General features: G+C 42.5%; 2 long non-coding RNA genes across 2 annotated transcripts; one reads left to right on the top strand and one right to left on the bottom strand.

The window, feature by feature from the left end:
* Positions 1–6,114: 6,114 nt before the first annotated feature.
* Positions 6,115–189,796, top strand: LOC130282232 (uncharacterized). Its single transcript, XR_008846293.1, has 5 exons — positions 6,115–6,194; positions 55,149–55,231; positions 73,168–73,240; positions 174,504–174,629; positions 189,662–189,796. It is a non-coding gene; the product is annotated as an uncharacterized LOC130282232 (long non-coding RNA).
* Positions 121,333–127,413, bottom strand: LOC130282231 (uncharacterized). The gene is made up of 3 exons (XR_008846292.1): positions 127,300–127,413; positions 124,183–124,320; positions 121,333–121,600 (listed from the first exon to the last, which is right to left on the bottom strand). It is a non-coding gene; the product is annotated as an uncharacterized LOC130282231 (long non-coding RNA).
* Positions 189,797–288,358: the final 98,562 nt, after the last annotated feature.

The following is a 288,358-nucleotide window of genomic DNA, read 5'->3' on the forward strand; positions in this document are numbered from 1 at the left end:
CGGGTATGTTTCTTGATACAAAGACAGGCTACAATACACGGATAACTCTAACGCATTTCACGCTTTCGCGCTTAGTCATAGAGTCTATAGAGTCAATAAACATACCCGTTTTTATACCGCATCCTGGTGCTGGAAGTATCTCTATAACACATATACAATATGTCTACTTTATGATTGCATAATAAAATTGACGAGTTTTTACTTTTGGAAGACACCAGAGGGCTTCAAAGTTCAGCAGCAATTTTCCAATTTTTCACAAAATTTTCAAACTCAACATTTTTCAGGGACCAGTTCAGGTTTGAAGTGGATTTGAAGGGTCTTCATATTAGAAATACCCCATAAATGACCCCATTATTAAAACTGCACCCCCCAAAGTATTCAAAATGACATTCAGTAAAGTGTTCGGCAGGCGCAGTAGAGGCTCAGAAGCGAAGGAGCGACAAGGGGATTTTGGAGAGTATGTTTTTCTGAAATGGTTTTTGGGGGGCATGTCGCATTTAGGAAGCCCCTATGGTGCCAGAACAGCAAAAAAAAAAAAAACATGGCATACCATTTTGGAAACTAGACCCCTTGAGGAACATAACAAGGAATAAAGTGAGCCTTAATACCCCACAGGTGTTTCACGACTTTTGCATATGTAAAAAAATAAAATAATAATTTCACTAAAATGTTGGTTTTCCCCTAATTTCAAATTTTTTAAAGGGTTAATAGCAGAAAAGACCCCCCAAAATTTGTAACCCCATCTCTTCTGAGTATGGAGGTAACCCCTAAGTGGACCTGAAGTGCACTGCAGACGAACTACAATGCTCAGAAAAGAAGGAGTCAAATTTGGCTTTTCGAGAGCAAATTTTGCTCGGGGAGCATTTTGCATTTAGGAAGCCCCTATGGTGCCAGGACAGCAAAAAAAAAAAAACACATGGCATACCATTTTGGAAACTAGACCCTTTGAGGAACGTAACAAGGGATAGAGTGAGCCTTAATACCCCACAGGTGTTTCAAGACCTTTGCATATGTAAAAAAAAAAAAAAAAAATTTCACTAAAATGTGGGTTTCCCCCCAAATTTCAACTTTTTGCAAGGGTTAATAGCAGAAAATATCCTCCAAAATTTGTAACCCCATCTCTTCTGAGTATGGCGGTACCCCATAAGTGGACCTGAAGTGCACTACGGGCGAACTACAATGCTCAGAAGAGAAGGCATCATATTTGGCTTTTTGAGAGCAAATTTTGCTCGGGGGGCATGTCGCATTTAGGAAGCCCCTATGGTGCCAGGACATCAAAAAAAAAACCACATGGCATACCATTTTGGAAACTAGACCCCTCACAGAATGTAATGAGGGGTACAGTGAGCATTTACCCCCCCCCCCCACTGGTGTCTGACAGATCTTTGGAACAGTGGGCTGTGCAAAATTTTTCATTTTCACGGACCACTGTTCCAAAGATCTGTCAGACACCTGTGGGGTGTAAATTCTCACTGTACCCCTGATTACATTCCGTGAGGTCTGTAGTTTCCAAAATGGGGTCACATGTGGGTGTGTTTTTTTTTTTTTTTTTTTGCGTTTGTCAGAACCGCTGTAACAATCAGCCACCCCTGTGAAAATCACCTCAAATGTACATGGCGCACTCTCCCTTCGGGGCATTATTGTGCGCCCCCAGAGCACTTTGCGCCCACATCTGTCAGATGCAAGTCCCTAATTCAGGTCTCAAATGCGCATGGCCGTACTCGGGAGAAATTGCGTTACAAATTTTGCGGGCGTTTTTCCCTTTTACTCCTTGTGAAAATGAAAAGTATAGGGCAACACCAGCATGCTAGTGTAAAAATGTAAATTTTATATGCTAGTGTAGACCCCAACTGTTCCTTTTCATAAGGGGTAAAAGGAGAAAAAGCCCCCCAAAATTTGTTAGGCAATTTCTCCTGAGTACGGCCATGCGCATTTGAGACCTGAATTAGGGACTTGCATAGGGGTGGACATAGGGGTATTCTATGCCAGTGATTCCCAAACAGGGTGCCTCCAGCTGTTGTAAAACTCCCAGCATGCTTGGACAGTCAATTGCTGCCCAGAAATGCTGGGAGTTTTTGTTTTGCAACAGCTGGAGGCTCCATCTTAGAAACAATATGATTTTTATTGGGGAAGGGGGGTGGTAGGGAGGGCAGTGTACGTGTGTATATGTAGTGTTTTACTCTTTATTTTATGTTAATGTAGTGTTTTTAGGTTACATTCACACTAGAGGCAGATTACACTGAGTCTCCCGCTAGGAGTTTGAGCTGCGGCGGAAAATTTGCAGCAGTTCAAACTTGAAGCGGGGAACTCACTGTAATCTGCCGCCAGTGTGAATGTAGCCTGTACATTCACATGGGAGGGGGGGTCAAAACTACAACTCCCAGCATGCACTGACAGACCATGCATGCTGGGAGTTGTAGTTTTGCAACAGCTGGAGGCACACTGGTTGGAGAACCTTGAGTTAGGTTCTATGACCTAACTCAGTATTTTCCAAACAGTGTTCCTCCAGCTGTTGCAAAACTACAACTCCCAGCATGTACTGGGAGATGTAGTTATGCAACGGCTGGAGGCACTCCAGTACAACTCCCAGCATGCCAAGACAGCCTTATGCTGTGTGGGCATGCTGGGAGTTGTAGTTTTGCAAGATTTAGAGGGGTTCAGGTTGTAAATCACTGTCCAGTGGTCTCAAAACTGTGGCCCTTCAGATGTTGCAAATACAACTCACAGCATGCCCAGACAGCAAACTGCTCTCTCGGCATGCTGAGAGTTGTAGTTTTGCAACATCTGGAGGGCTACAGTTTGAGACCACTTAGTGAACTACAACCTGAACCCCTCTAAATATTGCAAAACTACAAGTCCCAGCATGCCCACACAGCAAACACCTGTCTGGGCATGCTGGGAGTTGTAGTTTTGCAACATCTGGAGGGCCACGGTTTAAAGACCACTGTAAACTGTGGCCCTCCGGATGTTGCTAGGCAACAACTCACCTAGCAGGACCCGGATGAATTGCTGCCGCCGCCACCGCATGTGGGGGATCCCCGCATGGAGGATCGCGCTCCGGGATCCGGGATCCAGGTAAGGGACCTTCGGCACCGACCTTCCCTGGAAAATTCCCCCGTTTTGCCTGGACACCTATAGGTGGGCAAAGTGGGGGAACAGAACTTTAACCCCCCCTCCCCCGGTCTGCTATCGGTCGGTCGCTCGGCCAACCAATAGCAGGGATAGGCGGGGTGGCATCCCTGCCACCAAACTCCTATCCCTTTAGGGGGATCGAGGGTGTCTCGGACACCCCCGATCCCTCTTATTTTTCGGGTCACCGGGTCACCAGTGACCTGTATGACCCGGAATCGTGCAGATCGCAGGTCTGAATTGACCTGCGATTTACTCCCATCGCAGTCATGGGGGGGGGGGGTCTCAGGACAGATAACAGCAGTCATCCCGGCCCGATCACCGCTACCGGCAACGCTGCACTCCCGGAACTCCGCGAAGTACATGTACGTCGCCGCACGCCAAGTGACACTTCGCGGCGACGTACATGTACGTCGCTCGTCATGAAGGGGTTAAACAAAGTCTGCAAACTACAAGGCTCTTATAACAGCGATCAGATACGTGCTGAACATTGTTACATGATGTGAATCACAGACAGAGCTGTAGCTAGCTTTTTGCTCCTGAGGTGAGAACAGAAAATTGTTACCCCCCCCCCCCCTACATTTTGGCTTGGGGCACCCCTTGGAAAAAAAAGTAGTGGGACACCCTTACCGAATAATCAGTCATTCTCTTCCTTCCCCATCTAGCACAGGACATCATGATAATCTGTTCCAGCCAAAACTCTTGGGCAGAACCTGCAACACAAACATATTAGTATTGGGTTCTGCACATTTCAAGCATTATCCTGCCTTTTTCCCTAAAATGATTCCATCCTCCTCCAAACACAATGCCACCAGCCTTCCCACAACGCACAAGTGGGGAGATTTATCAAAACCTGTGCAGAGGAAAAGTTGCCCAGTTGCCCATAGCAACCAATCAGCTTGCTTCTTTCATTTTTAACAAGGACTTTGCAAAATAAAATAAGAAATCCGATTGGTTGCTATGGGCAACTTTTCCTGTGCACAGGTTTTGAAAAATCTCCTCCAATGTTTCCAGCCTCACTCAAATGCCTCCAGCCCCCCCCTCCATATATATACACACACACACAATGCCTCCTGCATTACCCCACACAGTGATAGAGGGGTATACATGGGAGACAGTGGTGTACATGGGTGACAGAGGGGCATACAGGGGTGACAGAGGGGTGTACGGGGTAACCGTGTGGTGTACAGGGGTGACAGAGCAGTTTATAGGGGTGACAGAAGGGTGTAAAAGGGTGACAGAAGGGTGTACGGGATAATAGACGGGTGTCCAGGGGTTAAAGAGATGTTATGAGGGGTGACAGAGAGGTGTAGAGGAGTGAAAGAAGGGTGGGAGTGCACTACCTGAGGCTGAGTAGGCCTCTGTCAGCGCTGCCCCTGCTCCTTCCCTCCATCCACATCATTCTGCTGAGGGACCAGGGAGAAACCAGAGTCCAGAGCTGCTCCACAGGAGAGGGAGGATACACGAGGATTGGAGCTGCAGCATCACCCGTCCCGACACTGCACACAGACTTCCCTCCTGCCTGGCCTGCACGCCTGTATATATGTATATAGGTATGCAGGCCTGGGCAGAAAAATCAAAAAATGTTAGCGCCATATTTCCCACCAGAGTGTCCTGGCACCCTGGTTGGGAATCAATGCTTCAGTGTAATGCGTGCTGGACACCCCTTGCAGCAGCGCACCAAAGGCAATCGCCTCACTCGCCTCATCAGAGCTACAGCCCTGATTACAGCACATATAATTGCAAAAAACACAAACTTCAAAAAACACTAAAATCTGTGATAAAAGTGCTATAAAAAAAAAGGTAGTATTATATGTGACAAGGTCATCAAGGGTGGATTTAAAAGGGGGACAATTTAAGTTGTAGAAATTTCTGCAACAGTCCGTTCCATAAACCTGAGTGAAGGGAACTCTGAGGACAATTCACTCCAGTACGCTTAAAACAGTATTTGTCTACAACACCAGCCAGTGTGTACTTTTGCCAGGCCTTTCACAGTGTCTAGGCCCTTAAGACTTTAACAGGAACAAAATAGTACACCACTGATATGTACATATGTGGTATGCACTTATGAGGGGAGGACAATGCACTCCACTATGCTTAAAACAGTATTTGTATACATCACCAGCAGGTGTGTACTTTTGGATGGCCTTTCCCCGTATCTAGGCCCTTTAGACTTTAACAGGAGCATAATAGTACACCACTTACCTGTACGAATGTGGTATGCACTTATGAGGGGAGGACAATGCGCTCCAGTACGCTTAAAACATTATTTGTGTACAACACCAGCAGGTGTGTTCTTTTGGCTGGCCTTTCACAGTATCTAGGCCCTTAAGACTTTAACAGGAATAAAATAGTACACCACTTAGATGTACTTATGTGGTATGAACTTATGAGGGGCGGACAATGCGCTCCAGTACGCTTAAAACATTATTTGTGTACAACACCAGCAGGTGTGCACTTTTGGCTGGCCTTTCACAATATCTAGGCCCTTAAGACTTTACAGGAACAAAATAGTACACAACTTAGATGTACGCATATGGTATGCACTTATGAGGGGAAGACAATGCACTCCAGTACGCTTAAAACAGTATTTGTGTTAACCACCAGCAGTACACACCAGTGCTGCAGCACACAGTCGCTGTGTACTACACCCAAAATTGCACTCTCTCTCTCTCTCAATCTCCCTTCCTTCCCTATTAGTGCTTCTAGGCTGGATTTTGGCCTTAAAGGAAAACTGTCACATATTTTCTCCCGCACTATCCACAGGTACTGGTGGATAGTGCGGGAGACGCTGATTAAAACGAGCCCTACCTTGGTCTGATCCGCACAGCCATTCACCCGCAATTGTAGTTTTAATCTCTGTTTATATCCTGCTGTAACTGGCAAGGGCGGGGCTTCTGCAGGCTAACTGACACTGACGCCAGCGCCGCTCATGAATATTCATGAGCGGCGCTGACGTCAGTGTCAGTTAGCCCGCAGAAGCCCCGCCCTTGCCAGTTACAGCAGGATATACACAGAGATTAAAACTACAATTGCGGGCGAACGGCTGCGCGGATCAGACCAAGGTAGGGCTCGTTTTAATCAGCGTCTCCCGCACTATCCACCAGTACCTGTGGATAGTGCGGGCGAAAATATGTGACAGTTTTCCTTTAAGGTGAATCGCTGCTGTTGAAAAGCTTTTCTGTGCAGCAGACTGCTCTCTGTCCATCTCTGTAATAGAACGCTAATGTGACTGGGAGGTGAATCGCTGCTTGAAAAATGATTTTCTGTGCAACACACACTGCTGTCTGTTCCTCTCTCTCTCTCTCTCTGCAATAAAAGGCTGAAGTGATGACTGCCGATTATATAGGGGTGTGACATCACAGGGGTGACTGGCTGCTGATAGGCATGCATGTGATTCAGGGTCGTCCCGCCTACCCTTGTTCCCACCTTCCCAGGATTCCTTGCCCCATGTCCTCACATGTGGATCCGCCATTTCAGATGCCCTGGAGCCTGGAGTGCGCTAAATGGAGTTTAACAAACTTTTCCTGAAATTCGTGACAAATTCGGATTTGTCAGATTAGATTCGCTCATCCCTAGTTGGTATCTATAAAGCAGGTAAACAAAACTTCTCAAGGCTGCATATCCGTGTGAATAAATGCATCTTATGACTTGACATAACATCCAGCAAATGTCAACAGATTGTGATCTTATAGCACTAGTGGAATTGGCACCGGCAGAAAAGAAAACTGTAAGTAACAGTAACCTCAGGAAATCTTTTTATTAGACATTTACACATCAAATGACTTAATTACTATGCCATAAAATGTGTCTAAACTGTTTGCATCTAGCAAACAGCTGGGAATGTACAGCACTCGTACGGCAGGAAAACATTACGCGCCCACAGTGCGCGGCAGATAGTACCGTACATATGTCTCTTAGTGTAATGCGCTTGAAGGTAACATTAAGATAATTGACTCCTATTATGTAAAACATTCAGGGCCATATTTAACATTCAATTAAATGGGCTGTAAGGTTTCTTATGGTGCTATAATGTCTCCTGGCTAAGAAATACTTTGCAAAATATGTCCGTCAACCTTTAGCATCGCCATTTCGGCTCTCTAAAAATGTTACAATAACTGAAGTGCTAATGGCTGCTCTCGAATGAGCGAAAGGGAAAAATAAATTACGTTGTGAAAGATTAAAGAAATTTTCGAGATGTTCTATGTAGGGTCCATGCATTTTTTATACCGAGTTACAAAGTAACGGGGAAATGAATTTGTAACGTTCTATGTTATTTGCAATCTGTGTTGCAGTCTCAGAATTGGATGGGAGGAGTTGCTTGAAGTCACACTGTAATGATAGGGATCAAAGCATGAATCTGTATAATAGAACAAGCTCCTTCAATGAAATCCACTAGGACCGTATTGACATTAAGCTCTACATAGGACATCTCCAGTAATAGGATTCATACATACTGTATAGAGCAAAAGAAGAGTGAAGCCAATTCATTTTTCACTAAGATGGAGAAAACCCACTCTACTTTGATACATATTCACGTACGAATTTTACATTAATCTTTAGATCCATCATATTTGCCCATTGGGTACATTTGCAGCTACACAGACAATGAATGAGAAAAGAAGATGAATATTTGCGGTGGATGCAGTCGGATTGAAATTCTGCCATTTATTTTTATGTTCTATTATGATAACATTTTATAGCTGGGAGATAAAATGATGTTGTGGTTTACATTAATAACACAAAATCCATCATGCATGCCTGAAAATATGGATTAAATTTGCATTATTAAGAGAGGCAATCCAAATGTTACAATGTATATTACACTATATATAGAGTATCATATGCCGGTTCTGAAGGCTGGGTTATGAGGTGTGAATAATTAGAAATGTACATAACAGGATTTATGGACCGCAGCCTTTGTTGACAGAGAGCTTTATTATAATTGAGTAGTGTTCTTCAACTGTGCCCACCCCCCCCCCCCCCCCCTCCTCACATCTACCAGAGCTTCATGGATACTACTAATAAAGATAAAGACCACCCCATAATCCATGTTCAATGAGTTTTTATGGGATTTTTTTTAGCAGAAGCAGTCAATATAAGAACGGTTGGATTGACACCCCATTTCCAAGAATTTCCCTGATCAAATAAATGGGCTGATCTAACATGAGATGCAGTACCACTAGATTGCAGTAGTCTTGTTGTCAGGAGTTTCTTGCCGCCGGGACCATCATTAGAGGTACGCTTAAAGGCTACTAGCCATAAAACGGGCTGCTACAAATAAAAAGGCTACTTATAAAACATACTGAATTTGAAAAGAAAAAATAAACACCAAATAAACAAACAGAAACAACAAATAGAACAGGTAAGAAACTTCACTTTGTCGCAACTACACCAACTTGAACAAATTAATAAATAATGGGAGGGAGATATTGAAAGAATTTAGCGCCACTTTTTTTGATTTAGCAGCGCTACATTTGCTTAAAATGTGTAGCACACTATTAGTGAAACCTATTTAGATATCTAGCACATGATTTAGCACCCAGTTAGCCAATTTTGTAAAAGGGACGTGGCTAGGCTTTGTTTGCTATTATCAAAATATTTTCAAAGGTTAACCACAACTTACACAAAATTCTAGAAAGCACTAATTTAAAAACAGAGACAAACGCTTTCCTATCCATTCCTGAAGTAACAGAGCAATTTTTCTTTAAATTGAACATCTCCAAATATCTCCTTAAAGTGTACTTGTCATTTTAGATGATTTTTCAAGATGCACTTCCCTGTATGTGACTGCTCCTATACACTGTACACACAGACCATGGAATCCTGCTGCTCTATGTATCTATACCCACCCTAAGAAGCTGCAGCAGCAAGGAGGGCATTATTGAGCAGTACTCACTGACTTTCACTGGGGTGAAATCTCTGAGTCTCTTTACAGTTTCTTTGTATGCTTCTGCTCTCTAAACTCACTCGTAATTCATCTCTGTTCTCACTCCTCCCCTATGGAATGAGTGAATCACATCTGCCAAATCCGAATTCGTAACGAATTCCAAGAAAAATATCGTCGCGATTCGATTGCGCCAATCGCTTGATTAAACTCCATTTAGTACAGTCCAGGAGCCGGGCATCTAAGATGGCGGATTCACATGTGAGGTCATGGGGCAAGGAATCCTGGGAAGGCAGGAACGAGGCTTGGCGGGATGACCCTGAATCACATGCATCATGCAGCTGAATCAGCAGCCAGCCACCCCTGTGATGTCACAGACCTATATAATAGGCAGCCATCTTGTGGCCAGTCACATCAGTGTTCTATTACAGAGAGACTTACAGACTCTGTGTTGCACAGAAAAGCATTTTTACAGTAGCGATTCACCTCCCAGTCACATCAGCGTACTATTACAGAGAGGGACAGAGAGCAGAGTGTTGCACAGAAAAGCTTTTTTACAGCAGCGATTCACCTCAAGCCCAAATCCAGCCTAGAAGCCCTGATAGGGAAGGGAGTGAGATTGAGAGAGAGAGAGTGCAATTTTGGGTGTAGTACACAGCGACTGTGTGCTGCAGCACTGGTGTGTACAACAACTGAAAAGCTAATAGTAGCCAGCCAGGTAGGGTGAGCAGAGCACTAAAAGCGTATTGTCCTCTATTAAGTGTAACGTGTGCGTACATCTATGTGGTGTACCATTTTGTTCCTGTTAAAGTCTTAAGGGCCTAGATACTGTTAAAGGCCAGCCAAAAGTACACACCTGCTGGTGTTGTAAACAAATACTGTTTTAAGCGTACTGGAGCGCATTGTCCTCCCTCATAAGTGCATACCACATATGTACATCTTAGTGGTGTACCCTTTTGTTCCTGTTAAAATCTAAAAGGGGTACTCCACTGGAAAACATTTTTTAAATCAACTGGTGCCAGAATGTTAAACAGATTTGTAAATTACTTCTATTTAAAAATCTTAATCCTTCCAGTACTTACCAGCTGCTATATGCTCCATAGGAAGTTATTTTCTTTTTGAATTTCCTTTCTGCTTTACCACAGCGCTCTCTCCTAACACCTCTGTCCATGACAGGAACTGTCCAGAGTAGGAGCAAATCCCCTTAGCAAACCTATCCTGCTCTGGACCTATTCTGCTCTAGACAGAGGTGTAAGCAGAGAGCACTTGTCGTGCTTCCTATGTTGTATTCAGCAGCTGATAAGTACTGGAAGGGTAAACATTTTTTTAGTAGAAGTAATTTACAAATCTGTTAAATTTTTTTATCACCAGTTGATTTAAAAGAAAATGTTTTCCAGTGGAGCACCCATTTAAGGCTCAGATACTGTGAAAGGCCAGCCAAAAGTACACACCAGCTGATGTTGTAGACAAAAGCTGTTTTAAGCGTACTGGAGCGCATTGTCCTCCCCTCATAAGTGCATACCACATACGTACATCTAAGTGGTGTACCATTTTGTTCCTGTTAAAGTTTTAAGGGCCTAGATACTGTGAAAGGCCTGCCAAAAGTACACACCTGCTGGTGTTGTAGACAAATACTGTTTTAAGCGTAGTGGAGCGTATTGTACTCCCCTCATATACACACTAAGTATGTCAGGCAGAGAAGTGCCAGGACAGAAGTGCACAGAATAGAATAGTGGCAGAGGCCGAAATTCATCAGATAAAGGTCACAGCAGACTAGGGGCGAGTGGCAGCAGTAGTCACAGCAGGAGGCCTGAGCTCCCGGTATCAGCTAGCGGTCGTGTCTTAACCAGCAACCCATCTGATGTCATCGATTGGTTAAGTCGGTCATCCACTTCATCACAAGTGACATTTGTCACCCCCAGTCAAGAGTCGGTGGGTTCCTCAGACACAACCCTCAGTTGGCATTACCCGGGAGCAGTTCCTGTCCTCCCATTGCCTCTATCTTATGCTGTTCCCTCCTCCAGAGAAGTATCTTATGCTGTCAGTTAAGCTCGAATATTTAGTGAGGACGATCTAGAGGACAGTCAGCAGCTACTGTGCAGCCAAGTGGAGGAGACATTCCCCGCTTCCTCCACTAGGCGAGCAAGTAGTGATGAGGAGAGTGGCGTGGGAGATGGTAGCAGACACCTGTAGCAGACACTGTTGAGGAACCTGAGGAGGACATCAGTGACGTGCAGACACAGCTTGATGATGATGTAGCCGATCGCACCTGGGAGTTGGGTGCAGAAGGGGCTTCATCATCATCAGGAGAACATATTTGCAGGTTTCCCATGAGGCAGCAGCTGAGCCAGCAAGGTGGTAGCATGGTTGGCAGTCAGCATGGTGACAAAAGTGGAAAGTCTGGAGCCAAACATGCCCGGGTAGACCACTTGCTTTGCGGCAGCCTCCCTTCCCGGGAGGTAGTGGAACAGGGGTTCCGGGAGTCGGCGGTGGTAGCAGTCAATCAGTGCACACTGATGGGGGAAAATCAACTACTCGGCGGTGTGGCAGTTTTTCATCAAGCATCCTGAGGATGTTAACCTGGCCACATGCAAGATGTGTCGGCAAAAGGTGAAGCGTGGCCAGGGTCACAATGCTGGCACCAAGGCCCTGCGTCAACATATGCAGCATCACCATAAAGCGGCCTGGGAGAACCGTGGCTCTGATGTGGTGGTCCAGCCTGCTGCATCACCCAGTGGCATGCCGCACCCTGTTTATGCCAGCGAAGGCTCCACCACCTCAACCGAAGGGAGCTGTGTGTCATATCCATTTTCTGTTGCTCCAGATGCTCCTGCTCCTCCTACTTCGAGTCAGTCATTCTACCAGCAATCCATCAACAAAGCCATGTCCAAGAGATAGCAGTAAGCGCCCACTCATCGAATGGCACAGAAGCTGAATGTGCTCCTGTTCAAGTTGCTGTTGCTGCAGTGCCTCCCTTTTCAGTGTGCGACTCCGCCTCCTCATCCGCCACCGTGTCCCCAGCCTCCACTGCACTGACAAGTCTCAGTGCCCCTCCAGCATACCATGTGTCACACGGAGTCACACAGGGGAGGAACTGCTAAAAGTTATTCATCAAGAAATCGAATCATGGCTTACTCCATGAAAACTGGAAATGGGAACCATGGTGACCGACAACGGGAAGAACTTATTTTCTGCGCTGCAACAAGGAAGTCTGAGACATGCGCCCTGCATGGCACACGTGTTCAATCTGGTTGTCAAGTGGTTCCTGAAGTGTTCCCCCCATCTGCAAGACATCCTTACAATGGGAAGGAAACTTGGCATTCACTTCAGCCACTCGTACACCGCAAAGCACACCCTCCATGAGCTGCAACGTCAGAACGGTATCCCCCAACATAGTCTGATTTGCAACGTTGGAATTCCACCCTCCATATGTTGGACCACGTATACGAAGAGAGAAAAGCCAACACTGATTTCTTGATGATCCATGCGGATAGGGGACTCCCCTGTGTAACTTCAATGTCTACCAGTGGCAGCTCATACATGACACCTGCTGTGTGCTCAGGCCTTTTGAGGAAGCCACATTATTAGTCAGTCACCGGGTTTACGGGATGAATGACATCATTCCACTGCTTCATCTCCTAAACAATGGCTGGTCAGGGCACAGGAGATGGAGCGCCTACATCTCATGGCCACATGAGACCTGTGGGGACTGAACTGGAGGAGGAGGAAAGGGAGGGGCATAGTGGAGCACAGTTTAGGTTTCGCAAGATAGGTGGTTTTTCTAGTCATCTGACAGGAGAGGAGGAACAGGAGCAGCTAGAGGAGCTGGAAGGTTATGAGGAAGACGAGACAGAGGACCAAGACACATCTTGGCAGTACGCAGTGGAGACGGAGGCAGAGAGTCCCTCCGAGTCACTTGCACAAATGGCACAATGCACTTGCTTGCGTAGTGATTGCCGAATTGTCTCCATTTGACAGCGGGATGACTTCTGGCTCTCCAACTTACTGGACCCTCGCTACCGACACAAAATAGGGGCCTTTTTTTAAACCCACTGAGAGGGAGAACAAACTGACCTACTACCGAGACATCCTACGTAGTCAGTTGGCCAATGCTTTTCAGCGCCATTGTCCAACCTCTTGCAGGTCTGAATTGGGGGTCCCTCTGCGCTCATCTTTCACTGCCATTTCTGCTGGGGAGGAGTGGAGTGGCAGGAGCAGTACCAGCTCCATCAGCAGCAGTCTGAGTCTACAGTCGCTGATGAGTAGTTTTCTTCACGTGCATAGTGAAGCAACTCATCACCAGCAGGTAGACCTGGAGCAGAACCTGAACCAGCAGATGGTGGAATACCTTGACAGGACCATGCCAACACACCTTGAAGATCCACTGGACTTCTTGGCAGCCAAACTTGATTTGTGACCTCAACTAGCAGAGTTTGCCCTGGAAAAGCTGTCATGCCTGGCCAGTTGTGTGCCATCAGAGCGGGTGTTTAGTGCAGCGGGGGCCATAGTAACCCAAAGGAGAACTTATCTGTCCATAAAAAATGTGGAGAGACTGACCTTTGTGAAGATGAATCAGACATGGATCAGCCAGGATTTCCACCCACCAATGCCTGATGTATCAGAGTAGATTGACCATGGTGCCACACCAACACTTCACAAACATGGCTAGTGCAAAACATATTTAAGGTGCTGCTCCCCAGTTACAGACATTACTCGGCATCAGACCACAAGTATTGAGGATTAGCATTAGCTAAAATTAAACTTTTCTAAGGATAAAATATGTACCCAAAATTATTTTGAAATCAAACAAAAGGAAAGGTGTGCAAAAAACACCATGTGCCACCTACACCACCAAGTATTGATGTGATACAAAGACCTCTAAAAGGTGGAAGGGAACAATGTATGGTCCATTGTAACCGGTGGGGGTAAAAACCAGGGCTATGGAGTCGGTAGATAAATGTTCCGACTCCGACTCCAACTCCGACTCCGGAGTTTTCTGTGCTTCCAACGCCGACTCCCTGACTCCGACTCCTCTGTATTAATATGTGAATGTATTTTATACATTCCTTGAAGGAAAGAAAGGCAACATACATGTCATTACCACAGGACTACTGGCTGGGAAGCCAACAGTCTACTGCATTGAACAGTTTGTGTGCTGATCTGCTGCTGAAGATAGGGCAGTGGGAGGATCCAGGAAGGGGCATTTATTATAAAACATGATTTCCCTAGTGGAATCCCATAGTCAAGTTTAAAGGGGTACTCCACCCCTAGACATCTTATCTTATCTTATCTTGAGATGTCAGATCGCCAGGGTCCTGCTGCTGGGGACCCCCGGGATCGCCACTGCGGCACCGCGCTTTCATTACTACACAGAGAGATTTTGCTCTGTGCGTAATGATGGGTGAAACAGGGAATGGAGCAGCGTGACATCATGGCTCCGCCCCTCGTGACATCACTGCCCGACCCCTTAATGCAAGTCTATGGCAGGGGGCGTGATGACCCCCCACGCCCCTTCCCATAGACTTGTATTGAGGGGGTGGGCCCTGACATCATGAGGGGCGGAGCCGTGATGTAATGATGCTCCGGCCCCTGTATCGCCCGTCATTACGCACAGAGCGAACTCGCTCTGTGCAGTAATGAGCGCGCAGTGCCGCAGCGGCGATCCCGGGGGTCCCCAGCAGCGGGACCCCGGCTATCTGACATCTTATCCCCTTTCCAAAGGATACTGCTGGGGACGCCCAGGATCGCCGATGCGGCACCGCGCTATCATTACTGCACAGAGCGAGTTCGCTCTATGCGTAATGACGGGCGATACAGGGGCCGAAGCATCGCTACATCATGGCTCCGCCCCTCGTGATGTTTAGGGGCGGAGTACCCCTTTAAGCTAACAATCGAGTTTACAAGTTTTTATAGCCTTAGCTGAATGGCAGCAGTTTTTCCAATGGTTAACAGCTTCAGTCTTGAACTATTGACCCTCCATTCCCTTCACTTATGCAAGTGTCTCTAGTCCTGCAAAAAACATATTTCCTTAATCCCTTATCAGTGAGAGGCTAGGTTACCCATGGGTTCCCTGTAACAGCAGGACACAACACTATGGAAAGTATAAGTATTGCCGCTCCTAATTGTGCGTTGCGTGCCATGTAGTAAAGCACATGAAAAGCCTGCTTCTTCACAGTCACTTAACGTGTTCGTTTGCGGTTACATGAGGCACTGCATGCATTGATCTTTATTCTTATAGTAGAGAATTCCTTAATTATAACTTTTTGTGAATTGGGACATTTAAACTTGCTTTTTTTTTTTTTATTCCAATCTAAATTTAGTAGGAGTCGGAGTCGGTGCATTGTTTGCCGACTCCGACTCCAGGTACCCAAAATTTCGTCCGACTCCGACTCTGACTCCGACTCCACAGCCCTGGTAAAAACTTCCCCTGTTTGGCCCTACTCTCGCATTCTTAATTCCCTTCTTGGCAAGTGTTACTCGCCCTAAAACAGGAAGCGCCACACAGGAACCTTTCCCTATTTTCACCTACAAACACTGCCATTTCACAGGGTTTTTAGGTGTTAATAGGGAGAGTTTCCTGTGTGGGGCCACCCTTTTTAGGGTGAGTAACACTTGCAAAGAAGGGAATTAATAGGGTGAAAGTAGGGCCTCACAGGGGAATTTTTTTTACCCCCACCTGCTACAATGGACCATACGTTGTTCCCTTCCACCTTTTTAAGAAAAATTTTACTCGTCTTCAAAAGGGCAGCCCCACACATGAACCTCTCCCTATTTCTACCTAAAAACCCTGGGAAATGGCAGTGTTTGCAGGTGGAAATAAGGAGAGGTTCCTGTATGGGGCTTCCCTTTTTAGGGTGAGTAACACTTGCCAAGAAGGGTATTAATAATGCGAGAGTAGGGCCTTACAGGGGAAGTTTTTACCCCCCCTGGTAACAATGGACCATACGTTGTTCCCTTCCACCTTTTAGAGGTCTTTGCATCACATCAATACTTGGTGGTGTAGGTTGCACATGGCATTTTTTGCACACCTTTCCTTCTGTTGTTTAATAAAAAAAAAATGTGGGTACATATATTTTATCCTAAGAATATTATTAAAAGTTAAAGGGGCATTCCAGGAATTTTTTTTTATTTGACTATGCTACAGGGGCTGTAAAGATAGTGTAGTTCATAATATAGTGTCTGTACCTGTGTGTGACGGTTTTCTCACAATTCTTCTTTGATTTTCATCCCAATATTCATTTTTAACAGCATACAAAATGACTGTTGTCTCAGATTTTTCCCAGGTTGCAATGCAGCCGAGACCTGACTCACTAGTCAGCTGATGACAGGAAGCCTGTCTGCTTCAATGGGTGGAGGGATCGCTTGGTGGGAGAGAGATAAGGCAACTAATGCAACAGATGTAGGCACCCTGATTCAAAACCACAGGTCTTTTGAATGGATGTAGTTCATTTATGTTTCAATGGGTGGAGTGGCTGATGTGTGGGAGGGAGGAAAATGGAATTGTGGGATTTGTAGTAAAAAAAAAGAAAAGTCAAACAGGAAATACCAGTTCACAAAAAGCTAGCCACAGTGTTATGGTAATCTCACAACATAGCCATTTAGCCCCAAGACAAGTGCAGATCCTTCCTAAGCATGTCCATTACTGTCTGCCAGGTACATAGGAAAATCCCCTTATGGTGGAGAACCCCTTTAAGTTTTATGTAATGCATATCCCCAATACTTACTTGTGTACACTAACACTTTTACAAAAGAGACCGTTTTCTTCTGCCTTCCTGCCTCAGGTACTATTCTGATCCTGCCACCCGCCTGATGCCACACATCTTATGCCAAGTTCTCCTTTTTTCAACCACCTTCTTCACCATGTACTGGTATTGCCACCCACCGCCCCACTATGTTACCGGATCACTTTCAGGACTCCTGATGCTGATGATGCCACCTCCAGGCTGTCTGATACTGCCACCATATGTTCTCCTCATGCTGATGTTAGCTCCAGCCTGTCTCTATCTATATGGTATCCTCATGCTTCTGCCAACTCCAGGCTGTCATTCAGCCACTATATGGTCTCCTCATGCTGCTGCCAACTCCAGGCTGTCATTCAGCCACTATATGGTCTCCTCATGCTTCTGCCACCTCCAGGCTGTGTCACTGTATCGCCATGTTGTCTCCTCATGCTGCTGGCACATTAAATAAAACATTTTAGGTTCATCTATTTGAAATCTTCAATTTAAATGTTAAAAAATATCTTTAATCGTTTCAATTGTGAGGCCCCATGATCTCGTCAAGCTGTTGCCACCTCCAGGCGATGCCTCTTGTTTGTATGTCTTACTGAAAAACAGTATTATTTCCCTAACCCAGCACACACCCTATGCGTGTTACAGCAAGGCAAAGTGTTCTACACCCCTGTTGAGCCTCTCTGAAGGCCAGAAATAGCCATTTTAATAAAATTCAGACCAAACTGATTTTTTTCGGAAAATTCAGCGAATCTTTTGCTCATCTCTAACCTCTCCTCTCCATAAACTTGATCTGATCTATCTTTTCTTTGCATTTCTAAATGCGTAATGGAGTCAAGATTTTTTTCAGAGTGAAAGAAAGTTTAGTGGGGTGCACAGAGAAGCTTGAAAAAAAGAGGCAATTTTTTCTGATAAGATAAATTACAGAGTATCTTACATTGGCTTGCCTTATTTATTTATGAAATGTTTGGACAGTGACCATTTAAAATCTGGAAAACGTTCAAAATAGTTTTGCTTACTGGGTCTTTCAGTGGAAGAGTATAACATTTTCCAAGCTGTACTGGCTTCTACGCTGGTCGAAACATTTGAAATAGTTAGACTTTCCAAACCCTTTCCAAACCAATTTCTCTTGAAATAGTAACCTTTGCTTTCACAACTGGTCTGCTTTGTTGGGTTTACTATTATGACTACCAAACAGATAGTTAATGAATGAATGTTCATGTGTTTGCCTGAAAATTTAGCTCTTTTACTGATGGCACATATAATGCATGACAGGGTTATTTCAGTGTTTAAAAAAATAAATAAATAAATAACAGACTTACCTACCACTTGTGCTCCACTGATAGCTCCCATTCGGTCCTTTCGATCCTTCGATGCTTCTGACTTATTGCTCAGCCAATCAATGGCTGAGACATGCAGTCAGTGATTGGCTGAGAGGATAGGTCCTGCTGTGAGCACTTGTCTCGTGAGCAGGAAGATGACAGATGCATCAGGAGACCGGAAATAGCAGAATGAAAGTAGCAGGAACCAGGGGTGGACCATGGTGGTTTTAGGCTGGAATGTTGTATTACTATTGCACAATAAACAGAAATGCTTTTGTGTTACAGCATTTACATAGTTATATAGTTAGTTCAACCAGGAAGGTTAAGGGAACGGGTATAGGTGTATGAAGGGGAGGGGATTTTATATTTCTATGTTATTTTTGTCTAGGAATGCATCTAAGCTTATTTTGAAGCCCTTCTCTGTTCCTGCTGTGAGCAGTTCCTGAGGTAGACTGTTCCATGAATTCACAGTTTTTATGGCAAAGAAGGCCTGTTGCCCCCTGGAGACTAAACCTTTTTTTCTCCAGACGGAGGGAGCATTCCCTTGTCTTTTAAGGGGCTTTACCAGGAACAGTTTTTCCCTATATTTTGTGTATGGGCCTTTTATATACTTAAATAGCTTGATCATATCCTCCCTTAAATGTCTCTTCTCAAGACAAAATAAATATGATTCTTTGAATCTTTCATTATACTTAAGATTTCCATGCCCCTTTTTAGTTTAGCTGGGCACCTTTTTACCACGTTCAGCTTCAGAACATCCTTTTTATGAACCGATGCCCAAAACTAAACAGCATACTCCAGGTGAGGCCACACAAATGCTTTATAAAGGAGTAGTATTATGTCCCTGACCCACAAGCCAATTCCTCAAATAATAGATGGCAATATCTTGCTGGACTAAGAAGCAGATTCCTGACATTGTGCTGTTCTTTAGCCTATGATCTACAAGCACAGCCAGATCCTTCTCTAACAGTGACTCTCCCAGTTTAAACACCCCCCCCCCCCCCAAGACATATGATGCATGCAGGTTATTAATATTCATATGCATAACTTTACATTTATCCACATTGAACCTCATTTGCCAAGTGGATGCCCAGACACTCAGTTTGTCCAAGTTATCGTATGCACATCTTCTATAGACTATACACTGCTACAAAGTTTGGTGTCATCTGCAATTGACCTGTAACATTTTGTATTTTAATATAAATACTGCTTTGTGAATGTTTGTTTTTGAAGGGATGAGCTGTAGTTTTTATTTGTACTATTTTAGGTTATGAGATTTTTTATTCAGTTTTTTTGGGTAGCGGTAAAAAAACTGCAATTCTGTTATTGTTTTTAATGTATGGTTTTTATGGTGTCCAATGTGCAGATTAAATAGCATGATTACTTTAAAGCACAAATTGTTTTAGATTTGGGATACGTATTATATTCAGGAAAGTTTTTTTTAAATTATGCTTAGTTGCTTGATCCCTTTGATAGTACACTGCAATACTTGCAGTGTATTATGCCACTCAGCATAATGCTGACAGGCATCTTATCAGGCCCTGCCTCTTATTAAGCCTATGGCTGCGTTAGCACCTATAGCCCCTTCTCTCTGTAAACCACTTAAATACTGTGGCATATAAGGGGGTCAATGGGCAGGATCTGTGTTTCCTCCTATCTTGGCCATTACCAGTCACAGCTAGGTTCCTTGGGTGATCTTGCTGACACCAACTCCTGTGCCCCCTCAATCACTGTGACATATAAGCATGGAATATTGTGGGACCTAACTTCTACTTATACATACTTGTACATCAAATGTTGGAAAGGGGTTACAAATTTGACAGCAGGAATATCACTAGTACTGGATGTGCAAAGAAAATATATTATCATTCTAACATGCGGACAGAAATCATTTCTTTCATACACTTTTTCAGTGTTATAGTTTTGAAAATAGACATGGGTCCGAGATTCCCCCTAAAGCAGAAAATTATTCTTATTCTTATCCTGAGCAACTGTGTTTGCACCTTCTTATGTAAATTGTTGAATAATTCCTTAGATTCATATAACACTGTTGTGATAATGTGAATATGATTCAGTTGAAAGAAACCAGCAGTGACATGAATAATACATTCTGCTATTTGTACACAATATCATTTACATTCCCCGATGTTTCACATTAAAGAACATTCTCGTATTACGTGTGGACGTTCTAAGAATATAACAACAACATACAATCAGCTCCAACAAATCCTGCAGATTTCCATACCTCATTGCTAACATCTACTTATATATGAACTGCAAGGCAATGCATTATTAATGGCCGACACATAGACATCATTATCATTAGGCAAAGTGTGCAATAAACCCTTCTCTCACCTCACACTCAGATAGCTTGGGTAAAACTAATTAATGCAACATATTACATATTAGTGTTGAGCGGCATAGGCCATATTCGAATTCGCGAATATTCGCGAATATATGGACGAATATTCGTCATATATTCGCGAATATTCGCATATTCGTAATATTCTCGTTTTACTTTCACATATGCGAAAATTAGCATATGCAGATTTTCGCAAATGCGAAAATTCGCACACCAGTCTCACACAGTAGTATTAGAGCCTTCTTTACACCACACAAGCTGGAAGCAGAGAGGGGTGATCACTGTGATGTGTACTGTGAAAAAAAATAAATAAATAAAAAAAAAAAACGAATATTCGTAATTACGAATATATAGCGCTATATTCGCGAATATTCGCGAATTTGCGAATATGCGATATTCGCGAATAAAATTTGTATTGCGAATATTCGCGAGCAACACTATTACATATTATATTAAATAAACTATAATATTGGCATTATTTTTGTAGGCCTGTTGCACATAGCAAAGTAAAGTGCATGAAACCTATAAAGCTTTTTTTGTTTTTACACTTTATTGGTCCCTTAGGAGACTTTTAGGAGGAATCATTTGATTCCTCATACAGATCATTGCAGTTCCATAGAACTTCCTTGATCTGTGTGTTCTGCGATAGTTTGTTAGAGCCTAGTTCAGCCAGACCCTATCAAATGAAGAGCCATGGACCAGGACAGAAGGAAAGGTAACCCCTCTGGCTACCTCCACAGTGTTTAGCCCCCCCCCCTCCCCACGATGGTGCTTCAGGGGGCCATCCACCTCACTAGACCACAAGGGATGGTTTAAATATCCCTTTAGACACCGCTGTCAGCTTTGACAGCAGCGATCTAAGGGATTAATAGCCGGCTGTGGCGATCGCTTCATGATGGCTATTAGTGGTGGCCCAAAGCTACTGAGATCAGCTGGGGGCCACCGGGTATGGAGAAAACTCAAGTCATTAGCCCTCTCCATACACCCTGTGTGGAACCATGGCTGACTAGGTCCGTCATGGGTCATAAAGGGGCCAAAAATCTTTTCAGGGCAGCAATTTGCCACCCCTGTGAAGGTTCCGCCTGGGTCCAATGGACCCAGCGGTACCCATTGTAGGGCCAGCCCTGTTACAGAGGGATCTGTGGAAGCTGGAGGCTTGGGTACTGCCATGGCAAATTATTTGGATACATGTAAGGTTATGCACTTGGGTCGTAAAAACAAAATGTTAAATTCTGTGCCAAATAATAAGATGTTAAGTAAAACTTCTACCGAAAAGGACTTGAGGGTATTGGTGGACAGTAAACTCAACTTTAGTGATCAGTTCCAAGCAGTGGCTGCCAAGGCTGAAAAAGTCATGGCATGTACCAAGAGAGGAATAGAGGATCGTGACAGGGACATAGTTTTGCCTCTGTATAAATCTTTAGACAGACCACATGGAGTATTGTGTCAAATTTTAGGCACCTGTATATAAGAAGGACATGGCTGAACTGGAGAGGGTTCAGAGGAGGGCGACAAAGATAATTGATGGTATGGGGGGGGGGGGAATTACAGTACAAAACCAGGTTATCAAGCTTGGGATTATTTAGTTTGGAGAAAAGACTTCTTAGGGACAATCTGATCACAATGTGAAAAAATATTAATGGACAGTTCAGAGATCTTTTTAGTGATCTTTTTATACCTAGGCCAATAACCATGACAAGGGGGCATCCTCTAGGTCTAGAGGAAAGAAGCTTTCACCATCATCATCACACACAGAGATTGTTTACTGTAAGAGCAGTGAGACTGTCAAACTCTGCCACGTGATGTTGCGACGTCTGGCTCAATAAGCAAGTTCAAGGGGGGCCTGGATGTTTTTCCGGAAAAATATCACATTGCAGGTTATGGATACTAGATTATGTGGATAGAATGTTGATCCAGGGATTTTTTCTGATGCCACATTGGGATCTGGTAGGAATTTTTCCTCTGTCATGGGGCAATTGGCAGCAGCCTCATGGGGGTTTTTGCTTTCCTCTGGATCAAAACAGTAGGGTTCTAGATTGGACTCAATGGACTGAGAATGCACCCAGTCCGAGAAATAAACATGTTACATTGTATAGGAATTGTCTGAATAAATAGTCCCATTTTTTAAACAATTCATTGGACTTGCATGTTCTATCTGGAGAAGCGCCTGATTAAGGTTCCATTTTTTCTGTGTATTTATTATACTCAATTCACGGTCAGAAGCAGAATCAGACCACTCCAACCACTGTGACACCCACTGTCTACCCCATACTGTAGAGATCTATGTTTTTTTAAAGTATTCTGCCCTCCATAAGCAAACCTGTTAACCTAATTGCAAAGGGTTATGTCAGTGTCCAGTTGTGTAGTGGTCCCCCATGTCATATCTTCTGGTATATAAACTTCCTGCAGCCCTACTTGCACTGTATTGAAATCACTACATCAAAGCACAATGTGGCACTTATTGGGACAACAACAATAAACTGAAAATTTAAGAGTTTTTTTTACTATTGCAAAAGAGGAGTGAATTTAGAATCTGGGTTAAAGGGGTACTCCGGTGGAAAACTTTTTTTTTTTTTTTAAATCAACTGGTGCCAGAAAGTTAAACAGATTTGTAAATGACTTCTATTAAAAAATCTTAATCCTTCAAGTACTTATTAGCTGCTGAATACCACAGAGGAAATTCTTTTCTTTTTGAAACACAGAGTTATCTGCTGACATCATGAGCACAGTGCTCTCTGCTGACATCTCTATCCATTTTAGGAACTGTCCAGAGCAGCATATGTTTTCTATGGGGGATTTTCTCCTACCCTGGACAGTTCTTAAAATGGACAGAGGTGTCAGCAGAAAGCACTGTGGTCATGATGTCAGCAGAGAGCTCTGTGTTCCAAAAAGAAAATAATTTCCTCTGTAGTATTCAGCAGCTAATAAGTACTGGAAGGATTGAGATTTTTTTAATAGAAGCACTTTACAAATCTGTTCAACTTTCTGGCATCAGTTGATTAACCCCTTCAGGACCAAGCCCATTTCGGCCTTAAGGACCTGAGCGTTTTTTGCACATCTGACCACTGTCACTTTAAACATTAATAACTCTGGGATGCTTTTAGTTATCATTCTGATTCCGAGATTGTTTTTTCGTGACATATTCTACTTTAACATAGTGGTAAATTTTTGTCGATACTTGCATCCTTTCTTGGTGAAAAATCCGTAAATTTGATGAAAAATTTGAAAATTTTGCATTTTTCTAACTTTGAAGCTTTGTGCTTGTAAGGAAAATGGATATTATGAATACATTTTTTTTTGGTTCACATATACAATATGTCTAATTTATGTTTGCATCATAAAATTTATGAGTTTTTACTTTTGGAAGACACCAGAGGGCTTCAAAGTTCAGCAGCAATTTTCCGATTTTTCACAAAATTTTCAAACTCAATATTTTTCAGGGACCAGTTCAGGTTTGAAGTGGATTTGAAGGGTCTTCATATTAGAAATACCCAATAAATGACCCCATTATAAAAACTACACCCCCCAAAGTATTCAAAATGACATTCAGTCAGCATTTTAACCCTTTAGGTGTTTCCCACGAATAGCAGCAGAGTGAAGGAGAAAATTCACAATCTTCATTTTTTACACTCATATGTTCTTGTAGACCCAATTTTTGAATTTTTAGAAGGGGTAAAAGGAGAAAATTTTTACTTGTATTTGTAGCCCAATTTCTCTCGAGTAAGCACATACCTCATATGTCTATGTAAAGTGTTCGGCGGGCGCAGTAGAGGGCTCAGAATGGAAGGAGCGACAAGGGGATTTTGGAGAGTACGTTTTTCTGAAATGGTTTTTGGGGGGCATGTTGCATTTAGGAAGCCCCTACGGTGCCAGGACAGCAAAAAAAAAACCCACATGGCATACCATTTTGGAAACTAGACCCCTCGGGGAACATAACAAGGGATAAAGGGAACCTTTATACCCCACAGGTGTTTCACGACTTTTGCATATGTAAAAAAAACAAAACAATTTTTACCTAAAATGCTTGTTTTCCCAAAAATGTAACATTTTTAAAAAGGGTAAAAGCAGAAAATACCCCCCAAAATTGGTAACACAATTTCTCCCGAGTACAGCGATACCCCATATGTGACCCTTAACTGTTGCCTTGAAATACGACAGGGCTCCAAAGTGAGAGCGCCATGCGCATTTGACGCCTAAATTAGGGACTTGCATAGGGGTGGATATAGGGGAATTCTACGCCAGTGATTCCCAAACAGGGTGCCTCCAGCTGTTGCAAAACTCCCAGCATGCCTGGACAGTCAACGGCTGTCCGACAATAAAGGGAGTTGTTGTTTTGCAACAGCTGGAGGCTCCGTTTTGGAAACAGTGGCGTACCAGACGCTTTCATTTTTATTGGGGAGGGGAGGGGGGCTGTGTAGGGGTATGTGTATATGTAGTGTTTTTTACTTTTTATTTTATTTTTTGTTAGTGTAGTGTAGTGTTTTTATGGTACAGTCGCACGGGCGGGGGTTCACAGTAGGTTCTCGCTGGCAGTTTTAGCTGCGGCAGAATATTTGCCACAGCTCAAACTTGCAGCCAGATACTTGCTGTAAACCTCCGCCCATGTGAGTGTACCCTGTACATTCACATGGGGGGGGGGGGGGGGACATCCAGATGTTGCAAAACTACAACTCCCAGCATGCGCTGACAGACTGTACATGCTGAGAGTTTTAGTTTCGCAACAGCTGTAGGCACACTGGTTATGTATCACTGAGTTTGTGACCTTACTCAGTGTTTCAAAACCAGTGTGCCTCCAGCTGTTGCAAAACTACAACTCCCAGCATGTACGGTGCATGGTGTAAGGTGACTGCTGGGAGTTTGCAACAGCTGGAGGCACACCGGTCGTGAAACACTGAGTTAGGTAAAAAAAAAAAAAAAACTCTAAGTTTCACAACCAGTGTGCCTTCAGCTGTTGCAAAACTACAACTCTCAGCAGTCACCGACAGCCAACGGGCATGCTGGGAGTTGTAATTATGCAACCAGCAGATGCACCACTACAACTCCCAGCATGCACTTTAGCTGTTTTTGCAAGCTGGGAGTTGTAGTTATACAACAGCTGAAGGTACACTTTTCCATAGAAAAAATGTGCCTCCAGCTGTTGCAAAACCATAAGTCCCAGCATGCCCATAAGGGAATGCTGGGAGTTGTGGTGGTCTGCCTCCTGCTGTTGCATAACTACAGCTCCCAGCATGCCCTTTTTGCATGCTGGGAGCTGTTGCTAAGCAACAGCAGGAGGCTGTCACTCACATCCAACGATCCACGCCGCGAAGGTCAGTCCCTCGTCGTCGCCGCCGCTGCTCCTGGGGCCCAGATCCCAGCAGGGACGCCGGGGATCGGGGTCCCCAGCACCTGGGGTGCATGTCCCGCACCCGCTCATGTCCTCCGGAAGAGGGGCGGAGCGGGTTGCGGGAGTGACACCCGCAGCAGGCGCTCTGATTGGTCGGCCGGTAATCCGGCCGACGAATCAGGGCGATCGTGAGATGGCAACAGTGCCACCTCACCCCTGCAGGCTCTGGCTGTTCGGGGCCGTCAGAGACGGCCCCGATCAGCCAGTAATTCCGGGTCACCGGGTCACTGGAGACCCGATTGACCCGGAATCGCCGCAGATCGCTGGACTGAATTGTCCAGCGATCTGCGGCCATCGCCTACATGGGGGGGCATAATGACCCCCCTGGGAGATATGCCGGGATGCCTGCTGAACGATTTCAGCAGGCATCCGGCTCCGGTCCCCAACCGGCAAGCGGTGGGGACCGGAATTCCCACGGGCATATGGATACGCCCTCGGTCCTTAAGGACTCGGAATGCAGGGCGTATCCATACGCCCTATGTCCTGAAGAGGTTAAAAAAAAAAAAAAAAGTTTTCCACCGGAGTACCTCTTTAAGATGGTCAGACTGCATGTATGGGAAAGATCCTGTAAAGTATAATTCCTCGGCAGCATCATCACAGAGGAAATGAAACATTACATGGTGCTCAGTATAATCAATAATCTAGCAAATGGATGCACTGTATCCTCCAGAGAGATTGACACTACTTTTAGCCGTCCTTTATTCCTGCTCATTAACTTTGGTCACATTGGTCTTAGTAGAGGGCAGCACTAGATGAGCTCCATTCATGTTCATGTCTCAGCTGTACAGATGTAGCAGAGTTAACATTCTGCATGATTGATATGTGACTGCCAGTAAATGGAAGATTCTTTAAAGAAGATAGCAAACTTGTTTGAAAGGAATTTATCATTGGGTTATGCTGCCCTATCTGAGGGCATCATACACTAATGGCAGAGAAGCTGAATATGATGATGTATTACATCTTACTTACATCTTGTAATGCAGCCATTCTTCTATTATCCAGGACATGGACGGTAGCACTGCACCCCTTCTCCTGCCCACACAATATAGCAGAATACTGTCTATCAGCAAGTGGTGGGCAAAGGAGGTGGCACTTCATGACTATTGAGGACTACTAAGTGTGCTCTCATAATGGAAAAAACTCTTCCCTGCCCTCAGTGTCCTCGATTTCAACTATTGAATTACTCAATGTACAATGTCCCTCAGCTTACAATGGCCTCAAGTTACAATATTTTTCCAACACAATGGTTTTTCCTGAACCAGTTTAACTTGGGACCATACTCAATGTACAATAGTACGGACAGTCCAGATCTCCCACTTAAGTGAAGAGCTTGAAGATCTGACCATGAGGAGTGAACATTTTACTGGTAAATCTCTCTGTTATTTAACCCCTTAAGGACACATGACGTTCTCATACGTCTCCATTTCCGAGTCCTTAAGGACACATGACGTATGAGAACGTCATGTGTTTTACCGGCCCCCCGCAACCATCTGGAGCGGAGCCGGTGCCCGATGCCTGCTGAAATCGTCAGCAGGCATCCCGGCATATCGCCCAGGGGGGTCATGATGACCCCCCATGTCGGCGATGGCCGCAGATCGCTGGACAATTCAGTCCAGCGATCTGCGGTGGATTCCGGGTCAATCGGGTCTCCAGTGACCCGGTGACCCGGAATTATTGGCTGATCCGGGCCGTCAGAGACGGCCCCGAACAGCCATAGCCAGCAGGGGTGAGGTGGCACTGGTGCCACCTCACGATCGCCCTGATTCGTCGGCCGGATTACCGGCCGACCAATCAGGGCGCCTGCTGCGGGTATCATTCCCGCAACCCGCTCCGCCCCTCTTCCGGAGGACGTGAGCGGCTGCGGGCAGAAGACCCCGGGTGCTGGGGACCCCGATCCCCGGCGTCCCTGCTGGGATCGGGGCCTCAGGAGCAGCGGCGGCGGCGACGACGAGGGACTGACCTTCGCGGCGTGGATCGTTGGAGGTGAGTGACAGCCTCCTGCTGTTGCTTAGCAACAGCTCCCAGCATGCAAAAAGGGCATGCTGGGAGCTGTAGTTATGCAACAGCAGGAGGCAGTCCACCACAACTCCCAGCATTCCCTTACGGGCATGCTGGGACTTATGGTTTTGCAACAGCTGGAGGCACATTTTTTCTATGGAAAAGTGTACCTTCAGCTGTTGTATAACTACAACTCCCAGCTTGCACAATCAGCTAAAGTGCATGCTGGAAGTTGTAGTGGTGCATCTGGTGGTTGCATAACTACAACTCCCAGCATGCCCGTTGGCTGTCGGTGACTGCTGAGAGTTGTAGTTTTGCAACAGCTGAAGGCACACTGAGTTAAGTAGCAAACCAGTGTCTCCAGCTGTTGCATAACTACAATCCACAGCATCCCCAGCCAAAGTAGTATGCCTCCAGCTGTTGCATAACTACAAGACCCAGCATGCCCTTCCGCTGTCCGTACATGCTGGGAGTTGTAGCTTTTGCAACAGCTGAAGGCACACTGGTTGCAAAACACTGAGTTTGTTACCAAACTCGGTGTTTCACAATCAGTGTGCCTCCAGCTGTTGCAAAACTACAACTCCCAGCATGCACTGATAGACCGTACATGCTGGGAGTTGTAGTTTTGCAACAGCTGGATGCCCCCCCCCCAATGTGAATGTACAGGGTACACTCACATGGGCGGAGGATTACAGTAAGTATCCGGCTGCAAGTTTGAGGTGTGGCAAAATTTCGGCCGCAGCTCAAACTGCCAGCGAGAAACTACTGTGAAAACCCGCCCGTGCGACTGTACCCTAAAAACACTACACTAACACACAATAAAATAAAAAGTAAAAAACACCACATATACACATACCCCTACACAGCCCCCCTCCCCAATAAAAATGAAAAACGTCTGGTACGCCACTGTTTCCAAAACGAAGCCTCCAGCGGTTGCAAAACTACAACTCCCAGCATGCACTAATAGACCGTACATGCTGGGAGTTGTAGTTTTGCAACAGCTGGATGTCCCCCCCCCCCCAATGTGAACGTACAGGGTACACTCACATGGGCGGAGGATTACAGTAAGTATCTGGCTGCAAGTTTGAGCTGCGTCAAATTTTCTGCCGCAGCTCAAACTGCCAGCGAGAAACTACTGTGAACCCCCGCCCGTGCGACTGTACCCTAAAAACACTACACTAACACACAATAAAATAAAAAGTAAAAAACACCACATATACACATACCCCTATACAACCCCCCTCCCCTCCCCAATAAAAATGAAAAACGTCTGGTACGCCACTGTTTCCAAAACGGAGCCTCCAGCTGTTGCAAAACAACTACTCCCAGTATTGCCATATAGCTGTTGACTGTCTAGGCATGCTGGGAGTTTTACAACAGCCTGAGGCACCCTGTTTGGGAATCACTGGCGTAGAATACCCCTATGTCCACCCCTATGCAAGTCCCTAATTTAGGCCTCAAATGCACATGGCGCTCTCACTTTGGAGCCCTGTTGTATTTCAAGGCAACAGTTTAGGGTCACATATGGGGTATCGCCGTACCCGGGAAAAATTGCCTAACAAATTTTGGGGGATATTTTCTGCTATTACCCTTTTTAAAAATGTAAAATTTTTGGGAAAACAAGCATTTTAGGTAAAAAAAAATATATATATTTTTTTACATATGCAAAAGTCGTGAAACACCTGTAGGGTAAGGTTCACTTTACCCCTTGTTACGTTCCCCGAGGGGTCTAGTTTCCAAAATGGTATGCCATGTGTTTTTTTTTTGCTGTTCTGGCACCATAGGGGCTTCCTAAATGCGGCATGCCCCCAGAGCAAAATTTGCTTTCGAAAAGCCAAATGTGACTCCTTCTCTTCTGAGACCTGTGGTGCGCCAGCAGAGCACTTTTCACCCCCATATGGGGTGTTTTCTGAATCGGGAGAAATTGGGCTTCAAATTTTGGGGGGTATTTTCTGCTATTACCCTTTTTAAAATTGTAAAAATTTTGGGAAACCAAGCATTTTGGGTAAAAAAAATATATATTTTTTTACATATGCAAAAGTCGTGAAACACCTGTAGGGTATTAAGGTTCACATTACCCCTTGTTACGTTCCCCGTGGGGTCTAGTTTCCAAAATGGTATGCCATGTGTTTTTTTTTTTTGCTGTTCTGGCACCATAGGGACTTCCTAAATGCGGCATGCCCCCAGAGCAAAATTTGCTTTCAAAAAGCCAAATGTGACTCCTTCTCTTCTGAGACCTGTAGTGCACCAGCAGAGCACTTTTCACCCCCATATGGGGTGTTTTCTGAATCAGGAGAATTTGGGCTTCAAATTTTGGGGGGTATTTTCTGCTGTTACCCTTTTTAAAAATGTAAAATTTTTGGGAAACCAAGCATTTTAGGTAAAAAAAAAAATATATATATATATATTTTTTTTACATATGCAAAAGTCGTGAATCACCTGTGGGGTATTAAGGTTCACTGTACCCCTTGTTACGTTCCCTGAGGGGTCTAGTTTCCAAAATGGTATGCCATGTGTTTTTTTTTTGCTGTCCTGGCACCATAGGGGCTTCCTAAATGCGGCATGCCCCCCAAAAACCATTTGTCGCTCCTTCCCTTCTGAGCCCTCTACTGCGCCCGCCGAACAATTAACATAGACATATGAGGTATGTGTTTACTCGAGAGAAATTGGGTTTCAAATACAAGTAAAAATTTTCTCCTTTTTACCCCTTGCAAAATTTCAAAAATTGGGTCTACAAGAACATGCGAGTGTAAAAAATGAAGATTTTGAATTTTCTCCTTCACTTTGCTGCTATTCCTGTGAAACACCTAAAGGGTTAATACACTTACTGAATGTCATTTTGAATACTTTGGGGGGTGTAGTTTGTATAATGGGGTCTTTTATGGGATATTTCTAATATGAAGACCCTTCAAATCCACTTCAAAACTGAACTGGTCCCTGAAAAATAGTGAGCTTGAAAATTTTTTGAAAAATTTCAAAATTGCTGCTGAACTTTGAAGCCCTCTGGTGTCTTCCAAAAGTAAAAACTCATACATCTTATGATGCAAACATAAAGTAGACATATTGTATATGTGAACCCAAAAAAAAATATTTTTTGAATATCCATTTTCCTTACAAGCAGAGAGCTTCAAAGTTAGAAAAATGCAAAATTTTCATTTTGTTCATCAAATTTGAGGATTTTTCACCAAGAAAGGATGCAAGTTACCATAAAATTTTACCACCAAGTTAAAGTAGAATATGTCACGAAAAAACAATCTCGGAATCAGAATGATAACTAAAAGCATTCCAGAGTTATTAATGTTTAAAGTGACAGTGGTCAGAATTGCAAAAAACGCTCCGGTCCTTAAGGTGTAAAATGGCCTGGTCCTTAAGGGGTTAAGTTCTTGCAGTGTTTGGGTGCCTAGTAGCACGTCTCTACAGTACAGTGCGGTACTACATCTTTTATATTACTCTTTATATGTGTCAGGGTTAGCTGCTCCTTAGTGGTGTTGCTCGCGAATATTCGCAATTCGAATATTATTCGCGAATATCGCATATTCGCGAATTCGCGAATTTCGCGAATATAGCGCTATATATTCGTAATTACGAATATTCGTTTTTTTTTTTCACAGTACACATCACAGTGATCATCCCTCTCTGCTTCCAGCTTGTGTGGTGTAAAGAAGGCTGTAATACTACTGTGCGAGACTGGCGTGCGAAAATTTTGTAGCACGATAATCTCCAAATGTCCAAAAACAGAGGAAGTAAGGTGATGAAATTGGTTAACGATGGAGAATTACGAAGTACATGACATTTAAGCAATGGATGAGTGAATGATTGTTGAAAGATACGATCATGTTAAAAGCACCAACCTTTTAAATAGTAGGATTGAGCCTCGCCATATTCTCCCTTTGGTATGTGTGTTTTCAATGTCTGAATATTGTTGGCGGTGATTTGCATCCAACATGCGTGAAATACTGACAATTTTGCACCATAGAACAATTGACGTAATTCATAAATTACTTACCACTGCAAAAATCATACACGGGACCATCAAACTCCTAGCAAGTTTACAAAATGGCGGAAAAAGACACTGCACCAAAGAAACATTATAAAATGCACATAAAACCGTTGTGTGTACTGTGCAGCAGTGTTTCTCAAGTGGTCCTCAAGTACCCCAAATATATCGCCTGTGAAAGGCTAAGGAAATCCAGAAAACATGATCTGTTGGGGGTAATTGAGGACGAACCTTGAGAAACACTGCTGTACTGCTGACACTAGAGAAGCTTCTGTCCACTATATAGACAGTGATTTACAGCTTCCACCAGCTCTTTCTGACAGATAAATGTAATCTGTTTGTAATCTGCTTTATCTGTATTATTTACCTCAGTTGTTTTCTTTGGATTGACATTTTAGGGCTTCAAAACCAATTACTGGTTTTCCATAGAGTTCTGGTCTCAAGATACAATATTTTCAACGTACAATGGTCGTCCTGGAACCAATTAATATTGTAAGTTGAGGGACAGGTGTAAGTTATCTACCATTGTTAGCGACAGCTTTTTTACTAGTCTATCTTGCCTTCAGGGCAGTGTAAACCTAGTGACAGAGTTTGTTTAAAATAATTATATCTTTTGGAAACAATACATGGGAGGTAGTACAATAAAAGGATTTAGCACCCTTTGTTGTGTATTCTACACCAGATTTGGCTGAAATGTGGTGCAGGCTATTAACGTCACATTTTCAGATAGTTTACACATGATTTTTACTTGGTGTGCACCATAAAAATTTACACTTCCTTAGAATTAGCCATTTTTTGAATATCTTCCCCAATGCTACCGCACAGCATGGAGTGTGTCTCTCCATGGAGGATCTGAAGGGTGGTAGCTGGACTTTGGAGGTACACTTGAAGATTTATACTCCCTCTTAAAGGTGTACTCTGCCTCTAGATATTTTATCCACTATCCAAAGGATAGGGGGCATTATGTATGATTGTGGAGGGTCATTCTGGAACCCCCGTGATCTCCAATGTGGCACTCCAGTCATCTAGTGCACGGAGCAAAGGCCACTCTGTGCCAGTTGACAGGTGACCACAGCCTTCACATCCCCCCATTCATGTCTATAAGAGGAAGGGTGTTGGCTAAGTACCAGCTGTCACCCCCCCTCATGGCATGACGTCACGAACAGTGCTGGCCCAGAGATGGCAGGGGGTCCCAGCAGTTGAACCCCCCTCGATCAGACATCTTATTCCCCATCCTTTGGATAGGGGATAAGATGTCTTGAAGTGGAGTACCTCTTTAAAGACTTTGTGAAATAGAAATCCACAGGACCAAAAACAACTTATGCAAAAAAAAATAAAAAAAATATGCCAAATTCATCATACCAATATGATTTTCTGCATTTGAAATTGGTCTAAGGGAGACAGTGAAAGCTAGGAAAGTGGGGTAAAATAAATTGAAAATGATAAATTCCCATCTTAATGTAATTCTCCAAAACCTTTGTCTTTAGGAATATTAATAAAAAAAATCTCTACAAATAACTATCATCTAGTCATGACAAATGCTCCATCACTAGTGTCAGCATGGGCGCACAATGTGCCTGCGCAATTACACTTTGTGACATGTTATATAGTGTAGGCATATATTAAATGGTGGCACTGGACCATTACATTGCTTAATGTTAATGCCCTGAAGAGTATTGCTACATCTCAGGAAGACATGAGACTACACATGTCACAGAGGTTAATACAACCGAGGCCGAGCATAGATGGTTATCGGGAAGCATGATAGAAAGAATATAGAGCAAGGCCCAGTATCTTCTAGGACAATCATTGATGTTATTTTATAACATGTCACAGTAGATTGAATATTAGGAGGATTCCTAGAAGATTGTTAAGGAGATACTATAAAAAGAACAAGATAGTTATAGGCAATGATGGTCTTTCCTATCTACTCATACCATAAAATCCAGATGACTTTGAGGCTAATCCTGGAAGGTCCCCAATGTTCAATTTGTAGAATTATATATTTTTCTAGTGTTTTGGTAGAAAATACATTGATCCTGCGCTGCTAGCTTTTTAAAAAATTTATCTTAAGTGCCTTTGTTAAGTATATAGTACGATATTCTTGTGTTATTCTGTAAGATAAATGTAATGTCTGTTTATCTGTATTTTGCATTTTTCTGCTTTGGGTCCTGTTCAGACATTGTGTTTATTATGTCTAATTAGTTTCTGTGTTTTTTCTCCCTGTCTTGTGAAGAGTTAACCTTCTAGCCCTTCAGCACTGGGAGTGTATATAAGGTCTCTTTAGATGCTGCTCTGGGCTGGTAATTACACCTGTTACTCTGACCAAGTTTTCATTATTTAGCTATGTCTGTGTGTGCACTAATATCTTGAGTTAACTAGGGCTCCTGGGTCTGCAACAACATCTTGAACAGTTATAAGACCTTCCTGGTCACGATCCAGCTCTGGTCCAGACATCACATCTCCTTCATTCAGGACTCTGTCTGTGACAGTAAGCACAGCACCCAGCTCCACATGTACTCTCTTCAGTACTTCTGTATTATCCACAGACATCTCAGTAGCTTTTCCAGTCACCTCTTCCAGGTGACCGTGCAATTTCAACCCCCCTTTGGGCTCATCTATATTCACAAGGTTCAGCATAGCTTCCTCTTCCTCGGCCTCAGTCACTTCTTCCTGGTTACAGTGTAACTCTAGCCCCACCTTGGGCTCATCTTCAGCTGGCAGATTGAACCCATGTTCCTGTTCCTGATCCGTTTCTGGTTTTACTGAAGATTCTGTTTCAGTCTGAGGCACACCTGTCACTTGAGTCTCTGGATCCTCCTGGACTTGGCTCAAGGTCTGTTCTTCAGCTCCCCTTCACAGTCTGGCAGACCCCTATCTGACATATATCTAGTGACTGCTGACACTCCCTATCCTCAGCCTCTGCTGAGTAACTCTCAACTAGTGTGTGATGCAATTCAAGTGTTGTGAGCCTATCAGTTGTAATACCTGAGCCTATCAGGTATAAGGCTAGGATTCCACTGAGATTTTTACCCTGCTATTTTTTTGGCTTAAAAATGCCAGAAAAAACGCCAGAAAAACTGCCCCAGTTTTTCCCTGCGTTTTGGCGTTTTTTCTGGTGTTTTTTCTTCTGCCGTTTGTTCATGGCAGCTCTTTGAAAGTAAGTAAAAACACCTAACCTGCCAAATTCAGGACCTGGGAAAGTGTCTACTTCTCTCCCTCACAAGCGTCTAGAAAAAGTGTATGTGGTAGAGCTTTTCCCACACAGCAGAGCTGTGCAAAATTCATCATTCTGCTGCACCTTCTTGATAAATAAGATGCACACTAGTCAAACCCACCACCCAAATAAATGTGGGAAAATAGCTCTACCGTAGACATTCTTTCATAAATCTGGGCCATGGTCTTGAGACTCCTAAAAGATATCTCTACGTATAAAAAACTTGAATAAAATCCTCAAACTGAGTTTCTGAATCAACTTTACAAACTGCGAGATGTTTTAAATAAGAATCTGATTATGGAAGAAGAGTTTAGATATCTATATTACCCTATACCGACGATTGCAACCTTCTATGCATTACCTAAACTACACAAGCAAACAAACCCCATTCCAGATCATCCTATAGTCTCTGGCTGTGAAAATTTAACACAAAACGTCAGTATATACGTTGATCAATTTCTATCGCTGTTCGTTTCAACATTACCATTACTCATTGAAGATACAAAATATGCAGTTTGTCGATTACAAGAGATCAATTTTCCATCTGGCACTCTTATTGCCAGTCTTGATGTTGAGTTATTATATACAAACATACAACACGAGTTAGGAATCAGAGCAGTACACCATTTTTTGAAAACAAAGGACACTCAGTATACACGTCGCAATCACTTTCTTCTCACATCATTAGAATTCTTACTCACTCCCAATTTTTTCTTGTTCGCTATTAACCGCTATTAAAAGGCACCGCTATGGGCATTCTCTGTACACCAAATTACGCAAACCTTTTTCCGGGTGGTAGGAAGATACTATAGTTTTTTTCTGAATCACTTATTGAGTTCCTATTGCACATTCTTTTTTGGGGATGTTATATAGATGATATTTAGATTTTTTGGGACAGCACTCAGGAGCACTTTAACACTTTTGTTCGGACACTTAACACGAATATTAATGCCCTTGGAATGCACTTCACTTCAGAAATTTTTCTTTTCTTGATCTCAAAATTTTCATCAGTCACCAAGGTCATGTTTCTAATGACATATACTGCAAACCAACTTCAACAAACAGTTTTTTGAATTGGCAAAGTCATCATCCAAACCCCTAAAAAGGAGAATATCAGTCGGTCAATTTCTGAGAGCAAAAATAAATTGCAGCAATGAAATTGATTAGCAGAGAGAGTGTGATATCTATTATATATACATTTCACAGCCAGAGGATACACAAAAAAGTTTTACATCGTGCTTACACACGAGCAAGAGCTACATCGCGTCAAGGATTACTTACCGACAAACCATTAAATGCAGAAAAACGAATCATAAGATGTATTGCTACATTTGATCAAAATAATTCCAAAATTCTCTCAATTCTCCAACGGTATTGGCCTCTGCTGACATCAGATGCAGATCTAGCAGAGGTCATCACCACATATCCCTCAATCACTTATCGTAGAGCGAAAAATCTTCACAAATATCTGGTTCACAGTTTCTACCAAGAGGAGACCTACCCCACGTGGTTGAGATCTCCAATGACAGGATCCCACCCATGTGGGAGATGTACCTTCTGTTCATACTTACCTCGGACTAAGCAATTAATCAATCCAGTGGATCATCGGACATATGAGATATGTCAATTTATCAATTGTCAATCTGTAGGAATTATATACGTGGCACAATGCAATTGCACAAAACTATATATTGGCAAGATGATACAACAGTTATGGAGAATAATTTCTAAGCATATCAGCAGAATAAATACAAGGACAGATACTCCACTTTCACTTTATATGAGAGAGATACATGCAGACAACCCCTTGGCTATTCAATTTTGGGGTATCACCCAAGTTAAACTTGGACCTCGACGTAGCAATCTTAATTTCCAACTTTTACGTGAAGAATCACGCTGGATTCATCGCCTTCAGTCAATTAGCCATTATAGACTCAATGAAGAGTTTACATTTTCAGCTTTTTTATGAACAATCTTGCCAGAATTAACTTAAGTACGGGAAATAATTGCCTTGAGCCTAGCTAAAGTCCTATCCATCTTAAATGTCAGCAGATCACTGTGAATCTCAATAAGAAACAACAAATTCATGAAACATAAATCAATACCAATAAAGAATATCAATCTATCAGTCCGAGAATGGTTCATATATAGGGTATTCCGGGCCCTGACATTTTTGCATAATGATAGATGATGTAATATAGTAAACATCAGGATTTAACTACTATAATGACCAATCTAATATGGAGTACTGTGTGCTATTCAATGTGAATGTAAAAATTATTCAGGTTAGGATCATTGTGTTGGTCTATATATAGGAGACAAGCCATCAATATAGTTTTCACAGCAGGTCCTATTGTAAAATATACTTCTAATATTGAGCAAAATCCAATATGGTATACTATTATAATACAATATGCATATACAGATAAGCTGTGAGACAATAGGTCTCACTGTGAAATATAATGCCAACAGTAACCAGATCCAATATGGAATACTATAATCATCCACAATGAACATATAAATACAACTATCTTAGCATAATTTAAGTAAATCAGAAAAATACAGCAGTAGAAAACATCCTTTATCTGCATAAAATGAACAGATAAGAAGATGAATATTACATCATAGCAACAGGAAGACACACATCAAGAAACTAACAGCCAGGACATAGGAGTACTGCTTAGACAGGCGCAGTTGACTTCACGTTCAATATCGATCTTCAGTCAGTTCGCACAGGTGGTGACGCAAAGACATGCGCAGTCACTTTACTTACTGCGCTGACAAACTAACAGCTTGCGCACGCCGGGACGCGCAGACATGGGCAAGAACGATTGGCACAGCTGTCAAGAACAAGCAGTGTGCACAGCATGAATTACGCACCTACGCCAGGGAAATGGGAACCAGAGTGTGTTTGATACGCTATCTGTTTCAATAGAAGGAATGAACTGTCCATCAAAATGATGCAATACAGCAAAGCATCTTGGTACAAAGGGGATTGGTCAGCAATATGAAAACCATTGGATAAAAGCTCTGACAATCTTTTCTGAACCAATCCATGGGGACTTGATAGTGATTGGTTGTAAGACAGATTGTGACCTCACTAATAGGAGGTTATAAGAAACACTGTTGAGCTTTTTTGCACGCCATTGCCCTTTAGCCCTTGACAAAGCCACTGTTGTGGCGAAACGTCGGACGGGTTATGCGTTTTAGATTTTAAAGTTCTGCCATAATTCTCAGCAAGAAGTTAGGTATAGACTGCAGCTATACCACTTCACAATATTCAGCAAATATGCAGCAAAGCTGCTATTTCTTAGTAACATATGCATAATGACAACTGTGTGTTAGATATATTTTAAACTTGTTTTGGCAATAAAAGTTACATTTTACTAATAAGGTGAATGGGAAAAAAGGATACCTGTTGTCACCCTAGGGACCAATTGTAAATATCAGGTGTTGTGGGCCTATCAGCTTATCCCTGCTCTAGTCACCTGACAGTCTTCCCATAACTGCTGAAAAAATTGAAAACCCATCCCCAGTACTACATAATACTCCAAGGAGGGCTCTATTGCAACCTTGTGACTCATGGTACCATAGGGGGTAGTAAAACCGACATTAACAGTTTTATAACCGCATATATTTGCCTGTATAGACACTATGACGGGGTCTGGCTTTCTGCAACTGGTCTTCACCAGACTTATTATACCCCTAGGCTTGGAGTTGGAAGCAGTACACATTACTTCAGAAGACATAGGCATGCATTTTTGACAAAAAACATTATCACCCTGCATAGGTTCAAAATTTACAGGACAGTTCATAGCACTATGAACAAACTCATGCAAAGTGTGATTTGTAAAATTTTTCTCCCCGTCCTGCATGCAACATTTTCTGTTCACCAGACTTTTTTTTGTCCAATCTGCAGAGTGTGAACAGCCCCATCAATCTTCCAGAGGGGTCCCCCCACCCTCACATGATTTCATAACTAGACATTGGTTGGAGTAACCTTGGACAGTCAAGTAGGGACATACCACCCACCATTACCTCAGGGCACTCGCACACTCCCTCGCGCACTCCTCCCATCCAACAACTGCCAAAAATATGGGAAGTCTCTGCCTAGTATTAACTCCACATTGAGCTCTGCACACACTTCCATCACATGGCTTACTGTCCCATAACATGTTTCAAAGTCAACTAGAACAGTCTTACCAGGGTCTGGTCCAATCTTGACAAAAGTTATTATGTCCGGCAGGACTCTGGATACAGCCTGGTGACAGTCTAGTTCCACGTACAGCGGGATACCACCCATCATCAACTCATGGGTCCTCACGTCCATCTTTTTCTGGCCTCCTGGCCAGAGGATAATCAGGTGTGAAGACATCAGCTTGCGGAGCTGCAGCCAATTTCATCAAGGTGCTCACCATAACATCCATCTTGGCAACAACCGGTTGCTGTCCACGTCAGTTGCTTCTAGCATTTTGACGTCAACCCATCTTTGCAAAACAAATAATCCCACATGGCTTACTGCTGTTACGCTGCACATGTGGCCCATCCACCTGTCTCCTCACTTGAGAGAGCGCTCACTCGCTTGATGCGAACCGTTGCCCCTAGCAATGCTTTGACCACAGGCTCAGTCCTGCTCTTGTACTCCACAGCTGGGCTTTTCCCACTTGCAATATGTACGGTTGGTGGCTCCTGGCAACAACTTCAGTGCAACTCGACCGTTGGTTGCTTCTAGCAACATGTTGCCCGCATCCTCCACCAATTATAAGGATTTCACCCTGGGGATAGCTCTGGGATCGTCCTTGACACTTCCAAAGGACACATTTGTAGTTAATTCAGCAGCAAACCACAGTTCTTTATGCAAGTCTGGCTCCTCGCCAGCTTTATTAGACAGGTTGCAGAATAAATAAAAACATAACACAGGAACAAACAAAATACTAGATCATCCAGTCACTAACTAAACAACCCAGCATGCCCTGACTATCAACTGGAGGCATCTCACTGCCGTTGTTCAATGTTGCGGGTATACAACATTTGAACAATGCTATATTGATACAGCTAATTTGGATGGGAATTTGTTGCAAAAAAGTGAGACTGAATTGATATGATTTAAGGCAACGTATACTACTCATGCCTACGTAGGAGTATTCAAAAACATTGCCCTCCACTAGGAATTCTAATAAATAAACAAAAATTTAAAGGAGTTTTCAAAGTTATTTAAAAACATTGTCTTCCACTTGTCCTCCGGATTACTGCATGTCATACCTAGCGCTCCGGCCGGTCACGCTGGCCGTTAGCGCTCCCCTGCTCTGTCCGTTGGCGGGCCCGGGATTCGCATCGCTCACCTTTTGGGCCATCGCTCACCTTTCCTATCTGCTGTTCCTCCTGTAGTCTTGCATCACCGACACGTGTGTCCCCGCCTCCTAGTGCTTAAAGATTTAAAGGGCCAGTGCTCCCTTGATTGTTGCTTTCACCTGTGCCTTGTCTATAAGTGTGATCACCTCCCACTCCCCTTTGCTGGATCTTTGTACCTAGTGCCTTAGAGAAAGCAGTCATTGTGTTTGCCTTTCTGTGTTCCTGACTAATCTGCTTGTGACCTGACTACGCTCCTGTGCCGCCAGTCTATTTGCCTTTGCTGTGTCCAGACTACGCTTCTTTGCCGCCTGTCCTGCCTTCCTGCCAGCCTCTCTAAATGTCATCTCTCTTGAGTCAAGTTACACCTAGCAGGCTGAGTCGTGCCAGGGGTAACGACCTGGGTGCCGCAACAAGCCCATCCCGCTTTGCGGAGGGCTCTGGTGAAAACCAGTGGCACCTTAGACTCCTCTCCCTGGTGCGGCTCACGTCATCATCAACACAGGTCCAGAGGATCCACTACCACCTGTCGTAATACTGCACATCCTAGTCACCAGTTGCATCCAACACCCCATTGCATCCAACACCTCTTCTCTGACCCACCCTACTGGGCTCTGTTTACTTGGCTACACCAGAGATGTGCTCATATAAAATAGCGCTGCAGGCAATCATTGGGATCAGCCATAAAGAGCATAAGATTACTGAGGCTAGGTATTGGCATGAGTATATGGGCACTAGTGTTGCTCTCGAATATTCGCAATTAGAATTTTATTTGCGAATATCGCATATTCGTGAGTTTGTGAATATTGCGAAAATAGCACTATCTGTCACAGTTCCCTATACCCTTAAAGAAGGGAGGGCTCAATATTTGCGAATATGCGCATATGCGGAAAACCAGTGTAGAGGAAGAGTTGTGCAGTTGCCCATAGCAACCAATCAGATTGCTTACTTCATTTTTGAAAAGGCCTCTAAAAATGAAATAAGCGATCTGATTGGTTGCTATTGTCAACTCAGAAACTTTTCCTCTGGACAGGTTTTGATAAATCTCCCTCTATGGGGGAGATTCATCAAAACCAGTGTAGAGGAAGAGTTGTGCAGTTGCCCATAGCAACCAACCAGATTGCTTCCATCATTTTTGAAAAGGCCTCTGAAAAATTAAGGAAGCAATCTGGTTGCTATGGGCAACTCAGAAACTTTTCCAGGAAAAGTTTCTGAGTTGCCCATAGCAACCAATCAGATTGCTTCTTTCATTTTGCAGAGGCCTTGTGAAAAATGAAAGAAGCAATCTGGTTGATTGCTATGGGCAACTCAGCAGTGTTTCCAGGAAAGTAAAGTTAAACCACAACACTGTAAAACTCTGTCCTACCCCGAGACTCAAAGCCGTGGTGGTCTCCCATCCACTGTGCTGCCAAGATGGTCCTGCTTAGCTGACTGTTTTAAATGCCGTGAGTTCCCCATAGACCACAACGGGCCTATGGGATGCATTGGGCAAAAAATCACAGAGTTCATGCACTAGTCACAGTTGCCCATACCATAAAACAAGGGAGGACTCAATATTCGCGAATATGCAAATATATTAAATATATTTTAAATATAAGGAATATGCGAATTTCGCGAATATATGACGAATATACGTCCATATATTTGCAAAATATCGCAAATTTGAATATGGCCTATGCCAAGTAAACAATATAGCAGAGGAGGGTAGCAGCTGGCCCAGCACACCATATGGCTCTGGTTGGTGGTGCAAGGGGGGTCAGGCAGATAAACATAGTAAGCAGGTGAGTCGTACACTGGAGAGTCAAAATTCTACGAGGTCTTATCTACCCCCTTCTCTCCCCATCTTTATGTCTTTCTTACTTCTCTCCTTACTTTGATTCCCTCACTTGTCTTGCCTCTCCCAATAACAGCCCTGATGCTTTGTCGGTTATCACACCCACTACTTTGACTTACTGTTTACCGATGGTACCCACATATTAAGACGTCTCTCACCATCATAGATATTGGAATCCCTCTTCCTATCTAACGAGATGTCATACGCCACTGATACCGCTAACTGTAGAAATGTACTCTATTTGAGACATGGCCCCACCTGGGGTCTTATCTATTTTGGTAACGAACACCTACCGTTGCAATTGAAATTATTATGCTGTTATTGTACTTCTCTTTTATTGCATTTTTGTAAGGTTTTGTAACGTTTCATTACATATACTGAAAATTAATAAAAATTTAACTATGAAAAAAAAAAAATTCTACCAGGTATGACAAGGGTTAAGGCAGAGGCACCATTTAGCACACAAAGATGATCAAGGTAGACAGGTTTCTATGGTTATGTGTAGAAATGAGCAAAATTACATTTAACACTCCCTGGGTCAGACACAGGGTGCCACACCAATAGAATGTAAGGAGTTAAGTAATGATTCATAGAATAACACACTGCTGTATACTATTATCGATGTAGATACCATCAACTTTATAGTTGGCATTTTTCTCCTGGCTCAATTTAACGACCAGTAAAGGTCTGAACACTTAATTCCCCACCAAAACATTTCACATGTCTTTACACAACGTAAAAAAACAATCTTAAAGCGACAGTGCCCATTGAACATGGAAATGGAGTGAGTATCCACAAAATAACAGAGTTGGTGAGTGATGAAGCATACAGTGAATACCTAGAACTCATAGCATGTACAGGAGCAGAGACTCTTGTCTTTTGACAGGAGTCCCTGTTCCTTTGAACACTTTTTATGGAGAGTAACTACAGGAAAAAATCAAAAGTAGAGATAAATATTGATTCTCCATTATTCAAAACAAACACTCTAAAGTTCATTTACTTGGCCAAGGGCTCTTCACCTAACCCAGTTAGTTGCATATTTTCATGCCAAAGTTGTTTTCCCAAATCTGCAACCTATAGAGGTGTTTCTGCTCATTAAATCATCCCCAAAGTCTCTTTTACTAATTTTTTATTATTCCAGTCTACTGTATGTATTTTCATTGACTCAGACTTATACCTATAAATTCCATACATAGATCAATTGCTAATTGTTCTCCATGATTGTGACTTTTTACACAGAAAAAATGCTTTAGGGGAATTAAATGTATATCATTGATACTCTCCAATGCTTTATTTTAACAACCAAATAAGAAAATGTAACTTATATTCTGCTGTAAATGAGAATATCTATTGCAGGCGATTCAAGATATCTCAATGGCTGTTAAGAGATGTTACCTTATGCGCTCCGGCCGCATGCGTGAGCGCATGGTCCCGTTACCTGCTGCTGCCGGCAGGGCTGGGACTCGCATTGTGGGACGCGCTCGGATGCAAGCCCCAGTCCGTCACTCACCTGGTGCTTCTCCTGCCCCAGCCTCTGCCTCACTGCTCCGGCGCGCGTGTCCCCGTCCCCTAGGGAGCGTCCGCGTCTGAGCTTTAAGATTTAAAGGGCCAATGCGCTCATTAGTGTGATTCACCTGTGGCTAATTTATATATTCTTCCACCCTCCTCACTCCCCTGCTGGATCTTTGTTGCCTTGAGCCAGAGATAAAGCATTCCTGTTTCTGCCTTGCCGTGTATCTGATCCATCGCTTTGTGACCCGACCTTGCTTCTTTGCCGCCTGCCTATTGACCTCCTGCTACGTCCTGACTACGCAACTGTGCCGCCTGTCCTGACCTTCTGCTATCCAGACTATGAGCTGCCTTATCCCTCCCCTGCCTAGCATCTCCTCAGCCACCTGTGTGGTCGAGCCGTGCCAGGGGTAGCGACCTGGGTGCCGCCTGCTGCAGCAAGACCATCCTGCTTTGCGGCGGGCTCTGGTGAAAACCAGCGACACTTTAGACTATGCTCCCTGGTAAGGTCCGAGTCATCTGCCACACAGGTCCAGCTGGGTTCCTGTCTTCTGAAACATGAGTGATACAGTAAGATCCGGTCATGGATCCCGCTGAGGTACCCCTGCCTGAAGAAGAGGATTTTGTCCAAATTTGTTCAAGCTCCATCTCTACAATTTTATTTGTAGGCCACAAACCACTGAAATTGTAGAAATGTAATTTGTGTTGTTCCCTTTTCTATCTATAAAATTGCTTTTGTTGTGAGAAAAATATTTTAAGGATAATTTTTTAATGTTAGAAATGTAAACATTGTATAATTTTCTGCTTAACTTTTGACATAAGGCACTACAAACAAGATAGATGTGCCAGACAGAGAGACGACTACTAATTCCAAGGGTCAAAGGAGTATTGTGGTTTCAGAAAATTGTGTTTCAATAAGACATATAACTTACTGATAAAGTGTTATCACAAATTGTATTTGTGCTATATATCTTCAGCATGTTTTTGCTTGAAATACCCCTGAAAGGAAGTTGTGTAGTTCTCTCATTGTCAGTGTGGTGTGCTTCTTACAGCTTCACCCTCTCTCCCAAGACAACACATCATTCTCTGCTATTTCAGGAGGTGTGGCTGGATCTTGTCTCTGAGCTGAAATCCCACTATATGGGACACAGAGATGCCTAACTACTATTTGCACTATACAACTGTGACTAAAACCCACAGCACAAGTTAACCTATACTGCAGGTTTTAAACAGCATTATGCCAGTTACTCCTATTTCACTCATTATTTTTACTTTTGCAATACAAAGGTTGAAAGCTGCAGTAGACCTACAGTGATTACAGAAGGTGCCCAATAGATACATTCTGTGTCAGAAGCTTCTGCTATTTTACTGCCACTGTGTGAGGAGCCCAAAAAGGCTGTGTTCCCAATGCACAGAACTAGACATACTATGCCTCAACGTTACTAAAAGGAGATGTGTGTGTGTGATATATAAAGGGGCACTGTCAAATACAAAAACTTTTGTGCGTTTGTGTTGTACGTTTCTATTATACTTCATAAAAAAATTGTATTTTCTTTATATAGAAATCATGGCTTACAAAATCTTGGCTTTGTCCAAGCTGAAGCACAGGCATGAATAAAGTCCAGTAGGCGAGGGTGAGCTAGCACTCCTCTCTCCTGTCTGATAAGTGCTGTCAGACAGGAGAGAGCACAGAGGAGTACTATCAGACAAGAGAGAGCACAGAGGAGTACTATCAGACAAGAGAGAGCACAGAGTAGTACTATCAGACAGGAGAGAGCACAGAGGAGAGCTATCAGACGGAAGAAAGCACAGAGGAGTGTTATAAGACAGGAGAGGGCACAGAGGAGGCTTATCAGACAGGAGAGAGCACAGAGGAGTGCTATCAGACAGGAGAAAGCACAGAGGAGTACTATCAGACAGGAGACTGCACAGAGGAGTTCTTTCAGACAGAAGAGAGCGCAGAGGAGTACTATCAGACAGGAAAGAGTACAGAGGAGTGTTATCAGACAGAGAGCACAGAGGAGTGTTATCAGACAGGAGAGAGCACAGAGGAGTCCTATCAGAAAGGAGAAAGCACAGTGGAGTACTATCAGACAGGAGAGAGCACAGAAGAGTAATATCAGACAGGAGTGAGCACAGAGGAGTTCTTTCAGACAGAAGAGAGCACAGAGGAGTACTATCAGACAGGAGAGAGCACAGAGGAGTACAATAAGACAGGAGAGAGCACAGAGGAGTACTATCAGACAGTAGAGAGTACAGAGGAGTGCTATCAGACAGGAAAGAGCACAAGAGAGCTATCAGACAGGAAAAAGCACAGAGGAGTACTATCAGACAGGAGAGAGCACAGAGAAGTACTATCAGACAGAAGAGAGCACAGAGGAGTTCTTTCAGACAGAAGAGAGTGCAGAGGAGTACTATCAGACAGGAGAGAGCACAGATGAGTCCTATCAGACAGGAGAGAGCCCAGATGAGTCCTATCAGACAGGAGAGGGCACAGAGGAGTCCACTCAGACAAGAGAGAGCACAGAGGAATCCTATCAGATAGGAGAGACCACAGAGGAGTCTTATCAGACAGGGGAGAGCGCAGAGGAGTAATATCAGACAGAAGAGACCACAGAGGAGTTCTTTCAGAGAAGAGAGCGCAGAGGAGTACTATCAGACAGGCGAGAGCACAGAGGAGTACTATCAGACAGTAGAGAGTACAGAGGAGTGCTATCAGACAGGAGAAAGCACAGAAGAGTGCTATCAGACAGGAGAGAGCACAGAGGAGTACTATCAGACAAAAGAGAGCACAGAGGAGTTATTTCAGACAGAAGAGAGCGCAGAAGAGTACTATCAGACAGGAGAGAGCACAGATGAGTCCTATCAGACAGTAGAGAGCCCAGATGAGTCCTATCAGACAGGAGAGAACATAAAGTAGTCCTATCAGACAGGAGAGAGGACAGAGGAGTACAATCAGACAAGAGAGAGTACAGAGGAGTTCTATCAGATAGGAGAGAGCACAGAGGAGTCCTATCAGACAGGAGAGAGCACAGAGGAGTCCTATCAGACAGGAGAGAGCACAGAGGAGTACAATCAGACAAGAGAGAGCACAGAGGAGTCCTATCAGATAGGAGAGAGCACAACGGAGTACTATCAGACAGGAGAGAGCACATAAGAGTCCTATCAGACAGGATAGAGCACAGAGGAGTGCTATCAGAAAGGAGAGAGCACATATGAGTGCTATTAGACAGGAGAGAGCACAGAGGACTGTATTAGACAGGAGAGAGCACAGATGAGTACTATCAGACAGGAGAGAGAATAGAGGAGTCCTATCAGACAGGAGAGAGCGCGGAGGAGTACTATCAGACAGAAGATAGCACAGAGGAGTTCTTTCAGAGAAGAGAGCGCAGAGGAGTACTATCAGACAGGTGAAAGCACAGAGGAGTACTATCAAACAGGAGAGAGTACAGAGGAGTGCTATCAGACTGGAGAAAGCACAGAGGAGTACTATTAGACAGGAGAGAGCACAGAGGAGTACTATCAGACAGGAGAGAGCACAGAGGAGTACTATCAGACAAAAGAGAGCACAGATGAGTTATTTCAGACAGAAGAGAGCGCAGAAGAGTACTATCAGACAGGAGAGAGCCCAGATGAGTCCTATCAGACAGGAGAGAACATAGAGGAGTCCTATCAGACAGGAGAGAGGACAGAGGAATACAATCAGACAAGAGAGAGCACAGAGGAGTCCTATCGGATAGGAGAGAGCACAGAGGAGTCCTATCAGACAGGAGAGAGCACATAAGAGTCCTATCAGACAGGATAGAGCACAGAGGAATGCTATCAGAAAGGAGAGAGCACAGAGGAGTGCTATTAGACAGGAGAGAGCACAGAGGACTGCTATTAGATAGGAGAGAGCACAGAGGAGCCCTATCAGACAGGAGAGAGCACAGAGGAGTACTATCAGACAGGAGAGAGCACAGAGGAGTACTATCAGACAGGAGAGAGCACAGAGGAGTACTATCAGACAGAAGAGAGAACAGAGGAGTTCTATCAGACAGGAGAGAGCACAGAGGAGTGCTATCAGACAGGAGAGAGCACATAGGAGTCCTATCAGACAGGAGAGAGCACAGAGGAGTACTATCAGACAGTAGAGAGCACAGAGGAGTACTATCAGACAGGAGAGAGCACAGAGAAGTGCTATCAGACAGGAGAGAGCACAGAGGAGTACTATCAGACAGGAGAGAGCACAGAGGAGTACTATCAGACAGAAGAGAGCACAGAGGAGTTCTATCAGACAGGAGAGAGCACAGAGGAGTGCTATCAGACAGGAGAGAGCACATAGGAGTACTATCAGACAGGAGAGAGCACATAGGAGTACTATCAGAAAGGAGAGAGCACAGAGGAGTGCTATCAGACAGGAGAGAGCACAGAGGAGTGCTATCAGACAGGTGAGAGCACAGAGACAAAGCCATGGTTTTTTAAGCCATGATTTCTATAAAAAGGAAAGCCAATTTTCTTATGAAGTATACTAGAAAGTTTAATGTTTTGCCAAGATATACAACATATAAAAAGTTTTGGAATCTGACAGTGCCCATTTAAGTTTCATACAGTCAAGGCTATCAATACCCCCTGGCCATAGTAGGAGGAAGCATCCCAATCTCAGATGCAGAAACCTACCTGCCGCAATGAGTCCACCTTCACTTTTATTACCTGTGGTGCATTCAGCAGAACTCTTCAATATTTGGTTGTGCATCCTTTATTGCACCCGAATATGTATCTCTTGCCTAAATTAGCAATTGGAGAGCAATAGACCTGTATACTCTACTTGCCTATAGGCCCAATACTAATTATGTACTCCCTGCCACCACTGACTCCATAGTAGTCACATGTCCAACCTCTATAATAGCAAATGTACCAATTCAGCATTATTAAAAATTTTTGAAACATCTAGAGCTATTTTTTTTGCAGCCCCATGCCTCAAGTCTTATTTCAAATATAAAGTAAGCAGATTAATATTGGGTACACACGAGATTTACACCAATAATATAATTTCAGAAGTTTTTGAAAACTTTGGTAAGAACAGATGGCTACTTATACTGAGGTTTATGCAGAATAGAAAATTCATCTTCTATTATGCAAGAAAAACAATGTTAATTCAGAGGGAAACACAGGAAGCAAGATCAAAAAATCCTCAGATTTGATTCTTTGTGTTAATGCAATAAAATCGAACATATGGTAGTCTATATTTAAAGTAAATCTGTCACCAATGTCACCTGCACTAACATGTTGGTACGGACAGGTAGTGCAGGTGACACTGATGACAACTATAATTACCTTGTCCCGTTCCGTGCAGTCATTCTTTGGTAATCTTATCTTCAGCTCCGGGCCCGGCTTGGAGCATGGGCGGAGCTTAGTGACGTCACCACTGCTGCTCTCTGCTAGGTCCTCTGTTAGAGAACAGCAGTGGTGATGTCACTAAGCTCTGCCCGTGTTCCAAACTGGGCCCAGAGCTGAAGATACCGGAACGTGACAAGGTAAGTACCATTGTCATCAGTGTTATCTGCACTACCTGTCTGTACCAACAGGTTAGTGCAGGTGACGCTGGTGACAGATTTCCTTTAACACGTTTCTAAAGTATTCCCCTACTCTATCACAGCCATACTCCTTCAGAGAATGGTATTATTTCCAAATTATTTTAACATTTGTTAATTTATGTATTATTTAAAACAAAAATATGTTTAAAAGTGAAGTTACAATCTATCTATCTATTGAGCACTATTTGCACTTTATTGAGAATGTACTGTACATTATGGGGGAGATTTATCAAAACCTGTGCAGGGGAGACGTTGTCCAGTTGCCAATAGCAACCAATCAGCTCGCTTCTTTCATTTTTCACAGGCCTTCCCAAAAATGAAAGAAACAATCTGATTGGTTGCTATGGGCAACTGGGCAATTTTTCCTCTGCACAGGTTTTGTTAAATCTCCCCCTATGTGAATAAGAATGACACTATTAACTAGTCACTATGAGTTGCACATTTGCCATCTGCGTACGGTATGAATAAATATTCTGAATATGCACTCTATTGTACTTTGTTGTAAATGAGCTATGTAATTGTTACCTCTTTTTATATGTTGCACACTTCACTTGTAACCTGCTTGAAAATGGTTGCACTGGCCAACTGAAATGTTGCCCTTTGATGGAATAAACTAAAGATTTTTTCACCATAATCATCTTGTTTGGAGTGCTGCAATCTTTCTCCTTTTGTATCTATCTGTCTAAAAAAATTGAGTTGCTGCAGCACATTTGTTGTGAAAAATAGTCGATTTTATAAACATGTTTAAAAAATGCAACATTTCAGCTGCCCATGCAGCCTTTGGAATAAAAGCTACTATTTTTCACAAGTATGCTGCAGCAACTCGACTTTTTTAGATTTATCAAGATGTTTTTGATCTGGGCCATTACTGCCTGCACCTGCTCACTTTACCTGTGAAGAGCTGTTCCACTTTCATTTTCCTCTATCATCTATCTATCTATCTATCTATCTCATATCTATCTATCTATCTCATATCTATCTATCTATCTATCTATCTATCTATCTCATATGTATCTAGCTCATATCTATCTATCTATCTCATATCTAACAAGAAAAATAGGCTAATAAATCCACCCTTTTTTTCACCGCATCCTGGAGTGCTGCAGATTTTTTCTTGTTTGGTATCCACAATTGACTCGTTACCCGGGACAACGACTTGCTGGCACCCGGCACTTTCTTCTTTTTTTTGGGTTGAGCTGCTTCAATTTTTTATCTTCTATCTATCTATCTATCTATCTCACATCTATCTATCTCATATCTATCTATATATATATTTTCTATCTATCTATGCAGAGAAGGCAGCAGCACTCACTGGATATAGGTGAATAATGTGTGGCTTTATTCACAAAACATCAAGACAGCGACGTTTCAGCCTTCTCAAAAGGCCTTTGTCAAGCAATAGTAAGTACATGGTGCAGGATATATATACACATCAGGTGTGATACAATTAGTGACGTGATTGGTGACGTCAATATGTTTACAAAACAGAAAGGAAAACGTGACAATATGATCATAGGCATACAGACAAATTATAAACACTACATACACATCGGATGTCCGTTGCCTATGAAATTAAGCCTTCAAACTTGGACAGATAGAGGCATTATTTCACTAAAACATTTGTACAAAGACAATAAACTAATATCTTTTGAAGAACTCCAATCGATATACGGTTTACCAGATGCAGAGAGAAGATCATATAACATAATTGTCAAACATTTGAAACAATTTCCCCAACCCACAGTATCCATTCCTCAAACACTTGTAGACCTCATGAACCTATCCTCTGACTACATCTCGAAAATTACCCTTAAGCCATTATATCAGTTCTACAATAACGACCTATATATAACTAATAGGACACAGCATTCTAAGTGGGAAAAAGAATTAAACCTGACAATCTCTAACTATGAATGGGCTCAGGCTCTTAAATCTTTAAATAAACACACATCGTGTTTAGGCCATAGAGAACAATTTTTCAAGATGGTATCTATGTGGTACTATACCCCGGCCAAATTGCATCATGTCTTGCTCCATCCACCAACACCACAGACTGTCCAGGAGTTGGGGGATGCTTTAGTCCAGGTCTGGGAGGACATCTCTCAGGAGACCATCCGCCACCTCATCAGGAGTATGCCCAGGCATTGTAGGGAGGTCATACGGGCACGTGGAGGCCACACACACTACTGAGCCTCATTTTGACTTGTTTTAAGGACATTACATAAAGTTGGATCAGCCTGTAGTGTGGTTTTCCACTTTGATTTTGAGTGTGACTCCATATCCAGACCTCCATGGGTTGATAAATTTGATTTCTATTGATAATTTTTGTGTGATTTTGTTGTCGGCACATTCAACTATGTAAAGACGAACATATTTCATATGATTAGTTCATTCATCTAGGGTGTGTTATCTTAGTGTTCCCTTCATTTTTTTTTTTTTTTGAGCAGTGTATATAGGGTAAACATTAAAGAAGCAGCGGTGCTTGCACAAGTGTATCAAAGAACCTATTGATGGGGGTAGGATGTTGAATCTTCACTGATCTTAAAATAATTTTTGAAAGACTGGATAACTCCATTTACGTTATACGTTCACACATACAGGATCCTGCACAGATTTGATGCGCAGAATTTGTAACTGCCGATTAGAATCTGTGCTCAGTCATTTAGTTTACATTGAAATCTGCAGCAGAAAATCCTGCGCATCAAATCTGCGTGCGTGTGAACGTACCCTAAAGGGGTATTCCAGGAATGTTTTATTTGACTGTGCTACAGGGGCTGTAAAGTTAGTGTAGTTCATAATATAGTGTCTGTACCTGTGTGACGGTGGTCTCGCAATTCTTATGTGATTTTCGCCCCAATATATATTTTTAACAGCATACAAAATTACTCAGGACTCCGGTTTTCCCAGGTTGCAGTGCGTTGAGACATGATATCACTAGTCAGGTGGGCAAAGGGAGCCTGGGTGGGTGAAGCGAATGCTGCGTGGGAGAGAGATCATTCTGCAACAGCTGTAAGCACCCTGGTCAGAAAACACCGGTCTTTTGAATGGAATGCAACTCATTTGTGTTTCAATGGGTGGGGTGGCTGATGTGTGGGAGGGAGGAATGTAACTTTACACTTACAAACATGGAACTATGGGATGTATAATTTAAGAGATCAAACTCCAACAGGAAATACCCAGTTTACAAAAAGATAGCCTGGCAGGTATGTACTAAAATAACCTTAAGTGGATATTCCCTTTAACATACTACATTTATATAGACCCTCAATACAAAAATATACTCTCCACTATAGAAAACAGCTATGAAACGATGTCGGCATTGGTTTATTAAGTCTTTCAATACTCTGGTCTTGACTGAAATGTCAGATCTTTGGGAAACTTGATTAAAACGGCAGAGCATGTCCTCACTGGCCAGCTCATTGTCAGATATTGCAGTGTAAACATCAGGCAGAATGTGCTACAGGCTGCTCTATAACAGAACAAAGAATGGCAGCTGTAAACAATACAGCGCGGTGATAACCTCTTACCTCCTCCGGGGGATTTTAACAGGAGATTTGCATGGAGCGAGCATCATCCTTTATCTGAGCCAGGATTTTTATTGCGTTTTGCCTAAAATTCTTGATTTTTTATTGCTTTATTTCATACTTTGCTGGAGAATCAATTATGTATCAAAACTCAGAAAATCTCTTTATTCTACAGCACCACAGGAGAATAGGATATAAGGTGCCCGGTATATGCCAGAGCTGCTCCATAATAGCATTAAACAAAAATGTCTTTATTGTCACTGGTGGGAGATTACATATAAAATGTATGCATACACAACAAACATATTTTAACTGCTTATCATCCACATAGAGAACTAGAGCACTTTAGATTTTTTGTTTAAAAAGATATTAGATATTTTTAAAACTGAATTCTTCTCCATCTCCCTCTCCTCCTTCTTTTCTTCTCCTCCTTCTTTTTCTCCTTCACAGTGGTGTCCCATCACGGCCAATGATTAACCGTGAGGGTAGATCTTGCTCTGAGGCATCATCTCCAAATTAGCTACAAGCAGGGAGCAGCAGGATTGGGAGTTGCAGGAAACCGGGGTAGTTAAAGGGGTACTCGAGGGAAGTGCATATATTGAAAAAAAAGCTCCAAAGCCACCACACTGCCTGGATAGGTTCCCTGCCTGATATGCATTGCTCCTGTGGCCTCTGTTGTCTTCTTTGGCTGCTTGATATTCCTTGCAATCCTTTCCTCCCTTGGCCTACATCTACCAACAATCATTGCAGCTCTGCTCTGCCAGCCCCCACCCTCTTTGAGAGAAGCCCTCACCCTCCTGCTTCAAGCAGAGAGAGGTTCAGTGTCTGATTGCCTAAAGGCTGCACACACCTTCCAGTTCTCAGCACTAAAGGGAGTATGACTCATCAGTGCAGGGCAGAAACCACATGGTCTGTGTCTCTCAGGAGGGTGAGGGCTGCTTTAGAGAGGGATATGGACAGAGACAGAGTGGATGGCTGAATAATTTCATTCCCTCACTTCATGAAACTAAGTTACAACCAAAGAGAGGAACCTGCTCTATATGGCTAATGAATGATATTTAGACAATTAAATAGGTTGATGAGAATGGGCTATGGGTTAAGTTCCCCAGAGTACCCCTTCAAGTATTGTTTATTAAAAATAAATAAACTAATAAAAATAAAGTCTGAAATACCCCTTAAACCTTACTTTTGGTATGTCCCACAAAACAATTCCACATGCGGTGCCCATTGGCTGCATGATACTGAAGAGAGCACCGAGGTTGCCATGTTGTTGCAATATTAGGATGGATACAAAGGATATCAACACCTGCAAAGCATTCTTAAGTCCTACCAAGGACACCAGTGACATGTGGAACCAAGCCTGACTACCTTGTGAACATACTACACCCCCCCCCCCCCCAAGCTATTCAGTGACCTGAGGGACATCCTTTCTTGAATAGCTTCTTTTTTAGTCTGAGGGGATAACAATTTCAAGGGCCTCGTAGCTGTCTGTAACCTTTGTGAACCTCCTGTGACCATCCTTTTACTACCGGGAGCCACAACCTGTGTGATTTCTTGTTGTTGTATCAACTCAGGAAATAACTTTTAAGTCAATCCCTAAGCATAGGTTTACTCTCCACAGTCTGCAACCACTTTCCATTACTGTAGGAACTATTAAAGATCGATAAAGTTCTAACGGATGATGGGGAGATTTATCAAAACCTGTGCAGAGGAAAAGTTGACCAGTTGCCAAGAGCAACCAATCAGCTTGCTTCTTTCATTTTTGAAAAGGCCTGTGAAAAATAAAAGAAGCAATCTGATTGGTTGCTATGGGCAACTGGTCAGGACACCCCAGCCATCATGGGCCAAGCCATTGTTAAATAGACTGTGCCCTGGGGGACTAGATACCAAAACATGAGTGCATGGATTCTTTCTTGAAGTTGTGGGTACTCCCAGGGTGTTACTCAAGTACAGAGACCCACTCTAGCCACTGTCAACAAGACCTTCTACTGCAATGATTCCTGTGCTGCCCCAATTGGTCACCACATAAGCTTTAGGTTATGATCATCAGACTAGGTCTTGCTGCCATAGTGTGGATGCAAAAAAGCATCCTTAGTGTGACACCAGCCTTATAAACCTCTTCTACTTGTATTAGCATTCTGCAATGCTCTCTAGCACTGGAATAATTTACAAAAAAAGTTTAATTTACACACTTTTTTAGGACACAAAATCTCTTAGCTATGTGGACCAATACTATGTGGATTTGCTCCTCCTTACCTCTCAAGATTCTTTTCTGGTCCCTTTCATCATTTCCTCAGGCTTTTATCTTATTTATTTATTTATTTTTAGATGCTGTTAACCCTGAAACCCTCTTGTCCCCTGAGTCAGTTTGGTGTGTTGAATGGATTATGTCGCTGAATTACAATTGTAAAGTAAGTAAATAAGGGAAAACATTTCTTGAATTCTTTCTTTGAAACTGGAATTTAGTGGCACAGCTTCCAAGCTGTTATTACAAAATCTTCCCTGTGGTGATTTCTACTCCTATTTTGTTTTTTGATTGATGATAACAACAGGAGATGAGATCTGCATTAGCACTATCACAGCCTTACATGATTAACTATCATACACATTACACATGCTCCAAAACTCTTGATACCAATCCCACAAAAGCCTTAAGTCTGAGCTGTCAATTCACTATTACATGAGATGACACTTTAGAATTTCAATGTCTTGTTAGATACTTACAAAAAATGAACAGACTGCTTATGCAGTGACTGACATTTCCAGTTTCCATCTTGACTAAGTGAGTCACACAGTCCTTTGGTGCACTTGTGCAGCAGGGTTTCATATTTTTTTGTTAAAAAAGTGCACACTTATATCTGTAGGAAAATTCTATATAATCTATAATAGTCTTTTGCCTTTCTCCCAACATTATCAGAAGAAGCAAAGGATTTTTCCAAGTGGTCCAAAAATGATCCCTTTTTGGGAATGGCAACAGGTTTTGTGCCTGGAAAGTGAAGAAGCAATGACTTTTTACAAACATGAAATGTGAAAATGTTGTCCCATTTTGGGGCTTAGCTATGGGATTGTCATCCTAAAGTGACACAACCCTCCTATGAGGCTTTTTCATAATTAGATGAAAAATAAAAAAATAAACTGTCCCACTTGAAGGGGTTATCCAAGCAAAAACTTGATATATATATATATATATATATATATATATATATAAATATATATATATATATATATATATATATATATATATATATATATATCTCAACTGGCTCCGGAAAGTTAAGCAGATTTGTAAATTACTTCCATTAAAAAATCTTAATCCTTCTAATATTTATTAGCTTCTGAAGTTTTCTGTCTAACTGCTCAATGATGATGTCACGTCCCGGGAGCTGTGCATGATGGGAAATTATCCCCATAGGAACTGCAGTTTCCGGAGCCAATTGATATATAAAAAAAAAAAAAAAAAAAGGTTTTGGCCTCGAATACCCCTTTAACTTGCAATGAAATAAGGTTTTGCATTGACAGAACAGATGCAGAAGCCTCTTTGTTGCTTTTTTACAATTATTATTATATATGTCTGGTCTTACTCCTATCTGTCTTGTTTACTGCTAAGTGTCCCTCACAGAGATCTTCACCTAACACCAGCTATCTCTAAAAATGCTGACTAGGCATAGGCTTTTATTGTGGCTCTGACATTACCCCTATACTGCCTCATTAATTGACTGGTAGAGCTGTTTATAAGGCATTATGGCATTCCCAAAGGTCATGTGATCCTTTCTCCTTCTTATTTCTGCCCTGTGGATGAGGTTCTGACAGAACTTGGGTTCTACCAGGTTGGTTTGCTCATCTCTAAACACAATGGCCCACATTTATCATTGTCTTTAGACTGTTTTTAGTGTCTAAAAAAGGGGCAAAAAAGGCACAAGCAGGGTTTTTTGCGCCTTTTTTTGCCCCTTTTTGTTTACACATTTCTGCTGATTTTGAGTTGCAATCCACTGATTTTGGCAATAGACATGATATGGAAGGGATTTATCATTGCCCCTTTTTGTAAAAAGGAGCAAAAAAAGGCGCAAAGCCTCTGAAAAGTCTCTAAAACTACACCAGCCCAGACATGGTGTAGCTTTTTGGTGTATGTGTAGACATAAATTTCAGAAAATGGGACCTGCACAAAATTTATCAAAGCTCTTTTACCTTTTAATAAATTTGGTGCTCCTACACATTATCAGCACACACAAAAAAAAGGTGTAAAAAAATGCTTCACTTGCACTGCAATGATAAATGTGGGCCAATGCCTGCAAATTGGACTGCATTTTCAATGTAACAGGTTTCATTTATAGCCTATTTTAAGGATATGACATCAATATTCCTGAGAATCTGAAGTCTTGAGAACTCCCTTTACTTGCCAAAGTGTAGCTGCCACTTTAGATTTATACTTTGTGATACATTTTACAGTTTAGCTTTTAGACCCTGAGGGTTGGAAAGGAAATGTATATTTTTACTGTTATATTATTGTATTACGACTCTGCCTGCAACATGTGATAGGTCAAAAGCACTTTTGTAAAATCAAAGCAAAATAGTTTACCTTGCTATGCAGTTTTATGAAGTTTCATAGCCTGAGCCAGCCTTGTTCCAGAGAATATTGCTTCTGTCTATCAAGCAAGTAACCTGTCCAAAGGAATCTGTTATCTGACAAATAACGGCGGGTGACGCATGTTCAGTGTACATCAGTTATCTGTGGAAAGCTAAGAATTGACATCAGAAATTGTTCTCGAAGCTGCTTGGGGGTGTGATATAAGCATCGGGTTCCATACATTACCATAGTATAGCTCAAATAGATCAAAGATTTGCATGTTCTACCATAAAAACAATTTGTTCTGTGATTATTCTCTGCCAGCAAGTATGTCAATGGAAAACAGATGATTATCTTCTACTACTTCCGAACCAAGGGATACAAAATGATGAAGAATTGTGTTTGCTGCAAACAAAACTCTGAGAACCTCAGTGTATATTTTCAAATGTTCTTGATATATATATATATATATATATATATATATATATATATATATACATACATACATACAAAAAAACAACAACTCTTAGATCTCTTAGATTACAGGGTTGCCTGGAGCCATAATAGAGCTAGCATAGGTAGAGGGGTGACATGAAGCACTCGATCCCCAAGGCAAAATCTGGAACATGGCAGCACAACTGTTCTGTATTATTTGTAGTATTGGTCTCATCATATGAGGAATAGAAACCTTTCTGGGTTTCTTAGATTTAGGGGCTTAATGAGCAACCACAGCTACTGCAACTCCGATAGTTCTGCTTATGTCTATAGACAAGCACATATAATACAATACATGCATGCACTTATGCCCTAGACCTAAGAAGACACTCAATCAATTATGACCCTATCCTCCAATATTGCGCGTTAAAGCGGTTATCCAGCATAAGTTGATTTTAGTACATACCTGGCAGACAGTAATGGACATGCTTAGGAAGGATCTGCGCTTGTCTTGGGCTGAATGACTATGTTGTGAGATTACCATAACACTGTGGTTAGCTTTCTGTGAACTTGTATTTCCTGTTTTCAGTTTTCTTATTTGCCTACAAATCCCATGATACCATTTTCCTCCTTCCCACACATAAGCCACCCCACCCATTGAAACATAAATGAGCTGCAGACCTGTGGTCTTCAATCAGGATGTCTACAGCTGTTGCAGATTGATCTCTCTCCCACCAAGCGATCGCTTCACCCATTGAATATACATTAATGCACTGACTATAATCCTATGACAACAAATGATACTTCTAATAACAACAGGGGAGACATCAGGTCACTGAAGGACTCAACCTGACAGGGCCTAAATGTAGTGCAGAACCATGTTTTGTACTGGGACATTACAGAAAAACAGGAGTCAATATGATACAGAGGGTGGGAGTCGGGGGGGGGGCAGTCATAGAGAGAACGAAGAAGTCAGATATATGTTAAACAGGATTTCAGACCAGTTTTAGAGAATAATTTTGCTAGGGAAAAAACACAATATTGCTCAAGTACAGGTAGTGGCAGGGATAGGTTAGAGACGGGTTAAAATAACTTTAGCTGTGTGAAAGCGAAAAAGGTGCAATATAATGAATATAAAAAATCCTTGTAGGTACAATGATTAACTCCCCTCATTGTCTGTAATGCAATCTCATGTTATAAGTCTCACCATAACCACCAAAACATGTATAGTACTTTAGTAATTTATATGTATACTTATTTAAGGCCAAAAAAATTTAAAAAATTTATATTTTTTTTATTGTGCACCACATTTAAATTGATTAAAATAAATAGCTAAATGATATGTTCCCCAAAATGGTATGCCAAAAAATTCAACTTGCCCTGCAACAAACTGGACCTCATATTACAACAAAATTACCAGTTGTTGGCTCCAGAATGCTTAACCAAAAAACTGAGAAATGTTGTGTTTCTAAAGGCAAAACATGGCTTCATCCCTTGAATGTTAATGTTGTTCTTATTATTGTTGTCATGACATGTCAAGAGCCAAATTAGGGGGACGCCACATGACCACCAACCTAAATAACACATAAAGACACTCCACAGCATTCTTTTATTGAGAAGGCCACAGCTTTAGTTAAGTGTTTATTCTTGTTAATAAATAACCTTAACATATAAACTTATAAGAAAAACACTTTGTCCTTGATAATAACCATTCTAGTAAATAAATCAGTATTGAAAATATGCATGTACATGTCTTTCTCTGTACATTTAGCACATAATATCTGCAATAGAACTAAGCAATAAAATCTACCAGTAACATGAATCGTGCTGTGGGTTTATTTACAGATTTCAACTCTTTTATTGCAGTCGGTTAAATTGTCAGTCCTGATCGACCAATGGCAGGGGATAGGAAGAGGTGGCTCCTATCCCTCAGGGTGATAGCACTGACCACCCTTATTTTCCAAAGCGATCGGGGCCAGTGACCCGATTGGCCCGGAATCACCGCAAATCGCCGATCTGAATTGACTGGTGATTTGTGGCGATCGCCAACATTGAGGGGGGGGGTGGTGTTTCAGGACCACCCTAGGCATTGCCACGGGATGCCTGCTGATAGTTATCAGAAGTCATCCCAGTCCGATCACCGCCCGGAGAGCAGTGGCGATCGGAAATATGGAGGGGGCACAGATACGCCCTCTGTCCTTAAGTAGCAGGACGCGAGAGTGTACCTGTACGCTCTCCATCCCCAACAAGTTAATATAATCTGCAAAAGGCCTAGGGAATGTTAACTAAGCTGCGAAGCATGCAGTGCATACCTCACTGCTCAGTGTACAAAACAGGAGTCCCTGATCCCAGTGTTATACCACACATAGAGACAGACAACACTATGGGACCTGTGTGACTGGGAGACCCAATTGCAGTTTTATGGTCCCACCCCCCATTCTCCCACTTCCAAAACTGATAATCCATGAGGCAGGTATCACCCAGAGCTTCTCCTGTAACATCAGAGGAGCGGTGTAGCAGAACTCACTATGAAAGGGCTAGATGGGAGCTTGCTCCACCAGTGTGCTAGATATGCCTTGCCATCCACCATAAGTAAAAAAAACTAGTGCCAAAACCATAGCAGACTCCGCCTATGGCACTGAAGATCTTAGCTAATGTTCTTGGTTTCATGACGTAGGTACTGGTATGCCGTAATGCGGAAACCAGGGGAGGTAGTGATTTTGTGGACCACTAACAGGTCTGTGTGGCTTCAGGTGGGGCAAAAAAACTCACGCAGATCCACAGGCAATTGGGGAGACTTTAGGGTCAGAACTCATGCAGCTGTACCTCTGTGACTGGGTGAAGTTCTTTTTTACGGTATGTCAATAGCTAAAGGAGATGTGAGGGGAAGAGATAAGTGGGGGTCGCATAGCAAAATCAGGAGTTGTGAAATTGACTGTTGAATGTGAACTGATCTTATGTCCCATTCGAGTCTAATCCTCCTAAAATGAATTTAACAATTTACTCATTTCTAGTAATAATATGAAAGGAAGAAGTAAGAGGCATAGATAGCAAGAGAAGAAACCGACCTATAAATAATATAATGTAATCAATCAATACTATAAGTTTATGTAAGGACATTTAGAGCACATACTACTGTATTGTAATAACAAGTTATAACTATACAAAGTGTAAACTGTTCTTGGTGCAATTTGTTCCTCCACATTTTAATCTCATGGTTATCTACAGCAGAATGATTAGAGAAAACACTTCACTCATGGCCCTGACATATATTTCCATCAAGTCCCTCGCCTATTTTTCCTGCTCCTATATTTGAATAAAAGACCACATATTACAATCACACCCACCGCGATAAGTCTAGCCCTAGATCTGGCACTTTCATTAAAGATTTATAGGATGGGGACTCCATAGTGGTATGAATTGATTACTTGACACTTTTATGACATCCTATAATACAGTTGGGATGTTCCAGTCTATTAGACTTACCAGCAAAGAATGAATTGAGAAATGTCACAAAGTGTAAAATAAACAGCAGGACATTATTTTCTCCACTCTTATGCATAGCTTAGGTCATCCAATCCTTTTAAGAGCCCATACCGATTCTCTGTTGCCTTGTAAGACTGAAGCGAGTAAACATTGCTTCATTTTCTACCACTTCCAAATGCATTTGCTTTTATGAGATGAGAGCGTTCTTCATGCACTGAAAGTTATTATCTGCAAAGGATTTATGTTGTAACAGTTATTAATGCCTTAAAGGAAACCTGTCACTTTGAACAGGCAGCCTGATCTACCAGAAGCATGTTATAAAGCAGGAAGAGCTGAGCAAACTGATATAGTGTTGAAGAAAGTTTTAGGAAAAAAATTATTTTATTCATTTAAACCTCAACTCATTAAAAGCTTAGGAGTCAAGTGATATGTTCTATTCAATGATTGACAGCTATTTCTGTATGCGTGCTCACATAGGTAAGTTGATCACTCATTCTTATTGTAATGCTCATCTGTCCATGAAGAAGACATCCTAAGCAAACTGAATCCGTAGACCCTGTGTTCTGTCAGAACTTTACTAAAAGCTGTGTTCAGCTAGAAATTAAACTTCAGACAGTCCAGTTAAGTAGAACTTACCAAAATAACATCAGCTACATGGGAGAAAGGAGAAGGAGAAAGGAACACATGATCTCAGAGAATTCCCCCATAATGCCTCCCAAATCCCAGCAAATCAAGCCCAAGTCCAGCAGCCATTTTAGAGATAGCAGGTGTTAGGTGAAGAGCTCTGTGAGGGACATTAAGCAGAGGACAACACAGATAAGAAGAGGAGCACACATGCTGTATATAATAATTGTAGTAAGGTGTAATATAGCTTTAACTTGCTATATTCATGTGCTGGGGTATATTTTTTTATTGTTTTTATATTTTGTTTTTATTTGTTGTCTGTGTCATGGAACCCATGCAAACACAGAGAGAACATGCAAACTCTTTGCAGATGTTGTTCTTGGTAGATTTGAACCCAGGACTTCAGTTCTGCAAATGGGCTGCTGTGCTGATGTAGACAATAGTTCATTTTCTGAAGACACATTTTCAGGTTACAGCTAACTCGGGGTTCCAGCAGCAGGGCAACCTGTCATCAGTTCATTTTAGAGGGACCCTTTTCACAATAAAAATGACAACCTCTTTAATCCCCTATATAATCTCTCAATCTTTGTAATGCTCTGTGTATTTTCCAAGGGCTCTCAATTATGCACTACGCATTTTAAATGGATTTTCAACTATTCTAATAGGGTTATTATAAGAACCAATCTCTGTGCTATAATATGCTATAACATTCATGCTTAGGCTTATGGTTTTCAGATAGCATATTTACATGCAAGTCATCCACTAACAAGGACTTGAGATTAGATGAGTACTTGATCTGGGGGAACGCCATTAAAGATGCAGGTCACATATTGTGAAACAAGTGCTTGGAGTGCTGAGCAGTAAAAGAGGTGAGATAGACAGATACCAAGAGATAGGTCATGAAACCTTCAGTGCCAGACTGTTAGTGAAGAAAGGAAAACACAGCTATAGGAGACACATAAAGAAACGTCAGCACATAATACCACATGTCCTCAACTTGAAGAAACATGTCACTTGTTGCCACCAATGAGGTGTGGATGTGGTCTTCACAACTACAACACTTCATATAACAATAATATCAATGTCATAGTTGTTTCAGCCGTCCCTGACAGTTGGGACAGTCAGGGCTGGATTAAGAAATTGTAGGCCCCTGGGCTACAGCTACTGTGAGGCCCCCTCCAACCAGTGTCCTGCCCCCCACCCGCCATGACACTCCACTGCCACACCCCCAAGCAAAAACTTGGTAAACTTGTTAACTATTGATGAAGCAATCATATAAAACATGACATCCAGCCCCATCTGTCACTGTGAATGATTACAAAGCAACTAGTTTTGAAACAGCTCCTCAAACTTTTTCTGTCATCTTTTTGAACAAGGGAGGGACACTGTCACATACTTTTTGTAACTACCGTATATACTCCAGTATAAGCCGACCCGAGTATAAGCCGAGACCCCTAATTTCAACCCAAAATCCCAGGAAAAGTTATTGACTCGAGTATAAGCCTAGGGTGGGAAATACCTCATCCCCCCCTGTCATCATCCAGACCCGTCATTAACATCCTCATCATCATCCCCTTGTCATCATCCCACACATCCCCCCTTCATCATCCCCTTATCATCCCACACATCCCCCCTTCATCATCCCCTTGTCATCATCCCACACATCCCCCCTTCATCATCCCCTTGTCATCATCCCACACATCCCCCCTTCATCATCCCCTTATCATCCCACACATCCCCCCTTCATCATCCCCTTATCATCCCGCACATCCCCCTTCATCATCCCCTTATCATCCCACACATCCCCCCTTCATCATCCCCTTGTAATCATCCCACACCCCCCCTTCATCATCCCCACCCCCCTTCATCATCCTCTTCTCATCATTCGCCCTCAGTGGTCTTCAACCTGCGGACCTCCAGAGGTTTCAAAACTACAACTCCCAGCAAGCCCGGGCAGCCATCGGCTGTCCGGGCTTGCTGGGAGTTGTAGTTTTGAAACCTCCGGAGGTCCGCAGGTTGAAGACCACTGCGGCCTTCAACATCATCCAGCCCCCTCTCACCCCCTTTAGTTCTGAGTACTCACCTCCGCTCGGCGCTGGTCCGGTCCTGCAGGGCTGTCCGGAGAGGAGGTGGTCCGGTGAGGAGGTGGTCCGGGCTGCTATCTTCACCGGGGGCGCCTCTTCTCCGCGCTTCCGGCCCGGAATAGAGGCGTTGCCTTGACAATGACGCAGGAGTACGTTGGCAATGAACGCACCTCTGCGTCGTTGTCACGGCAACGTGACTATTCTGAGGCCGGGCCCGAAGCGCTTAGAAGAGGCCTCCCCGGTGAAGATAGCAGCCCGGAACCACTATCCCACCGGACCACCTCCTCACCGGACAGTCCTGCAGGACCGGACCAGCGCCGAGCGGAGGTGAGTATTCAGAACTAAAGGGGGGTGAGAGGGGGCTGGATGATGTTGAAGGCCGCAGTGGTCTTCAACCTGCGGACCTCCGGAGGTTTCAAAACTACAACTCCCAGCAAGCCCGGACAGCCGATGGCTGCCCGGGCTTGCTGGGAGATGTAGTTTTGAAACCTCTGGAAGTCCGCAGGTTGAAGACCACTGCGGGTGGGGGGAGTTCACTCGAGTATAAGCCGAGGGGGGTGTTTTCAGCACGAAAAATCGTGCTGAAAAACTCGGCTTATACTCGAGTATATACGGTATCTTATATATTACTGTATCAATTTACATCGGCTTCCTGCGTGTGGTTAAATGATAAAACAACAAACAGAGCGATAATATGGTCCCTTCAGAAATATGTGGAAGGTGACACATGAGCCAAAGTTGTTGTGTGGGGGTGAGGGCCTGAGCAGCAGCTGATGCGAGGGGTGCCATGAGTCACAGTCTCTATAAATGGGACCATGAACATCAGTCTATATGGAAGGGGGCTTCAGTATCTGCCTATAATATGGCCATTGAGCAGTAGTGTGTGTGAGGGGGGCCATGATTAACAGTCTATGTAAATATGAGGCCATGAGTAACAGTATTTGTGAGAAGAAGAGCCATGATCAGCAGTCTTTTTGAGGAGGAAAACCATTAGCAGCAGAGTATGTAAGACCATTAGCTCCATTCTATGTGAGGGGGTATATAAGCACAAAAAATGGTAGAAAAAAGGGTGGGCTACCCACTCCAGTGTGAACAGATTCCCAGACGATCATGCATTTTAGCAGCAGGAGAACTTGGACCACATAGAATGGGCCTTATCCCATAAGTAGACTAGAGGAAAGAAAATATGGTGCCTCGAACTCATCCACAACAAAAAAGTGCTTGTGAAAATAAAAACATTTTTATTTAATAGGAATGCATTAAAAAATGAACAAAATGGACAAAAAGTATGAAGATAAAAGAAAAAGCAGAACACCAAGATGTTTGAAGCTACATGTAGCTCCTAGTCCTGGCAGGGCCATAACTAAGAGCCATGACTACATGTAGCTCAAAACACACTGGAGTTTCACTTTTTTCTTTCCATTTTTTTGTCCATTTTTTCATCTTCAAATGCCTACCTACAGTATTAAACCAAAATGTTTTAATTCTCACAAGCACTTTTTGTCGTGGAGGAGCTGGAGGCACCATCTTTCCTTTCCTCTAGGGTATATGAGCAGTACTCTATATGGGGGGCATGAGCAGCTTTCTATTAAAAAGGGAAACCTATGACCAGTGGGCCCAGTGGGTCTTATTAAGATGATTAGGGTAATAGTCTTAGGTCTTAGTGGTCACCATAAAGGTCTTAATGGTCACAGTGGCTCAAATATTTCTAATAGTACTCTCACACTCTCTTCAAGCTGGGGTTTGCACTAAAGATGATGTTATTGACGTTCTTCCAGCGCAAACTCACTGTACCATCATGGCTGCTAGCGATTGGAATGTTATTGTTGGTTATGTGCAATGAAAAGGTCAGACAATGTGATGAAACAGTATATTCTACCACAAGGGAGACACAGTTGTTAAACATTAAAAAATAGTTAGACTTGTGGCTGGTGAATGGCAACCCATGTAACCACAGTACCTGGAGCTGGTCCACTTTACTCTAGCTCTTCATTTTCCTTTATTTCCCTTGCCTTTCTCCCTGGAGCAGGATGTATGTGAATCCTGGTAGAGCTCAGAGGTTTCATAATATATCAACTTGTCACCCCAGTTTTGGTCTTCCCATGTTCTGCAAATATTCATACTTCAAAACATCCTCGTCCTAGAGAAGCTAGCTCTTCATTAAGTAAACTTCCTCTTAGTAGAGAGGCTAGACCATAGCAAACTATTTTATTCCCTCTGGAAGATTCCAGTTTGTAAGTGCATGTGTTAACTCTTCATTGATTATAGCTGTGACTGGTATATTACAGTTACAGTGGTATCAACAGTATTTATAAAACCTTTTCAAATAATGTAAATGAAAGCATAACATTACAGACATCATAAATACATATAAAACATAGCATTTGCCAGACTACATTGAATCACAGAGATTGATTAGCATAGTGTCCCAGAGCAGTAACACCTCCGCTACTTGAACTCTGTTCTGGTGGTTGGAGTTCCTCAAGGTGCCAATTCTATTATAGGTTTGAGTCCTAATGTAGTTCTGATAATTGTATTTTTTTGTGTTTTTCTGTGTTATCAGCATACTTTAACTTTAATTGCTGTGCAAGGGTTAACATTTTTTTTTTTTTTTTTACTGTACCAGCTAGTGAATAGCCACATATCTCTTGCAGCCAATCAGGGAAGTCATCCTTGTTGTCACCCTACCCCTCTGGGATAGAGAAGAAAATCACAACTGTCAGTTAGTCACATGTTCTTTGCAGCCAATAAGAGAAGCCATCCTTGTTGCCACCCTACCCATCTGTGCAGTTCTGATGCTCATGTGTTTACTGAATGAACTTTTTGAGGGCAACCAGGGGTCACTTTGGGCACTTTGACTGATGCCCTGTGTTCTCTTACACCTTTCTATCATATCTAGGAGTAACATTTTCTATTAATTTGTGTCACAGTAGCTCTTCCATAGAATAGGACAAGGCGGATATAATTTTTTCTTTACATGCATCAATAACCCTGGGCACCTAAGACTCACTGGTTCCGCAGTGATCCTTCCTTGGACCACTTTTGGTAGGTTGTAACCACTGCATACCAGGGACATCTCACAACGCCTGATGTTTTTGAGACCTAGTCATCTAGCCATCGCTATTTGGCCCTTGTCAACATTTCTCAGATCCTTGCACTGGTCCGTTTTTGCTGTTGCCAACATATACACTTCAAGACTGACTGATCACTTGTGACTAATATACTCCATAGACATCAATTTAACAAAATAATCAACACGGTTCACTTAATCTGTCATTTGTTTTAAGGTTATGGGTTATGGTTGATCGGTGTATGTGAGAAAACAGTCCCGCAATCTCTTGCAGCCTCCAAGTCACGTGACAACCAGGTTACCATTCTGTCAACTAAACATTACATTTAAGCCATTCATGTTGAATAGGACAGGCTGTCATCACAGTAAACGGCATCGAATAAATGTCCATTCATTCCATGAAATGCAAGCCTGTTGTATGATGAAAAGAATTGTTTGAGCTTGACCCAAGTAACCCTGCCTGCTATTCTGGCTCACGCCATATAAAATTATGATGGTCTAGTATTACTCTTTTACTCAGCAAGACAGCTGAACGTGAGGAGCATGAATGCTGCCCAGAGTGATCCACAGCAACAGGGGGGAGAAACTGAAGAAAAAGGCTAAGGGTCTGTTCACACATTGCAGTTAAAGCATAATTACATAGCCATATTGTGCTATGATTACTGCAAAAGTGTTTCAAAATGCCCTTGTTTTGCTATTATTTTGCAAAAACCACAGTGTTTGGACATGTTATTACTGTAATGATTGCAGTAACCCGTTGTGTTACCTCAACATGTGAATAGACCCTTAAAGGGGTACTCAGGTGGAAAACAATTATTTTTTAAATCAACTGGTGTCAAAAAGTGAAACAGATTTGTAAATTACTTCCAGTAATTATCAGCTGCTGTATGCTCCACACAAAGTTCTTTTCTTTTTGAATTTATTTTCTGTCTGACCACAGTGCTCTCTGCTGACACCACTGTCCATGTCAGGAACTGTTCAGAGCAGGAGAGGTTCGCTATGGGGATTTGTTCCTGCTCTGGATAGTTCCTGACATGAGGTGTCAGCAGAGAGCACTGTGGTCAGACAGAAAGCTGATAAGTACTGGAAGTAGGGATGAGGGAATCGAGTCTGACGAATCCAATTTCGTTACGAATTTCAGGAAAAATTTGCTTCGCAACAAATCCGAAAATTGCCGCGATTCGATCTGACAAATCGCTTCATTAAACTCCATTTAGTGCGGTCCAGGCTCATGGGCATCTAAAAATGGCAGATCCACATGTGAGGACATGGGGCAAGGAATCCTTGGAAGGCAGAAACAAGGGTAGGCGGGGTGACCCTGAATCACATGCAGCATGCAGCCTATCAGCAGCCAGCCACCCCTGTGATGTCACAGCCCTATATAATCGGCAGTCATCTTGCGGCCAGTTACTCACTTCAGCGTTTTATTTCAGAGAGAGTGTTTCATTGCAAAGAGAGATAGAGCATTGTGTGCTTTGCTCAGAAAAACAGCTTGACAGCAGCAAATCACTGCATAAAGGCACTGACAGAGAGAGAGAGAGAAAGTACACTTTTGGGTGTAATACACAGTAGCCCTCATTTACTAATGTCAACCAGACTCTTTTTGTAGGGTTGTGCAACCAAATTTGTGTCGCATAGCCCATGCGACACAAATTTGGTTGCACAATCCGACAAAATATATCATCACTCCGAGTGTTTTTTAAACCCGTCAAAATGGACGTGTTTATCACAAAAAGGGGTGTGTTCCCGACAAAAAAGAAAAAACACTCGGAGTATGATGAAAAACTCACAGGAAAACCTGTGAATTTTTCTTCACCAAAACCCGACAGCTCTGAGCTGTCGGGAAATGACTCAAAACTGACTAAATCCTACCCCCATCATGGAACAGGGTCTGTTCCATGTTGGGGGTAGTAGTACAGGGGCTAAGGGGTTGATCGCATCAGGTCTCACTTCTGAGACCCGATCCAATCAAAGGTTATTAAGCAGGGGAGTGGGCGGCATGCTCCGCCCCCCAGCGATGTACGATGTATTTTACTTTCATTTTCAAATTCCCCGCCAGGATCCCTGAATGGCCCGTACTGAGGAGCCATTCAGGGATCCCGGCAGGGTTCTCAAATAGAAGAGCTGCGGTGGAGAAAGATATATAGAATCGCTGGGGGAAATGTATATGTTCCCACAGCTTCTATATATCTTGTCCCCCGACCCCCGCACAGCGCATGTTATATATGCCCCCCTGCACAGCGCATGTTATATATGCCCTGCACAGCACATGTTATATGTGCCCCGCACAGCTCATGTATATATGTCCCCTGCACAGTGCATGTAAATATGTCCCCCGCACAGCACATCTATATATATGCCCCGCACAGCGCATGTATATATGTCCCCCGCACAGCGCATGTTATATATTCCCCGCACAGCGCATGTATATATGTCCCCCGCACAACGCATGTATATATGCCCCGCACAGCGCATGTATATATGTCCCCCGCACAGCGCATTTATATATGTTCCCCGCACAGCGCAATGACATGCCCCGCACAGCGTAATCATAAGCTCCCGGTAGCGCCATCATTGACAAGCATTTTCTTAGCAGAGCATCTCTCCGGGAACCTGCTGCCCGATGCTCTACTAATGCTCCGCTTGTGAGTGATAGAGCTTCAGAGGCATATGTGTATAGAAGCGAAGTTGGGACCATACATACAAGCATTATCTGGTCCCCACTTCGCTTCTATACACAATCCTCCTGAGTACAAACACCACAGCTGTCTCATCGCCTCCCCCATCCCCAGTGTTATAAATACGCAAAAAATGAGCCCTCATACCGCCCCATACACAGAAAAATAAAAAAAGTTATAGGGGTCACTAGAGGAAAAATTTTCCTGCATGTAGTTATGATTTTTTCGAGAAGTACGACAAAATCAAACCTATATAAGTAGGGTATCATTTTAATCGTTTGGACCTACAGAATAAAGATAAGGTGTCATTTTCACCGAAAAATTTACTGTTTAGAAACGGAAGCCCCCAAAAGTAAAAAAAATGGCGTTTTTTTTTCAATTTTGTCTCACAGTGATTTTTTTACCGTTTTGCCATAGATTTTTGGGTAAAATGACTGATGTAATTACAAAGTAGAATTGGTGGCGCAAAAAATAAGCCAGCATATGGATTTTTAGGTGCAAAATTGAAAGAGTTATGATTTTTTAAAGGTAAGGAGGAAAAAACGAAAAGGAAAAAACGGAAAAATGCTGAGTCCTTAAGGGGTTAAGGTGCTGGTCCCCAGTTACAGAAATTCCTCTGCATTAGACCACAAGTAAGTATTGAGGATATGCATTAGCTAAAACGTAACTTTCCTTAGGATAAAATATTTGGACCCAGCATTTTTGGGAAACCTAACAAAAGGAAAAGTATTAAAAAAAAACCTTGTGCCATCTACATCTCCAAGTATTGATGCGATGCAAAGACCTCTAATAGGTGGAACAACGTATGGTCCATTGTAACAGGTGGTAGTAAAATCTTCCCCTGTAAGGCCCCACTTTCACACTATTAATTCCCTTCTTGGCAAGTTACCCGTCCAAAAAAGCATGGCCCCTTACAGGAACCTCTCCTAATTTCCAACTAAAAACCCTGGGAAATGGGAGTGTTTGTTGGTGGAAATAGGGCGAGGTGCCTGTGTGGGGCCGCCTTTTTAGGGCTAGTAACACTTGCAAATAAGGGAATTAATAGTACGAGAGTAGGGCCTTACAAGGGAAGATTTTACCCCCACCTGCAACAATGGATCATACATTGGTGGAAATAGGGAGAGGTTCCTGTGTGGGGATGCCTTTTACGGGTAAGTAACACCTGACAAAAAGGGGATTAATAATGCGAGAGTAGGGCCTTACAGGGGAAGTTTTTACCCCCACCGATTACAATGGACCATAAGTTGTTCCCTTCCACCTTTTAGAGGTCTTTGCATCACATCAATACTTGGTGGTGTAGGTGTCACATGGTGTTTTTTGCACACATTTCCTTTTGTTAAATAAAATAAAAATTTTGGTACATATATTTTATCCTAAGAATATTATTAAAAGTTAAGTTTTACGCAATGCATATCCTCAATACTTACTTGTGCACACTAACACTTTTATAAAAATAGACCATTTTCTTCTGCCTACCTTCCTCAGCTACTATTCTTACCCTGCCACCTGCATGATGCCACACATCTGATGCCAAGTTCTCCTTCTTTCACCCACCTTCTTCACCGGCTACTGGTATTGCCACCCACCGCCTCACTCTGTCACCGGGTCACTTTCTGGACTCATGATGCTGCTGATGCCACCTCCATTCTGCCACCATATGTTCTCCTCATGCTGATGCCAGCTCCAGGCTGTCTCATTCTGCCACCATATGTTCTCCTCATGTTGATGCCAGCTCCAGGCTGTCTCATTCTGCCACCATATGTTCTCATGCTGATGCCAGCTCCAGGCTGTCTCATTCTGTCACCATATTTTCTCCTCATGCTGATGCAGCTCCAGGCTGTCTCATTCTGCCACCATATGTTTTCTTCATGCTGATGTCAGCTCCAGGCTGTCTCATTCTGCCACCATATGTTCTCCTCATGCTGATGCCAGCTCCATGTTGTCATTCAGCCACTTTATGATCTCTTCATGCTGCCGCCACCTCCAGGCTGTGTCATTCAGCCACTATATGGTCTCCACATGCTGCTGCCACCTCCAGGCTGTGTCATTCAGCCACTATATGGTCTTCTTATGCTACCACCACCTCCAGGTTGTGTCTTTCAGCCACTATATGGTCTCCTCTTGCTGCTGCCAACTCCAGGCTGTGTCATTCTGACAGATTATGGTCTCCTCATGCTGCTGCCACCTCCAAGCAGTGTCGCTGTGCCGCCATGGTGTCTCCTCATGCTGCTGGCACATTAAATAAAACCTTTTAGGTTCATCTATTTGAAATCTTCAATTTAAATGTTAAAAAATAGCTTTAATCTTTTCAATTGGGAGGCCCTATGGTCCCGTCAGGCTGTTGCCAATTCCAAGCTTTGTCATTCAGCCACTATCAGGCTGTGTCATTCTGCCAGATTATTGTCTCCTCATGCTGCTGCCACCTCCAGGCTGTGTCACTGTGCCGCCATGTGGTCTCCTCATGCTGCTGACACATTAAATAAAACTTTTTAGGTTCATCTTTTTGAAATCTTCCATTTAAATGTTAGAAATATATTTAATCTTATCAATTGTGGGGCCCTATGGTCAGGCTTTTGCCACCTCCAGGCTGGGTGATTCAGCCACTATATGGTCTCCTCATGCTGCCGCCTTCTCCAAGCTGTGTCTTTCAGGCACTATATGGTCTCCTCATGCTGCCGCCTTCTCCAAGCTGTGTCTTTCAGCCACTATGTGGTCTTCTCATGCTGCCGCCACCTCCAGGCTTTGTCATTCTGATGCCATTTGGTCTCCTCATACTGATGCCACCTCCAGGCTTTGTCATTGTGCTGCTCTTCAACAGTGATTCTAATAGTGACGCCTGTAATCGGCATGCCATACTGAATAACAGTATTATTTCACTAACACTGCACAGTCTCTATGAGTGTTGTGACAAGGCAAAGTGTTCTACACCCCTATTGAGTCTCTCTGTAGCCCAGAAATAGATGTTTGTAATAGCGATTCACCACAAATAAATTCGGATCAAACCAAATTTTTTCAGAAAATTCGTTGAAACGACCGAATAGAATCTTTCAAAAATTCGCACATCTTTAACTGGAAGGATCAAGATTTTTATATAGAAGTAATTTACAAATCTATTTAACATTCTGGCACCAGTTGATTAAAAAAAAAAAAATTCTGCCTTAGTACCCCTTTAAGAGAAAAGGCTTATCTATTCTAGATCCATGGCAAGGTCCAGCAACTTGCAAAGACTTTGCGTTAGGAATCAACCTGAATTTAATAGCTATGCTGTTAATTTTTCCTTAGGTCATTATTCTACATATTATGAGCAATGAAGAGTATTGATGTAACTATTTTTAGTAAACCATTAAAATGTTAAAATGTGCTAAAATGTTTGCATGATTGAATACATTTTGTTATGTGGATATAGGGGATGTAGAAGCTGCTGGAGCACCCAGTCTTTCTGCCACATAGGAAAATGCCAATATTATAAATAACAAATGGTAAGATTATTGTTGTTGTTATTATTACAACATTATTATTGCAACATTATTATTATTATTATTAATTATTTCAGAGCAAAATTATAAAATGTCCATATAAGAAACAAGAGTGAAGTAAATGACAAACTGGAAAGAGTAAGAGAGGACCCTGCCCATGAGGCTTACAATCTACAAGGTGAAGGAAGCAGCAGTTCATAGTGCAGTACCGTTACAGTAGGATTTTTGTGGGTTGTAGGATTTTCTGAATCGATGGGTTTTCAGATTGTCTTTGCAGATTTCAACTGTAGATAAGAGTCTGAGTTGTCAATTAAGTGAGTTCCAGAATATGGAAAAAGGAAGGTAGTAGTCTTGGAAATGGTTCGGTAAGCAGCAGATGAGAGAAGAGCACTGAAGGAGGCCTTTAGACGGTCAGGAATTATGTGAGGGGAATGATGAGGTTAAAGATGCACCCCGGGGAAAGGTTGTGGACAGTCTTGTATGTTAACAGCTTAAACTGAATTCACTTGGCAATGGCAGCCAGTGAATGGATTGGCAGAGGGTAGATTCTGAGAGGAAGGAGATTGGAGGGTGGCATGGGTGCTAAATGAAAGACAGCTGCAATAATGCAAATGGAGGAGATGAGGAGGGTATGCACTAGTATTTTTGTCGAAGTTGAAAAAGTAATGAGATGTTTTAGATTTAAAAGGGGTATTCTGGGAATTTTTTTTATTTGACTATGCTACAGGGGCTGTAAAGTTAGTGTAGTTCATAATATAGTGTCTGTAACTGTGTGTGATGGTTTTCTCACAATTCTTCTGTGATTTTTACCCCACTATTTATTTTTAACAGCATACAAAATGACTGTTGTCTCGGATTTTTCCCAGCTTGCAATGCAGCCGAGACCTGACTCACTAGTCAGCTGATGACAGGGAGCCTGTCTGCTTCAATGGGTGTAGGGATCGCTTGGTGGGAGAGAGATCAATCTGCAATGAATGCAACAGCTGTATGCACCCTGATTGAAAACCACTGGTCTTTTGTTTCAATTGGTGGGGTGGCTGATGTGTGGGAGGGAGGAAAATGGAATTGTGGGATTTGTAGTCAAAAAAAGAAAAGTCTAACAGGAAATACAAGTTCACAAAAAGCTAGCCACAGTATTATGGTAATCTCATGACATAGCCATTTAGCCCCAAGACAAGCGCAGATCCTTCCTAAGCATGTCCATAAATGTCTGACAGGTACATACTAAAATCACCTTATGGTGGATGACCCCTTTAAGCAGAACATGTTGAGGGCTAGGATGTAGTGTTTAAGATGAGATAAGGGCTTGGTTGTAAGATTTTAGATGAGGGCTATGAAGTATGGTTTGAAATGAGATGAGGACTTGGATGTATGGTTTTTGATAAGAGGAGGGTTGGATGTATGGTTTCAGATGAGATGGGGGCTTGGATGTATGGTTTTTGATAAGATGAGGGCTTGGATGTATGGTTTTGGATGAGATGGGGGTTTGTATGTTTAGTTTTAGATGAGAGGAGGGCTTGGATGTATGGTTTTAGATGAGATGGGGGCTTGGATGTATGTTTTTTGATAAGATGAGGGCTTGGATGTATGGTTTGGGATGAGATGAGGGCTTGTATGTATAGTTTTAGATGAGATGGGGGCTTGGAAATATTTTTTGAAAAACAAAGCAAAATCAAGATTATCCTAAAACAGAGGATGTATGGGACTGGGGAGAGAGTGGAACCATTGACTGTGATTTTTAATTTGGATAGGTGGGTGAGATGGGAGAATGATAATTAATTCTATGATCGCTATGTTGAGTTTTGAAAAACGGGAGGAGGAAAAAAAAAAAAAAAACACTCTGAGATCCTTGATAGCAGAGAGATGACTTCTGTGCCAGAGACGTAGATCTCAGAATCATCAGTAGTCATAAGGTTGATTGTGTTGAGGGTGACAAGCCCCTTGACTGTCCACAGACTGCAACTACATCCATGGATGGTTAAAGGGGTACTCCGGTGCTTAAACATCTCATCCCCTATCCAAAGGATAGGGGATATGATGCCTGATCGCGGGAGTCCCACCGCTGGGGACCCCCGGGATCTTGCACACGGCACCCCGTTTATAATCAGTCCCCGGAGTGTGTTCGCTCCGAGTCTGATTACCGGCGACCACAGGGCCGACGGCGTGTGACTTCACGCCTCCGCCCTTGTGTGACATCAAGCTCCGCCCCTCAATGCAAGCCTATGGGAGGGGCGGAATTGCTGTCACGCCCCCTCCCATAGGCTTGCATTAAGGGGCGGAGCGTGACGTCACACGGGGGCGGAGGCGTGACATCACATGCCGTCGGCCCTGTGGTTGCCGGTAATCAGACCTGGAGGGAACACGCTCCGGGGACTGATTATAAACAGGGAGCCGCGTGCAGGATCACGGGGGTCCTTTGGATAGGGGATAAGATGTCTAAGCACTGTAGTACCCCTTTAAGGTGGTGGTAACCACTGTTTTTGAAGGGGAGTGACATTGAGGCTCTACCCATTCAACATTAAGCCTAAACCTAGTCAGTCTAATCCCTCATTAGTATTTCGGGTGCAGAAATTAACACATAAACCATGGGGTAGCAGCCCAACATGGATAACCATGCCAAGTGATAACCAGGTAACCATTCTGTCAGCAAAATATTACATTTTTGTTTGCTCTAGTTCAGTGTTTCCCAATCAGAGTGCCTTCAGTTGATGCAAAACTACAACTCCCAGCATGCCCGGAGAGCTAAAGGCTGCCCAAGCATGCTGGGAATTGTAGTTTTGCAACAACTGGAGGCACACTGGTTGGGAAACACTACTCAAGTTGAATGGGACAAGTTGTTATCACAGTAAACGGCATAGAATAGATGTCCATTCATTTCATGAAATGCAAGTTTGTTGTAGGATGAAAAGAATAGTTTGAGCTTGACCCAAGTAACCCAGCCTGCTATTCTGGCTCACACAATATAAAATTATGATGGGCTTGTATTACTCTTTTACTCAGCAAGACAGCTGAACGTGAGGAGCATGAATGCTGAGAGATCCACAGCTACGGAGGGGGGAGAGATGGAAGACTAAAGTTAAAAGGCTTAACTAGAATGTAATAATATATGTGGTCTGTATCTAAGTACAAGGACCGGCTGTTTACATACACTTTACATAAGTTATGGGTCTGATGAAATTAGCAGAAGCATTATGTATATTAAAGGAGATATGTCATGCTGAAAAACTGATCCCCTATCCGCAGGATATGGGATAAGTTTTAGATCGCGGGGGTCCGACCACTGGGACCCCCTGAAAACTCCTGTATGGGGCCCCGGCTCTCCCCGAGAACATAGTGTCACGACCCCTGCCCATGCCCCCTCCATATATCTCTATGGGAAAGTGGTTCGGCTATCTTTGGCTCTCCCATACAAATAATTGGAGAGGACATGGCAGCCCCGGCTTCAGGCAAGGGTCATGGCGTTGCATTCCCAGGCAGAGCCAGAGCCCCATACAGGAGATCGCGGGGGTCTCAGCAGTCGAACCCCCCACGATCTAAAAATAATGGATACGTTTTTCCCCAGGAGACTTCTTCTTTAACCCCTTCCTGCCCTAAGACAAATGCATATGTCCAAGTTGCTAACATGTTAACACAACTGCACATATGCATACATCCTGGCGATATCCTGCTCAGATACCTAGGGGGAGATACCCAGGGTCCCGCCAAAGATGCCAAGACCAGGATTGACTTTTCACACAGCTGAAAAAAAAGTATTACAGCCACGGACCAACAAATTGAAGGTGCAATTACTCTCTGTGCTATCATCGCTATGAATCTGTGGAGCAGTTGCCAATAACAACCAATCAGATTCCTTCTTTAGTTTTTTAAAAAAGGCCACTGAATAATAAAAGAAGTGATATGTTAGGTTCCTATGGGCAACTGGTCAAGTCTCCCTATGCACGAGGTTTTGATAAATCTCAGTGTTTCTAGTGCTTGTTTTTTAGGGTTCTCCCCCTGTAGTGATCTAGTGACCACTAAATGGTCACTAGAGGCCAGATAGCAGGTGAATATAAAAGTCCAGGCCTGATTACAGGACTTACCAAAGGTCCCTAGCAAACTTCCTATCACTGTCTCTGGCTTGAATGCTGTGCATTGCCACTTATCTTCCTGTATTTGCTTTGCTGGATACTCTGTGCCCAGCCAGTATTCACTGAGCAGAAGGCATAAAGTCCAAGAATTATGCTCAGTATACAGTTGCCATCATGTCCTACCTTAGAATACCACATAGGCCATGCAGATTTGGGGTCTCTTAGGCAGCCCAATTCAACCCTCTAAAAAAAAAAAAAAAAAATCTCAGAAGGGCTGCTTATCTTTGGACAGCCAATTTCTGTCATTAATTTGGCAGTTCCAGAGCAATGGGCCCATTTATCACTCATGCACAGGGGCCCCTTCTATACTAAATGCATTTAGATACCTACTCTTTTCTTCTCTGCTTTTGTAATGCTACCAAATGTATGGAAAAAATGTCTCATGAATTCAGTCCAATAGGTTCCCTCTATATTAATTTTCTAACTATTCACATATTTAACTCCATACTAAGCCCCAGTCCTGCAGCTATGGTTGATGTATGTTATTACCACAAAAGCATTTACATTGATGTCAGTTTTGATTAAATTCAATGGTGAGCACCGACCTCCTGCTGTGGCTTCCCTCCCCCTCCATTTTACATATAACATATTTCACGTTATTATGTTGGCTTCCCAATCCTTGCCACCCTATAATATAAAATCATAAACATTTAGATTTATTCTTCTTTTCGATACCGGGCCCGCTCCTCATCAGTAAACATGCTATGAAGAAAAGCCTTGTGTGTTTTTTTCTGCAGGTGAAAGTTCCAACCCTTGGCGTAAACAATTCAGACAATTAATTCTCTCATTGCACACATACACCGCGCATTTTGTCAGTCACTGATGGATTGCAAGGTTATGAACAAAGAACATTTTAATTGATGAAACATAATTGCTGATCCAGGTAACCTCGGTGGCTTGCATGGAGGATGCAGTAACCAGTAATAGACATTTACAGAGTGTAATTCACAATTTACAATCTTAATATCCATCGCTGAGCTGCATACTTTATACATTTTTCATGTTTTTTTTTAAGCATGCTATGTAATGGAAGAAAAACGACATCTAAAATTTAGCCTAACTGGTCAATGTAGATATCTAGAGAGTCAATTATATTGTTTGCTCTACTTAATATAGTATTGTGCATTATACATACACAAATTATTGTGTTAATGGGTATAAGAAGTGAACCCAATCTGATCATTGGTGGGGTGTTATACTCATTTTAACCCTTACAAAAATTGCTCTGTGCTGGGCAAAAATGATTCTAAAGAAGCATAGCAATTAAATATTTTTAAGTTTCAAAAGTGAGGATACAGACGTAAAAAAAAAAAAAATCCCACACACCACACTCTTACTAACTCTGAACACCTTTGTGTTTATTCTTTTTATTTTTAGCTTATTTCTTGAGTGCGACTTTAAGACTTTGATCCATCTCCGTGGATACAGAGACAAAAAAAAAAAAGACATGGTCGCACATCCACAAAATGCACTAATGATCTAACGCTTCTCAGCAATATGTATAAAACAAACAGGTCGTTTGTGTACTTTATGATCATAAAGTGCATGAAGCCCGCTAGCCTCGTCACGGCCACCTGGATGTGGCGGGTCCCTAACATCCCTAGCATAAAATGGCGCGGCACCAAGCGGCGACCACCACCGCCATGACACCAGTGCCCACGGGAGGGGAACGACCCACTGGCCAAGCAGCCCCAAATGCCACTCGAACCAGCCCACGGGACGCCCCCCCCACGGGATGCCTCTCCCACATTCACTAGGTGCGAGCGTTTCCCAAACGTGGGGGACGAAGAGGACAGTCCCTAAGGAAGTGCTCGGTACTAGCTAAGTACAAACACAGGTTTTCGTCTCTACGACGGCTTCGTTCTTGCGGGTTCAGGCGAGACCGGTCCACCTGCATGGCCTCCACAGCGGAAGACCCAGAGACAGTTAGAGATGGACGCTGGACCACAGGAGTCAGAAGAGGGCAGCGTTTAGGACAAGCTCTTTCCTTTTTAAGATGGAGTTCCTCTTGTCTCTCGGAGAAACGTTTATCGATCCTTGTGGCCAGCAAGATGAGGTCACTCAGGGTAGTAGGCAGGTCACGTGCAGCAAGGACGTCCTTAATGTCATAATTAAGTCCCTTCTTAAAAGTGGCACAGAGAGGTTCATTGTTCCAGTTCAGCTCAGAGGCAAGGGTGTGGAACTGGATGGCATAGTCACCCATGGTATAACTTCCTTGGGACAAGTTTAGCAATGCAGTCTCTGCGGAGGTAACCCGGGCAGGTTCCTCGAAAGTATTACGAAACTCCTGACAAAAACTCTGGACAGATGCGGTGGCTGGATCAGCGCGGTCCCAAATCGGTGTAGCCCAGGCCAGGGCCCTCCCAGAGAGCAGACTGAGGATGAAGGCTACCTTGGCTCGCTCAGATGGAAACTGATCAGACAGTAGCTCGAGGTGAAGAGAGCACTGAGACAGGAACCCTCGGCACAACTTGGGATCTCCGTCGTATTTGTCTGGTAGGGACAAATGGATTCTGGATCCAGTGGCCACTGCAGGTGGAGGTGATGCAGCAGGTGCAGACGGAGGAGCTGGCTGTTGCTGAGAAGGCAGGAGCTGCTGCAACATAGCGGTCAACTGGGCCAGCTGTCCACCCTGCTGGGCCAAAATGGTGGTGAGGTCCGTTAGACTTGGCAGGGGAACATCAGCAGGATCCATGGCCGGATCTTACTGCCGCGAACCTGCAGGACAGGTAGTGGATCCTCTGGACCAGAGAGGCGGTGGCGCGGGCTGTACTGGAGGACCGGTTCTAAGCAGTTACTGGTCTTCACCAGAGCAAAGCGGGATGGATTTGCTGCGGCAGAAACTACCAGGTCGTGTCCCCCAGTAACAACTCAACCTCTCTGGCAGCTGATATAGCGTGGTATACAGGGAGAAGGCAAGAGCGTAGTCGGACGTAGCAGAGGTCAGGGCAGGCAGCAAAGGTTCACAGGCGAGTAGACTGTAGCAACGGGTTCGGCAACTGGCAAGGCAACAAACACAGTAGGGAACACTTTCTCAGAGGCACAAGGCACAAAGATCTGGCAAGGCAGGAAGGGGGAGGCAGCTTATATATGAAGGACACAGTAGGAGGTGAGGAACCAGCGCACCAATTACCGGTGCGCTGGCCCTTTAAATTTACTGAATCAGGCGCGCGCACGCCCATAGAGAGCGGTGCCGCGCGTGCGCCGGGATGCAGGAGTGCAGGGAGCCATGCGCCGAGGATCAGGTGAGCCGGGCAGGGACGCGGCACGTGAGCGGGAACCAGCCGCCACGCCAGCCGCGTCCCTGAAGCTGTGGAACCCACGCTCCCGGTCAGTGCGTCTGACCGAGAGAGGCCGGGACCCCGGGACTGAGGGCTGAGGCAGCGGGCGCTCCGGTCGCTGTGACAAACCTCCCCCATATTTCACTGTAGGTACTGTGTTCTTTTTTGTAGGCCTCATTCTGTTTTTAGTAAACAGTAGAATGATGTGCTTTACCAAAAAGCTCTATCTTGGTCTCATCTGTCCACAAGACGTTTTCCCAGAAGGATTTTGGCATCTTCTTCATTTAGAAAAATGTAGTCTTGCTTAGTCTCTGTGTCAGCCGTGGGGTCCTTATGGGTCTCCTGCTATTGGTGTAATTTCATTTAAAATGTTGATGGATAGTTTGCGCTGACACTAATGCTTCCTGAGCCTGCAGGACAGGTTGAATATCTTTGGAACTTGTTTGGGGCTGCTTATCCACCATCCGGACTATCCTGCGTTGACACCTTTCATCAATTTTTCTCTTCCCTCCACACCCAGGGAGATTAGCTACAGTACCATGGGTTTCAAACTTCTTGATAATGTTGTGTACTGTGGACAAAGGCAGATCTAAGTCTCTGGAGATGGACTTGTAACCTTGAGATTGTTGATGTTTTTCCACAATTTTGGTTCTCAAATCCTCAGACAGTTCCTTTCTCCTCTTTCTGTTGTCCATGCTTATTGTGGCACACACAGACACACAATGCAAAGACTAAGTGAACTTCTCTCCTTGTTATCTGCTTTCAGGTGGGATTTTTATATTGCCCACACCTGTTACTTTCCCCAGGTGAGTTTAAAGGAGCATCACATGCTTGAAAATCTTATTTTTCCACAATTTTCAAAGGGTGCCAATAATTTTGTCCAGACCATTTTTGGAGTTTGGTGTGACATTATGTCCAATTTGCTTTTTTCCCTAATTTTTTGGGTTTAGTTCCAATACACACAAAGGGAATAAACATGTGTATAGCAAAACATGTGTTACACCAATCCTTTTCTGTAAGAAATACTTTATTTTCTTGAAAAATTTCAGGGATGCCAACATTTACGGCCATGACTGTATAAGGATTTGGCTAGGCGGCATCCCATTGGGGCATCAGGATCACCTGGTTCACGCTGCATGATTACCCTTAAGGTTTCAGTAACACTGATAATCATCCCATAACACAAAATTACATTATACAATTGTTGTATTTAATGACAGTAACACTTCAAGGTAAAAATGTAACAGTCCTTTAAACTTTGCACCCAAGTATAACCCTAAGCCAAATCTAATAGCGACCCATTGGATTCACTGCTTGACTAAGGGCCTGACTGTGACATGAATGAGGACACTTTGACTCAGTGGTTAGTTCTGTTGCCTTACCGCGCTGGAATCAGTTTCAAATCCAACCAAGGACAAAAAATCTGCACGGAGTTCATGTGATCTCTTTATTAGCTAACGATAGAGAAATGAGATTTTAAGCTCCAGTTGGGGTCAGAGGCTAATGTGAATGACAACAATCTGTATAGAGAAATGTGGCACAGTGCATAACAGAAATAAATAAAATTAAGAGGAGACTTTAAGAAACAAGTAAATATGTTTTACCGCATCCAGTTCTATTGCAATTCTCTGTGGTTTTCCATTAACAAAGCACAAACACCTAGCATTATGAGTCTGTCATGGTCAGTATGCGAATTGCATACAGTAGAATGAAAATCATAGTGCTCCTTTTCTTTAAGTCTCTGGATTACATAAAATCAATCTCCAGCCGGCTGAGCTTAGTTGTTCCATTAAGTCTTTATAATGTAGAACAGACATGGTGAAAAGGAATCTCTTCACACTGCCGACTACAAACACTCGACTGGAGTGGTAAGACATAGAACTTTAGTCTTGTACATTTTCTAGGCCAGGGCCACATTGTAAGATTGGGCAAATTCAAAGAGTTGTTATATCATTTTAGCTTAAAACATTAAGGAGGTCACATACTAATGTGCTCCAATGGCATACATGCACTAAAATTGCACTAAAAGGAATACACCTGTTAGTAAATCCAGTGTAGAGAAATTGGCGGAACTTGACTTACGTGTGGTGCATCAAAATGCAATTGCATATGACCCTCTAGCAGTTTAAAAGTTTGTGGTGTGGTCTATACATTATCTTTTTATTGTTATTTTCAGCTTGTACAGTTGGGAATCTTTGGATTGTGCTGCTAATTATAGGCGGCACTCTGTTATTAACACTATTATTAGGGATACTGCTTGTGCTATTAATAATAGAGGGCGTTTTGCTGGCTAAGGGACATGATTCTAAGTAGTTTGAGGTGGGTGGGAAGGGAGGTGCAAAAGACCAGGCGATCAAAAGAAGGCAGAGTCTTTATGAGGGGAGGGGGAGCAGGGCAACACCAAGTAACAGTGGCTTTATTGGGTAAGAGACAAGGTGTCAGGGGCTAGATTGTTGTCACAAGGGAACCAAAAGGTATCAAGTATTGTGAAAACGGAGTGCCATTGGGGGAGACACAAGGTAACAGGAGCTCAGAGATGTGATGGGGAAAGGAAGAAGACACAAGATAGCAGAAGATCCATACGGAAAGGAGAAAAAACAAACTGCTAGGGGCTATGAAAGGAAAGGAAGAAAGGGTAGAAAGAGTAGGGGACGGGTGTTTTAGGGGAGCAAAGTGGAAAACACAAAGAGCTGAATGGAACCATTAACCCCTTTCTTGCTCACCATGTGTCTAATTTCCCCGGGCACCATCACAGCGATGCCACAACCATGGCTGGTTTGGTTCAGGAGGTTTGTTACAGTGTGTCACCGTAATAAGGTGGGGCATGTCAAAGGGTGGAGCCAATGGGCGGTGTCAAGGGACGGAAAAATTTGCTTTCTCCTACGGTGGGAAAAATCCTTGCACCAGTCCTGGCCACAACTGAACAGGAGGGTCTGGTGCTATTGTGAGAGCAACAGACAAACACATCTGTTACAAGTTGTGCTCCACTATAAGAAAACTCAAGTCCCCCAAAATAAAGAAAGGAGGACTGAGCCTATCACTATCAACTTCAGTATTTAGTGTCACTGCTTTCTCCTCTAGTTGCTAAGTGTACTGTACAGGTGCAGAGACTCTTGTCTTTGACAAGAATCCTTGCTCGTGTACATACTTTGCACAATTGCATGCTAACTGGGACATTTCCAAATTCTAATCAGAGTTTGAAACCAAAACATACCTGACAGAAAGGACCTTAAAGGGGTACTCCAGTGGAAAACACTTTTTTTTTTTTTTATCAACCGGTGCCAGAAAGTTAAACAGATTTGTAAATTACTTCTATTAAAAAAATCTTAATCCTTCCTGTACTTATCAGCTGCTATATAAAAGTTCTTGTCTTTTTTAATTTACTTTGTCTGACCATAGTGCTCTCTGCTGACACCTCTGTCCATGTCAGGAACTGTCCAGAGCAGGAGAGGTTTGCTATGGGGTTTTTCTCCTGCTCGGGACAGTTCCTGACATGGACAGAGGTGTCAGCAGAGAGCACTGTGGTCAGACAGAAAATAAGTTCAAAAAAGAAAATAACTTTCTCTGTAGTGTACAGCAGCTGATAAGTACATAGTTACATAGTTACATAGTTGATACGGTTGAAAAAAGACATACGTCCATCAAGTCCAACCAGGGAATTGAAGGGAAGGGTGTAAGGGGATAAGGGAAAGGGATGTAGTTTTATAATTCTGCATAAGCATTAATGTTATTTTGTTCCAGGAATGTATCTTACCCTGTTTTAAAGCTGTTAATTGTTCCTGCTGTGACCAGTTCCTGAGGTAGACCGTTCCATAAATTCACAGTCCTCACGGTAAAGAAGGCGTGTCGGCCCTTTAGACTAAACCTTTTCTTCTCCAGACGGAGGGAGTGCCCCCTCGTCCTTTGGGGGGGGTTTAACCTGGAACAGTTTTTCTCCATATTTTTTGTATGGGCCATTTATATACTTATATACGTTTATCATATCCCCCCTTAAACGTCTCTTCTCAAGACTAAACAATTGTAACTCCTTTAATCGCTCCTCATAGCTAAGATGTTCCATGCCCCATATTAGTTTAGTCGCGTGTCTCTGCACCCTTTCCAACTCCGCAGTGTCCCTTTTATGAACAGGCGACCAAAACTGAACAGCATATTCCAGGTGAGGCCGTACCAATGCTTTATAAGGGGGGAGTATTATGTCCCTGTCCCTCGAGTCCATGCCTCTTTTTATACATGACAATATCCTGCCGGCTTTGGAAGCAGCAGCCTGACATTGCATGCTATTCTGTAGTCTGTGATCTACAAGTACACCCAGATCCTTCTCTACCAGTGACTCTGCCAGTTTAATCCCCCCTAAGACATACGATGCATGCATGTTCTTAGTACCCAGATGCATAACTTTACATTTATCCACATTGAACCTCATTTGCCTAGTGGATGCCCAGACACTTAGTCTATCCAAGTCATCTTGTAACCTATACATATCCTCTATAGACTGTACTGTGCTACAAAGCTTGGTGTCATCTGCAAAGATAGAAACAGAGCTGTTAATGCCATCCTCTATATCATTGATAAATAAATTAAACAACAGCAGGCCCAGTATTGAACCTTGGGGTACACCACTAATAAATAACCGGGGACCAATCAGAGTACGAATTATTGACCACCACTCTCTGGGTACGATCCATGAGCCAGTGTTCAATCCAGTTACAAACTAAAGTTTCCAAGCCCAAGGACCTTAACTTACCTGTCAGACGTCTGTGAGGGACAGTATCAAATGCTTTAGCAAAATCCAGAAACACTATATCCACAGCCATTCCTCTGTCAAGGCTTCTACTCACCTCTTCATACAAGCAAATTTGATTGGTTTGACAACTTCTATCCTTAGTAAACCCATGCTGGCTATCACTTATAATACTATTATCCCCTATGTATTCCTGTATGTAATCCCTTATAAGTCCTCCAAACTATTTACCCACAATGCACGTTAGACTTACCGGTCTATAATTGCCTGGCGAAGACCTAGAGCCCTTCTTGAAGATTGGTACCACATTCGCCTTGCGCCAGTCCCTTGGCACAATACCAGACACCAGAGAATCTCTAAATATCATGAACAAGGGTACAGATATTACTGAACTTACCTCTCTAAGAACTCTTGGGTGTAGTCCATCCGGCCCTGGAGATTTGCTTACATTTACTTTACTTAACTTACCTTGTACCATCTCTATATTAAGCCAGTTCAGTACATTATATGATGTGTTACCAGCACTGACCTGGCCAATGTCAGCTACTTTTTCCATAGTGTATACAGAACTAAAGAACCCATTCAGTAGCTCCGCCTTCTCTTGATCGCCCGTGACAACCTCCCCATTATCATTATTAAGGGGTCCTACATGCATTTAGGATTAGTTTTGCTTTCTTTGGCCACCTGTCTCTCATTTTGAATTTTTGCTGTTTTTATTACATTTTTACAGATTTTATTAAGCTCCTTGTACTGTTTAAATGTTATAGCTGACCCATCAGATTTGAATTTTTTGAAGGCAATTTTTTTGTTGTTTATTGCTCTTTGAACCTCATTTGTCAGCCATGTAGGATTTAGTTTTAATCGTTTATATTTGTTCCCCTTTGGTATATATTTAGCTGTATAGTTATTTAGAGTTGATTTAAAGATGTCCCATTTACCTTCTGTATCCGTATTTGAGAACACCTCCCCCCAGTCTATGTCCTGTAGTGCAGCTCTCAGCCAGGGAAATTTGCCTTTTTAAAGTTATATGTTTTTGCCTTCCCCGCCTGTCTTTGTTTTCTACATTTTAAGTCAAAAGTAACTATATTGTGGTCGCTATTACCAAGGTTTTCCCGCACAGTTACATTACCAACCAGCTCTGCGTTGTTGGAAATGATCAGATCCAACAAGGCATCACTTCTTGTTGGGTCCTCCACAAACTGGCCCAGTAGTGGAAGGATTAAGATTTTTAAATAGCAGTAATTTACAAATCAGTTTAACTTTCTGGCACCAGCACCTTTAAACAAATCTCAAGATATCTAATCTCTTAACTCATCTCTAAGTAACATATGTTGCTATAGGTATGGGTGTGCATCTTTTCTTAAAGGGGTACTTTTTTTTTAAATCAACTGGTGCCAGAAAGTTAAACAGATTTGTAAACTATTTCTATTAAAAAATCTTAATCTTTCCAGTACTTTTTAGGGTCTGTATACTACAGAGGAAATGGTTTTCTTTTTGGAACACAGAGCTCTCTGCTGACATCATGACCACAGTGCTCTCTGCTGACATCTCTGTCCATTTTAGGAACTGTCCAGAGCAGCATATGTTTGCTATGGGGATTTTCTCCTACTCTGGACAGTTCTTAAAATGGACAGAGATGTCAGCAGAGAGAACTGTGGTCACGATGTCAGCAGAGAGATCTGTGTTTAAAAATGAAACCATTTTCTCTGTAGTATTCAGTAGCTAATAAGTGCTGGAAGGATCAAGATTTTTTTAATAGAAGTAATTTACAAATCTGTTTAACTTTCTGGCACCAGTTTATAAAATAAAAAAAAAGTTTTCCACGGGAGTACCCCTTTAAAATGCCCCATTACAAAATTCTTCATATGCCTAACCATCCGATAATCCAGAATCCAGTCTGTCCTCATATCACATCAGTCTATCAAAATGTATTTTATATGTTTAAGGATTTGTGTAATACAAAGGAGACATATAGACAAAAAAAATGTTACTAACGGAAAAAAATTCTGAGTTAAATGACCTATTAAGAACACATATATCTTCTTGTTGACGCTGAGCACTAATGAAGAGTAATTACGCAAAAAGTATTTTGTCGGTAAGGCTATTAATTGTTCCAGTGGGAGAAGATCCTTTGGCCACCTATGTGAGCCAAGTACACGGTAAGGACAGAAGTTGTGAGACCCATCAATATAAGGATGTCAGTGATGAATACTTCTGTAGGAATGCGACTAATGAGTTTGTACAGCTCCCTATGTGTAGACAAGACTGCTATTTAGTTATGTATCAAGGAACAGATGTTAAAAATTCACAAGTAATTGACCTTATAGAGTGAGATCAGAAGGTGCCAAGTCTATTTAACTTGTCGCTAGCTGATAACACAATGCAGGTCGGCTGCACATCTAGATGATCAGAGATTAATGCAGTGGAAATGTACTGTCGTTTTAGACATAGTTACTAGACATAAGGGAACAAAAATGCACAAGTTTGCCAGTTTGCAGATGGACAAATTTTGCATTGATGTTCTGTATCATCTCACTGGTCCATGTGTTGTATTGTTTATATTTTAGGTTATCTTCTAATTTAATGCTATTCATAAATAAAACTTAGAGAAACGCTTTGGCACCGCTAGTCCCTTAAGACACTCAGCAACACAAAAAAGTAGAATCCAAAATGACAAAATGTTCACACCACACTGCTTGAATAAATGCAAAATATATATTTTATTGAAAAATATAATAAAAACAGCTCTCAAAATCTGGATTAATAAGGACCTCAGATGTAGACCGAACAACAACAGAGGAGTATTGCGTTCTCATTAATAATGTCCTGGGAGCACCTATCCCTGTCGCTGACTATGTTTATCTTAAAGTGCATACACATATCATAAGGTGCCTGTGTGCTGACCCATCTGAGCGCTTCTCCGTACCCTTACGCCATTTTGTTACCACTTTCTCAAGGGGCTACTGCTCAGGAGACTCTCAGGTATATCTCTGCTGGGCAGTTCAATTTCACACATCCCATAAGGCCGGAATCTGTGGTGCTACACACATAATCAATAGTTGTCCATACATGTATCTTCTAAACAGTACTTTATTTCAGCAGGATCACAATACAAACAGTCTGGTAGATTCTTCTGGTGAGTGCTCCATTTTTTTCTACATATGGTGATTTGTAATGCTATTCATAGTTATTACCAGACTTATCAACTGACATGTTGCCAGCAGAGCACATGGATAAATGGTGGACCCATGGAAAACATTATAATGGGCTCTCCAGGTTTGGATAATCTTGGCATAAAGATCAGTTACTTGTTACCCGTTGTAACACAGCTGGTTGAAAACCACCGGCGTACTATGTGTTCTTCCCAGCATCAGACAACATCTTTTGCATTCCCTCCTGCTGCTTCAGCCTTTGGTTCAGTTTCTGCCTTGTCTGTTAAGGGCTGCTCGTGAGCACTGCTTGGATCTTATAGGGCCAACATGCACTCCCTAGTAGTTTCCCCTCCAATCCCTGAAAGGCACTCCCTATATGAAGAAGCACAACCCGTTCCCTGATGCCTTGGCAATACTTAGTTTCCTGCACTGCTTAGGTCTCTGTGTTATATGCTGATCAAGGTTTTTATGACCATAGCCTGCCACTTGTCCAGTTTTGCTGCATCTGATGCCTACCATAGTGTCTGTTTGCCTCATTTTGCTTGCCTGGCCAGCTGTCACTTGTGGCACAGTGGGTTCACACCCCTATGGGCATTACGCCCATTTCATGCTCTTTCTATGACCTTTAAGATAATGACCCAATACCTTAAATTCTAAAAAACTAGTTTATTAACAAAAAGTGTATAGGAGAGGTTCACTCCCTACTATGCACCTAAGAACGAACTAGCCAAACCAACACCAAACCCTCAGTGTCCCAAAAACAATCCAAATCTAAACACCGAACTGTTGGCACTTAATGTCAATGGAATCGGACTGAAAAAGTCAGAGTCCGATTCAATTGACCAGTAGTTTGGTGTTTAGTCCATCAAGTGATGGGAGTTCTGAAAAGGGACCAACCAGGGCTAAGCAACTTTTCTCCAAGGTTTACATTGTTTGCATGGTCTACTTCAATGGTGGATGCATAACCTGCAGCTCCCGGGCCTTTTTGCTTATTTTTGACAGTGTACCCCACCTACCAAGTGCCAATTACAATATGGGAGTCTTCCTATATTTGGCCACCATCAGGGACCAAGGCCTGGTGTATCTTCTACCTCTGCACTCCCTGTAGCAGCTACATCTCTGCTGTTTATTACATGAGTCCTTATAAAGAGGCAATCAAAGTGGTTATACAGGTAATGAAAATGTGGGTAATAGAATAGGGGGTGAAGTCTGGGCAGAGTGCACAAAATAACTAATAGGCATTCTATGTTCTTTATTGCTGTTTTAGGTGATTGTGGTAGAGCGAAGTCCTATTACACATTTCTACATGAGACCTCAAGGATCATTACATCCCTTTTGATTAAAATAAATGTGTGGTGGCCCAGTATAGGAGTTATACCCCTGTACCCTTGCTGCCCTGTCAGGCAGCCTCCCTGCAGGGTCCCCTGACACCTGTCCCCTTATGTATGTATATATATATATATATATATATATATTCTGCCATGTGTTATACTGTAAAATGTATATGAGTGTTATTGCTTTAAGAAATGTTAACATGTGTGTAAGGAACCGAAGGGTTAACTTGCGCTGAGAGCATTTGTTTGGTCTTGTTGCTTTGGGTACGTCTGTCTGCTGAGACTGGTCAGCTGACCTTGATTGAACACCTGGTCTGGACCTATTTAATCTGGCAGTCTACTCCCAGTTTTTTCTTGCTAAAGAGTTCTGTTTGTCTCCTAGCTAGCTTTATACTGTATCTGTGATATCTGGCATCTTGATCCTTTGGCTCTGCTCTCTGACTAGTCTCACTGTTATTAGCGATTTTGTACTTTGTCATCTCCTGGCTTTTGACGCGGATCGTGGACATGATTTACTATGTTTTGTCGGGTTGTGTGCCAGAAATTCTGTCTGTGCCGGAATTTGTGCCAGTATTCTGTCTCATTGCGCCAGAATTCTGTCTGCGCCAGAAATGAAAAACCCGACCAACTCTCCATTTTACTGAGAAAACACGATAAAGGGGCGTGTCTGTCGGGGAAAGGGGGTGTGGTCATGAAAAGGGGCGTGTTTCCGACATTTTCACAAAAACCCAACATATTTACTAAGGTTTCCACAGAAAATGTGGTGGATTTGAGCTGAGGAAAACCCTACAGATCAGAGCATGTGTAAAAAAAGTAAAATGTAGGGAAAAGTGTAACATGTAGGAAAAGCTTAGTAAATACGGTGGGGAAAAAATTGTAGGGAATTAAAACCCACAAAGAAACCTACACTCCACTCTTAGTAAATCAGGGCCATTGTGTGAGTGTCACGATAAAAACAAGCAATCTCCAGGTAGCAGAGCGGGATCAATGGAAGCGCTGAGACCAGATAAGAAGTTAAAAGGATTTATTACCCATAATGCAACGCGTTTCACGGTCACCCGCTTCCTCAGGCATGTTGGGTTTAGCAGATTACAAGGTATATATAGGGAAAAGGGGTTAACCCCTTCAAGGAGGAAAATTTAATTAACCCCTTGAGGGGTCAAGCCCTTTAAGCCCTTCACAACAAGATAGAAGCACATAATAACATCACAACAAAGTACCCAATAAAACAAATACAATACAATTAAAAACAAATATTAAATTTTAACAAAAAAATATTACAAATATTATAGTACTATATATATATATAAAAAAAAAAAAAACTTTTTTTTTCCTCTTTATTTATTTATTTATTTTTTTTCCTTTTTCCCTTCCTCCATTGTTCCCATTTTTTTCTCCTTTATTTATTTATTTATTTATTTATTTTTTTTTCCTCTTTCCTCTTTTTTCTCTTCGATGTTTTAACGGGCATTTTCCAGTGTCTCATTAAGACCATCTGGAAATAAAGTAACCAAAGAAAAAAGGAGGATTCCCTATTATTTAATCGCTGTATACGATTATGACTAAAAACTGGAATAGTTTCTAGTATAGTCAGCTTTAAAACATCAATGCATCTATCATGTTTAAGAAGTAAGTGGCGTGAGACACTATGTAGAACAAAACCATTTTTAATGTTAGATCTATGTTTGTTCATACGTGACCGCACCGTCTGTACGGTGCGGCCAACGTATTGAAGCCCACACGAGCAAGTAAGTAGATAGATAGCAAACGAACTATCACAGGAATAATGATTTTTTATTTGGAAACTTTTTTTAGATACTGTGGAGTTAAATGAAACAGAGGGAGTGCCAATCATAGCACAACAAAGGCACCTTGGTCGCCCACAAGGAAAAGTGCCCGGGGCTTTGGAGCCAACAGAATGGTTTTGTTGAAGGGATTCAGATTTGAACCTACTAGGAGCCACCAAATTTCTCAGGTTCGGGGACCGACGAAACGTAATACCTGGTTGGGATGGCAAACATTTTTTTTAAAATAGAGTCATCCAATAGAATAGACCAATTTTTTCTTAATATTCGGCGAATATCACTTGCTCCACAATTATAATCTGTAATAAAATTATATTTATAGGACTCCTTAGGTGCTGTCTGATTAAATTATTTTTTTCTTTTTCTCACAAGTGTTTCCTGTGATATATCCTTCACCCTATTAAATGCATCGGTTAGGATGGAGGGGGGATAGCCTTTGTATAGAAAACGTTCACGAAGAATGCCTGACTGTTTTAAAAAATCTTGTTTATTGGTGCAGTTTTTGCGTATACGCAAATACTGCCCATAGGGCACGTTGTTAATCCACTTGGGATAATGAGAACTACTGTATTCCAAAAGACTATTAACGTCTACCTTTTTGAAAAAGGTTTCTGTTATAATCTTATTATTGATATCTTTTTTAATCAACAAATCTAAGAATTCTATCTCATTATTAGAAAAATGTAGGGTAAAAGAAAAACCCCAATCATTAGAATTTAGATGAGAAACAAACTGTTCAGCCAAGATGATAGAACCTGACCAAATAAAGAACATATCATCTATAAAACGTCTGTAAAAAATAATATGTGAACTGAAATGAGTGGGCTGCTTAATGTACAGGGACTCGAATCGCCCCATAACCAAGTTAGCATAACTTGGGGCGAAACGAGTCCCCATAGCGCAGCCCCGTGTCTGTCTGTAAATCGTGTTATTAAACTGAAATGCGTTGTGATCCAAAATGAAATGCATGGCTTCAATTAAAAAGGAGATCTGTAAAGGATCCAATGTAGGATCATTAGACAAAGTATCATAAATAGCTTTCAAACCAACCGATGTGGAAATATTCGAATATAATGAACAAACATCAACTGTGATGAATAAAAAATGTGAAGGTAAACTGAAATTGTGAATTTCTCTAATCAGTTGGGTGAAGTCCTTAAGATATGATGGTAACTGTAACACAAAAGGCTGTAAAAATAAGTCAATAAAGTGCGATAGATTACTAGTGAGGGACCCAATCCCCGAAATAATAGGACGACCAGGAGGGTGTGTGAGGGACTTGTGTAGTTTGGGAAGGTAATAAAAAATCGGTAGAGAACAATGTCTAACAGAAAGGAATTCCTTTTCCTTTTTATTCAAAAAAGACATATCAATAGCTTTTTTAATCAATGTATTATATTGTAGCTCATATTTGGATGAAGGATCCTGCTTCATGATTTCATAATAATTTGTATCAGATAGTATAGATAAAGCTTCATGAACATAAACAACCTTATTTAAGATGGCTATCCCCCCCCCCCCCCCCCCCCCCCCTTGTCCGCAGGACGGATAACAATAGATGGATTGTTTTGTAAGGACTCAATAGCTCTACGCTCCTCATGGCTGAGATTGTCATGATATCCAGTCAATCTGACAGTTTCATGTAAAGAGCATAATTCTTTAGAAACTAGAGAATAAAAAGTTTCCACATGGGAGCCCCTATGTTGTAGGGGGTAAAATGAGGAAACTGGATTAACCTCAACATGTCTCACGGGACAATTAGTAGGGACAGCAAAATCCACCGTAGGGGACGCAATAGGTGCATCACTAGTGGGGGATGGCACACCCATCGAATCCCCAGCAGGGGACACGATGGATGTGTCATTCTGAGTGGCTGGCATGTTTGATAAACCACGTATATCGATCAATGAAAAGTGGCGTCCAAGAGTAAGCTTACGAATAAATTTATGTAATTCAAGAAAAAGTTGGAAATTATTAGGCAGTGCTGTCGGACAAAAGGAAAGACCTTTGGCTAATAAATTAATTTCATTCTGCTTTAGCATATAAGATATGATACTTTGTCTAATGATCCTACATTGGATCCTTTACAGATCTCCTTTTTAATTGAAGCCATGCATTTCATTTTGGATCACAACGTATTTCAGTTTAGTAACACGATTTACAGACAGACACGGGGCTGCGCTATGGGGACTCGTTTCGCCCCAAGTTATGCTAACTTGGTTATGGGGCGATTCGAGTCCCTGTACATTAAGCAGCCCACTCATTTCAGTTCACATATTATTTTTTACAGACGTTTTATAGATGATTTGTTCTTTATTTGGTCAGGTTCTATCATCTTGGCTGAACAGTTTGTTTCTCATCTAAATTCTTATGATTGGGGTTTTTCTTTTACCCTACATTTTTCTAATAATGAGATAGAATTCTTAGATTTGTTGATTAAAAAAGATATCAATAATAAGATTATAAAAGAAACCTTTTTCAAAAAGGTAGACGTTAATAGTCTTTTGGAATACAGTAGTTCTCATTATCCCAAGTGGATTAAAAACGTGCCCTATGGGCAGTATTTGCGTATACGCAAAAACTGCACCAATAAACAAGATTTTTTTAAACAGTCAGGCATTCTTCGTGAACGTTTTCTATCCAAAGGCTATCCCCCCTCCATCCTAACCGATGCATTTAATAGGGTGAAGGATATATCAGGATATATAAAAATATAAAGGATATATAAAAAAATTGGTCTATCCTATTGGATGACTCTATTTTAAAAAAATGTTTGCCATCCCAACCAGGTATTACGTTTCGTCAGTCCCCGAACCTGAGAAATTTGGTGGCTCCTAGTAGGTTCAAATCTGAATCTCTTCAACAAAACCATTCTGTTGGCTCCAAATCCCCGGGCACTTTTCCTTGTGGGCGACCAAGGTGCCTTTGTTGTGCTATGATTGGCACTCCCTCTGTTTCATTTAACTCCACAGTATCTAAAAAAAAGTTTCCAAATAAAAAATCATTATTCCTGTGATAGTTCGTTTGCTATCTATCTACTTACTTGCTCGTGTGGGCTTCAATACGTTGGCCGCACCGTACAGACGGTGCGGTCACGTATGAACAAACATAGATCTAACATTAAAAATGGTTTTGTTCTACATAGTGTCTCACGCCACTTACTTCTTAAACATGATAGATGCATTGATGTTTTAAAGCTGACTATACTAGAAACTATTCCAGTTTTTAGTCATAATCGTATACAGCGATTAAATAATAGGGAATCCTTCTGGATTTTTTCTTTGGTTACTTTATTTCCAGATGGTCTTAATGAGACACTGGAAAATGCCCGTTAAAACATCGAAGAGAAAAAAGAGGAAAGAGAAAAAAAAATAAATAAATAAATAAATAAAGGAGAAAAAAATGGGAACAATGGAGGAAGGGAAAAAGGAAAAAAAATAAATAAATAAAGAGGAAAAAAAAAAGATTTTTTTTTAATATATATATAGTACTATAATATTTTTTATATTTTTTTGTTAAAATTTAATATTTGTTTTTAATTGTATTGTATTTGTTTTATTGGGTACTTTGTTGTGATGTTATTATGTGCTTCTATCTTGTTGTGAAGGGCTTAAAGGGCTTGACCCCTCAAGGGGTTAATTAAATTTTCCTCCTTGAAGGGGTTAACCCCTTTTCCATATATATACCTTGTAATCTGCTAAACCCAACATGCCTGAGGAAGCGGGTGACCGTGAAACGCCTTGCATTATGGGAAATAAATCCTTTTAACTTCTTATCTGGTCTCAGCGCTTCCATTGATCCCGCTCTGCTACCTGGAGATTGCTTGTTTTTATCGTGATTCTATTTCAGCGGGACGAAGCTGCAGAGACCCTTTGATGATACACCCTGTTCCATTGTTGTACTTGGTTGGAGTACAACTTCATGTGGTAAGCGCAATTCACACTTAGCGTTACCAACTCACCTTTGGTGTTACACTACGGAGCGCATCCGTTTGTGCTTTTTTTATTTCAATTGTGTGAGTGTGTTAGTTTTGTTTTGCTAGTCTGTCTGTTCCCTACTGTTCCTTGAACTGAGTCTGAATTATTGTATTTTATTATTTTGACATTTTACTTCCCTCACTTGTCTAGGAAGGGACTGTCACCGTGGTCATGGACCTGTCATTTAGGGCAGGTACGTAAGTAGGCAGGGACAGGGGAGTGGGCGAGAATAGTGTGCACTCCTTCCCTGCCCATACGTGACATTTTAGCAAGCCCAACTACTGCATCTGTTTAGTTGTTAGTCATGGACCCCATGACAGCTCTGGTTGGTCAGATGCAGAACCTTACCCAGTTGGTCCAGGATTTAGCTGAGAAGGTACAGCAGCAAGATAAATCTCAGTCTAGAATCAATCAGGATTTGATTGACAGGTTGGAACACCACTGATTCAAGGGTTGCTGGCCAGAATCATGGAGCTTGAGTCATCACGTACTACTGATCCTACTTCTCCACCTTCAACTCCTTTAGAGCCACAAGTTAGTCTCCCGGATTGATTTTCTGGTAACTGGAAATAATTCAAAACTTGAGGCCCAAAGAGTATGTATTGTTATGTCTCTTCGGCAAGGGGGTCCCCAGGAATGGGTATTTTTCCCTGATCCCGATGCTCTGGAGTTGTCCTCAGTGGACGTTTTATTTGCGGGATTGGGACTTTTTTAACCAGACTGTGCTATGTACACTGAACCTCAGTTGTGTACATTAAAGCAAGGGCACATACCTGTTGAGGAGTATTGTGCAGACTTCAGAAAGTGGTGTGTGGCTTTCAGATGGAACACCCTTAGCTTTGATTTGCCAATTTAGACTGTTGTTATCTGACATTTTGAAGGATATGTTAGTGACCTAACCCTCTCCTGACACCTTAGACCAAGCTATGACGTTAGCATAAAATGTTTTAATAGACAATCCTTAAAATTTAATAATCATCAATACCAATAAACTCCTCAATATGTTAATTACATTTTGATGATAGCGACGGACATCATTAGGACGCATGAATGTGCAAATTCCTGAGGTACATATAAATGTAACAAACAGACATCAGAGTAGAGTATATGTATGTATAAATGTTTACATGCAAATATTAAAAATAAAGAGATGCAATGAAAACACAATAGTAGATGGTCACTTACATGTCAGATGAAAATCGAGGGGATAATTCCATACACTGATGAGTATGGTGTGAAGACACAGATGTGAAGGAAAAAATATGGTTGAAACTAAATAACATACAACATCGCCTAATCAAGTTATAGTGACCGTAACCTCTGCAGTGAGACATCTCCCAATGCATTTGACAATCATACATATAAAACACATACACTTATATGGTGCTGTCAAGCATACTACGTCCTGTGATGATAGGGCATCTTATCTCTGATTAGTACTGATAAAATCACATAGCAAAAAGAATATTATTAGAGCCCAGAAAAATCAACGGACCAAACAGTCAAGACCAGAATCATAATTTAAAGACCTCATACAAACCTCATCGCGTTTCCCCCTGAAAAAAAATGCTAAAACAAGCTTCCTCAGGAGGTTTAAACATAATGAAAAAGGTCCAGACTATAGTCTTAACACAAAAAGGGGAGCAAAGCGGTGCACACAGATGACTGATGTAAACATCAGTGATGTAAACATTTATACATACATATACTCTACTCTGGTGTCTGTTTGATACATTTATATGTATATGTATCTAAGGAATATGCACATTTATGCGTCCTAATGATGTTTGTCACTATCATTGAAATTTATTTAACATATTGTGGAGTTTATTGATATTGATGATTATTACATTTTATTACATTTTAAGAATCATCTATTAAAAGTAATGTTTTAGGGTATTTTGCTAGTATTTTTTCTGAATACATTATACAGCTGTAGACAGCTGTATAAGGTATACACTCCCCCAACCCTTTCCTAGGAAGTTAACTAGTGCTACTCATCAGCACTAATTAACTCTGCCCTTGCTGGGCCAATGCAGAGCGCTCAGCCCAGCAAAATGTTACAGTAAACCATTGCTAACTGTAAATCATCGCTTAAAAAAGACCGGGTGAGCCGGTCGAAACATAGCTTGCTGTTAGACAGTATTTTTTGCCATGGAATAAAAGATTTTTTTCACCTATTTTGTGTGCTGTGGGAAGATTTCTTTTGCTACATAAATAGATAGATTTTAGAAATAGATAAATAAACACACACACAATCACCACGGAATAGATTCTGTTCAGTCCCTTGCAGTGAGGATTTTTAACACAACATTAAACACTGTAGTACTTCATATCTATAGTAATAGCTGCTGTAACTGTCCCTGTGAATTCCCTCTGTGTCTGACCGCAGTCTGCCCATACGAGTTGTTATACTCCGTCCTGACCTTGAGAGAAGCCTTATACATTATTGTGTAGTAACAATCTGTCAGCAGAGCGCACTGTACATTACTGAGAACCGCTGGCTCCAGGGCAAATGTTCTACTTGCTCTTAATCCATTTCTATTCTACTTAGTTTAAGGAATACTATGGAGATAAAGTGGAGTCTCATGGTTGATTCAGTAACTCTGTTACCCGAACTGTAAAACTACGTGATGCTGATCGGGTACAAGAAAACTCTTACTGTGTACTCATCCATGTACCGATCTACATGTGTAAAACAAGAGGCTTTACAGCTTACCGAGACCAAGGAGATAAAGATACTGAGACCAAGGAGATACAGATACCGAGACCAAGGAGATATAGATACTGAGACCAAGGAGATATAGATACCGAGACCAAGGAGATAAAGATACTGAGACCAAGGAGATACAGATACCGAGATCAAAGAGATATAGATACTGAGACCAAGGAGATATAGATACCGAGACCAAGGAGATATAGATACTGAGACCAAGGAGATATAGATACCGAGACCAAGGAGAAATAGATCCCGAGACCAAGGAGATATAGATACTGAGACCAAGGAGATATAGATACCGAGACCAAGGAGAAATAGATACCGAGACCAAGGAGATATAGATACTGAGACCAAGGAGATATAGATACTGAGACCAAGGAGATACAGATAGTGTATGGAGAATGTCTGCTACATCTGTGGGAAGGTATGAGAATACTAGATACATGTGAGAACAAAAGAAAATAATAATGCAATGTCTGCTAGACAGAGATTGATAGATACTGTAGATATGAAATAGATAGATAAATAGATAGATTTGATATAGATAGATAATAGACTCATAAATAGATGAAATAGATGATAGATAGATAGATAGATAGATAGATAGATATGAGATAGATAGACAGATAGATATGAGATAGATAGATGGTAGATAGATAGAGAGATAGATAGAGAATAGGAAGTAGAATAGCACACCTAAAAATGCCAACAAGAAAAGGAATCTCGCTGCAGCACACAGATGAGGTGAAAAAATTAGTGGTTTATTCCATAAAAAAGTGGTTTTGCTGTGAAAACACTTTTTTATGGAATAAACCACAATTTTTTTCACCTCATCCGTGTGCTGCAGTGAGATTCCTTTTCTTAGATAGATAGATGGATAGATTTTAAATGGAAAGCAGCACGTAAGTAGAAATAGTTCACTTGACAGCTAACTTGACCTCAATCCAGAGTCTCAATGCATATATATATATATTGCAGCAATCCAGGAATAGTGAATAGAAAGTACTGTTTATTCATAGCATTGATATGGGTCAATAAACAATTCTATTTGCTATTTGTAGATTGTTACAGTTGCTTCTATGGGGAAAAACGGTAGCTAGATAGATAGATAGATAGATAAATAGGAGATAGATACACATGAGATAGATATATAGAAGATATATAGACAGATAGATAAATAGATAGATAGGAGAAGGTTTATCAAAACCTGTCTCGAGGAAAATTTGCTGAGTTGAATTAGGATTAGGGGTTAGGATTAGGGATAGGGGTTATGGATTAGGAAGTGAGAGGAAGCCGTCTGTAAAGCAGAAAAGGGTGTCCCTGTGTGAAGGGTCACATTCTGCTATAGGGACACAGTTTTCTTCATTACACCAGTCAAGACTACAAGCTGCATGACCACAAATACACCCTTCCATTTTTTGGCCTAAAATCTCTTCATCACATCTCAGCCCCACCTGAGGACAAGATACAGGGACAGGATATGAAGTCAGGATATTCGGACGGGATATGATATTGGGATATGAGGGCGGATATGGGTTGTGGTTGGAATGTAGACAGCCAATGCCATGCCCAGGGTGGTGGGTGTCCCAAACTAACAAGCCACTCTCCTTTATCATTGGTATTTAGATACAGAGCAAGAAAAGCAAACTAAATATTTGCCCTTGGTAAAGAAAAGCCTACAGTACCCATGACTAGATAGATAAAGGATAAATGATAGATTGATAATCAGATAATACATAGATACATATACACATAATAGACATAATACATAAAATTGACCATTTATTTTTCCATAAAGTGATGGGGATTTCATAAAGTTTTATTCTAATTCCAAGCATTGAAACTGACTATAAGGAGAGAATCTACATCCAGACTGCTACAAATGCACAACAGCGTTTAGTTTTTGTTCTCTGGTCCAAAAGAAATCATTTAAAGACAGAATAATTTACCTTGGCACTTTGACGTGAGCCATTTTCCTTTTAGAGAGTAACAAAGACCTGACTATTTCATTATAATCCTTATTCCAATTGTACACCATGGGGCTCTCTCACTGTATCAAAGTAGATATTGTTTCTTGAAGTATACTTGTCAAGTCAAAAAGGGAAAAATAACCGTATGCTACAATGGAAAAAAGATCAGTAAAATGCATTCCATTTCTAAATGTTGTTCTTTTATCCTAATAGATGCTATTAAAGGGTCATCATAACATTTATTTTTAGAATCAATATTGACTTCTTGTTGATACAAAAACAGCTTTGAATACAGTGCAAAAAGTCATATGTAAAAAGTGCAGAGAGAAAAAAATTAAAAAATAAAGGAAGAAAAATCAGATTTGCTTTGCAGGCATATATTTCTTAATTGTTATTCTCAGTCGGTTCTTTATATTGATTAAAACTGCTGTGAATGAATTCAGCTTATTGTGCCATAGAAAACAAAGAATAAAACATTTACCGGCATCCCCCGGGAGCATAAGTATAAGAAATTGTAGAAGTCTTGTAAATAATGAAGGCCGGGGAGGGTATTGGGGAATAGGGGGAATACTTTATAATTGTTTGCATTGTAAATACACTTATGGATTCTAGGATTAAAGGGAACCTGTCACTATACAAATGCTGTTTACTATACTGGCTTTGTGTTATAGAGCAGCAGAAGATTATAAGATTTATATATAGATTTGTTGAGAAAAGATCATTTCTAACTTGAAAGTTTTTAATTTTGTAATCCCTGCTCATTCTGGGTTTAGGAGTCCAGTGGGCGGTCCTATTCAATGATTGACAGCCTTTATTATACAGCTACTGCCAAATTCAATAATAGCTATATAGTTCTCTATGCAGTGAGCTTCTCCTAATGGCATCTGAAAGAAAGTACTATGACTGTGGAATACAACAGAAGCCGTTTAGTCCGGGTACACCCTCTCTCTACAGTCCTCATAGCAGTAATGTGATGGTACAGAATCTAGATCTACAGCACTGACTATACCGCTTATAATTATCCGGGCATTGAAAAACAGAGCTACTTTCTTTAAAAAATCGCACCACCCCTGTCCTCAGGTTGTTTGTTGTATTACAACTTTGCTCCATTAATTTCAATATAACTGAGCTGCAATACCACACACAGCCTGAGGACAGAGGTGGTGCTGTTTTGGGAAGAAATTAGCTATTTTTTTCTATCCCTGGATAACCCCTTTAACAGCTTCCCTTTGTATACAGGCCTGCCTATGGAATGCCATTGGTCAATATGTTAAGTTTTAGGAGTCCAGAATTTAGAGAGGACTTGCTTTTCTAACAAGTCTGGTAAGTAAATATTTCACATGAAATTAACATTTGGGAGAAATTTTTTAAATTGCATTTTGAGGTTCCTTGCCAGTTTGATGGGGATAACAAAGGATTGGTACAACAATAAAAGTAATAATTCACAGTGCTTTACAATACAAAACATGACAATCCAGAATTAAACGCTAAGTTAGGAAAATTGCTGAAAATTGTGCATTGACATGGCCGACATTATTGTCTAATCTTTGCGCTTTTGTTATGTTGTCTGCACATATTTCATGTTTTGCGCAGGGATAGCAGATGCACTGGTTGGTGTGCAAAATTTATTACTTGCACTAAAAAAACATTTTTACAAGATTTTGTGCGAATGTACTTGTGACCAGCTGGGATAGGAAAGTGTGTGAGCTTTTCATCCTTTTTTGTACTATTCATGGGGCTTCCTGTCATTTGCACAAATTTATGTTGTAACTAGACATGTGCAATTCGGTTCGGCACGAATGTCTAAATTAACGAATTTTACCGTTTTCGTGCATTCGCACCCATCCGAATGCACGAAAACATATTTTGAACATTCCCGAATAGCCACGATAATACGAATAGCAAAGTAACGAATACATTCGTTATTTCCCGACCTGTAAATAACGAATGCATTCGTTATCCGTAAACGACGTGAAGAATTAATTCTGATAACAAAGTTAATAAAAAGGATACAGATAGTTTGATTTTTCGGATACATTCGGTATTCGGGTACATTCGGTAAATCTTTTTATTCTTTTTTTGGACTTTAGCGATCCTAAAAAGTTATGGAGATACCTTTTTTATTAAAATTTCGTAGGGTATCATAAAAAAATCATAATAAAAAAGATACAGTGGTGATGGAAAAAATTGTATCTAATGAAATGTATGATTTTTATTATGAAATGTTTATTCATTTTTAAACAGGGATCAATTTATGTGAGCGGGTAAAACACTAAAAATGTAGCCGACAATAGTAAAAATGTAGTGTGTGCGTGTTTTTCACTTTTTTTTTTTAAACATTTTTTAGGTAGTACTACTACTCCCAGCATGGAACACACTCTTCCATGATGGGAGTAGTAGTTACCTGTACTAATTGACAGATCGCAGGGGTCCCTTGCGATCCTCTTGTATAATGTATAGATGCGGCGGCTGCTCTTCTATGGTCCCCTGCACTCACGTATATATACACATATTCATATTTGCCGCAGAGCTGTGATTGGCCAGATGGTTCCAGCCAATCACAGCTCTCTTTGAGAAATAGGAATATGTGTATATATACGGCCGTGCAGGGGACCATAGAAGAGCGGCCGCCGCATTCATACATTATACTGGAGGATCGCAGTGGGTGTCAGGAGTGATACCTGTAGTGATCTTCGCTTTACTACAAGTACTACCACTCCCAACATGGAGTACACTCTGCTCCATGCTGGGAACTGTAGTACCTGCATTAATAGACAGATCGCAGCGGGTGTCAGAAGTTACACTCGCTGCCATATGTCTATTAATGCAGGTACTACAGCTCCCAGCATGGAGCAGAGTGTGCTCCATGTTGGGAGTATTAGTACCTGCAGTAAGGGACAGATCCCAGGGATGTCACTTCTCCTGACACCCCCTGCGATCCTCCTGATGTGAATGTCGGGATTAGCTGTTCTCAGGGCTACAGAGCCAGGAGAACAGCTGACGCTGAGCCATAGGTATACATCGTATATCTACTGCCCAGCAAGAACTTACAGTGAGCCTGCAATGTGTATATACAGTATACACATTGCTGGCTCACTTAACCCCTTGCTGAGCTGTGCGCTATGCGCAAGCCCAGCAAGGGAAGAGTTAACTTACACTGCTGGACAGTGCAAGTTAACCCTTTGGGCGGTATACACTATATACAGCTATCTATAGATAGCTGTATACAGTGTATACAGAAGATGAAGTCCAGCTTACTTCCCTCGAGTCCCGGGCCGGGTTCGTGTAGCTCCGCCCCCTAGTGATGACGTCATTAGGGGGCGGAGCTACAGAAGGGAACAAGGCTAGTTAATCTGAAGCTCTGTTCACATTGTACGTTTTGTATAATGTGAACAGACCCTTCTGGCAGTGTCTACCCAGACAGGGAGACTCCAGCTGTTGCTAAACTACAACTCCCAGCATGCCCAGACAGCCAAAGGCTGTCTGGGCATGCTGGGAGTTGTAGTTTTGCACCAATTGGTGGCTCCCTGTTTGGGTAGACATTGCATCATGGGTGCTCTCCCCAGCGGACTGCGCCAAAAATGTCATAACCATTTTTTTGTGTTTTTTTTTCTTCTCTTTTCAGATCCGTGTATGCAGAGGATTACTGCGGATTCGATGGATTACGGCGGATTATTTATTTTTTCCTTTAATAAAATGGTTAACGAGGGCTGTGGGGGAGTGTTTTTTTAAATAAAATAATTTTTCCAATGTGTTGTGTTTTTTTTTTTTTATTGAATTTTCAGGGTTAGTAGTGGAAGCTGTCTTATTGATGGAATCCATTACTAGGCCAGGGCTTAGTGCTAGCCCCAAAAACAGCTAGCGCTAACCCCCAATTATTACCCCGGTACCCACCGCCACAGGGGTGCCGGGAAGAGCCGGTACCAACAGGCCCGGAGCGTCAAAATGGCGCTCCTGGGCCTAGGCGGTAACAGGCTGGCGTTATTTAGGCTGGGGAGGGCCAGTAACAATGGTCCTCGCCCACCCTGGTAACGTCAGGCTGTTGCTGTTTGGTTGGTATTGTGCTGAGAATGAAAATACGGGGAACCCTATGCGTTTTATTTTTTTATTTTTTTATTTAAATAAAAAAAAAAAACGCATAGGGTTCCCCGTATTTTCATTCTCAGCACAATACCAACCAAACAGCAACAGCCTGACGTTACCAGGGTGGGCGAGGACCATTGTTACTGGCCCTCCCCAGCCTAAATAACGCCAGCCTGTTACCGCCTAGGTCCAGGAGCCCCATTTTTGACGCTCCGGGCCTGTTGGTACCGGCTCTTCCCGGCACCCCTGTGGCGGTGGGTACCGGGGTAATAATTGGGGGTTAGCGCTAGCTGTTTTTGGGGCTAGCACTAATCCCTGGCCTAGTAATGGATTCCGTCAATAAGACAGCTTCCGCTACTAACCCTGAAAATTCAATAAAAATTAAAAAAAAAACACAAAACATTGGAAAAATTATTTTATTTAAAAAAACACTCCCCCACAGCCCTCGTTAACCATTTTATTAAAGGAAAAAATAAATAATCCGCCGTAATCCATCGAATCCGCAGTAATCCTCTGCATACACGGATCTGAAAAGAGAAGAAAAAAAACACAAAAAATTGGTTATGACATTTTTGGCGCTGTCCGCTGGGGAGAGCACCCATGATGCAATGTCTACCCAAACAGGGAGCAACCAATTGGTGCAAAACTACAACTCCCAGCATGCCCAGACAGCCTTTGGCTGTCTGGGCATGCTGGGAGTTGTAGTTTAGCAACAGCTGGAGTCTCCCTGTCTGGGTAGACACTGCCAGAAGGGTCTGTTTACATTATACAAAACGTACAATGTGAACAGAGCTTCAGATTAACTAGCCTTGTTCCCTTCTGTAGCTCCGCCCCCTAATGACGTCATCACTAGGGGCGGAGCCACACGAACCCAGCCCGGGACTCGAGGGAAGTAAGCTGGACTTTGTCTTCTGTATACACTGTATACAGCTATCTATAGATAGCTGTATAAAGTGTATACCGCCCAAAGGGTTAACCTACACTGTCCAGCTGTGTAAGTTAACTCTTCCCTTGCTGGGCTTGCGCATAGCGCACAGCTCAGCAAGGGGTTAAGTGAGCCAGCAATGTGTATACTGTATATACACATTGCAGGCTCACTGCAAGTTCTTGCTGGGCAGTAGATATACGATGTATACCTACGGCTCAGCGTCAGCTGTTCTCCTGGCTCTGTAGCCCTGAGAACAGCTGATCCCGACATTCACATCAGGAGGATCGCAGCGGGTGTCAGGAGAAGTGACATCCCTGGGATCTGTCCCTTACTGCAGGAACTAATACTCCCAACATGGAGCACACTCTGCTCCATGCTGGGAGCTGTAGTACCTGCATTAATAGAGACAGATCGCAGCGAGTGTAACTTCTGACACCCGCTGCGATCTGTCTATTAATGCAGGTACTACAGCTCCCAGCATGGAGCAGAGTGTACTCCATGTTGGGAGTGGTAGTACTTGTAGTAAAGGAAAGATCACTGCGGGTATCACTCCTGACGCCCGCTGCGATCCTCCAGTATAATGTATGAATGCGGCGGCCGCTCTCCTATGGTCCCCTGCACGGCCGTATATATACACATATTTCTATTTCTGACAGAGAGCTGTGATTGGCTGGAACCATCTGGCCAATCACAGCTCTGCGGGAAATATGAATATGTGTATATATACGTGAGTACAGGGGACCATAGAAGAACAGCCGCCGCATCTATACATTATACAAGAGGATCGCAAGGGACCCCTGCGATCTGTCAATTAGTACAGGTAACTACTACTCCCATCATGGAAGAGTGTGTTCCATGCTGGGAGTAGTAGTACTACCTAAAAAATGTTTTAAAAAAAAGTGAAAAACACACACACACTACATTTTCATTATTGTCGGCTACATTTTTTGTGCTTTACCCGCTCACATAAATTGATCCCTGTTTAAAAATGAATAAACATTTCATAATAAAAAAGATACATTTCGTTAGATACAATTTTTTCCATCACCACTGTATCTTTTTTATTATAATTTTTTTATGATACCCTGCGAAATTTTAATAAATAAGGTATCTCCACTATTTATTAGGATCGCTAAAGTCCAAAAAAAGACTAAAAAGATTTACCAAATGTACCCGAATACCGAATGTATCCGAAAAAAACCAACACTAATACCCGAATACCGAATGTATCCGAAAAATCTAAACCGAAAATATTGCCGAACCGAAAAATTTTTCCAAAACGAAAAAACGAAACAAAATTAAACGAAAATTTTTCTAGTGCACAAGTCTAGTTGTAACATATGCAACACATTACATTTTGCGCATTCGACTGGGAAAACCACACACTTACAAAAATCTGTGCTAATGATAACCCCCACCCCCCTCACCCCATTGTCAATTCAAGCAGAAGGGAGAGAGTAAAGGTCGCTCTCACAAAATCTTACATTCTATCAGTTATGGCTTACAATGCAGATATCTGAGAAAAGATGCTCCAGAATTGTTATAGTTACATAGTTAGTACACATGAAGAATGCCCATCAAGCTCAACAAAGGAGGTGTAGGAAAGGGAAGGGATATTGGGGATTTAATGGAAGGGATGTAATTCTATCATTTTACATATGCATTAATGTTATTTTGTTCAAGGAATGTATCTAATCCTGTTTTGAAGGCCAGAACCGTTCCTGCTGTGACCAGTTCCTGAGACAGATTGTTCCATAAATTCACAGTTCTTATGCTAAAGGAAACTTGCTGCCTCAGCAGATTAAACCTTTCTTCTCCGGGTGGAAGGAGTTCTCCTTTTGAGGGTGTTTTACCTGGAACAGTTTTTCCCCGTATTTTTTGTATGGGCCATTTATAGTATTAAATAAGATGATCATATCCCCCTTTAAATGTCTCTTCTCAAGACTTAAAAAATTTGATTCTTTTAATCTTTCCTCATAGCTAAGATGTTCTATGCCCCTTATTAGTTTAGTTGTGCATCGCTGTTCCCTTTCCAGCTCTATGACGTCCTTTTTATGAACCGGTGCCAAAACTGAACGGCATATTCCATGTGAGGCCAATGCTTTATAAATTTGTAGTATTATAGGAAATACAATTATTTGGTGAAACAAACAGGTCTGGATAGAAAAGTGGTCTTCTTTTTTTTTATGAAATATTTTTATTATAATAACTCAAAAGGTACATACACATAATCCTCAATCCGAAATAAACACTATATTCCACCTCCCACTCCCATCCATGCCAGAAGCGGAAAAAAAAAATTATCTTTCCCATTCACTCTTCCCATTCTCCCCAGACAGACCTGAAACCATTTAGTCTTTTTCTAGACCCACCAGCTCTCCATTCCTCGTATTTGTAGATTTTTTGGACTAATCTCTCCCATTCAGTTACACTTGGGCCCCTGCTTCCAAAAAGCCCCCTCAAAACTACCACTTTAGCAAGCATAAACACACGATTTAATAATTTTCGACTTTTCTTAATCTGACTCAGATCTCCAAGAATGACCTCCATCCCCGACCAATCTTTATCTAAATTAAGTTTGTTTCCTATTTTCTGAAATACCCTAGCCCAGAATACCTTGACCTTTGGACATACCCATAATAGATTAATTAAGTCTGTATCCTATATGGCACACTTAGGACAAGCTGCACTCTTCCAACAACTTATCTTTTTTAACTTGATCGGGGAATAATACAAATGATAAATTATTCTTAGTTGCATAACTTGATATATTTTATTAATAGAACATGTATAACTGTTCTTCAATATACCTTCCCATACTTCCCAAGAAATCGGACCAAGTATCTCTTCCCACCTCCTTTTTTTTCCTTCCTGAAACTTCACTGGGATAGTTCTAAGAAGTAACCTATATATGTGTTTTAACTTCCCTCCTCCTACCATATCCATATATTCTTCCACCATGTGGGTAGATAATTTAAATGTATCCTTTATTTCAGTGCAAGAGGTCTTCTTTAAATAAGTATTGCTCTCCTTTTATTAAAAAACAGAAAATAAAAAAAAACACATTGATCGGGGTGGGTCATGGAGGCCATGACAAGAATGACAAGTGCATTTTAAAGCCTAACTAATAAAAAATGAAAAAAATAAAGAAAATTTAGCTATGAATGTAGCAAATGCCTACATTCTTCTTTCAGCAAATTTTACACTCACAGTCTTCTAGGATACTGAGATATGGCAAGTTGTGTGACAGAGAGCACAATGAATATTAACAAGTAAATCAGCTCACGGCCATTACAACCCAGGTAAGACCGGCCAGGAGAATCTTGATGCACAGAGGAATAAATCACCGGGCTAGCTCCCAAGTATCAGAAGGAGATAGATCAAGCATATTCTGGCACCGGCTCTTAAATCTTCAAATGTTTAATGTCCAAAATGTATTTATTTATCATGTTAAAAGCAGTCACGACTACAGTTTAAAATCCAAGCATGAATGCACTTCGGAGCTGGTTTTAACATGACACACTAATTCTGGGGCTGAAATTTGTTTAAACTATCTTCTTTCTGATGGAAACCTGTTAAAAGTGATTTGCTTTCCCTAACTTAAATAGTAGCTCTGCAGAGTCCTTAAAATCTATCAATTTTAACTCCTTAGCATCACCGATCTGTTCCTTTGTTACAAAATATTAGTCATGAAATTACTCAAATTTTTCTGCAGAAAAAAAGGAAAGAATCTGTCCTACTTGTAGATCAACACTTGGACCATACATTAGACTGGAAATTTTTAGCAGGAAAAGTCAATGAAACCTCAAACCGCCTTTAGGAAACTTAGTAGAAGTGATGTCATCCCAAGCTGTCCTTATTTATGTTCTGTGACTATAACAATGACACTTACTTGCAGGTCTCTCAGGCACATTGGCTGAATAACCATTCCTCTCACTAGAGAGGCTACTCTGAATTGACTGAACTTCTCCCCATTCTGTAGAGGAGTGGGCACAGAGCAAGATCTTTTCTTCTCTCCCTTCTTCTCTCTTTCCTTCACAAGGTTTCTGTGTTTATATGTATTTGTATGTATTAAATGGCTTGTATTAAATGTTTTTTTTAATATATGCTTGGTGGGGCGAGAGTTATTAAAAAAACACACAGTTATCTCCCTCAGTCCAGTGCTACTCCCTGTTTTACAGAGCTTCAGTCCCTGATGTGCAGTGCTTCTGGGTTTAGGGAGATGACATCACAGGCCTGCTCAGCCAATCAGTGGCTGAGGAAGGACACTGCTGGTCACTGATTGTTTGAGTGGGCTTATGATGTCAGATCTCCTAACCCGAAAGTGCCACACAGCAGAGACTGTAGCTCCATAATACTAGGGGCGGAATCAGACCAAAGAAGGTAAGTGTGCTTACAAAAACATTATACATAATACACAATAAAACAGTATAAAAGTAGAAACCACATACAAAATACTACTTGATGACACGTAACCACAGGCCTTTCCAATGGGACAGTGCTTAACCCCTTAAGGATGCAGGACGTAAATGTACGTCCTGGTGAGGTGGTACTTAACGCACCAGGACGTACATTTACGTCCTGTGCATAACCGCGGGCATCGGAGCGATGCCCGTGTCATGCGCGGCTGATCCCAGCTGCTGATCGCAGCCAAGGACCCGCCGGCAATGGCCGACGCCCGCGATCTCACGGGCGTCCGCCATTAACCCCTCAGGTGCCGGGATCAATACAGATCCCGGCATCTGCGGCAGTGCGCGATTTAAATGAACGATCGGATCGCCCGCAGCGCTGCTGCGGGGATCGGATCATTCATAACGCCGCACGGAGGTCCCCTCACCTCCCTCCGTCTGGCTCCCGACGTCTCCTGCTCTGGTCTGTGATCGAGCAGACCAGAGCAGAAGATGACCGATAATACTGATCTGTTCTATGTCCTATACATAGAACAGATCAGTATTAGCAATCATGGTATTGCTATGAATAGTCCCCTATGGGGACTATTCAAGTGTAAAAAAAATGTAAAAAAATGTAAAAGTAAAAGTAAAAAAAAAGTGAAAAATCCCCTCCCCCAATAAAAAGTAAAACGCCCGTTTTTTCCTATTTTACCCCCAAAAAGCGTAATTTTTTTTATAGACATATTTGGTATCGCCGCGTGGGTAAATGTCCGAACTATTAAAATAAAATGTTAATGATCCCGTACGGTGAACGGCGTGAATGAAAAAAAAAAAGTCCAAAATTCCTACTTTTTTAATACATTTTATTAAAAAAAAATTATAAAAAATGTATTAAAAGTTTTTTATATGCAAATGTGGTATCAAAAAAAAGTACAGATCATGGCGCAAAAAATGAGCCCCCATATTGCCGCTTATACGGAAAAATAAAAAAAGTTAGAGGTCATCAAAATGAAGGGATTATAAACGTACTAATTTGGTTAAAAAGTTTGTGATTTTTTTTAAGCGCAACAATAATATAAAAGTATATAATAATGGGTATCATTTTAATCGTATTGACCCTCAGAATAAAGAACACATGTCATTTTTACCATAAATTGTACGGCGTGAAAACGAAACCTTCCAAAATTAGAAAAATTGCGTTTTTCGTTTTAATTTCCCCACAAAAATAGTGTTTTTTGGTTGCGCCATACATTTTATGATATAATGAGTGATGTCATTACAAAGGACAACTGGTCGCGCAAAAAACAAGCCCTCATACTAGTCTGTGGATGAAAATATAAAAGAGTTATGATTTTTAGAAGGCGAGTAGGAAAAAATGAAAACGTAAAAATTAAATTGTCTGAGTCCTTAAGGCCAAAATGGGCTGAGTCCTTAAGGGGTTAAAGGGGTATTCCAGGAAAAAAAATTTTTTTTATATATATATATATATCAACTGGCTCCAGAAAGTTAAACAGATTTGTAAATTACTTCTATTAAAAAATCTTAATCCTTCTAATTATTATCAGCTGCTGAAGTTGAGTTTTTCTTTTCTGTCTGACAACAGTACTCTCTGCTGACATCTCTGTTTGTCTCGGGAACTGCACAGAGCAGAATAGGTTTGCTAAGGGGATTTGCTTCTACTCTGGACAGTTCCCGAGACATGTGTCATCAGAGAGCACTTAGACAGAAATGAACAACTCAACTTCAACAGCTCATAAGTACTAAAAGGATTAAGATTTTTAATAGAAGTAATTTACAAAATTGTGTAACTTTCTGGAGCCAGTTGTCGTGCTAATAAGCCCCAAATATGAATCACTATGTTTTAATATAACATGGCAATGTATGCACCATTTTGTGTGAATTTTCAGAAGGCCTGAATGTTTGAGAGACCAAAGTCCATCTCTAGAAGTGTGTATTCATGCCATTGATTGAAAAGGTGTATCTCTTCTAAGGGACATGAAAAGAAACTAAGGGTCTGATAAGGACAATGGTTTATTGGTAAGTTCTTTACCAAACAATGGTAGAGGCTGGGAAAAAAAAAAATTACTGAAAGTCTTCACATCTTAACAGTGTTAGTCGAGATTTGAAGACAATGGATCTTCTTCAATATGTATTGAGCCAGTGATACAGGGGAGTTATATGATCCCATTGTCTCTGAAGAGAAGTCAGTCAACATGACTAGATTTAGTCAGCCAAAAAGGTGAGATTGAAAGCTAACATATATATATAATGTCTTCATAAAAACAGATGATCTTATAATATGATCTTTATAGCATGAATATGCTATCTTGCCCTATTATACAATATTGATATAAATATATAACTGATTGAAAGGGACATTATAACCATTAGCATTATTATTGTGTATACAGCTATATAGCTAAATGCTGTATTCAGGTGTATAAATAATGTGTGAGATGTTTAATCATATAATTGGTGTTGCCTGATGGATTCATTCATGAATAATATTAATCCATCAGGAATAATGTAGCGTATTATGAAAATATAGTAGCCATGATATAAATATATTTATCCTTATGGTGAATTTAATCATGCAGCATATACCGGCTATAATTAATGATTAGCTGTGATGTTATGTCACTACCCACTACCCTGATCTCCATGCACACATCCACCAGTCATCATTGGATAATACATTATGATTTGGGTGGACCCTTAAGACTGACAACAAGTTAAAAAGCAGACTCAGGAGATCCAAAATACTCACTGACTCACAGGGAGGACACTCACAGGACAGACACAGATGGACAGACAGAGGCACCCCATCTTCATCACAGAATATTCTAGAGGCTACCTGAAAGGGGCGGAGCCATGAAGAGTCAGGGAGAAACACTTTAGCCCATAAGCCCATTCTTCTCTACTAAACCGGTTATGAATGCAGGCATTCCCATGGACTCCAGGCAGCCATCTCTTTTTTATCCAGAAGTGCTCTAGGTAAGATACACAGGTTTCTTATGTGATTAAGTTACCTCATTTAATTTACCTCATACCTCATTAATGTGGACAGTTATGTCATGTTTATGAGCAGACCAGCTTATTATATATATAAATATATATATATATATATATATATATATATATATATATATATGTATATATATATATATTCTCCATTATGAGATGGTGACAGTAGTTTATAAGCCACCCCCTTCTACTGCAGATGAACAGGACGTCTTATGGGGATTAATGCGATGATTATATTGCATATTAGCATAGTCTGATGGGATCCAATCCTCTGCTTGTACACATGACATAATAATAATTACCACAAGAAAACGTACTTTAAGTTTTCTTAATAAATAGTATATTTTAATACTGTATCTTACCAGGGAAATTTGTGATTAGGACTGGGCGGGGTTTATTCCCATTTTATGTATCTAGAGATAATATGCCCATAGGATATCATATAATGTGATGATCTCTACACAAAGTAATATACTGATATCTGAACTAACTCACTTCTGTGATTAAGTTTATTATTGTTAAATAACTTACTAATACATAATTGTTTTATATCTGACATAATGTCATTGCTATTTTCTTTATATCTTTTCATTGATATTATCATGGTCTGTTTGTATTACCTTCCTTAATGTTAATCAACTGTAACAAATAAATGCACTTATTTTTATAATAACTGAGTTATTATTTTATTATATTGCAAAAGTTACTCTACCACTACTAAAGAACTCATATCTGGGGAAATAGTTGGGCCTAGATATGGGGAATTGCATGGTTTGTATATTTTTGGCAATTCATAACGGTCATAATATTTTTCATATTTTTGTTGACCATGATTCATAAATTAGTTATTAAACCCTGACACAGTTGTTATATATATATATATATATATATATATATATATATATATATATATATATATATAAAGTTTTTTCCTGGATAACCCCTTTAAAGACCATAACAAACAGCTCTAGAAAAGTCTTTGTAGATAGATTCCTATGAGAGTGACTAGGATGACTACACATGTGGGTGTGGGATTTAGCTCAGTCCTATGAAAATTTTATTTTCATGAAAAACACCAGAGCATAATCCACATGTTTAGCATCATTCTGGTGTGTGTGGGCCCACCAGAGAAAAGGGTTCTAAGACATTTCCCCTTCATCTATAAAGAACATTGCTATCACTCACTTTTAATTGCATCATAATCTTTGTTATTCCAAACATAAGATACATTGCAAACATAAGGTCTAATAGTTTTTATGTATGTTACTCCACAGTAATTAGGAGCCAATTACTGGGTTGGAAACTTGACAATATATACAATATATAAATATGATAAACAACTTTTGCCTTTTTTGAAACCCAAGTGTTGTGTGTCCAAATGCTCTGGCTATAACAAAGCCGATAAAACAAAGTCCATTTGCAAGGCTGCTGCATATGTTTAGTACATAATTAATCTAATTCAAGTTCAATAGCTATTTCATACGTTGTAAAGCTTCTCTATTCCAGGATACGCACTTCAGATAAGAGTCCATTAGGAGATTTGTCTTGACCTTCACTCTGTGGAACCGGCTAACAATGAAATAATGTCTATCTCCTAGATTTCACACACATCTGTTCCGCTGTTTCTTGCTCTTGCATGACCTTTAATAATCCAGAGTAAATTGTTATTTGATATCCCTAGACATTGTACATCATTGTAAATGTATCAAATCATTGCTACATGTGTTTTCCTTGTGTGCAGAATTTGGATTATTACAATTTTCGGTTTCTCTGATGCTGAGAATGGAACATATAAATCCATAATACTAAGTAGGTCTATTATCGTGTGTGAAGTTCAGATCGCCAGGTGCTTATGTCTGGAATGTTTTCACATAATGGCCGGCTGTATAATAGTCAGTGCAAACGACAAGAACTAATTTATTTCACTGAACAGCCATTATCTCTGAAGGTGCCGAGAGATATCAATTATCATTATAGAACCTTTTTACTGATTATATTTAGATATTTTATCTAAAGAAATAAATGTACTTATATAAAATAAATCTGTCTATTGCATATCTACATGGGCGATTGCATTCAGACGGTGGCTATTTAGGGGCTTCCACCAAACAATCCCTACTATGCTCAGCCTCTTTAGTCTCAAACTCAAAACATCTTCTTTAGTCTCAAACTGACTGTACAAGCAGACCCACCATTAGTGTTGGGCGCGAATATTCGCATTTCAAATTTTTATCGCGAATATCACAAATTTGCAAATTCACGAATATTGCGAATATATTCATTATATATTACAAACTGTGAATATTCGCTTTTTCCCCACATATAAATATTCACATATGTGAATATTTGTATATGCGCATATTCGCATATGTGAATAGTTGCATAATACTTCTTATCACTTGTGGACCGAATAGAATGATGCAAATACACTTGTCAGATCCCTAGCAACCATTAGTAAAGTTGCCCACCCCTCACTGTTTTCTTCCTCGAATATGCCAATATGCAAATATTAATATATGCAAATATTCACATATGCGAATATGCATTTATAACGAATACGTGAAATTTGCAAACATTTGCAAAAATTTGCAAACATCGCTAATTTGAATATGGGAAATGCTGCTCATCAATACCCACCATGTCAAGCACTGAGGCCTTCAGAAAGCGCCTGGCTGCCAAGGAAGCTGAACGGTACTCCACAATTGCATTATGGGAGTTCCAATCAGATATCTAATAGGGTGGGCAACTGTCAGACATCTTACTTACTGCCGCAATCGCTATTGATCAAAGCATTTAGTGGGTTAAATGACCAGCATCAGTGTTATCGCTGATTTTGGTCATTAGCAGCGGGTGTTAGCTGTAGATAGCAGCTGGCACCCTCCGTGTCAGGAGCTTCTCCATACACCATTTCCAGACTTCTCTTCTTAGGGGTTAAGATATTAAAGCTAAACTATGATTTGTTGCCTGAAGCAAATCAGATGGTTTTTGTTTTGTCAGACAGATTAATAAATTTGGGCAATTCATTATTTCTATTCGTTTACATACCCACACTGAAAATTTGCTGAGAAATATTTACAAAAAATCTGTATGATTTACTGTTTATTTTCTGCTATAGACTTTGGAGCTGAAATGCTGCAGAGTTTTCACTGCTGAAAATCTGCAGCATTTCAGATCATAGCCTAAGGGCACATGCACACTGCTAAATTTCTGGGCAGAGAAGTTCCGTTTTAAAAATGAAGTTCTGCGTGCAGAGGCCCACTGCTGTCAATGAGATTCCGCTGCCCACTGCACACTACAGAATTTTAGCAACGTAGCTTTCCGCAGCTGAATTCATTCACTGAAAAAATGAACATGGCATTTGGCATAACCCACTTTATACCTGGATCCCCCAAAATCCTTCACTGGTGCGTCAGTCCTCTAATAGTTAGTAGACATGAATGGAAATGCAGGTAGTCCATTATATGAGACTTAAAGGACATCTGCAGTGCTGGGCAAAAAATTTTTTTTTAATAGGTCTTTGAAAGACCTTTCCAACGATGTCTCCCCCATCAAAATTGGCCCAGCCTTTCTCCCGTTATCAGCACACGAATTACGGAGGAGAAGTGAAAATAAAACTACATCTCCCATCATGCCTTGTGCTTACTTCCTGTAAGCTGCTGCCCTCCCTCCCCCTGTTCTATCCCCCCGAGCAAATTATTATATTGTAACGCCCCCATCTCCCTTCCCTATGCATATACCCTCCCCTTCTGCTCATCTCCCCCTCCCCATGCTGCTCCTGTCCAGTGATGAAGCAGCTGCCTCCGCGCTCACTGTAGTGTGGGCACTGGAGAGTGGATAGTGAAAGTAAAAATGGTAAAAAAAAACATAATTGTTTGTCTATAAAACTGTCCTGATAGGGGCCCCTCCATCTTTTTCACAACTACAACTCCAAGCATGCCCAGTTATTTTATATGCTGTTCGGGCATGCTGGGAATTCCAGTGGTGCCTCCAGATGTTGCAAGACTACAAATCCCAGCATGCCCTGTCAGCTTTCTGCTGTATGTGCATGCTTGGAGTTGCAGAGGTGACTCCAGCTGTTGTAAGACTATACATCCAAGCATGCCGTGACAGCTTTCTGCTGTTTGAGTGTATAAAGGAGTCGTAGTTCACCAACACCTCTACTGTATCAGGAGACTCCTGGGAGTTGTAGTTCACCAACACCTCTATTGTATCTCTGTAGTCTCCTGGGAGTTGTAGTTCACCAACACCTCTATTGTACCTCTGTAGTCTCCTGGGTGTTGTAGTTCACCAACACCTCTATTGTATCAGGAGTCTCCTGGGAGTTGTAGTTCACCAACACCTCTATTGTATCTCTGTAGTCTCCTGGGGGTTGTAGTTCACCAACACCTATATTGTATCTCTGTAGTCTCCTGGGAGTTGTAGTTCACCAACACCTATATTGTATCTCTGTAGTCTCCTGGCTGGGAGTTATAGTTCACCAACACCTCTATTGTATCTCTGTAGTCTCCTGGGTGTTGTAGTTCACCAACACCTCTATTGTATCTCAGTAGTCTCCTGGGAGTTGTAGTTCACCAACACCTCTATTGTATCTCTGTAGTTTCCTGGGGGTTGTAGTTCACCAACACCTCTATTGTAACTCTGTAGTCTCCTGGGAGTTGTAGTTCACCAACACCTCTATTGTATCTCTGTAATCTCCTGGGAGTTGTAGTTCATACACCAGTGTTTCCCAACCAGGGTGCCTTCAGATGTTGCAAAACTACTACTCCCAGCATTCCCTGGTTGGGAAACACTGGCATACACACACACATAACAGGGACTACAACTCCCAGCATGTGTCATTCAGTAGTCCCCCTCTCACACACAGAATCATCTCCAGTATGATATTTATTCCCTGTATACACCACCAGCCCGTGCAGTGTAATATGTCTCCTTCACACACACGTCCTCCCCTCCCTGCTCTGTGGTTTGCTCTGTGTTTCCCCCATGAAAACTTGAATCCTCCCGGTGATAAGTGAGGTCCTATGTAGACAGAGCAGAGGAGGGGGGAGGAGCTGTGGACGTCCTCATTCTCCCCCTGCTTGAATCTTACAGATAGGGGCGTTTCTGAGGATGAGCCTATGGCTGCCTCAGAAAGCACCCGCTCATGCATATGCATAAGAGGGAGGACCTGACAGAGGCTAGGGGGGGAGCACAAACACTGCTGGGAGGAAGAGATCTCCGTCCCCAAGATGGCGGCTGCAAGGTAATGAATAGGGGACGGACGCAGGACTACTGGGCTATGCTGGCAACTCTAATATCTCAGAAACTGCTGCATATAGGTAAATAGAACTAATTGACTGAATTGTATAACTTTTGTTTGGGGAACATTTGGGCAGGGATTTTTGACCACTACAGTTGTCCTTTTGCAGGGAGAAAGTGTTCTTATTATTATTACTATATTTCTTAAAGGGGTACTCCACTGTAAAGAATTTTTTTTAAATCAACTGATGCCAGAAAGTTAAACAGATTTGTAAATTACTTCTATTTAAAAATCTTAACCTTTCCAGTACTTATTAGCTGCTGCATGCTACAGAGGAAGTTCTTTTCTTTTTGAATTTCCTTTCTGTCTGACCACAATGCTTTCTGCTGACACCTCTGTCCATGTCAGGAACTTTCCAGAGCAAGATAAGTTTGCTATGGGGATTTGCTTCTACTCTGGACAGTTCCTGACATGGAGGTGTCAGCAGAGAGCAGTGTGGTCAGACAGAAAGGATATTCAAAAAGAAAAGAACTTCCTCAGTAGCATAAAACAGCTGATAAGTACTGGAATGATTAAGGTTTTTAAATAGAAATAATTTATAAATCTGTTAAACTTTTTGGCACCAGTTGATTTAAAAAAATATATATATTTTCCAGCGGGATACCCCTTTAAGGTATTAGTGGGCCCCATTGACATGGATGCAAAAGACACAGGCTCCTATATTGCATCTAAGAAATATACATAAGAAGTACTGTACTACAGATGTAGCAGCCAGCAGAACATTTGTGGTCCTTTATGTCATTTACTATGTCGTATTTGAAGGCAATTAATTAAATTAACTCTGGGTATTTAATGCACCTTGAGGCATTGGGGTCTTTGCCCCATCATTTAGGAGTTAACACATCTTGAGAATCTTGTTTTTCAAGCCCGTAATGATGAGAATGAATGACATTTTCTAGCCAGTGGAATTGACTACGATAAAATATTGTAGCAGCTTTCCACATCTAGAACATCTTTATTGCATGATGTGTATCAAACTATAAAATGTAATTTAGGTCAGCCAGCAGGAGAACATAGTGTGGCAAAAGGAAGATAGAAGATAATATAGACAGATGTCAACAGTATGTGCAACAAAACCAGGTAAACAAGAAGAAAATACACCGGCATTTTTAGCTTGTGTTTTATATACTTCTTAATCCATTAAAGGGGTACTCCCTTGGAAAATGTTTTTTTTTTTTTTTTTTTTAATCAACTGGTGCCAGAAAGTTAATTTGTAAATCTTAATCCTTCCAGTACTTTTTAGGGGCTCTATACTAAAGAGAAATCCAAAAAAGAAATGCATTTCCTCTGATGTCATGAGCACAGTGCTCTCTGCTGACCTCTGCTGTCCATTTTAGGAACTGTCCAGAGCAGTACATGTTTGCTATGGGGATTTTCTCCTACTCCGGACAGTTCCTAAAATGTTCATGACATCAGAGGAAATGCATTTTAATAGAAGTGATTTACAAATCTGTTCCTTTCTGGCACCAGTTGATTTAAAAAAAAGTTTTCCACGGGAGTACCCCTTTAACCTCTTAAGGACCATGGACGTGTATACACGTCCAATGGCCCTTATTCGGTTATGACGCGGGCTCCTGACTTGTGCCCGCGTCATACCGCCTGGCCCCCAGCTGATTCCTGCAGCTGGGGGCCGGCGTTAATAGCCGACATGCGGTGATCAAAGTTGACAGCGGCGTCTAAAGGTGCCTGTATTCAGTCCCTGGAGGTCCAGTGGGGTGGATCGCCCCCCCGCAGCGCGATCGTGGGGGGGGGGGGGCGATCTACTGCTGAGGTAGCCTTTATCATTTGAGCGCAGAGCACACTGATAACTATGGTTCTATACAACCATAGTGATCTGTATGAGGAATCTAATAATTCCTCCTAAAAGTCCCCTAAGGGGACTAAAAGTGTTAAAAAAAAAAGGTTAAAAAAAAAACACATCAACCCCTTCCTTATTAAAAGTTTAAATCACCCCCCTTTTCCCAAATTCCATATAAATAATATATAAACATAATAAAAATAAACATATGAGGTATTGCCGCATGCGTAAATGTCCGAACTATAAAAATATATAATTATTTAAACCGCTCGGTCAATGGTGTACGCACAAAACAATTCCAAAGTCCAAAATAGTGTATTTTTGGTCACTTTTTATATCATGAAAAAATGAATAAAAAGCAATCAAAAAGTCCAACCAATACAAAAATGGTACCGATAAAAACTTCAGATCCCGTCGCAAAAGATTAGCCCTCGTACCGCCCCATACGCAGAAAAATAAAAAAGTTATAGGGATCAGAAGATGACAATTTTAAACGTATACATTTTCCTGCATGTAGTTATAATTTTTTCCAGAAGTACGACAAAATCAAACCTATATAAGTAGGGTATCATTTTAACCGTATGGACCTACAGAATAAAGAGAAGGTGTCATTTTTTACCGAAAAATGTACTGCGTAGAAACGGAAGCCCCCAAAATTTACAAAATGGCATTTTTTCTTCAATTTCGTCGCACAATGATTTTTTTTCCCGTTTTGCCGTAGATTTTTGGGTAAAATGACTGATGTCCCTGCAAAGTAGAATTGGTGGTGCAATAAATAAGCTATGATATGGATTTTTAGGTGCAAAATTGAAGTGGTTATGATTTTTAAAAGGTGAGGAGGAAAAAATGAAAGTGCAAAAATGGAAAAACCCGTTGTCCTTAAGGGGTTAAAGGACTAAGGACACTATGAGAAGATATTTGAATACATCTAGAGATGAGCAAATTTTTTGAAAGATTTGATTTGGCCGATTTGCCGAATTTTCCGAAAAAATTTGGTTCAATACGAATTTATTCACGGCCAATTGCTATTAAAAAGGGAATCTCAATAAGGGTTTAGAACACTTTGCCTTGCAGTAACACGCATAGCGAGTGTGCTGTGTTAGTGAAATAATACCGTTATTCAGTATCACATGCAAATTAGAGGCATCGCTATTAGAATCACTGTCACAGAGTGGCACAATGACAGAGTTTAGAGGTCGCATCAGTATGAGAAGACCATATAGTGGCTGAATGACACAGCGTGGAGGTGGCGGCAGCATGAGGAGACCATATAGTGCCTGAATGACACAACGTGGAGATGGCGGCAGCATGAGGAGACCATATAGTGCCTGAATGACACAACGTGGAGATGGTGGCAGCATGAGGAGACCATATAGTGAATGAATGATAGTAGGGAAATTGTAATAAATCCCAGCACTCACTTATCTTCAAACGATATAGGTTTATTCACGCAAGACGTGTTTCGGTGGTAAGCCTTTTTCAATTGCAAACATATATATCAATGCAGCACATAACACACTTATATATGTAACTTCTGTACAGATAATACATCAGCTGACTATACGTCACCATTACATCATGATTGACAGGTCAGTGTCCATGGAAATCAAAATAAACAGAACTCAAAGGAGGCTCCAGTGCTGCGGAGAAGGTAAATATAAACAGCTAGCCATGTGCTCGTAGTATCCTTTCAGTACGGCCGGCTTTCATTTAATATGTAGACATACTATGTATCTAAAAGAAATAATTTATATCAAAGTCAGCACATCAGGGACAAAATCTATTAGTCAGCAACATAGTATATATTCATACAGTGTTTGTCACAGGTTAATGGCAATTATATAATAAAATAAAAATCATAAAAAAATCATAGAAAACTGCTTAATTCATAGTCTCGATTTAAACCCCGCGGTTCTAATGTATCTAAGCGATGGATCCAGTATGCCTCCCATTTGTGTAAAAACTTTTTGATGTCACCTCCTCTTCTTGGTAATTGAATTTCCTCAATAACCTGATATTTAAGTTGCGCTATTATATGTTGAAAAGTAGGAAAATGTGAAGGGATGGGAAAAAATTGATTTGCACATCGAATAGTGGATTTATGGCAATGAATTTGGTCTCCTATACGTTGGCTGGTCTCGCCAACTTACAGGAGGCCACACGCACATTTTATGAGATAAATAAAAAATGTTGTTTTACATGTAAAAAAGCCTTTGATTGGATTTTTTTTTACCTGTGTGTGGATGTAATATGTGATTGCCTTTGATGATATTATTGCACTGACTGCATTGTAAACATGGAAAAGTACCAGATTTTCGTGATTTCAGAAATTGTTGTTTGGGGGATTTTTCCTGTGGAACCCACATCCGCTCTGATTAATTTGTCCTAAGGTTTGGGGAACGTTTATTACAAATTAATGGGGACTGTCTGAATTCCTCAATGGTAGGATATGATTTTGCAGGTAGTGACCAATGTTCCTGTATAATTCTGTCAATCTTGTGTTGTAAGGGATGGAAAAGTTTTTCAAAGGGTATTCATTTCTGTGTATCAGTATCCCTAACTTTTTCAGTTCTTGCTTCTTTGAGGACCCACTTCGGATATCCTCGTTCAAAAATGTAATTCTGCAATCCACAGCCTGGTGTTGGAGCCAACATGAGGAGACCATATAGTGGCTGAATGACACAGCCTGTAGTTGACGGCAGCAAGTGGAGACCATATAGTGGCTGAATGACACAGCCAGGAGGTGGCGGAAGCATGAGTAGACCATATGGTGGCAGAATGAGACAGCCTGGAGGTAGCATCAGCATGAGGAGAACATATGGTGGCAGTATGAGACAGCCTAGAGCTGGCATCAGCATGAGGAAAACATATGTGTGACGGATCCTAGAGGAGTCACCCCTACCCCTTTGCTATTGCTGCCTGGGCTCCAAGAGTGACTATGGACTATGGAAGAGTGACTGAGCGGAACTCGGACTAGCTTCAGGGGCGGGCATGAGAAAGACAGGGACTTTGATGGACTTTGAAATATCACTATTTCCACAGTTTGTGACCCTCAGTTAATGTTGTCCAGTGACATAAAGTTCCATTTTCATTATCTTATTAAAATACCTTTATTTGCTGTTTTCATGATACATTCTGCACACGGCACTAATTCTTCTCAAGGTACTAATTCTGCACATGGTCCACCTTCTTCACAGGGACCACCTTCTGCACAAGGCACTAATTCTGCACAAGGCACTGTATAGGGAGAGCTAATTACCTTTATTGGATTATCTCCCAGACTTACTGTGACCTGTTTTGTCTTTACTGCACCCCCCCCCTGTGATGTTCCTTCCTATAAAAGGAGACTGATTAAAGAGAGATGGATTTTTATTACTGAAGACTGGTGTTGTCTGGTTCTTAGGGTATGATAATGCAATATTCTCTAGTTCTGCCTAGAGATATTGCCTGTGGCTTGCTGGGGCTTATCATCTGAAAGGAGAAGTCACTCTTGACAGAGGGGGACACCGAGAAGTCCCTGGTCAGTCCGTCACAATTGGTGGCAGCGTTGGGATCGGTATTCTCCAGGATCAACAATGAGACCAGACCAGCTGGGGAAGATACAGCTGTTGGCTTGACCTCGGTCTCAGCAACTTACCCTGGCGTGGAAGAGCTTGTAAGGATGGGGGATTTTAGAAGAGATTAGTTGGTTCCTGGATCTCTTCGGCAAACATCCTTCACGAGAGAGTGTGAATTGGGTCCTTACACAGCTGACACAAGTCCGTATAGCGAAGCTGCAGAATGTCATGGAAGAGATGTCAATGCAAGAGAGAGCCTTAATTTGCTTGCAGATTTGCAAAGTTGTTCTGAAGGAGTCAGTAAGAAGCCAACCACAAGTCCTGTCCACCCCAGTGAACAGGTCCACTTGCGGCTTCACCAGGACCAGATTAAGGCTGCTTGGAGGACAGAGCACTTTAGTATGATGGGGCCCCCCTTCCCCGAAAAAAAAAAACAATGCCGACACAGACACATCCCTAAACCTCAACCCCCCCGTGCATGTTTTCAATTATGACAATTAACAAGCCTTCACAAAGGCATGGGCATTTCAGACTATGCAGCCCATTTTTTGGTGGGGGTCCATCTGCTGGGAACCCCATTAATTACCTCAGTTCCAGTGGCTTTCCACCTACTGAAAATCTACAACTCCCATAATGTCTTGTGAGCCTTAGGCATCATAGAAGTTGTAGTTTTGCAACAGTTGGAAAGCCACAGATTGGGGTACGGTTTCACTCATGATCACCTTGTCAGAAAGAATATACAATGATATAATGGCTCACAGGTGACGTCTTCTCTGTTGTCTACCATTTTCTCCTTCATCAGGTCCAGATGGGGTGGTGGCTTCCAGCTAAATCTTCCTTTGCAGAGTGTGATGCTCAGACATCATTGGTTCCTCACTTTTTCAGCAGATATTTATCCTGTTTATGAAAAAATAATCAATATGAGCCTGTTAGACACTGTGCCCCCTGAATATAACCCCTCCAAACACTAAGCCCCTGAAAATACTGCCACACACTGTTTCTTCCCAGTTTGGCTGAATCCCACCCTCTACTGTCCTCCTCCAGACCCCTTTCTCCCCCAGACCTGTGTCCCCTCAACCAGACCCCTGTTTTCTCCTCCCTGACCCCTCAGTCACCCCCAGACCCTTCAGTCACCTCAAATGCCTTAGTCCTCCTCCAGACCCCTATGTCCCCTCCTCCCCCACCCCTCAGTCAAACCCAGATCTCCAATTCTCCTACAGATCCCTCAGTCGCCTCCCCTCAGATCACTCAGCCACCCCCAGTCCTCCTCAATACCCCTATTTCCCATCCTCCACTGACCCCTCAGTCACCCCCAGACTCCTCAGTCCTCCTACAGATCCCTCAGTCACCTCTAGACCCCTACGTCATCACCCATCCTCCTGCAGACCCCTCTCTTCCCTCCTTCTCCAACCCCTCAGTCCTCTTCCAGAGATCCTCATCACTCCACTGCCCCTTTCTCCAGACTCCTTTGTCCTTTTATTTAGACTCTGTTCCCCACATACTGTTTCCTGAGTCCTGTCCCTGTACTATTATATCACTGTGCATTATCCTTGTTATGTGACGTCATACATACATTTTCATACACACAACATATATACTGTACACATTACATACTGTAAATGCATGCATCATATACACACAACACACATACTGTACACAATACATACTGTACATGCATGCATCATATACACACAACACACATACTGTACGCAATACATACTGCACATGCATTATATACACACAACACACATACTGTACACAGTACATACTGTACATGCATCATATACACACAACACACATATTGTACACAGTACACACTGTACATCACCTTAACACACATACTGTACACATTACATACTGTGCATGCATCACACACACACATACTGTACAAATTACACTGTACATGCATGCATTATATACACACGCAACATACTGTACACATTACATACTGTACATGCATTATATACACACAACACACATACTGCACACATTACATACAGTACATGCATTACATACACACACACACAGCACACACTACATACTGTACATGCATTATATACACACTGCTCACACACTGCACACATTACATACTGTACATGCATTATATACACAAAGCACACATACTGCACACATTACATACTGTACATGCATTATATACACACAGCACACATACTGCACACATTACATACTGTACATGCATCACACACACAGCACACACTACATACTGTACATGCATTACATACACACAACACACATACTACACACATTACATACTGTACATGCATTATATACACATACAGCGCACACTACATACTGTACATGCATTATATACACACAGCACACATACTGCACACATTACATGCTGCACATGCATCATATACACACAACACACATACTGTACACAGTACACACTGTACATCACCACAACACACATACTGTACACATTACATACTGTACATGCATCATACACACACATACTGTACAAATTACATACTGTACATGCATGCATTATATACACACGCAACATACTGTACACATTACATACTGTACATGCATTATATACATACAACACACATACTGCACACATTACATACTGTACATGCATTACATACACACTGCGCACATACTGCACACATTACATACTGTACATGCATTATATACACACAGCACACATACTGCACACATTACATACTGTACATGCATTACACACACAGCACACCTTACATACTGTACATGTATTATATACACACATCACACATACTGCACACATTACATACTGTACATGCATTACACACACAGCACACACTACATACTGTACATGCATTACATACACACATACTAAACACATGACATACTGTACATGCATTATATACACATACAGCACACACTACATACTGTACATGCATTATATACACACAGCACACATACTGCACACATTACATGCTGTACATGCAGTATACACAAACAGCACACGTTACATACTGTACATGCATGCTTCATACACAAATATAGAACAGACTAGTGTTTCCCAACCAGTGAGCCTCCAGCTGTTGCAAAACTACAGCTCCCAGCATTCCCAGATAGACTTTGGCTGTCCAGGCATGCTGGGAGCTGTAGTTTTGCAACAACTGGGGGCACACTGGTATAGATACACACACAGCACACACTACATACTGTACATGCATTATATACACACTGCGCACATACTGCACACATTACATACTGTACATGCATTATATACACACAGCACACATACTGCACACATTACATACTGTACATGCATTACACACACACAGCACACCTTACATACTGTACATGCATTATATACACACATCACACATACTGCACACATTACATACTGTACATGCATTACACACACAGCACACACTACATACTGTACATGCATTACATACACACAACACACATACTAAACACATTACATACTGTACATGCATTATATACACATACAGCACACACTACATACTGTACATGCATTATATACACACAGCACACATACTGCACACATTACATGCTGTACATGCAGTATACACAAACAGCACACGTTACATACTGTACATGCATGCTTCATACACAAATATAGAACAGACTAGTGTTTCCCAACCAGTGAGCCTCCAACTGTTACAAAACTACAGCTCCCAGCATTCCCAGATAGACTTTGGCTGACCAGGCATGCTGGGAGCTGTAGTTTTGCAACAACTGGGGGCACACTGGTATAGATACACACATGCACTTTATATAGTCATCCACAGTAGTAACACACACACAGGCACAGTACATAGACATGCACATATGTACACACACTTATATATCCGCACACACATGCTTATACACATATATACATGCAGGGACACCTACTTTAGTTAGGCCCCATGTTGTACTGCCTCTGTGGTGCTCTCATTTCCTCACAGCCAGCTCTGTGCTCCCCTCCCTCCTCCTGCTCAGACGCGATGAGTCCGGGGCCGAGGGAAGATACCAAGTGCAGGGGGGAGGGGAGGGCGTGATTGTAGTTTGGTGAAAAGAACTCCAAAGCTGCAAAGGAATTATTTTATTTTTTTTAAATGTCAGACATCCGGGGGCCCTCTTGTTTGACTGGGAGCCCGGGACCCCGAGCACGAGCTCCATAAGCACCATTGTTAATCCGGCCTGGGCTTCACTACCTCAGAGATCAACCCACAGGCAGCAAAATGGCTGAGTTGCACAGATTGGTGCAGCAAGAAATGGAGCTTGAGGCTCATTACCGTGCACTGTACTGGTGGGCAAGCTGCAGGAGCCAAGCACAGCCTTATTCTCCGGAAGGGACAGACTTCAGCTGGCCTGGTCTATTGCGGGACGCATACGAGGAGCGGTATGACTTTGGCTGTACCGAGGAATACAGGCTCTGGGACCTCCAGGACAAGTGGAGAGAGATGCTGCCACAATCCGTGGTACCTAACCTGGAACCGGATCTATCTTGGCTGACATACCAGGAGTGGTACCTCGAAGAAGACTACTTGCCCTTGTTTGAGGGTGATTTCTATGGTCCCAAACCATGTACAGAGGAGAAAAATGGCACAGACGAGACCACTGATCTCTGTTCTCCTATTCCCCTGGATTTCACACCTTACTGCGATGTTCCGGTCAGGACACCCGGTGGAAGCACCGGCATCAGGGCTGAGTTCTACTACACTCTCCAGCATCAGACACTGCTGGCAACTCTGCAGATACAGAGGGACCGTGATCCCTGTACTGGTCCACCCTGGATAGCAGGCAGTCGGCCTGGATCCCCAGAGGCTGTTTAATGATACAGTAGCAAGTACAGTCGGTGCGACTCCCCAGATGGAGAATTCCATGTCAGGAGATGGAGTGGTCGCCTCATCTTGCCAGCAGCAGACGTTGCAACTGGGTGAGGAGGCAGTCAACCTTTCTCTTCACCTAGTACAGGGGCTGGCACAGTTGGTGCGGCTCCCCAGTGGCAGGTATTGCAACCAGGTGTGGAGGCAGTCAGCCTCCTGCCCCTCCGACCGCCGACGCATGGAGGCTTTGTTTTGGGAATGTAGTTTGGAAGGGGCTCTGAAGCTAGCCTCCTTCCCATGGAGTATGGGCTGGGTAAGGTCTTTCCCATCCCCTGGCTGGGGAGGGGGGTAAGTGGAAACGTTTTTTTGAGGAAAGCCTCAGTGAGCTTCATGCAGGGTTTGCTGGTACTGGATTACATTGTTGCACACCCCTAACTGAGAGGAGGACCAGGACAACTGGTACTGGTGATTGCGGCATGGAGCATGTGGTGGCAGAATGAGACAGCTTGGAGCTGGCATCAGCATGAGGAGAACATATGGTGGCAGAATGAGACAGCCTGGAGCTAGCATCAGCATGAGGAGAACATATGGTGGTAATATGAGACAGCCTGGAGCTGACATCAGCATGAGGAGAACATTTGGTGGCAGAATGAGACCACCTGGAGCTGGCATCAGCAAGAGGAGAACATCTGGTGGCAGAATGAGACAGCCTGGAGCTAGCATCAACATGAGGAGAGCATATGGTGGCAGAATGAGACAGCCTGATAGAAGGACTAGAGCTAGCATCAGCAGCATCAGGAGTCCTGAAAGTGACATGGTGACAGAGTGGAGTGGTGAGTGGCAATACCAATAACCGGTGACGAAGGTGGGTATGAAAAGGAGAACTTGGCATCAGATGTGTGGCATCAGGCGATCAAGCAGGATCAGAATAGCTGAGGCAGGTAGGCAGAAGAAAATGGTGAAAGTGTAAATGTGCACAAGTAAGTTTTGAGGATATGCATTACGTAAAACTTACCTTTTAATAATATTCTTAGGATAAAATATATGTACCCAATTTTTTTTTTTTATTTAACAAAAGGAAAGGTGTGCAAAAAACACCATGTGCCACCTATGCCACCAACTATTGATGTGATGAAAATACCTCTAAAAAGGTGGAAGGAAGCAACGTATGTTCCATTGTAACTGGTGGGGGTAAAAACTTCCCCTGTAAGGCTCTACTCTGGCACTATTAGTTCCCTTCATGGCAAGTGTTACTCGCCCTAAAAAGGGCGGTTGCACACAGGAACCTCTCTCTATTTCCACCTACAAACACTGCCATTTCCCAGGGTTTTAGGTGGAAATAGGGAGAGGTTCCTGTGTGGAGCTGCTCTTTTTAAGACAAATAACACTTTCCTCGAAAAGGTGGAAGGGAACAACGTACTGTATTGTCCATTGTAGCAGGTAGGGGTAAAAACTTCCCCTGTAAGACCCTACTCTCGCCCCATTAGTTCCCTTCTTGGCAAGTGTTACTAGCCCTAAAAAAAGGGTGGGCCCACACAGGAAACTCTCCCTATTTCCACCTAAAAATCCTGGAAAAGGGCAGTGTTTGTAGGTGAAAATAGGGAGAGGTTCCTGTGTGGGGCTGCCCTTTTTAGTGCGAGTAACACTTGCCAAGATGGGAATTAATAATGCAAGAGTAGGGCCTTACAGGGGAAGTTTTTACCCCCACTGGTTACAGTGGACCATCCATTGTTCCTTTCCATCCTTTTTCTTAGACACCAAAAAAAATTGGGGTCCATATATTTTATCTTAAGAAAAGTTAAGTTTTAGCTACTGTATATCCTCAATACCTTTTTGTGGTCTGATGCATAGGAATTTCTGCAACTGGGGAGCAGCATCTTAAATATGTTTAGCACTATCTATGTTTGTGAAGTGTTGGAGTGGCACCATGGTCAATCTACTCTCATGTACCAGGCATTGGTGGGTGGAAATCCTGGCTGATCCATGCCTGATTCATCTTCACAAAGGTCAGTCTCTCCACATTTTTTGTGGACAGTCGAGTTCTCATTGGGGTTACTATGGCCCCCACTGCAATAAACACCCGCTCTGATGGCACACTACTGGCCAGGCAGGACAGCTTTTCCAGGGCAAACTCTGCTAGTTGCAGCCATAAATCAAGTTTGGCTGTCCAGAAGTCCAACGGATCTTCAAAGTGTGTTGGCAGGGTCAGGTCAAGGTATGCCACCACCTGCTGGTTCAGGTCCTGCTCCAGGTCTACCTGCTGCTGATGAGTTGCTTCACTATGCGGGTGAAGAAAACTACTAATCAGCGACTATGGAGCAGTACCAGCTCCATGCTGCTGATGGAGCTGGTATTGCTCCTGCCACCCCACTCCTCGCCAGCAGCCATGGCAGTGGAAGGTGAGCGCAGAGGGACCCTGAGTAAGACCTGCGAGAGAATGGACGATGGCACAGATACTCATCTGCCAACTGACTACGTAGGATGTCTCTGTAGTAGGTCAGTTTGTCCTCCCTCTCAGTGGGTGTAAAAAAGGCCCCCATTTTGTGGTGGTAGCGAGGGTCCAATAAGGTGGAGAGCCAGAAGTCATCCCGCTGCCGAATGGTGACAATTCGGCGGTCACTACGCAAGCAAGTAAGCATGCATCATGTCTTTTGTGCAAGTGACTGGGAGTAACTCCCTGCCTCCATCTCCACTCCATTCTGCCATGGTGTGTCTGTGTTCTCTGTCTCGTCTTCTCGTTTTCGTGGAGTAAGCCATGATTTGATTTCTTGATGAATGACTTTAGCAGTTCCTCCCCTGTGTGACTCCGTTCGCCAAGGCAAACCATGTGAAGAACAGCGTGACACCGCCGTGCCCTGCACACATGGTATGCTGGAGGGGCAATGAGACTTGTTCATACAGTGGAGGCTGAGGACACAGTGGAGGATGAGGAGTTGGAGTCGCACACTGTCAAAGGACCAATGGCCTGACAGCGTGGAGGAGGAAGCTGCGTGACCTGTCCAAGTTGCTGTTGTGGCTGTGCAGGAACCACATTTGCCCAGTGGGCCGTAAAGAACATGTATTGTCCATGACCGTAGTTACAGCTCTACACATCGGCGTTGCTGTGCACTTTTGCCCACCTTCTGTTCCACAAAATTGGGCAGGGCTGGTACTGCCTTTTTCGCTAAAAAATGACGGCTTGGGACTCTCCACCTCGGCTCGGTACAAGAAATCAGTTCTCTTAAAGGTGCAGAGTCCACCACTTGAAAAGGGAGGGACTGCAAGTAACAGCAACTTGGACAGACGCACATTCAGCTTCTGTGCTGTTGGATGAGTAGGCGCATATTGTTGTTTCTTGGACATGGCTTCACCGATGAATTGCTGGCAGAATAACTGACTCGAAGTAGGAGGAGCAGGAGCATCTGCCAGGATGGGTATGACAGACAGCTCCCTTTGGTTGAGGTGGTGGAGCCTTGGCTGGCTTAAACAGGGAATTGCATGCCACTGTATGCAGCAGGCTGGACCACCGCATCGGAGTCACAGTTCTCCCAGGCCACTTTATGGTGACACTGCATATGTTGACGCAGGGCCGTGGTGCCAACAATGGGACCCTGGCCACGCTTCACCTTCTGCCGACACATCTTGTATGTCACCAGGTTAAAATCCTGATGCTTGATGAAAAACTGCCACACCGCCGAGTACCTGATTTTCCCAACAAGAGTCTGCACTGATTGACTGCTACTGTCACTGACTCCAGGAAGCCCTATTCCACTACCTCTTGGGAAGGTAGGCTGCCGCAAAGAAGGTGGTCTACACTGGGCACGTTTCGCTGAAGACTTCCCACTTCTGCCACCATGCTAACTGCCAATCTTGCTGGCTCAGCTGCTGCCTCATGGGCAACGTGCAACCCTCTTTTCCTGATGATGACGAAGCCCCTTCTGCACCCGGCTCCCAAGTGCAATCGGCTTAATCAACATCGAGTTGTGTCTGCATGTCTGCATGTCACTGATGTCCTCCTCAGGTTCCTCAACAGTATCTGCTTAAGGAGCCTAAACGCTCGCACCACCTCCCACGCCACTCTCCTCATCACTACTTGCCTACCTAGCGGAGAAAGCGTCGGATGTCTCCTCCTCTTCTTGGCAGTAGTTGCTGACTGTCCTCTAGTAGATCGTTTTCACTAAATAGTGTAGCTGAACCCTCAGCATACAATTCTTTTGTGGGGGAGGGAAAAGCATAGGACAGAGGAAATGGGAGGACAGGGACTGCTCACAGGCCATGTCAACTGAGGGTTGTGTCTGAGGAACCCACCGACTGTTGACTTGGGGTGTCAGATGTCACTTGTGATGAAGTGGATGACCGAGTTAACCAATTGATGATGGCAGATGGGTTGCTGGTTGAGACACAACTGCTAGCGGATATCGGGAGCTCAGGCCTCTCACTGCGACTCCTGCTGCCACTTGCCCCTTGTCTGCTGCGAACTCTGCCTGTGCCTGATGAATTTAGGCCTCTCCTTCCTGCCACTTCTATGCTTGACATAATTAGTGCGTATATGAGGGGTGGACAAAGCTTCACTATGCTTAAAACAGTATTTGTCTAGAACAGCAGCAGGTGTGTACTTATGACTTGTCTTTGACAGTAACTAGGCCCTTAAGACTTCAACAGGAACAAGATGGTACACCACGTATATGTACATACGTGGTATGCACTTATGAGGGGAGTACAATACGCTCCACTATGCTTAAAACAGTATTTGTCTACAACACCAGCAGGTGTGTACTTTTGGCTGGCCTTTCACAGTAACTAGGCCCTTAGGGCTATAACAGGAACAAAATGGTACACCACGTAGATGTACGTACGTGGTATGCACTTATGAGGGGAGTACAATACGCTCCACTACACTTAAAACAGTATTTGTCTACAACACCAGCAGGGGTGTACTATTGGCTGTCCTTTCACAGTAACTAGGCCCTTAAGACTTTAACAGGAACAAAATGGTACACCACGTAGATGTACGTACATGGCGTGCACTTATGAGGGGAGTACAATACACTCCACTACACTCAAAACATTATTTGTCTACAACACCAGTAGGTGTGTACTTTTGGTTGGCCTTTTACAGTAACTAGGCCCTTAGGACTATGACAGGAACAAAATGGTCCACCACCTATGTACGCACAGGTTACACTTAATAGAGGACAATACGCTCTGCTGCGCAACCTGTATTAGGCACTAATAGCAGGGGATTATGGCTTTTAGTGCTCTGCTCACCCTAACTGTCTGGCTACTTTTAGCTTTTCAGATGTTGTACACACCAGTGCTGTAGCACACAGTCGCTGTGTTGTATACCCAAAATTGCACTCTCTCTCTCTCTCTCTCAATCTCTCTCCTTCCCTATCAGTGCTTCTGGCCGCAATATGGCTTCCGATTATATAAGGCTGTGACATCACAGGGGTGGCTGGCTGCTGATAGGCTGCATGTGATTCAGGGTCATCCCACCTACCCGGCTTGCCACCTTCCCAGAATTCCTTGCCCCATGTCCTGACATGTGGAGCCGCCATCTTAGATGCCCTGGAGCCTGGACTGCACTAAATGGAGTTTAATGAAGCAATTTGTGATATCGAATCATGGGGATATTCTGATTCTTTGCAAAGCAAATTTTTACTGAAATTCCTAACGAATTTGGATTTGTCTGATTTGATTCACTCATTCCTAAATATATCAATAACTTATGTACATGGCTAGAGATGACAGAATTGGTTATTTTCAATCTGATTTGGTTATATATTTCCCAAAAAATGTAATTCTGAATCTTGATATTTTGGGATTTGTTTCAGATGAATCTTGCCATATACAGGAGCAGGGACTGATGTCACTGCAAAGAGCCCAGTGAATGTATGTGGTACATGCTCCAGAGTAAGTGAAGATGCTTACTAAATACTGTATATTTGCCCAGGTGCCAGGAGCCCCACTGAACGTGTGCGGAGCTCCAGAAGGTAAGCAGTGAGGCGGTATGCATTGCCACTTACACTTACTATATTTTCTGGCCTTGGCCCAGCAAATGTTAAAGGGGTACTCCACTCCCCCAGTGTTCGGAACATTTTTTTCCAAACACTTGGAGCAGGCGATGGGGGTCGTGACATCACAGCCATGCCCCTTGCGACGTCACACCACTTTCCCTCCATGCAAGTCTATGGGAGGGGATGTGGCAGCCCCCACGCCCCCTCCCATAGACTTGCATTGAGGGGGGTGTGGTGTGACATCAGAAGGGTTGTGGCTGTGACATCACGACTCCTGCTGCCCGCACCCAGCGTTCTAAATGAACGCCTAGTGCTGCACAGAGATTGTGGGGATTCCAACTGCGGGACCACCGCGATCAGATGTCTTATCCCTTATGCTTTGAATAGGGGATAAGATGTCTAGGGGTGGAGTACTCCTTTAACTGAGCAGTGAGATGTATTCATTTCTTAGTGTACAGGAGCAGGAACTCCTGTATTTTGACAGTAGTCCCTGCTCCTGTATGATTCCAAAAAAAAGCTGTCATGACTTTTGGTTATGTTTAGTTTTTTACTTCCTTTCTAACACCCCTTCCATATTTCTTACCCTGCCACCCATATCTTACAGTTCCTTTTAGGGGCATGTAATGGTCTGTTTGTAAAGTATCTTTTGCGTTAATTCAATACACGTTTCTTCTTCTGTCCATTTATTGCCCTCTGAAAGCTCAGGGTACACAGCAATTCATTGTTAGGGTTATATTGTAGGATAACAGAATGTCCTCAAGGATTACAAAAAACTGCATGCAACCTTGTGTTGCATTATTTGTGACTGCTGAAAGGTTGCTTGAGATTTATTTATTCCATAGGAAACCACTGTGCAGTTTGCCACCACCTACTCTTGAGTGCAAGTTGGTCCGTAATTCAGACCTTTAGAGAATAAATCGGATGGATGATGAAAGCGTTGGTGGAATGTACATTGTAGAACAAATGGCTTATTACAGAAAATCAAATGATTGGTTACAACATTATGTTAACATAACTTTGTATAATCTACACCCATCTTAAAATAAATCATGGTAGCACTTAAAGGGGAACTCCGCTGGAAAACACTTTTTTTTTAAATCAACTGATGCCAGAAAGTTAAACAGATTTGTAAATTATTTCCAGTACTTATCAGCTGGTGTTTGCTCCACAGGAACTTCTTTTTCTTTTTGAATGCTGACACCTCTGCTGACACCTCTGTCCATGTCAGGTACTGTCCAGAGTAGATAGGTTTGCTATGGGTATTTGCTTCTACTCTGGACAGTTCCTAAAATGGACAGAGGTGTCAGAAGAGAGCTCTGTGGTCAGAGACAAAGATTTTTAAATAAAAGTAATTTACAAAATTGTTTCACTTTCAGGCACCAGTTGATTAAAAAAAAAAATGTTTTCCAGCGGAGTACCCCTTTAAAGTTATGGCTTTTAAAATCTTGCACTTACATTCTTTAACCTATTTCGTTTTAACTTTTCGAAAGTCTCAGAGCTTATTCCCATGCACTGTGTCTATGCTCTTACTTGAAAGAGTTTTGTTACAAATTACATTTAAAGGAATTAAATATGCAATAAGTAGTTCCATTTAGTTACATGTTTTTCAATTGCTCTGACTGTCATTCGAGGCATTTTAAGGTAACATAATGTGACTTTAATTTGTTGCTGCACAATATCTTAATGTTTGTTATTTCGCAGAACGGACTTGTTGCAGGTAATGTGGTTACAATGAAAATCTATTCATTTCTGAAACCACAACGCACAGAACTATCATTACCATTTTGTTCAGCCATTATTCATATCACCCGTTATTATAAGAGAGCCTAACATTCCACAAATACTTTTAGAATTTTTATTTAACGCCCCTGTTTAGTTTATAATGTGATATATCTTGCATTTGTAGTTTCCAAGGTAATACCATTGACACAATACTTGAAGTTACTCTCTACATTAAAAGCTGAAAATACAGTGAAACTTCCTGAAAAGACCCCCTTTAAGATAACCCGCCCATCTAGACAACTTTTTAACCATGACTGATTGCTCTCTCAGTATAGTCTATGGAAGCTGCCCATTTATAAGCAGATCACCTCCTTATCTGATCTTTTTTTGAGCAATTTTTATTTAGCTGGAAAGGCCATACATTGAAAGTAGACGTACTCCAAATCATCTGGGGGCAGATCTGTAATAAGTTGAAGCAAGAAGAGAAGTAAACTTGGAAGGGAGATCAAAGGTGAGATTCCGCCTACATTGTGACAAATTATTGGAGCTGATAAAGAAGGCGGAGGAGCATTTCTAGTACAGCAAGTAAGATTGGATAGTAGGCAGAAAAGTAGTGTCAGACAGAAAGTGTTTAGCCCATGTCATGCTGCCATAAGTAGAGGAGTCATGTTTGGAGCCAGGAAGGAAAATGGGAGTTGTGTCAGGGGGACTAGAATAAGAGATGCAGCCATGCTGGGGCAAGAAATAAGAGGGGGATCCGTGGGGGGGCTGGGAATTACATGGAGAGCCATGCTGAGGGCTAGGATTGAGATGGAAGGACATGCTTAAGGTCATAAATGAGAGCCATGCATGAGTGCCATGCTGAGGAACAGAAATTAGATGAAGTGCTATGGTTAAGAATTAAAATAGGATGAGGAACCATGCTGTAGACTGGGAATGAGATGGAGAGCAATTGTAGAGCAAGGAATGAGATGGAGAGCCATGCTGGGGATAATGAATGACAGAAAAGCCATTTTTTTGACCAGGAATGAGATAGGACAGGAGGCCATTCTAGGTAGTAGGGGTTAGAGGGGAGCCATGCTGTGGGCTAGGAATGAGATTGGGAGTCATGCTTTGGCAAGGAATGATATGGTAAATCATACTAAAAACAGAAATAACATAAGAAACCAAAATGCTGGGGTCTAGGAATGAGATGAGAGCCATGTTGAAGAAGAGATGAATGAGATGAGAGCCATGCTAAGGAACAGTAATACCATTAAATTATACGGTTTAGAATTAGAATGAGTTGAGGAACCATGCTGGGGACAAGTAATGGCATAGGGAGACATGATAGGGTCAGGAAGGATATAGGGAACATGTGTTAGGTACTAGTAATTAGAGGGGAGCCATGATGTGGATTAGGAGTGGTAAAAAAAATAATGATGGGGAAAGGAATAAGATGGAAGCTGGGAAAGAGGAATGAGATTGGTAGAAATGCTGTAGACTAGGCATGAGATGATGAGCATTATTAAAAATTAAATAAAGAAACAAACAAATAAATAAAAACATAGCCTTCTAGGGGAGTGAAGTAATAAAATACAGCATACTCACTTTGTTAAGCCCAGACCTGGCACTCTGGAACTCCCTGTTGAAACTATTTACTTTCCTCGATAACGTACTCTCCAGGCTCTGCTGATGACGTTCCAAACCCTCCGCAACCAATTATTGAGGATTATTGACGATTGTTCAGAATGTCATAAGCAGAGCAGGAGAGCCCTTCATCAAGAGGAGTAAACAAAGGCACCGTCTGTAAAGCATGATGGAGGGAGCATCACGATTTGGGGCTGATCTCTGCCTTACCACCTTAATGCTTATCGATTATATATGTATACATTTTTACGTGTAAATATACGGGCAGCCGTCCATGACCTTAAGCTTAAGAAGCATTGGATGTTTTAACTGGTTAACAACCAAGGACGTGTATTCACGTCCTGTGCCTTTAATGATTTATGGCACGGGCTCCCGACTTGAGCCTGTGCCATACTGGCCGGCCCTCAGCTGTTCCTCCGCTGGTTCCGGCTCTCTGATTGATAAAGCCTGGCTGAACCAGGCATCAATTGAGTGCAGAGCACACAGATCAATGTAGTTCTATGGAACTATACTGAATTGTATGAGGAATCTAATGATTCCCCCTAAAAGTCTGCTAAGTGGACTAATAAAGTGTAAAAAAAAGTTTAATAAAAGTTTTAAAAAACACACATTAACCCCTTCCTTATAAAAAGTTTAAAACACCCCCCTTTTCCCAAATTCCAATATAAAAACATAATAAAAATAAACATCTGTTGTATCGCCGCCTGCATAATTGTCCGAACTATAAAAATATAAAATTAATTAAACCACATGGTCAATGGCGTATACATAAAAAAAAATACCAAAATCCAAAATTGCATATTTTTGGTCACGTTGTATATTAATTTATAAAAAAAAAACGATCAAAAAGGCCCATCAAACAAAAATGTTACCGATGAAAACTTCAGATCATAGCGCAAAAGATTAGCCCTCATATCGCCCCATATATGGCAATGTTTTTAACCTGTTGGGGACCATGTGCGTATGGGTACCTGAACGCCCATGGGAATTTTGATCCCCGCCGCTAGCTGGACAGGGATCGGAACGGGATGCCTGCTGAAATGCCTGCTGAAACCCCCCCCCCCCCCCATCGATTCAAATCAGCGATTTGCAGCGATTCCGGGCTGATCAGGTCTCTGATGACCCGATAGCCCGGAAAATAGGGATGATCGGAGCTGTCAGAGACAGCCCCAATCATCCTGAAGCATAGGAGCGAGGTGGCAGAGTGCAACCTCCTCCTATTCCCTGTGATTCGCCGACGGCAGTTACCTGGGTACACGCGGGGACCAGGGACCGGCGGCTGACCGGAGGCGGCAGGCAAGTGGAGGTGGCGGCGGTGTCCCAGATGCAGCAGTGAAGATTACCACAAAGTGATCTTCACTGCTGCTTCTAAGAGTTTCAAAACTACAACTCCCAGCATGCCCGGACAGGCTTTGGCTGTCTGGACATGCTGGGAGTTGTAGTTTTGCAACATCTGGAGGGCCACAGTTTGGAGACCACTGCCCTTCCAGATGTTGCAAAACTACAACTCTCAGCATGCCCAGACAGTCCAGGCATACTGGGAGTTGTAATTCTGTAACATATGGCCCTTCAGATGTTGCAGAACTACCTAGCATGCCTGGACAGTCTCAGCATGCTGGGAGTTGTAGTTTTGCAACATCTAGAAGGACAGTGGTCTCCAAATTATAGCACTCCAGATGTCAATTCAAAGCATGCCGAGTCTGTCCAGACATGCTGGGAGTTGTAGTTCTGCAACATCTGGCCCTTCAGATGTTGCCAAACTACAACTTCCAGCATGCCTGGGCAGTCTGTGCATGCTTGGACTTGAAGTCTTGCAACATCTGGAGGGCTACAGTTTGGAGACCACTACACAGTGGTCTCCAAACTGTTCTCCTCAGTTGTTGTATAACTACAACTCCCAACATGCCCTTCGACTGTCTGGGCATGCTGGGAGTTGTAGCTGTGGTGTCCTGGTACCATATTGCATCCAGTACCTAGTGCAGAGGTCCCCAAAGTCAGAGTAACTTTGTTCAGCTAAGGTTCCTCGGGTGGGACAGCCCCTAGTTGCCTCTCCTTAAGTCTAACTTTAATGTTAATAAATGTAAATATCAATAATTATAGCTATATTATATAGAGAATGTATAGTACTTACCTTGTTCAGCGACGCAGGACCTTCGGTCATGTGACCATGCTAGCAACCTCTATGGTATGTTGCAGGACCTTAGGAGGTCCTTGGGTCACGTGTTACCCACAAATCTCAGTTATGGTGATTGACATCCGTTTGGACCAATTAGCGTTAGTCCAGCCACTGCCCATATAAGGGAGCTGTGTCCAATTATCGCTCTCTTGGGTTGCTGCTCTCGTGGATGCCGGACTAACAGGGCGGTGTGCTATGCAACTTTCAAAGACACGCTAGGCTTCAAAACCTACGACCTCAGCAGAACCAAAAATCGTGAGTTTTACTCTAATCCCTTCTAATGCTAGCGTGACTATGGGACCACAACTAATTCCCCTAAATCCAGTGGAACAGCGCAATAGACTAAAAGACTTCTAAAGCTAAAGTCCTAACCATTGTCAATCTCCAAAGGAAGCGGTTGCTATGATAAGAGACTGTTATGTTGATGAAGTGTACAGAAAATCTTCAGTAAAGTTAACGCAGTTTACAGAAGCTTTCCGGTTGTGGACAATACATTATTATTATCTACCTCAAACCTATCATCATCTGCCTCCCTATCGTTTCTGGGAAGGGCGGCGGTAGGAAAAGCTTAATAGAAGAGCCTCACCCTGGCGTCACGAATAGCAAGGACCCTTTGATACCCACACAGCTACACTCCCCATACCCTACACCCCCCAAGCTACCACATAGTATTGCAACAACTGGAGGCACACTGGTTGGGAAACATTGTCTGTTTCCTAACTCAGTGTTTCCCAACCCGTGTGCCTCCTGCTGTTGCAAAACTGTAACTCCCAGCATGCACTGACAGACCATGCATGCTGGGAGTTGTAGTTTTGCAACAGCTGGAGGCACATGGGTTGGGAAACAGTGAGTTATGAAACAGACAGTGGTGCGGAAACACTGTGGTAGTCTGTTTCCTTACTCAGTGTTTCCCAGTCCCAACCAGTGTGCCTCTAGCTGTTGCATAAGTACAGCTCCCTGCATGCACGGTCTGTCATGCTGGGAGTTGTAGTTTTGCCCCCCATGTGAATATACAGGGTACATTCACATGGGTGGGGGTGTACAGCTAGTTTCTCGCTTCAAGTTTGAGATGCAGCAAATTTTCTGCTGCAGTGGGAAACTCGCTGTAAACCCCCCACCCGTGTGAATGTAAAAACACTCCACTACACTAACCCTAAATAAAGAGTAAAACACTACATATACACTACAGCCTTACACTGTCACCCCCCCCCCCCCCAATAAAAATTAAGAACATCTTGCACGTCAGTTTTTCCAAAATGGAGCCTCCAGCTGTTGCAAAATAACAACTCCCAGTATTGCCGGACAGCCATTGACTGTCCAGGCATGTTGGGAGTTTTGTAACAGCTGGAGGCACCCTGTTTGGTGGAGGAGGCAAGTTTAACGCTTGCATCTGGGTACACCCCTATGAAAATCCCTAATTTAGGTCTCAAATGTGCATGGCGCTCTCTCACTTCAGAGCCCTATCGTATTTCAAGACAACAGTTTAGGGCCACACATCGGGTATCTCTGTACTCGGGAGAAATTGCACTACTAATTTTGGGGGGCTTTTTATCCTTTTACCCCTTATGAAAAGGTAAAGTTGGGGTCTACACCAGCATGTTAGTGTAATTTGTTTTTACTTTTTACACTAACATGCTGGTGTTGCCCCATAATTTTCATTTTCATAAGAGGTAAAAGGAAATAAAGACCCCCAAACTTTGTAACACAATTTCTCCTGAGTACGGAAATACCCCTTATGTGGACATAAAATGCTCTGCGGGCGCACAACAAGGCTCAGGAGTGAGAGCGCACTATGTACATTTGAGGCCTAAACTGGTGATTTGCACAGGGGTGGCTGCTGGTTACAGCGGTTCTGACATAAACGCAAAAAAATAAATACCCACATGGGACCCCATTTTGGAAACTATGCCCCTCACAGAATGTAACAAGGGGTATAGTGAGTCTTAACACCCCACAGGTGACTGACAGATTTTTGAAACAGTGGTCAGTGAAAATGAAATAAATTATTTTTCATTTGCACAGCCCACTGTTACAAAGATCTGTCAAACACCAGTGGGGTGTAAAGGCTCACTGCACCCCTTGTTATGTTCCTTGAGGGGTGTAGTTTTTCGAATAGTTGCCATGTGGGGTGTTTTTTGCAGTTCTGGCTCCATTAGGGCTTCCTAAATGAGACATGCCCCCCAAAAACCATTTTAGCAAAATTTGCTTTCCAAAAGCCCAGTGTCTCTCCTTTTGAACCATCTAGTGCACCTGCAGAGCACTTTTACATCCACATATGTGGTATTTCCTCACTCGAGACAAATGGGGTTTAAAATTTTGGGGACATTTTCACCTATTACCCCTTGTGAAAATGAAAAATTCGGGGTAACATCAGCATTTTAGTGAAAAAAATAAAAATTTTCATTTTCACATCCAACTTTATTGAAAATTTGTCAAACACCTGTGGGGTGTTAAGGCTCACTGTATCACTTGTTACGTTCCTTGAGGGGTTTAATTTCCCAAATAATATACCTTGTGGGGTGTATTCCACTGTTCTTGCACCATAGGGGCTTCCTAAATGCAAAACCATTTCAGCAAAATTCCATTGTCACTCCTTCCCTTCTGAGCCCTCTAGTGCACCCACAAAGAACTTTACATCCACATATGAGGTATTTTCTTGCTCGAGAGAAATTGAGTTACATATTTTGGGGGGCTTTTTCTCCTTTTATACCTTGTAAAAATAAAAAAATATGGGTCTACAAGAACATGTTAGTATAAAAAAATGAAGATTTGAAACACCGAAAGGGTTAACAAACTTTCTGATGTCATTTTGAATACTTTGAGGGGTGCAGTTTCATAATGGAGTCCATTATGGGGTATTTCTAATATGAAGGCCCCTCAAATCCACTTCAAAACTGATCTGGTCCCTGAAATTTAGAAAATTACTTTAAAAATTGGAAACTTGCTGCTGAACTTTGAAGCCCTCTGATGTCTTCAAAAAGTAAAAACATGTCATCTTTATGATGCAAACATAAAGTAGACATATTGTATACGTGAATCAATATATAATGTATTTGATATACCTATTTCCCTTACAAGCAGAGAGCTTCAAAGTTATAAAAATGCAAAATTTTCAAATTGTTCATGAATATATCAGGAAAAAACAATCTCGGAATCAAATTCATAAGTAAAAGCATCCCAGAGTTATTAATGCTTAAAGTGACAGTGGTCAGAATTGCAAAAAATGCTCTGGTTCTTAGGGTCGAAATGGGCTTGGTCCCCAAGGGGTTACACCTACTAATTTGCGTGCATTAAGTTATAATTTTTTTACAGAAGTAAGAAAAAATCAAACCTATAAAAGTTGGGTATCATTTTAATCGTATGGACCTACATAATAAAGATAAGATGTCATTTTTAAGAAAAGTGTGCTGCATAGAAACGAAAGCCACCAAAAGTTACGAAATGCAGTTTTTGTTTAATTTAGCCCCACAAATGTTTATTTTTGCTATAGATTTAGTTGTACAATTATTAATGTCATTACAAAGTAAAATTGGTATTGCAAAAAACAAGCCATCATATGAGTTTCTAGGTGGAAAATGTAAAGCGTTATGATTCTTAGAATGTGAGGAGGAAAAAACCAAAGTACAAAAAATCTGTGGTCCTTAAGAGGTTAACAATACAATGACCCAAAGTCAAAGAAGATTTGTGTTTTGGAAAGTCTGGAACTTAAAGGAGTACTCCGACCTAGTATCTTATCCCCTATCCAAAGGATAGGGGATTAGATGTCAGATCGCCGGGGTCCCGCTCCTGCGGCACCCCGCTTTCATTACTGCACAGAACAAACTCGCTCTGTGCGTAATGGCGTGCAATACAGGGGCTGGAGCATCATCACGGCTCCGCCCCCTCGTGACATCACGACCCGCCCCCTCAATACTAGTCTATTGGAGGGGGCGTGGTGGCCATCATGCCCCCTCCCATAGACTTGCATTAAGGGGCGGGCTGTGACGTCACGAGGGGGCAGAGCCAAGACATCACAATGCTCCGGCCCCTGTTTTGGCCGTCATTACTCACAGAGTGAGTTTGCTCTGTGCAGTAATGATAGCGGGGTGCCACAGTGGAGATCCCGGGGGTCACCAGCAGTGGGACCCCGGCGATCTGACATCTTATCCCCTATCCTTTGGATAAGGGATAAGATATCTAGGGGCGCAGTACCCCTTTAACCCTATTGAACTGCTGTGGCATGACCTGAAGAGGCTTATAGAATCAAGGCATCCCCTAAATATTGATGAGATGCCAGACCAAGTGAGTATATATATATATATATATATATATATATATATATATATATATATATGTATGCCCAGCAGAGGTGAGTGGATAGTTGAGTGTTAGGCTCAGAATTTGTGCTAGGTTCCCAAGAGCCTCAATTTTTTGACCAATGTGTGCTGCTGCAATCCTCTTTTTTTGTATACTCTGTATATGCCATGGCAGTGTGCACTCGTGTATTAGGCTGTTGTGCTGGCTATCTTTCTTTTTTCTTGTATGTACAATTCAGGGGGAAATGGCACCCTCTTTAGCTGTGCACCCCTCCCCCTTTCTCACAGGTGGAGTTTTAAATGGATCCAGCATGTCACCCAGTCAGAGGCTATATGCCCAGCAGAGGTGAGTGGATAGTTGAGTGTTAGACTCAGAATTTGTGCTAGGTTCCCATCCTAAATGAGGCCACCTCCCCGTGGTGGATGGGGGACACGTTTTGATCAAAAAGTGCGCTAAGAGCCTCAACTTTTTTGACCAATGTGTGCTGCTGCAATCCTCTTTTTTGTATAATATATATATATATATATATATATATATATATATATATATATATTTCTATTCTTTAATTCTTAACTATGTCAAGGAGACTTTTAGGGACAGGACTGATTAGCTTGTTTCTAGTGAAACATGTTTTTAAATTTTTTTTTATCTTGCAGCGCTACTTAAGTTTTCTCAAGGAAGAAAAAGGAACATAAAAAATGAAGTGCTTGCACCTATTCATCAAGTCTGACTAGAAAGCAATTATTGAAGCCAAGGCTGTAGTATACAGTCATGGAGGAGAGCTAGGGTGAATTGTTCGGTAACTGTCCTTTAAAGGGGTATTCCAGGAAAAAAACTTTTTTTTTTTTTAGATCAACTGGCTCCAGAAAGTTAAACAGATTTATAAATTACTTTTATTAAAAATCTTAATCCTTCCAATAGTTATCAACTGCTGAAGTTGGGTTGCTCATTTCTGTCTGACAACAGTGCTCTCTGCTGACACCTCTGTCCAGAGCATAAGAGGTTTGCTATGGGGATATGCTTCTACTCTGGACAGATCCCGAGACAGGTATCATCGAAGAGCAGTTAGACAGAAAAGAACAACACAATTTCAGCAGCTGATAAGCACTGGAAGGATTACGATTTTTTAATAATAAGTAAGTAATTTACAAATCTCTGTATTTATACGAAGAAAAAAGAAGTCGCACTCACCATCCGGTAGCAGTATATAAATTCTTGTCCTTTATTCACGCCGGCAAAGTGGAACATAAAATACGGTCACTTCACGTGGGGAGCGAGAGCAGCTGCTCTCAAGATGCGGGGGCACACCACCAGAGGCGACTAGTTTCGCGTCACGGCTTGACTCTTCTTCCGGCCAATAAGGTGTACACCTTATTGGCCGGAAGAAGCGTCAAGCCGTGACACGAAATTCACCTCCCTTTGCATGCTCTTACGTCACAGAAATGGTTGGACCGAGGAGAGAATATTGATGAGGCAGGGGAGCTCGGCTAGCCGGCTCCCCGTCTTCATTGCACAGATTATTTAGAAATGGCCTGTAAATGTAAGTGATCCCACTTTTTGCAACTATTTGCCCACACTATAACCCAGTATATTGAGTGTAGTGCCGGTGAAATAGCTGTCAGTTTTTAGTTAAAGGGGTACTCCTTCCCTAAGACATCTAATCCCCTTTCCAAAGGATAGGGCATAAGATGCCCGATCGCGGGGGTCCTGCCGCTGGGGACCCCTGCAATCTTTCTCGCAGCACCCCGCTATCATCAGCCATCAGAGAGAACATCTCTCCGGGACTGATGAATCACGATCACGGGGATGGAGTATGGTGACGTCACCCTCCCACAGCCGTCACGCCCCCTCCCATAGGCTTGCATTGAGGGAGAGGAGAGTGACATCACATGGGGGCGGAGCCATGACATCACGATACTCAGGCCCCGTGATCATGATTCATCAGACCCGGAGTGATGTTCGCTCTGGAGGCTGATGATAGCGGGGTGCTGCATGAAAGATTGCGGGGGTCCCGAGCGGCGGGACCCCGTGATCAGGCATCTTATCCCCTATCCTTTGGAAATGGGATAAGATGTCTTAGGGCAAGAGTACTTATTTAAGATTATTACTCAGTCACCAAAGCATCTATCAAGAGTTAGAGCTACAAAAGTGCTAATATAAAAATGTATACGTGTGTCTTTTTAAAATAGAGTTTATAACAAATAAAACATTAAACTAGAGTTTATAAAGAATAAAGCATTAAAAAGTAAAGATAATATATAATATATATATATATATATATATTTAGGTTAGAGAGCAGCACTCCAAAGCCAGCTGTAAGTGGGTGCAATCAGTCTCTGGGACCTCGGTCCTGGGTCCAAAAGGTTATGTAGACAGACATTGATATGCCAGTGATAAATAGTCGATCAGTGCTGGTCTGACCACTTTGTTCAAATTGATCAACTGGATAAACTTTAAAAATAAATGTACCTCTTTTGTAATTTTTGATGGTATAGTGAACTTAGGCTTCTATTCTTCAGTTGCCTCTTCTCCTACATGTTGTACAGTACTTCAGATCAGAATATGCAACACAGGCCTTGACAATGCGTGACTAATGTGAAATGGTAATAGGCTGATGGGAAGGGGATGTGTCCACTGTGATGATCTGTGGATTGTTATTTACCTTAAATAAAGGATCCATATTGGTGAGTGCCGATTGTACCATTTATTCTGTGAATTTTGCTGTTATAAAACTTGTGTACAAACTCTATGGGGGAGATTTATCATTGTTGTTCTTAGAAAGTTTGTTTTAAAGTAATTTATTTTTGCTTTGGTTTTACTTGTGCAGCATATTTATCATACTCTTGCAGGGGGTTGATAAATTTGGCGTACCTATGCAAAAAACAAAAAAACTACTTCAGAACACCATTTTTAGGATTCCTCCTCCTCTCTACGACTTTTCTGCAATTACAAGTTTTTGTGTGACTTTTTAAGGGTGCGTTCACACGCTATTTGTTTTTGCGGGTTTTCCGCTGAGTATTTGAAAGGGGGCGGGCTCTTCTCGGCTGTCCGCAGTAGATTTTCCACAGAGGAATTTATGCTGCGGAAAATCCGCCACAAGCCCCATTAAAGTCAGTAGGGACTGCGGCGAATTTTCCGCAGCGTAAATTCCGCCACGGAAAATCTGCTATGGACAGCCGAGAAGAGCCCGCCCATTTTCAAATATGCAGTGGAAAACACGCAAAAACAAATAGCGTGTGAACGCACACTAAAAGTGCCTTCCAAAGGCAGTTTTGTAAGCCAGGTCTGAGCTGGTGTAGATTTGCGTTGTCTTGGAAGGGCTTGCGACTTTTTGTGGGACATTTTCACTTGATAAATCTGTTACCACTGAAGAGTGTAAACTGAAATTTACTTTTGTAAGATGATTTGTAGCTTTTTGCTTATAGCCAAAAGTCGCAAGAAAAGTGCTTAGGCATACGTGCCATATTTCATGTGCCAAAATAAGCAAAAAAAAAGACCTCTAAATACAATGATGAATTTCACTGGGAACAAATACACTATATATATATATATATATATATATATATATATGTAGAATCAAGTAGAAGCGGCAGACCAGTATACCAATGAAAGCGTGGGTTTATTCACACATCTGTGCAGAAAAGCTACGTTTCGGCTCGACAATAGAGCCTTTCTCAGGCTCTATTGTCGAGCCGAAACGTAGCTTTTCTGCACAGATGTGTGAATAAACCCACGCTTTCATTGGTATACTGGTGTGCCGCTTCTACTTGATTCTACATATCACTTGGGAATTGGTCGGTTCCTGAAGCTTGGCACCCGGGCGGATCTGGAATCCTGGTGCACGGTGCTCCCCTTGACTCATTATTTCTATATATATATATATATATATATATATATATATATATATATATATATAAATATATATATATATATATATATATATATATATGTAATGGAGTACAATACATATATAATGGAATAATATTTTTAAACATGTTAAAATATTAAAGATAATAGTGCTCATCTGCTACCCTATATTTTAGCCGTTGTGGGCCATTAAATCTGTGTGCCATCCCAATGGTTCTGAAGTGAATTAGAGCCTGTTGAGGGTCTTGCTAGCGTGTTGCGATGTTGCATTGAATTTGTTGCATGAGAAACTGAAAATCCAAACTAAATTCAGGGAAAAGTAGGTGAGGACATACTGTATCTGTATAGCACTTGAATTAGACAACCCTAGGGGCCTTTGTCAGGCTGTCTATATAAAATTATCAGCCAATTGAGATGTCAAAACATAAAGGGTGACAACAAAGAGAGTTTCTTATATGTATCTATTCCCTATAGCCACCACAGTTGAAAACAAGGTCACCTACATGGTTAAAGGGGTACTCCAGGGAAAAGCTGTTTTTTTTTTTAAACCAACTGATGCAAGAAAGTTAGACAGACTTGTAAATTACTTCTATTTAAAAATCTTGATCCTTCCAGTACTTATCAGCTGCTGTATACTACAGAGGAAGTTCTTTTGTTTTTGAATTTATTTTCCATCTGACCACAGTGCTCTCTGCAGACACTTCTTTCCATGTCAGGAACTGTCCCCATAGCAAACATCTCCTGCTCTGGACAGTTCCTGACATGGGCAGAAGAGGTCAGCAGAGAGCACCATGGTCAGGTAGAAAAGAAATTCAAAAAGAAAATAACTTTCTGTGGATCATACAGTAGCTTAAAATACAAATCAGTTTAATTTTCTGGCACCAGTTGATTTTAACAAAATGGTTTTCCACCCCTTTAAGTTTTAATGTGAGTGAGGGGCGCACAAATGTCTTTGGAGAGTCTACACTTGGTGGTGATATGGTATCTTGGCAAAACAGTAACCTTTCTAATATACTTAAAAAAAAAAAATCTCCTTTTTAGAGAAGTCATGGTTTATAAAAAAAATTACTAAGCGTCCCCATATCATCCAGAACACAATCCTGTCTGGCTGCAGCATTATCTTTGTCACAGCTTCAGCACAAGCATGGACAAAGTCCCGGAAATGAGAACTCCTCTGTGCTCACTCCTGTCCTATCAGACTGCAGCATGAAAACAGAGAGGAGGGGGTTACTGAACAGCCTTCAGTGATTGGATAAAGAAACCCAATACAGCAGACTCCAGGGATTAGATGAATGCATAGTGAGTGAGGGCTCAGTGCTTGCCTCGGACACGCCTCTTCTTGAGCAGTGGATGTCAAAATGAGTGAGCAACAGAACAGAGGGATTTGTAAGCCAAATACAGAAGATAGAAACATAGAAAAACATGCAAAGCATCTGCATGACTTAATAAGTAATATAGAAGCATAAATTTATTTATGTAATATGACAGGTATGCTTTATAGATTTTGGCTGCTTTTTTTTCCCAAAAACAGTGCAAAACCTGAGTAAAATTACAGCTCAGCTTCATTGAAATGAATGAGGCTGAACCACTATTCAATTTTCACTGATTTACTATCGATTTAAATGTAGGAACTCCCAAGATGGTGCGGACTATTGATGCGGTTTAATGCTTTTGTATTTTGGATGAAATATCAATGAAAACCTCATGTTTATAATTCTTTTTGCTGGATGCAGTCTGGCCTTGTGATCAGGGTTGCCAACTTGATTTTTAATTTTTTTGCAGACAAATTATCCAAAACTCACTGACAGCCAACACTTTTTATGGACATTTCGGGAGACCATAATGAATCATAAAGATCATAAGTGATACATGTCGCTGCCCAGAATACTAATTTGGACACATTAGCAGCATAAACTGTGAACTGTAATCAGGATAATTAATAGTTACAATCAAAATAATCTGCACCACCTTCTCCAGCTACAAAAAATCATGGGCACATCAAACTGGGAATAAATCCCTTATTATTATGAACTGTCTAGGAATTTGAAGGAGAACTTCGGTACCAGTCATCTTATGCCATATTCACAGGATTGGGGATAAGATGTCTGATCGCTCAGGAACCGACTACTGTGACCCCCGTAATCTCTGGTCCGGCACCCTGACATTCTGAACGTTTATGTTCCGAACGTTGGCTGTGCTAGGCTATGGGAGACCCCAAGATACAGCGTTCATAGGGATATATGGAGGGGGTGTGTTGAACATTGTCTAATTATTCAAACAAGAGGGGGTAGTGTCATGGTCTCCAAAGCTTACTATCTATATTTTCTGTTTTTATAACTTCATTAAAAAAAAGAAAAAATCCTTAAGACTCAAGATATCCTAAAATGTGTCTCACGATGACCAGCCTTAAAGGAGAACTCCAGAATAGAAAAATTATCGTCCATACTGTCGGTAGTAAAAAAAATAAACAGGTACATACCTTCCTTCTCTTCCACGGTGTCTCCGGTAACCGTCTCTGGCCTCCGCCGCGATCCTCTTCCTGGTTGCTGGTGGTCGGCGAGTCATACTGCACTCAGCCAATCACCGGCCGCAGCGAAGTCCCGACTTGGCCGGCAATAGGCTGAGCGGCAGTGTGAGGTTACTTTTCTTCTTCCGACACATCAGCCACCCCATCTATTGCAGCACAGCTGAGCTACAATTCCCTGCAGTCCTGTGGAGAATGGTCTTCCTCCCACCCAGTGATTGCTCTACCTATTAAGGCTCAGTCATGCTCCCTTTCAACACCTGACTAGTGATGTAATGTCTCAGGCCGCACTGGAACCTGGGAAAAGCTGAGACAACATTTATTTTGTATGCTGATAAAAATGAAAATGTAAGAACAGGTAAACACACTATATGATGAACTATACTATTTACAGCCCCTGTAGCACAGTCAAATAAATAAATAAATCCTGGAATACCTCTTTAAGAATTATATCACTTGCAATACTTTCACATTGAAAACATAACTTTCTATCTGTAAAGTGCAGAACATTTTAATATGACACTTTTGAAGAGCAATTTATGTACCATTATACGGAATTACCAATGTAAGAAACTCTAGAAGAATGAATGAAATGAATGAGAGTAAATCCTAATACATTGAGTTAAAGTCGGTCAATGCTATGCTGGCTGCATGTACAATGTAGATTGAAGGTGGTGTCTCTTCTGAACTAGTCACCTTGATGAGTAGTGTTGAGCGCGAATATTCACAATTTGAATATTTATTGCAAATTTTGCATATTTGCATATTCACAAATATGGTGACTATAGCACTATATATTCACAATTATGACTATTTGTAATTTTTTTCCCCACAGAACACATCACAGTGATCTCATCCATCCCTGCTTCCAGCTTGTGGTCTAAAGAAGGCTCCTATACTATTTACTGTATTAGACTGGAGAGCAAATATTCGCAAATATGAGAATATGTGAATATGCGAATATTCTCAAATATCCTCATATTCGCGAATATCCTCATATTCGCAAATATCGTCACTAAAGAATATTAGGAGATAGATACATAGATAATATAGATAGATAGATAATATTGATAGATAGGACGATAGTTATTCGAAAATAACCATGAATATATTGAATATGTGAATTTTGTGAATATAGGACGAATATTCGTTCATATATTCGCGAAATATCGCAAATTCGAATATGGCATATGCCGCTCATCACTATTGATGAGGACATTAATCAATACTGACAAGGTCACTCCGACCATTGGCTTACATAACTATTCTTTCTGATTGTAGTCTTTACTGTCAATACTCTTTTAAGTTCAACAGAGATGGTTACAAAAGTTCTCGATCTATAAAATGATGAGGAGGAGTGATCTCTTTACATCAATAAGAGAAGATTGTGTTCACTTCATTGGCCTTCATTTGCTAAGTGTGGAGTGTCTGTGTTTCTTTTTTGTGTTTTCAACCTTTTTTCACTTGGTATTTACCAATCTGTTGCACTTTTTCCCGTAATTTAAGTCGCAGGGAAAAATTCTGTTGCACGGTAATTTCTGTCGCATGGTTCTGTCGCACGGTAATTTCTGTCACAGGGTTTTCTGTCACATGGTAATTTCTCTTTCAGGGTTTTCTGTCACACTGTAAATTCTGTCGCAGGCAGGTTTATTTCTATTGCAGGGTTTCTTCTACAGAAGTACAGATGTGGGAGGTGGGAATCCCAGCAGGGGTTTCCTTGACCTTCCAGTGAATACCCAACTTCGGCACTGGAGCGCTACACTGGCGTGGTGACACAGGAGTCGGGTATAGATTCGTAATTGCTTTTTATTGAAAATCACAAAAAGTGGCAATACATAGAAGAACTACACTTTCTTAGGGGCTCCCTCCTTCCTCAGGTCCGAGTTTCAGTGTGTGGATACAGTACTTTATATATACATATTTCCATGAAAACATTAACCCATTAAACATTTGAAGTTTGCCGGGTCTGAATGCCATTGGAGGCTGAGTATGACATCAGCCTCCAGGGTCTATTGGCGGTGTATAGGAATAAATGGGCTATATCTATAAAATTGTGATTTTTTTGCTCATTAAAATCAATGGGTCCATTGTGGTCTATGGAGATCTTGTGCCAAATGGGGTAGAAAGCTAAACAGCAGGGTCCTGGTAGTAATATGGATGGGAGACCCTGGTGTAAGTTAAATTCCCAGGTTTATGTACAGTATTGGGATTATACTTTAGGGTCAGTACTTTCCTCAGGGAGAGGACACCTCTTCAGGTGTAATGGAGATTCAGGTTAGGCCAATTAGCACTCCACAGGCATTCTGGGTAGGGGAATATGCAAAGCAGCTCATTACACCACCTTTTCAGGTAGTGTTCCTTGGTATCAGCTTGGCTCCTGTTAAGGAATATAAAAAGCTTTTCCTCATCGTCCCTACAGCAGCACAGAAGGGATTACCTTAGTTTCCCAAGCTCATCTCAGGACCGTCACCTAGAATAATACTAATAAATTATTTAGTTAATTGCTGGGTTGGGCCAGCGGCCCTATAAAGGTACCCAACTACCAGATCACCCTGTGTTTTTTTTAGTCCTCCTCATCTTAGGATCGTCGTCGTTGGAGGATCGGCCTTGCGGGGTCTTGGCTGCTTCAAATTCTGCCATTGCGGGGTCTCTGGCTAGTATATTGCCTTTGTGGCACAGCTGCCGGTGCGGGGTCTCTGGCCTTCACATTGCCATTGCGGGGTCTCTGGCTAACACGTCGGCCATTGCGGGGTCTCTGGCCTCTTCAGGTAACCAGTCGGGGTCCTGGTAAGTACCGGTTTATCACCGGAGACCTGTTATTTAAAATATTAGCGCTGGGACGGGAGCGCTCATAGATGTACATGCCGGCGCTAAGGTCTGGCTGTGTTCCTTCGGGTCTACGCTCTGACTTTATGCAGTCAGTAGGGAGGTGCGATGTGCGCTGGCTATGTGCGCTGACTTGTATGTCAGCGATGTGTGCGCGCATCGCTGATTCTGTAAGCCGGTTTGTCCCGTCAGCTTCTCGGCGATTTGTATGTGGTTGTATGTATGTACGCTGCCTGTGTGCAGTGTTCTGCTAATACTTACAGCTCCGTGGTCAGGTAGCTTAGGCGCGCGGCCTCCAGCTGTTGTTTTCTACCTGGAGGTGGCGCGCGTCTGACGTCAGTTGCTGGACCGCTCGCTGCGGGGGGCTGGCGGGAGTAGCTATATCAGACCGGGAATCTGGCGGCTTCAGTCTCTCTGAGCTGGGCAGCCGGGTTCTGGGTCTGATAAGGTATTGTGGCCCCTTTCCTCCTGGTTTTTATGGTACTAATATCCATACTGAATAAAGCTTACTTTTTCCATCAGATGTCGTCCGAGGCTAGTTCCAGGAAGAAAAAATCTAAGTCTAAGCATAGACTGTGCATCTCTTGTGAGCAACCGCTGTCGGATGACTACCCTTATAATGAGTGTGATCCTTGTGCAGAGAGGAATAGGAGAGCTCCAGTTGTGGAGAGAGTGAAAAGATGTTTAAGTTGTCTGCAGACACTTACTGATGATGACCCCGCTGATTTATGCAGATCTTGTGCTCCTCCAGATACCGCTTCTAGTCTAGCAGAAGAGGCTAAGACTTTCTTCTCCTGGTTCCGGAATAAGTTTTCGGATGATAAGCCGTCCGCACAAAAATTGAAGAAGGGTACAAAGAAGCGCAAGGCCGTTTCTTCATCTTCTGAATCATCTGAGCCAGTGCAGCCAGTTAAAAAACGAAAGAGAGTAATGATTCAGTCCGACTCCTCGGATTCAGAGTCTTTATCTTCTCCCTCCTCATCCTCATCGGATTCTTCTGATAAAAAGAAAAAGAAGCGCCACAGAAAGAAGTCTTCTTCTTCTTCTTCCTCAGACTCTTCTTCTTCTGAGTCATCTTCAGATTCTGAGGTCATCACTGAGGATTTTTATCTTTTCAAAAAAGATACAGCGGACGGATTAATAAAGAAGGTCAAACGCTGCGTTGAATCTGTGAGTCATGAGCGCACTAAACAGGATAAAGGTAGTTTATTCTACTTTCCAAAAAAGAAGTCCAGAAGTCTCCCTGGTCATCATGTCCCGAAGAGCATCATGGAAAGAGAATGGGGTAGACCATACAAGCGTTTGGATCTCGGTTCCAGATTCAAATCAATGTACCGCTTAGACCCATCAGTATCTGCTTCTTGGGATCAACCCGCTACTGTGGATCAAGCTGTGGCGAAGCTGTCGAAAAAATCATTCTTTCCAGCAGATGAATCTACCTTGCTCCGAGATGGCATGGATAGGAAGGCGGACACCTTCCTCAAGAGGTCACACTTAAATCTGGCTCTACTGGCCAAAGCTGCTCTGTCATCTGTTCCTGTATCTAGGGCCTTGAGACTCTGGCTCGGACAACTTTCTCAAGACATCAAATCGGGAGTTTCAAGAAAGAAGTTGACTCGTCATTTTGCTTCCATGAAGTCAGCAGCCGACTATGTCTGTGATTTTTCGGTTGATGTCTTGAAGGTAGCAGCAAAAAATATGGCGGTAGGCAACTCCACACGTAGCGCCATCTGGCTGAAGCCCTGGACTGGAGACGCTTCTTCAAAGGGTAATTTTTGTTCCCTTCCATTTGAGCCTGGAAAATTGATTGGGAAAAAGCTGTATAAGGTCCTCAAACAAAATAAGAAGGATAAAGAGCTTTCCCTTCCACAATCCTTTCGGAAACCCTTCAGAAGTGGGCGTAGCCAGAGGTTCAGAGGTGGTGGCCGTAGACGTCAATTTCAAGAAAGAGACAAAAAATTCCAGTCGAGATACCAGGATAAGGGGAAGAAAAAGCAATCGGGTCCCTCAAATCCTAAGGCCGAGTTCTGACGCCAGCTGTATAGATCCGGTGGGAGCAAGATTATTAAAATTCTTTCCACAATGGCAGAAAGTCACATCGGATCCATGGGTCCTCCGCATAATCCAAAGAGGATATTCACTGGAGTTTCTTCATCAGCCAAGGGACAGATTCCTCATCAATCAAGATCAGGATTGCAGGGTTCTGGCTCTACTGTCGGAATTTATCCTCAAGGGAGCTCTGGAACCTGTACCTCCAGGGGAAAAGTTTCAGGGAGTATACTTCCACGTGTTTCCCGTCCCCAAACCCGATCGCAAATGGCGTCTCATTATAGATCTTCGGTATCTGAACAAACACCTTGTAAAAACAAGATTCAAGATGGACAATATAAAATCTCTTTACAGTATTGTAAGGCCCGAAGAGGTAATGGTTTGCCTGGACTTGAAAGATGCGTACCTTCATGTGCCTATCCAAGAGGCCGACAGAAGATATTTAAGAATTGCGGTCCAGGGGAAGAAGCAGGTGCTCCACTATCAGTTCAGGGTGCTGCCCTTTGGCCTATCCCCCGCACCGAGGATTTTTACAAAGTTGGTGATTGTCCTGGTGGCTGCGCTCCGTCTACAAGAAATAAGGATCATCCCTTATTTAGACGACTGGCTAATCATAGCCAGCAACCCAGCAGTCTTGAGAAGCCACTTACGGATTTGTCTACAGCTGTTGCAAGAAGTAGGGTTCTTGGTGAACTTCGAGAAGTCCAAACTGATTCCTTCCTCCCGTATGCAATTTCTAGGTCTGATTGTGGACCTTCAGGAAATGAAGATTTTTTTGCCCAGGACCAAGGTCCTGTCCATAGGAATCAAGATCCGGAAGTTGTGTCATACGCCAAGGATAGCCATCAGAGAAGCCATGAGTGTGCTGGGGATGCTAACGGCCACCATAGAGGCAGTGCCTTGGGCAAAGGCCCATTTCAGAGAATTCCAGCACGAGATCCTGACCGCCTGGAACAAGAATCTGTCATCTCTAAATCACTTCATTTCCATACCCCTGAAGATTCGGAAAAATCTCCTGTGGTGGACCATCCGCTCAAATCTAGAGCAGGGGAAGAGTTTTCTCAGTGTTTGGCATGTGACCATTACCACCGATGCGTCTGCCTCAGGATGGGGTGCCCATCTGAAGGAGAACTGGGTCCAGGGTTCCTGGTCATCAACAATGATGTCGAAGTCCTCCAACTTTCGAGAGCTGATGGCGATTCACCTGGCCCTGCAGCACTTCGAACCCTTGCTCTTCAAGAAATCTGTTCTGGTGCAAACCGACAACGCCACCGCGGCCTACTACTTAAACAAACAGGGAGGCACCCGGTGCCTATCATTACAGAATCTGTGTGCGCGAATCATGGCATGGGCAGAACCGATTCTTCTAGATCTCAGAGCCATCCACATCAGAGGGGTGTTGAATGTTCAAGCGGATTTCCTGAGTCGCGAAATTTTGCTTCCCACGGAATGGTCTCTCAATGTGAAGTATTTCAAGCCACTAATACGGAGATGGGGTTGCCCGGAGATAGACCTAATGGCAACCAGGGAGAACCGGAAACTGGAGAAGTTTGGATCCCTGAATGTGCAAGATCATCCAGAAGTCCTAGATGCCTTCTCAGTTCCGTGGAACAGGAAGTTTGTATATCTCTTCCCTCCACTACCTATTCTTCCAAGAGTACTGAGCAAAATATTGAGAGAACAACCCACGGTCATACTGATAACACCATTCTGGCCGCGGAGGCCTTGGTTTCCAATCATTCTTCAGCTGGCGAAGGGGAACTTCTACAAGTTTCCAGAGGCACCGGATCTGTTGATCCAGAAGGGGTTCCTCCATCCTCAACCGGGCAGATTGCATTTAGCAGCCTGGTATCTGAGAGGGAAAAATTGATTAACATGGGGTTCTCCAATGAAGTGGTGAATACACTTTTGTCTTCAAGAAGACCATCTACTAACTTTGTCTATTCCAGGATATGGAAGAAATTCGTGAGCTGGTTGGCTCTCTCGGGTCTTCAGTTCTCGGTAAAGGCAGTACTTCAGTTTCTTCAAGAAGGCTATGACAAGGGGCTGAAAGCCAATACACTTAGAGTACACATGACTGCTATCAATGCTATGTCAGAGGGAATACTTGCTAACCATCCTCTAATCACGAGATTTTTCAGGGCCTTGAAGAGATTGAGACCGTGTGTGCGTCCGCCTGTGGCCTCTTGGGACTTGACTCTTGTACTTAATAGTCTGACTTCCTCACCGTTTGAGCCCATTGATGTGATTGAGCTTAAATGGCTATCCATGAAGCTCCTCTTCCTTATCGCTATTACTTCAGCAAAAAGAGTTGGAGAGCTTCAAGCTCTATCTTCCAGAGAGCCATTTCTCAAGGTTCTGCCGGAAGGAGTGAAACTGAGAACGGTTCCTTCATTTCTGCCGAAAGTTTCCTCTACCACAAATATCAACAAGGAAACGTTCCTTCCTGTATTTTATCCGGATCCTGTATCGGAAGAACAAGAGAGATTCCATCGCTTGGATGTCAAGCGTTCTCTAATCTGCTACCTCAGTAGAGTTCAGCAGATACGGAAGGAAGAAAACCTCTTTATTCTGCCAGCAGGGGCCAGAGTGGGCCAGAAAGCCTCCAAGGATACTCTAGCCAGATGGATACGAATGACCATCGTTGAAGCCTATCAAAAGGAAGGAAAGGAGCCGCCTTATCCTTTAAAGGCTCACTCTACTCGGGCTACTTCCACATCTTGGGCGGAGAGAGAGAACAGGTCTCATTGGTGGAAATATGCAACGCTGCTTCTTGGTCCTCTTCTTCTACATTCGCCAGGCATTACAGACTGGATTTTCAGACCTTGAACCCAGCCTTCAGTACCGGAGTGTTGTCGGCTGTATCCAGGAATTAATCCCCCCCTTTGTGTTCTATGTTAGATCCCTTCTGTGCTGCTGTAGGGACGATGAGGAAAGTGGGTATTTTACTTACCGTAATTCTACTTTCCTCGAGTCCCGAAGGCAGCACAATACCCACCCAATAAAATTATGTTTTTTGCATTGAATCGGTCTATTTTATTACACAGGGTGATCTGGTAGTTGAGTACCTTTATAGGGCCGCTGGCCCAACCCAGCAATTAACTAAATAATTTATTAGTATTATTCTAGGTGACGGTCCTGAGATGAGCTTGGGAAACTAAGGTAATCCCTTCTGTGCTGCCTTCGGGACTCGAGGAAAGTAGAATTACGGTAAGTAAAATACCCACTATATTCCTTAACAGTAGGCAAGCTGATACCAGGGAACACTACCTCAAAAGTTGGTGTAATGAGCTGCTTTGCATATTCCCCTACTTTATTTAGGATAGACATGATTTTTTGAACCATGGGAACTAGGTCAATTGGATACCACACATTACCTCCTTTTTCAATTAACCTAGTTGCCCATTTATGGCATCGAATTGACCTAGTTCCCACGGTTCAAACACTTTCTTAACTATCAACTGACCCATATATGTCTATCCTAATTAAAGTATGATCCCAATACTGTACATGAACCTGAGAATTGAACCCACACCAGGGTCTCCCATCCACATTACTCCCAGGACCCTGCTGTTTAGCTTTCTACTCCATTTGCCACAAGATCTCCATAGACCACAAAAATCACAATGTTATAGATCTAGCCCATTCCCTAACACCACCAATAGACCCTGGAGGCTGACGTCCAATGGCATTCAGAGCTGGCAAACTTCAAATGCTTAATGGGTTAATGTATTCATGGAAATATGTATATATAAAGTACTGTATCCACACACAGTAACTGGGACCTGTGGAAGGAGGGAGACACATATAGATAGATGTATTAAATGAATATATTTATATCTTTTTTTTTTTTTTTTTAATCACCATCATTACTGAAACGATAGGGAAAAAAAGTGTTGAAAAATCTCATAAAAAATGTGTTAATAAAGCTAAAAGCTTGCTTAGAAATTTAATTGTGCAAAAAAATTTAAAAATTACAAGTAAGACTTACAAAATTACAAGTAAGATGAGGCAGGAAAAGGAGCAAACAGCCAGAGAATTTACTCCGCTTTCTGAACATGCTTTAAAGTGTCGGGTTTTCTTCCCAGATAATTCACATGAATTTCAGAGTGGGTTTAGGAAAAAGACGAGTGATTTTGGCTGAAATGTAGGGAACACACCCCTTTTCCCTGAAAACAACACCCATTTTGTAGGTTTTTTTTTCACTCTGAGTGATTCAGATTCTGTCGGGTTTTTTATGTCGCACATTGGGCCTCATTTATTAAGAGTGTCGGGTTTTTGCTAGTGGGAAAAGTTGTTTCAGACTTGTAGAATTCCTCTCTATTTACTATTGGGAAAAGTCGGGAACATTTTCTGACCAGCTTTTTCTAGGTCGATATTTCCAGCCATTTACCCACAGGATTTTCTGTGAATTCAATAGTAAATCGGTCAGGTTGTGACAGACCACACCCCCTTTTCGGCTTTTCACAGTGCAATGTCGGGTTTGTTGGATTTTCCAGGCGCACACTGTTGCACACTTGCGCAGACATGTCTCAGACACTCTGCGCCAAAATAAACAGACAAAAACTGGTCGGCTTCAGCTTAGTAAATGAGGCCCATTCTGTTGCACATTCATGTTAGTAAATGAGAGCCATTGTGACCTAGTTCTAGTTTACCAGATGATCTGTGTCAGCACCATGGACAGTGTTTTTCTTCTCCGTGGAAAAGACAAGACTGTGATAATAGTAAAATACTAATAAATTGTAATTATAAAGGGCAAACATATTCTACAGCACTTTCTGGAATTAAATAAATAGACTTTAAAGTACCTTGTGTGTTTGCACAACTTTGTGCACAGGCTGGGTTTGCACAAAAAAAAAAAAATCACGCAATTTTCTGCGAAAATCACGATTCTGGTGTCCACAAAAAGAATACACTTTTCTATTCTTTTTGCAGATTTTGCTCAGAAATGCATTACCATCTATGACACTTTCCGAGTGGTCCTAGCATCCATCGGATTTTTCAAATGCGAAGAATGTACTTCTGTGACCTGAAGAATCCATACCTTTCTGTAGGGGTAAAGCATGAAGAATCAAGAGATTACTTAGACTTTACACCTCAGTTCAACAGCACCAAAATAATTGGGGCTCATTGGATCCTATCTTCTAGTGCAGAAGATTTTCAACATTTTTGTGCAAAATATTGTTTTAGGATCTATTCTCACATACAGTATTCTACGCAGATTTGATGCACAGGATTTGAAGCTGTAGTCAGTCATTTAGTTTACATTAGAATCTGCAGCATAAAATCCTGCATATCAAATCTGTGCAGAATACTGTACGTGTGAATAGACCCTTAAGGTATGCCAAACGATATGTGGTATAGCTATGCAACAGTGTCTAGAGATGTATCAAATTTAGCATACATCAGAAGTCACTGTGATAAATTTGGCTTATCTTCAGACTTCCTGGTCTACGTTTATGTTGCCTGAATATTTGACAAGATTAAAGGGGCACTCTGGCCCCAAGACATCTTATCCTCTATCAAAAGGATAGGGGATAAGATGTCTGATCACAGGGGTCCCGCCGCTGGGGACCCCCGCTATCTAGCATGCAGCACCCACCTGTAAGTACTGCCGGAAGCGCTGGAGGTTTGCATTTTTTCCCCCCCCCCGACTACGGGGACGGAGTATCATGATGTCACAACTCCTCCCCGTGTGATGTCACACCCCGCACCCTCAATGCAAGTCTATGGGAGGAGGTGTGATGGCCGCCACACCCACTCCCATAGACTTGCATTGAGGGGGTGGGGTGTGACGTCATACAGGACAGAGTCATGACGTTGTGGTTGGGAGGCAAAAGACTGCGAACCTCCAGCACTTCCGGCAGTACTTACAGGTGGGTGCTGCATACTAGATTGCGGGGGTCCCCAGCAGCTGGACCCCCGTGATCAGACATCTTATCCCCTATCCTTTGGATATGGAATAAGATGTGTTGGGGCCAGAGTACCCCTTTCATAAGACATTTCCTGTGTATTGATCTTATTGCTAACACTTGACAATAAGTACAGATGAACTAAATCTTTAGTTCCTCATTTGGGTAGTGTAACTCTTCAGATGAACCAGTCTGTTTAGTTCAGTCCCATGCAAAAACACAGATCGCACGCCGTGTTATCACAATGGGGTGTGCCAAGTGACAAACGTAGCTCTATTACATCCTCATTGTAGGGAAATTGGATTTAGCATTGCAAGGATGTTTTGTTGCTTTTATCTTGGGTACCTGGGGTTTTTGAAGTTGTACATTTAGAATTGAAACCGTATACAGATGTAGCCAGCAAATGGTATCCATGCCAGAAATGCATCAGTCCTGGTATTACATAATGATCATCCGTATTAATGTGGGGACAACTGCTGGGAGGAAGTGAGCAGCAAAATACTCCTATCAGGATTTCATTGCCTTCCACGGAGTAACACACTGAGGAGAATCTGGTATTTGGGGTATGGTACTGCTGAGGTGACAGCATGTACTGTGTCTAAGTATGGTAGGTGCTATATCTGAGAGTTTTTCCTTTTTTTTGTCCAACTATACAATTGTAGAACTGGCCCCAGAAAACCCTTTAACATCTATTTGGTAGCATGAAAAAAGCTCTTACCTTTAAATGTAAAAAATAAAATAAAAAAATATACAAAGAGCTGCTAATATAATTCACAAATATAATAATAATAATAATAATAATAATATTTGTTCTTATTATTATTATTATAATTATTATTAATCATCTCATCATTTATTTATGTAAGTAAAAGTAAGAGCCCCTAGCACTTGCCAAGGGACACACCACAGAGGGAGACCAAATCCACTTAGATATAAAATACAAAAAAAAATAATTATAATTAAATCCACTCTAGGTGGTGATTCTTGTTAAAAATAATAAATAAATAATCAAAATATATATAGCATGCCAGCAGTTTTTAATGTAAAATACATTAGATTATGCATTTTGGAGTACAACCTACACCCTTTTTAGGCACTTAAAGTGAATTTCCAATGTCTGATATGTGGGGATCCAACTACAAGAACTTCCACGATCACAACAAAAAGGGGACAAAACACTCCCAATAGGGGACAAAACACATCCATTAGGGGACAAAATATTCCCAATAGGGGGCAAAACACTCCCAATAGGGGACAACCAGGCTTATGTGCTTCCCCACTTGTACACAGGGCTGCCATCAAAGGGGTATAGCCAATACCTCAGTAAGTGGCTCGGGTAGAAAACCTTAAAGACATGAAGTTAAATGTGGACACTTTTAAGAGCACCCTAAATAGGTCCTGTAATAAAATATAATGTATACTCTACAGTGATATACATCCTAGAAACAGGAGAAAACCTATTAGGCTAAATAAAAACAAGAGACATTTCAAATTAAATATAACACACGTGGAGGGCAATACAATGCTAGCAGCACGCCAACTATATATTTTTCATAAAGTGAGCGACTTTAAAAGACATGACTCACGTTTCTTGAAATGTAAAATTCTTCTGACTTTATTTTTTAAATCCGTATTGCACATAGATTAGTCTCACAGGACCTTCATTTTAAATAATACTCAATGGAAAACAGCAGCATTTTCAGCATGTTCACCAGTCATGGCACAAAGTTTCAGGGGCAGACACCCTTATTCATGTGCACTGACTGCTGGGAACGTGAACTTCTAAAAGGAACATACACAGGTGCCCATTAATTAGCTAAGTTTTATTCAATGTAAACCTGCACTAATATTTAAGATTAGTATAACAGCTAAAAACAACCTGATAGAACCTATAAAAATGCATTAAAGCTGCAATGCTCATTCATACCTTTCGGTATTCCAGGCAAAAACTTTTTTTTATATATCAACTGGCTCCGGAAAGTTAAACAGATTTGTAAATTACTTCTATTAAAAAATCTTACTCCTTCCAATAGTTATTAGCTTCTGAAGTTTTCTGTCTAACTGCTCAATGATGATGTCACGTCCCGGGAGCTGTGCATGATGGGAGAATATCCCTTGCATGATGGGAGAATATCCCCATAGGAGCTGGACAGCTCCCGGGACGTGAGTCATCAGAAAGCAGTTAGACACAAAACAGCAACTCAACTTCAGAAGCTAATAACTATTGGAAGGATTAAGATTTTTTAATAGAAGTAATTTACAAATCTATTTAACTTTCCGGAGCCAGTTGATATATAACAAAAAGTTTTTGCCTGGAATACCCCTTTAATGTTTCCAACTCTGTAATCCAAAACATCTCGCGCTGCAGCAGGCGTTTTCAATTCAGATTTTTGTGTGAATAGTTACCTGTTTTAGTGTGAATAGTTACCTGTTACAATATTTGCCAGCGTAGCTCTGAAATTTGATGACATTCTTCTTTAAAGTGCTGTGCAACTGTTGTTTCACCATATTTATTAGATATTGTAATGTAATTATGTCCTCCTGCTCATTCTTCAGGGCTTTCCTAATCGCAGCTCTATGTTTATTAATGTGTATTTTTACATTTCTGGATGTTTGTCCTATATAGCCTTTACCGCAAGAGCATTACAATAAATATATTACATTCTTCGAGTTGCTTTTGTAGGGTGATGAATAACGTCTCCTTTGATTATACTATTGCAATTGGTATATGACAAACATGCAAATGTGTCGTGTCTGCGTGATGACATAAATGTTTGCCTATCTTTCTTTTTTCCTGCAATGTCACTCTTTATTAATCTCCTACTGATTTTCCTTTCCTGTGCACATACATAGGTAAATTTTTTTAAAGTGTGCCATACTTTTGATCAGCTTTTAATAAACTCCAATATTTCTTTATTGTTTTTTTTACGAGGTTGCTTCCTACCTTCGTACCTACATATAGGACCCTTTGTCTTCTTTTTTCTTTTTTTCGGCCCTAAACCTCAGTTCTTCTCTTGTACATTCTTTTATTTTATTCTTCTCTTTTTCAACTATTTTCTGACTGTATCCCTTTTCCATGAATTTTTTCACTATTTTACTACCTGCTTTTTCATACTCCTCGGCAGTACTAGTTATTTTCCTAGCCCGGATGAACTGGCTTCTTGGTAACCCTTTAAAGACTGTTGAGAATGATAACTTTTCCTATTTAACATGTTATGCCTATCCGTGGGTTTAGTATATAACGAGGTAGAAAAACCCAAGCCTGTTTTTTTCACCTCTTCATCTAGAAAGTGTATTGTAGTGGCATTGTATGTAATAGTGAACTTGATTGTATCGAGCAATTTATTAATTTTTTCAACAAATTAAAGCAATGCTTCCTCACTGTCGTGCCACAAAAAGAAGACATCATCCACGTAGCGAAGCCACGTGGACAATGTGTTCAATAATCCTGTGGAAAAAAGATAATGCTCCTCGAATGTATTCATAAAAATATTGGCAAACAACAGGGCTACAGATGACACCATGAAACGCCGCATGTTTGCAGATAATATTCTTTATCAAATTATAATTTTTGGATAAGACAAAGTCCAATAATGTCATAAGAAACGAGAGACATTCTATTATCCAAAGTAGCTATTTTTTTGATAAGGCCTCACGTATATACTCCATTCCCTCATCCTGAGGGATATTAGTATAAAGACTTTGAACGTCTAATGTGCATAAGAAAGTAATGTCAACACTAGGAATTTTTTTCTAAATGTAACAAAAAATCTGTAGTGTCACATAGACATCTAGGCAATTTCGGAAATGATCAGTTGCCCTGGTGGCCTGTCGTGATCCTTGTGGATTTTAGGTATATTTTACAACACCAGAACCCTCGGATACTCCACTATAAGAGACTTACACATTTTATCAGAAATAATACCGTCTTGACAGCATTGTGTTATATATGTGTCTACCATTTCTTTAAATTCAATAGTAGGGTCTTTCTTCAATTTCCTATATACTTTATCATCTGATAACTGATCCAAAATGTCAGACACATAATAATCTCTGTTCATAACAACAATGCCCCCCACAAATCCGATCTCTTAATTATAAGGGAGGGGTCATTCTGTAAATCTTTCAATGCAGATCACTCAGATTTGCTAAGATTAGATTTTACAAAGACAACAACAAAATCCCCAGGGATTCCAGGGCAAATTATATGTGACAACAACCTTTAGGGGTCGCCCCCCAAGGGGTTAACCCTAAACTAGAAACCCCCCTTAAAACTAAATTTTATTAAGTCATTTAAAATATATGAGCTCCGGTGTAATGATCTAAAAGCACAGCTAGTAGTTGCTTGAATCGTGTGTAGCCTCTGTACCTTGATAAAGTTGGTTTATCCAACGAAACGTCGGGTAGCGGAGGGCTATTCACATTTTAACTAGCAGCTTACAGTGCTTCTCTATCTATATAGTGGCATCCGCAGATCAGTGCTACAAAAGCACAATACCATCACCTAAGAAGTTACAGGGTGCCTACACACGATTCAAGCAACTACTAGCTGTGCTTTTAGATCATTACACCGGAGCTCATATATTTTAAATGACTTAATAAAATTTAGTTTTAAGGGGGGTTTCTAGTTTAGGGTTAACCCCTTGGGGGGCGACCCCTAAAGGTTGTTGTCACATAGATTTTACAAAGGGCACATCAGACCAAAACTCATCTATTTCTTGCAACACAGTTGTAGAGAACACTTCTAAACTGTTATTATTTATCACTGGATCAAATGTAGAAGATTTGCGCAAGGCTATAAGAATTTCATCCAATGGAGACATTCTCCCAGATGCAGATCGATTAATGTTGAATAGAAACATTTGCATACGTAAATTTCTGCAGAATTTATAAAATTCTACTCTAAACTTAAATTTGGAATTTTCTTGCTGTGGAACAAAATTAAAGGGGTATTCCAGGCCAAAACTTTTTTTTTTATATATCAACTGGCTCCGGAAAGTTAAACAGATTTGTATATTACTTCTATTAAAAAATCTTAATCCTTCCAATAGTTATTAGCGTCTGAATTTGAGTTGTTGTTTTCTGTCTAACTGCTCTCTGATGACTCACGTCCCGGGAGCTGTGCAGTTCCTATGGGGATATTCTCCCATCATGCACAGCTCCCGGGACGTGACATCATCATTGAGCAGTTAGACAGAAAACTTCAGAAGCTAATAACTATTGGAAGGATTAAGATTTTTTAATAGAAGTCATTTACAAATCTGCAACAACAAAGAAAAGTATGCACTCACCGCTTTTTAAGCTGCTACGGGCTCCGAGTCCGGGATCACCACGGCAGGAATGTAGACGAAAGGTATGAATGAGCATTGCAGCTGTAATGGATTTTTATAGGTTCTATCAGGTTGTTTTTAGCTGTTATACTAATCTTAAATATTAGTACAGGTTTACATTGAATGAAACTTAGCTGATTAATGAGCACCTGTGTATGTTCCTTTTAGAAGTTCACGTTCCCAGCAGTCAGTGCGCATGAATAAGGGGGTCCGCCCCTGAAACGTTGTGCCATGACTGGTGAACATACTGAAAATGCTGCTGTTTTCCATTGAGTATTATTTAAAATGAAGGTCCTGTGAGACTAATCTATATGCACTGATGAGGGCAGTAATATGCCTAACTATTAGCAGAAAAAACTCTGTATTTTTGTAATACACCAGCCGGTGGATACTATTGTTTGGACTTTGACGGTATGGAGCACCTTGACAGCATTAACAGGTACTAAATGGTACAATACTTGGATGTATGTATGCGGTATGCACTGATGAGGGCAGTAATAGTCCTAACTATTAGCACAAAAAACTCAGTATTTTTGTAAAACACCAGCCAGTGGATACTATTGTTTGGACTTTGACGGTTTGTAGCACCTTGACAGCTACTAAATGGTACAATACATGGATGTACCTATGCGGTATGCACTGATGAGGGCAGTAATATGCCTAACTATTAGCAGAAAAAAAATCTGTATTTTTGTAAAACACCAGCCAGTGGATACTATTGTTTGGACTTTGACGGTATGGAGCACCTTGACAGCTTAACAGGTACTAAATGGTACAATACTTGGATGTACGTATGCGGTATACACTGATGAGGGCAGTAATATGCCTATTAGCAGAAAAAACTCTGTATTTTTGTAAAACACCTGCCGGTGGATACTATTTTTTGGATGTTTGGACTTTGACGGTTTGGAGCACCTTGACAGCTACTAAATGGTACAATACTTGGATGTACCTATGCGGTATGCACTGATGAGGGCAGTAATATGCCTAACTATTAGCAGAAAAAACTCTGTATTTTTGTAATACACCAACTGGTGGATACTATTGTTTGGACTTTGACGGTGTGGAGCACCTTGACAGGTACTAAATGGTACAATACTTGGATGTACCTATGCGGTATGCACTGATGAGGGCACTAATATGCCTAACTATTAGCAGAAAAAGCTCTGTATTTTTGTAATACACCAGCCGGTGGATACTATTGTTTGGACTTTGACGGTATGGAGCACCTTGACAGCTTAACAGGTACTAAATGGTACAATACTTGCATGTACCTATGCGGTATGCACTGATGAGGGCAGTTATATATGCGTAACTATACGCAGAAAAAACTGTTTAAAAGAAAAAAAGAAAAAAAAGCCGGTGAATAGTATTGTTTGGACTTGCACAGTATGTAGCCAGCCCCTTGACAGATTAACAGGTAGAAAATGGTGCAAATGCACTACAGTCCACTGAACAATCACGTATTTCTGAACAGCAGCAGGACCCAACAGTGTAGCACCACAAAAAAATGAAAAACAATCCAGGGATTAAACCCTAAATTGCACTCTGTCACACAATTCTGAGCAGCAGAAGTTTTGTGGAGCAAATAAAAATAAACTCAATTGGGCTGAAAAATGAGGAGATAAGATGCTTCAGAAAGTTCCGGCAGCTTGGAGATCTGTATGAGACAGCTGACAGCTATCTGCCCCTCTCTGCTGCAATGCTCAATAACGTGAATAGGAGGTTTAGCTATCAATGATCCTTCTCAGTGTAACAGCACAGCACTCTGCACTCCTGTCTTTCCCTAATGCTGATGTGACTAGCAGTTGCAGTGTAACACTGTGGTATGAGCTATTCACACACACGCAGTCCCGTCCTCCCCATCTGAGTGCATAGATGAAATGAAGAGAGGCAAGATGGCCGCCGATTATATAAGGGCTGTGACATCACAGGGGTCAGTGAACACTGATAGGCTGCATCTCACATGTGGTTCAGGGTCAGCCCGCCTACCTTCATTCCCGCTGCTGTTTCCCTCCCTCCCATAATCCCCTGCCCCATGTACTCACATGTGGATCCTCCATCTTAGGTCCCCAATAGCCTGGAACGTTGTAAAATGGAGTTTAATGAAGCGATTTGCGTGATAGAATTTTTCATGAAATTCGTAACGAATTCGGGTTCGTCAACTTCGATTCACTCATCTCTAATCTCAAGCCCTTTGGAAGTTATGCATATTTCCCATTGACTTTAAACATAAACCCCGCCCCTGGCAAATGGGGGTGAGTAAGGGTTAAATCACCTATCCCATGTTTGTTGTTGACATATAAGTAACATGTGTGCCAAGTTTCATGTTAATATCTTTAGCCGTTTGGACGTGATGCTGGAACATACACACATACATACATACATACACACACACACACACACACACACACGTTGAGTTTTATATATATATATACTAGCTGAGTACCCGTCGTTGCCCGGTTTTTCCTTCCTAATCCTTGTTGGGGAGGAAAATAAACAAAGGAGGAAGCTTTTGACTTCATATCCCATCCTCATATATTGTTGTCATATCCCAACCCCATATCCCATCCTCATATCCCGACCTCCTATCTCAACCTCACATTCCGTCCTCCTATCCCATCCTCCTATCCCGTCCTCATATCCCGTCCTCCTATCTCGATCTCCTATCCTGACCTCCTATCCCGACCTCCTATCCTGACCTCCTATCCAATCCATCTATCCCAACCTCCTATCTCGACCTCCTATCCTGACCTCCTATCCCGTCCTCATATCCTGCGCTCCTATCTCGCCTTCCTATCCCGACCTCCTATCCTGACCTCTTATCCTGTCCTCCTATCCCGACCTCCTATCCCGACCTCCTATCCTGACCTCCTATCCCGTCCTCCTATCTTGACCTCCTATCCTGACCTCCTATCCTGACCTCCTATCCCGTCCTCCTATCCAACCCATCTATCCCAACCTCCTAGCTCGACCTCCTATCCTGACCTCCTATCCCGTCCTCCTATCCCGTCCTCCTATCTAGACCTCATATCCCGTCCTCCTATCCCGACCTCCTATCCTGACCTCCTATCCTGACCTCCTATCTCGACCTCCTATCTCGACCTCCTATCCTGACCTCCTATCCCGTCCTCATATCCTGCGCTCCTATCTCGCCCTCCTATCCCGACCTCCTATCCTGACCTCCTATCCCGTCCTCCTATCTTGACCTCCTATCCTGACCTCCTATCCTGACCTCCTATCCCATCCTCCTATCCAATCCATCTATCCCAACCTCCTATCTCGACCTCCTATCCTGACCTCCTATCCCATCCTCCTATCCCGTCCTCCTATCTCGACCTCATATCCCTTCCTCCTATCCCGACCTCCTATCCTGACCTCTTATCCCGTCCTCCTATCCCGACCTCCTATCCCGACCTCCTATCCTGACCTCCTATCCAGTCCTCCTATTCAATCCTCCTATCTCGACCTCCTATCCTGACCTCCTATCCCGTCCTCCTATCCCGTCCTCCTATCTAGACCTCATATCCCGTCCTCCTATTCCGACCTCCTATCCTGACCTCCTATCCTGACCTCCTAACTCGACCTCCTATCTCGACCTCCTATCCCGACCTCCTATCCCGTCCTCCTATCCAATCCATCTATCCCAACCTCCTATCTCGACCTCCTATCCTGACCTCCTATCCTGTCCTCATATCCTGCGCTCCTATCTCGCCTTCCTATCCCGACCTCCTATCCCGTCCTCCTATTTAATCCATCTATCCCAACCTCCTATCTCGACCTCCTATCCTCACCTCCTATCCCGTCCTCCTATCCTGTCCTCCTATCTAGACCTCATATCCCGTCCTCCTATCCCGACCTCCTATCCTGACCTCCTATCCCGTCCTCCTATCTTGACCTCCTATCCTGACCTCCTATCCTGACCTCCTATCCCGTCCTCCTATCCAATCCATCTATCCCAACCTCCTATCTCGACCTCCTATCCTGACCTCCTATCCCATCCTCCTATCCCGTCCTCCTATCTAGACCTCATATCCCGTCCTCCTATCCTGACCTCCTATCCTGACCTCTTATCCCGTCCTCCTATCCCGACCTCCTATCCCGACCTCCTATCCTGACCTCCTATCCCGTCCTCCTATCTTGACCTCCTATCCTGACCTCCTATCCTGACCTCCTATCCCGTCCTCCTATCCAATCCATCTATCCCAACCTCCTATCCCGACCTCCTATCCTGAACTCTTATCCCGTCCTCCTATCCCGACCTCCTATCCCGTCCTCCTATCTAGACCTCATATCCCGTCCTCCTATCCCGACCTCCTATCCTGACCTCCTATCCTGACCTCCTATCTTGACCTCCTATCTCGACCTCCTATCCCGACCTCCTATCCGGACCTCCTATCCCGTCCTCCTATCCAATCCATCTATCCCAACCTCCTATCTCAACCTCCTATCCTGACCTCCTATCCCATCCTCATATCCTGCGCTCTATCTGGCCTTCCTATCCCGACCTCCTATCCTGACCTCCTATCCCGTCCTCCTATCCCGACCTCCTATCCCGACCTCCTATCCTGACCTCCTATCCCGTCCTCCTATCTTGACCTCCTATCCTGACCTCCTATCCTGACCTCCTATCCCGTCCTCCTATCCAATCCATCTATCCCAACCTCCTATCTCGACCTCCTATCCTGACCTCCTATCCCGTCCTCCTATCTAGACCTCATATCCCGTCCTCCTATCCCGACCTCCTATCCTCACCTCCTATCTCGACCTCCTATCTCGACCTCCTATCCCGATCTCCTATCCCGACCTCCTATCCCTACCTCCTATCCAATCCATCTATCCCAACCTCCTATCTTGACCTCCTATCCTGACCTCATATCCCGCGCTCCTATCTTGCCTTCCTATCCCGACCTCCTATCCCGTCCTCCTATCCTGTCCTCCTATCTTGACATCCTATCTAGACCTCATATCCTGTCCTCCTATCCCGACCTGCTATCCCGACCTCCTATCCCGACCTCCTATCCCGTCCTCCTATCTCGACCTCCTATCTAGACCTCCTATCCCGTCCTCCTATCCCGTCCTCCTATCCCGACCTCCTATCCCATCCTCCTATCCCTTCCTCCTATCCCGACACATAGTATGTGTATACATTTCCCATTGATTTGTATGGGACTTTAAACAAAAACCCTGACCCTCACAAATGGGAGTAGTTAAGGGTTAAATTAACTATCCTATATTTTAAGTGGACATTTAAGTAACATATGACCAAGTATTATCGAAATATATCCAGCCGTTTGGAAGTTATGCAGTAACATATTTCTCATTGACTTTAATGGGACTTTAAACATAAACCCTGCCCCTGGAAAATTGGGGTGGGTAAGGGTTAAATCACCTATCCTATGTTTGTTGCTGATGTATCAGTAACATGTGTGCCAAGTTTCATGTTAATATCTTTAGCCGTTTGGACGTGATGCTGGAACATACACACATACATACATACATACATATATATACACACACACACACACACGTTGAGTTTTATATATATATATATATAGATTGCAAAACTACATCCTTAAGCGTTAATGTCATACAGTCATAAAAAGAACTTGTTGATATCTGAGGAAATAGTAGGAATCAGATGTGAATTGTATTGATTGGCTTTGCCTACAACTCACCAGGTCATAATTTTGATATTTTTGATCATTTTGATAATTTTTACAATTTCATAATTAATATTTTAATGACCATAAATCATAATTCATAATTTATTTATTACCGCACGACAATAGACAATGAGTTCACACAGGTATATCAAAATTCATATTAATTGGATATATAGTAGATCATGAACCGTTGTTGGACAAAGCTCACAGGGGTGGGAAGGTAGATGTAGTTTACTCTTTCCATGACTAATAAAGAAGCCTGTCTAGTAGCTGCAGGTCACCCGTCCTTGTGACTGGTGCCTACACTGCAATCATGTGTGTCCATGGTGCTAAGAGGTGTTCTGTTAATAGTACAGAAATGATTGGTTCCATTCACAGAAGGCCCATACATGTGTGATAAAAGACACTTGAGTAGTTGATGTTCACCAAATACAATATTCCACACAGTGTGATATACAAAACAGACCAAATTTTCATGCACGTTATCAGTAGTATAAAATAGAATTAGTCAACTGATGTGCAGGAGTATCCCAAAAATATAGATATATTTTTAGCCAACGCGTTTCGCCGAGCTGTGTATTAACAGTTAACTCATCAGGGATGTAGCTAGAAATACTCCTAGGGTAAAAATAACCCCTACAGAACTATATACACAGTACAGTAGTAGTTGTGTGGATAGTTGATGGTTGCCTGAGGACCCAACAGAAAGGATATGATTGGTGCTTGAGTACCGGTGTAGTCTATTCAGATTGTGGAAGACCTGTATATAGTGAGGTATAGTACTGTTGCCTGGGTCTTAGAAGAGTGTGCCTTATAGGTGACAGGGTCTTATCCTGTCTTGTTTGGTGATAGGTTAATGAGATGGTGCTGATTAGTGTTGCTCGCGAATATTCGCAATGCGAATTTTATTCGCGAATATAGCGCTATATATTCGTAATTACGAATATTCTTTTTTTTTTTTTTTCACAGTACACATCACAGTGATCATCCCTCTCTGCTTCCAGCTTGTGTGGTGTAAAGAAGGCTCTAATACTACTGTGTGAGACTGGTGTGCGAATTTTCGCATATGCGAAAACTTGTATATGCTAATTTTCGCATATGCGAATTTTCGCTTATGTTAATTTGTTTTATATAGCAATTTTCGCATACGCAAATTTTGTCATACGCAAATTTTCGCATATGCGAAAGTAAAACGAGAATATTATGAATATGCGAATATTCGCGAATATATGACGAATATTCGTCCATATATTTGCGAATATTCGCGAATTCGAATATGGCCTATGCCGCTCAACACTAGTGCTGATCTCCACATTATTGGTACAAAGTAGTATATCCCGCTTGGTGAACCTTATGTGGAGCAGGACAGGGTGTAGAGGTGATAACTTTAGGTCCGTGCTAGGAGGGGGCCCGCCATATGTTGTGGGGCAAGCATAGGGTCCCAGGTGCTGGATATATAAAGATATGATATCGCTTGTGGCCCCTGGAATAAAGAAATAGGCAACTACTTTAGAGGGGTTCTCCGGTGGAAAACATTTTTTTTTTTTTTTATAAACTGGTGCCAGAAAGTTAAACATATTTGTAAATGTGCAATGCTCTCTACTGACACCTTTGTCCATCTCAGGAACTGCCCAGAGCAGGAGCAAATCCCCATAGCAAACCTCTCCTGTTCTGAACAGTTCCTGACACGGACAGAGGTGTCAGCAGAGAGCACTGTGGTCAGACAGAAAAGAAATTCAAAATGAAAATAACTTCCTCTGGAGCATACAGCAGCTGATAAGTACTAAAAGGATTAAGATTTTTAAATAGAAGTAATTTACAAATCTGTTTAACTTTCCGGCACCAGTTGGTTTAAAAAAAAAAAATGTTTTCCACCGGAGTACCCCTTTAAAGTTTTTTCTTTTTGCTTTCCTCTGGATCAACACAGTTGGGTTATAGATGAACTTGATGGAATTTTGTCTTTTTTCAACCTTATCAACTACTGTATGTAACTAAATAAGGATGAAATAGAAAAGTCCTGAATATTTTACAATTGTGTGTTTTTTTTTAGCACATCAATATTATAGAACGGTTTGCCACAGGTGATCATATTTCATGCATCTGTAATAAATTGTTCAGCACGGTGACCAATAATACACATCATATAAAGTACATTAGTTTAACAATGTGATAAAATGCACAGTTATACTCAATTTCTGAAATAGGAATAAAAATACACGATTGTATTAAGCCCCAGGGCTACCTGTCTATCTCTATTACATCTATAATGGAGTTTTCTTTTCCTAACTTTTCAGAAAAATAGACAACGAGAAAGTAGAATGCATATAATGCCGACAGAAGACTGCAATCAAGAAATAATATTTAACCGAACAAAGTATGCAATAGCGATAATGGATATTTCATTGGCACCTACAAAATAGGTAAGTTCTCCCATCAGAGAAATAAATGATAATGTCAAGGCTTGGGAACCGACTATCCATTTCTGTTTTATAATGGAAAGAATTGCAATCTTGAAAGCTCAAAAAGTTGTGACATTTTGAAAAAATATTGCTTTTATAATTGAATATGTAGCCCTTATTTTTTTGTCGGCTGTGGCCTACAAGTTCTCTCCGAAATGCTGACATTCAAGAAATATGATATTTCAAACATAATAATAGGTATAATATTGCAGTAGGTATCCGAAAAATTGGAAAATAAATTCCATTCAAAAATGAAGAATTGGCTATTGCGCTGTGTTTTATGCCTTACTGTACAATTTAAAGTCTTTGTGTGTCCTGTATTCACTGTTACAGCATAATTTCTACATTGTAGTACCCTAAGGCTGTTATTTATATGACATGCAGGTACCATCCATAATTTAACATCTTTAAACAATTGACCTTGAAAGTTCAGTCTACTACTTTGTCTAAATGGGTTAAAAAGTCTGTGTGAAATAACTCCTTAGCATAGCTTTAAAGGACATTCAGATGTCAGGTAAAAGACATAAACATGCTGCAGAAATATATAACATTGTTTACTTGTCTACTCTGAAACCACAAAAAATTCATTTCTTTTGGGTTATACTTCCTAGTTGAGCAGTGTCTCAGTACTATCATTCCCAGAATGCATTGCTTTCCTTCAGCTCCTCATTTACATTCCTCCCTGTTGAGGCTGGTCAGAGATGGTGACATCACTCAGGGGGCGGGGCTCTAGTTGAGAACCAAGATCCTGCCACAGCTCCTGACACAGCAGTGGAATGATGCATCATCTTAGGAGAGAGGAAGGAGTGGGGAAACTGCTGAGACAACATTGCGCTGAAAATTAGAGAACTACACAACTTCTTGTCAGGGGTGAATCACATAAAAACATGCTGAAGCCAATACAATTTGTGATAACACTATGTTGTGGTTCTAGGGTTCTAGTCCGTAGCTCCACTTATTATGGTAACCTGGCTGACTACACCAATTGTGGTTTTTAGGATTAGATTAAAACAAATATGCCGCCTCCCCCGACCATGTGCTTCCTTTGTCCCAATATGGCCGATGACCATTTGAACCTGAAGCAGGAAGTTCAGGCAAAATGTATAAGGCCTAAATATGTTTAGAAATACCCAGAAACACTGATGAAGTTTTGTACAACTATGAAATAATTATACCAGGTATATTGGCAGAAATGTCTTGTAACAGCAGTTTATACCACCAAATTAACAATCACCAGGTAACCAGCAAAGTTAATACAATTTAATAAAACATCAATTAGCTAATCCAAATAAAACATACATACAAGCATTAAAGGGGTACTCCGGTGAAAACTTTTTTTTCCTTTAAATCAACTGGTGGCAGAAAGTTAAACATATTTGTAAATTACTTCTATTAAAAAATCTTAATCCTTCCAGTACTTATTAGCTGCTGAATGCTACGGGAGGAAATTCCTTTCTTTTTGTAACACTGATGACATCACGAGCACAGTGCTCTCTGCTGACATCTCTGTCCATTTTAGCAACCATGCATAGCAGATGCATAGCAAATGCATAGCATATGCATAGCATATGCATAGCATATATAGGCTAAGGGCAGCATGGTGGCTCAGTGGTTAGCACTGCTGCCTTGCAGTGCTGGGGACTTGGGTTCAAATCCCAATAAGGACAACAATAAATAAAGTGTTAAAATTATTATAATAACATTAGCAGAAAGAACTGTGTTCGTGATGTCATCAGAGAGCATTCCAAAAAGAAAATAATTTCCTCTGAAGTATTCATCAGCTAATAAGTACAGGAAGGATTAAGATTTTTATTTAATAGAAGTAATTTACAAATATGTATAGAAAAATATTGCCCGGACCTTCCAAGGTAGTGTGATTTGATTGAATAGACAATAGATAACTGGGTCGTACTCCAATATTAATTCAATGGTTATTTATTTAAAATGTATAGTGCATTACTCCTCACAGGGCCCTTGTGAGAAAAAACACATATAATAGATGTACAAAATTAGATATACAAGATTAAAAAATATTATAAAAATATATCACTGGCATATAAAATAGCTCTATGTGGACGAATTCATAGAACGTCTTTAGGGTATTGTAAAGATATAATATAAATGTCCTTTTGTGTGGCAATAATAAATCAAAGTGGATACTCTGTTACCGGTCCTGGATGATGTGACTCCGTGCGCACGGCCTCCCGGCGAATTCACCATCGGCGCCTGCCAGTGCCACCAGCCTGGGACGACCACTACCGCATAACACCTGGACCTTGAGAGTTAAAGCCACAGTACTATCTAAGACCGCTGACTGCTATCTGGGCACGGGAGCTGACAGAGTCACATCATCCAGGACCGGTAACAGAGTATCCACTTTGATTTATTATTGCCACACAAAAGGACATTTATATTATATCTTTACAATACCCTAAAGACGTTCTATGAATTCGTCCACATAGAGCTATTTTATATGCCAGTGATATATTTTTATAATATTTTTTAATCTTGTATATCTAATTTTGTACATCTATTATATGTGTTTTTTCTCACAAGGGCCCTGTGAGGAGTAATGCACTATACATTTTAAATAACCATTGAATTAATATTGGAGTACGACCCAGTTATCTATTGTCTATTCAATCAAATCACACTACCTTGGAAGGTCCGGGCAATATTTTTCTATACATATTTCGTTATTTTTTGCAGCTGTGGTATAGTTGCATGCCCTGTTGACCTCAGGTAGTGTCTACACATTAATTGTGAGCTGCACTTGCACCCTTTTTTCCTAATTTACAAATATGTTTAACTTTCTGCCACCAGTTGATTTAAAAGAAAAAAGGTTTTCACCGGACTACCCCTTTAATACAATGGTATATACTCTATGTTTAGCAAACTTGCATTGCAGTTAGCAGTGATACATAAATATTTTATGTAGAAATGATACAATCAATATACTTATCCATCCAAGGCTATGTTGGAATCGATGAGGAGAAGGAAATTCTCCCCTCTTGCAGGAAGCTCCAAGAGACTGTTTTTTTTTTTATCAAGTTCTCACTAAAACTACCACTAACGCCCCTCCCAGTGGCTTAGACTCCGCCTGCTCTCCTCACATAAAGCTAAAAAACAGGTTCTTTGGCCACGTCTACTGTGTAAGCTGCCTAGACAAAGTCACTAAGCTATATGTAATGAGTAGGATGTGGTTCTGAATGTGGATTTTCCTGTATTTGGCTGAAGGTTCATGCAATGATGTGACAATGCCCTGGGCCTATCAGGAGGCTTGGACACAGAGCCAATTACATCTGGTCTTACCGTCCACCGCCTTCTCAGGTGCACATTAATACCAAGTCAGTTTGTTTCTCAGGTTGCCTGTGTTCAGTTTTTTCTGTTTTAGCTTCTGCATTACTCATTTCTTGTTCCTTCCGATGTATTTTTGACTCTTGGCTTTTGTGACCAAACTATCCCTCTATCATTCATTTTTGTACTAAAAGCTCTCTTGGTTTTCATTTAGTCTGTCTGACTATGTCTTGTCTGTTTATTTCCTATGTTTTGCACCATGTACCTTGTACTCTGCTTGTTAACCCTCTGTATCCTTACCTGCTTCCCTGACATTTGTACAATGTTTTGTTTAATTTTTTGGTCCTTGTTATGCCCTTATATTTACTCAGAACAGGGACTGCCACCCAGTTGAGGATCCATCACTTTGGGAGGATGTTCAATTAGGCATGGAAAGTGGCTGCGGGGGAGTTCAGGGCTACACTTATCTGTGCAAAAACTGCAAGCAAAGACGAATCCAATAATACAACACATATCACAAAAACTATAACCCTTCAATTTTAAGCTTTGATACAACAATTAAAACAACTTGGGGGTCATGTATCAATTCTTGGGACTTTTGGTGTCGGCTGCACCAGGTGTCGGCTGCACCGGCTGCGCCGGCATATTTAAAGAGGTGCGCACCTTTGACTGGCTAGTGTGAGTGTGCGGCAGACCTGGACTACTGTGCATAATAAATAGACTCCACATGGATCAGGTGCAGTGCATCCGGCTCATGGAGTGTAAGGTGGTAACTGGCTGGTAAGTAGTGATGCATAGCAGCAGAATGCACCACTGTATTCTATACAACAGCCCAGGCTCCTATCACTCTAATTAATTCCTGATCAGTTCCTTAGGCTGGTATAAAGTTCCTCCGTTTTAAAGACTCGTTATAATGTCCCAATATGAAAACCCTTAAAAATGGCATTTAAATGGCCCTTATAAAATCTCCTACGACCGTTACAAAATTCTATTAAAGTCTATGGGATTTTTACATTATCCATTTTAACCCTTCATAGCCCATTATGAATAACGGATGTCATTTGTCACCACACCACAGTCCTCAGTGTCCTATTTCAGAAATTAAATCTATGGTGGACTTCAATACTGTATAAAAATGATTTAATCTCAAATACTATAATATACATACAATATTAACAATATTAAAATATTCCGCAGGACCCATGCGGTAACTATAACCGGACTCAGTTTTGCTCTGATATTGAAATAGTAACATATACCATATAATATACCAAATGCTATGTATAAAATATCGATTTTACATAGCGACAATATACAACATCCACCTGTAATTAAAAATTGTGCCAAACTTCTCTTTATAAGGTTTGAGTCCACCTGTAAATTAAAATCCACCTGTAAATCAAATAAAAAGTCTCCACATTCATGTGAGTAGTGGCTCCACAGATGTAATGGTGTGCAGTCCCCTTTAACTGCGGTTGTGTTAGCTGAGCTAACTATGAATAATGTCACTGTTCACAAGTGTCCTATAAAGGAAAGATGTTTTTTGGCACTTAGTGCCACTCATCGCCCCACGTCGGGGCCTCTCGATGCCCTCCGGTGCTCGAGCCAGCAATGGAGAGTCCTACTGCAGACCGCGCGCCTGCCGGCGTCTTTCATCTTCTTCGCGGTCGCACACATGTTATTTGTGATGGAGAAAAAACATTACATGCACTATTTTTCTCCCGTCTTAAAATAACGTCGGTTATTCATAATGGGCTATGACGGGTTAAAACGGATAATGTAAAAATCCCATAGACATTACTGGGATTTTGTAACAGCCGTTTTTAAGGGTTTTCATAACAGGACATTATAACAGGTCTTTAAAATGAGGAACTTTATAGTGTGAATGCAGCCTTACATGAACAGAGATGGCAGCGGAGAGCACAGTGTCAGAAAAGACCACATAATTTCCTCCAGAGAATACAGCAGCACACAATACTACTGGAAGATTTGAGTTTTTCTAAAAAAAAAAATAGAATTAAAATTAAAAAAATTAATAAATACATTTACAAATCTGTATCACTTTCTGGCACCAATTGATTTGAAAACAAAGAGAGGGCTAGCAAGCTCAGGAATATAATGGAGAGGATTACTGGTATGTGCAAGGTTATGGCTGGGAAACACAAGTGAGTAGAATGATAAACATTACATGCTAAGAATTGGTTTCTTTTTACCCCTTAAAAATACAGTGGGTTTTGGCCTTGTGGATACAGACAATTTTCATTTTCATTTTTTCCATCCACAGACCCATAATTGTACAGGCTGGAAAAAAGTTAAGGAAGCGAAGGGTGGGGTTAACACTCCTCTGTGCTCACACCTGTTATATCAAACTGCAGCATGAAAACAGAGATGAAGAGTGATTGGATGAAGAGATGCAGCACAGCACAGCAGACTCAGGGAGGAAGTGAATGCATGGTGATTGAGGATGGGCTCAGTGCTTGGCTCAGACACACCCCTTCTAAACAATGGATGTCAGAATGAGTGAGCAGCAGAATGTCCGGATTTGCTGGCCAAATACAGAAACTAGACACATAAAAAAGACATATAAAGCATATGCATGACCTAGTGAATAACATATATAAGCATTATTTTTATGTGATATGGTAGACTTCAAACCATTCAATCCAGTCAAAATACAGTGCCTGGCTGCACTGACTCAATAAAGATTACAATGGCTTTAGGTGAAAGAGCACTAGGATCAAGGACTTTTTTTTATAGCAATATCCATTGTTAAGCTAGGAAATAGCTGTTAGCAAGACAAAATAAAGATTTTATTTTAACGTCTCTTTGAAAATATATAACAATGTGGCTTTATATAAAACCTAAGGGACCCTGCACACAGATTGCTAAATTCCTTAATAATGGAATAGAACATTGAGATACTGCAAAATGTGTGTATAATCGTAAGATGCTTTTAGTATATACTAGCTAAGTATCCGGCGTTGCTCGGTTTTTCCTTCCTAATCCTTGTTGGAGAGGGAAATAAACAAAGGAGGAAGCTTTTGACTTGTTGTCATATCCCAACCCCACATGCCGACCTCCTATCCTGTCCTCCTATCTCGACCTCTTGTCCCGACCTCCTATACCATCCTCCTATCCCGACCTTCTATCCCGATCTCCTATCCTGTCCTCCTATCCCGTCCTCCTATCCCGTCCTCCTATCTCGACCTCCTATCTCGACCTCCTATCCCGTCCTCCTATCCTGTCCTCCTATCCCGTCCTCCTATCTCGACCTCCTATCCCGTCCTCCTATCCCGTCCTCCTATCCAGTCCTCCTTTCTCGACCTCCTATCCCGACCTCCTATCCCGACCTCCAATCTCTAGCTCCTATCCCGACCTCCTATCCCGTCCTCCTTTCTCGACCTCCTATCTCAACATCCTATCTCAACCTCCTATCCCGTCCTCCTATCCCGACCTCCTATCCTGTCCTCCTTTCCCGTCCTCATATTTTGACCTCCTATCTCGACCTCCTATCCCATCCTCCTATCTTGACCTCCTATCCCGACCTCCTATCCAGACCTCCTATCTAGACCTCCTATCCCGTCCTCCTATCCCGACCTCCTTTCCCATCCTCATATCTCGACCTCCTATCTTGACCTCCTATCTCGACCTGCTATCCCAACCTCCTATCCCATCCTCATATCCCGTCCTCCATTCTCGTCCTCCTATCCAGTCCTCCTATCCCGACCTCCTATCCCGACCTCCTACCCGACCTCCTATCCCGACCTCCTATCCCGACCTCCTATCCCGACCTCCTATCCCGACCTCATATCCCGACCTCCTATCCCGACCTCCCATCCCGACCTCATATCCCGACCTCCTATCCCAACCTCCCATCCCATCCTCATATCCCGACCCATAATATGTGTACCAGGTATTGAAATAGCTCCGGCCGTACGAAAATTATATGGTAACATACATTTCCCATTAATTTGCCTGGTTGTTCCTTCCTAATCCTTGTTGGAGAAGAAAATCAACAGAGGAGGAAGCTTTTGACTTCATATCCCATCCCCATATATTGTTGTCATATCCCAACCAATATCCCGTCCTCATACCCCGACCTCCTGTCCCGACCTCCTATTCCGACCTCCTATCCAGGCCTCCTATCCCGTCCTTCTATCCCGTCCTCCTATCCTGTCCTCCTATCCCGGTTCTCCTATCCCGACCTCCTATCCCATCCTCCTATCCCGTCCTCCTATCCCGACCTCCTATCCCGACCTCCCATCCCGTCCTCATATCCCGACCCGTAATGTATGTACCAGGTTGTCACGATCACACCCTATCGGTCCAGCCAAGACATTAGAGAGAGTGTGATGGTGCAAGGGTTAAAGCCGCCAGACCTCTGGGTATCCACTACTAGTCCCAGCAAGTCACCAAATTAACCCTTAGATAAACGTGTTTCCACCAGAGCTGCCTTCAGAAAGGTGAGCTCCTATATTTAGAGATCCAAGACCAGAGCTGATTAATTAAACATTTAATCTGATAAAAGCTATCACAGTGCTATGCATAAAAATAAACAAATGACATACAGCTACAAAAATATGAAAGAGTTTGGCAAGGCAAGTTCAGAAAACAAAAGATGAAGTTCTTACAGCATGATGATATAGCAGTCCATGAGAGTGAGTTCCAGCTGTTCTTAGGATGGTCTTGTCAGCTTGTTGCACAGCCTTGAACAACCAGTTGAGTCCAGCATTTTTAAGTCTTATCTGCTTCTTTGGAGGGAAACTCCATTCCCCCCTCCCCTCTGATCCCACCAGGTGGGGCATCTCTCTTCCTGACCCCTTATCCCTTTGATAATATGATGAGACCAGAGTGCATGACTTTAAAGGAGATACAAACAAACAGCCAGACCCCCCAATAAAATGCAATACACAAAAAACAAAGGATACACCATCTGAATGACCCCTCACTCATGTCTTATAAAACACATGTATGTTTCCATAATCAGGCCTTGGGCCTGACACCTCCCCCTTAAGATGGAAACAGAGATATCTTGCCTTTCCAGGCTAATAGATCTGTCTTCATTACTCCTCTATTTCTCCCTGACGCGATCATACCAGTACTTCTGCCTGGACTGGGCTGCTGTGAGGTTGTCATGTACCAGCTCGGTCAATGTCTGCATCCTGTCCCTGAATCTCAGAACATACTCCACCACAGAAGTCTCAGGGGCATGTAGCCCCCCTTCCCATTCTCCCCTAACTAAATCTAGGGGTCCCCGCACTTTGTGACCATATAATAATTCAAAGGGCGAGAAACCAGTAGACTCTTGGGGTACCTCCATGTAAGCAAATAACAAATGGGGTAAATACTTTTCCCAGTCTCAGCCCTCCGATTCTACAAATGTTTTTATCATTTGTTCCAAAGTGCCATTGTTACCGGGCACTCTGTCCAACCAATGTAGAGGGTTGTGATCAGTTATGACAGTAAAATCCCTGCCATACAGGTATGGCTGTAATTTTTACAAAGCCCAGACCACAGCTAGACATTCCTTCTCTATGACCGCATAGGCCACTCCCAAATGTCCTGCCAGGGGGGTCTCATGGGCCAATCTCAGCAGCTCTTTCCTGTACTGCCTAGGAACTACCAACTGCCTTTCTCTCTCCTGGGCCCCTAGCATGCCTTTGGAAAGTGACTCCCAGTACAAGATATCATTTTCCCAATATACCCGATGCCCCTCTGTGTCAACATCTGTATGCTCAGCACGTTGTCTCAGCCTTTCAAGGGAAGGGTCACTGCGCAGAGCTTCCCGGAAATGCTCATTTCCCTCCCCCCATCTCGTGGTATCAGGGAGCACATTTCCCCCAGGTGAACCAGCATCTCCACCTTCCTCTGCTGGGGCTTGCAAGTCACACAGCTTGCCCCTTGCATCACCATCCTCCCTTCCTGTTAAAGCTGCAGCCCTGGCATGCTGCTGACGTGTTACCACTGCCACCATTGGTAGGCCTTCCTGGGGTTTACCTTCCTCCCCCTCAGTTCCAGACATAACAATACAGGCATCTTACGCAGGGCTATCACTCCTTCCCTCCTCCTCCTTAGGCTCACGGGATTGGGACATATCACTCACTGCTGGTCCCTCATCCTTACATGTCACCAGGGGCACACCAACCCGTCCCTCTAGCCCATCTCCACTAGGTTTTGGCCTTGGCAATGCATTGTCACCACATTTTACAATACACCCCATTCCACTTTTGGAAAACATTGCTGGTTCATTCACAGGTAAACAATTATCAATCCCCTACACTCCCTCCCAGTTACCATGTTTCACAATACACCACATTTCACTTTTGGAAAACATTACTGATTCAGTCACAGGTAAACAATTATCAATCCCCTGCACTCCCTCCCAGTTACCACGTTTCACAATGTCTCCCAAAGTCTCGCACAGTACCTCAGAATGAACAGGGCTCTCTCCTAGCCAATCCGGTGTGCAGGTAGTGTCCTCTGGAGCATAATGACAGAGCATCCGACCCAAATCATTCCCCAGCAGAACATTAACAGGGATGTCCTCAGAGACCCCCACCTCCCGCAAACCATTGCCTGTACCCCAATCCAGGTACACACGGGCCATGGGCACAGCAGGCCGCACACCTCCAATTCGTTTTAAGGCCATGGTTCTTCCAGGGATGAAGTCCTCTGTATCCACCACTTCAGGCCGCACCAAGGTAAAGGAGGCTCCAGAATCTCGCAAACCCACTGTCATCCGGTCACCCATAGTTACACTCTGCAGGTTATCCGCTCTTTTCTCCACCGCTCCGGACCCCAGAAGAACGGCTGTATATCCTCCAGCTACTGGTGGAGAATTATTTTTGTTGGGGCAAGTGGCACTCAGGTGCCCAATATTGTTGCATCTGTAACATTGGCGGGTGTCCCCCTGACCCAATGTGGTTCCTGTTGCTTTTGGTAATGATGGCAAGAATTTCCCGGCTGACCTGGTGGTGCTTTGTGGTTGTGTGGCTCCCCTCCAGGTACTTGCTCCAGCTTGTGCAGATCCACGCTTTGCTGCTGGCGCCCGGTTGTTGGCAAAGTCATCTCCTAGTTCTGCTGCTTCCATGGCTGTCTTGGGCTTGCGGTCCAAAATCCACTCTCTGGCTTAACAGCTCCGTGTTTGGAGAAACTGATCCAGGACCATCAAGTCCTCCAGGGCCTCATAGGTAGTGACTTGTAGGCCCCCAGTACATTGCCTGAATGCAGTCCTTAGCTGACCTGCATGTTCAGTGCAGCTTTCTGTGGCACTTTGTTGCAAAGTCCGAAACTTTTTTCGATAAGTCTCTGGAATCAGATTAAAACTTTTTAGCAGGGCAGATTTTATTGCCTCATAATCCTGGTCACTTTCAGAGGGAAGCGAAGCAAACACATCCAGAGCTTTCCCTCGCAGCCGTGGGGTTAGATATCGTCCCCACTGTTCCTTAGGTAGATGGAACTGCCGGCAAACCTTTTCAAATCTCCTCAAGAACACATCCAGATCACCATCTTTCTCCAACATGGGGAAATATTCCAAGCGAGGTTTGTGGTTTCCTTGATCCTGCACATCACTGCGTGCAGATAAAGCATCCCCTCTCAGCCTCAGAACCTCCAGTTCATGCCTCCGCTGGGCCTCTCTGTCTGCCGCCTCTCTCTCTGCTGCTCGTGCCTGGGCCTCTCTCTCTGCCGCCTCTCTCTGCGGCTCGTGCCTCTCTCTGTGCAGTTTGGTACTGGAGAAGCAGTTGGAGTTTCATATTGGAATCCACATTCCCAAGGTGTTGTAAGGCAGTCCGCGTATAAGAGTCCAAGGCCTCATGTGGAGTACTGTCCTGATGGGGAGTAATGCTGTATTTCCCAGGAGATATCAGTCCTTGGATGGCAGTTCCAGCTGTAGGACTTTGTCTCATGTCACTCAGCTCTTCTGCACGGGCATCATACTCCACAAGATCAGCAATAAGTTGTTCCTTGTTTTTTCCTGCAGTAGGGATGTCCTTTTCTTGGCACATTAGCTCCAGTGCAGGCTTGGACTGCTTGCGATATGCCTCCATATTTCCGAGATGGGACAGAGGAGGTAAAACAGGAGATGGGGAGGACAGAACTGTCTTGCACTCTTTTTGTATGTCTTTTAAACCAGCACTGAGCTCTGCCTTTGGAATTTACACACAAGAATATGTATGCAATTTCTTTTTAGTGCTAAGATTTCCTTACAGGTAAAATCCAGCAAGCACTAAAAATCTCTAAATATATCCCGATGCTGCCACCAGTTGTCACGATCACACCCTATCGGTCCAGTCAAGACATTAGAGAGAGTGTGATGGTGCAAGGGTTAAAGTCGCCAGACCTCTGGGTATCCACTACTAGTCCCAGCAAGTCACCAAATTAACCCTTAGATAAACATGTTTCCACCAGAGCTGCCTTCAGAAAGGTGAGCTCCTATATTTAGAGATCCACGACCAGAGTTGATTAATTAAACATTTAATCTGATAAAAGCTATCACAGTGCTATGCATAAAAATAAACAAATGACATACAGTTACAAAAATATGAAAGAGTTTGGCAAGGCAAGTTCAGAAAACAAAAGATGAAGTTCTTACAGCATGATGATATAGCAGTCCATGAGAGTGAGTTCCATCTGTTCTTAGGATGGTCTTGTCAGCTTGTTGCACAGCCTTGTACAACCAGTTGAGTCCAGCATTTTAAGTCTTATCTGCTTCTTTGGAGCGAAACTCCATCCCCCCTCCCCTCTGATCCCACCAGGTGGGGCATCTCTCTTCCTGACCCCTTATCCCTTTGATCATATGATGAGACCAGAGTGCATGACTTCAAAGGAGATACAAACAAACAGCCAGACCCCCCAATAAAATGCAATACACAAAAAACAAAGGATACACCATCTGAATGACCCCTCACCCATGTCTTATAAAACACATGTATGTTTCCATAATCAGGCCTTGGGCCTGACACAGGTATTGAAATATCTCCAGCCGTACGGAAGTTATGTGGGAACATACATTTCCCATTGATTTGCATGGGACCTTAAACAAAAACCCTGACACTCACAAATGGGGGTAGTTAAGGGTTAAATTAACTATCATATATATTACCTACAAGCCTAGCGGCTAATCCAAAACTCAATTATATACCTACAACAATTAGCCCAGAAGAATTATTTATGTACCAACATCTCTTTATTAATCACAATCAATAACAATAGGTAGAAAAAAACCATAAAAATACCCACCCTTAAAAATGCCCCCCCATTTAACTATCCTATATTTTAAGTGGACATATAAGTAACATGTGACCAAGTATTATCGTATTATCGAAATATCTCCAGCCGTTTGGAAGTTATGTGGTAACATATATTTCCCATTGACTTGCATGGGACTTTAAACATAAACCCCGCCCCTGGCAAATGGGGGTGAGTAAGGGTTAAATTACCTATCCTATGTTTGTTGTTGACATATAAGTAACATGTGTGCCAAGTTTCATGTTAATACATTTAGCCGTTTGAAAGTTTTTGAGGAACATACCCACATACATACACACATACATATACACACACACACACACGTTGAGTTTTATATATATATATATATATATATATATATATATATATATATATATATATATATAGATTAATGGGCATGTGTCTTTTTTCAACAATACTAACTATATACCAAAAAATTACATTTACCACTCTTTTTTATGTGACCACAAAAGCCTTAAATAGTCATATAAACTTTTCTGGATAGGTCATCATGTGTGTACAAGAGAAGTAATATTTCTGGCTTTTGTGTAAATTGTATATGATATTTTTCACTGGTTTTTACATCTTCCATCTCTAATAATAAGTTGTCCCTGAGCAGTTGGACACTCGCTGTTAGGATGTCTTCCAAACACTAGACATGCAAAGAAGAGGGGATCATGCTCCTCTGTTTCTCTATAACACACCATCAAAAGAAGCAGCATTAAGCACACTACAGAGCAGTACTGAGGAGTGTAAGCTGCTAATCCAGCACTGAAGTGAGATATAACACTAAGAGCTTTCTGCAGCTTCTCTGGAAACCTGCATAAAGACACCCTGAGCAAAAAATGTCAGCAAATTCTATATACAAGGATTACAAAAATATATACCAAGAAATGCCTAAGAAACTAAAGACAAGAACTAAGGAAAGGAAATAAAGGGCAAGATATAAAAATATGAAGCATACGCTATAATACACATAGTTCTATACAAGTAAGAGATGTTTAAAGATAGGTACACTAGTAGGAATTCTAGTAACAATCCAGGACTAGCAGTCAAGATAGCTGATCTAGAACAATGAAACCGCTGTGTAATATTTACAAGGCAACAGCCCCGAAAACTGTTAGACAGGAGAAAGCAGAATAGCGATCTGATTACTACTAGTTGCTGCATCATATTAATGTTTTTTTTTATCCTAGTCTGTGATTTGTTAGAGGGATTATTTAGTGTTTTATAAAATCAAATATGGTAGTGGGGCAGTGATGAAATAGTGAAAAAAAAAAACATACTTACCTAGCCATGCCCGCCCTCCAGTCCCCAGCAGCTCTCAATTGGCTCCATCCGGTCGCCCGAACTTCTCTCTTCTCCCTGCTTTAGAGACCAGCGCAAGAAGCAGAACCTGCTTGATTAATCAATCACTGGCTGCAGCAGTGATTGCTTGAGTGGGTAGGTCCTGCCATAAGCTCTTGTCTAGGAAACAAAGAAGAGAGAAGAATGGGAGACCATACAGAGCCGAATGAGAGCTACAGGAGACTAGCGGGGGATCGTTGCTAGGTATGTATAAGTTTTTTTCTATCTCTCCCCCTCTTTAGCACCATATAAGATTTGGTAAAATTCTTAATATCCAATTTAAAATATACAGATGTAAACAGATTTATGAAAAGGCCCCAAAGACTTGGATGCCACAGTATATTAAGGCTGTGTACATACAAACCTGCAATGTGATAATAGGCACTAACTCTAAGGTCATGTTCATGTGTCAGAATTTCTGTGCAGGATTCCGCATTGGAATTCGGCATGGAGATTCATCAGCAGCAGAGTCCTATTAAATTCAATGGAATTTTTCTGCGCTGCACACACAGTGGAATTTCCATGGCAGATGTTTCCAGCACAGAAATTCCAATCCCGTGTCTTCAGAAAGAATGAACCTGTTCCTTACTTCTGCAGACTCCGCATGGGATGTATAGATATGAGGTGCATTTCTGTGCGGTCCTAGCACCGGCATGTTATGTTAAGTAAGATTAAACTCTGTGATCATTTGTCTTTGTTCAGCTAATGTAGCTATGTTAAAATTTCTTATTAACATTATGTATTATCACAATGCAACATCCCAAACTGTTACATTAGACCAATGTTTTCCAGCCAGTTTGCCTCCAGCTGATGCAAAACTATACTTTCCAGCATGCCCAGACAGCCAAGCCTGGAAGTTGTAGTTTTGCAACAGCTGGAGGCCCATTACTTGGGAAACACTGTATTAGAGATTCAAAATGGGTTAAAAAAAAAAAACAAAACGAGGTGCTCTTTTAAAGAGTACTTGTCATATTCTACATAAAAATAAATAAAATGTTATCTGTTACTCTGCTTAATCATTAACATGTATATACTGTATACTTTTTGTGTCTAGCACCTAAATTTATCTTACAAACACTTTCTTTCTCTTGCTCATTCAGTTTGTAGGCAGGACAAGCACTCCTCTCTGCTCACTCAGTCCTGTCAGACTGCAGCATGGAAACAGAGCGGAGGGTGTTACAGAGTAGCCTGTAGTGATTGGCTGAAGAGACCCAGCACAGCAGACTCAGGGAGGAAGTGAATGCTTGGTGAGTGAGGGCAGGCTCAATGCTTGCCTCGGACATGTCCCTTCCTAAACTGTCAATGTCAGAATGATTGATGAACATAACAGAGGGAGTTATGATAGCGAGACACATAAAAAGATGTAAAGAATCTGCATGACCTATTGAGTAGCATTTTTAAGCATTATATTTTTTTTTGTGATATGACAGGTACACTTTAAACTTTTGGCAAATATTGCTTTCCCCAGGGACAACAACTGATTCCTTGAGGTTAGAGAAGTTGTTTCTTTGTAAAATAGTTTTACAATAGTTTTGATTCCTAGCCCAATAAATGACTAAACATGATACCACCATAAACTTTTCATATTTTCACATGATAACAATTTATCCTTTATGAAGTTTACAGATAACTAACTCTGCATTGTTCATAATTGAATCAATCTGCCGACTCTACATGCGCCGAGATGTCAGTGAGGTGAATAATAAATATATGACTGATTTTGTGTCTGAGGGAGATATCTTGTACACAGTGTAATTCACCAAATGAGATTGTTGAACTCTCAATTATATCAGTGAACTGAAGCAGGTCATGACCAGGCAAGTGCTCTCCAATGGAAATCACAAGAGGAAACCTGGTAAAGTCAACAACGCTGAATATATCCGCCACCGGATGACAAAGGTTTATTGAGCCTAAAGAATAAATTAAACTTTTTTAACCACATTTGTCAACCTTTAAGCACTTTCGTCTGTGAAACAATTAAATTAAATGTAGAGTTTTCTGATTGTTATGCTTTGAGTGTTTTATATGGTATCAAAAGTTGACAACAAACTAATACAAGTGGGATAAAATATCTGGAAATGTATTTGAAAACTTAATAAAAAAATAAATAAAAAAAATAAAATCAACTGGTGCCAGAAAGTTATACAGATTTGTAAATTACTTTACTTCCAGTACTTTTCTCCTGAGATGGACAGTTCCTGAGATGGGTAGAGGTGGCACCAAACAGCACTGTGGTCAGACTGAAAAAAACTACACAACTTCCTCTAGAGCATCCAGCAGCTGATAAGTACTGTCAGGCTAAATAGAAGTAATTTACACATTTGTATAGCTTTTTGGCACCAGTTGATGTGATTTTTTCTTTCTTTTCTTTCTGAGTACCCCTGTAACTTTGTAAGAGTCAGACCAGTGATCATATGACCAAGTAACAGTAATAAGACACATAGATGCAGGAGCACTGGAATAAAATAAATGGCGCTGTACGATAAGTGATAGTAAGTACACACGATAAAAACCGAGGTGCTTATTTAAAGAGTACCTGTAATGTCCGTTTATCTGTATTTTGCTTTTTTTTTTTGCTTTGGGTCCAGTTCAGACATTATGTTTATGTCTGAACAGTTTCTCTGTTTATTCTCCCTGGTTTGGGAAGAGTTAACCTTCCAGCCCTTTAGCGCTGGGAGTGTATATTAGGCCTCTTCATGTTCTGCTCTGGGCTGGTAATTACACCTGTTACTCAGACCTAGTTTTCATTACCCTTGGCTCCATGTCCTAGTTATTTGATATATATTTTAGCTTGCCTTGTTTTAGTACCTTTGTTGGGTTTTAGTATTCTTGTATTGTTCGTTCTGCCTATGCTTTGTCTTTAGTGAGTCCATATTCACACTGTGCGCTTTGTTAGTCCTGTTTTGACCCTTGTTTAAACCTGTGAGTGAGTTAGTCTCGTGTCTGTATTTGTGTTTCTTGTATCTTGTATTGTTGTTTTCTCCTAGGCTAGCATCCTGTTCATACTGTGAAGTGTGCCTGCTAGCTAGGAGCCTATTTGGCTTTGGTATTGATGTCTCTCCATGTTTGTAGTGGGGTGCCTAGTGTGTTCCTTGTTTAGAGTCCAGTGTGAACAGTGCTCTTGATTTCCTGACCCGTTTAATGTTCTGACATTCATTTAACCTGTTCATCCCCTGCATCTCCTGGTTTTGTCTGCTGTATACTTATCCTCATATCTAGTCTTGTTCATATTATCATATCTGCCATTAATCTTGATCCTGGTTCTTGAACTGTTTGTTAGTGTGCTATGTCCTGCCTGCCATATCTGTTTGTAGCTTTGTAGTATTCCTGTTATGTTCCTGATTTGTTTCTCAACATGTACAGTTTGTTTTGTTTAACTCTTACACCCATGCACTTCCAGGCAGTATAGGGTCTCTCCTTGTGGTTGTTGATCTGTCGTTTAGGGCGGAAGGCCAATAGGAAGGGACAGTGGTTGTAGAGACAGTTAGGGCTCACTAACTCCCTGTTCCCTGCCCCCCTTTCATGACAGTACCTGTCATATTCCACATCATTTTTTTATGTGATTCAGTACCTAATCCTGAGCAAGTACAGTATGTATGTTTTGTTTCTAGCACCTATATTTCTCTTGCAAATATATTTTTTCTCTTTCTCACTCAGTTTGTCATTCTGTGTTATGGAGGGGGCATCTCCTCACTCTGCATGACTCACCTTCCTCCCTGAGTCTGCTGTGATGTGTCTCTTCATCCAATCACTGCAGGCTGCTCTGTAACTCCCTGCTCTATGTTTCATGCTGCAGTCTGACAGGACAGGAGTAAGCACAGAGGAGTGATAGTCCCACCCTCACTTACTGCACTTTGTACATCTCTATGCTTTAGCTGGGACAAAGATGATGCTGCCACCGGACAGGATTATGTTCTGGATTGTATGGAGACGCCTAGTGGACTTTTTTTTTTTATAAGTCATGATTTCTATAAAAGGAAATAAAATTTTTCTAATGAAGTAAGAAAGGTTAATGTTCTGCCAAGATGTACAACATATAAAAAGTCTTTAGATCTGACAGTGCCTATTTAAGTATTCACATTTTTGATATTGATCTTTCTATTTAAAATTGTAAACATACCATAATATTTATTTTGTTTATAAAGTATTTATTATTTGTTTTCTCTCCTTTAAAACTATAAAACTTCTCACTCATCCCCTGTTGAGAAGCAATGACACGCTGATCATCTGATGTCTTCTCTCATTGAGTGACTCAGGTCGCCCTTCTTGTTTAGTTGAATTGCTGGGTCATTGGTTTCAGATGTAAACGTGATTTCATTTTGGTATCTGAACATCCCATAGATTTATTGTGACAGATCTCATATGACCAAAATGCCGGTGTGACTGAGGTTAAAACCCCAGCAGATTGCACTGTAACAAGTATCAGGTAGAAATGTTCTTTGTAAGAAGAAATCCAGAATTAGGAATCTGAATGACTGCGTTGTGAAATGATCAAGGAAAGCCGTATGAATTATTAAGTGAAGCACCAAGTCACAGCTCCGAAATCTCTACACCCATTCCTGACAGCTTGTTGCAGGCTCATTGCTATAAGTTTAAAATTTAATATGAAGAGTAGTGTTCCTCTCCCTTCCAAAGGTTTCTGTAAAGTTTACTTTCTTGTACTTGGTTATGCTCTTTATTTGCAATGTTCCATTTTCATAGCAAATCACCTAGTGCGACAAGTCATGTGTGCCGGAGCAGCAAGTATATTTTATACTTTATGACAACATTACATTTTCAATATGCATTATTTTTTGCCATGAAGGTAAAAGAACAGCATAACTAAGGGTAAAGTCATTCTTAAAGGGGAAATCACAAAAAAATTGTATGGTAAGGATGTCTCCTTGGATGCATGGACCGCCATTCATTTCCCTCTCAAAATTACACATCAGTGATATCTAACAAAGTGCCACAGCAAGGGGGGGGGGGGGAGGGGGGTTATGCAGGATTAGAAAGAAAGAGATAATTTCTTACAAAAACATTGCCACATCTGTCCTCAGGTTGTGTATGGTATTACAATTTAGCTCCATTCACTTCAATGGAGCTGAACTTCAATACCACACAGAACCTGAGAACAAGAATGTTTCTGGATAAAAGTAGCCTTGTCGTAGTTTTTTTTTTCTTTCTAGATAGCCCCTTGAAATTACATTTTGAATTAGTCTTTTTGTGTTTGTTTTTATGTGTCTGGCCCCTATATGTTTCTCAGAAATACCTTTTTTCAGTTGCTCACTTGATTTTTTTATTCTGTACTCTGAATGGGATATGTCCATCTCTTTCCCTCACTCACCATGCATTCACTTCCTCCTTGAATCTTCTGTGCTGCGCTGGGTCTTCTCTTCATCCAATCACTGCAGGCTGCTCTGTAATCCCCTCCTCTCTGTTTTCATGCTGAAATCTGATATAACAGGAGTGAGCACAGAGGAGTGCTAGTCCCAACCTCACTTCCTGGACTTTTTCCCAACCTGTGCTTCCGCTTGGACAAAGATGATGCAGCAGCCGGGCAGTATTATGTTCTGGATGGTATGGGGACCCCTAATGGACTTTTTTTTTATAAGCCATGTTTTCTATAAAAAGAAAATAAACTTTTGTTATGAAGTATATTAGATAGTTAATGTTTTACCAAGATGTAAAACATATAAAATGTTTTTGATTCTGACAGTGCACATTTACTGTATTTTTCGCCCTATAGGACGCACCGGCATGTAAGACGCACCCAATTTTAAAGGTGCAAAATCTAGAAAAAAAAGATTCTGCACCCAACAGTGATCTTTAACCTGCGGACCTCCAGATGTTGCTAAACTACAACTTCCAGCATGCCCGGACAGCCATTGGCTGTCCTGGCATGCTGAGAGTTGTAGTTTTGCAACATCTGGAGGTCCGCAGGTTGAAGACCACTGGATAGGAGGTAATAGTCACGTGTCCCCGCCGCTCCGGACCCGTCACCGCTGCCCTGGATGTCGCTCCATCGCTGTTGCTGCGTCCCCGGGGTGTCCCCGACGCTCCAGACGTCTTCTTCCCCGGGAACCACGCTCTCCGTTGCCGTCATCACGTCGCTACGCACGCCGCTCCTATTGGATGACGGGACGGCGTGCGCGACGACTTGATGACGTTGAAGGAGAGCGCCGGCCATGCAGGGGATCCCGGCACGGAGCAGACACCGAGGAGACAGGTAAGGTCCCTCCCGGTGTCCTGTAAGCTGTTGAGGATGCCGCGATTTCACCGCGGCGGTCCAGAACCGCCCGACTGAGCAGCCGGGTTACTGTCACTTTCGCTTCAGACGCGGCGGTCAGCTTTGATCGCCGCATCTGAAGGGTTAATACAGGGCATCACCGTGATTGGTGATGTCCTGTATTAGCCGAGGGTCCCGGCCGTTGATGGCCACAAGGACCGACCCGATAGGTGTGTATTCGCCATATAAGACGCACCAACTTTTACCCCCCAGTTTTGGGGAAGAAAAAGTGTGTCTTATACAGCGAAAAATACGGTAAGCCTTTCAAAATAATTAAACTGGTTTTACAGAAGTCCACATAATAGGCCATCAATTGCTGAATGCCAGGGAGCCAACACCTGGCACCCCAATCTGCACAGCTTCAGCACCCGGATGTAACACACCTCTGTAAATTGTATAGTGGTGGTTATTTTGACCTCAGTGGGGTCTGCTGCAACTTTTCCTCTGTGGAAATTATTTTTTAGCCTTTGGAACAACAAAAAAAATATTTTTTTAAAGAGTATATATCTTAACTAATTCCTTGAACTGTTATCAGTTTACATCATAGCTTTAACTACACCACGTTAACATGTCAATTTCCATTAGAACTAGCAGTGTGTTCCTGATGGAATTTTTTCAAGATTTACAATTTGTCACCTTGTCAGTTTTGGTGTGACAAAACAAAACAAAAGTGGCTCAAAAATGAATGCTCATATATGAAGCACAAGGGACCCAAACATTTTAGGGGGAAAAAAGATGTGATTGGTCATATTGTAATACAAACTACAGTAGTTTTTGAATATGTCCTCCAATATGTCCCCTAGAGTGAGGTCTACTGTTCACCAAACTACTATTGCAATGTCTGATAGGGTGCTGGCTTCTGACTTGTTTCCAGTGACTTGTTTCCTGTACACAATGGTGTTAGCACCAGGCACTGCAGTAACTCTGAAGGCAATACAGCAGAGTATACTCCATTATAGGGGCTCAGCTATGCTGGGATAAGTATTCCTGTTGGCAAACGGCTTTGAAATAAAATGCAGAATTGTGAATGAAGTTGTGGAGTGGACAGAGTTTTCACTTTTCAGGTGAAGAAAACCTGACTAAGTAGTCAAAAACATCTTTAAAAAATATCTTTAAGTTTACATCTTCCATTATGTGATCAGAATGACTCCTTCTCGTAGACTCTCTACAGTAGCTTACTATTAAGTTATCAGCTACAATAACATGGTGGAAATCACAATAAAACATTTCTGGTGATGACCTGTCCTCAGATGGTGTTTAACGCCTGCTTCTTTGTCCGTGTTGACCATTTGATAAAAAAAAAAAAAAAAAAAAAAACAATGTAAGAATTTTTTATTATTTTTTATTTCATGCTGAATTGGGGGCTACGTGTGAAAAGGATCAATTGCATTTCCATTTAAAACCCCTTTGTTGGTCCTGGCCCACTGATTGCTGTAAGGTTTTGTATACACTACTATCAGAGCATCAGATTCAATGGGAAGAATAGCTCACCATGCTCCTTTTTTTACCATACAAAAGTTGGACAATGTCGCGGAAACTGAAGGACCTCATTATGAGTCAATGGGGTCTGTCAGGCGATGTTGGTATGCACCATTTGAGGTGTCCATCATTGTTTATAGAAACCATTATGATGTTGTTATGGATGTCTCTACTCTACCCTATGGATAGTGACAATTTGCACATTGCTCTTTCTAAATTCTGAACTGCATCATGGACATCATGGCTATCAGCATGGTAGATATAGCAGTGGTTAGGGGACTCAGGTACTATAGGCCGCCACAGAGAAACAGTGAGGTGCAGCTAGGGTTATCTAAATACAAGGAAAGGGGAAATTAAATATGGTCATCCTTGCGGTATTTATTATAGATTTTTTGCAACATTACTTTTCATATCATTTCTGTATTGTGACATCATCATTCATCAGTGTAACACCAGCATGGTGCATTAATATACCTTTTCCAATGCTGGGATGTCACAGGATACATGGCAACTTTTCCCACTGTTGACATCACTTTATTTATTATCCCTGTACAAAGCCATCTTGCGGCTGCTCATTTCATGCCATATACACTGCAGAGATAGGACGGACTGCGTGTCTCTATGTGTTACACAGACACGCTGAACTGATCATACCGCAACGTTCCACTGCCAACTGCTAGTTACATCAGCGTTGTGGACAGAGAGCAGTGCAGGGCTTTTCTTGTTCTCACTGAGAAGGAGTTTGACGCCAGCTATAAAACTCTCATGTCACTTTATTCAGCATTTTATCAGAGAGGGGCAGATAGCTTTTCGTTGCCTCATACATATCAAGAAACTGCCTAAACTTCATGAACCTTATCACAGGAGGCATGAATGATTTTTCAGCGCAATTCTGTGTAAGAATTGCTGCTTATACTGGTCTGTAGATGGTATAATAACTAGCAGTTCACACCATTCTTAATACTCTTTGACAGAATGCAATTTTGTTTTTTTGTGGTGCCGCACTGTTGTGTTCTGCTGCTGTGCAAAAATACGTTTTTTCAGTGGACTGTAGTGCATTTTTCTGCCCTCATTCGTGCATACCATACACCTACATCAAAGCAGTCTATTATTTTGTATCTGTAACAAGTCTAGATACAGGGAAAGTCCTGGCAAAAGTAATCACCGGCTGGTGTTTTACAAAAATACATTTTCTAAGTGTACTTTAGCGCATTTTTTTTTGCCTCATACATGCAAACCACATACCTACATCTAAATAGTGCACTTTTCTTGCACCTGTTAATCTGTAACAAGCCTACATAGAGTGAAATGCCAGGGAAAACTAATCACTGGCTGTTGCTTTATGAAAATATGTTTTCCAAGTGTACGTGCATACCACATACCTACATCTAAGTAGTGTACCATATTGTACCTGTTAATCTGTCAAGGGCCTACATACTGTGAAAGTTCAAGCAAAAGTACTCACCGACTGGTGTTTTACAAAAATACCGATTTTTTTATGCATATTGTAGCGCATTTTTCTGCCATCCTAGGTGCATACCGCATACGTACATCTAAGTAGTGTACTATTTTATACCTGTTAATCGTCAAGGGCCTACATACTGTGAAAGGACAGCCAAAAGTAATCACCGGCTGGTGTTTTACGAAAATACTGAGCTTTTAATGCGTATTGTAGCGCATTTTTCTGCCCTCATCATTGCATACCGCATACGTACATTTAAGTAGTGTACCATTTTGTACCTGTTAATCTATCAAGGGCCTACATACTGTGAAAGTTCAAGCACTAGTACTCACCGGCTGGTGTTTTACAAAAATTACTGAGTTTTTAGACTCATTGTAGTGCATTTTTCTGCCCTCATCAGTGCAAACCGCATACGTACATCTAATTAGTGTACCATTTTGTACCTTAATCTGTCAAGGGACTACATACTGTGAAAGTCCAAGCACTAATACTCACCGGCTGGTGTTTTACAAAGAGACAGAGTTTTTAATGCGTATTGTAGAGCATTTTTCTGCCCTCATCAGTGCATACCACATACGTACATCTAAGTAGTGTACCATTTTGTTACTGTTAATCTGTCAAGGGCCTACATACTGTGAAAGGACAGCCAATAGTACACACCTACTGCTGTTCTAGACAAATACTGTTTTAAGTGTAGTGAAGCGTATTATACTCCCCTCATTTACCCAATAAGTCAGGAGGAGTATTGCCAGGGCATGCATAGAGGAGTGGCAGAGGCCTAAATTCATCAGGTGCACGCAAAGGTTGCAGCAGTGTAGGGGTGTGTGCCAGCCGGAGTCGCAGTGAGAGGTCTGAGCTAGCAGTCGTGTCGCGACCTGCAACCCAGCAGCTATGATTGATCGGTTCACTCGGTCATCCACTTCATCTCAAGTGGCATTCGACACCCCCAGACAACAGTCAGTGGGTTACTCACACTCAACCCTCAGTTGGCATGGCCCTCATGCTGCTGCTGCCACCTCCAGGCTCTGTCATTGTGCTGCTCTATGGTCTCCTAATGCTATTGTTACCACCTCCAGGATCTGTCATTGTGCCGCAATATGGTCTCCTCATGCTGATGCTGCCATCTCCAGGCTCTCTCAATCTGCTGCTCTATGGTCTCCTGATGCTAATGCTACCACCTCTACACTCTGACATTGTGCCACCATATGGTCTCCTCATGCTGATGCTACCACCTCCAGGCTCTGTCTTTGTGCCGCCATATGGTCTCCTCATGCTGATGCTACCACCTCTAGGCACTGTCATTGTGCAGCCAAATGGTCTCCTCATGCTGATGCTGCCACCTCCAGGCTCTCTAATTGTGCTGCTCTATGGTCTCCTCATACTGATGCTTCCACCTCCAGGCTGTATAATTGTGCTGCTATATGGTCTCCTCATGCTGATGCTGTCACCTCCATGCTCTATAATTGTGCTGCTCTATGGTCTCCTCATGCTGATGCTACCACCTCCAGGCTCTCTCATTGAGCTGCCTTGGATACTGCAAAACATAATTAAGGTGCTGGTCCCCAGTTTCAGAAATTCCTTGCATTAGGGTTACTTTCAGGACTCCTGATGCGACCTCCAGGCTTTCCCATTCAGCCACTATATGGTATCCTCATGATTCAGCCACCTCCAGGCTGTGCCCTTCAGACATTAAATGGGCTTCTTATGTTTTCCCCACCTCCAGGCTTTGTCTTTCAGCCAATATATTGTTTTCTGATGCTGCTGGGATTGTCTTGGATATTACCTAGAATTTTTTATGGTAGCACTAGCAAACATACATGCTCAATAAAGATTTCAACATTGATCTTTTAATGTTAGGGATGTGAAGCCCTCTTATGTACACATCCTGCTGCCTGATCCATGCCTACATTTTTGGAATGTTAGCACTAGCTAACATACATGTTCTATACAGATTTCAAGATTCACCTTTTAATGTTTGGGATTATTAAGCCCTCTTGTGTACTTCTGCTGCTGCCTTAATTGAGATCTCAAGATTGATCTTTCAATGTAAGGGGTTATGAAACCCTCTGGTGTACTGCTGATGCCTGCTCCTGACTACTCCTGTGTCTTTCAGGAATTACATGGCTTATTGATGCTACTGAGTTTGGGCCTTACATTTTTGGATGTTTAGCATGAGCTATATACATGCTTAATAGACATTTCAACATTGATTTTTCAATGTAAAGGGGCTATGAAACCCTCGGGTTTACTGCTGATGCCTGCTCCTGACTGTGTCTTTCAGGAACTACTTGGCTTACTGATGCTTCAGGGCTTGGGCCTTACATTTTTGGATGTTTTGCACTAGCTTACATACATGCTTAATTGAGATTTCAACATTGATCTTTCAATCTTAGGGGTTATGAAATCCTCTTGTGTACTGCTGATGCCTTTTCCTGACTGTGTCTTTCAGTAACTACTTGGCTTACTGATGCTTCTGGGCTTGGGCCTTACATTTTTGGATGGTAGCACTACCTCACATTCATCTTCAATAGAGATTTCAACATTCACCTTTTAATTTTAGGGGTTGTGAACCCCTCTTGTGTACTCCTGCTGCTTCCTGCTCCACTCTGTCAGGCCGTTGGTCCTGTGACAGTGTGCGACTCCGCCTCCTCATCCTCCACCGTGTCCTCATCCTCCACTGCCCGTACAAGTCTCAGTGGCACTTCAGCATACCATGTGTGCAGGACACGGCAGTGTCACGCTGTTCTTCACATGGTTTGTCTTGGCGAAAAGTGTTGGAAACAATGGCTGGTCAGGGCAATGGAGAAGTTGTGCCTACATCTCACGGCCACATGAGCCCTGTAAGGGCTTGTTAGATTTGGCCCTTTGTACTCACACGCCGGAGTCAGGGACACTAAAACTTGGGAGGTAAAAGTTCAATTTCAAAATCTTAAATTTAAATCTAAAAATCATACAATGGTCTTCTCATGTTTCAACCAACTCCAGGCTGTGTTATTCAGGCAATATATGGTTTACTGATACTGCTGCTGGGCCTGGGTTTGGGACTGAACATTTTGTTATGGTAGCACTAGCTATCCAAAATGTTCATTTTAAATTTCAAAAATCCTTGTGCTTTTTCTTGGGGATTGTGAAGCCCTGGGATCTCCTCATGCTTCAGCCAACTCCAGACTGTGTCATTCAGGCAATACATGGTTCACTGATTCTGCTGCTGGGCCTGAGGTCTGGGAATAAAAATTTTGTTATGGTAGGTAGCACTAGCTATCCAAAATCTTTGGTTTAAATTTCTGAATTCATCTTTTATTCTTATGGATTGTGAAGGCCTAGTGTCTACACATGCTGCTGCCAACTCCTGGCTGTGCCATTCAGCCACTATATGGTCTCCTCATGCTGCCAACACCTCCACGCTGTGTCATTCAGCCACTATATGATCTCCTCATGCTTCAGCCACCTTCAGGCTATACCATTCAGACACTATATGGGCTCCTTGTGCTTTCCCCACCTCCAGGCTGTGTCATTCAGCCAATATATCATTTTCTGATGCTGCTGGGACTGCTGGGATATTAACTCAATATATGTTATGGTAGCACTAGCTAACATAAATGCTTAATTGAGATTTCAACATTGATCTTTCAATGTAAGGGGTTATGAAACCCTATGGTGTACTGCTGATGCCTGCGCCTTACTGCTCCTGTGTCTCTGAGGAATTACTTGGCTTACTGATGCTTCTGGGCTTCGGGCTTAAATTTTTGGATGTTTAGCACGAGCCAAATACATGCTTAATAGAAATTTCAACAATGACCTTTCAATGTAAGGGGCTATGAAACCCTCTGGTGTACTGCTGATGCCTGCTCCGGACTGCTCCTGTGTCTTTCAGGAATTACTTGGCTTACTGATGCTTCTGGGCTTGGGCCTTACATTTCTGGATGATTAGCAGGAGCTAAATACATGCTTATTAGAAATTTCAACATTCATCTTTCAATGTAAGGGGTTATGAAACCCTCGGGTGTACTGCTGATGCCTGATCCGGACTGCTTCTGTGTCTTTCAGGAATTAATTGTCTTACTGATGCTTTTGGACTTGGGCCTTACATTTGTGGATGGTATTACTAGCTAACATGCATCTTCAATAGAGATTTCAACATTCACCTTTTAATATTAGGGATTGTGAACCCTTCTTGTGTACTCATGCTGCTGCCTGCTCCTGTATGTGGCATATAGCAACTACATGGTTTAGTGATGCTGCTGAGCCTAGGAAATTACCTATATATGTTTATGGTAGCACAAGGTACCATACATCTTCAATTGCAATTTCAAAATTCATCTTTTATTATTAGAGATTGTGAGGCCCTATTGTCTCCTCATATGCCGCCAACTCCAGGCTGTGCCATTCAGACACTATATGGTCTCCTCATGCTTCAGCCTCATCCAAGCTGTGTCATCCAGCCACTATATGGTCTCCTCATGCTGCCACCACCTCCACACTGTGTCATTCAGCCACTATATGATCTCCTCATGTTGCCAACACCTCCATATTGTGTCATTCATCCACTGTATCGTCTCCTCATATTGCCAACACCTCCACGCTGTGTCATTCAGCCATCTATGGTATCCTCATGCAACCAATACCTCCACGCTGTGTCATTCAGCCACTATATGGTCTCCTCATGCTGCCACAACCTCCACGCTGTTTCATTCAGCCACTATATGGTCTCCTCATACTGATTCCACCTCCAGGCTCTGTCATTGTGCCACACTGTGGCAGTGATTCTAAAAGTGATGCTGGTAATCTGCATGTTATTCTGAATAACAGTTTTATTTCACTATCCCAGCACACTCCATATGCGTGTTAGAACACAGCAAAGTATTCTATACCCCTGAATGAATTCGAGTAGAATACAGACATAGCGCACATCTACAATCTTGTATAATGATCTGATTGCTTCTCAGCATAATATCAAAAACTAACAGGTTGTTAGTATACATTTTTGATCAAAAAGTACAAGCCCACTCGCCACGTCAAGGCCACCTATTCAGAGTGGGTCCCTAACGTCCCTAGCATAAAATGGCGTAGCACCGGGAGGCAACCACCACCGCCGTGACACAGATGCCCACGGGGGGGGGAGCGACCCACTGGCAGAGCGGCCCCAATGCCACTCCAACCAGTCTATGGGTCCCACTCGCCCGCAGACACAGCGCCACGGCAGCAACGGAAGCCGCCCCGCACCACAACAGTGTGAACAAGGTGTAAAGGCTCACTTACCTTGCTCTCCCAGTCAGACTGGGAGGCTGCTAGGAGTGAAATGGCCCTAGTGTGGCTAATTACCACCTATATAGGTTTGGGCTGAGGGGGTGGGGAAGAGTGCAGCACATGTAAAAAAAAAAGAAAGGATAGAAATCACGCTATGAATTCGAGTAGAATACAGACATAGCGCACATCTACAATCTTGTATAATGATCTGATTGCTTCTCAGCATACTATCAAAAACTAACTTTTTGATCAAAAATGTATACTAACAACCTGTTAGTTTTTGATATTGTGCTGAGAAGCAATCAGATCATTATACAAGATTGTAGATGTGTGCTATGTCTGTATTCTACTCGAATTCATATTGTGATTTCTATCTTTCCCTTTTATTTTTTTTATTTTTTTTGAACATGTGCTGCACTCTTCCCCACCCAAACCTATTGTTACGCCGAGCGCTCCGGGTCCCCGCTCCTCCCCGGAGCGCTCGCAACATCCTCGCTACTGGAGCGCCCCGGTCAGATCTACTGACCGGGTGCGCTGCGATACCGCCCCCAGCCGGGATGCGATTCGCGATGCGGGTGGCGCCCGCTCGCGATGCGCACCCCGGCTCCCGTACCTGACTCGCTCTCCGTCGGTCCTGTCCCGGCGCGCGCGGCCCTAATCCCTAGGGCGCGCGCGCGCCGGGTCTCTGCGATTTAAAGGGCCACTGCGCCACTGATTGGCGCAGTTGGTCTAATTAGTGTGTTCACCTGTGCACTCCCTATGTATACCTCACTTCCCCTGCACTCCCTCGCCGGATCTTGTTGCCATTGTGCCAGTGAAAGCGTTTCCTTGTGTGTTCCTAGCCTGTGTTCCAGACCTCCTGCCGTTGCCCCTGACTACGATCCTTGCTGCCTGCTCCGACCTTCTGCTACGTCCGACCTTGCTCTTGTCTACTCCCTTGTACCGCGCCTATCTTCAGCAGTCAGAGAGGTTGAGCCGTTGCTAGTGGATACGACCTGGTTACTACCACCGCTGCAAGACCATCCCGCTTTGCGGCGGGCTCTGGTGAATACCAGTAGTAACTTAGAACCGGTCCACTAGCACGGTCCACGCCAATCCCTCTCTGGCACAGAGGATCCACCTCCTGCCAGCCGAATCGTGACAGTAGATCCGGCCATGGATCCCGCTGAAGTTCCACTGCCAGTTGTCGCCGACCTCACCACGGTGGTCGCCCAGCAGTCGCAACAGATAGCGCAACAAGGCCACCAGCTGTCTCAACTGACCGTGATGCTACAGCAGCTACTACCACAGCTTCAGCAATCATCTCTTCCGCCAGCTCCTGCACCTCCTCCGCAGCGAGTGGCCGCTTCCGGCCTACGACTATCCTTGCCGGATAAATTTGATGGGGACTCTAAGTTTTGTCGTGGCTTTCTTTCACAATGTTCCCTGCACTTGGAGATGATGTCGGACCAGTTTCCTACTGAAAGGTCTAAGGTGGCTTTCGTAGTCAGCCTTATGTCTGGGAAAGCTCTGTCATGGGCCACACCGCTCTGGGACCGCAATGACCCCGTCACTGCCTCTGTACACTCCTTCTTCTCGGAAATTCGAAGTGTCTTTGAGGAACCTGCCCGAGCCTCTTCTGCTGAGACTGCCCTGCTGAACCTGGTCCAGGGTAATTCTTCCGTTGGCGAGTACGCCATCCAATTCCGTACTCTTGCTTCCGAATTATCCTGGAATAATGAGGCCCTCTGCGCGACCTTTAAAAAAGGCCTATCCAGCAACATTAAAGATGTTCTGGCCGCACGAGAAATTCCTGCTAACCTGCATGAACTCATTCATCTAGCCACTCGCATTGACATGCGTTTTTCCGAAAGGCGTCAGGAGCTCCGCCAGGATATGGACTTTGTTCGCACGAGGCGTTTTTTCTCCCCGGCTCCTCTCTCCTCTGGTCCTCTGCAATCCGTTCCTGTGCCTCCCGCCGTGGAGGCTATGCAAGTTGACCGGTCTCGCTTGACACCTCAAGAGAGGACACGACGCCGCATGGAGAATCTTTGCCTGTACTGTGCCGGTACCGAACACTTCCTGAAGGATTGTCCTATCCGTCCTCCCCGCCTGGAAAGACGTACGCTGACTCCGCACAAAGGTGAGACAGTTCTTAATGTCAATCTCTTCCTTTCCTAGGATACTTGGTCTCTGGCCAGGGACTACAAATGGACCCAGATAAACTCTCTGCCGTCTTAGATTGGCCACGCCCCTCCGGACTCCGTGCTATCCAAAGTTTTTTGGGGTTCGCCAATTATTACAGACAATTTATTCCACATTTTTCCACTATTGTGGCTCCTATCGTGGCTTTAACCAAGAAGAATGCCAATCCTAAGTCCTGGTCTCCCCAAGCGGAAGACGCATTTAAACGTCTCAAGTCTGCCTTTTCTTCTGCACCCGTGCTCTCCAGACCTGACCCATCTAAACCCTTCCTATTGGAGATTGATGCCTCCTCAGTGGGAGCTGGAGCGGTCCTTCTACAAAAAAATTCTTCCGGGCATGCTGTTACTTGTGTTTTTTTTTCTAGGACCTTCTCTCCGGCGGAGAGGAACTACTCCATCGGGGATCGAGAACTACTGGCCATTAAATTGGCACTTGAGGAATGGAGGCATCTGCTGGAGGGATCAAAATTTCCAGTTATCATTTACACCGATCACAAGAATCTCTCCTATCTCCAGTCTGCCCAATGGCTGAATTCTCGCCAGGCCAGGTGGTTGTTGTTCTTTGCCCGTTTTAACTTTGAAATTCATTTAGCCCTGCCGACAAGAACATTAGGGCCGATGCTCTCTCTCGTTCCTCGGATGCCTCGGAAGTAGAGGTCTCTCCGCAACACATCATTTCTCCTGACTGTCTGATCTCCACTTCTCCAGCCTCCATCAGGCAAACTCCTCCAGGGAAGACCTTCGTTTCTCCACGCCAACGTCTCGGGATTCTCAAATGGGGTCACTCCTCCCACCTCGCAGGCCATGCGGGCATCAAAAAGTCCTTGCAACTCATCTCTCGTTTCTATTGGTGGCCGACTTTGGAGACGGATGTTGTTGATTTTGTGCGGGCCTGTACTGTCTGTGCCCGGGATAAGACTCCTCGCCAGAAGCCTGCTGGTCTCCTTCATCCTCTGCCTGTCCCCGAACAGCCTTGGTCTCTGATTGGTATGGACTTTATTACAGACCTACCCCCATCCCGTGGCAACACTGTTGTTTGGGTGGTCGTTGATCGATTTTCCAAGATGGCACATTTTATTCCTCTTCCTGGTCTTCCTTCAGCGCCTCAGCTGGAAAAACAATTTTTTGTACACATTTTTCGTCTTCACGGTTTGCCCACGCAGATCGTCTCGGATAGAGGCGTCCAATTCGTGTCAAAATTCTGGAGGGCTCTCTGTAAACAGCTCAAGATTAAATTAAACTTCTCTTCTGCTTATCATCCTCAATCCAATGGGCAAGTAGAAAGAATTAACCAGGTCCTGGGTGACTATTTACGGCATTTTGTTTCCTCCCGCCAGGATGACTGGGCAGATCTTCTACCATGGGCCGAATTCTCGTACAACTTCAGAGTCTCTGAATCTTCTGCTAAATCCCCATTTTTCGTGGTGTACGGCCGTCACCCTCTTCCCCCCCCCTCCCTATTCCCTTGCCCTCTGGTTTGCCCGCTGTGGATGAAGTGACTCGTGATCTTTCCACCATATGGAAAGAGACCCAAAATTCTCTTTGCAGGCTTCATCTCGCATGAAAAAGTTTGCCGATAAGAAAAGAAGAGCTCCCCCCATTTTTGCTCCCGGAGACAAGGTATGGCTCTCCGCTAAATATGTCCGCTTTCGTGTCCCCAGTTACAAACTGGGACCACGCTATCTTGGTCCTTTCAAAGTCTTGTGCCAAATTAATCCTGTCTCTTACAAACTTCTTCTTCCTCCTTCTCTTTGTATTCCCAATGCCTTTCATGTCTCTCTCCTTAAACCACTCATCATCAACCGTTTCTCTCCCAAACTTGTTTCTCCCACTCCTGTTTCCGGTTCTTCTGACATCTTCTCCGTGAAGGAGATACTGGCCTCCAAGATGGTCAGAGGGAAAAAAAATGTTTGGGTTGATTGGGAGGGCTGTGGTCCTGAAGAGAGATCCTGGGAACCTGAGGACAACATCCTAGACAAAAGTCTGGTCCTCAGGTTCTCAGGCTCCAAGAAGAAGGGGAGACCCAAGGGGGGGGGGGTACTGTTACGCCGAGCGCTCCGGGTCCCCGCTCCTCCCCGGAGCGCTCGCAACATCCTCGCTACTGCAGCGCCCCGGTCAGATCTACTGACCGGGTGCGCTGCGATACCGCCCCCAGCCGGGATGCGATTCGCGATGCGGGTGGCGCCCGCTCGCGATGCACACCCCGGCTCCCGTACCTGACTCGCTCTCCGTCGGTCCTGTCCCGGTGCGCGCGGCCCCGCTCCCTAGGGCGCGCGCGCGCCGGGTCTCTGCGATTTAAAGGGCCACTGCGCCACTGATTGGCACAGTTGGTCTAATTAGTGTGTTCACCTGTGCACTCCCTATGTATACCTCACTTCCCCTGCACTCCCTCGCCGGATCTTGTTGCCATTGTGCCAGTGAAAGCGTTTCCTTGTGTGTTCCTAGCCTGTGTTCCAGACCTCCTGCCGTTGCCCCTGACTACGATCCTTGCTGCCTGCCCCGACCTTCTGCTACGTCCGACCTTGCTCTTGTCTACTCCCTTGTACCGCGCCTATCTTCAGCAGTCAGAGAGGTTGAGCCGTTGCTAGTGGATACGACCTGGTTACTACCGCCGCTGCAAGACCATCCCGCTTTGCGGCGGGCTCTGGTGAATACCAGTAGTAACTTAGAACCGGTCCACTAGCACGGTCCACGCCAATCCCTCTCTGGCACAGAGGATCCACCTCTTGCCAGCCGAATCGTGACACCTATATAGGTGGTAATTAGCCACACTAGGGCCATTTCACTCCTAGCTGCCTCCCAGTCTGACTGGGAGAGCAAGGTAAGTGAGCCATTACACCTTGTTCACACTGGTGTGGTGCGGGGCGGCATCTGTTGCTGCCGTAGTGCTGTGTCTGCGGGCGGGTTCGGCCTATGGACTGGTTTTAGAGGCATTGGGGCCGCTCTGCCAGTGGGTCGCTTCCCCCACCCCTGTGGGCACCTGTGTCACGGCGGTGGTGGTCGCCGCCTGGTGCTACGCCATTTTATGCTAGGGACGTTAGGGACCCACTCTGAATAGGAATGCTCGGACCTGGCATGTTCCCTGAGTTTTTCCAGCAAGAAGGTGCACCACCACATTATGGGTGTCAGGTCAGAGCATTCCTAGATGAACAGTTTCCTGGAAAGTGGATTGGTCGTCGTGGGCCAGTTGAATGGCCCCCAAGGTCTCCCGATCTGACCCCCTTAGAGTTTTATCTTTGGGGTCATCTGAAGGCAATTGTCTATGCTGTGAAAAAATGAGATGTGCCTCCTGAAACTACGGATACTGGAAGCCTGTGCTAGCATTTCTCCTGCGGTGTTTCTATCAGTGTGTGAAGAGTGGGAGAAGAGGGTTGCATTGACAATCCAACACAATGGGCAGAACATTGAACACATTTTATAAGTGGTCAGAAACGTGTACATAACTCGTGAAAGAATAAAGTTATGTTAAAACCAAGCACATCATTGTTTTTCTTGTGAAATTGCCAATAAGTTTGATGGGAATATTGAAGGGTATAATCTCCCTGTACTGTGACATTGTGTGCATTTTTCCTGTACTGTGACATCACTGTGTATATTATCCCTGTACTGTGACATCACTGTGTATATTATTCCTGTACTGTGACATCGCTGTGTATATTATCCCTGTACTGTGACATCACTGTGTTTATTATCCCTGTACTGTGACATCACTGTGTATTATCCCTGTACCGTGACATCACTGTGTTGATTATCCTTGTACTGTGACATCACTGTGTATTATCCCTGTACTGTGACATCACTGTGTTTATTATCACTTTTTGTTATCTCTGCACTTTGTCATCATATTGTGAATTATCTCTGTATTGTGACATCACTATCTGCAATATCTATGTACTGTGATGTCATAATGTGCATCATTCCTGTGCATTAAGAAGCTTAAACAAACAATATACTTTCAGGTTCTGAACATACCGCTAAAGGTGGTCATTGTGAAGCCCCATTGTTACTTGTTATGTCCCTGGATCCCTGACATAATCTTTTTTTTTCTAATAGAGATTGGATGGTTGAAAAACTAATCACCAGGCTTTTAAGTAACAGGCTGTGTAAGGTGCAATATACTAAGTCAGCATGTCTCAGCAAGGGGGGGGTTACATTTTTTTTTTTTTTTACCACACGGCTTCTTTTCCTCTATTTTTTTTGCCAAGTCGCATCTACTCTCTCCAAAAATCCATAGTTTACTATTCAGACTTGACTTCCCAGATAACATTTTTCCAGAATCTTCAGCATATAGGAAATCAGTATTTTACCCATGTTCCTGAGAATCACTCAACCATCAATTTCTGAAATCCTAAGACCGATCTCCTTATCTTGCTGTATTAGGTTTATGAGATGAGTTAATGCTTCTTTATTGTCTTGTAGGCCGTCTTTGTAGAGCCCCAGGCACTGCTGCCTTTTTCCGAGACAAGAATGGAAACCATTTTTTTTATTTTATGCTTTATCTTGTAAAACCTAAAATGATTAATATATTTTTTTATAGTTCTTTAAAGCTTGGTAAAATATGAAAATGAACATGGATAAGCCATAAAACTGAATAAATTGGTCTTGTCCTATTGCCAAATATTGCATTTCTTAGAAAAGTTTCTATCATTTAGGATGTCACTTTAAATACGGTATGTATTCTTTACTTTTGTATTGTATTTTCTGTTTATGAAGACTGTTTTACTAGACCAGTGTTATATGTTGTACATCTTGACAAAACATTAACCTTTCTTATTTACATCATAAAAAAATGTATCTCCTTTTTATAGGAATCATGGCTTAGAAAAAAAAGACCATTAGGGGTCCCCATACCATTTAGAACATAATCCTGTCCGGCTGCAGTATTATCTTTGTCCCAGCTGAAGCACAGGCTGGGACAAAGTCCAGGAAGTGAGGGTGAGACTAATGCTCCTCTGTGCTCTTGTGCTCACTCCTGTCCTGTCTATCAGACTCCAGTCTGAAAACAGAGAGGAGGGGTTACATAGCAGCCTGCAGTGATTGGATGAAGAGACCCAGAACAACACAGCAGACTCAGTAAGGAAGTGAGTGCATGGTGAGTGAGGGGGGCCCAGTGCTTGCCTCGGACAAGCCCCTTCCTAAGCACTGGATGTTAGAATGAGTAAGCAGTAGAACAGAGGAATATGTGAGCCAAATACAAAAGCTACAGTAGAGCAGTGGTTGGAAGATCCTTCCAAAAAGGAAATCAAACAAGGCATAGCACTCTCATATATGGGAAAAGGATGTAAACGTTTATTGAGGGATAAGGTGCAACACTAAAAGCGTTTCTAGCCAGAACCAGGCTCTTCATCAGGCATTTACAAAATATGGCTAAAACAACATTATAAAACAAAACACTGATTGCTTCCGGGGTGGGTACAACAGAGGCGTAGACCAGAAGCATTACCGGTAAAAAACAGGATAAAAAACATTATAGTATATAAATATTTGATAAAACAGTCAAATAAAATTGGTAAGCAGTGATTGTAAAAACATATATAATATATTGCAGACAAAATTTGGAAAACCACTGATAGAAACAGCTCAATCAAAATCTCATCAAAGTGCTATGTATTATATATATTGCAGCGCATGCTCAATAGAGTTGGTCACGGTGAATTGGGACGACATCGCCCTTTGATGAGATTTAGATTGAGCTGTTTTTATTAGTGGTTTTACAAATTTTTTCTGCAATATATTATGTATGTTTTTACAATCCCACTTAACAATTTTATTTGACTGTTTTATCAAATATTTATATACTATAATGTTTTTTATCCTGTTCTTTACCGATAATGCTTCCGGTTTACGCCTCTGTTGTACCTGCCCGGAAGCAATGAGTGTTTTGTTTTACAATGTTGTTTTACCCCATTGTGTATGTGCCTGACGAAGAGCCCGGTTTGGGCTAGAAACGCTCTTCATTTTAGCGTTGCTCCTTATCCCTCAATAAATGATGACATCCTTTTCCCATATCTGAGAGTCCTGCACCTTGTTTGATATCCTTTTGGAATGATCTTCCAACCACTGCTCTACTGTATCTACACCAGCCGTCTATCTTGGACCACCAGAGGGACCCAGAGGCTGTGTTCTCCATTCTATGTTCCATTAGATGTTATGCTCTGAGCATAACTTCTAGAGGTAAAGGGCAATCCTATTGGCTCTGCTCATTTTCATATTTCCCACTGGTTAATCTGCATGAGGTACGCACCATTTTTCTTTTTATTTTCCACTTAAATATAAAGCTAGACACATAAAGAAATATAAAGCATATGCATGACCTAGTGAGTAACATACAGAAGCATTTTTGTGACATGAAAGGTACACTTTAAATACATTTCCCCCATGGTCTCCAACAGCATTGTATACTGGCATATGTAAGGTTTTCTTAAAAGAGGGTTAAATATAATTAACATTAAAATTACCATTCTGTATAACCAAAAAAATAACACTTTGATGTGTGGGAGGCCCCACCCACTTTTAACTTAACCACACCCACTTGATTGTAAAGCTGTAAAAAGTAACAATATTTTGAGCACAAAGCAAAATGAACAGTGGCACACCAAGTGACAAAAAAGAAAGGTGATTTATTCAAAAAAACGTGTTAGCCAACATTTCAGCTGGCTCACCCAGCCATTTTCCTTTGAAAATGGCTGGGTGAGCCAGCTGAAACGTTGCCTAACACATTTTTTTGAATAAATCACCTTTCTTTTTTGTCACTTGGTGTGCCACTGTTCATTTTACTTTGTGTTTTGGAGGGGTCCCCAACCTGGACCTGACACAGTAGGCACCCGTGTACCTTTTTTTTCTTCTGGAGTGCTGCTTTCCTGCTTTCTCAATATTTTTGAGCAGATAGAGCCTCATGTTCATAACTATTCTATAGCACTAAAGCGTTCAGCCTTGTGTTGCTAGATACATTTCTAAACTAGCCTTTATTTTTAGGCCAGACCGGTTGATCTTCACCTCCTGGAAAAATGCCCACACAGCCTATCCCTGGCCACATTGGAGACTAACCTCCCCTAGTGATTGGCTGAACATGCATTTCCTGTGTACGGAGACAAGACCAGACAGTGTAGATCAGTCCGGACCCAATGAGTGTCAGTATAATAATAGAAGTAGATTGGTGATTTGAGTAATTCTTAGATTTTTTTTAATTGTTTTTATTTTTTTTTACTCAGTCTACCCATTTTTTTTTTTATATTTTCCCCATCAGACAACCCCTTTAATTCTTCTCTGCTGTCATCTGCAAAAATAACAGCTTTTACTAAGTCAATGGAAAAGTTTTGTAAGAATCTACGAAAACACTTTCCCAGAACGTTGTGTGAATGCGCAATAAGGATAACAGTGTTGGTGGTCAAAGAGCCTGCAAGAAGGAGTCTTTCTATTCAGATGTCTTTTGTAAGGTTTCAAACTCCATTAAAGCAGCAACTCAGTCATACCCTCCAGCCATCTTCTAGCACAAAGCTTTTATGGTTTTTCCCATATCCAGGTGGGAAAAAAAAAAACTTTTTATTAATAGTGTTTGTTAGAACTGCTCGTGTCTTTGGTCTTTATAAGTCATAGAGGTTAGATATGGTGCCCATGCAGTTTCTCATAGCAGATATCTAACATACTGCCAAGGTAAGGCCGTGGGCAGAGCAGTGCACACAGAGCGCTAATGAAATTATTTCTCTAATATTTGCCTGTACACCGTCTGCCTTTCCGCTCCTTGATGCTGTGCCATCATATCCTTGGATTCGTGTCACTGAAAGTTCCAAGTGTAATATGTGTAGTTTATTCACAGTTACTGTTCCAATTTTCTTCTCCTGTTCCATCTTTAATAGGTATAAATTATAAAAAAAAATCTATTTAAAGTTATACTCCACCCCTAGACATCTTATCCCCTATCTGTGTCACCCCAGACATCTGGTGCACGGATTGAACTTCACTCCGTGCCGGATGACTGGCATTTTGGGGCGGAGGCTCCTTATGTCACAGTCACACCCCGCTCATGATGTCATGGCCATGCCTCCTCAATGCAAGTCTATGGGAGGGGGCGTGATGGCCCACACGCCCCCTCCCATAGATTTGCATTGAGGGGGTGTGGCAGTAACGTCACGAGTGTGGCGCGTCCATGATATCTCGAGCCTCTGGTGCTGCACCCAATGCTCTAAACAAAAGCCTGATGCAGTAGGGAGATCGCGGGGGTCCCTTGCGGTGGGACCCCCGCGATCAGACATCTTATAAGATGTCTAGGGGCGGAGTACCCCTTTAAGCAGTTTTTATCATCCACATTCCTCTGTTCCAGCACTATCTGCAGTTTCCTCAGCAATAATAGAATAAACATTAACTCAGTTCACAAGTTTTTTTAGTATTAGGTCATCACCTTCTTCAATTGTTTCATTTTGTGCATGTGGACTTACAATTGTGCTCAAAAGTTTGCATAACCTTGGAGAACTGGTATTATATCAACCAGATGTTTTTCTTATGGGATTTATAGATTATAACAGAAGGACAGAATCCTAAAACAAAACAATGGCAACAAGTAAAACAAAATTTTTTAAAGACCCCTGTTCAAAAGTCTGCATACCCTGAGTTCTTAATACAGTGTAATGCCCATTTTGGCATAAATGACAATGTGTAGTCTTTTGTAATAGTTGATTATGATGCCCAGAATTCTTGCAAGTGGGATAGCTGCCCATTTGTGGTCGGATTCTTATATGTACCGTAAGTAGGGTACCACTTGCATGAATAATTAGGCCTGGGGTGTGCCTGGGTGGCCGTGAAGGGTATCCTAGAGAAGGGGGATACCCTGAGAGTGACTGTAGAAAAAAAGGGGAAGGGAGGGTGGGGACATCTTGCATGCTGGCGACAGCACCTGTGTGGATCAGGTGGGTATATAAAGGCCAGACTCCTCCCACAAATTAGGTTAACTGTTTCAGCTAACCTCCACTTGTGGTCGGATTCTTATATGTACCATAAGTAGGGTACCACTTGCATGAATAATTAGGCCTGGGGTGTGCCTGGGTGGCCGTGAAGGGTATCCTAGAGAAGGGGGCAAAAATACCCCAGTTAGGTAATACATGAATTAATGGTTAAGCATAATCTACGTCATATGAACCCAAGATAACAGACAAAATACTCCAGTTAACAGCCGGAGGTTGGAACGTGTCAATGGAACAGAGCGATAACAGTGCCCTTAACTTACTTAACATCTAAGTGATAACTGACAAAGAAGCCCCTACCCAGAAGCTGGCGCAGCTGTTATGAAGCCGAAGCCAAGATAAATTTCTAGATATGCCACTTGGCACTACTAGACCCATAGCACCTACCAGGATGGTACTACCAGGGTGCGCATGGATAGAGGTAACCCAAGTGTCAAATATAGAAAATGTCGAAGTGCTAGATAGACAGAAGGTACAATGAGTCGGTTAGAAAAGTGGCCAAAACACAAACGTCAGTAGGTATTTAGATAGGTAGTGCCAGAAGAGGAAGATTTGAAAAGTGTCCCGAGCTACACATGTAAGTAATCCTATTGAACCATGCCACACATAAAGTGACAACTACAGACCCACATAGAAAAAACATAAAAGTATATAACATACTTAACCTGAGGTTTCATGTACCAGTAAGGTAGTCTCCACATACTTGCAGGTGTAAAGAAGATTATTACTGCTACGCCCTGAGGCTTATTGCAAAAGAAAATATACATGACCAGCAGGTTACAAAGACCGATAAGGGCAAATTTCCCAACAGGTACACAAGACATGAACAAGCTGAACCCACATTAAAGAACTTAACACTAAGACGTGTACAACTAAGACCACAATCAGACACATAGTAACAAACATAAGAGCAAGATAGAGATGGCAACAACAGGAGGCTCGTGGACTGAAACTGCCTCAGACAGAATCGTATGAAACGCAGATTCGGAAACATGAGGCTCATGGACTGACAGTGCAATCTGCCTCGGACAGAATCGTATGAAACGCAGAAATGGAAAAAAACATGAGGCTCGTGGACTGACAGTGCAATCTGCCTTGGACAAAATCGCATGGAACATAGAAACGGAAACAACATGAGGCTCGTTGATTGTCAAGCAATCTGCCTCTAACAGGGGCGTAAGTAACGTACTAAAACAAATGACAAGAGGCTCGTGGATTGATGATACAATCTGCCCCAAACAAGAACGTTTGTAATGTACAAAGGAATGACAACAATACGAAGGCTCGAGGATTGTCGGGCAGTCTCTCTCTCCCAAGGACATGTGACGTACAAAAGGCATGCAAAGAGACAGCTTAACACTTACCTGGAATGGCAAGGTCGAACTGACTGTAACAAGGCGTATGTAATGACCAAAAAGGAAACTATAAAGATGAAGCTTTACGGATTGACGACAGCAATCAGCATCCAACCACACCGAATGCATAGCACTAAGCGGTAAAACAACCTAGAGTAGGGAACCGTTAACGTTGAAACATGGTATATCACTTGAAGTAACATAAGCACCGTATAACATAAGCTATCTGCCTCTAACAGGGCATATGTAACATACAAAACAAAAGAGGCTCGTGGATTGATGATACAATCTGCCCCCAATGAGAACATTTCTAATGTACAAAGGAATGACAATGATATGAGGCTCGAGGATTGTCGGGCAGCCTCTCTCTCACGGGAGCGTGTGACGTACGAAAGGCATGTAAAGTGACGACTTAAAGCTTACCTGGAATGGCGAGGTCAAACTGGCTGTAACAAGGTGTATGTAATGACCAAAAAGGAAACTATAAAGATGAAGCTTTACGGATTCACAACAGCATTTAGCCTCCAACCACATCGAACACATAGCGCTAAGACTTAAAACAACCTAGCGTACATAAAGTAAGATGAAACAAAAGAGCTGAAACAACAGAAGGGGACAAAAACTAGGAGTCGTACACTGTAAGGAACTGTATGTATGTATTACCCTGTAGGGAACCATATATATGTACCACTATAGGGAACCGTTAACGTTGACGCATGGTATATCCCTTGAAGTAACGTGAGCACCGTATAACATGAGCTATCTGCCTCTAACAGGGGCGTGTGTAACGTACGGACAAAGGACAACAAAAGGCTCGTGGATTGACGATACAATCTGCCCCAAATGAGAACAATTATAATATACAAAGGAATGACAACGATATGAGGCTTCTCTCTCACGGGAGCGTGTGACGTACAAAAGGCATGTAAAGTGACGACTTAAAGCTTACCTGGAACGGTGAGGTCAACCTGGCTATAACAAGGCGTGTATAATGACCAGAAACTAAACTATAAAGATGATGCTTTACGGATTGACGATAGCAATCAGCCTTCAACCACTCTGAACGTATGGCACTAAGAGGTAAAACAACCAAGCGTATATAACGTGACAGCTGAAACAAAATAATGGGAGAATAACTATGAAACGTATACTGTAAGGAACTGTATGCGTATTACCCTGTAGGGAAATGTATGCGTATTACCCTGTAGGGAAATGTATGCATGTCACACTGCAGGTAACCGTATGTATGTGACACTGCAGGTAACCGTATGTAAGTGACACTGAAGGTAACCGTATGTATGTGACACTGAAGGTAACCGTATGTATGTGACACTGAAGGTAACCGTATGTATGTGACACTGAAGGTAACCGTATGTATGTGACACTGAAGGTAACCGTATGTATGTGACACTGAAGTTAACCGTATGTATGTGACTCTGAAGTAACCGTATGTATGTGACACTGAAGAGAACCATATGTATGTGACACTGAAGAGAACCGTATGTATGTGACACTGAAGAGAACCGTATGTATGTGACACTGAAGAGAACCGTATGTATGTGACACTGAAGAGAACCGTATGTATGTGACACTGAAGAGAACCGTTAACGTTGAAGAATGGTATATCACTTGGAGTAATGTAAGCACAGTATAACATCTCCGAAAACAAAAACAAAAAAAACCCTGTATATAAGCTTACAGTAGTGTAAACCCTGAACAACATTAATGTTCAACAGAACAACTAAATTAACTACAAATACACAGTATATATAAGCCACAGTAAAACGCAATTACCAGCAATAGAACATAGGCCCATATGTCAGCTAAAATAATGTAAAATGCCCAGTATATCTGCTACAGTAACATAAGCCCCAAGTAACATTAATGTACCGTATATACGTTAATTAACACTAACGCAAAGCATATAGACACTTGTTATGTAATGCAAATTATCAGCTATAGTAATATAAGCACCGTATGACCACAATAGGGACATTAATGTACCACATGAAAGCTATGGAAACGTAACACAGCATCGGCTATATTAAGACAAAGCCCAGTAAATCAACTATACCAAACGAGCACAGTACATACGCTATGGTATCAACGTGTGGTACTGCAAACCAATATACCGTGAAGCATGGTATCAGCTCAGGTAACACATGCCACCGGAACTATTGTAGCATAAATGTCAGTGTCATGTATGTACAATGTGACAGCTCCAGAAAGGTATACATAATTGTATGCGTAATGTGCCTGCTATAGGAATATTTGCGTAGTGTGAACGTAATGGGGTAGAATGAATCATGTTCAATGAGAAACATGAGAGTAGCATGACAGCGCTGAACATGAAAAACGTAACCACAAGCCATGAAAACAATACTGTAAGAAACATATGCAGGTCACATTGAAGGAAGATGTACATGTTACACCGCTAGGGAAACATAAGCACGTACACCGAGTAGGAACCTGAGTAATACACTGTTGAACGCAGGCGTGGTGTACTGTGTGGGATATCAGCAAGGAACACTATGTGGAAGGTAGGCGTGGGAACGTATGGCAGTACGTGGTTTTGCTTGTTACCTGCTGTTGCAACCGAGTGGAAACGCAATCATGGTGGTGTAGTTGTGTAGAATGTAGCCGTGACACAGGAAGCCAAGTGATGTCAGTACCTGGTTGAAATGAATACGTGTTATCTTGTGTGAACCGTATGCGTGATAAATGCAGGAAAACATGGCATGTATGGTAACGAAACACAGAACGCTGTAAGGAAAGTGTGGAGAACCATGTGGTAATGTCAGCAAGGACATCATATCACACCTGACCTCCCACATGAGTAAATGTAAAAGCAATGCCATGATAACAGCCTAACTAGACCTGAGAACCATGAGAGTCATGCTGTGACAGCTTGCAATACCTGACCTGCATACATTAATGAAAGCCTAACGTGACATAACTAAAAACCAAGACAAATGTGACAAAAAAGCTATGAAACATCTGCTGACGTAGCAGGTGGGTGCACAGTATATTCTATGGTGACATAACCTATACATGACTACGTGTGTGTAATTATAACTATAGAAGTTATAAGAATGGTAACATAAAACAGTATAATAGAGACATATGATGTATCTACGATAAGTGACATAACCACGGTGACATATAACAGTATACTGATGGCAACTTACATGGTATATACTAAGGGATGTATACGTGGTGTACATGTAACTGACAAACAGTAAATAAATGCACTGGTGATGTATAACAGTACAATGTATAATGACAATTAATACATGGCCTATAATCGATGACATGTCTGAGATAGAGATTGGTTGTGGGCTGCAGCATAAAAGAGCGTACAGATGGGGAGACTCAGCAGGAGAGACTCCAGCGAGGGGACAGAATGGAGAGCGGTTGTGAGCATGAAACTGGTTTACACCAGGTCACATATGAAGGAAAAGTAATCTTTCGTAAATGTAAGAACAGTCAAAACAACACCAAAATATGGAGGCCCCCAACACCTGGAGATTCAGCAGCCTGTGCTGCTCTGTAGGCCAAACACATCCTCCTGCTGCAGTCAATTATATGTATAAGCCAAAGCTGTGATCTCATATGAGTGATCTTTGCAGACTAAGAGACTGAGGCAGGAAAGAGTTAACCTCAAGCTGAAATGTGCAAATTACCTCACGGCCAGCAGGCCAGGGCTGGAGCCTGCACAGCTGCATGTGCTTACTGCATGTTTACTGCATATTGTAGGAGCGAGATGTAGCTACTTCACAGCCTGCAGTGTGAAAGGTACCTTAACACATTACAGTATGCCTTGCATCATAGTTAGGCTAGCAAACAGTGCCTCTCTGTGACATATGCAATCAAACCTCCCGCCAAAACCACAGCATCCGGTGCAAAGACATCTTGCATGCTGGCGACAGCACCTGTGTGGATCAGGTGGGTATATAAAGGCCAGACTCCTCCCACAAATTAGGTTAACTGTTTCAGCTAACCTCCACTTGTCTTGGCAAAATGCTTCCAGGTCATGCAAAGTCTTTGGTTGTCTTGCGTGTTAGAGATCCCCCCCAGAGTAGCTAGATGATATTAGAAATTAAATTTAAAAAATAAATGCTCAGGTCAGTGCAGCAGTGTGCCCTTTTAAGTAAAATATATTTTGATCTATGTGTTACTTAGCTACCTCTGTTTGCAGATCTTCTAAAAACTGGGGCATTTCATCAAAACCATGATAAACTCGCTCCTTTCTTTTCCTGTTTTTCTTCTGAGGCTCCCACTGGGTTTCTCTTTGTATCTTGAACATTTCCTCTGGCAGTTGTGGCCAAAATCTTTCTTGGTCTTCCTGACCCTGGCTCGATATCAAGAGAGTCTCGAGTGTAACACTTCTTAATTGATTGAACAGAACTGACTGGCATTTTCTAGGCTTTTGACTTAATTGTATATCCTTTTCTATCTTTATAAGCTTCCATTAGCTTGTTATAAAGGTTTTTTGACAGGTCTTTTCTGCTCCCCATGGCTTAGCATCTCGTCTGCTTAATTTTACAATTTCTGCCAAGGTATGAAAACTTCTATGCACAACTGTACGTAAAGCATTGTGCATTCTAACTCATTTCATAGCATTTCACATTTCATCAGTTTTACTTCGATAGAGGAGAAGAGTTGTGAAGTTACCTTCATTCTCATCAGGCTCTACTTGAAATAATATCCTTTTGGGATCCCTGTTACCCCTAATGCAGGTCCTTGCTTTCCACGTAATAGAATAATTTCAACTATAGGATAAAGTTTTTTTTTTTCCTATTTCCTTGTTTTATTGACTTGCAGCAATATCTAGTTGCTTATGCACAGTACTATCTAAAGACTGTTAGGTTCGACCCCAAAGGCCGAGACGTCTTCTGTCGGCGGATGCCCAATTTGTGCGGGGAAAGCCTGTATGGGGCTGCAGTCACCCAACGTTCCTTCCAGCACTACCTGCCATTCAAAATCACGACACAAACAAAAGTGTTGTCTCTGTAAGCTGAAGGCAGATTTGGCCTGCCTTCTTGCAGTGTATTTTCTTATATAGCCCATTAAGTTATATTCCAGTTATCACATTTTGCTTTACATGAAAAGGCCGAAAGGGGAACTCAGGTGGAAAACTTTTTTTTTTTTTTTTAATGACCTGGTGCCAGAAAGTTAAACAGAATTGTAAATTACTTCTATTAAAAAATCTTAATCCTTCCAGTACTTATTAGCTGCTCAATACTACAGAGGAAATTCATTTCTTTTTGGAACACAATGCTCTCTGCTGACATCATGACCACAGTGCTCTCTGCTGACATATCTGTCCATTTTAGGAACTGTCCAGAGCAGCATATGTTTTCTATGGGGATTTTCTCCTATTCTGGACAGTTCTTAAAATGGACAGAGATGTCAGCAGAGAGCACTGTGCTCGTGATGTCAGCAGAGAGCACTGTGGTCATGATGTCAGCAGAGAGCTCGCTGTTCCAAAAAGAAAATAATTTCCTCTGTAGTATTCAGCAGCTAATAAGAACTGGAAGGATTAAGATTTTTTAATAGAAGTCATTTACAAATCTGTTTAACTTTCTGGCACTAGTTGATAAAAAAAAAAAAAAAAAAAAGGTTTTTCACAGGAGTACCCCTTTAAGAACACAAGTAGGATACACGTAGTTCAAAAGCAGCAATGCCTTCTTTTTTGCCACTTACATAGCGCCGAATGGATATTGTGTAGTGAAGAAAGATAGCTGTCTAATGTCTTTTCCACCGGAGTACCTTTAAAGGGGTACTCCGCCCCTAGCCACTTAAGGACCAGGGGCGTACCTGTACGCCTGTAGGAATTCAGGTCCCCGCCGCTTGCCGGGCGGGGGCCGAACTGGGATGCCTGCGTACAAATCCCTGGGGCACTCCTGAGACCCCCCCCCCCCCATGTCGGCGATCGCTGCAAATCGCCGGTCAATTAAGACCAGCGATTAACGGTGATTCTTGGTCAATTGTGTCTCCGGTGACCCGGAAAAAAAGGGTGATCACCCTTTTCCAGCAGGAGTGAGGTGGCACTGGTGCCACCTCACGATCTATGTGTTTAGTCAGCCTGTCCGGCCAGCCACTTAACTGTCCTGCTGGGCGAATTCGGCGTGACATTGGCAGTGATTGGTGGTGGGGGGGTGTGGGGAGGCTTACCCGGGGTCTGGCAGTCCCGAGCGGCGGCGGTCCCCAGTGGCGGGGTGGTCCCCAGTGGCGGTGGAGGTTTGCCTCCTGCTGTTGCCAAGCAACAACTCCCAGCATGCACAGCCAAAGGGCATGCTGGGAGTTGTAGCTTTGCAACAGCTGGAGGCACAACTGCAACTCCCAGCATGCCTTTTGGCTGTCTGGGCATGCTGGGAGTTGTAGTTATGTAGCTATAGTTAGTTATGTAGCTGTAGTTATGTAGTTATTGTGCCTCCAGCTGTTGTATAAGTACAACTCCCACCAAGCATTGACAGCCAAAGGCATGCTGGGAGCTGTAGTAGTGTGCCTCCAGCTGTTGCAAAACTACAATGTTCAACATGCCCTTCGGCTGTCAGTGCAAGCTGAGAGTTGTAGTTTTGCAACAGCTGAAGGCACACTGGTTGGGAAACACAGAGTTTGTTACCTAACTCAGTGTTTCACAACCAGGGTGCCTCCAGCTGTTGCAAAACTACAACTCCCAGCATGCATTGACAGACCGTACATGCTGGGAGTTGTAGTTTTCCAACAGCTGGAGGCACACTGGTTGCAAAACCCTGAGTTAAGTAACAAACTCTCAGTGTTTTGCAACCAGTGTGCCTCCAGCTGTTGCATAACTACAACACCCAGCATGCACAGACAGCGAAAGGGCATGCTGGAAGTTGTAGTCGAATGTCTCCAGCTGTTGCATAACTACAAGTCCCAACATGCTCTTTGGATGTCACCGCATGCTGAGTTGTAGTTTTTGCAACAGCTGAAGGCACACTGGTTGTGAAACAGTTGTTTCTCAACCATTGTGCCTCCAGCTGTTGCAAAACTACAACTCCCAGCATGCATTGACAAACTATACATGCTGGGAGCTGCAGTTTTGCAACAGCTGGAGGCACACTAACACATAATAAAAAGTTAAAAACACTACATATACACACACCCCTACACAGTCCCTCCCCCCCCCCCCCAATAAAAATGAAAAAAATTGGTATGGCAGTGTTTCCAAAACAGAGCCTCCAGCTGTTGAAAAACAACAACTCCCAGTATTGACTGCCATTGACTGTCCAGGCATGCTGGGAGTTTTGCAAAAGCTGGAGGCACCCTGTTTGTGAATCACTGTCGTAGGAATACCCCTATGTCCACCCCTATGCAAATCCCTAATTAAGGCCTCAAATGTGCATGGTGCTTTCTAAATTTGGAGCCCTGTCGTATTTCAAGGCAACAGTTTAGGGTCACATATGGGGTATTTCCTTTCTCGGGAGAAATTGCCTAACAAATTTTGGAGGGTTTTCTCTCCTTTCACCCCTAATGAAAAGGTAAAGTTGGGGTCTACTCCAGCATGTTATTGTAATATAATTTTATTTTTTACACTAACATGCTGGTGTTGCCCCATACTTTTCATTTTTAGAAGAGGTAAAAGGAAAAAAGACTCCCAAAATGTGTAATGCAATTTCTCCTGAGTACGGAAATACCCCATATGTGGACGTAAAATGCTCTGTGGGCGCACAACAAAGCTCAAGAGTGAGAGCACCATGTACATTTGAGGTGATTTGCACAGGGGTGGCTGATCGTTACAGCAGTTCTGACATAAAACAAAACAAAAAAAACTCACGTGTCCCCATTTTGGAACCTACACCCTTCACGGAACGTAACAAAGGGGTAGAGTGAGCCTTAACACCCCCACAGGTGCTTGAAAACTTTTTGTTAAAGTTGGACATGAAAATGTTTTATTTTTTCACTAAAATGCTGGTGTTATCACACATTTTTCATTTTCACAGGAGGTAATAGGAAAAAAGACCCCCCATAATTTGTACCACCATTTCTTCTGAATATATAAATACCCCATGTGTGGAGGTAAAGTGCTCTGCTGGCGTACTACAGGGCTCAGAAGAGAAGGAGCACCATTGGGCTTTTGGAGAGAGAATTTGGCTGGAATTGAAGGCCATGTGCATTTACAAAGCCCCATGGTGCCAGAAGAGCGGAACCCAACCACATGTGACCCCATTTTGGAAACTACACACCTCACAGAATGTAACAAAGCATGCTGTGAGCATTTACACCCCAGTGGCGTCTGACAGATTTTTGGAACAGTGGTCCATGAAAATGAAAAAGTAAATTTTTCATTTATACAGCCCACTGTTCCAAAAGTGTGTCAAACTTCAGTGGGGTGTAAATCCTCACTGCACACATTGTTACATTCTGTGAGGCGTGAAGTTTCCGCAATAGGGTCACATGTGGGGGGGTCCACTGTTCTGGCACAATGGGGGCTTTGTAAACGCACATGGCCCCCGACTTGAATTCCAGACAAATTCTCTCTCCAAAAGCCCAATAGTGCTCCTTCTCTTCTGAGCAATGTTGTCCACCTGCAGAGCACTTTACATCCACAAATGGGATATTTCCATGCTCAGAGGAAATGGGTTACAATTTTTTTTGTGGGGGGTGCATCTTCTCCTACTACCTCTTGTAAAAATTTTAAATTTGGGGGAAAAAACAGCAATTTAGTGAAATTTTTTTTTCATTCACGCATCCGACTTGAAAAGTTGTCAAACATCTGTGGGGTGTTAAGGCTCACTGTACCACTTGTTACCCATGTGTTTTTTTATTTTGCTGTTCTGGCACCATAGGTGCTTCCTAAAGAAGACATGCCCCCAAAAACCATTTCAGCAAAATTTGCTTTCCAAAAGCCAAATGTGACTCCTCTTCTAAGCATTGTAATGTGCCCGCGGTGCACTTGATGTCCACACATGAGGTATTTCCATACTCAGAAGATATGAGGTCACAAATTTTGGGGGCATTTTCTCCTATTACCCCTTGTAAAAAAGTAAAATTTGGGGAAATACCAGCATTTTAGTAAAAAAAAAATTATTTACACATCTGATTTTAACGAAAAAGTTGTCAAACACCTGTGGGGTGTTAAGGCTCACTGTACCCCTTGTTACGTTCCTTTAGGGGTGTCATTTCCAAAATAGTATGCAATGTGTTTTTTTTTCTTTTTGCTGTTCTGGCACCATAGGGGCTTCCTAAATGTGACATGCCCCCCAAAAACCATTTCAGAAAAACTCACTCTCCAAAATCCTATTGTCGCTCCTTCCATTTTGAACTCTCTAGTGCACCCAAAGAGCACTTGACATACACATATGAGATATTTCCTTACTCGAAAGAAATTGAGTTACAAATTTTAGGGAGATTTCTCTCCTTTTACCCCTTGTAAAAATTCAAAAACTCGGTCTACAAGAACATGCGAGTGTAAAAAATGAAGATTTTTAATTTTCTCCTTCACTTTGCTGCTATTCCTGTGAAACACCTTATGGGTTAATACACTAACTGAATGTCATTTTGTATACTTTGAGGGGTGCAGTTTTATAATGGGGTCTTATATGAAAGCCCCTCAAATCCACTTTTGAGTTTTTTTGTGAAAAATTGGAAAATTGCTGCTGAACTTTGAAGCCCTCTGATGTCTTCCAAAAGTAAAAACATGTCAACTTTATGATGCAAACATAAAGTAGACATATTGTATATGTGAATCAATATATAATTTATTTGGGATGTCCATTTTCCTTATAAGCAGAGAGTTTCAAAGTTTAAAAAATGCAAGATTTTCTAAATTTTCACAAAATTTTTGCATTTTTTTACCAAGAAATGATGCAAGAATTGACGAAAATTTACCATTACCATAAAGTAGAATATATCACGAAAAAACAATCTCATAATCAAAATGAAAAGTAGAAGCATCCTAGAGTTATTAATGCTTAAAGTGACAGTGATCAGATGTGCAAAAAATGGTCGGGTCCTTAAGGTGAAAATGGGCTGGGTCCTTAAGGGGCTAGACATCTTATCCTCTATCCAAAGATGTCTGATCCGAAGGTCCTGTTGCAGGGGACCCCTTTGATCTCCTTTCTGCACCTGGCATTCATTTAGAGAGTCTGGTGAGGAGCCAGAGGTTTGTGACATCATGGTCACCCCCATGCCCCACTTGTGACATCACGGTCACACCCCTTCAATGCAAGTCTATGGGATGCGGCGTGACATCTGTCACGCCCCCTCCCATAGACTTGCATTGAGGGGGTATGACCGTGACGTCATGAGCCTCTGCCCTGCAACGGCAGTCATCCGGCACGGAGCGAAGTTCGCTCCATGCACCGGATGTCTGGGGTGCCACAGACGAGATTGTGGTGGTCCCCAGCAGCGGAACCCCCGCGATCAGACATTTTACCCCCTATCCTTTGGAAAAAGGATAAGATGTCTAGGGGCAAAGTACCCTTTTAAACCCAGATCCTACACCTGAAGTAGGGACAATAAAAACTACACAAGTGATAAAAGGTCTTGTTCTCTAATTTTAAGTATGCACACCAGTTCCAGTGATAAAGGCCCTTCTGTTGATATAAGGAGGAAACAGCTGGTTCTGGGAAAACCTGGAGAGGCTACCACAGAACTCCGGCAGAAAAATCAGATTTTGGCTATAAGGCGCACACCCGAGGGTTGTGTACAAAAGCAGGCTTTATTATTTCATAAAACATGCAGGGACCGATGGCCGGCTGCCTCCCGACACTGCACACCGCTACCTGCTACCTGGTACATGCTATCGCCAGTGTTGTGCTTGCCTGCCTGCACAACGCCCATAGGTGAGCAATATTCTTACTTTGGACAACTGTCCAACCTATTACAATTAGGATTAATTAAACAATATTGCACCATCTATGATTTTCTTCCCCTCTCTTTCTGTTGATATAGTACATTTTGTATATATCTGTTGTTGGAACACTAAGACAGTGCTTGGCTCTCTAACTTTCCTCCTTTTTTCCTTTTGGAAACATCATTTCTGGAGAAAAGCCCATTGTCACTAACAGACATTATCGGGGTAGAAACTTTAGTAGATTTTTCGCTAGATGATTCAACTTTTGGCAGCCAGGAAGCAGGATCATTAGATTCAATATCTTCAGTTAGGTTTTTATGTGGCAGTTCAGATTGATTTCCCACATCAGAACCGTCTCTTCCGAATGACTTAACACATGTTTCCTGGTAAAAAAAAAAAAAATCAGGACTGAATTCTCGGTCGCTTTGATATATTCCTGAACTTTGTGTGTGCAACAAGGTTTAATAATTCAAACAAAAAAGGAGTAAATATGAAAATGCAAAAAAATGACTCTGAGTAACTAGATAGATAAAAGTAATAAATGACAAAGTAAATTTTGAATAACTCTGATTAATTTAAAAATTTTTTCAAAGAAAAAAAAAAAAACTGTTGATGGGCAATGCATGGAACTCCGCATCCTTGATAATCAGCTATTTGGCTCCCATACTACACTGAGAACGGAGCTAAAAGCAGATGGCTCTGTACTAAATGTAGCGGTGGTGCCGGGGTACTGCTGCCTCAGTCCCTATTGAAGTAAATAGGAACTAAGTATGTAGTACTCTAGTGCTACCACTAAATGGAGTACTGAGCTAACTGCTTCTGTCTCCGATCTCAGTGTAGTGTGGATGCCGATCACCTGATCATTGGGGTGCCGGGTATTAGCACTTCACGATCAAGTATTTATGGTCTATTCCGTCGTTAGGTCATTAACAGGTTTTTCCGGGAATGCCCCTTTGGCTATTAAACATGATATGTCAACAGTAGAAGCATGTTTTTTCAAAATGAATTTGCTAGCTGTATTTGCTGGTAAGAGCTGCGGATTCCATTGGGTAGCTGTTAGGGTGTAAAAGCAAACTGTCCCTTACTTGAAGCTTATAGTGGTCACCAAACTTATAAAACTGACTTTTTATCTCTCAGCCAAGTGACATGCCTCCTCACCCTTACTTACCAGGCCCTTCTTGACTGACATACAGGGCTCTGTAATCCTGGTGGGGCTGGGAGGAGAGGGCAGATGAGGGGGCATGCGTGTCTTTGGCACTTGAGCAGTTTGGCTCTGCCTCATTGAGGCAGACTACCATTAGCTCCAGGGAAGACAGGCTTGTTTTTCTACCCTAACAGCTATCCAAAGGTGTCTGCCGCTCTTTGCAGTAATTGCTGCTGAAAGATTCCTTTTAAACTAAATGAAAAACTTATTTAGATAGAGAGAAATTCTGAATGACAATGTAAATGCTGAGGAAGTATACACACGATGCCTGAAGACCAGACTACATGTATACATTTTTTTGAACTGGATAAAAAAATTTTTTTTAATAACTAGATGGCTGTAATTCTAAATGTGGATACAACCTGCAGAATTTAACACACAAAATGTTTCTGCTCTCTACTACTACTACTACTACTACTACTACTACTACTACTACAGTATTATTACTAACAATACTACTACTATCAGCCTTTAAAAGAGCAGTTTAGCATGTGTAAAGAAATAAAAAAAATCTACACATGAAATAATTGCTATCATTGATAATGCTGTTCTACTACTTCTACATACTCTTAAAAATTTAAGTACTCTCGAGTTCTCAACCACACAGATTATAGATGAAGAAATGCGCTCTACTCACCTCGATTAGAATCAACCTGCTGGATATGTCTCCTGCTCTTGCTTTTCCGTCATTGATTCAACACCTATTCTATCCTGCACTGAGGGATTCACTGTATATATACTAAGAAATACACCTCTCCAACATCTGTTCTTTTGCTGGTGTATGTAGTTGGACAGTTATTCCTAGAAGTCCTATCACTGCTGTATCAGGAACAGTCATGTTCTTCTATAAGTACTCAGTGCTAAACTCAGCTCCTACACTCAATTCTGTTACGCTATTAGCAACTTTGCATGTTCCTTCAGGTTGTGAACACTTGTCTCATAGCCCAAGTATAGTACATAGGACTGGGTAGGATGAGATAGGTAAATGGGACTTCTGATGGCCACATTTCCCCGTTTACCATTTTTCCTTTCTTGGTCAGCTTCCAGTAAATAATTACCCCTGTATAATGGGGGAAAACAACACACCCATCTTGTCATAGTTGCTTAGTTTCTTAGGCTTGACCATGTTTCCTGCTTGCAAAATATCAACTTAAAGAAGTGACTGTTCACATGCTGCCTAGTTTATGTCACTCCTTGATAGGAGCCACGATCACAAGATTTAATTCTATTTGATAAATGTTTTAAGAATGGCAACTGCGGTTCAATGTAATAGTTCCCTGTTAGCCAAGGCTGCACAAGGGAAGGATTTAGGGCAAATTATTTTTTCAGTATAAGTTAACAATGCGACCAGACAACAGGGAAAGGGAAAGCTGGTGGAATGCTTGGTGTCACAGCTAGAGGTATAACTAGTAGGAAGGGGGAGATTGTGATCCTATTGAATAGAGCTCTGGTGAGACCATCTGGAATTCTGGGGTCAGTTCTTGAGACCTCACTGACATAATATATTGATAAAATAGAGAGGGACAAATTCAAGATAAAAAAAAAATTAAATTTTTTGTTGTTGTTTTTTTTACTAAAAGAGTAGCAGATGCTTGGAATAAACTTCCAGCAGATGTTGGTGGGTGGTTTGTAAATGTAAGCCTACCTGGGATAAACCTATATCTATCTAAACATAAAAATAAAAGGGAAATAAAACTCATTGCAGAAACTCAGAAACTGTCAGCAATTGGAGATATAAAGAGATATTCTCCCTATAGGTATTAGTCCAAGAACATATCTGAAAGGCTGGTTATTGGTAGCTGGAAGCAAGTATGCAGATTTTTTAGACAGGGATTCAGTGTTGCCCAGCAAGACCAAGACTAAGACCAGATCAAGACCAAGACTAAGACGAAGACTAAGACCAGACCAAGACCAAGTCAGATTTGACAGTACTGAAAAAAGTTTGGTAGGAAGGCAAAGGGCAGTTCCAGCTGGCCAGTATTAGGTTAGTTCTAGGCTAACTTGGGGTATATATTGTAAAATATCCTCCATTTTTTACCCTTAACCTTAAAGGAGAACTTCAGCCCAAACTAACTTATCCCCTATCCTGTGGGACCCCCCAAGATCTCTGGAATGGGACCTGGCTCTCAGACATGGGACCCAGCGCATGTCGTCTTCCGCTAGAAGGCACATGCTTCATTCATTTCTATGGTAACACAGAAGATACCTGAGTACAGCACTCTGGCATTACTTCTGCTCCGATAGAAATGAATGCAATATATGCCTTCTAGCGGAAGATGACATGTGCTCCTTCAATGACAGCCGGGGTCCCTTTCTGGAGATTGCTGGGGTACCAGTGGTCAGACCCCCCCGCGATCAGCTACTTATCCTGTGGATAGGGGATAAGTCTGTTTTGACTGGAGTTCTCCTTTAACCATATGGAAATGTTGACTATACCAGTCAGATACTCAGATTACTGTTCCCAGGATAATTCCCAATAAATGGTTATACAGTGCACAATGGGCTGTACTAAAGACATAGCCAGGGGAAATATAGATCACCAACAGGACAAATACATGGGTATCCCCGCAAACCTCAGGGTCAAACTGATTGTATTCAATCCCCTGGGGCATGAGTTTGTGCCGCAGATATACAATAGAAGAATGGCTATAGAAGTGGGTCTTGATCTAAGTGGCTAGGTTTTCTATGAGTGTATAATATGCAGGCCTAGAAGAATCTGTTATGATAGCACTCTGGTTATATCTCCCAGATATAGGACAGGAAGAACCTTTTTATAATAAGTAGTGTTGAGCGGCATAGGCCATATTCGAATTCTCGAATAATCGCGAATATATGGACGAATATTCATCATATATTCGCATATTCGTAATATTCTCGTTTTATTTGCGCATATGCGAAAATTCGCGTATACGAACATTATCATATGCGAAAATTAACATATACAAAAATTAGTATAAGCGAAAATTCGTATATGCGAAAATTCGCACGCCAGTCTCACACAGTAGTATTAGAGCCTTCTTTACACCACACAAGCTCGAAGCAGAGAGGGGTGATCACTGTGATGTGTACTGTGTAAAACAAAAAACAAAAAAAAATGAATATTCGTAATTACGAATATATAGTGCTATATTCGCGAATATTTGCGAATTCGCGAATATGCGATATTCGCAAATAAAATTCACATTGCGAATATTCGTGAGCAACACTAATAATAAGTAATACATTGTGCTGCTGTGAGCTGCTTTAGAACATAAGCACCACATAAAGGCATGCATATAACATGTAGCTCCTGGACCTTACTCTGTAAGGGTTTCTCCCATTACTATGTGCAATTTATAATACTGTTTCCTCTTATGTGGCAGAGGGGCCATAAGGCCCACTTAGTCATTAGAACCCAGGTACTATGAGATACCCCTTAGTCAGCTTCTAGGTAAAAGTTTCTGAGAACACTCCCCTCAAAAAAAAGTTTAGTCTGGCCGTGGCTAGGAAGGAGTGAACATCTATTTTAGCTCTGATCCTGCTAGGTAGATTATTCAGTCACAGAAAAGAACATATACCTAGTTAGAATGTACCTCCTGAATGTTGTTTAGACCTATCCCGTGTCCTGTTTAAGGCAAAGCCTGTTACAAGCAAGTTTTAAATACTGGTCCATTTGCAAGAATCATCTAACCTGAGACAGATCTGGGTCTTGTGAACATGGCACTGTGCAGACTTTGGAGGATTTCAGCCACAGAGTCTCCAGCCGACATTGTCAGGGCAATCATGCTTTAAAAGGGTACTCTGCCCCTAAACATCTTATCCCCTATCCAAAGGATAGTGGATAAGATGTCTGATTGCGGGGGTCCGGCCACATCCGACAATCTCCAGCGTGGTATCCCAGACATCCGGCAAGCGGAGCAAATTCTGCTCCGTGCCACAGTGCTGGCCGGAAGATCACACGGTGTCCCAGCAGTCAGACCCTCCGCGATCAGACATCTTATCCCCCATGCAAAGGATAGGGGATGAGATGTCTAGGGGCAGAGTACACCTTTATGTTCAACCTCCCAGAAAGAGTATCTACTAGCCAGAAGAGGAGGTTAGCTGAGCAAGGTCCTCTTTGTTTACACTAAGCTCTTCGTGGACCTATGGTCATAGATAGTGCTGTGTGGCTCAACATATCACTTGTTTATTCAGTGAACACCATGCATATAGAGTATCATTCTGCATAACCGTGAGTAAAGTGTTAAAGAAGCTGCACCACAGCTTCACCACTGCACACCAGAGACTATTAAAGCAACTTTTAAAGGAACAGTGATTAACTTTTCACCATCAGGTTACCAACGCCACTCAGCCACATAATATCACCATATATTGCTACCAAGGGATTACCACTCCCCTTTTTCGCTACACTACCTCTGTACCCACAATAGTTTTGCCCCTGATACTGCAGGAGTTACTGCATTAAAAAGCAATTCCATATGCCAGACAAGCTCTGCCCTTTTCAATGCTGCTTTTTAACCAATAAAAGTCCAACTATTTTGACCAAAAGAAGCACACAAAAATGTTTTTAAAAGTAGTAAATAACTAAGATAACCAGAATTAATAGCAGCTTGTTGATGGTGCCCAGATATAAAGGTCATTTTTATACAGTAACAAATTCAAAAGAACTAAAAACAGTAAAAGGTGATTTCAATTAAGTTGATAAAAGGAGCAGTTATCTTTCTAAGTACTCCTTTAATCAATTCAATTGAAATCACCTTTTCTATGTAACTGCAGTAAAGTATATCATTCTGTTAGGGTCAATAGACATGAGTACATTTGCTGCTGCACTGTTTATCATCCATTATCTACAGTAGATCTATTATCTATTTTGAGCTTTAATTCTTTACCCACAGCAATGTTCCAGTGGACCTGACCCAACCAACCAATGCGTGGATTCAAATTCATTTTAATGTAATGGGTCTAAACAGCTCAAACCTCCAGAACATTCATTTTTTACCTTCCTATTTTTCCTCTTTACCTTCTAAGGCTCATAGCTTTTTTTATTTTTTCACTGACAGAGTTGTATTAATGTCTATTTTTTTTACAGGATAAATTTTACTTTTTACTGCCACTCCTTATGTTACCATAACGTAATACCGTATATACTCGAGTATAAGCCGACCCGAATATAAGCCGAGGCCCCTAATTTCACCCCAAAATCCCAGGAAAAGTAATTGACTCGAGTATAAGCCTAGGGTGGGAAATACATCATCCCCCTGTCATCATCCAGACCCCTGTCATTAACACCCTCATCATCATCACCCTGTCATCATCCCCCCTTCATCATCCCCCTTCATCATCACCGCCTGTCATCATCCCCCCCTTCATCATCAACACCTGTCATCATCCCCCCTTCATCATCCCCTTGTCATCATCCCACACCCCCTTCATCATCCCTTTGTCATCATCCCACACCCCCCCTTCATCATCCCCTTGTCATCATCCCACACCCCCCCTTCATCATCCCCTTGTCATCATCCCCTTGTCATCATCCCACACCCCCCCATCATCATCCCCTTGTCATCATCCCCTTGTCATCAACCCCACCCCCCTTCATCATCCCCACCCCCTTCATCATCCCCTTGTCATTATCCTCTTGTCATCATCCTCTTGTCATCATCCCACACCCCCCCTTCATCATCCCCTTGTCATAATCCCCCCCTTCATCATCCCCTTGTCATCATCACCACATGTCATCATCATCACCGCTTGTCAATGTCTGATACAGTGGTCTTCAACTTGCGGACCTCCAGATGTTTCAAAACTACAACTCCCAGCAAGCCCAAGCAGCCATCGGCCATTGTACTCACCTCCGCTCGGTGCTGGTCCGGTGCTGCAGGACTGTCCGGTGGGTAGGTCGTCCGGTGGGATAGTGGTTCCGGGCTGCCATCTTCACCGGGGGGCCTCTTCTCCACCCTTCGGGCCGGAATAGAGGCGTTGCCTTGACGATGACGCAGAGGGACGTTGGTAATGAACGTACCTCTGCGTCGTCGTCAAGGCAACGTTACTATTCCGGGGCCGGGCCCGAAGCGCGGAGAAGAGGCCCCCCCGGTGAAGATGGCAGCCCGGAACGACTATCCCACCGGACGACCTCCCCACCGGACAGTCCTGCAGCACCGGACCAGCGCCGAGCGGAGGTGAGTACAGAACTAAAGGGGGTGAGAGGGGGCTGGATGATGTCGAAGGCCGCAGTGTTTTTCAACCTGAGGACCTCCAGAGGTTTCAAAACTACAACTCCCAGCAAGCCCGGACAGCCGATGGCTGCCCGGGCTTGCTGGGAGTTGTAGTTTTGAAACCTCTGGAGGTCCGCAGGTTGAAAACCACTGAGGGCGGAGAGTTCACTCGAGTATAAGCCGAGGGGGGTGTTTTCTGCACGAAAAATCGTGCTGAAAAACTCGGTTTATACTCGAGTATATATGGTACTTAAAAAAAAAAAAATATATATATATATAGGGCAAAATAGAAAACTTTTTTTGTAAAAATGACATGCTAAATTTACTTAACCGGTCAGTACGATTCCAACTATGCAAAATTTGTATAAGTTTTGATTTGATACAGCGTCTGACATGACTGCAATCTGTATATTCTTCATTATATGCTGAGAGGGCCCTTATAAACCAATGTAACATGATAATGGTAAGATTCATATTAACCCCTAACATCAACAAAAATAAACTAAATAAAACAATAAATAAAATAAAATAAAAAAACATGTTCATTGCAATTTTCTGACCTCGATGACTATTTTACTTTTTCTACTATGGAGATGTGTTGCGGCTAATTTTTTGCTGGTGAGCTGTGTGTTTTACTTATTGGAGGCTAAAAGACAGAAACAAGATCAGAGCGCAAACTTAGTGCAATATTCCTTGATAGAATGTGGCATAGGATGGAGGGCAAATATGCTCACCAAGGTTGGTTATGCTAAGAGCACAACATCTATGACAGCATAAAGCGCAGGGGTAAATCAGCAGCGCTAAAGCACCCAATCTTCTCAGGATCTCAGCAGTCAATGGTAGTTTGTAGGACAAGAAAAAACTCTCAATATAAACAAGTTTATTCTTTCATTTGTTCATACAGTGGTTAGCAGCAATAAATGCATTTTGCACTAGGACTGAGCTCTTTCTCAATATGTGCATCATGTTTTACTTATTGATCCCTTTTAATCCATTTTTTCTGAGATGTAATGAGACAAAACATCACCGATTTTGCCATAGGCTTATCCACTCAGCTCCAGAAATATGTTGTTAAAATATGCATCCACTAAAATGCTAAAGATTTTGCCCCAAGATGGTGGAAGAAAATGCCAAAACTGGGCCTGGCCACAGACAAGAGCCGGGAGCATGTGGTTATCTTTACAACAACCCGCAGAGGAACAGGGATTCCTGTCATTTTGTAAGCAATGATCAATGATGTGCTATACATTACCACTTGACTTACACTCACTCTCGGGATTTAGCCATAGCAACCTATCAGATTGCTTCTTTTATTTTTAAAATGGCTACACTACTTCTCCACTTTTACTATACACAGGGGCAAAAATCATACAAGAATTGCGAAACCACCATCAAACACTGGTACAGACACTACATTATGAACTACACTAACTTTACAGCCCCTGTAGCACAGTCAAATAAAATCCTGGAATACCCCTTTAACCGATTGCCATCTAAAGACGAGCCGGCTCGTCCTGAGACGGCAAGCGGTGTATGACTTGGGCTCCTGACTCGAGCCTGCTTCATTCTGGCCGGCCCCCAGCTGATTCTTGTAGCTGAGGGCCGGCGTTAATAGCAGACATGCGGCGATCGCCGTGGCCGGCTATTAACCCTTTAGATCGCCGCTGTCAAAGTTAACAGTTGCATCTAAAGGGACATTTCAACCATCTCTGGTGGTCCAGTGCGGCTTACCTCTCCTCCTGTGCTGGCTGCTGCGCTGTGAATTATAAAGCCTGGCAGGACCAGGCTTTATCAATCGAGCGCAGAGCATGCAGATCAATGTGGTTCTATGGAACCACATTGATCTATATGAGGAATCTACTGATTTCTCCTAAAAGTCCCCTAAGGGGACTAAAAGTGTAAAAAAAAATTACTAAAAAGTTTAAAAGCACACATTTTAACCCCTTCCATATTAAAAGTGTGAATCTCCCCCCTTTTCCCAAATTCCATATAAAAATTTGTAAATATAATAAAAATAAACATATGTGGTTGCGCGCGCGTACATGTCTGAACTATAAAAATACAATGTTAATTAAACTGCACGGTCAATGGTGTATGCATAAAAAAATTGTAAAGTCCAAATTTGCATATTTTTGGTCACTTTGTTTACCCTGAAAAAATTTATAAAAAGCGATCAAAAAGTCCCATCAAAACAAAAAGGGTACTGATAGAAATGTCAGATCATGGTGCAAAAAATAAGCCCTCATATAGCCCAGTGTATGGAAAAATAAAAAAGTTATAGGGGTCAGAAAATGACAATTTTACACATACTAATTTTGGTGCATGTAGTTATAATTTTTCTAAAGTAGTAAAATAAAATAATATCTATATAAATTGGGTATCCTTGTAATAGAATGGCTCTACAAAATAAAAATATGGTGTCATTTTTACTGAAAAGGGCACTGCATAGAATAGGAAGCCCCCAAAAGTTACAAAAATTGAATTTTTTTCACATTTTTCCCCACAAATATATATTTTTTCTGGTTTCAGCATACATTTTGTGGTCAAATGATTGATGTCATTATAAAGTACAATTGGTGGCACAACAAAAAAGCCCTCATATGGATCTGTATGTGCAAAATTGAAAGAGTTATGATTTTTAGAAGGTGATGAGGAAAAAAAGAAAGTAAAAAAAAAATGGAAAAACCCTGTGTGCTTAAGGGGTTAATGTTGAATTCAAAACGTTATGGTCCCCATTCGAGCAATATATTGAAAATAAATCTCCAAAGGTTCGTTCTTTCAGAGTTAGAATAGGAGCTAGAGTATACTCGTCAACAAGTCATCCATAAATTAATAAAAAATTATCTGTCACTTGTTCTTTGTTACAAAACATAAGTATAAGAAGACAAATGTAGGGGGCAAACAAGGGCACATTCTTTCTTTATCTGGCCTGGGATTTTAACAATGTGGCACAGCCGAAGTGGGCATTGAATAAGTTATTTAAGGATGGCAAATTCACTTACGTATCAGTACTAGGATTGCTTTACTTGCATTAAAAAATAACTTGAGCGGAGACTTTGGGGCTGTTGTTGTATGTCAGCAGAAGACGGCATGAGGAGGTTGTTCACTTTCTGCAGAAGTGAATGCTCAGCGCCTGAGCGGAGATGCTTATGTTCTGACTCCCACACAAACTGCAATGTTTTTCCAAATAGTATTATAAAACATGATACAGCATCAGACATGACTATATATTCTTCTCTATATGCTGACAAACTCCTTATAAACCAATGGAACGTGATAAAGGGAAGATTCATGTTAAAGGGGTATTCCGGTTAAAACCTTTTTTCTTTTAAATCAACTGGCTCCGGAAAGTTAAGCAAATTTGTAAATTACTTCTATTAAAAAAGTCTTAATCCTTCCTGTTCTTATTAGCTGCAGAATACTACAGAGGAAATTCTTTTCTTTTTGGAATGCTCTCTGATGACATCACGAGCACAATGCTCTCTGCTGACGTTATTATAATAAATATAAAAATTATAAATTATTTATTTATTGTTGTCCTTAGTGGGATTTGAACTCAGGGCCCCAGCACTGCAAGGCAGCAGTGCTAACCACTAAGCCACCATGCTGCCCTTAGCATACATCTGCTATGCATGGTTGCTAAAATGGCCAGAGATGTCAGCAGAGAGCAATGTGCTCGTGATGTCATCAGCGTTCCAAAAAGAAAGGAATTTCCTCTGTAGTATTCAGCAGCTAATAAGTACTGGAAGGATTAAGATTTTTTAATAGAAGTAATTTAAAATATTGAAGCAAAGAGGAATAGTAGAAAAAGTCGGCAGACTCACCATAAACTTCTTTTCCAGGGTAATTTCTTTATTGCATACTCACATATAAAAAACTGATACAAAAGGAGGGAGAGAAGGATCACAGTGGGGGGTATTCACTGTCTGGCGACAGAATCTGTTTCGCTCGGTGCTCGAGCTTCTTCTGGCCTGGACAACTAGGAACGGTGGGCTGGTTCTTATACAGGTGGGTTCGCAGGTCTAATTTCTTAGTACCTCCCAACTGTAGTGACGTAAGGTGTGAAGGCGTTAGCTAAAAAACAAGCATCGATTACGCCCTCATTATACCTTCTGTCGTAAGAAGACAGCTTATCATAAAAACATTTAAAAGAAAAGAAAGTGTAAATTAAAAACACGGTGCATAATCCACTTTATCATTCAGGCCTAGAGGACCTGTTGCTGCGGTATGAATAATCCAATATGTTTCTCACTGCAACAGGAGGCGATCTAACTCAATACCTGGTCTGTATTTAACTCTTTCCACTCCGGAAAAAGTAAGTACTTCTGGTTTTCCCCCGTGGACCTCTACTACATGGGATATTAAACGTCGGGCACCTTTCAGTGTGCGCAGTGAGTACATATGCTCACGTATTCTTGCGCATAACTGGCGTATAGTTTTTCCAATGTAGTAGAAGCCACACGGGCAGTATATAACATATACTACATGTTTGGTACGACATGTTATTAAATCTGTAACAGTGTGGGTCACCGGGCCCATGCGCATAGTTTTCAATTGTGCATTAAATTTACAAAAATGACACGACCTACAAGCATAATTCCCCTTTGGTGTAGAACTCTCTAACCATGTTGCATCTTTTTTAGGAAGTGTTTTTCGACTTTTTTGCAAAATGTCACCTAAAGATTTATTTTTTCTATATGAAATAAGTGGTTTGCGGCTGGCTACTTCTTTTTTTTTTTCCAAAGTAAGTTTTTATTGATTTTATGTCAAGAAAAAGCAATAACAACTTTAACAATATCATGCGAGGCCGTTAGGCGATGACAATCAATGAGTCAAATAAAACAGTGCCAATGTAAAAAAACAGAACATTGAGAACGTGAGATAAATGTTTCCATGGACACGATGTTCCTCAGGGGAGTCACTACTACTCCCAGGGGTTCTATGGTGTCTTGACTAGTGGGCCCCAGGGGTCGTACTAAGTCTATCCAGTTGGAGGAAATTTGTAAGTATGTGAGCAACCTAGTCTATTGCATGGACCTGTATGGATTGGGTAAGGTCCAGCGGGAGACCGCACAGGTCCACGAGTGGTCTGTATACCCCAGGGAGCATACTCAGGTAGATCATGGGGTAGCGTGACCAAGAAAATATTCACCTTGGGCCTCGGTAAGGGGGGATACCTAACCACAATAGGGTGATGATAAAGACATGTGGGAAGGGTTAAGGCAGGAAATGAGAAAGAAATAAGAAAAAGAACAAAGCCAGGGAGGAAGAGAAAAAGAGCAAGATAGAGGGAGAGAAGGGACGAGGAGGGTGGGAGGGAAAGAGAGAGGTCCGGTGAGAGCAACATATACATTCAACAATCCGAAGTAAAAGTCAATTCGGGCACGAACTCCGGCGTCACCCGGGCACCTGGTGGGGAGGATCGGTGTAGACACCGAGGTTCAGTAAGCAATGGCAGCAGGCGGTGTATCACGAGGCCACGTGCAGGGCTTCAAAACTGTGTGAGGACATAAACTCTGACCAGGGTCTCCAGATAGAGTAGAAACGGTCGATTTGTTTACGGGAGTCAGCAATCAGTTCCTCCATTCTATGTAGGTGGGATACTTCTTTAAGCCAGTCTGAGACTGAAGGAGGCACGCGTGAACGCCATAGGCTGGCTACTTCTTTTATGTCGGGATCCCCCTCAATGATGTGCCAGTTCCTTCTGACCGCCTGTTCAATTGTGTAGTTTATAGGTGAATTCTGAAAGGTGAAAGAGAATCGTTTTTTGGTTGGTTCTGATTTTTTCCACTTTTTGCCTACTAAAAGGTTTTTTCTGTTTAAATTATCTGCTCGCTCTCTTCCTTCTTTTATCAACGCGTTAGGATAGGAGCGTTCTAGTAGGCGTTTAGTTAAATCTTCCGCTTGTGCGTGATAAGACTCATCAGATTCATTGTTTCTCCGCAATCTTACAAACTGCCCTACAAATCTTTAGGTGACATTTTGCAAAAAAGTCGAAAAACACTTCCTAAAAAAGATGCAACATGGTTAGAGAGTTCTACACCAAAGGGGAATTATGCTTGTAGGTCGTGTAATTTTTGTAAATTTAATGCACAATTGAAAACTATGCGCATGGGCCCGGTGACCCACACTGTTACAGATTTAATAACATGTCGTACCAAACATGTAGTATATGTTATATACTGCCCGTGTGGCTTCTACTACATTGGAAAAACTATACCCCAGTTATGCGCAAGAATACGGGAGCATATGTACTCACTGCGCACACTGAAAGGTGCCCGACGTTTAATATCCCATGTAGTAGAGGTCCACGGGGGAAAACCAGAAGTACTTACTTTTTCCGGAGTGGAAAGAGTTAAATACAGACCAGGTATTGATTTAGATCGCCTCCTGTTGCAGTGAGAAACATATTGGATTATTCATACCGCAGCAACAGGTCCTCTAGGCCTGAATGATAAAGTGGATTATGCACTGTGTTTTTAATTTACACTTTCTTTTCTTTTAAATGTTTTTATGATAAGCTGTCTTCTTACGACAGAAGGTATAATGAGGGCGTAATCGATGCTTGTTTTTAAGCTAACGCCTTCACACCTTACGTCACTACAGTTGGGAGGTACTAAGAAATTAAACCTGCGAACCCACCTGTATAAGAACCAGCCCACCGTTCCTAGTTGTCCAGGCCAGAAGAAGCTCGAGCACCGAGCGAAACAGATTCTGTCGCCAGACAGTGAATACCCCCCACTGTGATCCTTCTCTCCCTCCTTTTGTATCAGTTTTTTATATGTGAGTATGCAATAAAGAAATTACCCTGGAAAAGAAGTTTATGGTGAGTCTGCCGACTTTTTCTACTATTCCTCTTTGCTTCAACATTTGTGATTTGCTATTATCAGTCAGTGCACCATCAACACTTCGGGGAACACTCCTACACGTCCCATAGTCCAAAACCGTGAGAATATCAGCAGCAGTGCCGGACATTACACTCTTCTTTTGAATAATTTACAAATATATTTCACTTTCTGGCACCAGTTGATTTAAAAGAAAAAAAGGTTTTCACCGGAGTACCCCTTTAACCCCTAACTGCAGTGGTTTCCAACTACGATGCCTTCAGCTGTTGCTAAACTACAACTCCTAGCATGCCCGGACAGCTGGGCTGTCCGGGCATGCTAGGAGTTGTAGTTTTGCAACCATGGTTGGGATACACTGCCTGCTGGTTGGGCTGATGGTCAAGACCATTTCTGTGCGGAATTACATATTGGAATTCTGCTGGAGATTCTGGAGCAGCAGAGTCCCTGTGCCAGGAAAATTCTGTTTTCCGTGTTGGCAGAAAGACTGAAGCTGTCAATTCTTTCTGCGGACTCCACGCGGAATGCATTGCCATCTATGAGAAGGCGCATTCCCAGTGCTGGCATAGCCCGCAGTCTGTGGAATGTCCGCATGGAAAATCTCCGTCCGCATGTATATTGTATTCAAGTAGTTTTAAAGTGGTTTTTAAGTTAATGTCAACGTTACAGCGACATGCGGTAACCCATGGTAACTAACAGCTTGTTTAAAAACACACTTCGCTAGCGCATTTTGGATGGTTTATTACACATGGGGGTATCGGAAGACGCAATGGCTTCATGTTTTTTTCAAGCGTTACAAAAATTCGCCCATTCTGGGAGTTGCAACAGGATTGCGTTCCTCACCCATTCTCCTATAATAGAGCAGTTGCCAGGCAAAGCTCGAATTTTCGGCAAGCGGCTTTTTCCCCAAAGTTCTGAGCGAGACTAGGCATGGCTCGCTTATCTCTTATCATTGTGTATGTTGTGCCATATGACAAGCTCATCTTTGTTACATTGACAAATTCAACTCAGTTAAAGACATCATGGCATGTAAATGTGCAGATTTACTGCATATATTCATCTTTCTCTCTTTGCTACTAATCTGCCTGTCAGTTTTTACTATAGCTTTACCTTCCAGTCGATAGATCAGCATGAGCAGAGATATACGTGCAGATGCTACGGAGAAGGCAGAATGCTGCAATGCACAGATTTGTAGTAAATTGCACACAAAAATAAAAATTTTAAATGATACATTATTTACATTGAAATGTGAGTATGAGAAGGAAGCAATGCAATATCTAAGACTGCAATTTCATAATTTATGGGGCCTCATGGAATAGCTCTTGAAGTGAAATACAAAAGAATCAGAAACTAACATTGGCAGAACCAGCTGTGCTATTACAGAGTATCAAACAGAAAATGTGTACACATACTGTAGAAGAGATGAGATTGCTGCTTGGCACAATGTAACAGGATACTGCAGTGTGCTCTGGTCCATATAACTACAAAGGGTAGAATTAGCACACTGGCATTAGAACAATGCCTGAAGATCCTGGGCCAGAATGGTCCACAACCTCTTATATGATGTTTCAGTGGGCTGTGGACATGTAAGTTGTCAGATGCAGCCTCCATGGATTATACTTTCCAGCACAATCCTCGGAATGTCCATCAGACGGAGATCTGGGGAATTTAAAAGCCAGGTCACCATCTTGAACTGTTAGTCAGGTTCTTTAAACCAGTATGGCCGGGGCCAGGGGCGTACCTAGAGCATTTGGCACCCGGGGCGGACCCTTTGTTTGGCACCCCCCCCCCCCCACACACACACGCACCCCCCCTTAATTACACCCCCTCCCTCCCCTCCCCCCAGGAGCGGACTGACAACACTCGGGGCTCCTGGAGCAAAAAAAAAAACAAGGGCCCCTGCAGCTCGTTAATCTTCTGCCACACTCCTATTCCATCCAAATCCCACACACAATAAACTAAAATTTATATATGTAAGAAACACTTTAACGTAGGTAAATTTCTATAACCAATAATACTGGTATACAAGGAGTAAATATAAACCACCACATAATAATTGGATAATACCTCCATACTGTATAAAACCACTATATACAGACCAGTATACTATAAAGAATCTGTATACAATATAAGTGATTATATACAGGACCATATGGCGGTAGATATCAGCTGTACACAGGATGTATATACCATATAAGTGATTACAGTTACATTTTGGGACTCACAATTACGTATTTTCTGATCAGCGGCGTCCTCTTTCCTTTTCTTCTCCGTCCGGATAAGACCGCCATGTGGATCTCTTAACATCTGCAGGAAAAACATGTCAGACTCTGCATATTTTCAGTGCCCTCCCCTCCTCTACACAATCTTCCCATCTATAGGCCCACAAACTGTAATAATGCCCTACTTGGTGTCCTGCACAGTAAAAGGGCAGGTAGGTAGGTAGCCAGGTAACCCCCTCTTTCCCATAGGTATATGCAGAGTTACACCCCCCCTCTTTCCCATAGGTATATGCAGAGCTAAACCCCCCACCCCCTCTTCCCCATAGGTATATGTAGAGCTACACCCCCCCCCCCTCTTTCCCATAGGTATATGCAGAGCTACACCCCCCTCCCCTCTTTCCCATAGGTATATCTAGGGCTGGGCAGCATACCGGTTCATACCGAATACCACATTTTTTGGGCTGCACAATATGGATTTTCCCCCATACTGCAATACCGGTTGGGCCCCTCCCCCTCGGGAATGTATTATCAGCCTAGCACAGCGCTGTCCCCACATCGGGGAACTAATCCTATGTTATCCGCCAGCACTGTTCTGCTCCCCCCAATTAATGATCAGCCCAGCTGGGTACTACTCACATATGTGAAGCACTGCCCTCCTCTTTGTGGGGGGCCGCCGGGCGCTGGAACTCTATACTGTACGCCAGTGGTCTCCAACCTGCAGACCTCCAGATGTTGCAAAACTACAACTCTCAGCATACCCGGACAGCCGGCGATAGAACTCTCTGTACGCCAGTGGTCTCCAACCTGCGGACCTCAAGTTGTTGCAAAAGTACAACTCCCAGCATGCCCGAACAGCCGGCGATGGAACTCTCTGTACGCCAGTGGGCTACACCCTGCGGACCTCCAGTTGTTGCAAAACTACAACTCCCAGCATGCTGGGCATACTGGGAGTTGTAGTTTTGCAACAGATGGAGGTCCGCAGGTTTGAGACCACTGCTGCATGCTGTATACCTATACCCGGGCTGCAAAAGATACAGAAAATAAACTTTTAACTCACCCACGTCGCTGGGGACGGGAACGCCGGACAGCCGTCAGCCTATCACCAGCCAGAGCAATGCCCCGCCCCTGCCAGTGATAGGCTGAGCCCACTGTCATATATGAAGCCGTATACAGCGTACAGTAGTGGTCTCAAACCTGCGGACCTCCAGCTGTTGCAAAACTACAACTCCCAGCATGTCCGGGCATGCTGGGAGTTGTAGTTTTGCAACAACTGGAGGTCCGCAGGTTGGAGACCACTGGCGTACAGTGAGTTCCATCGCCGGCGGGCACCCAACAAAGAGGAGGAGGGCAGCAGTGCTTTACATATGTGAGTAGTACCCTGCTGGGCTGATCATTAATTGGGGGGAGCAGAACAGTGCTGGCAGGTCACATGATTTTGGGGGGGGGTGGAGAAGCCGAACACCGCGCGCGGGTCACATGATAGGGGCGGGGGCAGAACAGCGCTGGCGGGTCAATTGATTTTGGGGGGGGGAATATCGTTATATACCGTGGAACCACCGTAAGTAAAAAAAAATACCATGATACACATATGTGGTCATACCGCCCAGCCCTAGGTATATGCAGAGCACCACCCCCTCTCCCCCCTTCCCTAGAGGTATATGCAGAGCACCCTCTCCCCTCCCTCTCCCCCCCCTTCCCTATAGGTAAATGCAGAGCACCCCCCCCCCTTCCCTATAGGTAAATGCAGAGCACCCCCCCTTTCCCCCCCCCTTCCCTATAGGTAAATGCAGAGCACCCCCCTCCCTCTCTCCCCCTTCCCTATAGGTAAATGCAGAGCACCCCCCTCTCCCCCCTTCCCTATAGGTAAATGCAGAGCACCCCCCCCCTTCCCTATAGGTAAATGCAGAGCACCCCCCCCCCTATTCCCTATAGGTAAATGCAGAGCACCCCCCCTCCCTCTCCCCCCCTTCCCTATAGGTAAATGCAGAGCAACCCCCCTTCCCCATAGGGAACGTCACCGGCGTCTGTACTGTGTGCTGCGTGGGGGCGGAGGTCACGTCTCCTCTGTGTAGCTGCAGATGCGGCTCACAGAGGAGACGCATTCTCCTGAATGTGCGTGTATCGTGCATACAGGAGAAGGCACCGCTGTCTGCTGGGGATCTGGGACGAGTGTCCCGGACCTCAGCGGCGGCGGCGGGTCAGTCCGCCCCTGGCACCCCCCTTGTGAGCGGCACCCGGGGCGGGCCGCACCCCCGCCCCCCCCCTTGGTACGCCACTGGCCGGGGCATTATCTTTTCTGAAAGAGGCCACTGCCTATAGGGAAACCTGTTGTCATAAAGGGTGTCTCCAACAACATTAAAGGGGTACTCCGCCTCTAGACATCCAAAGAATTGGGGATAACATGTCTGATTGTAGAGGTCCCGCTGCTGGGGACCCCCGCAATCTTGGCTGCAGCACCCCATACATCCGAGGCACGGAGCAAATGCAGGTTGGAGGCTCGTCTCGTCATGCCCTGCTCGTGACGTCATGACCATGCCCCTTCAATGCAAGTCTATGGGAGGGGCTGTGACATCACGAGTGGCCGGCGCTTTGGCGCTGCACCCAACATTCTAAACTGTGCAGCATGGAGATTGCGGGAATCCCGCGATCAGACATCTTATCCCCTATCTTTTGGATAGGGGAGAAGATGTATAGGGGCTGAGTACCTCTTTAAGGTAGGTGATATGTGCCATCCAGAAAAACACCAGGTCCCAAGGTTTCCCAGCAGAATATTGTCCGGGTTGTCACCTTGTCTTTGCTGGCTTGTCTTCTTCCAATTGTGCATCCTAGTGCCATTTTTTATTCTTTAATTTTTTATTGATATTTTATCATATACAATTAACCTTAACATATTCCATGTACCCTGTGTTCTGATACCTTTCTCTCATAGCCATTAGTAAGTCTTGCAGCTAACACAGCTGTTCTGTAGGATTGGACCAGTCTTGCTTGCCTTTAATGCACATCAATGAGCCTAGGCACCCATGAACCCATCTCCAGTTCACTGCTTGTCTTTCCTTCAACCACTTTTAGTAAGTTCTTAACATTAAATACAGAGAACACCCAAATAGACCTGCTGTTTTGGAGATTATCGCAATTTGGTCATTGTTGCTCAGATCCTTACTCTTCCTCTCCTTTTCCTGCTTCCAACACTTTAACTTCAGGAAATGGACATGGACATTCCATGTGGATTCCAGTTGCATCAGCTTCCCATTGATTTCAACAAGATTCTGCTGCTCTGTTTACATGTTAGAAGTTTACTGTAGCAGAACGCAGCAAGAAACACAGTGTGTGAACACAGCTCAAGGAGACGTATGTAACCACTATATATTCTGATCCAATAGAGATAACAGCAGTATACAAATTTTGGTGGGGAGGGGTCTGTGAACTGCTATGAGAGGATCTGGTAGGTTATGATGTCATCCTGTAGTTTACAGGAAGTCAGCTGACTTAGTATGTATTGGCTTTTAAAACACTGAGCACAGTAACCTTTTTGGTGATCACATGACCAAGTGAAAATAATGAAACACAAAGATGCAGCTGTGCTGGAATAAAACAAATGTGGCTTTATGACTAGTGATGGTGAGTGTACATGATATGGGCAATATATATCATATATTAAAGAGAGACCTTATGGCCCCCCTCAGACTTCGGGGCCTATTGTACCCCTTATAGTTATGCCTCTGAACATGCCTATATGCATTTATAAATGGTTTGGTGTGTACAACATCAGTTTAAAAGAAAAGGAAAAGTGGGTCAAAGACATCAATAGAAATGTTTTACAGGAGAATGCAGAATCAACACCTGCCAGAAACTAACATAGACCAATGCATTAGGATCTGTCACTTTATGTCTAAAATGCAATTTAGTCCCATTGATACATCCTATTGAGAATGACTAATGTAATGCACTGATGTAAGGAAAAAATAAGAAATATATAAAAGTGTGACAACAGCAATATGCAAGGAAAAGTTGTTTATTAAATTGAATGTACAAATAAGTGAATATGTTTTAAGAATAAACTTAAAATGATTTTTCTTCTTTTTATTAATTGTAATCTCTCCTTGATGACATTCTTGTTAGGATTAGTGTTATACAGAAGAAAACAACAACATACATGTAACTTTGTGGAACGCGGATTCATTGCCCAAAGGAGTTATAAATATTATGTTATCCAAGCAATGAAAAATATTGCTAAATGTTTTTGTCATATTGTTTGAGTTATTGCAGACAGAATCCCTCAAAGTATTAAGCAATGGCCTCCTATGGGGTTTCTCATCTCTAACACAATGCTACTTAAACTGAAAAGGGTTTTCTGAGATTAGAAAGAGGGATTTGTTATTTTTTCCAGAAAATGCCTCTGTTGGTCATGTGTAATGTCTTTTATTACAACTTCAGTTCCAACCTTATGAGGCTGAGCTGCAATACCAGACTCAACCTATTGAAAAGAGTGGCGCTGTTTGTAGAAAAAAAAAAAAAGAAAACCCATTTTTAAAACTCAGACAAATCCATTAGGAGAGTAGGGTCTATTATATATTTGAAGATATATAACCATGAGGCTTCCACATTTATCCATTTTTTTTCTAATAAAAAAAAAAAATATCAATTCATGGTACCTAACAACATGTCAAAAGCCTCCACATCCCTGTTGAGAGTTGGTAACCAGAACTTCCTTTGAAGCAATTTCCTTGTACTCCGAATGCCAGGATGATCTGCTAACGGGGAACAATGAGACTCCTCAATAATACGGAGGCAAAATTGACTAGGTACAAAGATCTTGCCTCTAGGACTCTATGGAGGGACCAAGCCTTGATTATTCAACATCTCAGAAGTTAAACCAGCAGACACTGCAGAAAGAACCCCATCTTCTGGAAGAATAGTCTCTGGATTAGAATATATAGACTGAGAAGCACTGAAACTCCGAGAAAAGGCATCAGCTTTGACATTTTAGTACCCTGTCGGTAAGTAATAACAAAATCAAACCGAGTAAAGGACAAGGACGAGGATTGAGACGTTTAGCAGATTCAAGGAAGGTTAAATTGTTTTGGTCAGTGATTATTGTAACCTGATGAATTGCCCCCTCAAGAAAAGGTCTCCTCAAAAGCTCAATTTCTCCATTTCCTACGTCATAGTTTTGTTCAGCTGCGGAAAAATTTCGAGAGAAAAAGGAACAAGGACGTAACTTAGACAAAGAAGCTGTTCCCTGTGACAAAACTGCTCCAGCACCAACTTCAGAAGCATCAACTTCAACAATAAAGGGCTTGGTCTGATCTGGTTGAACTAAAACCAAAGACACACCTCCTGTGTAACAAACAATTTATTTTGTCGCAGTACCTGAAGAACAGAACATACATGGTCAACATGAGGTGGCCAATCTTGAGAGAAAATCAGAATATCATCTAGATAAACTACTAGGAATTTACCCAAAAATTCACAAGAAATATTGTTGACCAAATACAAATGGGGCATTACAGAGACCAAAAGGCATTACCAGATACTCCAAATGACCCTCAGGGGTATTAAAGGTATTAAAAGCTGTTTTCCTTTCATCACCCTCTTTTATTCTGATTACATTATAAGGTCCAGTTTAGAGAACCAACATGCCCCCTGAATTTGATTAAACAAATCTGGAATTAGAGACAATGGATTTAGAATTTTGACTGTAATCTTGTTCAGACCCTGGTAAACAATACAAGGCCTTAAAGGGGTTATCCACCATAAGGTGATTTTAGTACGTACCTGCCAAACAGTAATGAACATGCTTAGGAAGGATCTATGCTTGTCTTTGGGCTAAATGGCTATGTTGTGAGATTACCATAACACCGTGGCTAGCTTTTTGTGAACTGGTATTTCCTGTTTGACTTTTCTTTTTTTGACTACAAATCCCACAATTCTATTTTCCTCCCTCCCACATATCAGCCACCCCACCCATTGAAACATAAATGAGCTGCATTCATTCAAAAGATCTTTGGTTTTCAATCAGCCTACAGCTGTTGCATTAGTTGCAGATTGATCTCTCTCCCACCAAGCGATCCCTCCACCCATTGAAGCAGACAGGTTTCTTGTCATCAGCTGGCTAGTGAGTCAGGTCTCGGCCGCATTACAACCTGGGAAAAATCTGAGACAACAGTCATTTTGTATGCTGTTAAAAATAAATATTAGGGTGAAATTCACATAAGAATTGTGAGAAAACCATCATACACAGGTACAGACACTATGTTATGAACTACACTAACTTTACATCCCCTGTAGCATAGTCAAATAAAAAAAAAATCCTGGAATACCCTTTAACCCTCCGTCCTTCTTTGCCACAAAGAAAAACCCTGCTCCCATAGGAGATACAGAAGGACGAATATAACCCTTTTGCAAACTTGACTGAATATAATCCTTCATAGCTTCTCTTTCAGGACCAGACAAATTATAAATTGGCCCCATACTTGGCATCAGGTACATGTTCAATAATACAGTCCTAATCTCAGTGCGGGGGCAAAGCAGAGGAGTGCCTCCTTAGAAAAAAACATCACAAATATCAGAAACATATTCGGGTAGATTACTTTGGGCCACACCGAGAGTTGCAACGCATGTAAAAATGCATTTATTCACACATTCGGATCCCATAAGATGAGTTCCCCAGAGGACCAATCAATGGCAGGATTGTGTTTTCTTAACCAAGGAAATCCCAAAATCACATTTACCGACAAATTTTCCAGAACAAAAAATTAGATTTTTTCAAAATACAGAGAACCCACCAGTAATCCCACCTCTGGAGTGGAAGAACAGACACAACCCTCTGACAAGTGTGTTCAATCCACACCAGCTATGGGGATGGGACTTTCCAACAATTTCAAGGGTAAATTCAAAGACTTAATAAAATTTAGATCAACAAAATTAGAAGCAGAACGAGAATCAACAAACGCTTTACCAAATCCTTTTTTTTTTTTTGTTCAAGAAAAAATATTTGAATTGGCAACAAAAGTTTAGAAGACAATTTCGGAGATACCTGTGCACCCAAATGACCTCCCTGATTGTCACTTAGGCGCTGGTGTTTCCTGACTGCTGGCATTTGGGGCAATTCTGTATCTGATGTCCCTTCTCTCCACAAAAGAAACATGAGTTGTTTTTCCTCCGAATGGATTTTCTCTCCTGGGTGGACAATCTGCCTATCTGCATGGGTTCCTCAGAAGAGGCATGAGAGGTAGGAAAAGAGAAAAACATGGAGGAATCAGAGTGAGAGACAGAAGAAACGGACCGTTCACAACTTCTCTCTCTCAAACGTCTGTCAAGTTGTACTGCTAGAGTCATGATCTGTTCTAATGAATCAGGTGATGGATAGCTCACCAGGACATCTTCAATAGCGTCAGATAATCCTAGTCTGAACTGACATGAAAGGGCCGGATCATTCCAATCAGACGCAGTACACCATTTCCGAAAATCAGCTCAGTACTCCTCAGCCGTTCTTAGCCCCTGCTTCAGATTAACCAGCTTAGACTCTGTGAAGGCTGCTCAGTCAGGTTCATCATAAAGAGGGCCAAAAGCAGAAAATTAAGTATCCACAGAACTTAATTCAGGAGCAGAGGGAGGTAAAGAGAATGCCCTCTCCTGGGGATCCCCTTGCAGCAATGATATTACAAGTCCTACTCTCCGAACCTCTGTGCTAGTAGACTGTGGTTTTAGGCAAAAATACAGCTTACAACTCTCCCTGAACACAACAAATCTCTTTCGGTCACCAGAAAAGCTGTCAGGAAGATACATTTCTGGTTCACTCGAAACAGCTGGAGGACTGATCACTGGCTGAACATTAGCTGTTTCCTGAGCCTGAACCGTTTCAGCAAGGGACTGCACTAAATGTCATTGCTTCCATTTTAGCAAATGCAGGTATGTGGCCTGTGAAAATGTCACGTATGGGCAGGGAAGGAGTGCACACTATTCTCGCCCACTCCCCTATCCCTGCCTACTTACATAGCCGCCCTAGGTGACAGGTCCTTAACCACGGTGACTGTCCCTCCCTAGACAAGTGAGGGACGTAACTGTCAAAATAATAAAATACAATAATACAGACACAGGTCAGGGTACAGTAGGGAGAAGACAGACTAACAGAAGCAAAACTAACACGCTCAAACAATAAGCCAATGTCCACTGTGCGCGTCAACCAGGAGTTGTCAATGTACAAACTCGCTAATACCAGAGAGAAGTCGAGAAGATAAGCCAAAAGTCACAGATGCCAGGTAAATAAGAATAAACAGAGTAAATCATTAGCTACTGGAGTTGGACTCTTTCATTGAATGAGAGCAAACTGCCAGGTTAAATAGGCAATCCCGCAGGTGCTCTCATCAAAAGGTCAGCTAACCAGCCAGACAGCTAAGCATAACCCTGCAACAAATACAAACAAAGAACCTGTCAGAACCTTTTAACCCTATAGGTTCTGACATCAACACTATAAAATTAAAATTTCCCCTGTTCCATTGTACAGTTGTAGCCACACCAAACACTTTCCATGCCACGTCTTCATAGTACAATATTGTGCCAGCACACTGAGGACCTTGGTATCTTCTCAGTGCCTCTCAGCACCAGGAGGTGACACAGACAAGTGTATGTGAGCAGTGATGCATACACTGTACTGAGTGCAATGGTGCTCACTGCAATACATTTGCTAGCCATGAGCAGCCAACCCCACCAACCATGTACAAGGCCCAGCCCTAGGGTGGCATTTTATCAGGGGAGCAGAGGCTGGGGACTGGATTACTTTTTTTTTTTATTATTAGTATTTGACGGCTCAATATCAAAAACTAACAGGTTGTTAGTATACATTTTTGATCAAAAAGTACAAGCCCACTCGCCACGTCAAGGCCACCTATTTAGAGTGGGTCCCTAACGCCCCTAGCATAAAATGGCGTAGCACTGGGCGGCGACCACCACCTCCGCGACACCAGTGCCCACGGGGGGAACGACCCACTGGAAGAGCGGCCCCAATGCCACTCAAACCAGTCTATGGGTCGCACCTCCCCACAGACATGGCGCCACGGCAGCAACGGACGCCGCACAGCACCACACCAGTGTGAACAAGGTGTAATAGCACACTTACCAAGCTCTCCCAGTCCGACTGGGAGGCTGCTAGGAAAGAAATGGCCCTTGTGTAGCTAACTACTACTTATATAGGGTTGGGCTGAGGGGGTGGGGAAGAGTGCAGACACATGTTCAAACAAAAAAAAAGGAGGGGATAGAAGACACAGTGTGAATTCGGGTAGAAGAAATAGGCATGGTCGCACGTCTACAATCTTGTGTAATGATCTGATTGCTTCTCAGCATAATATAAAGATTGTAGATGCACCATGTCTGTTTTCTACTTGAGTACACATTGTGTTTTCTATCCCGTCTTGTTTTTTTTTTTTTTTTTGAACATGTTGTCCGCACTCTTCCCCACCCCCTCAGCCCAACCCTATATAGGTAGTAGTTAGCTACACATGGGCCTTTTTTTCCTGGCAGCCTCCCAGTCGGACTGGGAGAGCATGGTAAGTGTGCTATAACAACCTGTTCACACTGGTGTGGTGCTGTGCGGCGTCCGTTGCTGCCGTGGCGCCGTGTCTGCGGGGAGGTGCGAACCATGGACTGGTTTGAGTGGCGTTGGGGCCGCTCTGCCAGTGGGTCGTTCCCCCTGTGGGCACTGGTGTCGCGGCGGTGGTGGTTGCCGCCCAGTGCTATGCCATTTTATGCTAGGGACGTTAGGGACCCACTCTAAATAGATGGCCTTGACGTGGCGAGTGGGCTGTGTACTTTTTGATCAAAACGTATATACTAACAATCTGTTAGTTTTTGAAATTATGCTGAGAAGCAATTGGATCATTGTGCAAGATTGTAGATGTGCACCATGTCTGTTTTCTACTTGAGTATATATTAGAAATATGTTGTAGTACATCAGTATTACAACATTTAAAAAAAAAAAAAAAAAGTTCATGACAGTGCCCATTTAAGGACTCAGGCATCTTTTCCCACAAATGTACAGTGAGCGGCCGACAGACTGTACTGTGTGTATCAATACTTACAAAATTTTTCAATAAAGCATTTATACACCAACCCTAATGAATATACAGTACAGTGAGCAGTGATGCACACAATACTATGTACCATGTTATTACTGTTCCCAAAAAAAAGATGATAGTCCAGCGATAGACAGAAGTCTGTTGCTCTACAAATGCCTGCATTAAAGTTGTGATATTTTATTATAGTTTTCAAAACTATTTTGTACATGACCTTATTTGACCATAAATCTGGCTTCATTATGCACTAGAGACAAGTTCATTAACAAACAGGCTACATAATTTGGCCATAGCCCCTTCCTGCTGTCTATCTTAAAGGTACTACAGGCCAGACTACATATAGCACGCCTTACCAAACTACCTGATGTTAAATCCCACACTTCCAAAAACGGGTATAGTCCTATATATTAATATGCAAAAAAAAAAATATATATATATATTATGGGTAAGATTTATCAAAACCTGTCCAGGGCAAAAGCTGCTGAGTTGCCCATAGCAACCAATCAGATCGCTTTATTCATTTACACAAGCCTCTTTAAAAATGAAAGAAGCAATCTGATTGGTTGCTATTGACAACTCAGCACTTTTCCTCTGTACAAGTTTTGATAAATCTTGAAACATATATATATATATATATATATATATATATATACATAAGATGCAACAAATGGACCCAAATGTTTTCTGAATCATGTTGAAAACATACTACTGAATACAACTGAACACAAAAAGTCATCATATTTATGCAAATGGCTGTTTGACCTATGACATCACTCTGTTTCACTTTGATGATGTCATATTGGGTATATTTACTTGCTGGAAAAATATAAGCATTGCATCACTTGAAGAAAGCATTGCATCTGAAGAGATTTTTATGGACCTATAGACATATAAATGAATGTCTACTCTATTTTCTTCCCATATCCACATGTGTACAGTACTTCCCATATTACTTCCATTATGTGTATATGATGCCTTAATTAGTCTCATGGCTCCTGTTAATGAAGGAACATAAAATATAGCTGGTTTTATTGTCTCTTTATTTCCCACTTAGCTGCCCGTAAAACACATATGCACAGTTTACTGCATGGAAATTACACATTCAATACATGGCATTAATTATTCAAATAAGTCGATATCAAGGTTGGCAAAAGATGTTGTCTAGATTGGAATAAAACATCAGAAGGTATTTTACCAATTTACCACATTTTACCTGTGATATTAAGTCACATAACCAGACTTTAGGGAATGCTTTGTAGAATGTTAAACCTAACAAATATCTCTCCCGGCCACCTTCACTGCACAAATAGCACATAATATACCGGCTTCTTGTCCCTGTGCTCACTCCCCCTTTCATGCCCTTTTTTTTCCCCCCAAAGGCTCCTAAAACAAATCTGTAAAGTATGTACATGCAACCATTAGCTAAATAATAAAAAGTAAATAAATACATGTGTAGTTTCCATATCCTTTAAATGAGCAAATTCACACTAAAATAAAATGATAGAATAGGTTCTCTTATTTAGATTCATAGATACATATTTATTGTTTCAGCTGAACAGAGTGGCTATGGTGATGTTTTGTGTTTGCGGTATTGGGAAGGCTTTTTATAGGCATGGGTACAAATGAGCGAATCCTCCAAGATTCGTTTCAGGTCCACTGTACCAAGTCTTAACGGCAGATTCACTTCAGTTGTTGATTTTGATATGAATATGGAAATGCTTTGATTGCTCTGCGATTGCTCATGCAAAGAATGTGCAGGAGCAGGGACTCCTGTCAAAGGCTGGAATCCCTGCTCCTGCATAGTGATGTCGCGAACATAACATTTTCGGTTCGTGAACTGCGAACGCGAACGTCCGCAAAAGTTTGCCAACCGGGCAAACCGCCATTGACTTCAAAGGGCAGGCGAATTTTAAGACCCACAGGGACTCTTTCTGGCCACAATAGTGATTTAAAAGTTGTTTCAAGGGGACTAACACCTGGACTGTGGAATGCCGGAGTGGGATCCATGGCAAAACTCCCATGGAAAATTACATAGTTGATACAGAGTTTTTAATTCATAAAGGGCATAAATCACCTATTATTCCTAAATGGTTTGGAATAATGTGCTTTAGCCCCCTTTAGGCATCACATAGTTAGATTCCCCCCTTTAGACAGCACATAGCTTCCCCCTTATTAGGCAGCACATAAGATTCCCCCATATTAGGCAGTACATAGTTAGAGCCCCCCTTGAGGCAGCACATAGTGGGATTTGAACACAAGGCCCCAGCGCTGCAAGGCAGCAGTGCTAACCTCTGAGCCACCATGCCACCCTTAGCATACATCTAATATCCACGGTTGCAAAAATGGACAGAGATGTCAGCAGAAACATTATGTAAGGAAGCCAAAGATTTCTAGTTCTGCATTCAGCCCATATGGGGCAAGTGTCTGGAACTCATAAATGTTCCTGCTCTCGATTCTAGACATTTTAGCGACGTGATTTCCACCGCGCCAATCTTTTTTCACTTACTTATTTGTATTGTGTTTAGGAGAGGAGTGCAAGGGCCCTGCATCTCTCTCTCCACACTGTTTTCTGATTATATATCCAAATAAATATTCTTGTACCTTGGACCTTTAGGTTTAGTTTCATTTAGTTACATTTATTTTACATCCATTGCTATTAGCTACACCACACAGCACTTTCTAACACTTAACACACAGCTATCAATACACCTGATACATTTTGCTCAGTCTGATACAGTTACATGACATATCCCACAGCTACATTACACAGTTTACATAGTACTTGCTTTATATTTGAACATCCCATTGTAATAACACTACCATTTTCACAATTAAACATCACCTTCTAGGCCCTACCCCTATGTATTAATTTTCATACACCATACACAGACTCATCCACAGTCCTTGAGAACCTCTCCAATCTTTTACTTCCTAGATTTGTAAATTACTTCTATTAAAAAATATTAATCCTTCCTGTACTTATTAGCTGCTGAAAACTACAGTGGAAATTATTTTCCGTTTGAAACACAAAGCTGTCTGCTGACATCATAAGCACAGTGCTCTCTGCTGACATCTCTGTCCATTTAAAAAAAAAAAGTTTTTCACCGGAGTACCCCTTTAACATTTCCAATGGCTCAGGACAAGGCTGCTCCCTCTCCCCCCTCATCTATATCTTCTCCATTGAGCCCTTGGCACAGGCCATTAGATTAGATGACAGACTCTCTGGTATTAAAATAGGCCCTACGTCTCACACTATCTCCCTATATGCGGACAATGTTATACTGACCTTAACCAATCCTCTAACCTCACTCCCTGCAGTTATGGACACCATCATTAAATTTGGTAAATTATCTTACTACTCCCTAAACACCTCTAAAACCCAAGCACCCCCACTGAATATCCCTACCAACGACCTTACCTATCTGCGATCTCACTTTCCCTTTGACTGGCGAACACAGACCATTGATTATTTAGGAGTTCATCTCTCCTGTCCTCACTCCTCCCTTTATGAACTTAATTATGTCCCTCATCTCTCTGACTTACTGAGTGACACTGTTAAATTTTCCCGCTCGCTCATCTCCTGGACGCATTCTTACAGACTTTGCGTGGGCTAATAAGAAGCCCAGATTGGCAGCAGCAATATTGCTGCGCTCTAGGCATGTAGGTGGACTTGGCACTCCCGACATTAAAAGCTATTATGTCTCTACATTAGTATCCCTATTAAAACACTGGTGGGCTTCTGAATGACCCCCCCCCCACGGGTGCTTTTCCCTGTACCCTTCTCGATCTTGTGTTGCTACCCGCATGGAACCTACCCCCTACCTCCCTGTCTAACCCCATTGTAAAGGCATCTTATACGGCATGGACTACTTACCTCTCTAAATTAGACACCCCACTTACCTCTAATAAATATGCTATCCCTTTATCTTCAGTACAACTCTCCTCGCCTGACTTAGACCTTCACAATTGGAGCCAAAGAGGCATCCTCACTGTAGGTCATCTCTACCACCCAGACACTATGCATCCCTTTGACTTTCTACAATGGAAATACAATATTCACAAAGCAGACTTCTACAAATATTTGAAATTACGCCATCTTTTCTCTACCCTGCAAGCGTCTACACTAGTCATAGATAACAAGACTACACGACTTCTCTCTTTCCCCCTAAAAGGCCTCAAACCATTTTACACCGCTTTCTTGCATTTCGATGTTTGCAAACAATCCTACCCTCTGAGACTATGGGAGCAAGATCTGGCCTTGTCACTAGAACTAGACGACTGGAAAGACGCTTTTAAATGTATTAGCCGTGGCCTGCAGTGCTCATCCCACATTGAATCAGTATATAAAACCAGTTTAAGGTTGTCCTTTACCCCAGATAAAATAGCCAGAGCTTATCCTTGCACCTCCCCACTATGCTGGAGAGGCTGTTGCAAAGTCCTTCATAGTCTATGGTTATGCCCGTTCGTTTCCCAACTTTGGAATGGAATGATTACAAGAGCCTAGCAAAGGCAAACCCTCTCTAGTCTTACTTCCTAGGGTCCAACTGCATACCCATAATGTTTAGAGAACTTTTCTGTATATGATGTGTTGTCGCCAAACTATCTCTTACTAGTCACTGGAAAACCCCTATTGTCCCTACTAGAGATGTGCTTGTACAAAAGCTGAATACTACCTATTCATATGAAAAAGTGTTAGCTATGGGTCAGGATATATGAAAAATTTGACATAAGATGGGCACTGTGGCGCTTTTCCCCTTTCTGCAAAGATATTTAGTGACTTTACTAGCCACAACCTGAGATGAGTTTCTGTTTCCATGACTCTCCCTGCATTACCATTTTTAATACTTAAGCACCAGGCCCTTGAAGGTAGCATCACCTAACAATTACTGCTACATGTCTATTTTAGTTCTGACAACTCTGGGTAATGCACAGATTTCTGGTTTCCTATAGTCTAATGCTATCATTGTGATATATTTTACTTTTGCACTCACCCGAAAACGATGTTTCTTGGACAGATATCTTTGTGTGGATTGAAGTTGATTGTCTTTAGTTTTTGTTTTTTCTTAGAACCTAATGTTCCTTTTGTTATGCACACTGACTACTTGATCCTATTTTAGACATCTGTGTCTGTTGCTGCATTGTATGCTTCTCTCCTATTTTTGAAAAATTGTTAATAAAAACTTATTGAAAGTAGAGGGCCACAGTTTAGAAACCACCACACAGTGATCTCCAAACTGTGACCCTCCAGATGTTGCAAAACTACAAATCCCAGCATGCCCAGAGAAAGAAAACTGCTGTATGGGCATGCTGGGAGTTGTAGTTTTGCAACATCTGAAGGGCTACAGTTTAGAGACCACTGTATAGGGATCTCCAAACTGTAGCCCTCCAGATGTTGATAGGCAACAATTCACCAGCTTTCGTAGGATCGCCGCACCAGGGAGCCATCCGTCATCAACGCCCTTTGCCGATTGCCACCCGCCACTGGTAAGTGACCTCCTCCTGTTTTGCCCGGATTACAGTGGGTGGGCAGAGCGGGGAAACCGAACTTTGACCCTCCCGCCATCGATCTGCTATTGGTCGGTTGCTTCTGACCGACCAATAGCAGGGATAGGAGGGGTGGCACCCCTGCCACCTCACCCCTATCCCTTCAGGGGGATCGTGGGTGTCTTGGAAGGAAGCTTTAATGGGGCAAGTCCACCAGATATGCAATTGAGTACCCACATGTTCTTTACAGCGCCAACAAAGGTTTGATGTGGACAATTTGTGGATGTAAATAAATGCCGGTGTTTTATACCATCGAGAGACTACTTTGTAGTGTGATTCTTGTAGTCTAACACAGTGGGAAAACCTGCGTGAGTGTTTAAGCATTAACGTGATGTCTTCGTCAGAGAAGGGTCACCCCAGCTCTTTCACCCATGAAGCTAGATAATGGGGAGGAGACTGTCTTTGGGAAGAAGTTATAATTGACAGACAGACAGACAAACAAAATGATTTATGTGCAGGAAGGAAAATCCTTGCGAGGGCAGTAGCAACCTCAATGTCTCCGAGATTAGTGCCACTCCATCACAAAACAATTGAGCAACAGAAATATTGTGCAATATGTCACACATTGTCTGAAAGGTGGGTGTGATGTTACCCACAGCTGCAGGTATCAGGCTAGCAAGAAGTAGAGGCAAAATTGGAGGGGAAAGAGAAGGGGAAAGTTCTAACCAGGTAGCAAAGATTCCCTGAAATAAGAGGTGTTTAGAGTCTGTTCTAAATCTTGTACGTGGTAGCAACCAAATATCCTTTAGGAGGTTATCTGAATACATCCCTTTTGTGAATTGTGCACTTCCATTGGGTGGAGGGAGGGGGCCTACCAGATCCAGCCATCTTTGTAGCTGGATAGTTTTGTATATGTTCCTGACATCAGGGAGACCTATGCCCCCATCGGAAGGATGTCTGGCTAGCAGGCCGTGGGCCAACCTGGGGGTTTACCTTTTTTCCAAATATATGTTGAGAACATAGACATGACTTGGTGGAAAAATGTTAAGGGGAGAGCTATGGGGAGCATCTGCATCTTGTAGTGGAGTTTGGGTAGCACAAAGCTTTTAACCACATTCTTCCTTCCAAAACAGGAGATCATAGTCAGCTAGTATCTCACTTATGTCTTTCAATAAGGGTTTGAAGTTCACATCATATGATTTAGTGATGGAGTTAGGTATGTTGACCCCCAAGTATTTCAAGGAAGAAGTGGCCCTTGGGAAGGGGGAGAGGTCTTTAATTCTGGCTATTTAAGTGGTAGACATGGAAATGTTAAGTAGTTCGGATTTCAAATTCCTCAAACAGTTGAACCAGGCAAGACAGGCTCTCCATGGGGTCACTCAATAGAAAGAAAAGTTTGTCCATGAATGCAACAGCTTTAAGTTCCCCCTTTGGAATAGCCAAGCCTTTGACTGTGGCCAATTGGCGTACTTTTTGGAGCAAGGTTTCCATCACCAGAACAAAAAGTGTAGGCGATAGCGAGCAGCCCTGCCTGGTTCCGTTGCTGAGAATGAATGGTGGGGAAACAACCTCATTTACTAATAATGTTGCTGAGGGACAGGAATAAAGTGAGAAAATTGCATCTACGAAGGTAGTTTGGAAGATAAATTTCAATAATACTGATCTCATGAAGGGCTAGTTGACTCTATCGAAAGCCTTCTCGGCATTTATACCGAGAAGGACAAGTTGGGGTTTTGATGGAGTGCGCCCTATGAATGCTTGTTAAAAGGTGCAAAGTATTCGTGCGGTCCTCTCTTCCAGGTACAAAACCAGATTGTTCACCTCCAATTAAATGCGGCACCAATTTTGCCCAAACTTTAAGGTCTAAATTGAGAAAGGAGATCGGCCTATAGCTGCTGGGAAGGTAGGGAGGGAGGGGAGGGGGAGGGAGAGGGAGGGAGGGCAGTGGAAGGGGAGGGGGAGGGAGGGAAAGGGAAGGGAAGGGGGAGGGAGGGCAAGGGAAGAGTAGGGGGGAGGGAGGGAAGAGTGAGGAAAGAAGGAATGGAGAGAATTTGGGCAAAACCCATTCGCCCCAGAGTGAAACGAAGGACCAACAATACGAATTGTCAAGTGTAAATATAGAGGAGCAATAATATCGTTGTATAATGGTTAAACATTGGAAATGGTATAATTTAAGATAACAGTACTAGGAAGATTATGAGTCTATAAAATTAGCATATGACCTGTATTAGTAACAACTGCGAGCTGTTGTTGATAGGAGATCGCTGATGGACCGAGAAAACAAGCAGGGTTAGAAGAACAAATAACTAAGAGATGGATGACTGATATGTGAAAGGACAGTCAGCACAACTTAGTGCAATCTGAATAGACCAACTCGAATTGAGCCGGCGATCAAGACCCTTCAGCGAGGAGGTGGCAGACCCTTAAGAGGAGTCTTCTTCATTTTGTTGGTCTTCTGCCTGGAGACTTGTTTCCAGTCTTCCTGCCGTGGGAGAGGAGGTAGCGGCAGCATTTCGGTAACTGGGAGCCAGGTTGGAATGTCCATGGGAGTAGTGTCCAAGGCAGACCAGACCGCCTCCAGGTCCTCCAGTGATCAGACAGTGATTCTTTTGTCATTATGGTTAAAAGAGCCATGAATAGATTTTTATCCCTTAGTTTCTCCAGCAGTGGCTTGAGGAGTCCACATTTTGCCAGTGTGGTAGGAGAGATATCCTGAAACAAAGCAATCTCATCTTTACCATAGGTGATAGGTCTGTGTTCCCGTGCTGCTTGTAATATGGCCGCAGTATCAACATAGGACAGTAATCCAAAGGTCACATCTCTCGGAGGTTTGGAGAGCTTTGGTTTAGGGCGTAGAGCCCTGTGAATTATCTTTATAATAACCTGCCCAGCTCTCTCAGGGCCCACGAGGTTTGCAAAAATGTCCATCACCTCCTTGTGAAGAGAGACTCCGAGAGACCTTTGAAGCAAATGTTCTTTCTGCGGCTCCCGTTTTCTTGATCCTCAATGAGAGATAGTGCAGAGTTTACGTGCTCCTCCAGCTGGTTCTGCCTGCCCGCCAGCACCTCCGAGTGAGCCGCGATACCGGAACATATCGACTCCAGTGACTTGGTTCTGAAGCCGATGGTGTGTACCTCCGTCTTGATTTAAGTCAAGTCGGCAATCACTGGCTTTAAGGCATCCATCAGGGCTTTCTTCATAAAGTTCTTAAAGGAGTACTCCAGGAAGGGAAAATTGTCCTCCATACTGCTGGCAGAAAATAAAGAGATACATACCTTCCTTCACTCCCCCGGTGCCTCCATTAAACCCACCCACCGAAAACCTCATACTGCCTCTCTGCCTATAGCCGGCCGAGTCGGGACTTCACTGCGGCCGGTGATTGGTTGAGTTCAGTATGACTCACCGACCACCGGCAACCAGGAAGAGGATCGCGGCAGAGACTGGAGAGGGTTACTGGAGGGACCGGGGGACTGAAGGAAGGTATGTATATCTTTATTTTTTTACTGCCGGCAGTATGGAGGACAATTTTTCCATCCTGGGGTAGTCCTATAAGGAAGTGTTGAGAAACTATGGCTGAAGGTGGTGTCACAAGCATCAACGGCTTAATAAGTTGCATCAGACTAGCCCTGTTAGAATATCGAATAGCAACATCAGATTGATGCTGTTCATTTTGGCAGCGGCTAAGTGCTTAAGTGCTTAATAGCACGCGGATGGAGAAGTACAGAAGTTCCTTCCCTGCAAATGTTGTGGGATAGGATTAATGATATTAGAAGGCTAGAATATCTTTCTGCATGCGTAGATAACAAATTGCCATTTTGGGGACAGTCCTGGTAGGCCAGGGTGCAAGGCTTAAAGGGGTATTCCAAAAACCACAGGGCTTCTGAGACGGGGACGTGACGTCACGCCACTCCCCCTCCATTCATGTCTATGGGAGGGGGCGTTGCGGCTGTTACGCCTCCCATAGAAATTAATGAAGGGGGTGTGGTGTGACATCACGTCCCCGTCTCGGAAGCCCGGCAGTTTCCGTAACTGCAGACGCAGCTACGCATAGAATGTGGGCTGCTGCAGGGAGATTGCGGGGGTCCCAGCAGCGGGCCCCCCGCGATCAGACATCTTATCCCCTATCTGGATAGGGGATAAAATGTTTTTGCCTGGAATACCCCTTTAATTGTCCCTATTTTAGCTTTTAAAATGTTAAAGATATGTGCCACCTTTACATATTTTACCAATATTTTGCTGGCTTTTGTATCACTTTATGGCATAATATTACTTTAACCTTCTTCATAGATACCTTTGAAATGTATTTCTATTGTTTACTATTCAATTATATGTAACAGCTTCATATCTTAGTGATATTACTACATGTTCTTTTGCTTTGGCATTTCAATGACACTGTCAATGTTATAAAGCACGATTATTTTCCCCTGTACTTATGAGGCTTAGTATTCAATAAATATGTTTAAAAAATATATATATAATATATATCTATATATATATATATATATGTATATATATATATATATATATATATATATATACACACATATATAAAATATGTCTCTATGAGGTCATGAATGAGTTATAGTAAACAGTCACTCTGTATTTATCTTTTTATGTATTTACTTTTTATATTGTACAGTTTTTCTCTGTAGTTGGGGCATCCATACTCTAGATGCCCTAATTACTGGTGAAAAGAACCATTGTAGTGGTGGCATTAATCACTGGCAGATGCCAATACACCTTCAGTAGTTAACAGCTGAATGTTCATTCGACCAACAGCTATCTCACTTCATCTCCCAAAGAACGTTTGGTACGGCTGAACGTTCATGTGTTCACAATGGAGAGAAGAGGGGTAAATCACTGCCAGACAGCACTGGTGATAGTTTATCCTTTTCAGAATGAAAAGGGTTGGACAGTTAAAATTCAACATGCCCTACCCCTTTTTCTCATGACCATATGGGTCGGAGGAGAGTTGGATGGCCCCCAAACACTGCAGACAGTTGGCCTGTACTGAAATGGGCACTATCAGATATGAAATATTTTTAGATGTTTTACATTTTGGCAAACCAATAGTTCTTCTAATATACTTTAAAAAATGTTTACATTTTATAAAAAAAAATACAAAAAAACACCTGCCTTTGAAAATACCACAACTAGGGGTCCCCATACCTCTTGGGACACTTATGAGTCCAACAGCAGCATGAACATGTCCATGGGTCAAGGACAAGAAATGGCTGATGACTGCAGGAGGAACACAGCTTTCGGCCACACTGCTGTAACACAGAGTTTTACCAATCATATGCCTCCAGCTGTTGCAAAACTACACATCCCAGTATTACAGGACTGGCAAAGGATGATACACAAGAATGACACGGAAACATGTATGCACTACTGTACTTTTAGTACTAAACTTTTGCACTAATTTAGGAAGATGTAAGTTATGCACTCACCATATTGTCTTTAGAGGTAGAGTGCAGGCAATCTCCAATAATCATTCCCCCTTTCTGTATAACATGTACAGCACAGAACCAGAGAAAAAAGGGCTACAGAGCAGAGTGCAGTGAATGCCAGGCTTGCTTCCCAGAGCAGTGAGTCAGCAGAGTGGGGGAGGAGTCATCACAGTGCAGGCAAGAGAGGGACATGCCCCCTCCACAAGCGAGAATGAAAAAGACAGTGAGAAGGTTTAATATGCAATTTTTAGTGAAATATAGGTGTTAGAGACATAAAAATTATATGTACATGATCAGGATTAGGTACTGAGTTTTTTTGTTTTTTGGGGGGATCTGACAGGCATGCTTGAAGAAGTCAACAGGTTTGGTTGACTTTTCACTCAAGCATATGAAGACCTTAAGGCCCAGCAGTTCTCCCAATCGTGTAGTTGTGGGGTTCATTAGACAGCTGTCTTTCACTACACAATATCCATTCAGCACAATGTAAGTGGCAAAAAAGAAGGCATTGCTGCTTTTGAACTACGTGTGTCCTGCTTGTGTTCTTAAGCGTTCATGGCTTTCTCTGACAGTTGGACCTGCTTCTTCTAGATTGCTAATCTACACCTTCACCATACATTTCTGAAGGTTAAGGTTTAAAGGGGTACTCCGCCCCTAGACATCTTATCCCCTATCCAAAGGATAGGGGATAAGATGTTTGATCGTGGGTGTCCGGCTATTGGGGACCCCTGCAATCTCGGCTGTGGCACCCCAGACATCCGGTGCACACAGCGAATCCATGCCAGATGACTGGCTATGCAGGGCGCAGGCTCGTGACGTCAAGGTCACGGCCATGCCCCCTCAATGCAAGTCTATGGGAGGGGACTTGACAGCCATCACGCCCCCTCCCTTAGATTTGCATTGAGGGGGCGTGGCTGTGACATCACAAACAGGGCACGGCCGTGACATCATGAGCCTCCGGCGCTGCACCCCACACTTTAAACGAATGCCGGGTGCAGCAGGGAGATCGCGGGGGTCACCAGCAGTGAGACCTTCACGATCAGACATCTTATTACATATGCTTTAGATGGGGGATAACATTTCTAGGGGCAGAGTATGCCTTTAATGCAGTCTTTCCCAACTAGTGGGTCTCCAGTTGCAACACAGCCACAAGCTGAGAGTTTACGGCTTGGTTGGAAAACAATGGTTTACAGCCCAGGACCCCTCTGACACTTTGCCCTGCATGGGCCCACACTTGTCTTTGTTTACATGGCTACAGCCAATGACTTGCCACAGTGGTGGTAAGTATTGTAGTTGAAAGACACATACAGAAATTTGTTGCAGCAGTTATATGTTAACATGCCAGATTTTCTCTGCTGCCATATAAAAAATGACCCATGGGGTAACATGGGAGCATCAAGAGGATTAAGTATTGTCTTTTTTTATTATTTATTTTTTTATTATTATTTAATAATGCAATTTTGTCCACTTGCGGAATTTTGCAAGCAGAATTTCTGCAGCGGAAAATCTGGAAGCAGATTATGTTGCTACCCATTGAAGTCAATGGGTTCCGCTTGCTGATTTTCCGCAGTGGAAATTCCACAGTGAAAAATTTGCTTGCAGAATTCAACAGCAGTAAATCTGCTGTGGGTGTCCTATGTATGGTTTGCCAGGATGTTGGGGTTTAACCCCTTAATGCAGAACGACGGGTATACCCGTCGGCTGCTGAAGTGGGTTTGGGCAGAGCGACGGGTATTCCCGTCGTTCACATATTTTTAGCTGCTGCTGCATCCCGGGAGCTGAACTTTTCACCTCCGGTTGTCTCCGGTAGGTGAGAAGTTCTGCTTAACCCCTTAGCGCAGAACGCCGCATTTATACAGTAGTTGACGCACATATGTTGCAAATTTTCCTTAACTGCAGGTACTACTACTCCCATCATGGAGCACGCTCTGATCCATGTTGGGAGCTGTAGTACCTGCAGTTAAGGAAAGATCACAGCGGATGTGACTCCTGACACCTGCTGTGATCCTCCTGTGTAATGTATAGATGCGGGCAGACGCTCTTCTATGGTCCCCTGCACTGACGTGTATATACACCTATTCATATTTCACTTAGAGAGTTGTGATTGGCTGGAACATCTGGCCAATCACAGCTCTCTGCGGGAAATATGAATAGGTGTATATATACGTCAGTGCAGAGGACCATAGAAGAGCGGCCGCCCAAATCTATACATTATACAGGAGGATCACAACAGAACTGGGGGCAGTCTGTCAATTATTACAGGAACTACTACTCCCATCATGGAACAGTGTGTGATCCATGCTGGGTGTAGTAGTACCACCTAAAAAAAAAAGAAAAAAAAGGGAAAAACACACACACTACATTTTTATTATTGTCAGCTATATTTTTAGTGCCCTGCCCACCCACATAAATTGATCCCTGTTTAAAAATTAATAAAAATGTTGTTATAATAGTATAAATAGTATTTAACATTTCGTTAAATACAATTTTTTCCATCACTACTGTATTTTTTTTATTATTTTTTTTAATGGTACCCCAGAACATTTTTTTTAAAAAGGTATCTCCATCACTTTTTTGGATCGCCAGGCCCAAAAGAGAATAAAAAACGCCTGAAAAAACACCAAAGTTAAAACCCACATGGCATTTTTCTTGGCATTTTTTTTTCCTACCATAGACTTCTACGGGAGAAAAACGCCACAATTTCAGGGGAAAAAACACCATAGACTCAATATGCTGTGGTTTTGCAAAACCGCCAAGGAGCTGAAAAACGCCAAAAAAGAGTGAAAAAACGGCAAAAGGATTTAAAAAAAAAAAAGCTAAAATGAAAAACGGCAAGTGAAAAAATAATTTTGCAATTTCTCATTGATTTACAGCTAACATCTGGATGCAGCATTTTTTGGCCGAATAGACTTTTTTTTTTTTTGCTGTTTTTACCCCCCCCCCCCCCCCAAAAAAAAAAAAAACAAGTGGAATTCCAGCCTCTAAAGTCAAACTCAAGCTCAGTGATGACAGTATTAGATGAAAACTATTCTTATATTGAGGTGTCCTGCTTGTCTATATGAGACCTCTCCATGTACAAGGTGTAAGTGAATAACTGATGCTGGATTTGGAGCAAACACCGGCTTATATTGTGCTGTACTAGCCTGAAACCTTACTGCAGACATGATGTGAATGCATAGTATCGTATAATAGTACCATATATATATATACACCAAGTGCTGCAGGTCATTGGCTTTATTTGATCAGAGTCGACTACACCTGTGAATAATACAAATCTAAATGAACGGCTTATTAGAATTCAGCTCTAGGATTGCGCTGAACACAGCCAAAGCTCCTAAAAGGAGAAACATGTCTGGTGATTCAGTGATATAATTGTTAAATTTAATTCCAATTTATTTAATCAGAAAAATCCATGACGGTTTATTTCTACAAAAAACATGAATCAAGAATTGTAAAGTACCTTATTAGGGTTTTTATATAAAGATTACTTAATAGAAAAGTGTCATTAAAGGCTTTATCCATTAGGGTTTTCTTACACATTGCACAACTCGCTGTGGATAACACTAACATTTGCACCAATCAAAATTGCCGGACTGGACCTGGTCACTTAGCTGTATTTGCTGCTAAGAGCTGCAGATAGTGTTGGAAAGCTGTTTGGGTATAATAGTAAACTGTTTCTTTCCTGGAGCTGATAGTTGTTGGCAAACCTATAAATTTGCCTTTTTGTATCTTAGTGTCACGCAGGTGGAGGTGTGCTGCTCAAGTGCCAAAGCCCAGCACATCTTGCTAGGAGATGAATACAAACAAGGAGGCAAAAACACTTCAGCAGTTGACTCCACCTTGTCACGGATCGGCAGGCTGGAGGTGGATCCTCTGTGTCAGAGAGGGTTTGGCGAGGACCGTGTCGGTGGACCGGTTCTAAGTAGCTACTGGTTTTCACCAGAGCCCGCCGCAAAGCGGGATGGTCTTGCAGCGGCGGTAGCAACCAGGTCGTATCCACCGGCAACGGCTCAACCTCTCTGACTGCTGAGATAGGCATGGTACAAGGGATAAGGCAAGAGCAAGGTCGGACGTAGCAGAAGGTCAGGGCAGGCAGCAAGGATCGTAGTCAGGGGCAACGGCAGGAGGTCTGGAACACGGGCTAGGAACAAACAAGGGAACGCTTTCACTAGGCACAAGGGCAACAAGATCCGGCAAGGGAGTGCAGGGGAAGTGAGGTATAAGTAGGGAGTGCACAGGTGGAAACTAATCAAGCTAATTGGGAAGATTGGGCCAGGCACCATCATTGGTGCACTGTCCCTTTAAATCTAGAGAGCTGGCGCGCGCGCGCCCTAGAGAGCGGAGCCGCGCACGCCAGAGCATGACAGCCGGGGACCGGGACAGGTAAGTGACCTGGGATGCGATTCGCGAGCGGGCGCGTCCCGCTGTGCGAATCGCATCCCCAACGGCCATGACAGTGCAGCGCTCCCGGTCAGCGGGAATGACTGGGGCGCTGCAGGGAGAGAGACGCCGTGAGCGCTCCGGGGAGGAGCGGGGACCCGGAGCGCTCGGCGTAACAGTACCCCCCCCCTTGGGTCTCCCCCTCTTCTTGGAGCCTGAGAACCTGAGGATAAGACTTTTGTCCAGGATGTTGTCCCCAGGTTCCCAAGATCTCTCCTCTGAGCACTCAAGTACAAAGGGTCCAAGATAACGTGGTCCGAGATTAAAGCTGGGGACACGGAAGCCGATATACTTGGCGGAGAGCCACACAAAAACGGGAGGAGCTCTTCTCTTTTTTCCGGCAAGCTTCTTCACCCGGGATGAGGCCGGCATGAGGAATTTCAGAGTCTTTTTCCAGAAGGTGGCGAAGCCCCGGGAAACCACATCAACAGCGGGCACACAAGAAGGCGTGGGGGTGGTGAGGGAGGGAAGAGGGTCAAGCCCGGCACGGGGCAGAGTGTCAACAGGACGGGAGCCGTGAGGAGGAGGCACAGCATAGTCCAGGCAGGCCTTGGGGAGGCCAGGTAAAGGGGGAGACACAGAGGCTTGACTGACGGGACTGGGAGCAGACGTGAGGCACTTCCTGTGGCAAGAAGCACCCCAGCTCCCGATCTCCCCGGTGGTCCAGACAAGGGCAGAAGATGGGGGTTGGAGCCATGGCAGACCGAGGAGGACTTCAGAGGAGCATTTGGGCAAAACAAAAAGTTCCATGCTGAAGAGCAGGGGTTCTGTGCGGTAACGCACAGTGCAGTGTAGAAGTAAATCTTCTTTCTTCCTGCGGCGAGTCCTCTCTTCAGGGGTCAGGCGGGACCGATCCAGTTGCATAGCCTCCTCGGCGGGAGGCACAGGGGTGGATTGCAAAGGATACTGTAAGAGAGGTGCTCCGGGCGGTGTGGCACATGGCAGGGTCTTCCCAGGCAGGAGACCACGGCAGAGTCTAGAGTCCTCATCAAATTTGTCTGGCAGGGACAAGCAGGGGTTAGGAGCGGCCGGTTGCTGCGGAGGAGTTGCAGGAGCCGGCGGAGGAGATGGTTGTTGCAGCTGCTGTGTCTGTGACTGAAGTTGCTGTATCTGCGGCAGCAGCTGCTGTATCTGTGACTGAAGTTGCAGTGTCACGGTGGTCAAGTATGCCAGCTGGTGATTTCGTTGGGTGATCTTTAGGGCTTGCTGGGCGATCACCGTGGAAATGTCGGCAAGACTTGACAGCGGCACCTCAGCGGAATCCATGGCCGGATCTACTGTCACGGATCGGCAGGCTGGAGGTGGATCCTCTGTGTCAGAGAGGGTTTGGCGAGGACCGTGTCGGTGGACCGGTTCTAAGTAGCTACTGGTTTTCACCAGAGCCCGCCGCAAAGCGGGATGGTCTTGCAGCGGCGGTAGCAACCAGGTCGTATCCACCGGCAACGGCTCAACCTCTCTGACTGCTGAGATAGGCATGGTACAAGGGATAAGGCAAGAGCAAGGTCGGACGTAGCAGAAGGTCAGGGCAGGCAGCAAGGATCGTAGTCAGGGGCAACGGCAGGAGGTCTGGAACACGGGCTAGGAACAAACAAGGGAACGCTTTCACTAGGCACAAGGGCAACAAGATCCGGCAAGGGAGTGCAGGGGAAGTGAGGTATAAGTAGGGAGTGCACAGGTGGAAACTAATCAAGCTAATTGGGAAGATTGGGCCAGGCACCATCATTGGTGCACTGGCCCTTTAAATCTAGAGAGCTGGCGCGCGCGCGCCCTAGAGAGCGGAGCCGCGCACGCCAGAGCATGACAGCCGGGGACCGGGACAGGTAAGTGACCTGGGATGCGATTCGCGAGCGGGCGCGTCCCGCTGTGCGAATCGCATCCCCAACGGCCATGACAGTGCAGCGCTCCCGGTCAGCGGGACTGACCGGGGCGCTGCAGGGAGAGAGACGCCGTGAGCGCTCCGTAACACACCTACTTGGCACTTGGCTGAGGAATAAAAATAAAATTTTATACAGTATGTTTGGCAGCCTCCACAATCTCCAGGAGGTACAGTTCGCTATTTTAAAGGTTTCTGCAGTTTAAAGCAACAAATAGAGCTGACAGATTCCTTTGAAAAAGTTATCGATGAATCGCAAATGCTAACCACCCATAGCACTTGTGATTCACAGATATTTGCAAACTTGTAAGAGAACCTACCATCATCCACATCCGCTCATTTTCTGACTCTGCTAGGTTCCCCCCTGCATTACAATTCCTCCGCTGTATTTTTTGTGTCATTTTGTTCAGTATTTCTCTTGTTATAGCCATTGTTTTTTGCTCAAAGGCTGTAAGCTTTTTCCGGCAGGAGGGGGCATTACCCGACAGGCGTGACATAATCTGAAGCCTGTCAGGTAAGACTTCTGCCTTTCCCTGTTCTATGCAGTGCTTGGGCTTGGGAGTGCGCATGGAACAGGGAGCCAATCATGGCAGTCAGGCTGTGATTCCCCTCCTCTCTGTTATGCACAGCATGAGGCATACAGAGAGGAGGGACCTGGGGGGCATGGTGTGGGGACAAAAGGCTGTGTCCTCCATTGTCTGGGCACGGCGCGCACAGCGCATAGCACTCCCACCTGCCTGATTGACAAAGCAGGGAGCGAGAGCTGTGCAGGGCCACGTCGATGTCCCGCCCGACCCGCACTCCCAGACATTGGACTTGTGCCAGTCCAGCACAAGTCCGAAGCCTACGTGCACAGTGTAGGAAGAGATAGAAGAGAGATCCCTAGTGGTCTAAATTTCAAAGCTAAACAAAATAAACAGAAATTACAAACAGTAATAACTTTACATCAAGAACGAAATATCAAAAGTTATATTTCATGAAAGGTACTCTTTCAGGATTTCCTGCCTGTAATTATCATTAATTCAAGCACTATCTGGAACTGAAGCATGTTAGAGCGTGCTCAAACCTGTCATATGTTTCATGCTGCTTGAACCATGACCAGCATAAAACATGACAGGCTGCCTCCTTGCACTACAGTGTTTCTTAAAAATCACAGTTTAAATGGAATCTGCCAGCTGCACTTTACTTTCCAGACTGCTGACACTAGCATCAAAACCAAGGAGACACATGATAACTTTCATATAAATGTATGTGCTTCAATACCATAGAAGGATGCTTTTATTCTCTGGTGCCAAATGTCAAAGGGCCTTCTCGCTGAAAGCTGAGCCCTGTTTTCAGACCTTACACCTACAAACAATTTGTATGCAAAGTTTGGAAACAGTGCTCGGCTTCAAGCTGACAGTCAATAAGGCATCGGCGGGGTTGGAAGGCAGAGTGAGGGGCTTTCCTGCCCTCTGACACTTCAGGGGCTTGGGGACACCTCATTCATACTTGACAACAGAGGATAAAAGCATTTTCGTCCAATATGTCACAATGTGTCTGCTTGCCCTAACATCGTCAACTCTCTGCCAGCTCCTTCCTACTCTGCTGATCTTGATCATCAGGTCTCTACCTATACTCAGTCCAGCCCAGCAGAGTAGTATGTAGCTGACTGAGGACTGGCCTGGTTCACTTTTCTCCTCATTCCTGGTTTATTAAAACTTTGATGTTTCTTAACAACTTAGGGACCACGGGCGTACAGGTACACCCTGACTCCCTGGTACTTAAGGACCAAGGGAGTGCCTGTATGACCGTGGGAATTTTGGTCCCCGCCATGTGCTGGGCGGGGACTGGACCAGGGTAACTGCTGATATGTATCAGCAGGCACCCTGTGCAAATGTCCAGGGGGGTCCTGAGACCCCCCATGTCGGCGATCGCTGCAAATCGCCAGTGAATTTGCACTGGCAATTTGCAGAGATTCCGGTCATATGGATCAAGTGTGACCCAATGACCCGGATATACATGGTTATCCGGGGTGCAGAATACACCCCCAATCACCTCCTGTATCTATGAGGAGGTGGCGATTTTGTCACCCCCCCTCCCCCCAGGAGCGCTGCTATTGGTTGGACGATCGTCCGACCAATAGTAGCTGGCAGTGGTGGGGTTAATGTCCCCTTCTGGCAGCTCTGCTAGCCCACTGAGTTCAGTCAGTGGGCAGAAAGTGTGAGAAGGAGCCAGGGACCCCCCTCAGCCGAGATCTGTGCCCCTCAGGGCTGAAGAACAGATCTCCTGTTTCCAGTAGTAGTGCAGTCCCAAAGTGATCCTGCCTATGACTGGCTTTACGAAGTGAGGCCGGTCATCGATCACTTTTGGGGCAAATTTTTGGAGGCCTACCTACCCCTCAGGGAGCTCTCGGTAGATGAGTCTCTTATCAGTTTTAAGGGGAGACTCATCTCCCGCCATTATATTCCCTCAAAGCGTGTGCAGTATGGCGTGAAACTCTACAAACTTTGTGAGAGTACCTCAGGGTACACTTACAAGTTTAGAGTGTATGAGGGACGAGATTCCCGTAATGAACACCCAGAATGTCCCCCCACTCTGGGTGTTAGCAGGAAAATCGTTTGGGACCTTGTGCACCCATTGCTGGATAAGGGTTACCACCTTTACGTGGACAACTTTTATATCAGCCTCCCTCTGTTCACATCCCTTGCTGCCAGATCCATGTCCACTTGTGTGACCGTGCAGAAGAACCAGAGAGGCCTCCCTATAAATTTTGTTCAGACACCTATGCTCAAGGGTGAGTCCAGTGCCCTTGCCCATGAAAACCTGTTGCTGGTCAGGTATAAGGATAAGAGGTATGTCCTTATGCTGACCACAATTCATGGTGACGGCAGCTCACTTGTCCCTGTGCGAGGTACCACAACAACGGTCCTCAAGCCCGATTGTATTCTGGGCTACAATCAGGTATATGGGGGGAGTTGATCTCTCTGATCAAGTTCACAAGCCATACAACGCCAGGCGCAAAACACGGGTATGGTACAAAAATGTTGCAGTCTACTAGGTACAGGTTGCCATGTACAACTCTTTTGTACTGTTACAGCACGCTGGCAACACAGGGACATACCTTCAGTTCCAAGAAGAAGTCCTAAAGGCCCTGTTCTTTGGCGATCGGGAAAGAGCAGGGCGGAGTTCCCAAGGAACTGAAGTTATAGGTGACAGGATCGTCCCAGGCCAACACTTTTCAGGTGAGGTCCCCCACACCGGAAAGAAGGGACGATCCCAGAAAAAATCCAGAGTGTGTCACAAGAAGGGGATACGGAAGGACACCACCACTCAATGTGACACTTGCCTCGATCATCCTGCCCTCTGCATTAAAAACTGCTTTAGGCAGTATCACACTTCCATGGAGTGCTAAATTTTCCATTTTCATTTACATTTTCCATAATTTTACCCCAATGTACCAAGCCCAGAGTACATTCCAAATTTTAACACCATAAAACCCACTATATTGCCCAAAAAACTTTTTATAAAAAAAAAAACTGATAAGACCTCTAGGGGTATTTTTTCCAAAAATGGGTCATGGGTCACTGAGTCAATATCATCGGGGACTTTTTTATATTGCCTCAAATGTGCAGCGCTCTCTCTCCACCTGAGCGGGGTGGCATTTGAGGCAACAGGTTAGGGATGGCCACACACATCACATTCCCAGAATGATGATTAAGAGCATAGGGTTTGGGGTGGGCATGTTTTTTTTAGTTTTGGCTATGCTCCGGGTCATCATTCTGGGAACATAACCTGTTTTATGATTTTATGTTCCACTGTACCACATTTTGTTCTGGCTCCATATGCAGCTATGTAGAAGCTCAAGGCCCCTGACTGCACTCCTGCTCTTCTGAGACCTGGTATGCATCTGCAGAGCTGTTTATGCCCATATATGAGGTATGTCCTTACTCCAAAGAAATATATTTACACATTTACAGTGACATTTTCTCCTTCTACCACTTGTGAAAATGAAAAATTTGGGGTAACCCCAGAATTTTGGTGCAAAAAATTTAATTTTTCCTTTTCACATCCCACTTTAATGAACATTTATCAAACACATGTGGAGTGTTAAAGGGGTACTCAGGTGAAAACCTTTTTTCTTTTAAATCAACTGGTGGCAGAAAGTTATATTTGTAAATTACTTCTATTAAAAAATCTTAATCCTTCCAGTACTTATTAGCTGCTGAATGCTACAGAGGAAATTCCTTTATTTTTGGAACACTGATGACATCACAAGCACAGTGCTCTCTGCTGACATCTCTGTCCATTTTAGCATCTCTGCTGACATCTCTGTCCATAAAGCATTATTATTGTAATAACATCAGCAGAGAGAACTGTGCTCATGATGTCATCAGAGAGCATTCAAAAAAGAAAATAATTTCCTCTGTAGTATTCAGCAGCTAATAAGTACAGGAAGGATTAAGATTTTTTAATAGAAGTAATTTACAAATATGTTTAAATTTCTGCCACCAGTTGATTTAAAAGAAAAAAGGTTTTCACAGGAGTACCCCTTTAAGGCTCACTGTACAGCTTGTTATGTTCCTTGAGGGGTGTAGTGTAAAAAATAGTATGTCATGTGTCTTTTTTTTTTTTTTTTGCTGTTCTGGAACCACAGGGGCTTCCTAAATGTGACATCCCCCCCCCCCATTTCAGCAAAATTTGCAAATGTGACTCCTTCTCTTCTGAGCATTGTAGTGTGCCCGCAATGCATTTGAAGTCCACACATGGGGCATTTCCATACTGAGGAGAGATGTGGTTACACATTTTGGGGGGCATTTTCTCCTATTACCCCTTGTAAAAATGTAAAATTATGGGGAAAACCAGCATTTTAGTAAAAAAATAAAAAATCATTTACACATTTAACTTTAACGAAAAGTCGTCAAACACATGTGGAGTGTTAAGGTTCACTGTACCCCTTGTTATGTTCCTTCAGGGGTGTAGTTTCCAAAATAGTATGCCATGTGGGTTTTTTGCTAATCTGGCACCATAGAGGCTTCTTAAATGTGTCATGCCCCAAAAAAACAATTTCAGCAAAATTTGCTTTACAAAAGCCAAAGGTGATTCCTTCTCTTCTGAGCATTGTAGTGCGCCCGCAGTGCACTTGACGTCCACACATGGGGTATTTTCATACTCAGAAGAGATGGGGTTACAAATTTTGGGGGGCATTTTCTCCTATTATCCCTTATGAAAATGTAACATTTTTAGGAAAACCAGCATTTTAGTGAAAAAATATTTAATTAATTTACACATCCAACTTTAAGGAATAGTCGTCAAACACCTGTGGTGTGTTAAGGCTCCCTGTACCCCTTACAAAGGAAGATGTCCAGCGCTTGTAGGTGAAAAATATTTGGCAGCTTTTATTGGATCATAAGAACACACGTATACAGAGACAGAGATCGCCGTTGCGTTTCGGATCAGAGATCCTTAGCCATGGCTAAGGATCTCTGATCCAAACACATCGGCGTTCTCTGTCTCTGTATACGTGTGTTCTTATGATCCAATAAAAGCTGCCAAATATTTTTCACCTACAAGCGCTGGACATCTTCCTTTGTTCGTGATTGCAAGACTGGGCCAGGTGTGCTGCTGACCCGTACGGGCACAGGTGAGGGGAAGAGTAAGCTGTTCACAAACTTTATTTCTGCTCATTGTACCCCTTGTTACATTCTTTGAGGGGTGTAGTTTCCAAAATAGTATGTCATGTGTTTTTTTTTTTGCTAATCTGGCACCATAGAGGCTTCTTAAATGTGACATACCCCCCAAAAAACATTTCAGAAAAACTCACTCTCCAAAGTCCCATTGTTGCTCCTTCCCTTCTGAGCCTTGTAGTGCACCCGAAGAGCACTTGACATAAACATATGAGATATTTCCTTACTCAAGAGAAATTGGGTTACATATTTTAGGACTATTTCTCTCCTTTTACCCCTTGTAAAAATTCAAAAACTGGGTCTACAAGAACATACAAGTGTAAAAAATTAAGATTTCGAATTTTCTCCTTCACATTGCTGCTATTCCTGTGAAACACCTAAAGGGTTAACACACTTACTGAATTACATTTTGAAAACTTTTAGGGGTGCAGTCTTTATAATGGGGTCATTTGTGGGGTATTTCTAATATGAAGGCCCTTCAATTCCACTTCAAAACTGAACTGGTCCCTGAAAAATTCCGATTTTGAAAAATTTTAGAAAAATTGGAAAATTGCTGCTGAACTTTGAAGCCTTCTGATGTCTTCCAAAAGTAAAAACATGTCAACTTTATGATGCAAACATAAAGTAGACATATTGTTTAAGTGAATCAATATATAATTCATGTGGCACAAATGACCCCATTATAAAAACTGCACCCCCAAAAGTATTCAAAATGACATTAAGTCAGTGTTTTAACCCTTTAGGTGTTTCACATGAATAGCAGCAAAGTGAAGGAGAAAATTCACAGTCTTCATTTTTTACACTTGCATGTTCTTGTAGACTCAACTTTAGAATTTTTCCAAGGGGTAAAAGGAGAAAATTTATACTTATATTTGTAGCCCAATTTCTCTCGAGTAAGCACATACCTCATATGTCTATGTAAATTGTTCGGCGGGCGCAGTAGAGGGCTCAGAAGGGAAGTAGCGACAAGGGGATTTTGGAGAGTACGTTTTTCTGAAATGGTTTTTGGGGCGCATGTTACATTTAGGAAGCCGCTATGGTGCCAGAAGAGCAAAAAAAAAAAAAAACACATGGCATACCATTTTGGAAACTAGACCCCTTGAGGAACGTAACAAGGAATTAAGTGAGCCTTAATACCCCACAGGTGTTTCACAACTTTTGCATATGTAAAAAATAAAAAAAATAAAAAATCACTAAAATGTGTGTTTCCCCCCAAATTTCACATTTTTGCAAGGGTTGATAGCAGAAAATACCCCCCAAAATTTGTACCCCATCTCTTCTGAGTATGGAGGTACCCCATAAGTTGACCTGAAGTGCACTACGGGCGAACTACAATGCTCAGAAGAGAAGGAGTCATATTTGGCTTTTTGAGAGCAAATTTTGCTCAGGGGGCATGTCGCATTTAGGAAGCCCCTATGGTGCTAGGACAGCAAAATAATCCCCACAAGGCATACAATTTTGGAAACTAGACCCCTTGAGGAACGTAACAAGTGGGCTGTACAAAATTTTTAATTTGCACAGCCCACTGTTCCAAAGATCTGTCAGACACCAGTTGGGTGTAAATTCTCACTGCACCCCTCATTACATTCCGTGAGGGGTGTAATTTCCGAAATGGGGTCACATGTGGGGTTTTGTTTTTTTTTTGCGTTTGTCAAAACCGCTGTAACAATCAGCCACTCCTGTGCAAATCACCTCAAATGTACATGGTGCACTCTCCCTTCTGAGCCTTGTTGTGCGCCCCCAGAGGACTTTGCGCCCACATATGGGGTATCTCCGTAGTCGGGAGAAATTGCATTACAAATTTTGTTGGGCTTTTTTCCCTTTTACCTCTTGTCAAAATGAAAAGTATAGGGCAACACCAGCATGTTAGTGTGAAAAAATATATTTTTTTACACTAACATGTTGGTGTAGACCCCAACTTCACCTTTTCATAAGGGGTGAAAGGAGAGAAAGCCCCCCAAAAATTTTTTAGGCAATTTCTCCCGAGTACGGCGATACCCCATATGTGGCCCTAAGCTGTTGCCTTGAAATACGACAGGGCTCCGAAGTGAGAGAGCGCCATACGCATTTGAGGCCTGAATTAGGGATTTGCATAGGGGTGGACATAGGGGTATTCTATGCCAGTGATTCCCAAACAGGGTGCCTCAAGCTGTTACAAAACTCCCAGCATGCCTGGACAGTCAACGGCTGTCCGGCAATACTTGGAGTTGTTGTTTTGCAACAGCTGGAGGCTCCATTTTGGAAACAGTGGCGTACCAGACATTTTAAATTTTTATTGGGGAGGGGAGCTGTGTAGGGGTATGTGTATATGTAGTGTTTTTTACATTTTATTTTATGTTAGTGTAGTTTAGTGTAGTGTTTTTAGGGTACAGTCACATGGGCGGGGGATTACAGCGAGTTTCCCGCTGCGAGTTTGAGCTGCCGCGCAAAATTTGCTGCATTGCAAACTTGCAACCTGATACTCACTGTAAGCCCCCTGCCCATGTGAATGTACCCTGTACATTCACAGGGGGGGAACCTCCAGCTGTTGCAAAACTACAACTCCCAGCATGCACAGTCTATCAGTGCATGCTGGTAGTTATAGTTTTGCAACAGCTGGAGGCACACAGGTTGGGAAACACTGAGTAAGGAAACAGACAATGTTCCCCAACCAGTGTGCCTCCAGTTGTTGCAAAACCACAACTCCCAAACATTCTCAGGCATGCTGGAAGTAGTAGTTCGGCAACATCTTTAGAGACAGATGTTGCCGAACTACAACTCCCAGCATCCTTGGAGTTGTAGTTTTGCAACATCTGGAGGACTACAGTTTGCAGCCCACTAATACAGTGTTTCCCAATCTGTGCCCTTCCAGATGTTGCAAAACTACAACTCCCAGTATACCAAAACTGTCCAGGCATGCTGGGAGTTGTAGTTCTGGAACATCTGAAGGGCCAAATGTTACAGAACTACAACTCCCAGCATGCCTGGACAGTAAGGGCATGCTGAGGATGTGTAGTTTTGCAACATCTGGAAGGGCACAGTGGTCTCCAAACTGTGGACCTCCAGATGTTGCAAAACTGCAACTCCCAGCATGCCCAGACTCCAAGGGCTGTCTGGGCATGCTGGGAGTTGTAGTGTAAGGGGACCAGATGGAGCAGTCCAGATCGATTTACGGCGGTCTGGACTGCTGCAAAGGTTCCGTGATCACCTCACCTGTCGCCACCGACGCCGTCTCCGCCGCCGGGATCCGGGTCTTCAGGGACGAGGTAAGTACCGGAGCCGGGCCCCAGAACTCCCCCCGTCCCCCGCCGCGTCCTCCGGTCTTCCTCCTGTCCTCTCCGGACTTCCAGGGGCCGGGCAGGGCGGGAGGAAGTAACCGCCCCCCCAGCGATTGGTCGGTTAGCTAACCGACGGATCGCAGGGGATAGGAGGAGGTGGCAGGCTTGCCACCTCTCTCCTATACTTCAGCATGGTCCTGGCTGTCTTTGACAACCGGGATCATGCAAAATTACCGGGCGGTCGGGTCCCAGAGACCCGATCAGCCCGGTATCGCCGCAGATCGCAGGGGCGATTTCCCTCGCGATTTGCGACGATCGCCGACATGGGGGCCTACATCGTTCCCCCCTCGGTGTTTGTCCTGGATGCCTGCTGAAGGATTTCAGCAGGCATCTGGTTCTGATCTCTGCCCGGCGTGCGGCAGGAACCAGAATACACCAGGACGTCACAGGACGTCCTGGGTCCTTAAAGCCCAGGGTGCCAGGACGTCACAGCACGTCCTGGGTCCTTAAGGGGTTAAAGGGGTATTCCAGGAATTATTTTTATTTGACTATGCTACAGGGACTGGGATGTTAGTGTGGTTCATAATATAGTGTTTGTACTTGTGTGTGATGGTTTTCTCAAAATTCTTCTGTGATTTTCACCCCACTAATTATTTTTACCAGCATACAAAATTACTGTTGTCTCAGATTTTTCCCAGCTTGCAATGCGGCCGAGACCTGACTCACTAGTCAGCTGATGACAGGGAGCCTGTCTGCTTCAATGGGTGGAGGCATCAATCTGCTACTAATGCAACAGCTGTGGGCACCCTGATTGAAAACCACAGGTCTTTTGTTTCAATGATGGGGTGGCTGATGTGTGAGAGGGAGGAAAATGGAGTTGTGGGATTTGTAGTCAAAAAACATGTCAAACAGGAAATATAAGTTCACAAAAAGCTAGCCACAGTGTTATGGTAATCTCACAACATAGTCATTTAGCCCCAAGACAAGCGCAGATCCATCCTAAGCATGTCCATTACTGCCTGCCAGGTACGTACTAAAGTCACCTTATGCTGGTTAAAATGGGCTTGGTCCTTAAGGGGTTATGCACTGGAGTAAATAGTAGATTGTTGTAACAAGGACCCAAAATGTCAATGTATTAAATAAGCAGCAGATTAATTGCAATGAGAACTAACTAATGCCTAAATTATCCTGTGGTGGCGCTGCTGCAGGACTGGAAATGGTGCCACATCTGTCCACAGTCCACAGGACTCTATATGATCAGCTCATTGCTAGCTGACCTTTTCAACAAAAACAAACAATAAGCAATGTGGACAACCCCATCAATATATCATCTGAAGGAGGTGAGAGCATGCTGGGGGTTCTATTTTCTTGTAGATCATCACTTTCAACAGTAACAAAAAAAAAAATATCAAACTACATATGAGCTTAATCTTTGATCTTTTTAAGCAGAACATATCATGTTCAGAATGACACTCCAATTATTGCAATGATAATACATTGATATGGAGATATGTCATTGCTATACAGCGAAAGAGCTATTAAGTTAAAAGTCATCAAAGACCAATGCGGGCCTGTTTACTATGGCCTTGTGGCATTATTTTGATGTTACAGTACAGTCAGTCTTGTACATTACTTTCAGCCTATTCAGTGGAGAAATTACTCACATTTCATGAAAATAATTTATTCTTCACTGTTTTCTAATACATTTCTGCTGTACTGGTTGATAAAATAGATGCAATGTGTGAGCCACTTATGATATGAATTATGGTTAGACTAAAATTATGTGCAATGTTTGTACTACTCTGGGACAGCTTTATCTGAAATATGAATGCCTAGATCGATAGAGGATTTCTTTACAACATCACACTTTGTATTTTTTTTACATACCAGTGTTATTCATTTATGCAAACAAAACCTGTCTTAGGCAGATTGGATTGTAAAGCAGCTCAACTGGCACTGTGCACCTATGCAAATAATGACTGTGGTACAGACAGGGGTGTATGCAGGAAGGGTTAAAATAAATTCCACTCCACCATGACCACATATTATCACTATACTGTTATTTAATGGAAAAAAGAAGAAGAAAAAGACTATACACAGACCAATATCTTTCTTAAAGTGCCCATACAGTGGTAGATAACTGCTCTACATGCTTTTATAATGATTATATAAGGGATTACAGTGCAGTTACATCCAGTGACAAATGGCATCTTTTCTGATTGTAGTCGGTCACTTTCCCTTTGTGTGTCCATTCAGTTCAGACTGCCAGGATGATTTCTTCTAGCCAAAAGTCATCTACACAGAAGCTGCCAGACAAACACCTTAGGCTAGCACATTTCCAGCAACCTCCTTATCTTTCTCCCACCCATAGTTCACCAAACAATAATAATGCCCCCTTGGTGCACCATAGAGAAAAGTGGGTAGATTAGTGATTTTTTGTGGAAGGGAAATAAGGTCTTCCCAAAAGGAAAGTTACTCGAGTAGATAGACGGGTCCTCCTAGTATATAGTTTTTCCTGTTAGGTAGGTGTCTCCAGCATTTAGTTTTTCCAGTATATCAGTTATCTAGTATACAGGCTCCATTAAGTCATTTTTTTCTTTTATTTAGGCTCAGGAAGGTAGTTTCCCCCTGTATATAGGCCCCAGTAAGCAGTTTCCCTCTGCGTATAGGCCACAGTAGGTAGGTTTCCCATCACCAAAATTAAATAATAATGAAAAAAACAAACAAACAAACACACCTTTTCTCCTAGCACTCTTTTGGGTCCTTTATCTTCATGGCCGCAGGCAGCTTCATGCCTGCAGCCACTAGATGTCTAAAAGTTTGCCAATCTAATATAAAACTATGTCCTCTTGTAGTAGTTTTCTTCTTTTAAATCTTATCTCCTCCTTTACCGTGTTGATTCCCTTTATCTTTATAAAAGTCTCTATCATATCCCCTCTGTCTCTTCTTTCTTCTATACATTTTAAAGTCCTTTAACCTTTCCAGCTAAGTTTTATCTTGAAATCCATGAACTAGTTTAGTATCTTCTCTGAAATCTCTTCAAAATATCTATATCCTTCTGGAGATACGGTCTCCAGTACTGCACACAATACTCCAAGGGAGGTCTTTCCAGTGCTATTTACAGCGGCATGAGCACTTTCCTCTCTACTGCTAATACCTCTCCCTATATACCCATGAGCACTTCCCTCTTTCTACTACTAATACCTCTCCCTATACAACTATGAGCAATTAACACTCTACATTTAATACCTCACCTTATACACCCATGAGCACTTCCCTCTACTGATAATACCTCTCCCTATACACCCATGAGCATGTCCCTCTTTCCACTGCTAATACCTCTTCACATACACCCATGAGCACTTCCCTCTTTCTACTGCTAACACCTCTCCCTATACACCCATGAGCACTTCCCTCTCTACTGCTAAAACCTCTCCTTATACACCCATGAGCATGTCCCTCTTTCTACTGATAATACCTCTCCTTATACACCCATGAACACTTCCCTCTCCCTATAGACCCAGGCATTCTGTTAGCATTTCCTGCTGCTCTATTACATTGTCTGCCTATCTTTAAGTCTTTAATGATTACCCCTAAATCCATTTTCTCAGTTACTGAGATTAGTACTGTATCAAATATTCTATATTCTGCCCTTGGGTTTTTATACCCCAGGTGCATTATCTTGAGAAGTTAAAGATGTCTTTGTAAAACGTAGCTTGAAAAAGTCATAACAATCTGGACTAGCTACAAAAATGACATCACCTTCTTCAATGAAAATCAGATGGAACACCAAGCACCACAGAGATAATTGGCAGATTCTTTATTGTCCAGTAGTTGCATAAAATGGCTAATATTCACATCAGGACACAGATACAAGATCTAGATAAGTAACCAATGTCACCTTGGTACTACATGAGTTTGTTGTGATGATGAGTGAAACAACAACTCCCAGCATAGCCATACAATTTTTCAGGTCATTCTGGGAGCTCTAATTTCACATGGTAAAAACCTCTATCGCACACATTAACCTGACATAGCAATGGGTTTATTTGATCATTACAGTAGACATAATATTCCATGGCATTCTTCACAGCAGGCTTCTGTCACACCAAATAGGATAACCTTGTCTTAAATATTTGAATTCCACTCCTGCCATATTTCCTTTAACATGGATAATAGTTTTTTTTATGCCGTCAATGCCAACACACTACAGTCTGCCCAATCATTCCCCAGCTCCCCCATAAGACTTAAATCGAAAATATTTAATCTCATTACTGTCCAACAGGTAGGAGTCTCAGCCTTGAATATTGAAGAGGTCTGTCAGTCTTTATCATCATGCAGGACCAAAAAATGCTTAAAATTAACCTCTTAAGGACCAGGGATTTTTCTGTTTTTGCACTTTCATATTTTTTCCTCCTTATCTTTGAAAAAATCATAACTCTTTCAATTTTGCACCAAAAAATCCATATTATGGCTTATTTTTTTGTGACACCAACCTATTTTTTTATCGAATAAGTCATTTTACCCAAAAAACTATGGCGAAACAGAAAAAAATAAATCTGTGTGACAAAATTGAAGAAATTTGGGGGCTTCCGTTTCTACGCAGTAAATTTTTCAGTAAAAATGACACCTTCTCTTTATTCTGTAGGTCCATAGGATTAAAATGACACGCTACTTATTGTATATACTCGAGTATAAGACAAATTTTTCAGCACAAAAAAATAAAATATACTGTTGGGGGGGGGGGGGGTTTGGCCTGGCCATCCATCTTCACTGCAGGGACCATCCGTCTAGTGACGCTGCATTGACGACGACGCACAGGGACGTCCGTGGGCATGTCGTGGGTGTCCCTGCGCATGGACATCCCAGCGCGGCGGCGTCAATGCAGCGTCACTAGTCTGGGGACGGCCCGGAGCTGAGAAGAGGGCCTCCCTCCTGGTGAAGATGGACAGCCCAGATAGCTCACCTTCCCCACCGGAATGCGGACGGTCCCTGCAGCTACTAAGCCACAGGACCGAGAGAACTGGGGAGGTGAGTAGACAACGAGGGGGCCTATATGATGATGGAGGGGGCGGTCTGGATGATGACAGGGGGGATATATACTGGGGGTGATGATGACAGTGGGGGTTTGACAGGGGGTGATGATGACGGGGGTCTGGATGATGATGGGGGGATTGACAGGGGATTATGATGACAGGGGGGGGTTTGGATGATGACAGGGGGGATGATGTATTTTCCCCCCTAGGTTTATACTCGAGTCCATTCGTTTTCCCAGGTTTTGGGGGTGAAAGTCTGGGCCTCGGCTTATATTTGGGTCGGCTAATACTCGAGTATATACGGTATATAGGTTTGATTTTGTCGTACTTCTGGAAAAAATCATAACTACATGCAGTAAAATTTATACGTTTAAAATTGTCATCTTCTGACCCCTATTACTTTTTATTTTTCCACATATGGGGCAGTATGAGGGCTCAGTTTTTGCGCCATGATCTGAAGTTTTTACTGGTATCATTTTTGTATTGATTGGATTATTTTATCGCGGCTATACCACATATGCTTATTTTTATTTACACAGTTTTTGTTTTGTTTTTTTATGGAAAAGGGGGGTGATTCAAACTTTTATTTGGGGAGGGGTTAAATTATTTTTATTAACTTTTTCTTAACTTTTTTTTGCAATTTTTATAGCCCCCGTAAGGGGCTATAACACTGCACACACTGATCTTTTACATTGATCATTGTTATCCCATAGGATAACATTGATCAATGATTATGCGCTTGACTCCTCATGCCTGAAACTCAGGCACTGAGCAGTCATTTGGCGATCGGACACACAGGAGGAAGCCCTTCTTGAGTGCTCCAGCTTTTCGGGACGCCGTGATTTCACCGCAGCGGTCCCGAACAGCCGACTGAGCTAGCCGGGGGTAGTTTACTTTAACTTTAGATAGCACAATCAACATTGAACTCCGCACCTAAGGGGTTAATAGTGTGCGGCACGGGTCCCGGCCGGGCCCAACCCGCTATGACGTGGGCCATGGTGTGGCCCCGCGTTATAGAACAGAAGCGGACACATGGCATACCCTCGAGGGGATACTCGAGAGGAAAAAAGTATTTTCAAATCAACTGGTTTCATACGGGCCTGTGCTCTTGCTCTAGAAAGTTCCTAACAAGGACAGAGGGGGCAGCAGAGTGCAGTGGGGTCAGACTGGAAAGAACTACACAACTTCCTCTGGAGCATACAGCAGCTCATAAGTACTGGAAGGATTTAGATTTTTAAAAATAAGTAATTTACAAATCTGTAAAACTTTCTGGCACCAGGTGATTAAAAAAAGAAAATCCCTCCGGAGTACCCCTTTAAGAAGTTAATCAAATAACACAGTCATAAAGCCCAAATTAAAAGCATTTTCTTGTTTTACTTAAAAGCATAATTAATTTTTCAGGCAGACAACTCATTATTGGTAGAGCAGGAGGCCTGGCGACATTCAGGAGATGACACATTATTTACATGTTGAGCATTGATGGTGATGCTTTATGGAGAACGTTGTCATGTACTGTGTCCTTACATTATGCATTAGGCATCTATTAGTGCAGAATAGAACAAGGGGAGTTTCTATATAAACCAATCTCGGCTGCCTTCTCTTGTCTACTTTATTCTCTCTTAGTATAAGGCTTCTAAAAAACCAGAACCCCACTAGAGACTCATTATCTCAAGGGCACAGTGGCCATTGTTGTCTCTCTAACGCCGGCCTTTTCATTATCCTTTAGTGAAACAGCTGAAGTCAATGGCTGCGAGGAGGCTTTTGTAACTTTAAGTGACTTTGCCAAAATGTTTACATGAGTGACAAATCACGTATCTTAAATATAAATGAGCCATTTACTTTGCTTCCCCTTCAATAATTAAGATGGGCTGAAAGACGTTTAACTTTGGAAAAACCAGATGACCTCAATGAGCGCACATGAAGACATAGCAGCGATACAAGAAACACGATAATGTTGGCACAGTGTCGGCGCTATCACATTCAACTCTAATACTCTAATGACACATTTTATCCTAGACTATAAAATACATTACTTACTTAGACCAATGCAGTCACATTGTTATAGAGCCCCCCTAGGCTCTCTCCCAGAAATGTTACTCTTCTTCTCATACCCCATCATATCCATTTGGAGAGTTTTTGGTTAGGATAAAAATTTGTTTTATCCTCCTTCCCCATTTACATTGATTCCCATATGTTGTAATCTGTAGGCTCCTTAAGTTTGAATGTTCTGTATAGAGTTAGTATGTTCTTTATGTTTGTGTGGCTTTCCTCCAGATATTATAGTTTCCTTCCACACCCCAAAGGGGACAAGGACCAATATAAGCGATGACAAGCTCTGTACAGCGCTGCAGAATATGTTGACATCACATAAATAAAGGATTTATTAAAGGCATAAAAGGGAAATAAATTATTATTTGATGCCATTGACCTCATTGACTGTTTGAGGTCAATGTAATTCACAGTAATTAGCCTCTTTTGAATCGGCACAAAATAAAAATTGTGCCTGTTAAATAAATAAGCTCAATTTTGTAAATTATTTCTAAAGGAACCATTCACAAATGCAAATAAGACATGCCCATGTTTATCTCTTTTCTTTCAATGAACTGGTATGACTTCAGCTAGGGAACAGTCCTGAACTCACCTCACCCATAGTGCTTACCTGTGCTTATCCAGCATAAACAGCAGCCCCCCAACTAGGCAACGGTCCCTACACTGGACTAAGAGCTCAAGTATACACGGGAAGTCAGACAAGTCAGGTCAATATCAAATGGGCATGCAGAAGACAAAATCATAGTACCAAAAGAGGGGGAAAAAACAGGCTAAAGGGTCAAAACCAGGAGAGCAATGCAGTACAAAATCAGAATCAAAGGCAAAATAAACAACAGACAGAGGTCAATCCAGGAGAGTAATGTCAGGTCCAAATCAGCAGGCAAAACCAGGGAAAATGGTCAGGATCCAAGGAAAAGCTAAGTGAGTTGTATAAAAAGCTAGTGAAGGCTTTATTAGACCAAACAAGTTCACAGCACAGAGCATGTTGTTGTGTATGAGAGAAGGTCTCTTCCCTTTTAAGCCAAAAACAGGCATTCTGGAGGTTCATGGGGGGTCCCAGAGGGCAGACTCCCCACCACACACAATAAGTCACTTATCCCCTATCCCGTGGATAAGGCCTGCACTTCTTTCATTGGAGTACCCCTTTAAACTCCTGGACAATTGTATAATTCCTATTTTATAAATAAATGCATATATTATAGGAGTATTGTAAAGCATTGAAGAATTTCCAAAGAGAACTGCCACATGATCAGGCAGTTGAAGCTATTGAATCGTGTATCAGATTGCCTTTTAGGGTGCAGAGCAGATTTGATTTTTGTTTCTACTTAACTCTTTTTGACATTAAGTACAAACTTACCAACATTCAATTTGCCAAAATTTAGATCTTTAGAGGGGTACTCTGCCCCTAGACATCTTATCCCCTATCCAAAGGGCTGCAGCTGGGGACCCCCACGATCTCGGCTGTGGCACCTCGGACATCTGGTGCACGAAGCGAACTTCGCTCTGTGCCGGATGACTGACGATGCAGGGAGGAGGCTCGTGATGTCACAGCCACGCCCCATCAATGCAAGTCCATGGGAGGGGGCATGACGGCATTGCTCTAAATGAACACCTGGTGCAGCAGGGTATAGCGTGGATAGGGTATAAGATGTCTAGGGGTGGGGTACCCCTTTAAGCCTCACCCAAGGAAAACACCTGAGTTTTTGAAGAATGGGCACGAAATACTATACATAAACCTTGTCTCTTTGTGGTCCGGTTTGTTGGATTTTCCCAACCGAGCTGGGACAGTACAGTGTGGTATGACATTAAGACTAAACTCAAAGTTTTGTACAGAGTCATAGCATGGCACCCATAAAAATATATGAGGCAATCCTTTAATTCCTTATGCTTTCTATTTTAAGTGGACTCAAAAGGAGTTTTTTTCCTTTTTGGATTCACATGAAAAAAAAAATAATAATAATTGTGCCATGTCCCATCAGATCATTGAACCGAGAGAGTGTAAGAAAATATAACAAGAAGTTATGGAGCGCAAGCGAGATAATGGAATGTGTAAAGTCAATGGAATTGTATAGTATATGTATGCATTGTATTGTCAAAACGCATTTCCTTTTCTTATATCTATCTATCCTACAGTGCATTTTATTATCCATTCCTATGATACAAAGCCAAGGTAATTCAGAGTGTACAGAGAATAATTGTGAATTTTTATTTGGTGTCAGTAAGTATTGTCATAGAAA

Source organism: Hyla sarda, chromosome 7 (assembly GCF_029499605.1).
Source record: "Hyla sarda isolate aHylSar1 chromosome 7, aHylSar1.hap1, whole genome shotgun sequence".
NCBI lineage: Eukaryota > Metazoa > Chordata > Amphibia > Anura > Hylidae > Hyla > Hyla sarda.